The sequence below is a fragment of the Vulpes vulpes genome, unplaced genomic scaffold (genome assembly GCF_048418805.1).
Source record: "Vulpes vulpes isolate BD-2025 unplaced genomic scaffold, VulVul3 Bu000000642, whole genome shotgun sequence".
Classification (NCBI taxonomy): domain Eukaryota; kingdom Metazoa; phylum Chordata; class Mammalia; order Carnivora; family Canidae; genus Vulpes; species Vulpes vulpes.
The window spans coordinates 1795697-2084054 of record NW_027325668.1 but is presented as its reverse complement, the minus strand read 5'-3'; the positions used below and the strand labels follow the sequence as shown (position 1 = coordinate 2084054).

At 36.4% G+C, this 288358-nt stretch overlaps 3 protein-coding genes, 1 long non-coding RNA gene and 5 pseudogenes across 4 annotated transcripts; 2 read left to right on the top strand and 7 right to left on the bottom strand.

The window, feature by feature from the left end:
* Positions 1–90278: 90278 nt before the first annotated feature.
* On the top strand, positions 90279–91535 carry LOC140596426 (uncharacterized). The gene is made up of 2 exons (XR_011998406.1): positions 90279–90526; positions 90948–91535. It is a non-coding gene; the product is annotated as an uncharacterized lncRNA (long non-coding RNA).
* Positions 91536–112049: 20514 nt separating this feature from the next.
* LOC140596417 (procathepsin L pseudogene) lies at positions 112050–117064 on the bottom strand (annotated as a pseudogene).
* Positions 117065–122030: 4966 nt separating this feature from the next.
* Positions 122031–249528, top strand: LOC140596388 (uncharacterized). The gene is made up of 11 exons (XM_072745055.1): positions 122031–122035; positions 145859–146466; positions 146710–146815; positions 194589–194625; positions 196317–196397; positions 207927–207963; positions 209655–209735; positions 221266–221302; positions 222994–223074; positions 234604–234640; positions 236333–249528. Exons 1-4 carry the CDS (start codon positions 122031–122033, stop codon positions 194617–194619), a joined length of 750 nt encoding a protein of 249 aa, XP_072601156.1. The 3' UTR covers positions 194620–194625; positions 196317–196397; positions 207927–207963; positions 209655–209735; positions 221266–221302; positions 222994–223074; positions 234604–234640; positions 236333–249528.
* Positions 183312–184249, bottom strand: LOC140596421 (ubiquitin-conjugating enzyme E2 variant 1 pseudogene; annotated as a pseudogene).
* Positions 196629–197587, bottom strand: LOC140596419 (ubiquitin-conjugating enzyme E2 variant 1 pseudogene; annotated as a pseudogene).
* Positions 209967–210925, bottom strand: LOC140596418 (ubiquitin-conjugating enzyme E2 variant 1 pseudogene; annotated as a pseudogene).
* On the bottom strand, positions 223328–224265 carry LOC140596420 (ubiquitin-conjugating enzyme E2 variant 1 pseudogene; annotated as a pseudogene).
* Positions 249529–254840: 5312 nt separating the features above from the next.
* Positions 254841–256576, bottom strand: LOC140596415 (dead end protein homolog 1). The gene has a single exon (XM_072745072.1). The coding sequence runs from the start codon at positions 256572–256574 to the stop codon at positions 255513–255515; it is 1062 nt and encodes a 353-aa protein (XP_072601173.1). The 5' UTR covers positions 256575–256576; the 3' UTR covers positions 254841–255512.
* A 1741-nt stretch (positions 256577–258317) lies between these two features.
* Positions 258318–260816, bottom strand: LOC112929983 (heterogeneous nuclear ribonucleoprotein A1-like). The gene has a single exon (XM_026012221.2). The coding sequence runs from the start codon at positions 259681–259683 to the stop codon at positions 258634–258636; it is 1050 nt and encodes a 349-aa protein (XP_025868006.2). The 5' UTR covers positions 259684–260816; the 3' UTR covers positions 258318–258633.
* Positions 260817–288358: the final 27542 nt, after the last annotated feature.

The following is a 288358-nucleotide window of genomic DNA, read 5'->3' as shown; positions in this document are numbered from 1 at the left end:
CACAATGAAGGGTTCTGTGAAGGTGAGAGTCAGCAGAAATCTCTCTCCCTGGATATTTGAGGATTGAGTTGTCTTAAAGTTACATGATATCTGGGCGCCCGGGCGGGGCGGCTCCCTCAGTTGAACTCGGACTCTTGATTTCAGCTCAGCTCATGGGATCAGAGCCCCTAGGAAGGTCCTCACGCAGTGGGGAGTCTGTTTGTCCCACTTCCTCCCCTGTCCCTGCCCCCTTAAAAAGGAATAAAATCTTTTTAAAAAAAATTATGTGACATTTTACAAAGTTTTTAGTTTATTATAAAATATATATTAAAGTTTTTTCTACCGTCTAAATAATATCAACACCTAAAATCAGAATTATACTCCACACTCATTCGTATCTTAATGTTGCTTTCAAGTAACGATTAATTTCTGAATGTCATTGTAGAAAACAGTGAGATTTACTTTTCTCCCCACATACACTGTGCTACATTTTCATGTAGCTAATAATCACTGTATTACCAAAATAGCGTAACAGGTATGTTCTTCGGCAACACCATTTCTACATTTTTTACTATGGTGATATCGTCACATTCGACAGGGAGAAGCTGTAGGAGTTTGTGATCGTAATGACATAAAGGAACGCTTACATCGAATTATGTAGAAAGCTAAAGGAAGGAAATTTATTTCCTCCAACTTACTATGAGGATGACTGATCCTGTCACCTCTTCCCAACAGTGTATACTGTAATACAGTGAAGGTACTTTGTCACAGCACTGTGACAATCCCTGGCTCGAGTCTAGGGTAGCAAATGAACAATGTAATGTGAACAAATCGCCATTTTTCTTCCTTCCCACACAAAATTGTGAAATACTTAGCACCACTTACACATCAGGGGGAAACTTATAACCTGAGTATAAGTTTTAAAAGATTATCATTCCAAGTTGGGCAATTTTCAAATTGCTGCAATTGTAAAATGACTTAAATGAGAATGACAAAGTCAAAGAAAATTGCACTTTGACGGGGGAATAAAAACCAGTGCCAGGAGTGAGCTGGAAGAGAATGGAATCTGATGTGTCAACCCCAAATTGCTTAACTGTTGACAAATATTTGTGCAGCAACAGAGCAGCTTAAAAGTACAACCAAAATTTTAAAAAATCTGTCAAACAATGTTACAAATGAATAAGGAAGCACATTTATGGAAAACTGCATGGTCCTCCTGTGCTGCTTCATTTTTATAGCAACACTGAGCAATGAAACATAGTACAGAAGCACAAATGACCCACTCAAGCAAGAGGGTCTCTGCCTTAAGAAATCAGTGCCCTCAATTCTGTACTCCCTTTCTGAAATACTGAGCTTGATTATTTATAATCGTGATATAAGACACTGCTCCATGCACTGTGGCTTAATATGAAATTAATAACTGCACCACACAGAACAATCACAGCTTACTGACCTGAAAATACATTGGAAAGAAAAAGTACTCACTCTTTAGTTAACAATATGTAAGAATTCTGACCATATTTTTTTATGATTCATGGGACTGGAGGTCTCCACAAGATAAGGACAAAGAAATATGCACAACGTAAATATCAGGAAAGAAATCTGTAGCTAACACATCACAGAATGTGGTATTTAGCATGAATTCTCAAAAGTACAGCCTCCCCAAACACATGAACTCTCAGCTGAAGCATCAATATTTTGAAAAGTGGCTTTCCTCTTAAAGATACAAGTTCAGATACAAATTTTATTGTTTTTGAAGGAACCTTTGAGTATATAATAAAAAAGCTAAGAAATATTTTGGTTCCCAAACATGCAATGTATTTTTTAAGTGTGCTCAATGCCCTTTTTACACACTCTGCATTAACATTTTCTTTATCCAGCAAAAAAAAAAAAAAACATTTTCTTTAAAGTGCTTCTCCACAATCTAAAGTTTATGTAGCTAATAATAAAATTTAACAAAAGTACATGGTAAAACTTTGGTTCAAAAAACCTTCACTCAACCTAATATTTCAAAAAGCACCATATATATATTTTTCTGCTCTACCAGATTTTAGCAGACAAATATTTAATAATTTGGAAACATGGCTGCAATATACTTTTTGAATTTTAAACTTGGTTAACATTGGGCATGTAATTGCTAGAGATTTTAACTGTTCCCCTCTTACTTTATCTTCTTTCTAAAATTTCCACCAAAATCCTGGTTATTTTTAAACTAAGGAAATAGAATTCCTAAACCATCTTTTTTTTTTTTAAGATTTTATTTATTTATCCATGAGATTCACAGAGAGAGAGAGAGACGCAGAGACACAGGCAGAGGGAGAAGCAGGCTCCATGCAGGGAGCCTGATGTGGGACTCGATCCTGGGTCTCCAGGATCACGCCCTGGGCCAAAGGCAGTGATAAACTGCCCAGCCACCCAGGCTGCCCCCTAAACCATCCTCAAAACATAAAACCTGAGGTGTGTCTGCATGGCTCACTTGGTTAAGCGTCCAACTCTTGATTTCGTCTCAGGTCATGATCTCAGGGTCGTAAGATGGAGCCCCATGGTGGGCTCTGCATTCTGCAGGGAGTTTGCTTGAGATTTTCTCTCCCTCTCCCTTTGCCCCTCCCCCTGCTTATGCCATCTCTCTTTCTCTCTCTCTCTGTGTGTGTGTGACTATCATAAATAAATAAAAAAAAATTAAAAAAAAAAAGTTAACTCCAGTTTCCAAAGAAAAACAAGATGACGGAGAATCTAACAAAGCAAAACAAAATTAGTACCAGGGTATAATATTCACCCAAATTACTAAATCTGAACAACTGCTATTCTGTAGCATTTAACATGTGAAACATAAATATTCAATAGCCATGTGGATTTTCTATGACTATATTCTCAGTATACATTGCTAGTTAATTTAAAAATAAATAATGACAATAGCACAGTATCTAAGTAAAAAGACTATAGATCAAGTCAGCTTGGGTTTGAAACCCTTTTCAAGGAGATACTCTATTTTATCTCAGACAAGTTATTTAAAATTATTTGCATTACAGCTTCATTTCTTTAAGATGGGGCTTAAAATACCCACTCCATAATACCCTTAAATGGAAATACACGAAGTGAGTGGCACAGGCCTTAACAAATCATTAAGTGTAAACTGCAATGTAAGTTCACTGAGGGTAGGAATATTTGGGTCTTTTGATCACTGCTGAACATTTAGCACCCAGAAATTCCCAGTAAACATCTGTGGAATGAATGACTATTGTTATTATCAATAATTACTCTAAGAATTTTCTCTAAACTTAAATACCAGCCTAAATGTGATGCATTAGATGCTCTTAGCTATGTTCTACAAAGTCAACATAATCGCTAAATTAGTGAAACAGGAAGCATTACTCCTAGGGAAGGAAAATATGGGGTACCTGTGCGCCTCTGGCCACACCTCATCAACCTATCAATATATGACTTTATGTGTGTTTCTGCTTAAAAACACTTTATTTACCATGGATGGTCAATTCATTAACTTCAAACTCAACAGCCAAGAGCATCATAACTCATGCCTGACTGAAGCTTTTCTAACACATGTGTTTTCTCCATAGGCACATCATAGCCTTCTTGCTCTGAGGAACATCAGCACTTCAACAGTATGCCTGGGGGGCATTTTAAACAGCCAAATCTCTCTCTCTCTCTCTCTCTCTCTCTCTCACACACACACACACACACACGTGGAAAAAAAAAAAAGGCACTAACTAGATTGCTAAAAGGACCCTACCCTTATTTACAGTAGAGCAGGAAAGAGAAGTGTTGCCTTGTTTGACCCCAGCTGGGAACGCGCATGTCAGGAAACAAAAATTATCTCCCACCATGCGCAAATTCCATGAATGACTGCAAAAGACACAAGAACACTGACTTGGGAGTTACCAATAAACTTCTGCAAGTAGACAGATTCATAAATATGGAATCTGCAAGTAATGAGGACTAACTGTATATCTAACAGGAAATATAAGATATTTCTGTAAGGATTACGCTTTCTAATTTTGTACCTCTGTCTCCTTTCCCCCTTCCATTTGTTCAACAGTATCCTGAATACTGTTTTTCCCAACAGCTGCTTGCTAGATAGGAAAATGAGTATATTTCAGGGAGTTTTTGTCCAGTGGAAACTAAATACTCAATAGGACTAAGAACATCACAACTTTTCTTACCATCTTAAATACATCTAGTAGAGTAGTCATCCAAAAAATACTCTATACAGCACGTCATTTTGAAAGACGTTACCTACAAAGGCATGGCCTTCCATGAACGTTATCAGGTTGTGGAACAGTTAGAAGAAACAGAAATATGTTAGATGAGGTTGAGTAAATAGAAAGTTGATAGAAAATCACTGGTTTCAATCAGGGACTATAGGACATTATAATCATAAAATGGTCACATCAGGAAAAGGCAGCCCAGAAGAAGAGGGATTGCACACAGTTGGCTTAAGTAATATGTTATTAAAAATGTCAAGTCTGTCAAATCCTGTCACATTACTTATTGTTCAAGACAAATGTCTAGCAACTGGTCCTTTCTCTGTCCAGGTTTGTGCTTCTGCAGGAAAGTGCTCACTCAGTTAATATAATAAAGTCAATTTCTCTTAAAGGGGAAGAAAGAGCATTTTCTATGCTTTCACTTTCTTTTTTTTTTTTAATTTTTTTAAAATTTTTATTTATTTATGATAGTCACAGAGAGAGAGAGAGAGGCAGACACACAGGCAGAGGGAGAAGCAGGCTCCATGCACTGGGAGCCCGACGTGGGATTCGATCCCGGGTCTCCAGGATCGCGCCCTGGGCCAAAGGCAGGCGCCAAACCGCTGCGCCACCCAGGGATCCCTATGCTTTCACTTTCATATATTATATAATGAATGCATTTCCCCTCTGAATAAAGTCAGAAGGTTTCGAATGTCCATATGCAGCAGAGACACAGGGGACCTTGGTAAAAATGTACAATTCTAAGCAATATACCAAAAAATCAGATTTATAAATTCTGGAATTCCTTCAGTGATCCAGGCTTGGGCCACTGAAGGAATCATCTGCCCTGCACCTCCCTTTAAAAACTCAGACACAGAAACTGCAGTGAGACACCCTTCACAGCAACTTTGTAGGGGCAGTGATGATGCCTACAGACTATCTTTCTGCAGGCCGATGTCATCTGATCTCAATAAAATTAAAACAAAATGACACGGATAACACACTTATATTTGCAATGAACCACAGTAACAACATATCAACAGAAGGCAGTCCTTTCAAATTTATGATCGCAAAACTAAATCCTTGAAGGATCTCAGTTTAATATGGTCTTTGAACTAATCACACAATGTACTTAAAGTGAATGTTACACATAAATATTAAAATACTGTGAAGCACAGCATTCTTCTAAAACTTAAAATGGAAATTGTGCTAATCACTTCATATACTATTTGCTATAACACTGAACTAGATACTTAATTCCCTAGAATCTGAATTCTATTAATAAAAATTTAAATATTAAATGAGATGGAACCTAGATATACTGCACATGAATGGTGTATATGTGTCAATTCACACACAAGTAAAATACATGCCCCAGGATAAGGCATTCAGTTGAAATCATTACCTCATAAATGACTGATAATTATATTTTCAAATTCCAGTAATAAGGTGATTTGGCCACTCATCAATATGTATCATTTCTCTGTACCAACACTGTCGACACATAATTTGTTTTCCAACCCCACTGTTTTTCTCCAGGCAGATGTATCATTTCCCAATTATGAAATTAAACATTCGATTGAAAACATGTTGGCAGTCTAATTCCAGGTTTAATAACTTTCTGTATATTTTTAGGATGATATTCTGCTAGAACGCTGGGGAAAATTATGAAATTCTAAATAGCTAAAATGTTACAGAATGTAATCAGACTGCAAGAACTGTTCGAGTAAACTACCACCACAGGTTAAAGTGTTCAGAACACCTTCGCCTTTCAGAGTTGGCGAAGTCTTTGGAGTGGAGAAGCCACAGTCTTTTGTTAGGCAGGAAGAAACAGGCTGCCTGGAGCTTCGGAGACTCTCACTAGCATCCAGACTCAGGGGGACACAGAGGTACTGAAGCCTGGTCTCCATATTTTTCAAAACACAGAACTAGTATTTGTGGAATCTGATTGCAATTTATTATTCTAATCTTAATCTGAATGCTTAGTACTGAACTGATACTATGAGAAATAAAACATCATTAGAACATATAAGGATCTTGAAATCCTAGTGAAGATTCAGATCTAGTTTGTCAGGTGTTCCCCAAAAGCGTAAATAAATAATAATAAGATCGCTCACTATGGTGGATACCCATTTTTAATTTGGTTGAATTTTCCTCAATAATCAAGGAACTACTCCTGTGTATGCTGTGATCCACAGCGAAGAGGAAGGGGTTGACACGCTCTTCCCATTTCATGCTGCATCCCTTCCCTAGAGTCAACCATCTGGCCACAGGCATCTGACCCATGCTGCCAGACACAGCCTGACCCGAGATTATGGATGTGGTGCCCAGGGGGTTACCCGACCTTTCTCCAATGACCACAGCTCTAAGATTGTACAGATTGAGAGTACTGAGTGCTTGAATTTCCCATCGTGTAGACCAGGAAGGCAGAGAGATACAGAGAAAGATGGGGCGGGGGGGGGGGGGGGGACAGAAAGAGAGAGAAAGAATAAGAGAGAAAGAACATGGCAAGTACCCAAAAAGGAGCAGAGAGGCAACTAGTTTCATTTGTTTCCTGAGAAAGTCATATTCCTCCTCTTGGGTAATGGGAGATCCAGCTCTCTCCTCATAAAACAAAACAAGAACCTGTTCTTTCATGAAATGTCTACGAGTTGGATTCTTATCAAATATTCATCTATTATCTATCAAAATCTATCAAATATCATCTATTATCAAAATAATAAATATGTAATTATATGGAATCACATATATGAAAAAATATATGAATATATGTATTTCACCTATATATGTAATTAAAAGCATTACAATATAAAAAGGAAAAGAGTCAACATTTTTTTTAAAAAGATTTTATTTATTTATTCGTGAGAGACACAGAGAGAGAGAGAGAGAGAGAGAGAGGCAGAGACACAGGCAGAGGGAGAAGCAGGCTCCATGCAGGGAGCCCGACGTGGGACTCGATCCTGGGCCTCCAGGATCAGGCTCTGGGCTGAAGGCAGCGCTAAACTGCTGAGCCACCCAGGCTGCCCGGATCTGAACTTCTGATCATCTTGGAAGTAACTACATTTTTCAAACCTCCACATCTTCAGCATTATATTTTAGAACTCAAATTAAATTTAAAATTAAACTTTAAAAATGATCCCATTAGTGCAGGACAACAGAAAAGAGAAATTACAAATAAACAAGGTAATTTTAAAAGGAGCAGAGTTAAAATACTGAAAATTACACCATTTAAAGAAAACCAATATTAATATATTAATATGTTGAGATATATATATATATATATACATATATATGATACTGTTTACAACTACATACAAAATTCTGTATTTACTTTGTAATATACAGTCTTCAATCAGGATCTTGTCCTGAGCCCTTTCTATATTAGTAATCATTTTAAGCAGTGTCACTGTAATGACTCAATCATATCTAATTAGCTGATGTATTATCATTACCTACTCCATCTGCTTTATTGCGTATTTGTCTCCAATTTTCCACTATCAAAAGAGGAATCTTTGTTTTTTCATCTATTTTCTTAAATTCTTTGAGATGAGATTACTGCCTCAAGCCATGTACTATTTCAGGGCTTTTGAAACATACTGAAAAATTTCATTCTAGGCAGGTTGTTCGGTTGCAGGTTGGGCTCAGTAGGTATATCAGAATGCCATGCTGGGTTCCAAGGTTTTTGGTTAAGTCTGCTGATCTAAACAACAAACAGCTACATTATGTTTTAATTACCAGGGAAAACGAACATTTTCTTGATCATTGTTATTTCTCATTTTATGATTTGCACATTCATGGTCTTTCCTCATTTTCCTACCATCATGACAGTTGTTTTCTTGTAGATTAATCCTTATATAGGAGAAAGATGAACTTTCTAACTAGCATATTTATGTATCAAGTTATTTTTTTCCTATCCTAGTTCATTTCACAATGATTTTGCTGTTTAGAAATTTGAAGTTTTAATCTTTATTCAATCTTTGACTCTATGATGTCTGCCTTTAATTTTCCAATATTCTATAAATACTTACATTCCCCTAATTATTTCTACAGTGGTTTTTAGACTTAAAATTATATGTCTATAAATACTTACATTCTCCTAATTATTTCTACAGTAGTTTTTAGACTTAAGATTATATGTCTATTGAATTCATTTTGGTGAAGAATATAAATTCAAGTGGTAGAGCTTTCTGTCTCAGTTTTCTTGTGGTAGAATTAATAATAACAACAACATAAAATTTAGATAAGAGTTCTTAACTTGGGGTTCAAGGGCTTACAATAAACCTTGAATATTTTAAATTGTCTCTGAAAAGTTGCATTCCTATGCCTTTGTAAATCTTACGAAGAAGTCTCAAACTTACATAAAATTCTCAAAGAGGTATATAAAACTATATGGCAAAGAAATTTGTCTTAAAGAGTAAAATACAGATTAAACACACCATACTCCTTTTCTTTTAAAAAGTGGTAAATTCCTTTTAATTTCAGAAGAGCAGGTATGGTTTTCTGATCTTTTGGCCTCTAAAGCCTTTGTTTAAATGAAATGTCCCACAAAGCCCAACAGATAACGGCAAAGTTCTGTTAAATCAGGAATTGGAGCATCTAGAAATCTGCAGCAGAATTTTAAAATATTTTATTAGAATATGGTTCAAGGGGGCAAAATATATATAATGAATTCATCTTCTGTCTCTTTAATTAGTCTCAGAATGATTTATCATAACTCAAATTTACCAGGGTTACCGAAACTGAAATAAATTATGTAGTGGACCAGTTAAGGAAGATGCACCCTTGCCTCAAAGAGCTGAATATAAGATGACCCAAATCATCCTCCTCCATCAGGCTCCCTGGCATTAGTACCAAGTTGGGTTGACAGTATCACAGAGGGAGCTTCTGTGCTCAACAGTGACTGCCCACCATAAAATCAACTTCCAATAGCAATGGCAGCCACTGAACACCACCCCCCTTCTCTCAATAATCTGCTAGAGTTCACACACCCATTTTAGAATGTAACAGGCATCCACATGTAAATTTAAATAGGTCTGTAAGTCCACACAAATATGAAGATTTCTTCAAGCAATAAAATTCAGTTCTTTTTAGGTTTCCTATTTTGTGCCCTACTAATAACACCAGTTCATTTCTATTTAATGAATAATGTAGCCAAGTTACTTAAAGACTATTGCAATGCAGGATTAGTTATTCCAAGCTTAGTCTTAACCCTAGATACTATTTAAGGTCAGAGCTCTGACGATTTTGTTTTGCTAGTTTTCACATATGAGGATCTAATAAAGGACCAGAGAAGAAACATGCAAATTTATACCCAATCAATTTTAAAAGGAAATCATTATGCAGAAGCCATTAAATTCTTTTTTTTTAATACTAAGAGAATGAACAATAGGATTCATCCATAGGCATTATCTTTTCAGTTTTGCATTTCCCGTTGTAAGCAATTTGTTAGAGGAGATAAAGTACCGAATATGTTGTCAAGCAAGAAAAGATAGTACATTAATCTGTGGGATTGAAACTGGTCATCAAAACTATTGAGCAGTAGGACATTTAAGTATTGGTTTTAAAAAGAAAAAACAACTGAATAAACCTTAATGATACTGTGTCATTTATTATTCAATAAATATATAGAACAGTTCATTGGAATATATTTCAATTTAAATTTTTTTTTTTAAATTTATTTATGATAGTCACAGAGAGAGAGAGAGAGAGAGAGAGAGGCAGAGACACAGGCAGAGGGAGAAGCAGGCTCCATGCACCGGGAGCCCGACGTGGGACTCGATCTCGGGTCTCCAGGATCGCGCCCTGGGCCAAAGGCAGGCGCCAAACCGCTGCGCCACCCAGGGATCCCTATATTTCAATTTAAATATCTTTGCTCGGGATCCCTGGGTGGCGCAGCGGTTTGGCGCCTGCCTTTGGCCCAGGGCGCGATCCTGGAGACCCGAGATCGAGTCCCACGTCGGGCTCCCGGTGCATGGAGCCTGCTTCTCCCTCTGCCTGTGTCTCTGCCTCTCTCTCTCTCTCTCTCTCTCTCTGTGACTATCATAAATAAATAAAAAAATTCTAAAAAAAAAAAAAAATAAATATCTTTGCTCATTTGTAGATAGAGAACAAAACAATGCCAGCTTTTGCCCGAATCACTGGCTTATATGCTGGCCATACTAAAGAGTAGTCACTTATATTGTCATTTACAAAGTGGAAATAATACATATCTCAGTCTTGATTGAAGGAATATAGTTTTTCAGCTTTAGAGCTCTACTCTATTTTGTTACCTTATGATCTTTTTCGGAATATAGAAGAGACTGCCCCTAACAACTAACTTCAAACACTGGTGCTTTTCTGACTACAACACTCTTTAGCTGGAAATACAGTCACTACCTCATTTCTTTTTTTTTTTTTTTAACTGTTTAAAAAATTTTATTTATTTACTTGAGAGAGTGAGTGAGAGGGAGAGACAGAGCATGAGCACAGGGAGGGCAGAGAGAGAGGGAGAAGCAGACCCCTAGCTGAGCAGGGAGCCTAACACCGGGCTTGATCCTAGGACCCCAGGACCATGACCTGAGCTGAAAGCAGATGCTTTACCGACTGAGCCACTCAGGCGCCCCAACTAGCTCCTCACTTCTTATATCCAAATCCATTCTAGCTTGCCTTCTGTCCCTCAAAATGCATATCTTGTCTGACTTTTGGGTAGTAGAAAGAGTTAAGATCAAAGACCACAAAATAAAGAGGAGGAAGCAGACACCTGTGAGTACCAAACACCACTTTAAAAGTTGGGGAAAAAATGTCATTTTCACCACATTATATTTTGAGGAATTATTTCACCATTTTGATTTCATATAAGAAAAGATAATAGAAATTCAGTGGGCAATTAAAAGAGAAAAAAAGATATATCCTAAATCTGTGTCAAACAGGAAGGAACTTAGACATCTGTGCTGGAGAAAATTGGACATAAAATTCTACTGTGCTATGTATTAGCAGTAGGACCTTAGAGAAGTCACGTAAATTAAGCATTCACTTCCTTATCTGTAAAGTTTAGAGAACACCAAGCACTATCCTGAGATGAGGTGAGATAAGCACAGGAGGGCATAGATAATCATCATACCAGTGAACGCTCAACACCTGTGATTAGTGTCCCTTCATTACATTTTCCCCAATTCTCTTCCTATTTGATATCACTCTCTCATGGAGAACATTTCCCCCATGGAAGATTAACAGTTTGTGATATTTTACCCAAGAAGTTGATCTGAATAATATCACAAGTAGAGCTCAACCTTTTCCATTTCTACAGAATGTCATGGAGGGCTATAGGTTGTTCTCACATGAGAAGCCCTGGTTTCCAGAAGGGACGAGAGATGGAGCATGTGTCTGAATCCTTGATGTACTGTCTTGAGTACCAGCCCCCAAAAGCCATGTCATCCTGGCACCTGTGAATGTGACATGTATAAAAAGGGGCTTCTTTTAGAGATGTATTTATTTTGAAAGAGAAAGAGAGAGAGAGAGCGAGAGAGAGCGAGAGAGAGAGAGAGAGAGCAGGGAAAGGAGCAGAGGGAGAGAGAGAGAGAATTTCAAACAGACTCCCCATTGAGAATGGAGCCCGATGCCAGGCTTGATGTCATGACCCTGAGATCATGACCTGAGATGAAATCAAGAGTTGGACACTTAATTGACTGGAGCCACCCAGGCACTCCAGGTCTCTGCATATATAATCAAGTTTCGGTGAGGGCATATTGGATTGGGGTATGAGCTAATCAAACGACAGATTCCTTAATAAAAGGAAAATTTGGACACAGACACACACAGAGAGAAGTAAGCCATGTGATGATGGAGGTAGAGATTGTGGTATGCTGCCACAAGCCAAAAATGCCAAGGATTACCAGCACCCAACTGAAGGTAAAAGGGTCAAGGAAGGAGTCTCCCCTGGAGCCTTTGGAAGGAGAATGCCTGGCCCTTCTGACATGTTCCTTTAGGACTTCTAGCCTACAGAACTGAGAGACAATAAATTTCTATCGCTTTAAGACACTCAGTTTGTGATCATTTTTACACAGTAACCTTAGGAAACAAATATAGCAGGGTAGTGGGAAGGGCACCCAAATCTTGGTTTTGCTGTGGTCATGAAGATGCACGGCAAAGCACAGAGGGAAGACTTTCCCCAATCAGCCCCTAATCAGCCAGTTAGCAAGAAAAAAGGCTGTTGAAAACACTGAGACTCAAAATTGTCACCTTCTATTCTACTGACAACGTATTTTAGAGAATATTTTCTGTTAATTTAATTCCTAATCATAAGCCTCTGCTGAGCATGCAAATGTTTCTGTAGAAACAGAGATGAAGAAAAGTAAAAGATGCAGTCTACGAGACTCTAAAACAGCTAGCAAAATTTGCACATGTACTATATGACAGGCTTATTCATACATTATTTTTATCCACAGAATCAGAAATGTAATATCAAAAATCCCAATCACTGCATAGATGGGAAGACTGTGACTTAGAAAGATTGGTTAACACACAACCTCACTAACAGCTGATGAGAGACTGATCTGGGATTTCCCCACAAAATATCCCTGATTGTAGCTATAACATAATGTTTTATCCCAGGAAGATGTTCCCAAGGTACTCACGTAGAAAAACAAAATTGCATGTTCCTTTAAAAAGGGAGGGGGGGGCGTAATCTTGAATTCCAAATGATAGAAATATTTTATTTTTAATGTTTAACCTTCTGGTTATAAGTCCTTAATGATAATGATCAAAATAATTGAATAATTGAGAACTAGAAGGCATTCCATAATAAAAAAATTAGGTAAGTTATATTACTAGCTATTGGTGCTTCCAACAAAAACAGTATATAAAATCTACATTGTCAAAAAGGATAATCTAGGGATGATTATTTGTTAAGGAGCATTCCCCTTCATTAAGTAAGCCTCAATAAATATGTAATACTCATGACATATACAGGTGAGGCATAATTTTGCTCCAAAAAGTTAATTGTATAAACACATCTTCACTTTCAATTACTTTGTTTTATTTATTATTTTTTTTAATTACTTTGTTTTAATATACTCAATGAATTGTTTAAATAAATTACCATAATTGACCGTCACATGAGCAAAATGTCAAGAAACATCTCTTGGCATATGAATTTGCCTCTCAGCTATACATGAATCACCTTTCTCTTCAATAAACAGGGTCTTTGTACACAACTACTTTAACAGTAGCCATCTATCATTAAGCCAAAGATGGCATTTTGCCCATAACTAGATAATCAGTTCATTGACTATTGATTACAAAACACTTCTTAAGTCAAGTTGATCTTGGCGTTTCATTCATCAATGTTCAAAACACTGAATTTGTTAGATGTCATGGTTATATTCATATATCCCATTCATTTGCTTCTCTTCAGTTAATAAGATTAACTTGGTTCATGTTTCGAGCCTTGGATCAAGTTCTGAGGCCAGGAAAATGGAGTTGGTTCAGGCCAGGGCTGAGTCAAAACTTCACCACTGAATCTGAGACAGGAGCAATCACAAAACTGAGGAAGAGTAGGCTTCTCTAACACATATTATGGACTATGCCTGAAATACAGAACTGGATCCTTGGTAAGAAAAAGAACAACAGGCATCCTCTATAGCCTGTATAGCCTCTATAGCCTCTATGTCCAACATTTTTATTCTAGTTCTCAAATGGTAGTTGTGTCGGAATTCACCTGAAAATCTCAGTAAAAAACAGGCCCTGGCTCTCTTTCAATGATCCTAGGCCCTCATGTACTCTTTATTAGCTCTTCTATATGATTCTTATTCTGATATACCTAAAAAATTGAAAACTACTGGTCCACCCCATAAACGTAGGTTTTAGCACCCGATATTTGGTTTTAAGGAAGTCCTAGAATAAAAGAATTTCAGGGATCCCTGGGTGGCGCAGTGGTTTAGCGCCTGCCTTTGGCCCAGGGCGCGATCCTGGAGACCGAGGATCGAATCCCACGTCAGGCTCCCGGTGCATGGAGCCTGCTTCTCCCTCTGCCTGCTTGTCCCTCTGCCTGCTTCTCCCTCTGCCTGTGTCTCTGCCTCTCTCTTTCTCTCTCTGTAACTATCATAAATAAATGAAATTTTTTTTAAAAAGTTTAAAATAAAAAAAAAAGAATTTCAAAGTTCAAAGACCTTAATGGTGTTTACTACCTATGCCACTCCCTGTATGATTTTAACCAATCAACTGTCAAATGTCTCTTTTAATTTTGGGATCAAAATCTCCAGGCCCAGAAGTGCCTGGGTGGCTCAGTTGGTGAAGTGTCTGACTCTTGGTTTTAGCTCAGGTCATGATCTCAGGGTTGTGAGATCGAGCCCCACATCAGGCTCTGCACTCAGTGGGGAGTCTCTCTCTCTCCCTGTCCCTGCCCCTCCCCCTGTGCTCTCTCACTTTCTCATGTTCTCTCTCTCTCTCTCTCAAATAAACAAACCTTTAAAAAAAAATCTCCAGGCCCAAGACTGTGAATGGTCAGTAAATTCTCCAGTGATTCTGAGCAGCAACTCCAGCCAGGGAATCAAAGTCAATATCAATAGGGATAAGTCATGTTGACAGGAAGTAACCCTAATGGAAATGGCACTTTATCTGTGGTCTTCCCTCCAAACCCAAGAGCCTTAGTCGAATCATAAAAACTTCAGATAAACCCCAATGGGGGGATATTCTAAAAAATACCTGACAAGCACTCCCTACTGTCAAAGTCAACAAAGGTCATCAAAAGTAAGGAAAGTCAAAGAAACTGTACTGCCAAGAGGAGACGGGGAAACAGAACTACTATATGTAATATGGTATCCTGGATAGGATCCCAGAATAAAAACACATTAGGAAAAACTGAAGAAATCTGAATAAATCATGGACTTTAGTTAGTAATATTGTACCAATATTGGTTCATTGGCTGTGACAAATGAAATATAGGAATGTAAGATGTTAATAACAGGGAAAATTGAGTGTGGACCATATGCAAACTCTGTACTGTTTTCTCACAGTTCTGGAAATCACAGTTCTGTTCTAAAATAAAGTTTACTAGAAAAAAAAAAGCTAAAAAATCAGAGAAACCAAAAAAAAAATTTGACTGGTTTTGATACAGTCACTAATTCTCTTTTAAGCCTACAATATGATACATACTCAACCCCCCCATCTTTTCAAGGATAGACAGGCCCTTTTGGCGTCTGGACCTCGGATCAAAAGCCAACATTATTGACTGGCGCACCAGGGTGGCTGAATCAATTAAGCATCTGACTCTTGACTTTGGCTAAGGTCATGATCTCAGGGCTCGAGGTGGAGCCCCGCATCAGGCTCTGCACTCAATGCAGGAGTCTGCTGAAGATTCTCTCCCTCTCTCTCGGTTTGCTCTCTCTCCCTCTAAAATAAATAAATTTTTAATTAAAAAGAAGGCAACATCATCTTCACATATGATCCCCGATGCTTGCTGCATCCTCTATGAGCTCACATAATTTAATTTTAAGAGGTGAGGGGAATTAAACACCAAAGCTGTGAAAGAGATTGAGTGCAGACCAATTCTAGACTTCTAGGATTCTTTTTAACCATACTTTGTATTGCCCTCTCACACACTCTAATCCAACAGTTATCTTTTTATTCTCACCTTCCAGCATTAATGGAATATCTTTTATTCTCACTTTCCAGCATATCATGATAACAATAACTTTCACGTTGCCCTCCTGTTCCATTGGTTTATATGCTGTTTAGCTAAATTACCTACTCATGGTAACACAACAGGCACAAACAAACCCTTGGGGGAGAATCATGGGCAGCGTTGTACAAAATCAGCAACTAGGAAGCAGCTGGCATCAGCCCACAATAATATGGGTTACAACATCAGTTATGAGTTGGTAGACCTGAAAAGTCACTTAGATAGAGGTCAGCTATTATCACAGCTTCTCCTGGACTCAAAATATCTTCCATTATATGAGGAATCACCACTTTTGCTACTTCAATGTCTAATGGTTTCATTTTTTCTAGTAACTTCTACCTGCTGTGATTTGTCAATCTTCCCATTCCAGCTGGGTAGCTGATTTCCTTAAAAATAACTTAGTCTAAATTCATTAAATTTTTAGTGATTTTTGGTTAATAAAACACTCTGTTTGCACTTAATAGGACTTAATACATGTTGATTTTAAGGCTCCAACATCATTCTTAAGGGAGACTGACTAGGGAGTATATAAAGGGTAGAGGCTACACCCTATAACCTATCTCATTTCTCTTTTCCTCTTCTAGGATTTGGGAAAGAACCAAAGAAGGATAAAGAAAAGGGGAGGGGTCTTCATGTGACTTTCCCTATTGAGTATGACATCTCCTTCCTGTAAGGGGCCCCCATTCATTAAGCTCTGGGAAAGACAAAGCTCTCCTATGCCAGATGAGAGGTGCTCAGACCAGAGCAGCTCCCTTCAGCATCAGTAGACCCTTGGGGTCAGGGCCAAGTCTTCCAGAAGACATCCTCTAGATCTTCAAGTCACATGCCTGGGAACACCACACCACAGGGTCTCCTGGGGAGCTGAGAGCTCCCACCTCATCGACCCCCTGTAGCATAATTAGGAGCCCCCAGGCACAAGCTAGACCTATCTTTCATATACCCTAGAAACCAAAACTTCAGTGCAATGCCAGCCATCCACCATGCTTCTTCCCCATAGTCCCCTTCAGCAAGCCTAGAGAAGGAAACTGATATTCCCCGACTATGCCAGTGATTGTCATGATTTCAGAAGGGAATACCCTCCCAGACTCCCCTCAGGTGACCCTCTGCCTACAGAAGACAGGAGGGATTGCCTCTGCTCACACTGCTCTGCCCCCAAAAGCCACTACGCATCCTCCCTCTGCCCTCTGCCCTGGGGGGTGCTGAGGCTATGATGACCACTCTGTGAAATAGCACCTCTCCTCACCCCTCCATGAGAGCTCACAGCTAGCAAGCCTGTGAAGGTAGAATGTGAGTAGACCCATGGATCCCCATCCCCAAGTCCAGAGAAGACCCCACCTAGCACACCTCCTCCAGTTATATACACAATCTACCAATGTATCCAACCGGAGAAGGAACGAGGAAGGTGGGAGAGGCCAGCATGGGCTTTTCTATGGAGCAGTGAAGGGGGTACAAAAAGCTGAAGCCAGAGATGTTTGAAACAGATGGTGCCTTCCTTCCCTGTAACTTCACCAAAGCCAGCACTTCAAGAAGACGGGCCATTGGTGTCACTGATGACGCAAGGTGGCCAGTCACTTCCCACTAGGTGGAGATCAAGGACAATAAGGTTACGGGGGCTGTGGATTTCTACAAGAATTTAACCAATAAAGAGCTCACCATTTCCTTCAAAGTTAAATGTTATAACCTCCTTAATCTCATCGCAAACCAACTACTTTGTGTGTTTGCTGTTGTTGTTGTAGTTGTTTTTTACTAAATACACTGGTAACTGTTTTCAATACAGGAGTGGAAGAAGAGAAGTACATCAATACATATCTGTTATCACAGTCCCTAGGTGTCTTGTGAACATTATCTCAACTTCCCCAGCAAGCAGGCAAGACAAAGAATACTAACCCCATTTACAGGGCAGGGAGCTGAGCAGAACCACTGTTGAACTCCAGCCCATCTGAGTATAAGAAATCTAGGCCTTTACAGTTCCAGGCTGCCCTTTTCCACGAAACCATTCTAAGCTACAAATTCCCTACTCCATGATAAATTCCTAAGTACTGTTGGTTTAACCAAAGCCACAACCAAGTACTGCAGAGAAATGAGGGACACCAGGGCAGCCCTCAAGGAGTTTATAATCTGCTGCTGAGAATCCCTCTTCTCCAAGGTTGCAGCTTTGCTTTTTATTGTACTTTCTCTTTTTGCAGTACATTTTACAATTTGAGGAATATTTGATAGAATTGCAGGGTGCTTTCTGAACATCATCTATGTTAAGATGGGTTTTGAAATGAAGAAAGCCATAGAAGAGCCAAAATCTGCTTTTCTCTGAAATCTATTTAATAGATAATTTACACAATAGATAATTTCCACAGGTTTACAATGGATTTCTTATCTGTGCTTTAAAAAAAAAATAATCACAATTTTTTTCCCTCTGAATTTCTCCACACTGAATGACAGGCAAAATGCATCACAATGATCACACATGACCATATGGCATAGAATTGGTACTCACATATCTATTTTCTAAAGGCTTATTATTCAGTAGAATGTACTACAGTGGTTCCCCCTTATCCATGAGGGTTCTGTTCCAAGACCCCAGTGGACAGCTGAAACCATAACAGTACCACACCCTCCCTATACATGCTATGTTTTTTTTTTCCCTATACAGACAAGCTACAATAACAATTTATAAATTAGGCACAGAAGAAATTAACAAGAATAATAAAATAGAACAATTACAATGATCTACTGTAATACACGTTATATGACTGTGCTTGCAATCTCTCTCTCTCTCTCAAAATACCTATTGTACTTCACTCATGAGTTTTCTTGTGATGATGTATGATGGTAAAATGCCTACGTGATGAGATGAAGTAAAGGGACTGGCACAGGCATTGTGGATGCAACATTAGGATGCCAGTAATTCTGAAAAAAAGAATTGTAAACTTACTATATTTAGAATATCCTTTTTAAGAAATGGCAGTGAAATGGGATGCCTGGGTGGCTCAGCGGTTGAGCGTCTGCCTTCAGCTTAGAGCGTAATCCCAGGTCCTGGGATCAAGTCCGGCATCAGGCTCCCAGCATGGAGCCTGCTTCTCCCTCTGCCTGTGTCTCTCTGCCTCTCTCTCTCTCTCTCATTGTGTCTCTCATGAAAAAATAAATAAAATCTTTTAAAAAAATGGTAGTGAAGACAAAACCTAACTCATCCACTCATGAGGTAAATAAAGGACTATGGCAGAGTCATCTAAACTCTCTATCAGGCATACCCTATCTCCACATGGAGGCATAAAATCAAGCATACATATATGTTTTTCATGTAAAATTTCATAATTTATTACCTACTGCTGGACTATTTTAAGAATGGGTACATATCACCCGTGACACTTGAAAAAGAATCATTTGCATGGGCCTAATTTAATCCTTTTCATTTCTGGACTATCCAGGTTCAACACAAAAAGCTCAGTATCTTCACATATTTTGTTACCATATTCCATTATGATATTAGGAGTATATTTCTATTTCCTAATCCTTCTTCTGCTTATACCCAATTCTCCAACACTGATGATATTAGTATTTTAGATGGCTGGGTAAATCATGCTTCTGTTTAGTGCCTACATTTAGAACCAAGGAAGGGATTCAAGCAAGATTCTGGAAAATGGATGTAAAAAATTCACCTAGTGCTTGTTTAGTGGACTTTGGAGAATGCAGTTCATAGCTGTAGGCCAGGAGGAATGCTAATCCTGAAGCACACACACAGCCAGACCAAATGAGGCTGCTCTGGGCCAACTTAATGAATTATGAAGCAAAGCAATAGAGAGGCAGATCCCAAAGAGAGAGATGTAGGGCCATACATTCTCAGTTCCTTCTCCCAGGCTCCCCAATCAACCAAAGGGAGATAAAAGAGGTAGCTGAGAGAAGTAGGATTTCTCTAGTTGATATGCCTCCCTGTGGCCAGAGAAAGCCAGGCAAAGAAGTTTCTCCCCCACTGCATACACATATTAAGTGTACTGCTGACCAGGTCATGATCTCCACTCGTAACTGCCAAATATGCACTATTAGTTCATCTTGGCAGCCCTTCTCATTTGCCACCTGGAATTATATCTTCTGCTCTATTTCTGGGAAAAACAACAACAACAACAACAACACTATCCTGTTCTACTGATCAGGGGATCCCTAGTTTCCTTCCCAGGGCCACCAGGGGGAGGGAAGGCCCTGAGAACTAGTATTGTAAACTCAGTCCCAGGACTTCCTGGGACCTCTCCATAGCACCCTGGAGGAGTGACTACTTCAGCAGAGAAGCTGGAAGAACAAGGAGGGAGGCATGCAAAGCCCCTTAGACAGCAGGGCATCACAGCCCTGTTCACTAGATGGACTACATACCACATCCATAAAGCTGCTGTAAGCAAACAACAACAACATCAACAACAAAAACAAAAACAAAAACAGCTTACAGAAATCATTGAGGAACATGCAGACTTTCTTTTGGGATCAGTGGACAAATACAGACTTGATACTATAACACTGATTTTTTTTTAAAGATTTTATTTATTTATTCATGAGAGACACAGAGAAAGAAAGAGAGGCAGAGACATAGGCAGGGGGAGAAGCAGGCTCCATGCAGGGAGCCTGACGTGGGACTCGATCCCGGGTCTCCAGGATCACGCCCTGGGCTAAAGGCAGTGCTAAACCGCTGAGCCACCCAGGGCTGCCCTATAACACTGATTGTTGCCTTGCTGAAAATGACACAACCTATAACAGAATGATGACAAAAGTCAACAATGGGAAGAAGGCATGAATAGACATCTTTCCAAGAAGACTTCCAGATGGGCAACAAACACATAAAAAGATGCTCACATCATTCATCATCTGGGAAGTTCAAATCAAAACTACAATGAACTATCACCTCACACCTGTCAGAATGGCTAAAATCAACAACACCAGAAAAAACAGGTGTTGGTGAGGATGTAGAAGAAGAGGGAAACTCTTTTGCACTATTGGTCAGAATGCAAACTGGTGCAGCCACTCTGGAAAACAGTATGGAGGTTCCTCAAAAATTAAAAATAGAGCTACCCGATAATCCAGCAATGGCACTACTGGGTATTTACCCAAAGGATACAAAAATGCTAATTCAAAGGGACACGTGCACCCCATGTTTATAGCAACATTATCTGCAATAGCCAAATTATGGAAACAGCCCAAGTGCTCATTGACTGATGAGTGGATAAGGAAGATATGATTTACATAGCTACAATGGAATATTACTCAGCCATAAAGAGAATGAAATCTTGCCATTTACAATGACACGGAAGGAGCTAAAGAGCATACTAAGTAAAGTCAGTCAGTCAGAGAAAGACAAATACCATATGATTTCACTTATACACAGAAGAAGCAAAATGGAGTGGAGGCATAAAAAGAATAAAAACAAAACAAAACCAGAGTGGAGGCAAACCAAGGAATAGATTCTTAACTATAGAGAAGTGACAGTCACCAGAGGGGAAATGGGTGGGGGGTTAGGGGAAATGGGTGATGGGGTTTAGGGAGCACACTTACCACAATGAGCACCGGGTGATGTATGGAAGTACTGAATCACTGTATCACACCTGAAATGAATATAACACCATATGTTAACTAACTGGAAATAAAGGAAACACTTAAAAGAGGTGACACACTCAGAAACATACAGGACATCAAACAAACATTCACAGAAGTCAAAGACAATGGAAAAATAACAGAAATGGAAAATGTGTAAAAAATCATGTAAAAATAACAATTTCTAGGTGCTTAATAAATGAAAATAATACCATCCTAGTACCATTAAGGAAACTTAGTTTATTTTGGACTAAAGTAAAAAATGAAGAACTCTTCCTCAAAATCTCTCTCCTTCTAAGTCAGGCATATTTTCCTTAATAATTTCCATGCCTGAACATTTATCTTTAATTGGTCCAAAGTTCTCACAGTGTGCTAACTAATATGCTGAGCTTGGGACTTTCAGGGATATTTTTAGGGTTTTCCCCACATATTTAGTTTATCATTGTACAAGAGTGTCGTTTTCTCTAATTCTTATTTTAAGTATTAGAACATAGTCAGGTGCCAGAAGTCAGATCATGAAAATGCCAGAGGAAAAGAATCTTCACCGTGACTCTTAGTACTTGGCTGCCACAAAGATGCAAAACAGATTAAACAATAAAGTCATATCAGAGCAAAAACGTAGATGTTCTCCAGAGCTGAAATCAGATATGAAATTATGGATTGCTATGGATGGAATAATCCTATGGACCTGATACAGAACTTTTGGACTATGGAACAATAGGCAAGTTATTAAAGACCTTGAAATTTTTTAGAAACGCAAGTCTTTATTAATACTATTAATTTTTCTTAACTTAGACAATATATCTTTATACACTGTTCTGGCTAAATTGAACAAAGCAGAATTGTTACGCATATGTACACCTAGATTAAAAAGTCTGTCCATAAGGAAGACATGCTAAATGTTTCCAGCCATATAATACCAACTCAGAAAAAGACTGGAGGATGAACATGTATCATAAGTAAAATAAGTGGAACAATACTAATAGCCACAATTCATGATTTATTAAACAGTATTTGCTCACTCATTTCAGCCACTTTTCTAGGGACTCATTTATATGCCACCATTTAGCCGCTACAGCCACACCAAGAAACAGGCTCCCCAATTATGACATTTCTAATCTCATCTGTAATCGATCTAATTATGCAGACCATTTGTGAAGTTTACTTTTTATTTCTTAATAGGCTGGATTTGGGGCCTTTTAAGATTTTTAATTAACAGAAAGGATTGTGGAAACTCCATTTAAAATTTTTGACTGTTTATATTAGCAATTATTGGATTTAGCACAATTTCCCATCACTTAATAAAGGCGCTCAGAGTGTGTGCACATGTGTGAGTACATCTGCATGCCTGAACAATAAGGACTCTAGTTTTAAGATGAGTTAGGAAAGATTATTTGGAGGAAGATTATTTTATGCAGCAATCTTTTGAGTTTCAGTAAAAAGAAAAAAAAATTAAAGTGAATCCTAAAATACAGTTGTATTTCGTTGGGGGAATATTGCCACTTCCCATTCCTCCTAATGTACTTTTACACTGAACTATAAAGAATTAATATGTATTGACAGGGCCCTGATTAATGACTGATTTCCCAAGAAATACACAGTAGATGCTCATCTGTACAACTTCAGGTTCACTGCTTTTGAAGAAGATATGATGAAAATCCAGTGATATTTCTCTTGTTCAAGCCATATTTAAAAGTATTCTTCAGAAGATTTCAAAGCTGCAGTCATTACCTGATGGCCACATCTAATTATTTTTAATTGAAGTATAGTTGACAAACATTATTAGATTAGTTCTAAGTGTACAACATAATGATTCGACCTTAGTATACATTGTGAAATGATCACTTCAGTAAGTCGAGTTACCATCGGTCACTGCACAAAGTTAATACATTATTATTGATTGTATTTCCCATGCCATACACTACATCCCCTTGGCTTATATTATAACTAGAGGCTTGGGCTTCGTACTCTGCTTTACTCACCCCCCATTTCCCTGTTCACCTCTGTTCTGGGTGTCAACAACCTATTCTTATCCGAGTCTGGGTTTTCTTTGTTTTTTAGATTCCAATTATAAGTGAAATCATGCATTATTTGTCTTTCTCTGACTTGATTTCACTTAGCAAAATACCCTTCAGGTCCAACTATGTTGTTGCCAATGGCAGTACTTCATTCTTTCTGATGGCTGAGTAATATTCCACTGTATATATACCACCTCTTCTTTATCCATTCATCCATCCATGAACACTCACGTGGTTTCCATGTCTTAGCTATTATAAGTAATGTTGCAATTACCATAGAGTTGCATAAATCTTTTTGAATTAGCATTTTCGGGGATCCCTGGGTGGCGCAGTGGTTTAGCGCCTGCCTTTGGCCCAGGGTGCGACCCTGGAGTCCCGGGATCAAGTCCCACATTGGGCTCAGCGGTTTAGCGCCGCCTTCAGCCCAGGGCACAATCCTGGAGACCCGGGATCGAATCCCACGTCGGGCTCCCAGTGCATGGAGCCTGCTTCTCCCTCTGCCTGTGTATCTGCCTCTCTCTCTCTCTCTGTGACTATCGTAAATAAATAAATAAATAATTAAAAAAATAAAAATTATTGAATTAGCATTTTCATTTTTCTTAATAGATACCCAGGAGTGAGATTGCTGGTGCATACAACGGTTCTATTTTTAGGCGGTTTTATTTTTTTCATTTTTCTTTAAATTTTCAATTACATTCCAGCTAGTCAATATACAGTGTGTATTAGTTTCGGGTGTAGAATTACGTAATTGAGGAGCCTCCGTACTGTGTTCTAAAGTGGCTGCACCAGCTTGCATTCCCACCAACACTGCAAGAACGTTTCCCTCTTCCACATGCTCACCAACACTTGTTTCTTGTGTTGTTCATTTTAGCCATTCTGACAGGTGTGAGGTGATAGTTCATTGTAGTTTTGATTTGTATTTCAGAGGATGAATGATGTATCTTTTCATGTGTCTGTTACCCATCTGGATATCTTCTCTGGAAAAATGTCTATTCATGTCTTCTCATTTTTAACTGGATTATTCATTTTTTGGCTGTTGAGTCTGATAAGTTCTTTATAGATTTTGGATACTAACCCTTTATCAGATATGTCATTTGCAAATATCTTCTCCCATTCCATAGGGTGGTTTTTAGTTTTATTGATTGTTTCCTCCACTGTGCAGACTTTTATTTGATGAAGTCCCAGAAGTTTATCTTTGCTTTTGTTTCCTTTGACTCAGAAGATCTATCTAAAAAGAAGTTTCTACAGTGAAGTCAAAGAGGTTAGTATACTGTGTTCTCCTCTAGGATTTTTTATGATTTCAAGTTTCACATTAGGTCTTTAATCCATTTTGAATTTATTTTTGTGTTTGGAATACAAATGTGGTCCACGGACACCTGGGTGGCTCAGCAGTTGAGCATTTGCCTTTGGCTTGGGGCGTGATCCTGGAGTCCCAGGATCGAATCCCACATTGGATTTCCTGCATGGAGCCTGCTTCTTCCTCTGACTAGGTCTCTGCCTCTCTCTCTCCATTTTTCATGAATAAATAAAATCTTAAAAAAAAAAAAAAGAACGTGGTCCAGCTTAATTCTTTTGCATGTTGCTGTCCAGTTTTCCCAACACCAGTTTTAAGAGATTGTCTTTTCCCCATTGGATATTCTTTCATGCTTTGTCAAATATTAAAGGACTATAAAACACTGATGGAAAAAAATGAAGGTAACACAAAGAAATGGAAAATTATTCCATGCTTGTGCACTGGAAAAACAAATGTTAAGTTAATTTTTGTAGGTGGTATAAGATCATGATCAGTTTCATTCTTTTCCTTGCAGCTGTCCAATTTTCTCAGCACCATTGATTGAAGAGATTGTTCTCTCTCATTGAATATTTTTGGCTTCTTTATCACAACTAATCAAGCACCTATTTGTGGGCTTATTTCTAGCCTTTTTATTCTGTTCCACTGATCTATGTGTCTGTATCTATGTCAATACCATACTCCTTTTGATTACTACAGCTTTGTAGCCTAATTTGAAATCAGAAAAAAGAAAAAAGAAAAAAGAAATCTGAGAGTATGGTTCCTCTAATTTTGTTCTTCTTTCTCAAGATTGCTTTTCCTATTTGGCATCTTTTGGGCTTTTTGCAAACTTTAGATATATTTGTTCTATTCTGTGAAAAATGCCATTGGAAGTTTGATAGGGATTTCTTTGAATCTGTAGACTGCTTTGGGTAGTAAAGACGTCTTAACAGTATTAATTTTCCAATCCATGAGCTAGGAGTATCTTTCCATTTATTTGTATCTTCTTCAATTACTTTCATCAATGCCTCATAGTTTTCAGTGTATAAGTCTTTTACCTTCTTGGTTAAATTTATCCTAGGTACTTTATTCCTTTGATGCATTTGCATATGGTATTGTTTCTTCTATTTCTCTATATGATATTTTGTTATTGATTTATAGGAACACAACAAATTTTTACATATTAATTGTGTATCCTACAATTTTACTGAATTCATTTATCAGTTCTAACAGTCTTTTGATGGTCTTCAGGGTTTTCTATACACAGTAACATGCCTTCTGTAAATAGGGATGGTTTTACCTCTTCCTTTCCAAAGTGAATGTCTTTTACTTCTTTTTCTTGCCTAATTGTTGTGCCTAGGACTTAAAACAGAAAAAAAGTGAAGAGAGTGGGCATCCTTGTCTTATTCTTGATCATAGAGGAAACGCTTTCAACTTTTCACCCTTGAGTACAATATTAGCTGTGGGTTTTTCATATATGGTTTTTATTATGTTGAGGGTACCTTCCCTCTGTATCTATTTTGTTGAGAGTTTTTATCATAAATGGATTTCAAATATTGTTAAATGCTTTTTCTGTATCTATTGAGATGATCATGTGATTTTTGTCCTTCATTTTGTTAATGTTCTGTATTACACATTGATGTGCAGAAATAAACCATCCTTCCATCCCTGATATAAATCCCACTTAATCGTGGTGTATACAATCCTTTTAATATATTGCTGAATTCAGTTTACTAGTATTTTGTTGAAGATTTTTACATCTATGTTAATCAAGGATATTGGCCTATAATTTTCCTTCTTTGTGTGTGGTGTTTTCGTCGTTTCAGTATCAAGGTTAAAACTGGACTCATAAAATTAGTTAAGTTTCCTTCCTCTTCAACTTTTTGGAACAGCTTGAGTACAGGTGCTAAATCTTCTTTGAATGTTTGGTAGAATTCACCAATGAAGCCATCTGGTCCTGGACTTTTGTTAGTTGGTAGGTTTTTGATTACTGATTCAATCTCCTTAGTAGTAATCAGCCTATTCATACTTTCTATTTCTTCATGATTCATTCTTGTACAGACTGTTCATTTTTAGGAATTTATCCATTTCTTCTAGATTTTCCAATTGTTGGCATATAATTGTTCCTACTAGTCTTTTAAAATCCTTTGTATATTCTGTGGTATCAGTTGTAACTTCTCCTTCTTTCCTGATTTTATCTATTTGAATCTTCTCTCTTTTTTCTTTGGTGAATCTAGCTAAGAGTGTGTCAATTTTGTTTTTCTTTTGAAAAAAAAAAAAACAGTTCTGAGTCTCACTGATCTTTTCTATTGTCTTTTTATAGTCTTTGTTCATTTATTTCCATTCTAATCTTTATTATTTCCTTCCTTCTACTAACTTTAAGCTTCATTTTTGTTCTTTTATTAGTTTCCTCAGGTGTAAAGTTAGGATTTTTGAGATTTTTCTTAGTTTTGGAGGTAGGCCTTATTGTTAAGAACATCCAAGAACCAATTCTGTGGCATCCCACAGATTCCATCATGTTGGATTTTTGTTTTCAATTTTCTCTGGGTATTTTGTTTTTAATTTCTCCTTTGATTTCTTCAATAATTCAGTTGTTGTTCAGTAGCACGGTGTTTAAGATCCATGTATTTGTGGTTTTTCCAGTTTTCTTCATGTAACTGATTACTAGTTTCATAACATTAGAGTTAGAATGTTATGAAAATACTCAACATTTTATAATGTGTTGAGACTTGTTTTCTGGCCTAACATGTGATCTATCAAGGAGAATGTTCCATGGAACACATCTAATTTTTAACTGTAGTTGTTTTTTTTTTTTTTTTCCAGTGAGCATCTACCTTTTTAACCAATTTAATTTTTAAATAACAGCATGGTATTCAGAATTTTCACGATCTGGTTATTGATATTATTCATCCACATTAAATTAGCCTCATAACTTTATGCTAAAGACAATGCTAAAAGCCCTTAATACTTTGCTCAAAATCTGTAAGAGTATTTGCTTTACATGGAGCAGATACCTACTGAAATAAATATCACCATAGGAAGGGCCTGCAATGTCAAAAGAATATTAAATAAAGATGTTTTATACACAAATTTCTCAGCTCCTCAAAATTAACTAATCTTGTAAAAAAAAAAAAAAAAGTCCAATGCCTGAGCTCCCAACCTGAAGTACTGATTTAGTAGTCTTGGGGTTGGGTCCCAGACAATTTTGATGTATAGCCAGGGCTGAGAACCATAAATTCATAATCTAGTAATAAAAAATTTCCTAAAACCAAGAGGCTTCATCAGATGCTGACAGGATTTCTAACATAGCAAAGCAAACTGTAGTAATTTTCCCTCAAAACTATACTGTTTTACATTTCCCTGCCTTTGCTCATTCCTAGAATGTCTTCTGTTTCTTCCTGGCCAATACTACTTCCCCTGAAAACTTTCCTTAATTCCTTTTTCCTTCTGGCTGGTCAGATAAGCCAGATGGTCCCAGGCTCTACCCATCACTTGTTTACTGTTTTGCATTAACTGGTTTCTCCCTAGTCACCAGTCCTTGGAGGGAATTAGATTTTGTTCATCTTGCCCTTTCTACAACTCATAAAGTCATCCAAAAGGATAGATACGTGAGTAAGATAGGTAAGGAGAGTAAAAGGCAGCATTTGGAACACTAAATACAGAGTTATAGGGCTTAGCTTCAAAGAGGGTAGTAGATAGAGAGCTAAATAGCAAAAAGGGAGGAACAAGCAGTCAAAGATGAATGCTCCCTTTTGCATATGCTTGATAAATTACATTTGTAATTAATGAAAGTTAATTATTATTAAGGAATATTTTGCTGAACTTGAGGTAGTAATTTTATTTCCACTATTGTCATCCAATTGTTCAGTTGTTTCATGTTAATATTTTGAAGCATATGGATCCAAATTCCAATAAGATTGAGTAATGAAAAGTGTTTAGAACACTGATTTTTTTCAAGATTTGTTAAGTAAGCAAATATGGAAAACATACACAATGGCTTACATGATTTTAGCAACAAAATCACATAATAATTAATCACATATTCCAAGCTCTTTAAAACCTTCAAAATGGGGCAGCCCTGGTGGCCCAGTGGTTTAGCATCACCTTTGGCCTGGGGTGTGATCCTGGAGGCCCAGGATTGAGTCCCATGTCAGGCTCCCCGCATGGAGCCTGTTTCTCCCTCTGCCTATGTGTCTGTCTGTCTGTGTCTCTCTCTCTCTCTCTCTCTCTGTGTGTGTGTGTGTCTCAAATAAAAAAATAAAGTCTTGGGATCCCTGGGTGGCGCAGCGGTTTGGCGCCTGCCTTTGGCCCAGGGCGCGATCCTGGAGACCCGGGATCGAATCCCACATCAGGCTCCCCGTGCATGGAGCCTGCTTCTCCCTCTGCCTATGTCTCTGCCTCTCTCTCTCTCTCTGTGACTATCATAAATAAATAAAGATTAAAAAAAATAATAATAAAGTCTTTAAAAAAATTCAAAATGCTCTTTTGTGGCATAATTCATTTCTAAAAGCAGTTAACTTGCTCTTCACTTTTAAAGGCGGCTTTTTAAAATATGTTTTCTTTTCAAATATGTTTTTAAATACATAGCATATAGTGGAGAGCCATCTGTCATTATAGGAAATTGAGGAAAATCTGAAACCTTTTTATAATAAATTTGAAGTTGGCAACTTTTTCCATTAGTGATAGTTCAACCTGTTTATTTATCTGAAATATTTTTTTTAACTTAAGTAGCTATTACAAAGTACCATCAAGTTTCAACAGTATTAAAGAACATGTTTTTAACACCATTCAAACTGAATAAATCGGAGGCAATGAACAATCACTGAGGCACATCACTGCATTATAGAATTCCAACTCCTTCAGTTTATATGTGCACTACTAATTTCATATGTCCATCTGATGTATAGAACAAGCAAAAGCCCCTGTGTCAGTCCACAATTAAAAATAATAAAATTCTTTTTTTTCTGGTTTTGGAGTGTAAAAACTGCACATTTTAGCAGTATAGCTAATACATTCTACAAAAGCCCAACATGCACTTTATAGCATGGGCATACTCCAATTTGGAAATCATGCCAGACATAGATCATTTGGCAATAAGGTTCTATTTGGTCTACACTGGCTAGTCATTCTCAATAAGGCCTTTTGTACTTGTTCATTTCAATGTGCATATGGCATATGTAATACTTTCTCCTCTGTAACAAATGGAATCATTTCAGGTAAGCCTGAAGTCTTATATGAACCACTAAATGGCTGATCTCCATGCACAGCTCTGTAGCCTGCTTGTTGACGATAATATATCTCGATGTGGCAAGACATATAGATCTCTCCCATATATTCTTAATTGTGGCATAGTGTTCCATCACATGCTTCTATCATCCCTTCCATTATTTCCCTAATAATCATCATAACAGTGATTGTCAAATTTTAGCATCTGGATCACCTGGAAGACCTGCTAAAAGCCTGAAACTTTACATTTCTAACATGGTCCCAGGCGATAATGATGCTACCAGAATGGAGATACACTTTTAAGACCACTCATCTAGGAAAATGTTGCAGGATGAGCAACGCAAATATCAAATTTACTTTTTTTAAAAGATACATTTATTTTAGAAAGACAGAGTAGGGAGGGAAGCGGCAGACAGAGAGGGAGAGAGAGTCCTAAGCAAACTCCATACTGCATGAAAAGCCCAACACAGGGCTTCATCTCACAGCCCCGAGATCATGACCTGATCCAAAATGAGAAGTCCCATGCTCAACAAACTGCACCATCCAGGCACCCATGAAAATGCCAAATTTAAAATAACGTTGCCAGAGTGCCCTCCCAAAAGGCTATTCTGCACTTTGAGTCCCAGTGTTTCCACAGTTATAGCTAATCTCTACGTTATCCAACATTTATTAATGCCAATCCAATGCCTGGAAAACTGTATATCCTACTAATTTGTACTTTTTGAATGTAAGCAAGGTTTAACATCTCTTCTTGTGTGTACTGTCCATTTGTTTTTCTTTTCCTTTCCTCTTCATAGTTTATGATGTTTGATTAGTATATGTAACTTTTGAAAATTCATTCATGGGAGTTTGTTACATATTCATATTCTTTGCTTTTATTAAGTATGTATTCCCATTAGCTTTTTTTAAATTAAAAATTTACTTTGCTAGAGCAGTTTTAATTTCACAGTAAAACTGAGAAAGGTATAGAGATTTCCCATATATTCCCTGCCCTACACAAGCATATCCTCCCATTATCAATGTAGACCACCAAAGTAGTATATTTGTTACAATGGATGAATCTAGATTGACACACCATAATCACCCAAAGTCCATAGTCGACCTTACAGTTCACTCCTGGGGTTATACATTCATTGGATTTGGACAAATATGTAATTATATATACCCATTATTATGATACCCTACAGGGTATTTTCACTGCCCTTTGAGTCCTCAATGCTCCCTTATTCATTCCTCCCCCCTTATCATGATTTTTTTTTTACTGTCTCCATAGTTTGCCTTTTCCATAACATCATATAGTTGGAATCATACAGTATGTTGCCTCTTCAGATTGACTTCTTCCACTTAGCAATACGCACTTACACTTAACTCCATGTCTTTTTATGTCTCAACAGCTCATTTCTTTTTAGTGAAGAATAATGTTCCATTGTCTGGAGGGACCGGAGTTTATCCATTCACCTATTGACAGACATCTTGGATGCTTCCAAGTTTGGGCAATTATGAATGAAACTGCTAAAAACAACTATGTGCAGGTTTTTGTGTGGACATAAATTTTCCAGTCCTTCGTGTAAACATTAAGGAGCACAGTTGTTGGATCGTATAGATAAGATAAGAGCATGATGAGTATTGTAAGAAATCACCTTACCATCTGCGAAAGTGGCTGGACCATTTTGCATTCCCATCAGCAGCAAAAGAAGAGTTCCTGTTCTATATCTTCATCACAGTTGGATGTTAACATATTCTCTATTTTGGCCATTCTAATTGATGTGTAGTGGTATCTCACTGTTGCTTTAATTTTCATGTCCCTTGACTTTTTAAAAAGATTTATTGACTTATTCATGAGAGACACTAAGAGAAGGCGAAGGAAGAGACACAAGCAAAGGGAGAAGCAGACTCCTCGCAGAAGCCCGATATGGAACTTGATCCCAGAACTCCAGGATCACGCCCTGAACCAAAGGCCAGACCCTTAACAACTGAGCCACCCAGGCATCCCTACTCCTTGATTTTTAAGCATAGCTATAAGACTCTTTTTCTCCAGAAGGCTGAAGGAACAGTATGGCTAAATTTCTCAAACTTTATTTTGTTGCCCATAAATACATTAAATATTCAAAGTTAATAAATATTCCGATAACTTTACCTAATTTTTATTTTCTTAAAACACTTGGACTCTTACTCAACTTAGATTTTGTTTATAGTGTGCAGACAGAAATTTAATTTTACTTCATTTTCTTCATATAGACAGTCAGTGATATAACATTCAGACTAACAGCACTAACTGAAGTCTCTTCTATCTATCCCTCCCAAATATGAAATTCTTATACATGCAGGAGTCTATTTCTTGCCCTTATACTATTCTTTATACGTATTCATTCTAAAATTGAAAGCTGTAAGAGAATTCTCTTTTAATTATGCCTTGGTACTTTTTCAAGTATATTTTGGACATCTGTGGAGATGTCTATAGGCTTTTCTTGTGATTAATATTAATACACTAGATTTCATTGATTAGTTTTTTAATGTTAAGCCATCCTTGCATATCTGAAATAAAACTCATTTTTGTATGATTATTTTAGACTCATGTGATTGAATTTAGTATTTTTGCTCCAATGCTTAAAAGTAAAGCTGAACTCTTATACTATTGTTTACCTGAAGAACTTAAGGTAATTCGTATTTAAAAAAAAACAGCATACTGCTTGGTATGCTTTGTCATATTGTTATTATATAATCATTAATTGTCTTGCATTGTTTATTCATATTTACATGTGATTTTCTGAATCGTTTTTTTGCTACTTCTGAAAAATCGTGAAGTTTTTGAATGCAGGAGCATTAAACACGCATATTGGGAGGCATTCTCTCCTTAATAAGAAAGGCTTCAATAGTGAGCCTTCTCATTCATGAGCTCAATACAGGTCTTTTTCCTCTGACCATTTTGAGCTTATATAAAATTCAGTATTTTTCTCCCAAAATATTTTGCATGTTTTTTTTAGAATTTTACTTTATGTATCCTTTCATTGTTTTTGTAGATGGGATTGCATTTCCTTTTATATTTTCTTATAATTTATGGCTGGTAAATAGGACAACTATGGACTTTTGTGTTTTGAGATTGGATCTGGATATCTTAATGGACTCACTTTAATAATTGTAACAGCTTGTTAATTATTCCTGTGGGTATTTTGGGTGTATAACTGTGAAGTCTACAAATAATAGCCTGTCTCTTGTTCTTCCCCATCTTTTATCCCCTAGGTTTAGGATAACCTAATATCTTAAGTATAATTTTGAATATTAGAGGTCAAATAAGGCATAAAATTACAAATTTTAATGGAAGTGTTTATAATATTACACTCCTAAATACGATATTTCTGAGTGGTAACTCCTTGAGAAATTAAAAGCATGTCTGTCTCTTCTATGTTCTGCTAAGAGTTTGTTTTTTAGAAATTTATGTTTATTTATTTTTAATTTTTTTTATTTAAGCATAGGTGACACAAATGTTATACTGGTTTCAGGTGTACACATAGTGATTCAACATCTCTATATGGTATGCTATACCCACCACAGATGAAGCTACCATCTGTCCTCATATGATGCTTTTACCATGTCATTGACTATACTCCCTAGGTTGTGCCTTTTATTCCTGTAATGTATTAATTCCAAAATTGAAAGCTATAAGAGAATTCTCTTTTAACTATGCCTGGGTACTTTTTCAAGTATATTTTGGACATCTGTGGAGATGTCTATAGGCTTTTATTGGGATTAATATTAATATACTAGATTTCATTAGTTAGTTTTTTAATGTTAAGCCATCCTTGCATATGTGAAATAAAACTCATTTTTGTATGATTATTTTAGACTTATGTGATAGAATTTTATTTAGGATTTTTGCTTGAATGCTAAAAAGTAAAGCTGAACTCTAATTTCATTTACTGTTTTCCATTTCTGGTGTGGGTATTGGGGTCTGGTACGGCTTAATAATATAAAATTAAATTTTTAAAATACATCTTTCTCAGGTTAACCAACTCAAGTTACACTGTTACTGAGTTGTCAGCCTTCCCATTCTCCCTCACCCAGATTACGTTTCACTCACTTAGAGCCCACCATATGCTTATCACTGGCCTGTTTAAAGAACATTTTAATAGGCAGTCCTGAAGCTCTCTGGTTTGAATGGCAATTTCACACAGTCGCAGAATGAGCACCATTTTTCTGAGTCAGATCTGATATGGTCTATCACTATGTGAATTGAGACCCATGTCTCCTCTGTAAAGTGGATGGATATAACTATTCTGCATGCTGTTATAAGGGCTGAATAAGTTAATGCTCACAGAGTACCTGATATATACAAGGTTTTCTATAAATAATGATGGTCCTGTTTTTTTATGAATATAGACATAAATAGACATTTTTCTTTGAATATGTCAGTCTTGATCTTTGCTTCTCAAGTGATGCATAGAGTTGACACAGGAAATGCACAAATATCACTAATAAAAGAAAGTTCCCTGGTAGTCTTATGAGAATAAATTGGTGCCAGAAAATAGATTCGGATCCTTGGTCAGTGGACAGAATGAAAACCATGTGGCAGAGCCAACAGCCCAAGTAGGCAACTGTTCTGGGTTGAACTGTGACCTCTCCCCCACCCCCCAAAAATATGTTGAGAACCTATCCCTCCCTGTACTTGTGAATGTGGCTGTATTTACAAATAGGATATTTGCAGATATAATTAGCTAAGATAAGGTCACACTAGAGTAGTGGGGGCTCCTAATCCAGTATGACTGGTGTCCTTATAAGAGGAAAGAGGATGTGAACACACTGGCATATGCAAGAACACCAGGCGATGACGGAGGCAGAGACTAGAGTGATGCATCTACACGCCAAGGAACACTTGGAGCTACCAGAAGCTGGGAGAGATAAGAAAGGATCCTTCTTGAGAACTTCAGAGGAAGCTTTTGCCAAAACCTTGATTACAGACTTCCAGAGGGCAGAACTCTAAGGTAACAAATTTTCATTGTTTTAAGCCATGTAGTTGTGGTTACTCTATAATGGCACCCCAGGGGTGTCTTGCAGATAAGAATCAGGGAATGACTTGGAGATTCAAGCTGTCAACGGAATAACCAAGAGGAAGATGGCACAGCACCAGCAACAAGAAAATGTTGATTTTAAGTCCAATGTTATCTGAGCTAGGACAAAAAAAGGAACATGATCTGAACTATGCATAAACAGAGCAAAACGGGAAATGACTGGGAGGGGGCACAAAATACAGCCATTTATGTCATAATGTTGAACTGTAATCAAGAGTAACTACAATTATATCAGATGCTCATTAATTCACTGGGTAACAGGTACAATTGTAATGGCTAGAATATATTTGATAATGTGTTCAACAAATATTAAAGAAACACAACTTATCGGGGCCCAGTAACCCTAAACAGATCATAATCTCCAATATAATTTTGCCACAAAAAATGGTTCATGAAAAAGCCTCTCAGGCCCTGAGACTCTCTTGCCTTGTAACTACAAACTGTCCTATCAATTCATTACTGCTAAACTTTCTGGTCCGTAATTTCTTAGATACTGTCAATCTCAACCTTCAGAATTTCAGCTTCTTCATCATTCCCTATTTTATAATTGATGACGAAAGAAAAATTGTTAGTATATCTGATTGGATACTCTTGAGAAGCAAAATGAAGTCATGCGTGTTTCACTCTGGTCAAATGGAATCAGATATGTGAACTGCATGCCAAGAAAGTGGGTGACTGCATTTAATGTTCTACAAATAGAATTAATTGACTTGCTCCCCAAGTCATATGATGGAGCAATTCTAAACCTGGGAATGAAACCAGAATTTCTCACCATCAGTTTTCTCTGGACCATGTGGTCTCAAAGTTTTTATTCTCCAATGATAATCAATTTAAATGAGAGAACTCCTGCCAAACTCAATGCTCTAATTGCAGAGTTAGGAAGAACTGATAATAATTATTGCACTGTTCTACCCTCAAAAATTGTAGGACAATGCCAATTAATTTAATTACCAAGATTCAATTTTCTTTAAAACATATATGCATATATTTTTTAATTGACCAAACTTGTATCCATTAAAAAATCCATCATAATGATTATTAGCACAAACCTGGTACTATCAAATTAGTCCTAGCATGTATTTTGCTTTCCGTTTTCAAATAAATCGAAAATATTGGTTAACTCAATGAAAACATGAATATTTTATTATCACATGGTATGCGACTATAAGAGAAAAAAAGTCCTGAGACACTTCTTCCCTGGGTATTTTTGTACAAGCGTGAAAGCTTTCAGAAATTTAAATACAATTACAGCAGGGGTCTAAGAGGAAGCATATCAAGGCCAATGAATTGAGTATTCAAGATATTTATTATTCATGCTTGACATGGCTTTTTATAAAATTCTCACTTCTTGTTGCCTGGAATTTTACTTATTCTTTCTTTTAATTATCAAATTCCATGGTTACTTCCACCAATAAAACAGCAATGTCCTCTTCAAAAAAGAATATTCTAGCAGTACACAATGCTTCTTTTGTGCTTCCATTTCCTCATTCCCTAAGGAAAGCTTCCTGGCCAGATCCCATTCACAGCCAGTAAACTCTTGCCAACCAAGACTTGAAATGATAAACTAACTCAGGGGAAAAAATGCACAAGCTACATTTATTTAGGGAGCAAAAAAGAAGTCCACATTTGCAGAATTCTTTAATACATATCATGATTAACCCATGATGCATTTTAAGAAAAAAAAAAAGCTTTAAATGTTTTGGATAGTTAAAAATTATTTTATGCAATCAATATATTTTTTCCACACAATGAGTTACTGATAAACATTTCCAGAGATAGAGAATTCGATAACAATTTTGTGATTTCTTGTTTTATTGGTGTAGGGGACCCCGATCCGCACTCTAAACATACACTTTTCAGAAGGACTCATCAAAATCTATCTTCACAAGGCCCCAGATCTGATTTTCCCCATCCACCTGCTTCTCTCAGTCTCTCCTTTCATACGAATGGCAAATTCCATTCTTCTAGATGCCCAGTCTGAAAAACCAGACTCCTTCCTGACTCTTGTTTCACACACAATATTGGTTATGGTTTACATTGTATCCGTCTCCAAAAATCAGATGAGCTGAAAAGGCAGAGAACTGCATTCCCCACTAGAACTTCCCGAAAATAATGCAGATATCAGCTTACTTCTTTAAATATTTTTTAAAAATATTTTATTTATTTATTCATGAGACACACACACACACACACAGAGAGAGAGAGAGAGAGAGAGAGGCAGAGACACAGGCAGAGGGAGAAGCAGGCTCCATGCAGGGAGCCTGATGTGGGACTTGGTCCCAGGTCTCTAGGATCATGCCCTGGGCTGAGGCAGCGCTAAACCGCTCAGCCACCAGGCTGCCCTCTTTAAAATATTTTAAATGTTATTTTCCTGAGAACTATTTTCTTGTATGTTAGAATCCTTCTATTCCTGAGAAAACCACTAGTCTGTGTGTGTGTGCGTGTGTGTGGACTCATACCACCTATTTTAATTACGTTTTCTACCAATATAGAGGATTTATATGGTTGTAAACATCTTTTGGCAATAACTATTCAGCAGAAAAGTTTTGCTTTAAAAGGTTTCACATTAAAACATGCAATGCAACATATAAAATATAGTATAAGTCATAGGCAGATATATTCATACCTGACATTATAAATGATTGTTATTTTAACCTGCAGAATTTGAAGGAGGTAACAGGCAGTTTCAGTCATAGATAAGAATGCTATCTCAAAAATCTGAAATATCTGAGGTTGATTTTTGCTTTTCCAGTATTTTTTTCCTTGCTGAGTGTTAAGTAAGTTAATGTCCACGGATTTGAAGAACAAATATTATTAAAATGTCTATACTACCCAAAACAATCTACAGATTTAAGGCAATCCCTATCAAAATACCAATAGCATTTTTCATGGAACTAGAAAAAAACACCACCTCAAAAATTTTTATGGAACCACAAAAGACCCTGAATAGTCAAAACAATATTGAAAAAGAAAAGCAAAGCTGGAGGCATCACAATTTTGCACATCAAGCTAGATTACAAAGCTGTAGTCATCAAGACAGTGTGGTACTGGCACATAAATAGACACATAGATCAATGGAACAGAATAGAGTGCCCAGAAATAAGCTCACAGTTACATGATCAATTACTCTTTGACAAAGGAGGCAAGAATATGCAATGGGAGAAAGACAGCTTCTTCAATAAATGGTGTAGGGAATACTGGACAGCTACATGCAAAAGAATGAAACTGGACTATTTTTTACACAATACACACACACACACACACACACACACACACACACACACACACCTCAAAATGGATTAAAGTCCTAAAGGTGAAACCTAAAACCATAAAATCCTAGAAGAGAGAATAGGCATGAATTTCTCTGACATTGGCGGTTAGCAACATCTTTCTAGATAGGATTCCTGAGGCAAGGGAATCAAAAGCAATAATAAACTATTGGGTGGGGGGCTCGGGTGGCTCATCTGGTTAAGCATCTGACTCTTGGTTTCAGCTCAGATCCTGATCTCAAGGTCATGAGATCCAGTCCCCTGTCAGGCTCTGTACTCAGTGTCAAATGAGCTAAGGATTCTCTCTCCCTCCCCTTCTGCCCCTCCCCATTCAAACAAACAAACAAACAAATAAATTCTTTTTAAAAATAAATAAATAAAATCTTTTAAAAAAATAAAATAAACTGCTGAGACTACATCAAAATAAAAAGCTTCTGCACAGCAAAGGAAACAATCAAGAAAACTAGAAGACAACCTACTGAATGGGAGAAGATATTTACAAATCACATATTCTATAAGGGGTTAGTATCCAAAATATACAAAGAACTTATATAACTCAACATCCAACATACAAATAATCCAATTAAAATGGGCAAAAAGCATGAGCAGACATGTCTCCTAAGAAGACATACAGATAGCTAACAGACACATAAAAAGATGTTCAACATCCCTCATCATCAGGGAAACACAAATCAAAACCACAATGAAATACCACGTCATACCTGTCAGAATTACCTAAAATCAAAAACTCAAGAAACAACAAGCGATGGCAAGGATGTGGAGGAAAAGGAACCCTCTTGCATTGCTGGTGGGAATACAAACTTGTGTAGTCACTGTGGAAGACAAAATGGAGGTTTCTCAAAAAACTAAAGATAGAACTACCCTATGATCCAGTAATTGCTCTACTGGGTATTTACCCAAAGAATATGAAAGCACTAATTAGAAGAAATAGATGCACCCCTTTGCTTACTGCAGGATTATCAATAATAGCCAAACAATGGAAGTAGCCCAAGTGTCCATCAATAGATGAATGGATAAAGAAGATGTGGTAAATATTATATACATATATTATATAATATATATAAGACCATTATTCAGCCATAAAAAATGAAACTTGCTGTTTCCAACAACAAAGATGGAGCTTGAGAGTATAATGCTAAGTGAAATAAGCCAGTCAGAGAAAGACAAATACCATAATAATCTTGCCCACATGTGGAATTTAAGAAACCAAAAAACAAAAGAGAAAAAAGGGAGAGAGACAAACCAAAAAATAGACTCTTAACGATAGAGAACCATCGGATGGATGCCAAAAGGGAGGTGAGTGGGGGAGTGCTGAGTGAAATTGCTGAAGGGGATTAAGAGTACACTTATCACAGGGCACCTGGCTGGCACAGTTGGCTAAGGGTCTGACTCTTGGTTTTGGCTCAGTTCATGGTCTCAGGGTCCTAGGATCGAGCCCCCCATCAGACTCCAAGCTCAGGGTGAAGTCGGCTTCAGGATTCTCTCTTTGCCTCTGCCTCGCTCACATCTCACTCACGAAAAGAATAAATAAATATTTTAAAAACTATACACTTATCATGATAAGCACTGAGTAATATATGAAACTGCTGTACATCACTATACTGTACATCTGAAAGTAGTGTAACACTCTATGTGTCAGCTACACTGGGATTAAAATTTTTAAAAATTTTTAAGAAGAAAATAATTAAAAACATACCTTTCTTAAATAAAAGCCAACAGGACTAGTCTTCAATTTATGGTAGATATTTCTGGAAAGTCAGACAACATCTTTTCAAACTTGCTTTTATTTTAGAAATGCATTGCCACAGAAAAATAAGCTCACCCTCAAAAAAGTTTTTTTTTAAAAAACTGATGTATTATTAAACCACTGAAAACAAACTTTCTCCTAAAATATTAATAGCAGCATTCAAATTTGAGTTTGTTAGCTTCCCCTCATGCATTTTACTTTTATCACTGTTCCCTAAGGAACTTGGCACTATACACATTCAAACTATTATTGCACATTTCAAGGTGATTATATTAATAATAAAGATGCAATTCGTCCCTAAAAAGCAAGCCTAGGTTTCAGGGCAATTCATGTTTTAAGATTTAAATATGTGACATCTCCATTTTGTTTCACTTTCCTAAACAGAGGTACTTATGATTTTATCATTATTATTAATGAGAATACTTTAATAGCAACTACAATAACTAGTTCTTGAATTAACTTAGTGTGTGCTACAAGTAAATGTGTTCCAAGGAATTCAGAGATGGATGAAGATAGTTTGGAACAGAAATGTTATCCACAGGAGAGATGGGTCTTGCCTCAGAACCTTTATTCATGCAGTCAAGAAATATTTCCTGAGCCACCATTATAGCTTTTCTCCAAAGCACAGGAGTACAGTATATCTGGGTACAAGAACAAATGGTATGATCACCAGAAAAGCAAAAAAATAAAATATAAAATAAAATTAAATTAAATTAAATTAAATAAAGTAAGAATACACATATTTTCAAATGAAATTTCTTAGTTTTCTTCAGGTAGATCACATGTCCCACTGGATTAAGGCTTATTACCAATTACTTCATATGTTTGTCACTGTGAACGAGTTGTCCTTCCTTCACAGACAATACCTCTACTGGGTCACCACGTGACTTCTTGGTTGATCGTGCAGAAGTTGCATGCTTGTTTTATGCCATTACGAAATCCCTTCCAGTGACTGTCATAGTCAGTCTGGTCTGCTGTAGCAAAATATCAGACACAACGGTTTAAAGAAACATTCACGTCTCAGTTCTGGAACCTAGAAGTCCCAGATGTAGGAGCCAGCAGATCCAGTGTCCAGAAGAAGTCTGCTTCCTGGCTTTTATGTTCTGCTGTTTCCTCACAGGTAGAGAGCAAGGAGCCACAAGAGCTTTCACGACTCTTACAAAGGCACCAACCCCTTTCAGGAGGGCTCTGCCCCAAGACCCCACCTCATCATAAGCACTGCCCAAAGGCCCCACGTCCAAATACCAACACCCTGGGGAAACAGGGTTCCAACGCAGGCATTTGGGGAGGACACAAACATTCAGTCCGTGAGGGTAGCATGTTGAATGTTCACCTTTTTTTTTCCTCATGATGAGACTGACTTACTGTTGAGCAATAACACTTAGAATATTGCTAAATTACGGTTTGGTTTTGTTAAGAATTTCACTTGTTCGCCCAGATGCTTTATAATCAATGGTGTCTTTGTAAAAGCAGGCCAGATCACCAACTGGTGCCTTTCCTCTATTTCCACAGTCATACCACAGCTTTCTGCTCAAGATTAAAAGTAGTCCTGGGGCGCCTGGGTGGCTCGCTTGCTTAAGCATCTGCCTTCAGCTTGGGTCATGATCCCAGGGTGCTGGGAGAGGTCCCGCATCTGGCTCCCTGCTCTGCATGGAGCCTGCTTCTCCTTCCTCTGCTATTCCCTGCCTGCTTGTTGTGCTCTCTCTCTCAAAAATAAATAGCTAAAGTCTTTAAAAAAAAAGAATAAAATGGTCCTGAATCTGTGGAGAAACATTTAGGTAAAGTTTTCATTTTTATAACACTACTTTATTTCAGTAAAATAATATTGGAATGTATATATTTGTGTATATGTACATACGTATAGTCATCGTATAGATACTCCTACTCATATACATACACATTACTTAGTGAAATACATAATACATATATATACATATAACGCACATATATACATATATATACATATAATACATACATACATACATATATATAAAATCACACCTTTCATTTAGTAGGAAAAACAATCAAAATAGTTGCCTTATGCACACTGCACACTTTTTAACTTATGCCATATACTAATATTCTCCTTGTGTTTGTAAATTTTATGAGTAATCCTCTTTGCACTGGCTTGTGCTTTTACTTTTTTTCTTAGGACTCTATAATGTCTCTCCAACTGAAAACTCAATTACCCTTTTCACCTTGGAAATATTTAGCAAGTTAGCATGTGGCATATGTTCTGTCACTTTGGAAACCAGCTTATCCATTCTGGGGCCCAGGGTCATGACCTGAGCCACAGGCAGATGCTTAACCGACTGAGCCACCTGGGCACCCCTCTATCTTTAATTTCTACAGTTTTATTTCACTGGTGATGTTTTTAATCTCATATTGGTTTTGTTTACCACAGGTTTTATTCTTTTTTTTTTTTTTTTTTTTTAGTTTTACTGAAGTTTATTTATTTAAGTAATATCTCTACACCCAATGTGGGACTAGAACTCACAACCCCAAGATCAAGAGTCACATGCTCCTCTGACTGAGCCAGCCAGGTGCCCTGCTCTGTTCATGTTTTACCTCTTGTAGTAAAGATGTGGATTCTTTGCTGGTATCTATGTCTTTGTCTTGTGGCCGAATTTCATAGCTTAACCTGTACACTTTTACTGTTGCCCCCCTTTGAAGTATGTATGTGTTTTCAAGACATTTAATTATCAAGTACTTATTTTTATAAATTTTTAGTCCCCCTATTAAGTTAATTATTTTCAATGCACTTATTTTCTTTCAGGCAAATTATGGACACCTATATAGAATTTAATGGGAGAAGACATGAGGTGTTACTGTATTGCTACTATAAAACATCCCCCCCTTTGCTGTCCAAATCTCAACTTGGACAGAGAAGAGGCTTTTCAATGTTGTTTAAGTGCTAGTGATACTTTATCATGAAACAATGTCCTAACAGCATAAATAGCCACAGAAGCTACTTACGTGACACTTAAATTATGCGGGTCAAGGAATGGTTTGCTGATGCAAAAAACGAGGCTGAGAAAGAGTTTATGTAATTTACTCAAAGTTATAGAACGAACAGCAAAACACAGATTCAGACTCATATCAAAACACTGCATACATTTTTTTTTACTACCCCAAACTCCATCTTAAATTATTTCTAAAAGGGACAGCCCGGAGTGGTAGATTTTGATTAAAGAATCTTGTTGGATTGGCGGTACACTCAGCTACTTATTAGTAAGTCGACTGAATTCTTATCCTCAGTAATATGTTCCCCCAAATTTGATTAATAATATCAACTTCATGAGCTATTGAGATGACTTAATGACAAAGTATATGAGAAAAGCCTGATACATAATAGATGTTGAGTAAATGTTGAATGGAACTAAAAATCTTTAAATAATTACATTACAGAGTACTAGTTTGGGCAATGTAGCCTATGTAGTGTACCCTATGTAGCCACTTACTAGCATATATGGAATTCTTGACAGGAGCTGAAGGCCAAGATGATTCAATTACAGTATGGCATGAAGACATCTGAGCTCCTAACATCGGATACTACCCGTGTGATTCTTAATAACATAAAACACCTGGAGACATACACTTCAAAACTCAGTCTAGGTAGGATATCCTAAGCACTGTATTCATGGAATCACAGAACACATACCAAGGGCACTATTGAGCATCATGATCTAATTAGCAGAACTAACCAGCAAAATTTCCTTGACTGATTTGTCCATGAAGCAGACACTCGTTACGGTCCTACTGTGTACCAGACACTCTGCTGTGTATCCAGGTTACAGTGGGAAACAATGGCATGCCTTTCAGTCAGCTGAATAAGCTTTTAAAACAGTATTTTCCTCTGACTCTTCTTCAATATATGGAACAAGTGACAAAAATGAAATAAAGTAAGATAAAACAGGCTGAGTAGCGTTGTCATAAAACCCTCAGCTGAGAGGAAGCCTGATCGTTCTTATTTAAACCTGAGTATTATATTTAAAGCTCAACGATAAAGTAGGAGAGCCTCTACAGTATTTATGAATCATAAAACCCATTTTGGAATTCCCTTCTTGCACCTTCCGACTTTCAGAAAATGTCCTACTAGCAGTAACTTTCTAATTAACTAATGAGGAAGAACATAGAGTGTTCCGTGACTTTTTCATGAGGTGTCCTTTGTATCCACCAGGGCTAAAAGAAAGAAGTATTTAAGAAGCTAATTTCCTACAGGAATAATTTTTGGTTTAGACCCTTCCAAGGGTGTTCTTCCATAATTATCTTTACTATTTTTTCTTCCGCAATGAACACATTCTTCCATTGTTGTTGTTCCCGGAGTCAAGCAGCATACTGGCAAAATGTCTTGGTAGCTGATAGGTACCAGTTAAGCATGGAGCTCTTGTGTAAGTTTGCACAGTGGTTTTACTTTCTGAGCCAATACAGAACAAATGTAATAATGAGCAAACTCGTACTCACCTAGGGTGAGGAACAGAGATAACTGCGTTTACTAAGTACAAAGCATTGAATCGATGATACAGTTGCTTTCAGATCTTTTAAATCTCACATCCGTTTTTGGCTCTGTATTTAATAACAAACCCTGGGCCTCTGCTCAGTTGCGAACAATGTAATTTGAGCAGGTACAGAGATGTCTAGATTCAGTGCTAGCTGCACCTATGATAATTCAGCAATTATAGTTTCCATTTTTGCAAGGCTTCTGGGGGGACATGGTATCTAAAAGTGCTTGAAATGAGAACGGCTGGCACATTCCAGGTATATAATTGGGTATCTCCATAGGCAGCAATTATTTTTTGGCTTTATGGTTTTCACATCTGCTTATATACCCTTAATCATATTGTATATTTATAAGTTTCACTTTTATTCTAAACTAGCACTTCCTTATTGTCAAAGTTAAAAGCAATACTATGATACCAAATCACTAAACAATAACAGTTATTTTGAGCTGAATATAGTGTTCTAAATAATGAAAATATATTTTATAACAAATTTTGAAAAAATAAGCAACTTCATAATTAATTATAGAATATTTGGAAAATACAGAAAAAGCCCAAAAAGGAAAATAATTCTGACATTTAGGAGATGTGAATATATTGATGTTTTAACACTTTTTTTCCAAACTCATCTCTGCATCCATATCTCTCTGATCCTGGAATACTATATAAATAGCTTTATTTATTATGTGTTAAAGTGCATATACTTTACCAGGTTGGATACAACCCAAACATGAATTTAATAGTACATAGCAGTCCCCTATATGGATCTATCCTAACTTATTTATTATAACTTATTCGGATAATTCTACTTATTAATTGTATTGTAATGAATATCACTTTATCAAATATATATTCATTCAACTAGCAAGCTTTGAGTCCTTGATACGGGCAACTGCATAACAAACACAATCTTTGCTCTCAAAGACTTATAGTGTAGTGGCCCTGATTTGCCCTGAAGCACCAAATATGAGGGACCTGGACACATTTCAAGATTTTTAGAACATAAAGGGAAAGAAGATGGAATTCTGATATACGAAAGGTTTATAAAGAAGGCTCTGTAGGGGATCCCTGGGTGGCTCAGCGGTTTAGCGCCTGCCTTCGGCCCGGGGCGTGATCCTGGAGTCCCAGGATCGAGTCCGACATCATGCCTGCTTCCCTCTGCCTGTGCCTCTGCCTCTCTCTCTCTCTCTCTCTCTCATGAATAAATAAAATCTTAAAAAAAAAAAGAGAGAAGGCTATGCATTTACACAAGATTTAAATAAGATATCCCAACATTCACAGAACGAAGATCCATTGAGCAATTTAACTCTGTGTTTTTGAAAGGGCATTTTGGTTCCAATGGGGAAAAAGACCTACAAAGTACAAGACTGAGTAAATAAGCTATTGCCATCATCCAGCTGCTGACTGGGTGCTGAGTGATACTTCAGAGGTGGGCTCAGCAGGGCTTCTGCTCAATGGTTGAGGAGTGAGAGAAAGAGCCACCCAACTAAAGGCTAATGAAACATTATGGAAATAACCCTTTCTGTTCCATGTGATTCCCATAGCTCATTTTCCAGTATGTTGCTGGCTGTCATTGTCCAGTGTCTTCCAATATGAGAGGAAGGAAGTTTATTTCCCATTCTACAACCTGTTTCTGCTACTGTTTCAAACAGAGATTTCCGGACTCATACCATGTTATACCAGTCCTCCGAGAATTCAATGTTTTACAGTCAGTGTCTACTCTTCCCCATATCTGATCCTGCTATATTGCTGTTGGTTGTTTTTTTTTTTTTCTTTTCTTTTCTTACACATTTTTTTTTTTTTCTGTTCCAATCTGATTTGTAAAAAAAAAAAAAAAAAGTGTACTATATTTTAACTGCTAATTTTTATACCGAGGATTCTTATGAGTTCTCCACTTTTTCAAAGTCTTCATACTTTCTGGGTTAAGACTGGCCAATACTTTGACTCAGGGACTTCTAGATAGATGCTATTTCAAGTAAAAGCCATTGCTCCTTTTTAAAAATACATCACAAATTAAAACAAAAATGAAATGTTGCTATACTTCTATTAGAACAGCTAAAAGATTTAATAAATAACCTTGATAATCCAATTGCTGTTAAAGATACAGAACAACCTAACTCTCATTGGTGATGGGAATGTGAAACAGTTCAGCCACTGTGGAAGACAATCTGTCAGCTAAATAGTCTTCATATACTATCCAGCAATTACACTCCTAGTTACCTATGCAAAGTACTTGAAAACATGTCTAACCATCACACTGTATATGTTAAATTTATAGGAGGTTACATGTGAGCTATATCTCAGTAAAGCTGGGGGAACCCCCATGTGAATGTTTACAGCAGCCTCATTCATTGTTACCCAAAATGGAAGCAAGCAAAGTTTCCTGCGGTAGGTGAAAAAATAAATAAACTGGGGGTATCCACAGAATGAACTATTATTCTGCAATAAAAGGAAATGAACTACCATGACATGAAAAGACACGGATGAATCTTAAATGCCTATTATTATAGGAAAAAAGCCAGTCTGAAAAGGCTACAGACTGTATGACTCTAAATACTGACAATCCCAACTTATGATGGCTCAACTTACAATCTTTACACTTACAATGATGCAAAAGCAGTACGGATTCAGTAGAAACCTTATACTTTGAAGGTGGCATTCCGATCTTTTCCCAAGCTAACATGATGCTGGGCAGTGGCAGTGAGCCAGTCAGGTGATCACAAAGGTCAACACCTGATACATTGATAACCATCTGTATCCAATCAAACATTCTCCTTTTCACTTTTAGTGGAGCATTACCAAGTTTTGACTCATCTCTGCATCCATATCTCTCTGACCAAAGGTTTTGAGGAAGGAAAACAAAGATGACCAGTGCAACCCAGGGGATATTTTAAAGCTGTTTCTCCATTGAACTGTAATGGTGGAGACATGATAATATGCATTTTTCAGAACCCACAGAACTTTACAGCACAAGAGGGATACTTAGTGTATGCAAAGTTTGAAACTCATTTAGGAGATGGGGGAATCTAAGAGTGGAATGCAAAATGTGACAAAGCAATCTGCCGGTGTTACAAGCAGGGAATCATCTCACTGAAGGCAGTAGGGGGGCAAAGACAGAGTGACCTAGGTAACTCTGAAAGTGAGTGCAGACTGTGGCACTAAAGGAAAATCAATTGTCTTGAAGCACTGTAATCTAGTTTTTGTTTTCCACAGAGCTACAGGTTAACAATTCTGCTCCTCCTGTAAATGTAAACTGTCATTGAACACTAAAGTAAATGGGTGGCCGATGGGTGGGAGGATTCCTCATATTTAGAGTCGGAAGTTACACAGGGAGGAAGTAGAATGATCCATGTCCTAAGGGAGTAGAGTTGTAGTATGTAGCTTCATATAGATACAGATGGTTACGTATGGAAACATTTATAGATAGGTATATATACTCAGTACCCACACATGTACTCCTTGCCCAGTCACCAGAGAGGGTCTAACACAAGGATACCCCAGGAGCAAGGAGTACACCCCATTCTCCAATAAAAGGAGCCAGGGCTCTCTGGAAACATGGCTGATCCCCAGAACGGTGGCAGGGACAGTACAAGATGAGCCTGGAGCATCTTGCAGCACCAGAAAACAAAAAAGTGCTAAAAAAAAACTGCCATCAATGGTCCCCAGTATTACTTCAACAGATATGGTACTGAGGTTACCAAGTCCCACGGAATGAGGATATACAATATCCAATTCAGAACCATGATCAACACAGAGAATTGATTGGAAATGCAGGAAAATGCAGACATATTCTCTAATATAGCTTTAGACTTGTTAGCCATGTGATCATTATAGATTTGCGTGTGCAAAGCCAAATGTTTCCCCTTGAGACTCAGTCTACAAATTGCATGCACCAAGACCCAGGAACAAAGGCATATGAGCATCGTCTGCACGTTCCCATGGGCTTACTTAACCAAAAGGAAACACATGCCATGTTTTTTCTATCAAATATATATTAACACGGCCATTATTATTAGAACTGCTAAGCTTATAAATTAACTTGTATTATTCATGATTGTGTCTGAGTAGGTTATATGCTGCTTTCTACAATGGTTCTCTCCCTTACATTCCACTTTGGTACAAAAGAAAAACAGGAAATATTCCATTAGTAATAGCTGCTCCTCACAACAGATATTCTCATCAGATGTAGGGTACCACGCTATATTAACATTGAGATGGGACAGCACAAGCACCGCAGTCTGAAAATCAATCCCACTTCTCTGTCCAAAGGGACTCTAGAAACATGTGGCCACTCTTCTTCCTTTTCCTACTCTATGGCACCACATTAAACATCATACATTTAAAACAAAATGTGCAGACTTACAGTTATTGGAGCATAACAAAACATGCTTGATTCACTTATTCCCAAGCATTTACTGAACACCTGCCACCTGGCAGGCCCTGTGCCAGGAGCTGAGCACCCCTCCCCCAAACTCAGAGATGGAAAACTGTGATGCTTATCAGAGTTTACGGTCCAGCGGGGCGCAGAGATAGAAACAGCAGTCACAATGCAGCACAGTAAGTACTAAGATCAATCACTGCTTAAACTAACCCTAACTTTCACTGGGAATTCTTTCATTTAGAACCGGATCCCCTCAGGACCTTTCTGTGGCTCTGGGCCTTCAAACAAGTTTCATGCCAACTGTTCTGTGGCACTTTCCAGAGCTACCAGAAGTTGATTTCCGCTACAACTAGACATTCTCCCTTACTGTTTCCCCCTCCTGGCTGGCCTGTCCACCACGTTGGCCTCACCTGCTTTCTTTCATCCCTCTATCATTGGCACTCACACTAAGGAAAATATAAACCACCACCCTTCACAGCAAAGTCAGCAACAGGAACCAACATCTCTGCATTTCCCAAAACACAGCAACATTTCGCAAGCCTGATCACAACCCCATCATTTCCTTAGCAGAGCCAATTATTAACTCTCATATTTTACAGGCTCCCCAGTTGGTTATCTGTATCCTTGGAATTGTAAGTGTTTCCATGTTCATTTGCTCTTGGATTTAGAAACATGCTGCATTGACCATTTTTACATACCACTCCCAGCAAGGTCTGGAGTAGTACTCATAACCAAGCCTGTTGATATTTCTAAGCCAAAATGTGAGCATTCACATTAAGTGGGATGAACAGGGACTATATTTAACTGTGCATCAGTCCAGGTGAGATGTGGTCCCTAATGATTTTTCCATGAACATATAAAAGAACCTTTGGTTTTCAGAGCCTCATGCATCTCCAAATCACAGGTAAGGCACTGAGAACTTGCACTCGTCAGACTAGCTAGCCCTTGAACAATCAACTACACATGCCAAATCTGATACCAAGATCTCTTAAAATTATTCCATCCTTCTTCAGTTATTTACTCCATCCCATTGGAACATGGATCCATTGGACTACAGTTTATAAAGATTTCAGCAGAACTGATCTGTACTGAAATACAAAGGGTACTTTCATTACAATGTTTACATGACCAGAAGCTCAGCAGTTTCAAACTGCATTATGTGTATTTACTACAAAAGACATTGAAAGTGGAGAGTACTGACGACTACCAATAAAACATCCAAAATGATTCAGAGGGAATTAACTTGAGCCATAATGGCCCAAGTCCACTAAGAAGGGAAAGGTGTCAGAATTATCACCACTGAGACTGCTTGGGAACACTTCAATCTGTGGTTTTCATGGAAGGAAGATTCCTAGAACTTAAGTCCCTGGGAGTGATACACGTTGAGAACTGAGCTAATATTTGAATGTTTATGCAAACTGCGACAGTACAAACTTTCTGTGATATGATGGAAAATCTGGATATTTCCATGATGAGATTTTTAACTGTGGCAACCTTATTTTATGCCTCTTAATACAACTGAATTCTAAATGGGCTCTCCACTTATTCTAGCATTCCATGGAATCATATCACTTTCAAAGTGATATAAAGTCATACATAACACAATCAAACATAATTGAACACCAATAAAAATTAATTTAAAAAAAAAGATGAATCTTCAGGACAGTCTAAATTCTGAAAGTGTATGTGTGTCACAATAAACTGGCAAGATTCAAACCTAGTCATCTTTTCTTAGACTCTATACTGGGAAGGTTATTTCAAAAATCAAGAAACACGTTCCTAATGTCATTACCTAACTCTGAACTGACTCAACCTCTTTGGATATCCTGAAAGCATGAATCTAACAAATGATAAAGAAATAAGCCGTGGTAGAAATGCCTATCTAATGCCAGGGAAAAGAGGCAAAAGTACTAAGTCAGGGTAGAATCAGGCCTCCAACTGCAAGTAACATTCCATCATCACCACCAAATACTGACTTATCACCAGGTGTACACAAGGATAAAGTAAAGCTCTGTTCTATACCAACATACAGGAACGGGTCACAGCTCACTAAAGGCTCACAATTTAGTCAGGGACAACCAAAAAACAACTATAAACAATTAACGGCATATTCTGTCAAATACATGGTACAATCCATAATGGTTGAAGAGCTCAGGGCATGAGGGAGGTCACTGTCATACGGGAGGGAGAACTTGCATGAGTTCTCAATGGTACAGTAGAACTTAAGAAACAATACCAGCTATAAACATCGGCATCAATGATCCAGTCAATGAATCAAAGAATCAGTCCCTGAAGCAAAAAGCATGGAAACTTACAGTACCCTACTTTTTAAATATTGAGAAAATCACGTGCCCAGAAAAACTCGGCATCCTAAATGTAAGAACTGAATGTAACACCATATGCACTCAAGTGGAACTTCATATTTTTTACTATATGAAATATATTTGCATATAATACATTATATTTTATACAGAAAATCCAAATCTAGTATCTAGCACAGTAGTTTTAAATGGTATTATGTACATTTTCTGAGCATTTGCTAAAGCTGCCATCTGAGCCATCATGTTGATTTGACTTAAATTGCTAAGATTATGACATAAGCTTGATTCAGATCCCTTGTTTGTATTTCTGTCCTCAGAATCAAACTTTGGATCTGGTTTCAAAAACATTGGCTCTTTTATTATAAAGCATAAAATATGTTTTTGGAGAAATCATAGAAGCGTGTTCTTATCATAGAAGCGTGTTCTTTAACTGTGTCATGAACCATTTGAAGGTTTGAACTTGTCATTTTATTGTTATTGCTAATTCTTCTGTGTAGTCAGGAGAATTTAGTGTATATATAGTCATCATTCCTACCACAGAAATATAGCACAGCAGCTGTTAAATGATTTAAACCATTGTCTTCCATAGGTACTTTATTCTAGGCTCCAGCCAACTAATGTTTGCTGTCATTTCAGGGACTACCAGTGTCCCATATTTTACTTGAGAGGATAGATTATTATTATGTTAAGATCCAAGAAGATCAGATAGTATAAATCCATTAAAAGCACACACATATAGAATTATATGTATGTGTAAAATTACATATTTCAAGGGATATCAGTGATTCTACCTGCTTTCGATATTTTAATTCTAATCCAATCATATATATATATATATATATATATATATATATATAGTTTATGTATACACATACATATATATGCTGAGGATCACAGAAATTGTAAATTAAAACTACCTAGGGGTGCTTGGGTGGTTCAATTGTTGGTGTCTGCCTTTGGTTCAGGTCATGACCTCTGGGTCCTGGTATTGAGCCCTGCATTGGGCTCTGACTCATCAGGGTGTCTGCTTCTGCATCTCCCCTCACTGTGCTCTCTCTCTCTGAATGAAATTCCAAAAAAAAAAAAAAAAAACAAAAAAAAAACAATTTCACATTTGAAGGTATTTTTTTCACCTATTGATTACTGTTGATTATTTTTACTAAGATAATTATTGTTCTCAGGGCACTGTTGGCAAACAAGTAAAAAAAAAGAGAGAGAGAGATTTAATATTGTAAATAACCCTCAGGAAAAGTGTGATCTAGGGCAGTTGTGAGAGTTTTGGCAAAAGAAATTATCAGACTTTCACTGTGATGTTTTATTGCTAATGAGATCTTAGCATCAATTTACTAACTTGATATAGTAGAATTATTTAGTTCAACTTTCAAAAAAGGAGAAATCTTTTTTTTTAAAGATTTTATTTATTTATTAATGAGAGACACACACAGATAGAGAGAGAGAGAGAGGCAGAGACACAGGCAGAGGGAGAAGCAGGCCCCATGCAGGGAGCCCGACGTGGGACTCGATCCTGGGTCTCCAGGATCACACCTGGGGCAGAAGGCCGCACTAAATCGCTGAGCCACCTGGGCTGCCCTCTGTTGGTTTTTGAATAGAAATTAAATAATTCCCCTTGGATCAAATGGTCATATTTGAAACAATAACCTTTGATTAAAGGAAAAGAGGATTATGGGGTATGATATTACTCTCAGACCCACTCTAACAATCAAGTACACATAAGGTTTCAACTCCAAAATAATAGGATATGGGCTGAAGCAGGCAAAATATATTTTTTACATATTTTTTCATTTATTATTTATTTATTTTTAAGTAGCTAGTTTGTTTAGCACTACCCAGTCACTATGGTAGAAAGTTAGCAGAGTGTAGATTTCTATGACAGAAAACTACTGGAAATCAGAGTGATCCAGCAGTGTGGTTTTGGGCACATGACCCCACTCAATGCTACAGCAGAAATCCAATTTGGAGCTGACTATACTTTAGGGGAGGCAAGTCCTTTGTGAGTCATAGGGTGATACCAAAACTCCTTTTTTTTTTTTTTTTTAATTTTTATTTATGATAGTCACAGAGAGAGAGAGAGAGAGAGAGAGAGGCAGAGACACAGGCAGAGGGAGAAGCAGGCTCCATGCACCGGGAGCCCGATATGGGATTCGATCCCGGGTCTCCAGGATCGCGCCCTGGGCCAAAGACAGGCGCCAAACCGCTGCGCCACCCAGGGATCCCCCAAAACTCCTTTAAGATTACCACATGAATACGTAGGAATTTGAGAGTAAGACAAAACAGAGTAAATTGTAATCCATTAAAGTTTTCCAAAAATTTCTAGAACTCATTCATTCAATTTACTTCTAAATATATTACTCACTGTTCTTCTCTATTATTAGATGTTATACAAGAATGACTTAAAATAAGTGTGAGTTTCTTGATAATGCTGTGTGTGTTTTTGAAATGAGCATGAGGCCTGTACTATTGCAAGTACCAGTATATGAGATTGGTCAGACTGACTAAAGACTTGATATCTCGTCAGACACAATTATGCTATTTCTAGTTGCCTCTGTGTGCCCGAATAGAGATAGAAAATCTTTATCCGGAATTATGACCAAATAAATGTAACTTCCCTATATTCTGAATTTTTATAGCATTTTATGCTTATTTAGAATTCTAATCTACTCTCTATAATTTTAAGCAAATAATTTTTTGAATTTTTTTACCATGAGGGGAAGAATATATCTTATTTATAACTATATCCTCCATAACACTTTATGCACATGCTGTGCCTAATAAGTCCACAAAAGAAGTTCCATTTGTACTAATTGATAGGATACATTTTTGGCAAGAAGCAGACTTCATTATTGTTTCCCTATAAGGAAAGAGTATTCGGCAGCCACTTTCAGCCCTGGGTGTGATACTGGAGACCCGGGATCGAGTCCCGCGTCGGGCTCCCTGCATGGGGCCTGCTTCTCCCTCTGCCTGTGTCTCTGCCTCTCTCTGTGTCTTTCATGAATAAATAAATAAAATCTTTAAAAAAAAGTATCTTGGATTCTTACAGCAGTAATTTTTACAGTAAAAATTATGTCACATCTTATTACTACCCAAAGAAGGGCATGTAAACCAATCTGTTCATCAGTCAATCTTAGGTATTCAGTTCTCATCATCAGCTCTATTAGCACTGTAAAAGATTCCTCTAACTCAAAAATTCCCATTATGGAACATTCGACTTGCAAGCTCCTTGTAGTGACTGTAGATGGCAGCATGGAAAGAAGGTCTTCTTTTTCTCTGAAAACCATACCTATATCATTTTTCTGCCAAAACTTACTGGCCTTTCTCTACTGTCATGGGGAGTTTTGATTTATGTAGCTCACTGTGAGGATTCAGTGAATAAGTCAATGCCAGTTCTGTGTACTTTCTGGTACACATATAATAGTTTGTCTGCCACTGTCATTTCCCTTTCACCTGACATTCCAAAATGACAAAAAGCAAACCACTGGTGATCACACACACATATGGCACACACACGCATACACATACATCACACGCATCACACACATGCACAGGCACCCACACAATGATAATCAAGACATATTAACCTTAAGAAGAAAGAAAGAAAAGCAAAAATATAATCAGTGTAAAAAGAAGAGAGTTAATGATCAGATTGCTTATAAGGCTTATAACTAATCCACTCCCCAAGACTTTCTTGAATTGTATTTATGTCATGATTCTTTTAGCAAAATGGAAATTTGCAACATATTTCTATTTTAAATATTGCCTAAGTTGAAACTTTCCAAAGTTGTCTAAAATCATAATGTTGAGAAATATTATGTGACTTCCAAAGATCCTTTAAACCATACATGCTTGAAATAATCTCTTTTAAGATGATTAGCTGCATGCACACACATACACACACGCACATCACTATGAGAATTCAGTAAATAAGTCAGCACATGTTCTTTTGTACTTTCTGGTACACAGAAAAAAGAATGGTTTCAGTGCAGATAATTTTTATTAAAAAATTTCTAAATGGTTATTAACATGCAATTACATGAAAAATTAGATGGATGTTTAAAACCAAGTGACTATTCATCCCAATAGGTTTCATTTTGAAGTAGTGTTTTATAGGTTCTACCAACAGATAGTTGTTTCTGAATCCTGGCTATACCACATTTTAAAATGTGGGACCTTGAAAAAATTAAAATAAAGTATGGAACCCTGGTCTAATTATGATCTCTCAACTCAGTTTTCTTAATTTTAAAATAAAGATAAGTAAGAGTACCTACTTTATAAGATTGTAATAAGGATTAGACATTAGTGCCACACTTAGTAAGCCTTTAATAAATGTAAACTATTGTTACTATCTTAATGAGTTTGCACAAATGAAAAACTGAAAAAATATAAATGCCTGGTTAAAAAAAAAACAGTGGATATGCTGAATTATTTTCTTAGACAATACACAAAAATATTTTCAATTACTTTCTTCTCTGTGCATATGCAAAGGTGAAAAAAATAATGGTAGAAGAAAATAAATCAGTGAATAGATTACAATGTGACAGCTTGAATTCCTTAACAGAGGAAGAGTACATAAACCCACTCCCCAGACATTGGGTGTGGCTTGTGATGTGATTTGCTTTGGCCAATGGAATGTAAATCCAAGTTTAGTCAGTAAACGTAATTCATACCAGTTATTTTAACAGATGTTTTAATAGGAATTAATCTCAAGAACTATTAGAAACAAATTTATTAGTTAAAAAGCAAAAGGAAACATTTATCACGGAGATAGCTATGAAAAGCACTTACCATCCCTAAAGCCACAGAATGAAAAAGGAAGATACCAATATTGTTAAAAATAGAGAAGTGTGGAGGGAAGACCTCATGAATGTAGAAACTCAGACTCCTGCAAAGTTTGGTTCTGGTAAGGCTTCTGGTAAAATCTCTACAGAGATTGAATGGAAAACCTGAAGAAGAAGAGACACTACTCACTTGGTAACTATGTCTTAGGAGTTCAAAAGGGGGGCACTGGTAGATGTGGAACATAGAATTCTAAGAAGGGGGACTTAGACAAGCTGGTGTGGGTGCCTCTGAGCAGGTACAGAGAAGCTATTTTTGGGAGATTCAGAAAAACTGCAGTGTGTGATCTATTACTATCAGGGTAATGAAGTATTGCTGGGGTTATCCACAGATTTCTTCATCCTCCCGATTTCTAGTGTCCCCTCTAGTTGGACAGCAGCTGACCAGAAGAGTTCTGTTTAGATTACATAAACTCTAAATGATTCGCAGATATAAGAGCAAGAATCTGATAGAAAATAACTGTTTTATGTCACTAAGTTTTAGAGTAATTTGTTACACAGTAATGGCGGATTGATAGAGATGGAGAGGTAGGTAGATAGGTGCATAGATACATGACAGATAGATGCCCATAAGGGCAAGAATTTTATTTGTCTTGATTATCTTTATATATCTTTTATTCTGTCTGATAAGTAGTGACAGTCAAAATAATCACCAACCAAATAAATATAATGATTATAAATATTTGACTTCAGATATTTTTACAATTTTGCATAGTTAAAATTTCCCAATGTTATTAAATTTATTCCAAAATTTCATATATATATATATATATACACACACATATGAATATAAGCATAATTTTCCTTACAGACTCTTGATTAGGGATATTTAGTTGGTTTCTAAGTTGCTTTCACTATAATGGTCCTGTAGGTAATATTTTACTACCTGCATGTAATGTATAATCTCTAAAAATTTTCAGTCAGGTTTATTTATAAAAGTGAAATTCCTGGGTCAAGGTCTACATGCACAAACACACATATGCATACCACATACATGAAGATACACACTAAGATATTATATGTAATTACACTATAAATATTACATATTCTGTTTAGAAAAGATGGCATTAAGTCTATGTATATAGGTAATATCTAGAACAGCTAATGTTTCCAATTACCATTTCACATTTTAGTCTATGCTCTTTTATTTTTTTTTGCCATATCACATGATTTATTAAACTTACAAATTTTACAATATTTTTTTAATTTTTATTGGTGTTCAATTTACCAACATACAGAAAAACACCCAGTGCTCATCCTGTCAAGTGTCCACCTCAGTGCCCGTCACCCATTCCCCTCCAACACCCGCCCTCCTCCCCCCTTCCACCACCCCTAGTTCGTTTCCCCGAGTTAGGAGTCTTTATGTTCTGTCTCCCTTCCTGATATTTCCCAACATTTCTTCTCCCTTCCTTTATATTCCCTTTCACTATTATTTATATTCCCCAAATGAATGAGAACATACATTGCTTGTCCTTCTCCGATTGACTTATTTCACTCAGAGTCTATGCTCTTTTAAAGCTATAGTGTATTAAAGAGTAAATAAACAAACAAATAAATAAATAAATAAATACAACTATAGTGCATGGGCTCATAAAATTTGTTTGGTAGAGATCACCTTGGTGATTTCAGAAATTTTGAATTAATTTATTTCTATCACAATTTTCACCATCTATAGAGATTACAATAATAATGTCTATGTATTTGTTTTGATGATTAAATTAGTTAAATTAACTGAGTACTTAGCACTAGATCATATTAGTTTTATTGATTTAGGGCTGACAATTTTAAAGAATATCTTCAATAGACATGGCAAAATATTCTACAGAATGTTTTTTTACTTAATGGTATTTCTATTACAAAAGCTACTGAAATTAATTTGGAGGAAAGCAAATCATGAATAATAAATAGATTATTTAGGTGATATGTTAGGTATTTTCACTGTGATTTATCTAATAGTTAGAAAATTTAATAATACATTTGATTACATCTTCTGTTTTGCTGAGAATAAATGTTTCGATTCAAAAGTTGAAATTTTAGCCATTAGAATAAACCAGAAATGTCTTAGTTCTGGAGGGATTTATGGTTCGATCTCTAAAGATCTCAGAGTCCCTGAAATGAGGTAAAGGATGAACCCTCCTAGCCTTTTCTCAATTTAAGCTAAATTTTTGCCCATACTGTTGCTTATTTCATAGATACAAAGATAGGTGGCTCTTAGTACACAAGGTTTTGTGTGATGTCTTCTTTAGATTACAAAAAATCCTCTTTGCCTTAGACTCCCTGAAGCCTACTACCATTAACTCTTTTTTATCCTTGGAATGAAGGAATTAGTCCAGTTTAAAGCATATGCATTTTAGCCTCCGTGATGGGTCAGTCAAATTTGAAACAGATTCATTGGCAAAACAAAAATCTCTATTTATCAGAGAGTGGAAAACAAAACAAAAATAAAGTATGTTCCTAGGCTTCCTTTAGCCAGCAAATCTCAATCTAGTTATCCTTTCAGAACTTAAAGAAATAGATGAACAATGGTTATGTTCAATATGATTTCTCTGCATGAGTTTAATTTTTGCCCGTGTCAAACTATAAATGGAAGAATGTAGGATCACATCGATTTCATGTCCCAGAACAAAATGTAAGTTTATACTGCTAGCAACAGCTGTACCATCTTCCTCTGCTTAATCCTATGTGGATTTTAAACAATATCCCTGCTTTTGATATTGTTGAAAGAATTTTACCTTAAGTAATGAAGGAATTAGCTAGTCCTTTCTTGGTCAACACAATTATTTCCTCACTCTCAACAGGAACATAATCATCATATCAACTTTTAATTGTATGACAGACACAAGTTATTAACTTACAGTTCAGTTTTCACTATTCGGTTCAAGCCATTCCTGCTACCACCATTCGTTATGGCCTGGAGATCCAAGATCATTTGCCAGGAACTCAGGAGAGGAGAAGTAAAGGATTTGGATGGGAATTGAAGGAAATTGGGTGCTACTAATTCTAGTATAAATTTACATTTGCATTTAGAACAATTTTTTTTTAATTGAGGATGAGGAGGAAAAAAAATAAAGACAAAGAAGCAACTGTAAGATACAGGATAAGAAATCTGACAACACTGACTTTCTTTAACTGTTAAAAACTAAGTTGGTAATAAGAAAACAAAATGAAATAAATTGGAGTGTCACATGACTGAAGAAGTTTGGGGACACTTAGATAAGGAGACACTAATGTGTTATCTTGGGACTGAAGTTTAACTTCAGTAACTTTATAAATTATGCCAAAAATAAATGTTTAGGTTTTAACAGATGATGCTAATAACAAATTAAGAATTTATTTTTTAATTTTTAAAATACTTTATTTATTTATCTGACAGAGAGCACAAGCAAGTGGAGTGGCAGGCAGATGGAGAGGGAGAAGCAGCCTCCTTGCTGAGCAGAGATAGGTCGGGCTGGATCCCAGGACCTTGGGATCATGACCTGAGCCAAAGCAGATATTTGACCAACTGGGCCACACAGGTGCCCCAGAAAGTAAGAATTTAAAAAGTAGATTTTGAGTCATCTAGATGGTTCAGCCAGTCAGGCATCTAAGTTGGGCTCACGTCATGATCTCAGGGTCCTGTGATACACCCCTGCATTGGGTTCCCCACTCAGCAGACAGTCTGCTTCTCCCTCACCTTTTCTCTCTGCCTGTTCTCTCCCTTCTCTTTCAGTAAATAAAATATTTAAAAAAAATTTTAAGTAGATTTTGTTTTTGTATTAAACCTATGTTTATGTTTTTGAACTACTAATCCTGACACAGATAATCTAGATATTTTCAAGTAAATTCACATCACTTTTTCTATATTTAATTATGTTTGCTTAATTCAACATTCACAAAACATTTCTAGTCCAATTTGCAAACAATTAATTCTTTAACTGCTGCTTCAGATCTCTCACAAGTGCATACATTAGAGCAAGATTGCTGCTGGCACACAACACTTAGAAACAGGACCCTTGAGCTCATCAAGAATACCATGGTCTAGTGAATCATGAAAAGTATTTACAAATTTCTGATTCTTAGAGCAACATATTCATTGATAACTTAAAAAACTACAGTCAGAAAAGTATCAGGAATCCAACTGAGAGGGCAAAAAAGGTCAATCAAGATAAGAAAAGTAAAACTGTATTTCTATACCATTCATTCTCTATACAAGCAAATGTACCACCATGAGAACTACCACTAGGAATGAATGACCTATGCCAAAGAGAATAGATAAGAAGGACATGGGCAGCTGAAGCCAGCAGGAACACAAATCTAAGCTCTACTCTCTAATTCTTCATCTTCAACATCATAGTAAGTTACTGCTCCCCATTACCTAGTTACCTTCAAATATTTGTATTTATGAGGACCTGATATTTTTGGTTGAACCAAAAATATTAGATATGTTTGCACACTCAACTGATACTGGGTTGTGAATCTTGAATTCACTCAAATATGTACTTGGATCAATGAAATGTACTTGATGGTGTCTAAATATAGTCAGGAAATACTAGGGACATCAAGAAACAAAACTGCCTACTTGCCAAGTAAAATTCTATTTTTTACATTCCCAATGTCAAGCTAATGCCATCTGTATCAAAACTTAAATCATTGTTTTTGGCAATTTTCAGATATACAATGCTAAATGATTCTATTTAGAAAGTCAATTCATTTTTGAAAAAATATTTGGCATCTGACTACCTTTGGTGGACCCATCACATGACTATGCTTCATTAGATCTGACAATCCATGTATGCAAATGCATAGGCAATGCATTAAGGTATACAGATAAGAAGTGACTAATTATCATATCTAGTTTAATATGACATGAAAAAGAAAGCACACATTAATGAAGGTAACTCAATCCATAAAGTGAAAAATTTAGGAGAGTGTTCTCTGAAGCATTGATGACAACGAGAACCTAAGTTATCTATGAATTTATAAAATACTGGGAAAAGATTAAACTCTCATAATTAGTGGCATAGAACTTTCAGACATTTCATCCATCTTAATAGACAGGGCTGCTTCAGCTTACATTTTGTTTACATATGTTACAGTCCATTTTTTAAATGTTGCTTCCTTTACCTCATTTTAATTTTTTAACAGTTAATTTCCCCAAACCTATCAAATAGTATATATACAACTTTAGTTTATTGGTTTGAATGAAATAAATTTTACCCCGTGTCTCAGAGAGGAAATCCAAGAAAGAAAATCTTTTTCAGCTTTATTGAGACATTAATTGATATAACATTGTGCAAGTATAAGCTATACAATAGAGTGATTTTATATATGAATAAGTTGCAACATGATTTCCACAATAAGCTTAGCTAACCCATCTGTTATCTCACATAGTTACAACTTTTTTTCTTTTTTTGTGTGTGAGAAGTTTAAAAATCTACTCTTTTAGTAACTTTCAAATATATAATACAGTATGGTTAATGATAGCCACAGTGCTGTAAATTGCATCTTCAGCCTTTATTCCTCTTGTGTGTTTTGACTGTCTTCAGCCATTTCCTTCATTTCTACCACTCTCCACCACTGGGCAGTCACTAATCTAGCTTCTGTTTCTATGTTTTTTGTTTGTTTTAGAATCCACATACAGCTGAGATTGTCTTTGTCTGACTTATTTCACTCAGAGTAATGTTTTCCTAAGCAGGTCCATCAATGTTGTTGCAAATGGTAGAATCTCCTTTTTTTACCGCTTAAGAATATTTCATATTCTTAAGTACACTACACTTTCTTCATTCATCCATTGATGGGCACTTAGCTTGTTTCTATGTCTTGACTATTGTAAATAATGCTTCAGTGAACATAGGAGTGCAGGTATGTTTTCAAGATAGTGATTTCATTTCCTTTTGATATATAGCCAAACATAAATTACTGTATAATATTTTTAATTTTTATGAAATCTCAATACTGTCTTCCTAAGAAAAATAATTTGATATCAGCATTAAATCATAGTGTCATAAAGAAATAAACCCCATAATAATGTGACACTTTAATGAATTAAATGCGTAATTGTCAAATATTTACTTCCTAGAAAATTTCCCTACCCATTCTTTCATGACCTTTAAACTCTTAAGTGTTTTACACTTAAAATTAATTATTACACTGTATTTAAAAAATCAAACTATTGATTAAGTATTCTTAAAAGTGGAAGTATGCTCTTAAAAATAAAAAAAGACTTTTCAGGTGTTAAAAATCATATGCTTTTTAAATATTTAATAATATTAACAAGCTGTGAACATGTATGTAATTAAGCAGTTGTTATAAAATCTCCATTCTGGGGGAAGTAGATTTAGAAAGTTTTTTTTTTTTTTTTTAGAAAGATTTTTAATTTTGTTCTAAGTTTGCTTAGCCTAATATATTCACACATATTTTAGAATACCTCCAAACTGTATTGTTTTTAAATATCATTTTATTCCTGGTGTCGGCACATTATATCCATCCTTTGTGTTTGTTAGCTTATCTTCCATTTTGTTAATTATTTATGCAAAGATCATGTAAACGTGTTTGAATTTAAATCTTCTCCCATTTAATTTGACTTGGCAATAATTAAAATTTGAAAGCAAACAGAAGTTGTTTATTTGGAAAATAAAAAGATTTAGAAAAATTTTTAAACTTCTTTATTTTATAAGATAAGAAGACTCCTATTGTTCTTGACTAGTAACTGAGATATTTTTATGTTTCCTGCTGTTAAAGTTTTGAGCATAAATATTGTATTTTTTATTTTATTATATCTAACTGGGTAGCAATCTTAGACTCTGAAACACCTGAGTATTGTAAATTTGTGTGTGCATGTGTCTTTGTGCTTGATTACAAATACATTATATCAGTATATCAATGTTTTATGCAATGGTATTTGGTTAATCATCTAAGTGTGGTGGCAAAAAAAAAAAAAAAGGGGGAGTTGGGGTTTCCTTCAGCTCCATAAAAACAATTTTATTTTATTTTTTAAATGATTTTATTTATTTGAGAGAAGGTGAACAGGGGAAGGAGCAGAGGGAGAGGGACAAGCAGACTCCATGCTTAGCATGGAGCCCCATGTGAGGCCTGATCCTGTGACCCTGAGATCATGACCTGAGCCAAAAACAAGAGTTGAATGCTTAACCAACTGAGCCACGCAGGTGCCCCATAAAAAAACAATTTTAAATAGTCAGAGAAAAGAGTCATCCTCCTTAAACACATCCTACTCCATCATATTGACACACATAGGGTCACATTACTTCATAGGCCAAAAAGCAGGACACCTAAATAACCTACCTTCTATATAAAGAAAACAAAAATGGAGGGATCCTCATGTTTCACTTAGGAATTTTTGTCATTGCATTTTGTACTTCGTTATAGAACTAGTATATATGTGATTACATACAAAGATTTGAGATCGTCCAGATTAGTGTTCTATTTTTGGTTCTGTCATTGAGCAAGCTTGGAAAATATAAAAATTGTTTCTGAATCTCATTTTGTTAATTGCAAAATCAGAGTAATAAAAAAAAATCTCAAAAGTATTATCAATAATAAGTAAATAGTCCATAAAAATTTCTTGGCATTTACTAGGCACTTCACAAATGGCAATTAATTATTATCATTGATGAAGTCCTAAAGGTTTACTTAGTTTAAAAAGTCAAGATATAGAATAGTAAGTGTAAAAATGGATTTTTTTGAAATATGTGTCTATAAAAACATATTGTTGCTAATTATGTGTAGGATATCTGAAGGATATATAAACAATTGGGCAAGGACTTGGGTGATTAGTAAATGGAGTAGGGAGGAGAATTACTTTTCATTGTAGCATTTGATTTTTGTACAATTTTGTATTAGTCACCTGCATATAAACAACCCCAAAACCTAACAGCTTTAAATGATGATCATTTTTTTCTATTTCAGGTACTGGATTGGTTGAAATTCAATTAATCTAGATTGAGCTAAGCTGGACTTGAGTCTAAGCTACATATTGGGTTCAGGTATGTTTCATCTATTTCTTATCCTTGGATTAGTGGGTCATACAAAACATTTGTTGTCCATGATGATACCAGACCTAGAAAAATGAGTACTTTCCCATGCATGTGTGTTTTCAGTTTTTGCTTATGTTACACCAGTTAATATTTCACTGGCCAAAGCATGTGATATGGCCAAGCCAAAATCTAGAGAAAAGAAATACAGTCCACTGACCATGGTCAAAACCAGTACTAGTGGAAAGAAGTATACTCCCACTTCCATGTAGGTGGTAAAAGGAATTGTTATAGCCTTAAAATTACATCATTTACTATGTCTATGAATGGATTACCTATTTTAAATACATATGTATATATACTCAGAAACAAGAAGAAAACAAAGCAAAAAATAGTAGAAAAAATGTGTGCCTTTAGTCCAACCACAGCAGAGAAATATCCCTAACGGTACAAGTTTCAGAATAAGCATTTGCTTATATAGTTTTTCCAGAGGTGGCAAAAGCACTTCATTTGAAAAGCTCATCATTTATGGAGATTATCTAAGTAGCTAAGATGACCTAAGGAGGAAATTTTAAAAGAGGATGTTTTAACGTTGAAGACCCACTGATCTCTTACTCTAATCTTACATAGGCAATTTACTTTCAATAATACACACTTACAGAATAATTTTTGTTATTGTTTTTTAGCATATAATTTATTATTAAAATAGTTTCCAGCTTGTTTGTGTGTGTATGTGTGTGGGGTGTTTATTTATTTTGTGTTGCTATGGTTGGACATTATTCTGCTGCTCAAATATGCATTTTTTGCTCCTATTCTGTTTGCAGTGAAAAACAAAGCAAGGGGCAGCCCGGGTGGCTCAGCAGTTTAGTGCCTGCCTTTGGCCCAGGGCATGATCCTGGAGTCTCAGGATCCAGTCCCACGTCAGGCTCCCTGCATGGAGCCTGCTTCTCCCTCTGCCTGTGTCTCTGCCTCTCCTCTCTCAATCTGTGTCTTTATGAATAAATAAATAAAATCTTTAAAAACAAAACAAAGTGAGAACAATGGAGGCACCCTGCAGTTTTCAGGCAATTTTGTGTTATTTTTCTTCCACTGTGTTCTTATTAATCTTTATTAAGGATTAAGTAAATGCTAGATTTATTTCAAAGGTATCTTGATTTTCAGTATTTTAAAGCACATATATTAGATTTTTTTTAAATCAATTATTTGCATCAATGTCATTAAATATCATTACAGTGTTTTTAGCCTTAGAAATGTGTTTTTCCTGAAGGAGGTTTGAAAAAATTTTTTCCTGAAATCATGTTGGGCTATAGGAAGCTGTGTTGTCAGTCATGAATCTATGAGAAGATACAGGGAATTACTACGGTTGAAAGATATATAATGGAACACACAAGATTAATCCTAGTTCTACTTTGGCCAAGTCATTTACGTAGGTTATCTTTATTGCATATTCATTTACTAAATAAAGATATAGGGCAGCCCAAGTGGCTCAGCAGTTTAGTGTTGCCTTTGGCCTAGGGCGTGATCCTAGAGACCTGGGATCGAGTCCCACGTCAGGCTCCCTGCATGGAGCCTGCTTCTCCCTCTGCCTATGTCTCTGCCTCTCTTTCTGTGTCTTTCATGAATAAATAAATAAACTCTTTAAAATAAATAAAGATATAAAGTTTGACATCTCCATCTTAACATTATGTAAAATTCTCAAAGAAGTATGTGGTACATCCAGAATGGAGTCCATACGGCCACCAGAAGTGTCTACTTTACTATATTAGATGACCCAAATTCATGGTGTTAAATACACAAGTGTAGGAGTTGAAAGAAACACCATTCTACAAATGATGTAGAGCAAATTTTTTGGCAAAACTTGGTGACCAAGTAAACTTCAGTAAATCTGTCAAAAGCATACATGGGAGAGAAAAAGGAACCATTATACCCATAGTATAGGTAAAATCATTCAAAATCGGCTTGATCGTAAAAACTTGATAAACTAAAAAAACAATTGGAGACTTTGGGGAGTTTGAATGCACTTGATTCAATTTTGCACACTGTGTCTGCCTATCCCAGCATCAGTCACCAAGAAGAAGATAGTCATCTGCAAGTGAACAATTGAAAGAGGAATATGTCAAAAGATAATTGCATCAGAGATAAATAGGCAAGGAAGACTTTATTCAAAACTATTGTAAATAGAGAGATAGCCTGAATTCAACTCTATTGAAACAAAAGACGGGAGGTTAAATTTAAGCGTTGATGTGATTTAGTGAATGAGTACTGAAGGATTTTAAGAGGGACACTGGTCAATGCAAAGCTATACTGTGTTTGCTAAGTAAGGTTAAGCTCCTACCCTCCCACAGCAAAGGGGGGATTTGGAGTGCAATCTTTCTTGATGATTACATTTTAAAAGGATGGCCTCTAGATCCTCGAGAAAGACATTTCTGGGTTTTACCAAATAAACCTAGCATGAGGCTGAGAAAATATTTACATCTTAAAGGGGCACAGGTACAATTTTCAGTCGAAAGTTTTATCAAGTAAATGCTCTAAGAAAAGGGAGATCCAATGCCTGAAACCAGGAAGAAATATGTCAAAAGTTCAGGCAAGCTAAGAAGCACACTAAGGCTATCTTGATCAGATAATAGGATTTGTTCAATTAATATGGACATAATAGAAGAAAACAAGGAAAGTGATATAAGAGCTAAAGAGAACAGACTCATTATCATGCGTAGTAAAATATAATAGGATAAAAGAGAACCAGTTCTTATCTTCAGGGAGTTTACTTACTAGTAGGAATATGATACACACACACTCACACACACTAATAACTTTACAGTAAGGCAAAATGGAATAAGGATTATTCTCAAAAGTGTTATAGAAGCCAAAGGGATAATGGCTTTCAGAATGATTTCATGAAGGTGGGTGGATAAAAAAATATGAAAATTAATTAGAATTTGGTGAGAAAAACAGAGTATAGCATCCAAAAGAACTGATTTACTTCCCAGTAAAAATTTTTATGGGAATACAATTTTTAAAATACAATTTAAAAATGTCGAGGCTCCCGAGGGGTGCGTTCTGTTAAGTATCTGCCTTTGGCTCAGGTCATGATCCCAAGGTCTTGAGATTGAGCCCCACATTGGGCTCTCTGCTCAGCAAGGGGTCTGCTTTTCCCTCTTCCTCTGCCACTCTTGCTCTCTCTCAAATAAATAGAATCTTTGAAAAAATAAAAAAATTAAAAACCTGAATGTCTGTGGAGATTCATTTTAACATCTCCATTTATTTATTTATTTCAAAAATTTCCGGATGTGTTATACTTTTGTTAGCCATTTTGGATTCAAAGATAATACTATATCATCCCCTCAGATAACTTATAGATTCATAGGAAAACTGCTATAGAAACACATAATACAAAAAGAAAGGGTAGATGCTGTAATAATGGTAAATAATATAGAGACACATCAAAGAAGGGAGTGTCTATGCCTTTACATCAGAAAAATTTCAAAGAGGTTGAAGCATTCAGAGGACAAATGCACTTTGTAAGAAATATTCTGGCAAATCAAAATAGGAAGAATACAGAAATTAGCAAGTCATGGGTAAAAGGGAGGTTGAAACCGGTAATAATAGAACGCAGTTTTAATTTTTGCTTTCTTCTAATTCATTCTCCAAAATGCATCTCCAAATATGTTTTAAGCTTTTATCTTTCTATCATCTATCTATCTATCATCTATCTATCTATCTATCTATCTATCTATCTATCTATCATCTATCTATTTATTTGAGAGAGAGAGAGAGAGAGAACATATGAGCAGGAGAATGGGCAGAGGGGGAAGGACAGAAAGAGGGAGAATCTCAAGCAGACTCCACAATGAGCATGGAGTCCTACAAAGTGCTCATTTCAGAACTTGGAGATTATGACATGAGCTGAAACCAAGAGTTGGATGCTTAATCAGCTGAGCCACCAAGGCATCCTGGAAGTGATTATTTTAAAATATCAATGAGATCATGTCACTTCTCTGCCCTAACCATTCTGTGGCTTTCTGTTGTATTTAAAATAAAATAAAGGTTCATTTTCTTGGCATGCAAGCTCTCTTCATATTTTTCCAACCTCCAACTTAAACTCATTTCTAATGCTACTAATTTCCAAATTCCCTGGCCTGGTTTTAATTTCTAGCATGTACCACACTCATCCTATTTTCTGGTTCTTACACAATTGGATTCTTCTCATTCTTCAGCTTACAAGATTAACGTCACATGGCTATGGATAGTTTCTTAGAACATCCTATTTAATTTTCCCACCATCCATTCTTCTCAGTTACAACCTCAAGTGATTTCTGTCTTGAACTTATTAAATTCATGATTATATTAACCATTATGTATTTGTGTACTTTGTTTCTCTGGAAAGTGAATTGTTTTAAGTCTTTAACAAAGATTTCCTGAATGACTAAATGTACAGCTTTGTCTTAATTCTACAAGGGGGAAACAAGCAAAATATTGCATATAATATAATACGTATATTTTTATTTGTAAAAAACAAAAACAAAAACCAAAAAACCAAACAAACAAAATAGTGAAAAGTCAAAATAAAAACTAATAATATTTATGTAGGAAGACAGAGAACAGAGGGAGGGAATTATAATGAAAGATTTTCTGAGGGAATATTGTTATTAATTCTGACTTAAAACGTACAAACTTATTATATGTCACAAATAAATGTACATAAAAATGCAGGTCTGAAAAATTGAAGACAAACTAAAAGAATGGACATATACCAGTGATATAATCACACAGACAAAACAAATCATTTCAATAAGGTTCAAAACATTGTATTTTGGCCATATATTCTTAAAGGAAATGTTTACACACAAAGAAAACCTAAAGTACTTTAACTTTTTTCACTTGTATGGCTCTAGTTAGAATATCAGTATGGTTACTTAAAATTTGCATTATGTATATTATAGGAGAAAGCAAATGAAAAGGTAATTTTAGAGTTTTCAGTGTAAGAGAGGAGGATATAAATATAAAATTTCATAAAGTTAAAAAATACATAGTATTAAATTTGGTGTAAAGTATGAATTCATAGTATTTTTGTTAAAAAAAAAAATTCCTAGGTCTGTCCACTGAAAAGGCCTAGAAGCTACATCAACTCAATGGCTCTGAACACCTTATGTACATAGCATGGCAACTAAGTTAGAGCTGCTTAGAAAAAATAGCTTTTTTTTAGGTTTACAGAAGAAAATGTACAAAACTAACATATAATAGTTTGCTATGCTAGAAATCAAGAAAGCTATCAAAGAGCAATGTAGTCATTCCCAAAAGTCAGAGTTGACAACCTTAAGAAGATCGCACTGTAAAAGAGGGGGCAATTTAAAGACCAGAGAAATAATAACACAATTAATTTAAAACATTAAATATATATTTTATACTCATAGTGTTAAAAATGCTTTTCAAAAAGCTAGGAAGCCAAAACAAGAAAAAAAACCTTTTTCATTATTGAGGATATTGAGTGCATCAATAATTTATCTAAAAAATCAGTAAAAATAAAGAAAAAATATTTTCCTTTCTTTAGAGAATGTACTTGATATACTAAATAATCTTAATTGATAAGAAAAATATTTACGTATGAATTCTAGTTAATAGAATATATTATTAAAATAGTTATTAGAATAGCTATATAGATATAGTTATATATAGTTATATATAGTTATATAGTTATATATATATAGTTATATATATATATATAAAACTATATATATATAAAGGATAGATAGAATTAGAAATTCATCACCTTGCAACCACTACTCTAATACTCTAATGATTATATCAAGCAAGAATTATCAATGTATTTAAAAAACATCTTGTGAGAGCTTGATAGGTGTATTTATTCCTAAAGTTATTCCTAAAGTTAAAATCATCACCCCAAGTGTTATTTGTTGATTTCAAGATGAAAAAAAAATCATAAATTTGCAAAGGAGAGAACAAATTGTCACTTCCTGAAGCAATTTATCAACCACTAATAATGGCTGACCAGACATTATGTTTGTCTAGATAGGATGCAGTAGACACCCTGACAAAATGCTGAATGTAAATTTAATATACCTTCAGATTTCATTTCTAGTTTTCAGGAGATATAGGAGTTGGAGCAATAAAATTAAGTGACTCCACAAAGAAGTAAGGTAGGTAATTTTATAAAATAATTGATCTGGTCTTGTCAGGTCAACACTATAAAAAAGAGCCTTTTTAAAAAAATAAAAGATATTAAAGAAAATAATAACCAAATGTGATACAGATATAAGCAGCCTGATTTGAACATTGAGTGTAAAAGGACACTTTTTAGACAATTGAGAAAATTTGAAATATGGAACTAGTGTTATATATAATACTAAAGACTATTGTGGTTTCAAAACATGTCCTCAAGTTTATTGGAAATTCTTCCCATTGAGAATTAGTGTGTATGTCCCCTCCCCCGATATGGGTAGGCTTAGCGCTGAGTAATCACATGGAGCAAAAGAATCACTTAGCTAAGCACTGCTCAATTTCTTGATCCAGAAATGCATGAACATAATGACTTGGCTGTTGTTTTCTACCAATAATACATCAAAGAAAGGATTTTTTAACAAAGAGTATATGACGGGAATGATTAACAGTTGTTAACTTTTTAGGTGGGTAATGGGACTAGGGTTTTGAAAATATACTTTTTATTGGAAAAACCAAAAAATTTACTTAAAGGTAAACTGTTTTTATATTTAGGATATGGATTAATGAAGCATATCTAAATTATTATAAATATTAGCTTTATTTTGTGCATATATGAGAGTTTTTGAATCATACTCTGCATATCTTTTTTTGAAAAGTTTATAGTACTTTTAAAGATCATCTACTGGGTAAAAAGTAAAGATTTCTGTTATAAATTAAAGCAGAGCAGGGGAGGAGGAAATTAAGGCTCCTTTTAATTTTAATACAATCTTAGAAAAAAGTAAAAACATCAGATTTGAAAAGGAGTTAAAAGATAGACTTGAGAAGAACTAAAAGTACAATGAAAAGTAGGAGATCAAAGAGATTCTCAAAAAATACAATAAAATCACTTTGTACTGTAATGATGTGTTTCACGTGGGTGTACCCTTCCACGGGTTTATGAAATCATTTGAGTAAGGATATTATCTTCAACTTTGTATTCCCCAGGATTAGCATATTGCCTGCCATGCTTAGGGCATTCAGTAAATGTCACATAAAAGAAGAAAAAAGTTGTGGAAATTGGAACTTAAAAAAAAACTGTATATATTAGTCCAAAAATTCACCATCGCATTTATGAAGGTGGATGCATAGAAGGTTAAGCGTCTCTATTCAGGGTTCTGTGCCCTGGTCTGTCCATGTTGAAGTGGATATTACAAATATACCAGACATGACCTTCAAACTGTGGAATGTATGATTGGAAATGAGGAATGGAGAGAGAAAAATAAACATTATAAATTAAAGTAACTTTACCTCCCATTTGAAACAAATACAAATATTTTTAAGCCACATTATTATTAACTCACCATGTTAAAAAAAGAACAGATACTTGGAGATAATTTTAACTATCTTAGAAAATAATGTTATAGGGACAGATAAACTTTAAAAAGTGAATTATGATAATAGCAATCATCACCATTACTGGCAATTATTGAGTATCAGGTACTTTACAATCATTATTGCTAATATATAACCCATTTCTGCAAATGATGCATTATTTTCATTTTCAAGATAAGGAAATTAAAGGTCAGGGGTTTAAGTATCATGCCAAGAATTTCACGTGTAAAAATACTTCAGTACAAGTCACAACAGTAAACAAAAACTACACTTAATAAAATCTCCATTTCTCCAAGATAAAATTGAGTCAAGGAATCTTGCAGTTCATAAGGGGCTAGTGTTTGAGGTTTTTCTGACTCCAAAATACTTGGCAATAAAATCAAAGTGTAAGCCAATCTTCAATATGAGATCAAATGATGCTAACTTACATACACACACTTATAGTTGTATTACCAAAAAGATCCCTGGAAAAATGAGAGGAGCTGATAGATTTTTTTAAATATATATATATATACACATACACACACACACAAGGGAAAATAGAGGTTCTATAATGCAATGTGAAAGATGTTAGTTTTTCTGATCCTGCTATGGTAATAGCTGAAATTAATCTCTCAACAGCTGAGAAATTTGGCAGAGGTATTTGGAGGCTGAGAATGTCCCTATGAGAACAAGAAGAAATTTTTAAAAATATAAGAGGAATAATCAAGAATAGAGAATTCCTGTTCACCTTTCCAGCTGTCACAAAGTGGTGGCTCATATTTTTAAAAATGATATAAAGAAAATTCCCCAGGGAAGGAATCAAGCCAACAGCTTTAAAGAGTAAAATAGCTGCAGAAATCTTTAAAGGAGTACATAGACTGAGAAAGTCAGGGTGAGGACATGGAAGCAGTAATCCAAATGGAAATAACAGGTCTGTAAAGATAGGATGGTGAGAGAAGAGAAAAACAGACAAGAACAAAGACACTTCCTACAGACATCTGAGGTTGTGCAGAGATAGAGTATGGAGAGTAAAAGGAAAAAAAAAGTTGCAGTTTAAGTTGGCACTAAAGAAAAACAATGGTGATACTTGTGCTCCCTAAATGATGGTAGCGATATTTATAAAGGAACTTCAGAAATAGGAAAGAAGGAGTCTGAGCTGATGCAAGCTGGCAACAAAATAATAAGCACTTGCTTATTTATTGGAAATGATCAGTTCAAGAACTAAGTTCAAGGAAGTAAGTACTCTAAAGAAATGTTTTACATATTTAAGCACATCTTACATATGATTTACTACAATATTTAAAAATAGTAAATGCAAACAGAATCTCGACTTGGTAATTTTTGAATATTGAAAGACTAAAAGTTGTAGACAATGAAACTGGACCTTGATTTCAAGAATTTTCTAAGCATAGCATAAAACATATGATAAAAAAAATAAATAAATAAAACATATGATAGGCACAACGGTAGCAAGGAGAAAAGCTATTGGGTTGAGGAATTTGAAGAGATACCATGCTTTAAGAGGAAAGTGGGAAGAATATTAATTTTATTTCTATGAAGCAAATATTTGATCAGGAAAACAACAACACAAACAGTTTCTGTTTAAGACCATCTGTCTGAACACTGATGAAATATGTGAAGACATTTCCCAGCAACCCCATCAGCAGCCCATACGCAGTGGTGGGGGATTGTGTGTGAAGGGTGTATAGTGCAAGGTGCCAGAGAAATGAGACAAGCCTGCTTTTATAGCTTCTGTCTGTATGTATGGCCTGGAGACTCTTTTACAAGGAGATTCTCAGGTACTTCCAGGAAAGTAAAATACACAAGTGAAACTGGGACTCTAATATACACTCAAAAATGAATTTTATTTAATGCAGCTGACATTGCTTTTTACAGGAGGAGCACAGGTTGTAGACAGATATGAAGAGAGTTCTCTAGAGAACAGTAGGAAGTACAATTAAGCAGATCAATTAGCAAAACCATAAATGTGCTACCAGATGCAAAAGTGGCACTGTGGAATGTGACCATGCAGAGAGACTGACTCAAGGAGAACTATTGGCTTGCACTCTTTAGAGAGGACTGTGGTGCAAAACAAAACATGGAAAAGAAAAGCAAATGAAATGAAGGCAAAATCCACTATTAGAAAGTAGAGCAAGGCTGAACAAAGAGCTTCCAGGGATCATTTGTGTGTGTGTCTTAGTTCTATGTGGTCTCCTCACAAGCAGGTTACTCATGCTTCTTCAAGTTCCATTGCACACACAGGAGCAGCTTAACAGAGGGTTACGTACCTGTTTACAGGAGAACAATTACAGTTTATTGTTGTATTTTCCTGTGTCAAAGTGAACTGGAACATTACTTTGGGGAACAAATTTCACATTTCACTAACTCATGTGAAAGCATGAGCAGATAGGAATGCTTTCCGGAAGATAAATTTTTGAAGGAAGAAAAAGGGAAATCTTGAAAAGGATATGGTGAAGTACTCTATATGACAGCATAGGAGTATAAAAAGCCACTTAAAAAAACAAAACCAGGAAAGTATCCTACTTAGAAATAACAAAGGAAATCTCTCTGTATAAAACAGAAATTGATGAGCTTGAGGATGAAGATATTAAAAACAGTTTTCAAACATCTAAAGGAAGTAGTAGAACAGAGTCAAAATAAAGTGGTCTTTTTGGAAGGAAAAGAAACTTCTGGTTAAAATATATATAATGTTCTGCCTGAGGGAACCAGGAGTGGAGGAGACCAGGGAACACACACTATGAAGTGCTTGAGAATCAGACGGCTCAAGTAATGAAAATAAATAATCGTAATGATGTCACATACACAAACATGCATACATGATAACCTGCTTACATGATATTTTACGTGAGTTGTTTGATGTTTTTAATAATCCTTCAGTCTAGTTATCTTAATTCCCATGTTGCAGGTGAAAACACTGAGTTTCCAAGAGATCTATCAAGATTTCCATGAAAAAAAAGTTATTAATCTCCCTTATCATCACTTTTGCCTATGGACTCCTTATTTATGGAAGTGGATACCTATATTTAGGATGAAATATAAAAGCTTGGGTTTTTATTTGGCATGTCTTTTTTTAACATTTCTTTCTAAAAATTCTTATTGTATTTTATGTAATTATTGGTCTGCATTTGAAGATAAATCAGGAAATAAAACTTTCTTTACCACCACTAGGTAGAAAAATACTGTGCTAGAAGACAAAATCATTCACTAGAAGGGCTAACCAGAGAAATTATAACATAAAAATAAAAAATAATAATTAGAAGAGTATTAAGGGAAAAGTGGTAAAAACTGGAGTGAATTCAATTTATGATAATAGATGTTACTTTTTAACATGTTTGTTGGTGTAAAACACATAGGTATCATATACACAGAACTTCTTAACATAGAGGGAATCCCACCTTATAAATAGGCTTCGATTTTCCACCTTACACCATTCTGGCATTATGTTAAACACTATGAGAGACATGGAGTGATAGAAGACTTTTGTATTCAGGAGTGAATAAAGGGGAGAGGGTGGTATGCAAAGATCAGGGAATATAACTATAATTAACCCTGAACATTTACTTTTCATTAAATTATTCCATTAGTTTTGTATTCGTTCATTCACTCAACAAAGAATTTATATATTTATCTATACAATTGTCTATAGCCACTAAGGAAACCAGTATGGACTTTCCATAATAAGTTAAAAATAGAACTATCATATGATCCAGCAATCCTACTTTGGGGTACATATCCAAAGGAAATGAAAATAGCATTATTTACAACAGGCAAGATATGGAAACAATATAAGTGTCACTTAATGGACAAATGGATAAAAAAAAAAGATGTGATATATATATAAACACATGATGAAATATTATTCTGCCATGGGAAAGAAGGAAATTCTGGCATTGAAGACAATATGGATTTTGAGGGCTTATGCTAACTGAAATAAGCCAGACAGAAAAAAACAAATACTGCATGATATTATGTATGTGTGAAATCTAAAAAGAAAAACAAACAAAAAATCCAAAACACAGAAACACAAAACTCATAGAAACAGAGAGTAGAAAAGCAGTTGCCAGAGATGGATCCATCTCTGGTAAGAGGGAAAAGAGGGAGAACTTAGTTAAAGGGTACAAACTTTCAGCTACAAGATAAAAGAAGTCTGAGCATCTAATGTGAAACATGGTAACTATAGACAACAACACTGTTACATAACTGAAAATTGCTAAGACATTAGAATTTAAATATTCTCACCAAAAACAAAATAAAACAAACTATCGTACCTCAGGGATAAATTATTAACATTTTTGTGGGCTTCCTTCCAGTTTTAATTTTGTATATATACATATGTTCATATGCACACATGTGTATATCTTGTTTTATATATATATATATATATATAATTTAAGGACCCTTTGTCATCTTATAGATCATGAACAGTTTCTTAATCATTTAATAGTCTTCTATAATGCCATTTTAATAGCTATATATTTTTCCAGTACATGTGTGTATATGTGTACATGTGTACTATTAATTTAATAATTTCTCTGTGTTGGGTATTTACATCACTGTCAACATTTCACTACTATAAAAATGTTGTATTAAGCATACTTGAGGTGAACATGAACATATCTGTAAATTCTTCTTGTGAGGAGTCCCTAGAAGTCTAATTGTTACATATGATATTTTGCACAGTTTTCTGGTTTCTAATATACATTGGTATTTATATTCCTAAATCACACTACAGAAAAATTTGAACTTTTTTTTCAAACCAGCTGTTAAACATGAGTGTCAATTTCTTCACGCGCTTGTGAACAATGGGCACAATTAAAACTGTTTTAAACAACAACAAAACAAAATTTAAAAACTAAGGGAGAGTTTGCCCATTTACACTTTTCTTTTTTTTTTTTCTTTTTTTTTTTTTTTCCATTTACACTTTTCAAACAAATTCCTACTGGCACATATATCTTTTTCTTTATATATAGTACATGAATCTCTATAGTATATCTCTATTCTCTCTCTCTCTCTTTTAAATATTTTATTTATTTATTTATGAGAGACACACACAGAGAGAGAGAGAGAGGCAGAGACACAGGCAGAGGGAGAAGCAGGCTCCAGGCAGGGAGCCTGACACCGACTCCCTCCTGGGTCTCCAGGATCACACCCTGGGCTGAAGGAGGCGCTAAACCGCTGAGCCACCCAGGCTGCCCTCTATTTTTATCTTTGTCTCTGTATATTTAATATGTATTCTTATATCACTATTCCTCATTGATGAACACCTAAGCTCCTTACTCTGAAGTCCTAGGTTCCTCTGTTCCACATATTGGTTTCTGGGCTTTCAGTGACTCCGGGTCACCAAACTTTTCTACAATTGTCTGGTGAATTAAGTGGAAGGTATTTCATGAAAGAAAGGTGGGGGATGAAGATGAGAGTGGAAAGGAAGGCTGGTGGAAAAATCTTAGAAGGTGCAAAATTGGGAAACCACAGGGTTTGTGGCTGCTAGGGAGCCTTTTAGTGGAAAAAAAGGTTTATTTGGAGAATAAACCTCTGCAGAGAAGTGGTTCTGATGGAAGCAAAATTGCTAATTCACTCCTGAGCAGAACTCCCCAGACTCAGAGTTAACTAAAGAAAGAAAGAAAAAAAGTTCTACATCTGCTTGCATAGAATTATTTATAACTCAAAGTAGTGTTTGGAATTTCACCAAGAAAAAAATTATTATGGTTAGCGTGTACCCAATTTTCCAATACAAATAAACAGAAAGAGTTTGAGGTTATTAATCAATCATGTGTTGATACAGGTAAGTTTATGCTTATTGTTTTTTTCCCCTGACAAACATAAACTAAGTTACTCTGCAAAAAGAAAAATTGTGATTTGCTCTGAGTTTGCTTCTTGGAATGTGGATTACAGAGATATGTATTCTAATTATTCCCAGTGTAGGGATCTGAGGAAATTTACTGGACACTGGGAAGGAAAGCACCAGCATTGTAAGAAAATTGGAGAGTGATATTGTCGTTTCCAGAATTAACATGTCTTATTTCAAAACTGCCCCTAAATTTGTTGGTATGGGAAAAAAAAATAGAGAGAGAGAAAGAAAACAGCACCTTCTCTGAGGTTCTAGATACCTGGTCCTGTCACTCAAAATACAGGTAATTATAATTATAATTTGAGAAAGTTAAATGACCTGGACTTCCTGGTAAGGCCTGTTTCTCTATCATTTGTAATAAGCATTCTATGGAAAGACGTCGTCCAATATTATATCAATGGATTTTTTTGTCTATTCCTGCTATTTCAAACAGCAGTTGTAATTCTTAATGGTGTTACAGAGAAAACAAAAGTCCCTTCCCATAAACAAGAAATTTTCAACCTGATTTTTAAGCGGACTGCTAATTGGAATATAAAGCATATTAAAATATGATGGGGACTCCAAGTGCCAGGAAAGACCAAAAGGGGGGCAAACTATTGGTTTATACATCAAATCTCAGGACACATCTTCAGCAAAAATCAAGGTCTCTGTGTATTTATGTGTGGTTTGAACAAGAAGACATCATACTAATTCAGAGCATAACTTTTTACTGGACGAAGACAAGTAATTTCTTTTTCAGTCATTAACCAAATAATAAATGATTTAAATAGGAGGTATTTAGATCCTGTTCACAGGTATGTATGTAGAGACTACCTATTTGAAAACAAGCCCTTTTTTGTGGGTTGAAAATCCTTTCAACCCACAAAAATAAGCCAATCTCAATATTCTAACTACTCTTTTGTCTTTTATGCTAGCTGTTTTGAGATATATTTCATTAGGGGGAGGATTTTTCTCAAACGGATAAAATGAGTGAATAATGTTGGAAAGCAAGGGCAAAAGTAGCAATTATTTGAAAAAATGGCCTGTAGGGTGAATTAAATAGTTATATATATATATAATAAAATGATCAATGATTTTTTGGAAAGAAAATTTTTCATTTTCTGATGTATGATTCTCTGTAATCTCTATTCCTAAAAAGACTACACCTGTAAATGGGGCTTCTGTGCCAGCAGCCAAACACTTTAGATTTCTTTTTTTTTTTTTTAAACTACAGGTCACAATCCAGAGTGTAAGTGTGAATGTGTGTGTCTGTGTGTGTGTGTGTGTGTGAGAGAGAGAGAGAGAGAGAGAGAGAGAGAGATGACAGAGACAGAAACAGAGATAAAGAGAGAGAGAGAGAGAGAGAGTGAGAGTGAGAAGGGGTGGAAGGAGAAAGAGAAAATATTTTGTTGCATTCCCCTATACAATGCAGTGCATCTTTGTTCTTTATTTGATTGCTATTTTATTTTCCTCCTCTCCAGTACCACATCGCTTTTTGTTTCTTTTTTTCCTCTGGGTATCTATATGTCGGCATATCTAACAACACTTCTTCACATTTGAAAGATGAGAAAATTACTAAATCCGCAAGTCCTTATATCTCATATAGCATCTGGCTTATATGGTATCTAGCAAATGAACCTAAACACCTTTAAGAGCTTAATAGTCTCTTTTTCTCCTAAATTTTAAAATTATTTCACAGTAAAACATTTTGGTATTTGGGAATGCATTTTAAGCTTCCCATTGAAAATCACTGAATGTATATCCATCACCTCTGTATAACAAACTAAGCCAGAATGTTTTATAATTATTATTAAAATGGAAATCCCTAAGAATTAAAAATTTGAGACTTCCTTCTGTAAAACTGATTAATTAAAATTTTGATCCTGAGTTTTCCTGATTTAATTTTTTCATAAATAGACAAATAGATATTTATATGATCTGCCAACTTCAGCTTCAGTATCTAGGGGGAAGAAGTTGCCAGACAGGCATGTAATAATCATATTGGTCAATCTAGCTTGATTGCTTTCTTCCAGCAATGGGCAGTTGTAATTTCCTATCACATTTATAGTCATTATATTTGAGAAAGGGCAAAATAGGTTAATGAAATCATTATAATTTCATTCAAATGATATATATTTTAAAAGCTCAATTAAAGAAACAGATACCAGGGCACCACATTTTATTTTGCCTTATGGAGACCACTTTGCTGTAGTACCTGTAAAAGATACTGAAAAAAACACATTTACCAGTGCTGAAATGAATGTGAAGTCATTATCATTACTAAACATATCCATAAAGTAAATTTATTGTGAAAAGGGATGATGGTTTTTTTTTTTTTGAAATTCATTTGTTCTTTCATCTATTCAATGCATGTTTTATCAAATTCTACTCCTTTTAAGATGGCATAACTGGTTTTAAAAGAGTACTCAGGGGATCCCTGGGTGGCGCAGCGGTTTGGCGCCTGCCTTTGGCCCAGGGCGCAATCCTGGAGATCCAGGATCGAATCCCACGTTGGGCTCCCGGTGCATGGAGCCTGCTGCTTCTCCCTCTGCCTATGTCTCTGCCTCTCTCTCTCTCTCTCTCTCTCTCTCTCTCTCTGTGTGTGACTATCATAAATAAATGAAAATTTAAAAAAATTAAAAAAAAATAAAAGAGTACTCAGAAGTTAGACTAAGCCAGAATTTAACATCATTGCTTATTATTTGTTTGATTTTAAGCAAGGTAATAAGTTTCTTTAATGATAAGTTTCTTTGTAAGATGGACATATTGATGTTACTATCCTCATTGTAATAAGGGAAAGAAATAAATATAAAACTACAGTGATATACAAGATGTTAATAAATTTTATTATCATTTTTATTGTTATTATTATGTTGCAGCCTTTAGAGCTGTGGAACATGAAGAGTTGAATAGTATATTCCCTTCCCCTCAGCTTATTGGTGTCCAGGTAAGAAAGCAGAGAGATAATATTAATATGGTAATATTGTGTCAAGATATGACCTAAACACACTTTATCTAAATTAACTCACTTATATTGTCAATGATTGTATGAGGTGAAATTTGTGGGTGTCCCCATTGTACAGACAAAGAAATAGTATCTCCAAGTTATACAGCTAGTTAAAGCTGAGTTGGGGGGCAACTGAGTGGCTAGGGGTGCCTGAGTGGCTCAGTTGGTTAAGCGTCTGCCTTCAGCCCAGGTCATGATCTCAGGGTTGGGATGGAACCCTGCATTAGTCTCCTTGTTCAGCAGGGAGTCTGCTTCTCCCTCTCTCTCTCCTTCTGCCTCTGCCTACCACTCCTCCTCCTTGTGCTCTCTCTCTCTCTCTCTCTCTGTCAAATAATTAAATAAATAAATAAATAAAGTCTTTAAAAAATGCTGAGTTGGTATATGAATCTAGGCAGTCTGGATTCAGAGTCATTGTCTTTGTGTTTGTTTAATCCTTAACATTATAACTGTATGCTTCCTAATTCATACTACCTATGAACCCTTGATTCTTTGGATTAGAACAATACCTAGAAAAATCTGAGATACTTCAGAATCTTTCTATCAGTACTCTATTCATGGCTATGAAATCTCAGGTAATAACCATAATTTCTTCCCATAAAAGAAAGAGAAATGGCTGTCCCCAACCACATTCAGTGTTTTTCTTCTAGTTATAACTCAGCCATCAGGATATCGGTCTCTGCACACAAAATAACCCAAATTTCCAGAGTGAAAAGGATTTTCTCCATATTTTACAATTATTCTAACATCCCTTGCCCAAGATAAGCAAAATCCATAAGGGCATTCGGCCATGACCTTTCCCCCAAACACTACTGCTCCTTCTGGCACAAATAATCCATGTTCTTCACCCAAGTCATTTATTGCACATTTGCTCTGGACCCAGCAGCAGGAAGATAATGAGAGAAATTCAACGCTACTATCCCCACCTTCTGGAAGCTTACAACCTTTTTAAACAAATATGCAACCATAATGTATGACCTCATTATGGCATCATGAAAAAAGAATAATATCTATGTCCAAAACAAACTTGCATATATGTAAAATGGCACTTGGTTATAAATATAGTGCGTTCTGCTTATTTTAGAATTATTTTCTGCCCTCACTCAATGATAAAGAATCCAGACATTTTTCATTTCCATAGTGGGGCAGGGGAGGCATAATTCCTATTTCATCCTTATAGAGACAATGTATTTTCTGGGGAATTCCAGGTTTATGGGAGTATATTTTGACTTTAAAAGAAAATTGTTTCTCTCTTGGCAACACTTTAGACGCCAAATATGTAGATTTTCTACACCAAGAAATTCTCCAATTTTCTGCAGATACCAATTACATGTCCTACAATTTATTTTAATTCCGTTACTAACTACCCAGGATCAGTATGCAGACCCCAATGATTAAAGCTTCAGACTGTCCCACCTCAAACACCAATCACAAGTAGTGGGTCCCCAGGTTACCCACATTTTTGCTGGAATTGGCTACAAATCAGAGATTCTTTTTTAAAAATAATTTATTTATTTATTTGTTTGTTTGTTTGTTTTAGAGAGAGCACACATACGCACAGGTGGGTGTAGAGGGAGAGGATCTTGAAGCAGATTCCCAGTGAGCACACAGCCTGACATGGGGACTACATCTCACAACCATGAGATCATGATCTGAGCCAAAACCAAGAGTTGGTCACTTAACCCACTGAGCCACTCAGGAGCCTCTACAAATCAGGAATTCTTATCCCTCCTCAGGTTTGATAGTTTACCATAATGGCTCACAGAGCTCAGATAAACACTTAATTTACTGTTACCGGTTTATTATAAATATTCTATAAAGGATAAAAATGAATAGCAAAGAAGTGTATAGGGGGAGCTCCAGAAGCCTCCCAAGATGAGGAGCTTTTTCCCTATAGAACTGGGGTGCACCACCCTCCCAGCATGTGGATGTGTTCATTAACTTTGAAGGCTCTCTGAATCCCATAGCTTAGGGATTTTTATGGAGGCTTCATTACATGGGCATGATTAATCATTAACTCAGTCTCCATTCCCTTTCCCTTCGCCAGAGGATGTGAGGATAGGGATGAGAGTTTGATGCTTCTAACCATTACTTCATCTTTATGGTGACCAGCCCACATCCTGAAACTATCCAGGAATCCACCAAGAGTTCCCACACTAGAACAAAAGATACTTTATCACATAGGAAAGATCAAGGGATTTAGGAGGACTGTGTAAGGTATTCCTATCACCCCATTACTCAGAAAATTACAAGGATTTCAGGAAGTCTGTGTCAGGAACTAGGGACAGACACTACATATATATTTCCTATTATATCACAGCCTCTTCACCATGGTTAGATGCAGTAACCATAAAGGAACCCTGCTCAGCTCTAACTTCAGAAGAACTTGCTGGAAGATTTTGTTTATTTGATAACCTCCAGCAGCCATACCTTCAGCTAAGTCATTACATTCATAGGAGACTGTGGTTTTTACTGGCTCTCTTAGCTGTTGATGGAGCACAAGGAAAGAGGAGAGTCATTTTGGTTGATGCAGGACCCTTCTAACAGTAAATCTTTGCTTGGAGCTTTTTGTAGGGTTGATCAAGACTTTCTGAGAACTATACTTCATCCTAAGTCTCTTCCCCATCCAATCATTGTCTTTCTTTTTTCTTTCAAAAATCATTGTTTGAAGCTCCTTCTCCCTATCCTTACTCTCTCCCCTATTTATCTTTCACAGTTGGTTATGTTATCCTCGTGTCTGTTTCCAGGAGGATCCAAACAGTCAGCAGGTCTTCCATTTTATTTGTGTCCTATAAGAAACATGAAATGAAGTCTGCAAACCAAAGTGAAAGCTCTCTCAGTTGAACAAAAGAATAGCTTCAGGGATCACCTACATCATTGGCTTCCCATTTTCAGGTAAGTTTTGACATAAGTACTGTGTACTTACCTGTGGTATCAAGAATGCACTTAATATTGAATTACAATTAAATATGCTACCCATTAACTTCAGTTTTTACTGTGATTTTGTTCATGTATTTTGAGCAGAAATGTGGTGGAGGCTTAATCTACTTTCTTCTCTGATAATTTATAACTACATGCTAGCTCTCACAACTAAATGGAATTAAAAATAACATTACCAGGTGATTAAAGGGAAACAAAGAAAAATTGCAACTATTTTAAAGTGGTGGTTCTGGACTTTTTGTTTGTTTGTTTTTTGTTTGTCTGAACCTAGACTTCTGATAAGGGCAAAAAACAATCCTTTTTAAAATAATCTTTTCCAAAGATCAAATAATTTTCAAGGATGAAAATGAACAAATTCATAAATCAGAAAAAAACACAAGCAAACCGGGATGCCTGGGTAGCTCAGTGGTTAAGCGCCTGCCTTCAGCTCAGGGCATGATCCTGGAGTCCAGGGATGGAGTCCCACATCAGGCTCTCTGCAGAGAGCCTGCTTCTCCCTCTGTGTCACGCACACTGGGGGCGACAACCGTCCAGGGATGAGAGTAAGGGAATGAGGAAAAGAAAAGAGACATAAACAGAGTGGGAGCAGGGGGACATATGGCCGGATTCAGCCACAATGCCAACTTTATTTGTATTATTCACTCTTTTATAAAGCAGGGTTGTTTAACAAGCAAGATATTTTAAGCTTAGTTCTCCAGACATGTCCTTTCACAGTAGACAGCAACAGTATGCGTCCTTGAGCCACAAGCCTTCAACAACAAGGGTGAGACAGGTGGGCCGAGGTTGGAAGAGTCAACAGAGAGCCATTGCTCGATCCATTAACCCCTTCCTGGCACGCGGCTCAGGTGGGCCGTGGTTGGAAGAGTCAACTGAGAGCCATTGCTCGATCCATTAACCCCTTCCTGGCAGGCAGCTCCCAACATATGTTGCCTCGCCAATTTATCACAAACTAAAGTGGTTTAAAACAATTAAATTTTATTATCTTATGGTTCGAAAGGTCAGAAGCTCAACATCAGTCTCACTGGGCTAAAGTCAAGGTGTTGGTAGGACTAGTTCCTTCTGGAGGCTCTACAAGAGAATCTATTTCCTTGGCTTTGTTAGTCTTAGAGGCTATACGTTTTTTCTTGAAATGTGGTCCCCTTCTCTATTTTCAAATACCATATGATTTCACTCATGTGGAATTTAAGAAACAAAAGAGGTGAACATAGGGAAAGGGAAGGAAAAATAAAATAAGATAAAAGCAGAGAGGAAGGCAAACTATGAGATGCCTAACTATAGGAAACAAACTGAGAGATACAGAAGGAGAGGTATATGGGGAATGGGGTAACTAGGTGATGGGCATTAAGGAGGGCATGTGATGCAATGAGCACAAGATGTTATGAGCAATTGATGAATCACTAAATTCTACATCTGAAATTAATAATACACCATATGTTAAATTAATTGAATTTAATTTTTAAAAAGTGTAGTGACATTATATTTCCTTCACTGACAATTTCTTTTGTTACATTGCCATCTTTTATTTGACTTTCTTGCATCTCTCTTATAAGGACCCTTGTAATTACATTGGGTACACAGGATAATCAGGATAATCTCAAGATCCTTAAATTAGTTACATCTATAAGGCCCCTTTTGCCAGGTAAGGTAACATATTCATAATTTCTGGGGATTAGGACATATGCATCTTTGGGGAGGATATTATTCAGCCCATCATAGGCCAGGTGATGATTATTTTTAGCATTTTCTGCCAAGAGGCAAGGTTGAGTATATTATGTAGATACTTATATAACAAGATAGAAAACACTTGTCCTGCCTCATTTTCCTGGGATGAGTCATCCCAGATGGTGGGCCTGTTTTGGCTCAAGTGGAAAAATTCTCTGGAAAAAGAACTGGGCAAGAGGGGTACCTGGTAGTGGGAAATGCTGGCTATCTCCTCATCAGTTTCATTCTCTATCCAAGGAATCCCTGCATTTCCTTCTCTTCTCCTAAAGAGTTTTCCAAACCCAATTTGGGCAGTTGGACAGAGACGAGGTGACATTCAGAGCTCCTGATACTCAGCCTCAGATGCCAAAGCTAGGTGTCCAAAAGTTGTCAACATGGAGAAGTGCCAAATGTGAAGGTGGCTACTGGCACAGACCCCATGCAGGACTATGGTGCAGCCATTGGCCAGGGTGACAGGTGCTGGGAGCATAGGGAGGGCATCTAAACTTGGTTTCTGTGGCTCACAGTGCCAGACTGCTGGAATGGTGCCCCTGACTGCAGGGAGTACCAAAATAGGTGATGTAGCAGGTTTTACCTGAGGGCTATAATTTCCTAATTTGTGTTGTACACCATATTTCAGAAGTTACTGTTGGATTTGAGCTCCAGTTGCCTATAGCAATGACCTGCTCATATCTGCATGCTCTATTTACTTCCTTCCCTTCCCTATATCATTTTCTGCCCACCCCCAACCCCTGCAATGCTTCCTGAAATAACTTCCCAAATAAACTACTTGCACTTAAATCTTTCCTTTGGGAGCACTGCTGGGATAACACAACTAGAATATGCTATGACCAGAAATGGTAACGACGATGTTTTTAAAAGTCACTTCTTTTTGTCAAATATATACCAATTATAAACTTAATTTTTCATGTAATATCAGGTTTTTAGTAGCTGGAAAAACATGTGCTTTCCCTCCAAACACCTTTGTGTTACCCACTTTTTCCAAGTGTGTTTGTTTGCTTATTGTCTTTGTACTGTATATAGATGAGAGAATACAGTAATATTAATAATGCAAAAATCTATGGAGGATTGCTAAATGAAGTAAACAATAGAGGGAGAAATTCTCTAGAAATACCAGAAAATTAATGATGACTAAAAGACCACTCGGCATTGCAATTTGTTGATTGACCTCTAATACTTGAAAATCATTCCAGAAGAATGAAGAGCTAGTTGTGTTTTGCCCACTTGGCAAGATATTTTCTAAGTTCACTAGTACTGCTCTCCTGAAAGCCTGAATAATGTTTCTCCAGTACAAAGTCAAAATGCAAACTGGAGGTCAGAAAAAATGTTTGTTTCAATCAGATGAAAGGAGGTACTATTTTAAAACCACCTTCTTATTTATAAAGAAGGTATTTTACTGTCCTAAGGCAAAAAAAAAAAAAAAAAAAAAAAAAAAGGCCAGGGATGGAATATTCAGGAAAATAATTTATATATTTCAGGTATGATTTAATCTGTTTTGGTGAAAAAATAAAATCTGGATTTTTATCCACTGCCAAGGAACACTGTATATACTTTTTTTTCTTCCAAAAATATGTAGCTAAGTGCAAGAATAACATACATTTTGCAAGTTTTAACTAGTCAAGCTAACAGTTTTCACAACATATCTTCTTCTAATATAATTACAAGGAAACATTTCATGTAGTGTGATTGTCACTAGAAAGATTCCAATTTAACTATAATAGCATTAGTGAGTAACCGGGCATGGAAATGAGCTGTACAAACTAGCACCATAAGGAAAAGATTTTATATCCACACTATTTAGAATGGGATCACTACTATCTTTGTGTCTCTGTGATTCCTAAGTTTCTCAGGTAAAAATAAACTTAACATAGTTAAACAAATAACATTTAAAATGAAAAATTCAAGTTTCTATTGAGTCAGAATTTGAGGCAAAGATACAATTAATGTTTCCTTTACCTACACTCTCCCCCATACACACATAACTAAAATCAATTAAGACCTATCGTCTCAATTGATAGTAAATTTCATATAGACTAAAATATGCTCATCCATTTTAAGCTATTCTTTTGTCTCAGATTTCCAGCACACTTGGTTACATACAGGTATAGATATAGATTAAGACTACATAAGGTATCTGCAATATAGGGACTTATGCAGATATGAACAAAGTGATGGAGGTAAATATTAATTGATTAATATTAATATTAATAATTAATTCTAATAACTTTTTGACGTATGACAAGGAGGTAATTCCCAAACTGGGAAACATTTTCATTATCTTTCCAACCCATGCATTCTGAGAGGTAGTTTTAATAACATATACCACTAATATAATACATTTGACTGTTTATTGATTGATTGATTTTTGTTTTATTTTATTTCTTTTTAAGTAGGCTCCACACCCAGCATGGAGCCCAACACAGGGCTGGAACTCACAACCCTGAGATCAAAACCTAAACTGAGATCAAAAGTAGGTCGCTTAACTGACTGAGCCACCCAGGTGCCCATAAGTTTGACTATAAAAAAATAAATGAAGTATTGTTTCTCTAAATCAAACCATAATAATTGAAGGGTACTAAATTTCAGTCTGTAGTGAGCTATTAATTAAAGATGAACATATCTGTGTATTTCAACAGAGCAGAAGGTGTTGAATTTCAGGAAATTTGCAGGCCTAGGAGATATTTGCATTTTTAAAAGGAATCACAAGAAACACTATTGTATGAATTTTACACCCACAGATCTCCTACATTTTAAAATGAAACCAATAATGTGTCTTGTTCCAAAAGTATGATTGACTTAATGTGTTGAAGTTTTTTGTTTTTAATATATATAGTTTTTCCATGACCAATTAGTTGATATACAATGGCCTGTGTCTTCTCCTACAGTATGTGATACATTTTTGGTGAACATGCACTATATTTGCTGCTTCCATAATAAATCTTCAAGTTATCTAACAGAAAGATGTTTATACAATGGGTACAGATGGTACAGACTGACAAATTTTTAGACATTACTTCTTAACACAGTGTCTTTTAACACAGCTTCTCTGGAATGTTGCATATAGGAATTCTAGTTAGAGAAAACATATGTAAACTATGTCTTATAATAAAAGGTAATTTTTTAATCTTTATATTTGTTGTTTAAAATGGGATTGCTAATGTCTCTGTTTCAGCCTTTATGCTAGTTTTATTTTTTGAGATGTAATTAACTACAATAAAGTCTAATTTATAGTTAGAATTTGGTAAGTTGTGACAATATATAAACCTGTGAAACAATTAATACAATCAGGATATTGAACCCATCTCCATAAACTACAAAAATTTGTGTCTTCCCTTGGTAATCACAGTTCCCAACCAAGCTACCTCCAACCTTTCCTAGGCAATAACTGATTTTATTTCTGACATCTTTTATTGGTTTGAATTTTCTAAAATTTTCTTTAGTTAGATCCTATAGTATATGCTTTTTTGTGTGTGTCTTATTTTTTTTAAGATTTTATTTATTCATGAGAGACACACACACAGAGAGAGAGGCAGAGACATGAGCAGAGGGAGAAGCAGATTCCCTGGGGGGACCCTGATGTGGGACTTGATCCCAAGAACCCAGGATCATGACCTCACCCAAAGACAGATGCTCAACCGCTGAGCCACCCAAGTGCCCCTCAGTTTTAAGATATTATGAATAATAATATTATGAATATTATGAATAAAACTATGAACAATTTGCATATAAATCTTTGTATAGGTATTGCTTTTTTTTCCCTCTCAGGTATATGTCTCAGATAACACAGGAGTGTTATGTTTAACCATTCAAGGTTTAAATCTTACTATTTTTGTTTCCATTTTTCCATGTGTTCTTTGTTGCCTTTTTCTTCTCTTTAATTTATACTAATTGGATATTTTTATGAATTCACATATCACTTTTGTTCACCAATTAACTATAAATACTTATTTTAGTGATTGCAGGTTGATGGTATATATGTTTAACTTTTCAACACTTCAAGTAATATTAAACCATTTCATGTGAAGTGTGAGAACCTTATAATAGTATACTTCCATTTCTATCCTCATGGCCATTTGTTATTGTTGTCACACATTTATTTCCCCATATGTTATAAACTCCACACCACATTGTTATTATTTTTGCTTTAACGGTAAATAATCATTTTTTCCAGTTTAAAATTGTGGTAAAATATACATGATATATTAAAATTGACCATCTTGAGGGGGTCCCTGGGTGGCTCAGTGGTTTAGTACCTGCCTTCGGTCCAGGGCAAGATATCGGAGTCCTGGGATCAAGTCCTGCATCGGGCTCCCTGCATGGAGCCTGCGTCTCCCTCTGCCTGTGTCTCTGCCTCTCTCTCTCTCACTCTCTCTCTCTGTGTCTGTCATGAATAAATAAATAAAATCTTAAAACACACACACATACACACACACACACACACACCTCCCTGTTTATCTACAATGGCTGTGCAAATTTGCATTCTGATCAACAGTGCACAAGGGTTCCAATTTCCTGGAAAATATCCCATGTACAGTTGAAAAGAATGATTGTTGTTGGGTAGAGAACTCTCTATATATGTTTGTTAGATGTAACTGGTTTAGTTGTGTGGTTCAAGTCCTCTATTTCCTTCTTCCTTCTCCAGAGAAATCTCTTCTGATTTTTCTAATCATTATTGAGAGTGAAGTATTAAAGCATCAAACTATTATTGCAAAACTATTTCTTTAAGGCTTCTTCCAAGAAGAAAGATTAGATTACCAAGGGAAGACAACTTTGCTTTATATATTTTGATTGTTATTAGGTATATAAATGTTTATAATTTTGTATCATGCCATATGAACATTAATATATAATGTCCCTTAACTTTTATTACCATTTTTTCATTTAAAGTTTCTTTTTTCTAGTGTTACTATAGCCACCCTCTCCTCTTTTGGTTACTATTTGCAAGGGTTTTTTCCATCTTTTCACTTTCCACACGTTCGTGTCTTGGATCTAAAGTGAGTCTCTTATAGACAGCAGATAGTTTAACCATGTTTTAACCCATTCAGCCATTCTCTATGTTTGGATTGGAGAATTTAATCAATTTATATTTAATGTAATTACTGATACAGACTTCTGTCACTTTGCTATTTGATTTACATCAAATATGTCTTATAGCTTTTTTGTCCCTCATTTCTTGCATTACCATATTCTTTCATGTTTAGTTGATTCTTTTAGTGAAACATTTAAAGTCCTGTCTAACCCCCTCTTGTGTGTATTCTAAAGCTATTTTCTTTGTGAATACTATGAGGATTATATTTAAAATTATACCTGAAACTATAATAATATGCTAATTTGAATTTGTCAATACTATATGAAAGCTCTGCTCCTTTATAGCTCTATCCCTATTCCTTTCAGGTGCTGATGTCACAAAATTACATCTTTATATGCTGTATATCCAAAACCGTAAGTTGATATTTTTTTAATTCACCAGTTTTTTTAAATTATGTAGAAAACAAAATGTGGAATTACAAACCAAACTTCCAATGATACTTTTAGACTAATAATAGTATTTTAAAAAGTTTTCATTTCTTATTCCTACAAAAAACAGAAAGTAAAGTTACCAACTATTGTTACAGTAATAATAGCTTTTGTAATTGCTTATATATTTATATTTCCTGAAATCCTTGTTTCTTCATACATCTTTCAGTTACCATCTATTATATTTTCCTTTTGACATTCAAGACTCTAGTATTTCTTGCAGAGCATGTGTAGTGGTAACAAATTCCCTCAGATTTTTATAAGACAAAAATCTTAATTTATGATATTTTTGAAGTACAATTTTGCTGGATATATTATTCTTGGTTTATACTTTTTCTTCTTTTAGAACTTGGAATATATCAGCTCACTTTCTTATGGCCTCCAAAATTTCTGGTGAGAAATCTGCTTATAATTTTAGTGAAGATCCCTTATATATGATAAGTCATTTTTCTTTTGTTACCTACAAGATTCTCTGGTTTTGGCTTTTGGCAGTTTGATTAAAATGGGTCTTGATGTGGGTCTTTGAGTTTATCCTGAATAGATTTGGTTGAGCCTCCTATACTGGCTTGAATAGTAATCTCCCAAAATATATATCCACTCAGAACCCATGCAGGTGACTTTATTTGAAAGTGGTGTCTTTGTAGATACAATCAAGTTAAGATGAAAACATAGTGGATTAAGGTGGAGCTTAAATCCAATATGACTGGTGTTCTCATAAGAAGAAAGAGATTCAGAAACAAATCCAAAAGGAGAGCATCATGTAAAGACAAAGGCAGAGAGTGGAGTGATATATCTACAAGTCAAGTAATTTCAAGAATGGCCAGCAACCACCAGGAACAAGGAGAGAACCTCCAGTCACCACCAATCTTGTCAACACTTTAATTTGAACTTCCAATCTTCTGAATTAGGAGAAAATAAATTTTTGTTGTTTTAAGCTACCCAATTTTTAGTAGTTTGTTACAGTGGCCCTAAGAAACTAATAAAACTCCCCTTAGTCTTTAGATGCATAAGGTTGCAGCTGAATTTGGAACTTCAGTTGTAGACCTGTTGGAATATGTTTCTTTCACAAATTAGAATAGCAAATTAATGGAATCCTTATTTCCTAGTGATGAAGTTTAGGTAATGTGAGATTATATAGTGTCATGGTGTTTGAAAAATGTATGAAGAGTTTTAGGTTAATGTGGATGTAAACTCAGGGTCCTTGCTTTCTGTTGTCCTTTTAAGATACGTCTAGGGTTACTGTACAAAAAGAAGGACTTTCGAGAGACTGGAGACAAGGATAAAGAAGAAAAGATCTGAGAGCTATTTCTAAGGAGGAAAAAATGGCCTACCCCAATATTGATTCCCTCCCTTATGTTTTCCAGAAATATTTCAGGATTTCTATGAGCCATTGTCTGCTATAAGCTTATCACTCTTACTCTTCCCTAAAATACTTACTTATTATGACTATCTGATATAAATTCACCATAATATTTTAGTTTAAGGAAATAAGTTCATTTTTTATTGTATTATTATTGTCACTGTTACTATTTTCAATAACAAGCTGGCAATTTAATCGGGAGCAGATATGACTTAACACACTTGAGTAGAAAAGGTAACTCTAAGTTTCTACCAGCTATCTTGCTTTGTCTTTTTGCCAACAGAGATGTCCCAAGCAGAGATTGTTCCTTTAATCACAGTCCGTAATGGAAAGGCATATAAAGCATACAAACATATAGCTCCTGATTAAAAGTAAATGTGCTTAAAATTACTAAAAGTAATGTTTTATGCCACTGAAGTTTGGGGGCTATTTGTTACCAAAGCAAATCTATCTAAAAACAGTCTTTAAAAATAAAAATGTAACAACTTTTACAAGACTAAGTTTAATGGTTGGCAGATGATTAATGGGTAAAATGAAATTTTGTAAATTTCTTCATCTTTCACAGCTTAGATGGAATATATATTGTTGTAATTGAAATATCACAAAAAATAAAAACTAGAACTATTACCATTTAATATTTCTTTCTTAATTCTCTCTCCTATTAGTAGCCTTAAGTAACATTTATTAGATTTAGCAAATGTGTATGCATTGTAATAGGACTTTATGGAAACTCATATCATGGTTTGGAATCACTTTCCACATTTATGATTTGGAATCATTTTCCACATTCATGATTTTTCACATCCTTGTGATGCGCTCTGCGCAATAAAATATAAGGGAAATCACAGTGGATCAGTTATGCATTTAGGCCTCAAGTGTTACTGAATACTTCTGCCTATTTTCTGGAACTCCTTCTATGACTATGAGAGAAAGCCAAAGATAGCTTATTGGAAGATGAGAGACAGGGGGGATGCTAGAGCCAGCTCTTATTGACTTGGAGGAGCCAATCATGTGTATCTTTTACGAACTTCACATTCAGCTAAATCACATCGTCGTTGCTAGACCAAAATTACCAAGGCTGAACACTGATCTGCCTTTCTGAGTCAAAATGTTTTCTCAGTGTTATCTCTTTGTATTGGGGTCTTAATTCGGTAAATTTTTTCAACATTTGAAATCACTGAGTTTCTGAAATCTCTATTTTATTTTTTATTCCTACTTGCAAAATGGCCACTTTTTTTCAGTTTGCCTCTTTTTTCTTTTTTTTTATTTTTTTTATTTTTTATTTTTTTTTTTTGCCTCTTTTTTTCAAAATACGTTTCTTAAAGAAATCACCCCAAACTGAAACATACTACCAATGCCAATCTTTAGATCTAAACATTTCTTAGTTATCCAGTCTTCCTTGTAAATTACTTCAAAAAACAATTTTATCAAATATTTCACCAATGCAGTCTTTAACTTCTGATTAACGTTGTCTTTTACAATCTGGAGAATTTATAAGCCAATGCCACATACTTTATTTTTTAAGGCACCACTTTACTTTTGATACTATCAACTGGGAGGTTTGTCTCAACATTATACTCCATCAAGAATATAATTTGGTGACGATTCTACTGTCTGCAGTGAGATGTAGATTGCTGTGGTAGTGAAAGGGGACATTGCAAATTATGTCCTACTTCTTAGAGGTTTCTACTCTAAGAAGCACATGACTTCATATAATGTGTGGAGTGGCAAAGAATAATACTATCATTTTCCCAAAAAGGGGGAAAGCAAAAATCTACAATAACATTAATGATTACTACGGTAGCTATTAAAAGAAGAAATAATAGAATATCACATATACCAGATCTAAAGAATGACATGATTTGAGGAAGAAAGACATGTGGCTATTTGTTTTGGTGTACAATGATATAATCACATGCAGAGTGCGGAGTGCAATATTGGATGTGAAAAGAGAGCCAGCATCTGGATGCTGCACAGAAACAGTATCAATGACCAGTTAGTCTTAACAAGAGCAGCAGGGTGAAGAAAAGAAAACTACAGCAATATTCATATGAGTAACTACATGTCCTATTCCATTTTGGCACGGAAGGCAGCTCAGAATATCAAGATAACAAAAAGTAAAAGATGTATGCCTCAGTTTCATTCTTGGGATAGCTATCTGGCTAGTTTTGTGGGAAAGAAGGAGGCAAGCATTAAAACGAATATGAAACTGAAGCTTTAAAGTTGGCCAAATTTTTGTTTATAATTGAAATGACCATAAAATTGGAAATGTGCACAAGACAGGCACTACTGTGGAATTAGAAGGGAGATTTTAAAATATTGCTGAAGGCAGTGTTTGTACACAAACAAAATAGGCACAGCCATTTCTTATTATTGGTGGGTAGTTATATTCTATAAAGTGACCACACATGCCAAAATAGCAAATACAGAACCACTTTTCCTAAGGATAATGCAGGGATATATTCCTGAGAACTGATCACAACATCTTTATCAACTGATCAATATATAACTTTGTTTTATGTTTCTCTTTAAAAATACTTTCTTTAATATATATTGTTGATTGATTAACTTTGAATTAATGGCAAATAGCACTATAACTCTTGTCTGAATGCAGCTTACCACATGTATTTTCTTTGTAAGACACATTGTACACTTTTGCACATAGGAACACTAGACAGCACTTCAGCATGATATTGGAGACCAAAAGAAGCTAAATCAACGATAAAAAGCTTAAATATGTAAAAACAAAACAAAGAATAAAAACCAAAGTATGACACCAAATAGACTAAGGGATATGGCAGGAGGAAGGATTATTAAGTTGAGACTATTTCACTTACAGGTGAGAAATGTCGACCGTACCTTGATTCTAAGTTTTCGTAAAAATGCAAAAGTCTAAGACTCTAAGAAGTGTTGTGAGAACAGAGCAAATAAGATATTTCTGTGGTTGGAGTAGTGAGTTCTAGTTTGGAGTTCGAGAAGAACTTTTCAAAGTTCTTTTCAAGAATAATTTTGAATAAATAATAAATGTATACATATATATTTGTATGCAAATGTATTTATAATTGTAAGAAATCATGAAACGTCAGGAATATAAAAAATGAGCTATCTCTCTTACTCAAGTCCTCCTACTATTCAGAACTCCTTATTGGATGACACATAGTGTTACAAAGAGGGAAGGAATCTAGAAGGACATGGCATTTGAATAGGGCTTTAATAGGTCTTCTGGATTTGGAGAAATGAAGATGCATTATCAGTGCATTTATAGAGACAGTATGAGAAAATCTCGATTGAGGGGATCCCTGGGTGGCTCATTGGTTTAGGACCTGCCTTTGGCCCAGGGCGTGATCCTGGAGTCCCGGGATCGAGTCCCACCTTGGGCTCCCTGCAGGGAGCCTGCTTCTCCCTCTGCCTGTGTCTCTGCCTCTCTCTCTCTCTCTCTCTCTGTGTCTCTCATGAATAAATAAATAAAATATTAAAAAAAAGAAAATTGCCAATTATAGATTTAGTGAGAAGTTCCAAGTTACATGATCATATTACAATTCTCTTTTGAATCATGAGTTAAATATGCCAAGGAGTAGAAGTTATATCAGTGGATCTCAGAAGTGTATTCTTAATTTCCCTTCACTGTTAAAATTGTTCCTTAATATCCCACGAAAATCTTTACCTATTAATTTCATCCTAGTGACTTATTTTAGTACAAAAAGGATTATGTAAGACTACAAGAAAGCCAAATCAAACAGTAAAAAGAAATTAATGAAATACAACCTTGTTTGAATGTAACTGTTATTTCTGATAGTTTCAAAAACCTTTGGGGTTTTAAACAAACTCAACTGAAATAGTTCTACAGTCCCATGAAGTAGGTGCAGGCATTATAATCTCTATATTACAGCTGGGAACCTTGAGGCACAAAGCCATTTAAGCGATATGTCTGAGGTCACTGAGCAAGTAAGTCACTGGTGAGGCCAATAATAGAATCCCAATTGTTCAGCTAGTTCTTTGTTCAGAAGACCATATTGGTTTTTTTATTACGCCAAGGATAAAATTTAGCTTTATATCAGAGGATATTTCTTCTTACATGCCAACCAAAAAATCAACATTTAAAAAAATCATTAAATGGGGATCCCTGCGTGGCGCAGTGGTTTGGTGCCTGCCTTTGGCCCAGGGCGCAATCCTGGAGACCCGGGATCGAATCCCACATCAGGCTCCCAGTGCATGGAGCCTGCTTCTCCCTCTGCCTGTGTCTCTGCCTCTCTCTCTCTCTCTCTCTCTCTCTCTCTCTGTGACTATCATAAATAAATAAAAATTAAAAAAATAAAAAATAAAATAAAATAAAATAAAAAAATAAAATATAAAAAAATCATTAAATGGATATTAAATCAAATCATATTTCATGCTTGAGATTTTCAAGTTACTCTCAGAAAAGTGTTTTCTTGTTGTTTAAGAGGAAAATACCCATACATAGTTTTTTGTTGTCATCATCTCAATTCATAAAACTTTTCTCCCTCCCCTAAATATTTAATGACTCTATTTAACTATGAGTATGTTCTGGTTTCTGCACAAGAAAATGCAAGCCATAGTAATTGGCTTTGCCTTCAGACAGCTGAGTCAGCAAGAAATCAGAGAGCCTATAGAAACCTTTTTATTTCCTATCAGTTTTTCAGAGTTTTAAGCCATTGAAATATATTGAAAAAAATCTGGGAGGGAACTAAACCATGCAAATTAACCTTACATCTGCTTTATACAACTCTTGAACCTCCAGATTTGTAATTCCTTATCTGTGGCTGCTCAAACAATTTTCTGGTTCATAACGCTGTCTGTGCCATGGTAGGAAAGGAAAGTGGATTATAGTCTGAAGCACATGTTTGTCTCAAAGTGCTTCTATTCTTCCAGTCATGAAGAGAATCTTTTTCCCCTCTTGTGGGAATCCTCGAGAGCTAGAAATTCTATGTTTTAAGTTTCATATCTACGCATATGGATTTTGTGGAAATGATTTTATAAAGTTCAAAATTGTTAAATATATTAAAAGAAATATATGCTCCTACACTCTAAAAAAGGACTATAGATATATTTATCTCTCTTTATACACTATATGCCTATCACATATAAACTCATATAGACATACATTTACACAAATGTAACATAGGCCATTTTAGAATTACAAGCAATTATAATATTAGATAGCATTTACTAAGAAATCACCTTTTACCAGACACTCTGTGAAAGTTTTTGTATATAATATCTTATTTGTCCTCATTACATTACAGAGTGACTATTATTATTCCTTTGACTTACTTAACAAGGAAACTGAGACACTGAGAGCATATGTCAATTGTCCAAAGTTACACAGCTTTTACGTGGGACAACAGTGTTGGAAACACAGGTGGTTTATTTTTCCTACACTGCGTGTGAATAGAAATTATTTGTGGACATGTGAGTAAAATAAAAATGTAAAGTCTAGAGGTTTAGTCAAAATTGACTAGATTCATAAACTAAGATCTAGAAAAGAGAAATGTCTTCCATAGGTTGTACAGTCAGTCACCCAGGTCCCAAATCTGGAAAATGGCTCCGATAGCATTGCATTATTGCTCTCACAGTTGTCATAATGAAATGATGTCATAAATTGCAAAACAGGTAGGAACTATCTTTTATATAGATAGCCATTTTTTTACATTTTTCCGGCTGAGATAATTTTTAAAATTAGGTAGATGAAATATTTTCCACTTGTTTAGTTTTCTGTTAATGTTTATAAGACAATTGCAAAGGATATATATATATATATATATATAGGGATTTCCACTTTCCTATGGCTAGTGTTCAACAACTTTTCTCTACAGCCATTTATTATTCAAACTCCTCCATAAATGTCACAGAAATAGCTTAAGACACTCGGATATCTGAAATGCTACCATCAGTGCAACATCTTAGTATTTATCTTAGGGTAATCTTTTTTGGTAGGTTTTACACTCTTTACTCTTCCCTTTCTCCTCTGAGTTTGTCTCCATGTTATTCTGGTCACACCTACGACTTTTAAATGTGCTTCCTCTCACTTCTGTGTGAACAGTTCTTTAACAAATATTGATGTTCTTAATTTTTATTCTATAGCCTACTATTCTTAGTATAAACCACCCCATGGTGGAGGGTGATCATATTTCCCATAATAAACATATTTGGATAATTCTGTATGTGAATGACATGCACACACATACACAACAGAGGACAGTGAACTTCAAATTCCACTTGTTTACTGTACTTTCTCAACCATCCACAGTGAAGGGTACAAAACACATACCAATGATGGTCAGAGGTAGCCCCACAGGGAAAGAACACCTATACTGAGGTCGAAAGCTCCAGAATGATTCAGTTATGTGACTGTATCTGGAATAATTTCTTGAAGTTCTATATTTTAGTAAGTATCTTCATGTGGTACTATGTTGATAAAATTTCCTGCTAAAGGTTCATTAAAACAAAACAAAACAAAATGAGAAACCAGATTCAAAAGCTTCTCTGATCTCCCTTGGTTTCTGGAAGGACCTCACTTTCCCATTTAAGGCTGACTTGCTACAATTTAAAACTTTACTCTCAAACTCAACAGTAACATTTCCTCTCTCACCTTCCCAACTGTGTAGCACAGATTAGTCTTACCTTGAGCTAATGAAAGATGGAGTTAAGCAGAGAAAATTATGGTCTGTCTTTCCCAAACTTCCCTTCCCTCCTTTTGTGTACTGAGGCATGAGTTAAGAAAGGGAACTCCAATATTTTCTTACTCACTAGCGTGGGATTGTAGTCTTTTCTTTGCTTGATATAATTATTATATTCATGTCTATGAGCTCCAACAAACCATGACAAAGTATTTGTGTGCAGCTCCGCTAGGCATTTTTACATTTGTGGGTTTGGCCCCATCTCTCAGCTGACCCTTAGCTGATGAATTCCTTTAATGTTTAATGTCCCTTTTGCCCCTTCACTCCTCAAATCTGTAGGTGTCATGGCAAGGCTATATCCCCCAATTGTATTTGCCCTTCGAGGTCCCGTGGGACCCTGCAGAATGCTCCCCCTGTATACTTGGAGAAGGTGTTTCTGCTCCTTCTCGTGTCTGCAGCTTACCCATACGCACACATACACACATTCCCTCCCCCCTCTCTTTCTTTTCTCTTTCCAATTCTCCTTCCTTCTGTTCATTTAGCACAGGAGATTTTCAGGAATCCTTGTTCCAAGCACATGTATAAACAAAGAATGAAAACTGTTTCCTCTTCTTGAAGCCTTTACCAAACTTTCAAAATAAAATTCATAGAGCCCCCTTCCATGTCCCCAAAGTGGGAAGGCTTTCCATGAACAGCAATCTCTGCAACATGTCAACCATAGTATTATTTTCCAATGTTCATTCTATAGTATTGGTAGGGATGAATGAGCAGGGTTAACGTGTGTCCTTTCTCTAACCGGCACCTCTCAACAATTCCAATTTCCGGTGGGTCTCTGAATTTAGAATGTTAAGTACTTAAAACAAGGTACCGTCAGCTTACACCATAAGTCCAGAATACAAGAAACCACCCACATTTTGTTACACTGGATCAAAGATGATTCATGGGAGAGAAAGCAGTGGTTGCAAAGGCCCTTAAGTGCCATTCTCTTCTGGCATCTTAACAAACTCTGACTTCATCTTTGACATTTAACTGCTGAAAGTTTTCAAGCCCTGTGTCATCTGCCCCACAACTGGCTAAGCTGATAAGAAAGGCTGGGTGCTCCCTCCTTTGGCACGAGTAGGAAGTTCCAACCATGCAAATCCCAGGCCCATTCATGGGAACATTCACTCAAGCAGATCCCCTAATTTCAAGAAAAGCCTAACTGGTCTCTTTTATCTGTTATCTCCAGGCTCTGCTTTTGGACCTGCTCGTGAGATAACCGTTTTTTTGTTTTGTTTTGTTTTGTTTTGTTTTGTTTTAAGAAGGCTTCATTATGTGAGTAATAAACCTTTCTGTATCCTCTCTCTCTGTTTTGTGGGGGTTTTTTTGTTTGTTTGTAAAAAATCACTTTTTGTTTAGGTATTCATGACATGTAACGTCATGTTGCTTTCAGGTGCACACATAATGATTCAATATTTGTATATATCATGAAATGATCATGATGCAGACTCCTGACCGCACTCCTGCCAAGGAAGAGAACCTGCCCCTGAAGCAAGCCCGGGAATCATCCTTATGATGATCCTTTGAGAACGTACCTTGCAGAAACGTAGTAGGCCTGGAGGGAGCTGACTAGTTCCCGATGAAGACGGCCGCCTTGGAGCACTCCCATCCCCAGCTGAGGAAGCTCGACGGGGCGTCAGTTGTCCAACGTGTCGTGGAGGCCAAGCATCTGGGCAGGCAGCCCCAACTGGTCGAGGGTCTGACTAGGGGCCCAGTCACCCCACAGTGCAGCGCATCCCTGGACAATGGAGGGAGCCGGTCCTGTCACGGCAGGGAGGTGCTCCTGGAGATCTGGCTGGAAGCCCTGGAGGAGGCTCCCCACATCCAGGACCCGCCCCGTCATCCTGTGCCATGGAGCCGGCCGGCAGGTGCATGTGCTCTGCCTGCCCAGGCCTCCCCACGCAGGCAGCGCGGCCTCCCTGAGGAGAACGCACACGCCGCGAGGACCCGCCAGATCTGGCGTCTTCGGCCCACGGCCCAGACCCGGGCGCTCTCCCCCGGACCGCCAGGAGCGTCTCGTGTGTGGACGAGACCCGGGACAGGCGGCGGCTCACGTCTAGGACACCGCCGAGGAGGGGCGCTGCGTGCGGCCAGCGTGCGTGACGTGCGTGCGTGACGTGCGCCTGACGTCCGGTACGCCGTGCGCAATGAGGTCACGCGGATGCCCCCCGCGGAGCGCTGAGGGTGCGGCCGGGGTGTCGCCCCTGTGTCCTCTGCGGAGGGCTGAGAACCCAGCCGAGTGGTGGGGGCGTCTGTGGGCCCCAGCTGGAGCGGGGCCGCGTCGCGGAGGAGGCCCAGGAGCGCGTCCCCGTGTGTGTGACGGAAGCCGACCCGCTCTTCAGCGAGGCCCAGGCCTCCGTCCAGGCGGCGAGGCCTCTGCCGCGAGCACGTGGGAGCCCTGCAGGCCCTGCCCGGAGACCCCGTGGACAGGCCTCGCCGCAGCCGGGGACAAAGGCTGCAGGACGGCGTCCAGCTCTGGGGAACGTCCTGGACCAGCTGCAGGCGGCCTCGGGAAGGGGAAGTCGGCCCGGGCGGAGCTGCGGTGGCCCCGGGGCCTGGCGCACGGCGGCCGCGGACCCTCCACGCCCTCAACCACGTGGCGCTGCCCCTGTCGGGTGTGGGCCGGGTCCGTGCCAGCCGCTGTGCAGCGCTCAAGCTCGACGTCCTGCCCTGGATCCTGATTCCAGGACGTCAGAGGCCACAAACGCCTTCACAGCAGGTACTGATTGGGCCCGTGGGGGAGGGGACGGCGCACCACACCCTGCTGCTTCTTTTTCTTTTTTTCTTTTTCGTTTCTTCAGAGGGAAACTCAAACACCCTTTCTTTTCTTTCCTTTTCTTTTCTTTTCTTTTCTTTTTTTTTTCTTTTTTCTACCTTTTTTTTTTTTTTAATGCACCAAGATGTTCAATTGTGTGAATAGTTCAAATGGATTTTCTCATATGGGAAGAGGATGAAGCAGGTGCACATGTTCTTTGAACAGAGGTTAGAAGGTAGGAACTCCTGTGTGGGGTCCCATAAGCACCCCCAGCTACAGTAGTACCATGGGAATAATAAGTTGGATGTGGTGAAGACTGTGAGGAAAATAAAAAAATAAAAAACCACTTGAATTGAATGTGGCATAATCGGGCTTAATATCCTACCCAAAGTTGAGGTGGCACCAGTGTGGGGGTACATCCCACTCCCACGGGGTGAGTGAAACTGGCTCTGCACGGAGGCTGGCGAGGGACCACTACCACAGGCTCTGGCGGCGGCCGGTTCCTTCTTCTAATGCCTTTTTTGGTAACTTGGTTCTGCTGCCTACTGGCAGGCTTTCACGTGAGCTGCTGAAGGACGGTTTGTGCTTTGAACTGTGTCGCAGGGATCCCTGGGTGGCGCAGCCGTTTGGCGCCTGCCTTTGGCCCAGGGCGCAATCCTGGAGACCCGGGATGGAATCCCACATCAGGCTCCCGGTGCATGGAGCCTGCTTCTCCCTCCGCCTGTGTCTCTGCCTCTCTCTCTCTCTCTCTGTGACTATCATAAATAAATAAAAAATTTTTTAAAAATTAAAAAAAAAATAAATAAAGGTGATAATACTTTTGATTTGCATGATATCTTTTTTAACATGTCAAATGATTTAAAGGCTATTAAATCATTTATTTGTTCATATATGGAATCAGTTGCAGTCAAAAACATGAGATGAGTTACCATGGGAAAAAGAAAAAAATTAGGCTCTACTTCAGAGTATCAGCTGTTAGGGTTTGGGTGAGAGATGAGGATGCTGACTAAAAAGTTAATAAAGTGAAAAGCAGCTTTTCACATAGGGGATATGAAAATCCTTGAATCCTTTCATTTCAATTGAAATTGTCAATTGAATTTGTACAATTGTCTCCTGTTTGCAATGTATTAAAAATAATTTTAACCTGAGGAGAATATTTATAAGCTATAGAAAGGAACCATTTACATCATTTTGTTGTTGTTTTGCTTTGCTTTTGCTTTTTCTTTTACTTTAATTCTAGTTCCTCCTTTCTATCATGACTAATCTCTTATCACTTAGCTTCACTCACCTGTATTATAGACAAAGAAAATGGATGACAGCAGTTGGGTATCATTGCAGATGAGTATACTACAGGTGAATTTCATGAAATATATATATTATAGACCAGTTTTGGTACTTTCAGTAATAGAACCCATATTGCACCGTATTTGTAGCAACTGAGGCTTATATTTAAATCATCAGTCTCTATTTTTTTCTAAATTGCTTCTGTTTATTGATTAGGCAAATGTACCTTTTATTATTCATTGATTAATCCCAGAAATAAGAAGAAATGCTTTTTTCATAATATTATATATCTTGGAATTCATTGATACACATTAAAGTTTAATTTGCTCTGGGATGGTTCTTCTATGGCTTGAGAAAATTGAGTTATTATCTAAAACATTTAAAAATTATTTTTAAAAAGATTTTATTTCTTTCAGAAAGAGAGAGATTGAGAATGAGAGAGAGAGAGGCAAAGAAACTCAAGTAGATTTGTGCTGAGCATGGAGCCCAATCATTGGTATTATGACCTGAACAGAAACCAAGAGTTGGACACTTAACTAGTCATCCAAGTAACCTAAAATTACTGACTTTTATATGGTCCCAATGAGATGAAAGTCAGATACAAACTTAGGAATTTTTCTAATTTTCCTTAGGTATTTATTCATAAGTCGAAGGTTTTCCTAGACATTTATCCATGTACCTTTTGTGTGTGTAAGAAAACTAGGAAGGAAGACTATTTTCTCCCTTTATGAGAATTTGGACTCTATAAGGCATCTGGTAAATATAAAAATGATACTTTCAAAAGCTTTAAGAATATGACGATTCCCAATTGCCAAGAATTTTACTTCATTAGAGCACATAGCACCAGATAAAGTAAGGAGAGCCTTTATCCTGCTTAAAGCCTGGGACATTTATATTTATTTATATATATATATATATATATATATATACACACACACACATACACACACATACATACATATACATATATATATTACTTATAATACATATGTATAAAATATATGTACAATATAAAATATAAATATAAAAATAAAATAAACAAAATATAAAATATTATATGTATAATATTATATGTATAAAATACATATAATACATATGTATATGTATTTTATTGGAGTTCAATATGACAACATATAGCATAACACCCAGTGCTCATCCCATCAAGTGCCCCCCTCCGTGCCCATCACCCAGTCATCCCATCCCCCCGCCCACCTCCCCGTCCACTACCCCTTGTTTGATTCAAAGACTTAGGAGTCTCTCATGTTCTGTCACCTTCACTGATATTTCTCACTCGTTTTCTTTCCTTTCCCTTTTCACTATTTTTTATATTCCCCAAATGAATGAGACCATATAATGTTTGTCCTTCTCTGATTGACTGACTTAACTCAGCATAATACCCTCCAATTCCATCCATGTTGAAGCAAATGGTGGGTATTTGTCATTTCTAATGGCTGAGTCATATTCCATTGTATGCATATACCACATCTTCTTTTATCATTAATCTTTCAATGGACAACGAAGCTCCTTCCACAGTTTGACTATTGTGCACATTGCCACTATAAACGTTGGGGTGCAGGTGTCTCGGCTTTTCACTGCATCTGTATCTTTGGGGTAACTCCCCAGAAGGGAAATTGCTGGGATCTAGGGTAGCTCTATTTTTAACTCTTTGAGGAACCTCCACACTGTTTTCCAAAGTGGCTGTGCCAGCTCACACTTTCAGAACAGTGCAAGAGGGTTCCCCTTTCTCCACATCGTCTCCAACATTTCTTGTATCCTGTATTGTTAATTTTCACCATTCTCACTGGTATGAGGTGGTATCTCATTGTGGTTTTGATTTGTATTTCCCTGATGGCAAGTGATGCAGAGCATTTTCCCATGTGCTTGTTGGCCATGTGTAGGTCTTCTTTGGTGAAATGTCTGTTCATGTCTTTTGCCCATTTCATGATTGGATTCTTTGTTTCTTTGGTGTTGAATTTAATAACTTCTTTATAGATCTTGGATAGTAGCCCTTTATCTGATAGGTCACTTGCAAATATCTTCTCCCATTCTGTAGGTTGTCTATTATTTTGTTGAATATTTCTTTTGCTGTGCAGAAGCTTTTTATCTTGATTAAAATTGTTCATTTTTGCTTTTGTTTCCCTTGCCTTCATAGATTTATCTTGCACGAACTTGCTGCGGCCAAGTTAAAAAAGGTATTGCCTGTGTTATCCTCTAGGATTTTGAGGAATTCTCGCCTCACATTTAGATCTTTCATCCATTTTAAGTTTATCTTTGTGTATGGTGTAAAAGCATTGTCTAGTTTCATTCTTTTGCACGTGGCTGTCCAATTTTCCCAGCACCATTTATTGAAGAGTCTGTCCTTTTTCCTGTGGATATTCTTTCTGGTTTTGTCGAATATTGACCATAGAGTTGAGGGCCCATTTCTAGGTTCTCTCTTCTGTTCCATTGACCTATGTGTCTGTTTTTGTGCCAATACTACACTATCTTGAGGATCACAGCTTTGTAGTACAGCTTGAAACCCGGCATTGGGATGCCCCCAGCTCTGGTTTTCTTTTTCAATATTCCCCCGGCTGTCTTTTCTGATTCCATACAAATCTTAAGATGATTTTTTCCAACTCTCTGAAGAAAGTCCGTGGTATTTTGATAGGGATTGCATTGAATGTGTAAATTTCCCTGGGTAGCATTGACATTTTCACAGTATTAATTCTGCCAATCCATGAGCATGGAATATTTTGCCATCTCTTTGTGTCTTCCTCAAATTCTTTCAGAAGTGTTCTGTAGTTTTTAGGGCATAGATCCCTTACCACTTTGGTTAGGTTTATTCCTAGGTATCTTATGCTATTGAGTGCAAGTGTAAATGGGATTGACTCCTTAATTTCTCTTTCTTCAGTCTCATTGATAGTGTAGAGAAATGCCACTGATTGCTATGCATTGATGTTTGTCTCCTGCCACATTACTGAATTGCTGTATGAGTTCTAGCAATCTTGGGGTGGATCTTCTGGGTTTTCTGTGTACAGTAAGTATCATGTCGTCTGCAAAGAGGGAGAGTTTGACTTCTTTACCAATTTGAATGCCTTTGATTTCTTTTTGTTGTCTGATTGCTGAGGCTAGGACTTCTAGTACTATGTGTTGAATAGCCGTGGTGACAGTGGACATCCCTGTTGTGTTCCTGATCTTGTGGAAAGGCTCCCAGTGTTTTTCCATTGAATGATATTTGCTGTGGGCTTTTCATAGATGGCGTTTAAGATGCTGAGGAATGTGCCCTCTATCCCTACACTCTGCAGAGTTTTGATCAGGAATAGATGCTGTATTTTGTCAAATGCTTTCTCTGCATCTATTGAGGATCGTATGGTTCTTGTTTTTTCTCTTGTTGATATGATCAATCACATTGATAGCTTTATGAGTGTTGAACCAGCAGATAAATCCCACTTGGTCATGATGAACAATCCTTTTAATGTACTGTTGGATTATATTGGCTAGTATCTTGTTGAGAAATTTTGCATCTGAGTTCATCAGATATTGTTCTATAATTGTGCTTTTTGGTGGAGTCTTTGTCTGGTTTTGAAATTAAGGTGATGATGGTCTCATAGAATGAGTTTGGAAGTATTCCACCCCTTTCTATCATTCAGAACAGCTTTAGTAGAATAGGTATTGTTCCTTCTTTAAATGTTTGATAGAATTCCCCTGGGAAGCCATCTGGCCCTGGACTTTTCTGTCTTGGGAGGTTTTCGATGACTGCTTCAATTTCCTCCCTGGTTATTGTCTTATGCAGGTTTTCTATTTCTTCCCATTCTAGTTTTGGTAATTTGTGGTTTTCCAGAAACGCTTCCATTTCTTCTAGATTGCCTAAAATATTGGCATATGGCTGCTCATAATATGTTTTAAAAATCGTTTGTATTTCCGGTATGGTTGTAATCTCTCCTTTTTCATTCATGATTTTATTAATTAGAGCCTTTTTTCTTTTGTTTTTAATAAGGCTAGCTAAGGGTTTATCTATCTTATTAATTCTTTCAAAGAACCAACTCCTGGTTTTGTTGATCTGTTCTACAATTCTTCAGGTCTCTGTTTCATTGAGTTCTGCTCGAATCTTTATTAACTCTCTTCTTCTGCTTGGTGTAGATTTTATTTGCTGTTTTTTCTCCAGTTCCTATAGGTGTAAAGTTAGCTTGTGTATTTGAATTCTTCCCAATTTTTTGAGGGATGCTTGTATTGCAATGTATTTCCCTCTCAGGACTGCTTTTGCTGTATCTCAAAGTTTTGAATAGTTGTATCTTCATTCTCATTAGTTTCCATGAATCTTTTTTATTCTTTAATTTCCTGGTTGACCCATTCATCTATTAGCAGGATGCTCTTTAACCTCCACATGTTTGAATTTCTTCCAAATTTCTCCTTGTGATTGAGTTCAAGTTTCAAAGCATTATGATCTGAAAATATGCAGGGGGCAATCCCAGTCTTTTGGTATCCCTTGAGACCTGATTTGTGACCCAGTAGATGGTCTATTCTGGAGATACTTCCATGTGCACTTAGAAGAATGTGTATTCAGTTGCGTTTGGATGTAAAGTTTTGTAAATATCTGTGAAATCCATCTAGTCCAGTGTATCATTTAAAGTTCTTGTTTCTTTGAAGATGTTGAGCTTAGAAAATTTGTCATTTGCAGAAAGTGCCATGTTGAAGTCTCCCAGTATTAGTGTATTATTATCTAACTATGTCTTGACTTTGGTTATTAGTTGATTGGTATACTTGGCAGCTCCCACATTACGGGCATAAATATTCATGATTGTTAGGTCCTCTTGTTCAATAGATCCTTTAAGTATAATATAGTGTCCCTCTTCATCTCTTACTACAGTCTTTGGGATAAACTCTAATTTATCTGATATGAGGATTGCTACCCTGCTTTCTTTTGAGGACCATTTGAATGGTAAATGGTTCCCCAACCTTTCATTTTCAGGCTGTACGTGTCCTTAGGTCTAAAATGAGTCTCCAGTAGACAGCAAATAGATGGGTCTTGCTTTTCTATCCAGTCTGAAACCCTGAGTCTTTTGATGGGATCATTAAGCCCATTCATGTTCAGAGTTACTATTGAAAGATATGAATTTAGTATCATCATAATACCTATTTTATTCAGGCCCTGTTTTGTGGGTTATATCTTTCGGTATCCTCTTTCTTTTACAGAGTCCCTCTTAATATTTCTTGCAGAGCTGGTTTGGTGGTCACATATTCTTTCAGTTCCTGCCTGTCTTGTAAGCTCTTTATCTCTCCTTCTATTCTGAATGAGAGCCTTGCTGGATAAAGTATTCTTGGTTGCATGTTCTTCTCACTTAGGACCCTGAATATATCCTGTCAGCCCTTTCTGGCCTGCCAGGTCTCTGTGGAGGGGTCTGCTGTTAATTTAATATTTCTCCCCATATAATTAGTCTCTTGCTGCTTTAAGGATTTTCTCTTTATCTTTGGAATTTGCAAGTTTCACTATTAAATGTTGAGGTGTTGAATGTTTTTTATTGATTTTGGGGGGGAACCTCTCTATGTCCTGGATCTGAATGCCTGTTTCCTTCCCCAACTTAGGGAAGTTCTCAACTATAATTTCTTCAAATACACTTTCTGTTCCTCTGTCCCTTTTGGCGCCCTCTGGAACCCCAATTATATGTAGATTTTTCCTTCTAAGGCTGTCATTTATTTCCCTTAACCTTTCCCCATGGTCTTTTAATTGTTTTTCTCTTTTTTTCCTCAGCTTCCTTCCTTGCCATCAACTTGTCTTCTATGTCACTCACTCTTCCTTCTACCTCATTAACCTTCATCGTTAGGACCTCCGGTTTGGATTGCATCTCATTTAATTGATTTTTAATTTTGGCCTGATTAGATCTAAATTCTGCAGTCATGTAGTCTCTTGATTCCTTTATGCTTTTTTCCAGAGCCACCAGTAGCTTTATAATTGTGCTTCTGAATTGGCTTTCTGACATCAAATTGTAATCAAATTGTGGCAGAGAGTACTGTTTCTGATTCTTTTGTGGTGAGTTCTTCTTTCTAGTCATTTTGCTCAGTGCAGAGTGGCTAAAAATGAATTGTACCGGAAAAAAGGGAAGAAAAAAAAGAAAAAACAAAAACAAAAGACAAGGAGGGGTATCCTCTGGTTCTATATACCATAAGTCCCTCAACTTCCCTGGGGCTTTCCAGTGCTGCTAGGCCAAAAACTTGCTCTTCCCCTGTCCTTCCAGCTGGTCTTGTGGGGGAGGGGCTGCTGTGCTGACTCTCAGGTGTGTGCATGGCTCAGTGGGAGCTGTTTACCCCCTGAGGCCCCAGTTCCCTGGTGGCCCCACTCTGTCCCAGGCACAGGGTGACACCAGGAGGAACAACCACACTGGTGCGGCCACCCTTCTAGCTCTGGAGTCAGCTCTCCCAGTAACTCCCACGGCTACTGGTCTGCACTCGCCTGGATGCTCCCAGGAGCAGGGGGTGCTGATCTGCACAGCCTGGGGGTGCCTGGCAGCAGGAGGGTCCTTGCTATCCTCTGCCCTCCCTGCCTCTGCCTGTCCCAGAAGGAGCACAGGATCCTGGGCTGTGTCTGCTTTGTCCCCTGGGACCCCGGGCCTGTTCTGCTGGAATTGCACTCCTGGGGCCCGGGCTCCCGAAGGTAGCAGGGTGCAGCCTCCTGCAGCCAGAGACGCTGCCTGAGCTTCTCCCGAGGTCCCGCCAGGTGCGTGCTCCAGCCCTTCACAGAGCTCAACCCGTGGTCTTTGGTGCACTCTCTCCCAGGTGCCCTCCTCTCCTAGTGACCCCGGGGAGTTGGAGGTGCCATTGCCCCTCCTGTGGTTCTGCCCGGTTTCCCTGTTGAGCGCCTTCCCCTCTGGAAAGAATTCGGTTCAGATTTTTAAACTTCCTGCTTCTCCAGGCTGGGCTTTCCTGTCCTGGAGGCTTTTGCTGCCTGGCCTTAGCCCGGCTCCTTGTGGGGCCCCTCCGCCACTGGAATCTTTTTTATTTTTTCTTCCCTCGGCTTCCTACCTTGTTAGAAGTGCAAACTCTTCTCTCTGTAGCATTCCAGCTATTCTCTCTTTAAATCTTAGGTAGAATTCATAGGGTTTCAGGATGATTTGAAAGTTATCTAGGTAAGTCGGGTGAGCGCAGGTGACTTGGGGACCCTACTCCCATTTTTCCCCACCCCCCCCTTATCCATGTACTTAAACTTATTCAACAGGTGTTCCCCAAATCTGAAAACTCAAAAATGAAGTAGGAAAACAAAACAAAACGTCTCAATGAGAATTTCTTAAACTTCAGTAATTGGTAGAGAAATTCCTATGTCATTACTTTGGGATGGTGAAACTTAAAGTCTTGGGTAATTCAGCTTATATGCATCTTATTAAGAAGCATTTACCTGTAATTTATTTTTAAATTATTTTTACATAGAAAATCTGAACACTAGGGAGGAATATATATCGCTGCCTATAAATACATGTGCACATATATATCTACATTTTAGTGGACTATATTTTTAAAACATATATTTGGATTATTTTTGGAAAACTTTCTTAACAGTTTTTATAGGCTTAAAGAACAGACTCAACTTAGGTTTTTAACTAGAAATCTCTAGTTGTATAAAAACCTGTATATGCGGTTTGGCATAGTTTTCAGCTGCAAGTTTTGAGCAGTTTGTTGCTGGGTCAGAAAGAAATCTTTCTTGCTTGGTTTGCAGACTGTGTGTTCACCCCTCTGAGACCAAGGCCAGGAGGTTGTGACCCCTCAGAGATGGAGCACAGGTTAGAGGTCACCACTCAGAGGCGGAGCCTGGCCTGGAGTTTACACCAGCAAAGTACCATCACTGAAGAACTACTGAAAGTGACTGTCTCCCTAGAAATGTTTAAAATGAAAGAGTGAATGAATATGTGTGTGTGTGTGTGTGTGTGTGTGTGTATATATACATATATATATATATATGTGTATATATATATGTATATATATATATATATGTAGGCAGGGCAGACAAAATATCACCTAGAGTTCCATCTTGTAGAGGGAGCTGTTAAACTCTCATAAGATTTCATTTTTTCTTATCTGTCTTAAACATGTATTATCAAATACGTGATCATTTTATATGTGAAATTTTAGTTATTTAATTAACTTTAAATTATAATTGTTTCCCAAGTCATTATCTACCCAAAAATCGTTTCCAGGAACAGAGTCCTAATAATTATTAAGGACTCTGTGTTCATTAACATACTTACAGAATGTGTATAGGTACGCAGCATTGTTATCAGTTCTGAGCATGTTGTATTGGAAAAATTCTGGACAGGGAGGTTATCAGGAGACTCAAGTTCTGATATTGACTGTCAATAAACTAATAGGTTCTATATGCTTACATCTAAGGGCTGACGAAAAGGGCTACTATGAAAAATCATGGCTACTTAGGGTAAGCTAAGATAGTACAGGAATTATCTGGAGTAGATTCTACTAATATGTACCAAAGTCCAGTGTTTTCCTGCATAGCCATCTCTGTTACTTAGAAATTCTGTATTATGTAGTTATATTTGGTTAACACCTATTCTCTTCTTTTTTCTTCTTCCTTTAACCATTAATCCATTTTCCCAAACAACCGTGGACTCATCTAATCGTTCTTTTAGACATTAAAAACAAAAATTGTCTATTGTCTTATAAATTCCAGGCATGTGTATTAGGTTCTAGGAATAAAGGGGTGACCAAATGAGAAAGGTTCTCGCCTTTTTGAATTTTACACTCCAAGATGAGGGAGAAGCCACAGATAATTATTCTATGGAAGATGTACTGAATTGGATTAAAAGTGCATGAAAACACACCAGTTAGAAGTTTGTTCAGAACGACGTTGCTCGCTCATGTATGCCTGTTCTCTGGCATAATTATAAGCAGTGCCCTTTCACTCTAAAAAATGCTTCATTTTAGGTAATAGATGATAAAGCCTCTGTATGTATCAAAATTTACAAGGTAGCAGCTGCCCACCCCAACCTTTATTTTACAAATAAAGAAAATGAAATTCTGATTGGTGTGGTAACTTTACTATGATGACATAGCTAATTAATGATAGAAATACACAGCTTCATAGGACAGAAAAAATGATACAAGCCATCCATGAGTGACAGTTCACCATAGATCTGTGATCTTAGAAATTAACCTAATGCTCTAAGCCACACAGTCATGAATATGTGAATTCTGATATCGTCCTGTGCTGTGGCAGTTAAAAGAGAGCATATTCTTGAAAGTCCTAGAACAATAGATTGAAAAATATCCTCAATGTTAGCCCCTCTGCCAGAAGAGAAAATACTCTTACCCCACTAGAGCATTTATAGAATAAGAGATTTCTCACAGGTACTTTTTTAATATTTATTTTTTATTGAAGTTTCTTTTGCCAACATATACTATAATACCCAGTGCTGATCCCATCAAGTGCCTTCCTCAATGCTTGACACCCAGTGACCCCAACCCCCTACTCATCTCCGCTTCTGCATTACTTTGTTCATTTCCCAGAGTTAGGATTCTCTCAAGGTTTGTCTCCCTCTCTATTTTTTCCTACTCAGTTTCCCTCCTTTCCCTTATAATCCCTTTCACTATTTCTTATATTCCCCATATGAGTGAAACCATATAATGATTGTCCTTCTCCAATTGACTTACTTCACTCAGCATAATACCCTCTCATCCACGTCGAAGCAAATGGTAGGTATTTGTCCATTCTAATGGCTGAGTAATATTCCATTATTCCACACACATTATATATATATCACATATTATATATCTATCTATCTATCACATATTAGATATATATATATCACATCTTCTCTATCCATTTATATGTCAGTGGACATCATGGCTCATTCCAGTTTAGCTGTTGTGGACATTGATGCTATAAACATTGGGGAGCAGGTGTCTCAGCTTTTCACTGCATCTGTATCTTTGGGGTAACTCCCCAGCAGGGCAATTGCGGAGTCGTAGGGAAGCTCTATTTTTAACTCTTTGAGGAACCTCCACACTGTTTTTCAGAGTAGCTGAACCAGTTCACATTCCCACCAAGTTCCCAACAGTTCCCCTGTCTCCACATCCTCTCCAACATTTGCTGTTTTCTATCTTCTTAATCTTCTTAATCTTAATCTTCTTAATCTTCTCACTGGTGTGAGGTGGTATCTCACTGTGGTTTTGATTTGTATTTCCCTGATGGCCAGTGATGCAGAGCATTTTCCCATGTGCTTATTGGCCATGTGTAGGTCTTCTTTGGTGAAATGTCTATTTATGTCTTTTGCCCATTTCATAATTGGATTGTTTGTTTCTTTGCTGTTGAGTTTAATAAGTTTTTTTTATAGATCTCGGATAGTAGCCCTTTATCTGATAGGTCACTTGCAAATATCTTCTCCCATTCTGTAGGTTGTCTTTTATTTTGTTGACTGTTTCTTTTGCTGTGCAGAAGCTTTTTATCTTGATTAAGTCTCAATAGTTCATTTTTGCTTTTGTTTCCTTTGCCTTCATAGATTTATCTTGCAAGAAGTTGCTGTGGCCAAGTTAAAAAAGGGTGTTGCCTGTGTTATCCTCTAGGATTTTGAGGAATTCTCGCCTCACATTTAGATCTTTCATCCATTTTAAGTTTATCTTTGTGTATGGTGTAAAAGCATTGTCTAGTTTCATTCTTCTGCACATGGCTGTCCAATTTTCCCAGCACCATTTATTGAAGAGTCTGTCCTTTTTCCTGTGGATATTCTTTCTGGTTTTGTCGAATATTGACCATAGAGTTGAGGGCCCATTTCTAGGTTCTCTCTTCTGTTCCATTGACCTATGTGTCTGTTTTTGTGCCAATGCTACGCTGTCTTGAGGATCACAGATTTGTAGTACAGCTTGAAATCCAGCATTGTGATGCCCCTGGCTCTGGTTTTCTTTTTCAATATTCCCTTTGCTGATTCCATACAAATCTTAAGATGATTTTTTCCAACTCTCTGAAGAAAGTCCATAGTATTTTGATAGGGATTGCATTGAATATGTAAATTTCCCTGGGTAGCATAGACATTTTCACAGTATTAATTCTTCCAATCCGTGAGCATGGAATATTTTTCCATCTCTTTGTGTCTTCCTCAAAATCTTTCAGAAGTGTTCTGTAGTTTTTAGGGCATAAATCCCTTACCACTTTGGTTAGGTTTATTCCTAGGTATCTTATGGTTTTGGGTGCCATTGTAAATGGGATTGACTCCTTGATGTCTCTTTTTTCAGTCTCATTTTAGTTTATAGGAATTCCACTGATTACTATGCATTGATTTTGACTCCTGCCGCATGGCTGAATTGCTGTATGAGTCCTAGCAATCTTGGGGTGGTGTCTTTTGGGTTTTCTACACACAGTAACGTGTCATGTGCAAAGAGGGAGAGTTTGCCTTCCTCTGCCAGTTTAAATGCCTTTTATTGCTTTTTGTTGTCTGATTCCTGAGGCTAGGACTTCTAGTACTATGTTGAATAGCAATGGCGAGAGTGGACATCCCTGTCATGTTCCTGATCTTAGGGGAAAGGCTCTCAGTTTTTCTCCATGGAGAATGATATTTGCTGTGGGCTTTTCATAGATGGCTTTTGAGATGCTGAGGAATGTTCCTTCTATCCCTACTCTGTGAAGAGTTTTGATCAGGAATGGATGCTGTATTTTGTCAAATGCTTTCTCTGCATCTATTGAGAGGATCCTATGGTTCTTGTTTTTTTCTCTTGTTGATGTGATCTATCACATTGATTGTTTTATGAGTGTTAAACCAACCTTGCATCTCAGGGATAAATCCCACTTGGTCATGGTGAATAATCCTCTTAATGTACTGTTGGATCCTATTGGCTAGTATCTTGTTGAGAAATTTTGCATCCATGTTCATCAGGGATATTGTTCTATAATTGTCCTTTTTGGTGGGGTCTTTGGTTTTGGAATCAAGGTGATGCTGGCCTGTTAGAACAAATTTTGAAGTATTCCATCCCTTTTTATCCTTCAGAACAGCTTTAGTAGAATATTATTTCCTCTTTAAACATTTGATAGAATTCCCCTCAGAAGCCATCTGGCCCTGGAATTTTGCGTCGTGGCAGGTTTTTGATAACTGCTTCAATTTCCTTGCTGGTTACTGGCCTGTTCAGGTTTTCTATTTCGTTTTGTTCTAGTTTTGGTCATTTGTGATTTTTCCAGAAATGCATCCATTTCTTCTAGATTCCCTAATTTATTGGCTTATAGCTGCTCATAAAATGTTTTTTAAAATCATTTGTATTTCCTTGGTATGGTTCTGATCCCTCCTCTTTCACTTGTGATTTTATTACCTTGAGGGTTTTTTTTTTTTCTCTTTAATAAGGCTGGCTAAGGGTTTATCTATCTTATTAATTCTTTCAAAGAACCAACTCCTGTTCTTCTTTTTTTATCTGTTCTGCAGTTCTTCTGGTCTCTGTTTCATTGAGTTCTGCTTGAATCTTTATTATCTCCCCTCTTCTGCTTGGTGTAGGCTTTATGTGCTGTTCTTTCTCCAGTTCATTTAGGTGCAAGTTTAGCTTGTGTATTTGAGTTATTTCCAGTTTTTTGAAGGAGACTTGTATTGAGATGTATTTCCTTCTTGGGACCTCTTTGCTGTATCCCAGATTTTTTGAATGGTTGTATCTGCATTTTCATTAGTTTCCCTGAATCCATAGATTCTTCTCTAATTTCCTGGTTGACCCATTCATCTTTTAGTAGGATGCTCTTTAACCTCCATGTGTTTGAATTTCTTCCAAATTTCTTCTTATGACTGAGTTCTAGTTTCAAAGCATTGTGGTCTGAAAATATGCAGGGGGGCAATCCTATCTTTTGGTATCGGTTGAGACCTCATTTGTGACCTAGTGTGTGGTCTATTCTGGAGAAAGTTCCATGTGCACTTGGGAAGAATGTGTATTCAGTTGTGTTCAGTTAGAAAGCTCTGTAAACATCTGTGAAATCCATCTGGTCCAGTGTATAATTTAAGGCCCTTGTTTCTTTGGTGATGTCATGCTTAGAAGATCTGATATTTACTGACAAGGACTGTGTTGAAGTCTCCTACTATTAGTGTATTATTTTATTTTTTTCTTCCTCTACTTATTGAATTAAAATTTATTTCAAAAGGTAAAGTTTATATATCCTTTGAATAAATAAGAAGTCAAAAATTTTAGAATTAAGTAATAAGTCTTCAACATTATAAAGCCATATATAGCAGTAATTAAAGTAGTGGTAATGTCACAGAAAATGATAAAAATGTCACAGAATTCAAATCACAACTTGGATTCTCAATGATTCAAGTGTCTTATCTTACACAATAAGAGTTTGGTCAATTTTAAGATAAACTTCCTCCAGATATGCTGTCCTCAAGTCCTCTAATCTTGTGGTCCATCAGCTCACACAATGGGATAGTTGGTTGCTGTGGCAATTCTACAATGGTTGTTCTGGTCTTAGGCCATTTTTATATAGCCATTCCAGCCCCATTCTGGACCCCAACTGTTCTTGATAATCCAAAATTTATTATTTGAGTCTGTTCCTACAAAGCCATAGCCAGCCACCCGAACACCATGATCTAGATCTTTGCAGCTGCAGTCTGGATCAAATTAAATGCCTGCTTTGTAGAACTGGAAATGCCTGCATCAGTAGCAACAGAGATGGGCCCTAGAGTTGCCACTGCCTTCATTAGGGTCTTTTCCCATTGAGGGAGGTCCATGAAGCCAGTGTCATTGGCAGCAGAACACTCAGTCTTGTCGTTACAGGTCTCTATGTCCTTTCCAAGATATGGATAAGATTCCTCTGAATCCAGGCCTCCATTGTCTTTAACATGATGAAAGGTGTTATCCATCAGGCCACCACTGCAGCCCTCATTGCCTTGAGCCTTAGAGCAGTCCACCAGGTTCTGCTCACTCAGTGGCACAAGTTTGCCTGTTTTCCGGAACATCTGTCTTTTGAGGGCACCAGTTGCACTAAAAGTCCAACAAGAACCACACTGACTCTGATTCTGCACAGGAGTTACGTAACCTTTCTCTCTCCAGTCCACAGATTTGGGGATCTCAGCAAAGATAGGTTCTTGGAACACTTTCCCTTTCTTGTGCTTCTGGTTTTGAAAGTCATTCATCACCTGCCTGAATTCTTCATTGGTCATGTCACCAAAGGTATTCATCGCCATTGTGAAGCCATGTTTCCCTTGGCTATATTCTCAATTATGCAGTTCAATCATTTTCATATTCTCCCACACTGCTCTCCTCTATCCTTCTTCATTCATGCCATATAATCTGTGCATTGCCTTCCACTGGTACCATTATGCATTTAAGCTTTCATCGAGTTTTGGAGCTGCTGAGGCTATTCACAAGCAAAGGGCAGTCAAGAAGAGTGAACAATTCATGTTTCAAAAACCTGCGGCATCCACAGCTGCGCAGGTGCACCCCACGGATTGCCAAGGCCCATGAGTCTAGTGTATTATTTTCTAAGTATCTCTTTACTTTGGTTATTAATTGATATACTTGGCATTATTAATTGATATACTTGGCATCTCCCACATTAAGAGCATACATATTCATGATTGGTAGGTCTTCTTGCTGGATTGATCCTTTAAGTATGATATAGTGTCTGTCTTCATCTCTTACTACAGTCTTCGGGATAAACTTTAATTGATCTGATTTGAGGATTGCTACCCCAGCTTTCCTTTGAGGAGCATCTGAATGGTAGATGGTTTCCACTCCTTCATTTACAGGCTGGAAGTGTCCTTAGGTCTAAAATGAGTCTTTTGTAAGACAGAAAATAGATGGGACTTTCTTTTTTATCCAGTCTGATACCCTGTGTCTTTTGATGGGATCATTTAGCCCATTCACATTCAGAGTAACTATTGAAAGATATGAATTTATAGTGTTATCGTAATACCTATTCTGTCCCTGTTTTTGTGGATTATTTCCTTGAGCTCCCTCTTTCTTTTACAGGGTCCCCTTTAATATTTATTGTAGAGATGGTTTGGTGGTCACATAGTCTTTCAGTTTCTGCCTATTCTGGAAGCTCTTTTTCTCTCCAATTCTGAATGAAAGTCTTCTTATTTAGGACCCTGAATATATCCTGCCAGCCCTTTCTGGCCTGACCGGTCTCTGTGGAGAGGTCTGCTGTTAATCTGGTATTTCTCCCCATATAAATTAAGAATCTCTTGTCTCATGATGCATTAAGAACTTTCTCTTAAATGTTTGGGAAAAATCAGAAAGGGAGACAGGACATAAGAACTCCTAACTCTAAAATAAATTTATTATCAAAAAAATAATTTTCTCTTAATCTTTGAAATTTGCAAGCTTCACTATTAAATATGAGGTGTTGAATGGTTTGTATTGATTGGGGTGGGGGGAATCTCTAACTCTTGGATCTGAATGCTTGTTTCCCTCCCCAAATTAGGGAAGTTCTCAACTATGGTTTGTTCAAATATACTTTGTGGTCCTGGGATCCCTGGGTGGCGCAGTGGTTTGGCGCTTGCCTTTGGCCCAGGGCGCGATACTGGAGACCCGGGATCAAATCCCACATCAGGCTCCCGGTGCATGGAGCCTGCTTCTCCCTCTGCCTATGTCTCTGCCTCTCTCTCTCTCTCTCTCTCTCTCTCTCTCTGTGTGACTATCATAAATAAATAAAAATTAAAAAAAAAATTTTATACTTTGTGGTCCTATCTATCTCTCAGTCTCTTCTGGAGTCAAATTATATGTAAATTCTTCCTTATCAAGCTATCATTTATTTCCCTAACCCTTTCTTCATTGGCTCTTAATTGTTTTTCTCTTTTTTCCTCAGCTTTCTTCCTTACCATCAACTTGTCTTCTATGTCACCCATTCTCTCTTCCACCTCATTAACCCTAGCAGTTAGGAAATCCAGTTTGGATTGCATCTCATTTAATCTCTTTTTAATTTAGGCCTGATTAGATCTCACTTCTGCAATAACAAAGTCTCTAGAGTCCTTTAGGCTTTTTTCCAGAGCCATCTGTAGCTTTGTATTTGTACTTCTGAATTGACTTTTTGACATTGGATTTAAATCCAAATTCTGTAACTCTGTTATTGGTTCTTTCTTTTTTGGTGAATTCTTCCTTCTAGTTACTTTATCCAGTGCAGAGTGGCTGTATGAGTGGGTTGAAACAAAAATATCAACCACACCCTAAGTAAAATATACCCTAGATGATTCCGAAGAGGTCAGAGACCATAAATAAATAAATAAATAAATAAATAAATAAATAAATAAATAAATAAAACAGAACAACATAAAACAAAAGGATCACTAAAGTGAAAAACAAATTTTAAAACAAATTAGTAAAAATAAAGGGCCAAAAACCACAGAGAATAAGAAAAAGAAAGTAAAAAAGAGAAAAAAGGGGGGGGCGGGGGATGGTGGTGGTGAATAAATGATAGTGGAGATAATGTAGTCTACCTGAGGGGTCCTAGAGGGTATTCCTCTTGGTTTTGAGTGTATTTTGTTCTGTATGTTAGAGGATGCTCTATCCTAAATTTATATATACCATCAATACTTATTTAAAGCCCCAACTTTGAACACCAAAACAAGATAAAAGAGGGGGGCGCAGAATGGGAAGGAAGAGAGAATATAATCTCACAGAATGAATCAGCACATTATTCCACTTGTTTCTGGGTGTATGTTGACGTGTGTTAAAAGGTATTAACTTACACCATTGTAAAACAAAACGAGGCAGAATAAACAAGAAACAAAAACCCATAACTCATATATCTCCCAAAATTAAATTATGTTGAAGGGAATCCAGAAGTGAAAAATACATCTAAGACATATAATTGTAGAAATATGAAAGTCAAAAAGGAAAAAACTTAAAAATGAAGAGGTGGTAAAATATTATAGTTAAGGTGGGAAAAGAGAAAAAATACTGGAGATTTTTAGTCTAATATGAAAATGAGTCATAATGGAAAAGGGGGGGAAAAGGGGCCCTCTAGTTCTAGATTCTATTTTCCCTTGATTTTCCCTCAGTCATGGAGATTTCAGTGCTGCTTGGTCAATAAACTTGCTCTTCCCCAGTTCTTCCAGCTCGTCTCCTGGGGGAGGGGCCTGCTGTGCTGATTCTCAGGTGTCTGTGCCTGGGGGAGATGCTCCATCCCCTGCCAGGTGCCGGGCTCAGTGAGAGCTGTGCTCCTCGGAGTGCCCCTCCCCACTTTATTCTTATTTATTTATTTAGCCTTTCTATCTTTTAGAAAGCCAAAACTTTTCTCTCTGTAGCATACCAGCTATTCTCTCTTTGAATCTCAGGTCGAATAAGTAGGTGTTCAGGATGTTTTGAAATTTATCTAGGTAAGTTTGTCAGGCCAGGTGAGTTGAGGGCCCCAACTCTTCCACCATCTTGCTCTTCCCTCCTCTCTCACAGGTACTTAAACATGGATTAAATTGAAGAATTTTTGGAATTTTCAGAGTGGCAGTGCAAAGACTATTTGGATTAATTAGAAGATAGTTAATCAAAAAATAGCATAGACAAGTTCCTTTTCAAATGAGGAAAGAAAGCTAATGTGAACCTAGAGGACTAACATGGTTATCCTTCACAGCATAATAATAATAAGCCCAGTCCACCTAGAAGAGGTGTAAGGACTTACCCTGTCTTTATTGCAACTTTTAATAGCTTCAAGTTCAATGTAGGAGTTAAGACATATTATACTACAGTAAATCTTGTCAAATATCTCAAAAATGGGGAAAAAAAAGAAAAGAAGTTTTGTGGATATGGAAAGAAATGTTAAGTTCTCCTACCATTTTGGTATTTTTTAAAACATATGTGTCCAAAGCAATAGCTTTATGTGACATATTGGATACCTTTAATGAAACATAATATGTATAGAATCATTTATTTGAGGAACTTTCTGAGTTTTTTCAGGATGATAATTTAGCACAATGTGGAACAAACTTGCTCAGAAACTTTACACAAGTAGATCTTTTGCAAAAGCATACGGTAAACTTTAGTGGTTTATTTGACAATTATTGAGTAGTATCCCATGTGATTTTCATAAATCTTCTTAACAATAACATTTTTTTAAAATTTCGCTACAAAGATATTTTAAATAGTTTTCTTAACGTGAGGTGTTTGGGTATTTATCCCATAGATCATTAACCCAGGAACTTTGCCAAGTGTGTATTTATAATTTTTCCTGAGTACTCAACCTGGCACTAAATATTTCCTTATGGCATATCATAATGGAAAACAATGACATGTAACATTAAATAAGTTAGGGATATGTTTCAGATAGCATTTCTGATAGCCAAATATAACTATCTCTTTAAAAAAGTGAAATTATGACTGAAAATATGATGAAAACATATATCTGGATGATTTTTGGAAGAGTTCCTTAACAGCTTTTGTTATTGTTAAAAACTTAAATAAGAGACTTAAACTTAGGTTTTTAATTGGTAACCTCTAGTTTTCTGAGAAGCAAATTGTAATGAATATGTCATTTGTCATATTGTAACTTGCTTTTTTAATTATAAAGCTGACTTTGACATTTTAATTCTATTTCACACCTTTTAAATATTTACTGATTTCATACAACTGACTGTACCCCATTTCTCTGTATCTCTTTTAACAAGTATATAAATCAGAAATATACTGTAACAAAGGCTTGACTCATGGAATATGTGAAAAAGACCAGTGTCTTGCACTTGTATAGACACTTCTCACAAATTATTGCAGATTTTTCTAAATGTTCTGCTTATACAGTTTCCTTATTCAATATCTGTCATGTTTATTGAATTTGATGTCTTGAAAGTGCATCAGAATAAGCTTTTGGAGGGTAAGAAGGGGTTGGAAGTGTTCACTTCATTTTGGTCTCATCTTGTGAGGAAATCATTTGACTCTTGAAGGAAGAAAGTTGCAATGGTGATTGAAGGAAATATCTATTATTTCTATGCTACTTCTAATTTTAAAAATACCTGACAAAATTCAGGGATGCCTAAATAATGAGGCAATATATCTGACCTTTATGATTTTAGTCCTGCAAGGTTATGTTTCTATTATGGGTTGAATTTTGTTTCCCCAAAAGGTGTTGAATTCCCAATCCCCAGTTCTTAACCCCAGGTTTTTATGAATGTAACCTCATTTGGCCTTTGTAGATGATGAAGTTCAAAATAGTGATGAACTGATCATATTTTATTAGCATACTATATTACTTCATACATGTGAAGTGTAACACTCACCCAGGGAATTTTGCCAAATCGAGGAATAGGTTCTAAGACTCTCATAAGCCATATATGATACCAGACTACTAAGGAGGAGGATATAGAATGAAAAATATAGTTTCCAATGCTTGACGGAAACATCAAGCATTCATTTTCTGCACATTTCAGTGGCCTATACTACTTACTTGCAAGAAGAGGATGTGTGTGTCCGGTGGGTGCAGGATCTGACATGAGGTAAAAGTATCATGCTCCATAGGAGCCAATATATTTTGTTACAGTTTCTTAGACATAGCTTCTAGAGGCCTCTCAAGACATAATGCATAGAATCATCATACTCATAAGAAGCTATGGCTTCTTATCTAGTAGTTTTTAGATCTCTGAGTCCAGATTAAATTTGCCAACAGAGGTTATTTTCAATCATAATCTTTGTTGCTTAGAAACATAGAGGACATACCACCTTATTAAGTTGCCAGGGGAACAGAGTTAGAAAATTAACCTAAAGTCAAATTCTCATGAAGAAGGATAAAAGGTTTCATTAATCTATTACCCATAATACTTAGTAACATAATATTAGTGGAATTAAGCCACTCTCTAGTAGTATTTTGCACTTGGAGGATGTTGGATACAGTAAACCATTGAGTATTTTCACTATGTTCAGCTCAGTATTCGAGGTGTAGTATACTCTAAGAGATCTATGGGGCTGTAGTACACCTCCATGGGGTAAATGTAAACCCTTGTACATTTATGAAGAAACCATGATCCACATTAAGTAACTACTTCCTTTGTCAAAATAACCATTATCTTCCGTGTTTCTTTTCTCAGTCATTACTCCTGTGTTTCTAGGACTTTTTGCTCTAGCATACCCTCTAGTCCTTTTATTCCACTACACCTTCAAATATTCTTGCTGACTTAATCATAACTCTTTTGTGCTACAATCAACTTTATCAAGAACTTTCTTCTCTAGGAAACTTACAAAAATAATAATATTTTTGCTCATCGTCTTGGGGCATATATTGCTTAATTAATAAGCTGTTTCCATATTTTAGTAACATGTTTGAATTTCACCAGGAATCCTTAAATCATCAACTTCAGGGAATTTTTATCAAGGGATATTCAGGCAACATATCCAGTATTTAAAAGATATTACTTTGGGCATGTGTTCTGTTTACAGCCCTAATATCCTTTAATCATGTTCTATTGTTGTCATGTGTGAAGTTGATTCTATTAAATGTTTTATTTTTATTTTGACTTGTCATTGGATTATAATGTTAAATCATTTTCTATTTTCTTGTCCTTATACTTGTGAATAATATATGTTTACTTTTTGTGTTTGAAGCTGACTTTCATGTTTTCTCTTTTCCCTTTTTTGTAATTGAACTTCTTTACACTGCTCCAGAACCAGAAGTTCAAACAAAATGTAACCACATAAACACACATACACAAAGACCCTTATCAAAAAGCAAAAAAAAAAAAAAAAAACCAGAAAACAAATTTAACTTTGATCTTGATCTTGTGCAGCTATGGTTTCCTTAGATCTATACTAAGAAAAATTTCACAAATCTTGTTCTTAATTTTTGAAGAGCACCTAAACACTCACACACAGCCTGCAGAGTACAACACATCGGTTAATTGAATAGACTTATAGAGTCACCATAAAGCATATTAATGCAAATCTTTTAATAAGGGCAAAAGATACTATAAAGCAGAAAAAAAAAAGAGACTTCAGGCAAGATTTAGGGGCCCCAAAACTTCCAGAAGCACCTGCCTTAAGCCTTGCTATGAACACAAGGATGTATTTTGTTTCTAGATTGAATTACCAAAATTTGTAAAACAAATACTAATTTGGGGAGAGCAACTCGAAAGTTTCCAGTGAGGTCTTTCATGACCCTGTTTACATAATTAATTCAGGCTAACTGGTTACACAAGGTGTAAGCTATCAATAAACCAACTGGGCCTAAGAGCCACAAGGGAGTTTCAGGTATTAAATAGCACATGATAAATCATTAGTAAATGCCTAAAGGTAAATGCCTTTATCTTGGCTGAAAGACAGTGCCGGATTTCCAGGCATCCACACAATAAGCACAGAGCTGTGTGACTAGAGCTGAAAATAACTCTATACTAAATGATAATTGCATGTTCATTATTATAGGGTCTTTATAAAAATAATAAAAATATCAAAATTCAAACAAATTGCCTTTTTAGAAATATTAAGTATGCTTGTATAATAAGATAGCTTTGGCTATATGAAAAATCATCCCAAAGATTCAATGGTTTAAAACAACAATCTTTTATTTAGCTCCTGATTCTGCTATTTAGCAATTTGGGCTGGGCTCAGCTAGGCTCATCTTCTAGTTTAAAATGCGTCTGTTTATGTGTGTACAGTGAGCTGCTGGGTTGATTGGTTTCTTGTTGCTTTGGAAGACCTCTGATATGGTTCATTGCTGTTTTATTGGCCTCTCATGACATGTTGATAGGATGCCTTGGTAGGGTTCCCAGAGTGAAAGTCTGCAAGATTTTTTGAAGTCTAGTCTCAGAGCTGGTACAGTGGCCACATTTTATTGGCTAGAACAAGCATCATAGAAGCAGATACCGTGATGGTAGTTGGGGTGTAAGTTATTTATTATGAACTAACATCTATAAAAGAAAAAGAGAGGAAATAGGATTGGGTGGAGGAAGAAGTTGATCTGCATGTAGATCCAACAGTCTCAGCCAATGTGGAAAGCTTCAGAGTAAGGCTTATCTGTCAGAGTATCCTGCATTAGACCACAAAGACTAGATTCTTATTCTCCTGTCTTGCTCAGGCACTGAAATTAGGAAAAAGAATGACTTTAGGTAATAATGGTTCTTTCTAACTGAGGCAGAATGATCACAGTAAGCTCTCTAATGACTATATCTCATAGCTAGTCAGTAAGTATTCCCTTGAAGGGGAATCTGGGCAACCCAGATTCAAGGAGAGAGAAAATAGATTTGGCAACCTAAGGCCAACTGACACAGGTGATGCCAACTGTGACCATGTTTACCTACTTTCATGACATTCAAGGGTACCTTGAACACAATTTGTACTTAATACAAATTTATCTAATTGAATGAACTGCCAAAAAGCAAATAAGTACATGGAAGGTTATCAAGTAGGTACATTGCATGGTAAGTAGGTACAGTAAGCACATCTACTTTCTTGTTTCTAGATGAAATTATATGATCTCTGCTCTTAGGGATGACTATTGTCAACTATACATTCAGCATCCTAAATACAATTCTTGAGTTGCTAAGTGGTTTCACTTTATAATTAATGGTCTTATCCTTTTCCCATTCTAGACAGGCTAGGCACTTTCATATCATTTCACTATCTGAAATATGATTTGATTTTTCACTCATCTACTAAAATTTGATAGCCTGGTCTGCCAAAAAGAAAAACTTAGACAAGAGTCCAAGAGGGCTGAGATGTAACCCAACATATTCACCTAAATTTTGTATTAATTCTGGGCAGAACATTCTCATTTGTGGCCTTATCAGTAGTAAAATAGAAATTCCTAAGTACTTTGCCCTCTTTATCTTTTACCATTTTTTTTAGCACAGGTTTTGTGACTTATCTTTTCAAAATATTTTTCATTTGGAACTTATTCCATCTAGTAAATGCTTCCTGTTAAGTCCTTAATTACAGACTTCATTTATCCACTTTTATTTTATTTCACATTGATTTTTCTCAGGGTGTCTTTCATGAATCTGCATCTTGGTATCAGCTCCCTTCTCATTTTGCAGAGGTGAGCTATCAGATGGCAGCTGGTTCATAGATCGGTCGACTTGTCATATGCTTTTCAAGTTAGCAAAACTAATTGTGGATGAGTAAAGGAAAGCCTGGCATTCTTTTTGAAGCAACAACAAGACACTTGAAGGATTTGTTCTTTACGTTGGGTAATTATTGGTAACTGGTGGCTTAATGTAGAAGAACTGTAACTATGTAGCCTTCAGGGAGATGTTCTCTATTCCTAGCAATGGGTCTCAGCTGTCAGTGTGAGAGTCACTTTTCAGAAAATCCCCAAATTTTGCAGTCTGAATCTAAGCACTGTGTCACCAACATCATGACTATGCCCTGGACATGACAAATAGTAATAAGAGAAAAATATTTTACAGCTATCCAGACAAATTCATTGCTGTAATACCAACATATAATGTAATAATAGTATAAGATTTCTGTATGTGTGATAGCACCGTTGCCAACATGTTCTGTAGGGAAAAATGTGTCTCACTGGATTGGAAAGAAAAACACAAAATTATGGGACACCTGGTGACTCAACAGTTGAGTGTCTGCCTTTGGCTTAAGGCATGATCCCCAAATCCCGGTATTGATTACCACATTGGGCTTCCTGCATCTCCATCTGCTTATGTCTCTGCCTCTCTCTCTGTCTCTCATGAATGAATAAATAATAAAAATTTTAAAAAACACACAAAATTCTGACTAAACACTCCATCAGTAAAGAATGTGCTAGCATAATTAAGAACTATTTGGATATGATATTTATTAATATTATTATATTGGAAAACAGCAAGCAAAAACTAACAGAGAAGTGTGAGGTGAATAATAGAAACAAAACTCAGATGGAGTAAATGTGGGCCATTCTTTGAGTTGACACTCTATTCATGATTATAAATGAAACCTATTGTTAGTGTTATAAATGAGACTTATATTTAATATTTCCAGGTAGGTCCAAATGTTTTCTAAAACAGCAATTAAAAAACAGTGTCTGTACTTGGCTGAATTTTAAGTAATTCATCTAAAGGGAAATGCTTTCAAGCTATATATATATATATATTGTCCTAGAGTGGTTTCGTTTTTGTTTCTTTGCTTCAGAAGGCAAGAAAGGTTGTTAAAAATAGGCAGGGTTAGAATATACCATATTGGCAACAATTTACTCAGGAAATTTACTATGGGGAATTTACTATGGGGGATTACTCCCCCAATTTACTATGGGAAATGTGAAAAGTTGTAAAAAAAAAAAATGACAAGAGATTATTACCTCGCTTTTTTCATTGAACAATTAAATTCTAGTTGAATTTCTATAACATTGATTAATTTAGAACACCAAGATGCAGAAACATCAACTCATGGTTGTGTAGGGATCCCCTGATTCAGTTGAAGTAAATGTATCACTCGATACATTTCCTTTTGTCAAAAGTTTTGTATTACATGACTTAAATTATTCTGTATATAACATTTTGAAATTTAGCATTTAGAGGAAACTTCATATATAAGTGCTAGGTAACTCAAGCTACCAAATTTCGAAGCTATTTTTGTCCCCAATTGAGTTAATTCTCTATTTTCCATAATCTCTTAAACACTTCACTTGGAAATAGAAGACATGTTTCACCAACAACCTGTTTAAATTTAAAAATCCTCAGCTATAGGATCAAGTAGGCAGTAACTTGGCAAGTGTATTTTTTCTAGGGTTTAAGGTAAAGAAGCTAAAATGAAACATGAAATAGTTAAGATCATTATTTGCATATATATAGAATCTTGCATTTTATCTGGGTTGTAAATCTTTCGTTCAGTTAAGTCAGCTGAATTCAAATTTCCTTTTTATTTATGGTCTTTTCTTAGATTCTTGAAATGGATAAAGCAAAATCAAGAGAAGATATTCATCAACACACATTGTTGTGACTTATTAAGGTCATGTTACTCCTTATCCGAACTAAGCCAGAGTTGACTACTCACTCCCCCTGACATTGAGTCACTGCCATATTCTCCATCCAGCTCCAAAATAAAGTAGCAGATTTTTAAGGGTGGAATAAGAAAAGCACAGGTGGTACCACCTACTGTAAATGCTTTAGTTCTTCTTAGATCAGTAACAGCTGTTGGTCTTCTCAGTGTTAAAAAGCAAAACAAGGCGTAGAATGTGGGCTATTGACGTTGTGCAGCAATACCATTTGTTTGCGCAGATCATGATAACCAACAGCAACTTGAGAAGTGTTTCCTTTTTGGGCTTTTGGTAAAAAATCTTCAGGCCTGACTGCCTACCTTGCAAATAGTGCTGTTGATCTATTGATTAATTCTGGACACATTATAAATTATATAACTACCATGTGTTTTAATCTCACTAATCTGAGAGTGTACATTATATAGTTTAAAGGGATTTTAAGAATTAATGAGCATCTGTTTCATCCTGTCTAGGCATATGGGGGAGAGAGGTGAAAAGAAAAGGGGACAAACTGTTTTGAGGTTTGTGATAATGTTACCTTAAATGCCCCCTCTCACTGAGGCTAGGACTACCCTCTCTCATCTTTTACAAGAAGCCAGGCTTTCCACTCATTGAGGGTACAGCAAGAAGTAAAATTGCATATTTGTGATTAGGACTGGGCCACCGAAGAAGAGTCTTAGGTATAGGGCTGGTCATTTGTTGGAAGAAACGGAGTCTTAATTAGAATAATTAAAGGGAGGTAGCACATGTGGGCATGATTTAGGCTATCTTCAAGATGCTGTGTGGTTCACCTTGATGGATAAAGTGTGTAATAGGATATTCTAGATCACAGCATCAGTCAAGCAAGAGTGTGTTTCCATTTGGTCTATTTTGAAACAGGATCCTAAGTAAGGCATAAAGAGGAGAAAGCAGTCAGAAAATAGCTCCTAGGGAGCAAGGTTTATAACAAGATTAACATCAGCCTGCCCAGAACGATGACGTCTGAGGATATCCTGATATCCTGAAGATGTATTCAGAAATAAATCAGCAGCTCGGTACGGCTGAGGCTGGGTATTAGTAATGATTAGGCCAAGAGTTGACAGAAGTTGGAAAACACAAAGGTAAATAAAAGAATTTATAGCAGTAGCTTAGTAACACTAAGCATTTAAAAGAATAAAGTTCAGTGTATCATACAGAAAATAATGGCAAGTCTTCCTGTAGTTCTAGAATCAATTCCAGGAATTTGCCTTTTAAAACCCCAAATGATTTCAATATGGAAGATCCTTCCCACCAAATTACAATTTATAAGCAGTGCTTACTGTCTATCAAGGAAATAAATGAATGTCTAAACAAACATAATAAATGGTAAAAAGTGGTACATTGCAATAAGAGAGGTATGGGCATCAGGGACAGCATTAGGATTGTTTTGAATTCACTTCCACTTTTAAGAGTATTCATCAGGGATAATGTAAAGAGGGGGATAATCTCGGGGAGTTGTAAACTGCTTAGCAGATGTATGCAGGTGGGTTGTCTCATGTTACACTCACTCTAAATATCCAGAGGAAGATAATATCGTGCAAGGTGCCTGGGTGGCTCAGATAGTTAAGCATCTGCCTTCTGCCCAGGTCACGATCCTGGAGTCCTAGAATGGAGCCCCACAGCAGATTCACTCCTCAGAGGGGAGTTTGCTTCTCCCTCTCCTGTAGCTCTGCCTTGCTCATGTGGTCTCTCTCTCTCTTTATTAAATAAAGAAAATCTTTTTTAAAAAGATAACACTGCAATAGTAAAACTGAAAGGGATATTAGAAACCACCTCATCCAAATTAATGAGAAAACAAGCCTAGAAAGCTATCTCATTCTATCTCTAGACAACCTTAACTATTCTGTAATGTCAAAAAAGTGTAGCCCCTTAATTTTTAAACACTAATCTGAAAACTATAGTCATGAATCATGAATAATTGATCTATTTTCTCTCCTAATAAAGTATTTAAATATTGGAGGACACTTTAAAAAATGTTTTTATTCCTTTTTAAAAAATTTACTCCTAGTTCTTTCATTTCTAATTCACATGACTTCTTTCTTTTCTCCCTTCTTTCTTCTTTGTTCTTTTTTTTCTCTTCTTTCCTTCTTTCTTTCTTTCTTTCTTTTCTTTCTTTCTTTCTTTCTTTCTTTCTTTCTTTCTTTCTTTTCCTTCTTTCTTTTTTCATTCTGTTTTTAGAATTATGCCAAACTTTATCCCATAGGTACTTTTCAGTAATTTTCCAGGTTCTGTTTATTTTGAACATAAAAAAAATAAATCTGCAAGATTATAAATGCCATGAGTAACTTTCCTCAATGTCTTCTCTTTGAACATGCCTTTCTTAGACTTTGTCCTTCCTAAAATGTGAAGGAAGTTAAACTATAGGGAGTTAAAAGGAAACATAGTAGTTACCCTGAAACTGTGTTCTGAATTTCCTCACTAGCTTGGAAATATCTGGAGAAGACAATATAAATCATGAAAAATTATAGAAGTAATGGAGTGGTGATATCAGTTAACCACACAACCTACTCTTAAGTACGTCCTTACATGATTCTACTTAGCCACAGAATTCTTCCCTTGAAGCTCAGTTTTATACTGTTTTAACTTTAAAACTCTTTATTGAGTGAAAGAACAAAATAATAATTTCTATTTGCCATAAATTTGTCTATGGAAGTGTAAAACATTTTCAAAAAAATAATCTCAAGTAAGTTGAACAACAATAATGAATTATAGAGAAACAAATATAGAAGAAATGGATGCATGTTCATCTGACAAAATATTTTATTCCATGAGCTTTTCTCCTTATTTTTAAAATAAATCTGTACTATTTTTACAAGGATGTTGAGATGATTAAATACGAAAAAATATAAAGCAGTATAGAATCTGTTATTAATATTAAAACATTGAAGTATAAAGATAAAATGTATTTTAGTATAATAGTATTAAATTTGTGCTATTTTTCCTTGTGGCTACTGCTAGATATTCAGTATGAGATATTGAAATATATTTTAATATTTTTATAAGTCCAAAATGAGGTTAAAAAATAGATTTTAATATTGACATAGGGAATCATTAGTTTTAGTGAGAATGGTTTTCAGTGAGGACTCAAGTAACATTTAATTGTTTTATGGTATCTTTTACAGAAAGAAAGATTCTGTTGCAACCATTTTGGTCTCAAAGGTCCCTTTAGAGAGAGCTAAATACTGTTAGAATCTTTTAATAAGTGAAACTACCAAGAAGTTCATAAAGATAGAACAGATAAAGGTAGAACAGAGGTTACATATAGGATGTCACACAGATTCTCATTTAAAGTAATTCCATTACCATATAATGAGGAAGAACTGTATTATATACTAAAATTTCTTTCTGTTGTCCTTCTTTTATTATATTTATTTATTTTTTTTTTAAATTTTTTTTTAATTTATTTATGATAGTCACAGAGAGAGAGAGGCAGAGACACAGGCAGAGGGAGAAGCAGGCTCCATGCACTCGGAGCCTGACGTGGGACTCGATCCCGGGTCTCCAGGATCGCGCCCTGGGCCAAAGGCAGGCGCCAAACCGCTGCGCCACCCAGGGATCCCTCTTTTATTATATTTAAAGGTAAAAGATCTTCACAGTTGAGATGTACTTTATAGTACATATTTATATCATTTTAATAATTCAGATATTTGGCATTTTGGGGGGATCCTCTTAACATAAATTGACATCTTAATTTCTAAATATTTGATTGAGCTAACCCCAATAAAGTTCATCTTTACTAGACCTAATACTTTTAGCCTAATATTTACATTTATGCAATATTGATGGTATTAAGATCTTCAATATATTTATAGTACATTCACTTTGGGTTTGTATTCTGTGTTACTTGTTTTTTTCTTCTTTTTACCTACTGCCTTTCTCTTGTTAAATTTTTTCTTATTATTTTATTTTATTATTATTTTTTTTTATGATAGTCACACAGAGAAAGAGAGAGAGAGAGAGAGAGGCAGAGACATAGGCAGAGGGAGAAGCAGGCTCCATGCACTCGGAGCCTGACGTGGGATTCGATCCCGAGTCTCCAGGATCGCGCCCTGGGCCAAAAGCAGGTGCTAAACCACTGCGCCACCCAGGGATCCCCTTTCTCTTGTTAAATCACATTTTTTTCTCTTTAGCTCTCCTTCTATTTGTAATATTTACACGTCAACATCTGTGTAATATTTATATGTTGAATACATAGAATCCTGCATGTCAAGGAGCCAAAAGGTCACTTGATTCATGTTTAATTAAAACTATGAGCACATCAAGAACACCTTCTTTCATTTTTTTTAAAGATTTTTTATTTATGTGAGGTGCCGGAAGAGGTTGTGTGAAAAGCATGTGGAAGCGACAGGACTCTACTTCGTGTATCTGAGTTCAATGCAGAGATCGCAAATGTCCTTCTTCAATGAGAGTGTAGCTCGGTCCTAGCTCCCATCAGTAAGTAAGTGTCCAGCACACGTCGGCCTGCACAGCTCACACACGTCTGAGAGTTGAGCTCATGGCCTGTCCCTCCCGCATCCTGACTGCCTGTACGGTTCGCTTCCACAGCATTTCGTTCGGTTATTTTCATGTCGATTTGATCATTTTGGTTTTGATTCGATTATTTTCATTTGGATTGATTATTTTCTATTCGATTTGATCGTTTTCTATTCGATTCGATTATTTTAGTTTCTATTTGATTACTTTCGATTCGATTCCATGATTTTCATGTTGATGTGATTATTTTGGTTTCGTTTCGATTATTTTGGTTTCGATTGATTATTTTCGATTCGATTTGATTATTTTCGTTTCGATTTATTTTCGATTCGATTCGATTTTAGTTTCGATTTGATTATTTTCATTACGATTCGATTATTTTCGATTCCATTTAATTATTTTCGCTTCTACTTGATTTTTTTCATTTCGATTCGATTATTTTCTATTCGATTTGATTTTTTTCGATTCGATTCGATTTTTTTAGTTTCGATTTGATTATTTTCGATTCGATTCGATTATTTTCATCTCGACTTGATTATTTTCGTTTCGATTTGATTATTTTCATTTCGATTGATTATTTTCGTTTCGATTTGATTATTTTCTATTCGATTTGATTACTTTTGATGCTATCCAATTATTTTCATTTCGATGTGATTATTTTCGATTCGATTCGATTATTTTCATTTTGTGTGATTATTTTGGTTTTGATTCGATTATTTTCGTGTTGATGCGATTTTTTTGTTTCGATTCGATAATTTTCGTTTCGATTATGTTTTTATTCGATTCGATTATCTTCATTTCGATTCGATTATTTTCGTTTCGATTCGATTTTTTTCGATTCGATTCGATTCCATTCCATTCCATTCGATTTCTATCGATTCGATGCGATTTGATTTTCTTAGATTCGATTCGATTCGATTCCATTTTTTTCATTTCGATTTGATTATTTTTGTTTAGATTCTATTCTTTTTATACCATTCGATTATTTTCATTTCGATTCGATTATTTTCATGTCGATTCGATTATTTTGGTTGCGACTCGATAATTTTCATTTCGATTCGGTTATTATCGATTCGATTATTTTCGTTTCTATTTTATTATTTCGATTCGATTATTTTCATGTCGATTTAATTATTTTGGTTTCAACTCGATTATTTTCGCTTCTACTTGATTTTTTTCATTTCGATTCGATTATTTCCTATTCAATTTGATTATTTTCGATTCGATTCGATTATTTTAGTTTCGATTTGATTATTTTCGATTCGATTCGATTATTTTCATGTGGATTTGATTATTTTGGTTTCGATTCGATTATTTTTGTATCGATTGATTATCTTCGTTTCGATTCGATTATTTTCTATTCGATTCGATTATTTTCATGTCGATTCAATTCGTTTCTTTTCGATTCGAATTTTTTCGATTCGATTTGATTATTTTCAGTTAGATTTGTTTATTTTAGATTCGATTCAATTATTTTTGATTCGATTCGATTTTTCTCATTTCGATTTGATTATTTTCAATTCGATTTGATTTTTTTCGATTCAATTCAATTTGTTTCTTTTCGATTCGATTATTTTCGTTTCTATTTGATTATTTTCGTTTCAATTCGATTATTTTCTATTCGATTCGATTATTTTCATGTCGATTCAATTCGTTTCTTTTCAATTCGAATTTTTTCGATTCGATCCGATTATTTTCTTTTCGATTCGATTTTTCTCGTTTTGATTATTTTTGTTTTGATTCGATTATTTTCTATTCGATTTGATTTTTTTCATGTCGATTTGATTATTTTGTTTTCGATTTGATTTTCATTTCGATTGATTATTTTCGTTTCGATTTCATCATTTTCTATGCAATTCGATTATTTTAGTTACTATTTGATTACTTTCAATTCGATTCCATTATTTTCATGTCGATTTGATTATTTTGGTTTCGTTTCAATTATTTTCGTTTCGATTGATTATTTTCGATTCGATTTGATTATTTTCGATTCAATTTGATTATTTTTGTTTCGATTTGATTATTTTCGATTCGATTTGATTTTTTTCATGTCGATTTGATTTTAGTTTCGATTTGATTATTTTCGATTCGATTTGATTTTTTTCATGTCGATATGATTTTCGTTTCGATTTGATTATTTTCTATTCGATTTGATTATTTTCAATTCGATTCGATTATTTTCATTTCTCTTTGATTATTTTCGATTCGACTCGATTATTGTTGATTTGATTCGATTATTTTGGTTTCAATTTGATTACGTTTGATTCTATCTGATTATTTTCGTTTCGATGTGATTATTTTCGATTCAATTCGATTATTTTCATGTTGTGTGATTATTTTGGTTTCGATTATTTTCGTTTTGATGCGATTTTTTTGTTTCGATTCGATTATTTTCGTTTCGATTATGTTTTTATTCAACTCGATTATCTTCATTTCGATTCGATTATTTTCATTTCGATTCGATTTTTTTCGATTCGATTCGATTCCATTCCATTCGGTTTCTATTGATTCGATGAGATTTGATTTTCTTAGATTCGATTCGATTCCTTTTTTTTATTTCGATTTGATTATTTTTGTTTAAATTCTATTCTTTTTATTCCATCCGATTATTTTCGTTTCGATTCGATTATTTTCATGTCGATTCGATTATTTTGGTTGCGACTCGAATATTTTCGTTTTGATTCGGTTATTTTCGATTTGATTCGATTATTTTCGTTTCTATTTTATTATTTCGATTCGATTATTTTCATGTCGATTTAATTATTTTGGTTTCAACTCGATTATTTTCGCTTCTACTTGATTTTTTTCATTTCGATTCGATTATTTCCTATTCAATTTGATTATTTTCGATTCGATTCGATTATTTTAGTTTCGATTTGATTATTTTTTATTCGATTCGATTATTTTCATGTGGATTTGATTATTTTGGTTTCGATTCGATTATTTTTGTATCGATTGATTATTTTCGTTTTGATTCGATTATTTTCTATTCGATTCGATTATTTTCATGTCCATTCAATTCGTTTCTTTTCGATTCGAATTTTTTCGATTCGATTCGATTATTTTCTTTTCAATTCGATTTTTCTCGTTTCGATTCATTATTTTTGTTTCGATTCGATTATTTTCTATTCGATTTGATTATTTTCATGTCGATTTAATTCGTTTCTTTTTGATTCGAATTTTTACGTTTCGATTCGACTATTTTCTATCCGATTCGATTATTTTCATGTCGATTCAATTCGTTTCTTTTCAATTCGAATTTTTTCGATTCGATCCGTTTATTTTCTTTTTGATTCGATTATTTTCGTTTCGATTATTTTCATTTCGATTTGACTTTTCTCATCTCGATTCGATTATTTTCATTTCTATTTGATTATTTTTGATTTGATTATTTTTGATTTGATTTTTTTCGCTTCTACATGATTTTTTCGTTTCGATTCATTTATTTTCGTTTCGATTCAATCATTATTGTTTTGATTCATTTATTTTCGTTTCGATTCGATATTTTCGATTCAATTCGAATCGATTTTTTTGATTCGATGCTATTCGATTGGATTTTTTTCTTTTCGATTCGATTATTTTTGTTTCAATTTGATTTTTTTTGTTTCAATTCGATTATTGTCGTTTTGATTATTTTCGTTTCGATTCAATTATTTTAATTTCGATTCGGTTATTTTCGTTTCGATTTGATTATTTTCTATTCGATTAGATTATATTCGTTTCGATTTGATTATTTTTGATTAGATTTTCGTTTCGATTATTTTCATTTCGATTCGATTATTTTCTATTCGATTTGATTATTTTCAATTCGATTCGATTATTTTAGTTTCGACTTGATTATTTTCGATTCGATCAATTATTTTCATGTGGATTTGAATATTTTGGTTTCGATTCGATTATTTTCATTTCAATTGATTATTTTCATTTCGATTCGATTATTTTCTATTCGATTTGATTTTTTTGATTCGATTCAATTCGTTTCTTTTCGATTCGAATTTTTTTGATTCGATTCGTTTATTTTCGTTTTGATGTGATTATTTTTGATTTGATTTGATTATTTTCATTTTGATTGATTATTTTGGTTTCGATTCGATTATTTTCGTTTTGATGCGATTTTTTTCGTTTCGATTCGCTTATTTTCGTTTCGATTATGTTTTTATTCGATTCAATTATCTTCGTTTTGATTCGATTATTTTCGTTTTGATTCAATTCCATTCCATTCGATATTTATCGATTGGATGCGATTTGATTTTCTTCAATTCGATTCGATTCCATTCCATTTTTTTCATTTCGATTTGATTATTTTTCTTTTGATTGTATTCTTTTTATTCCATTCGATTATTTTCGTTTCGATTCGATTTTCATTTCGATTGGATTATTTTTGTTTCAACTCAATTATTTTCGTTTCAACTCGATTATTTTTGATTCGATTCTATTATTTTCGTTTCAATTCGAATTTTTAAATCGATTCGTTTATTTTCACTTCGATTTGATTATTTACGTTTCGATTCAATTATTTTCGTTTCGATTCGGATATTTTCGTTTTGATTCAATTATTTTCGATTCGATTCGATTATTTTACTTTCGATTTATTTTCGATTCGATTCAATTATTTTCATGTCGATATGATTATTTTGGTTTCGATTCGAATATTTTCGTTTCGATTCTATTATTTTGTATTCGATTTGATTCTTTTCAGTTCGATTTGATTATTTTAGTTTCGATTTGAGTATTTTCGATTCGATTATTTTCATGTCCATTTGATTATTTTGGTTTCGATTCGATTATTTTCGTTTTGATTGATTACTTTCGTTTTGATTTGATTATTTTCGATTCTATTTGATTTTTTTCGATTCGATTCAATTCGTTTCTTTTCGATTCGAATTTTTTCGATTTGATTCGATTACTTTCAGTTAGATTTGTTTATTTTCGATTTGATTCAATTATTTTCGATTCGATTTGATTTTTCTCATTTCAATTTGATTATTTTCAATTCGGTTTGATTATTTCGATTCGATTTGATATTATTTGATTCAATTCAATTTGTTTCTTTTCGATTCGATTATTTTCGTTTCGATTCGATTATTTTCATTTCAATTTGACTTTTCTCATTTCGATTCGATTATTTTCATTTCTATTTGTTTATTCTCGATTTGATTCGATTAATTTCGATTCAACTTGATTATTTTCAATTCGATTCGATTTTTTTCGCTTCTACATGATTTTTTTCATTTCGATTCATTTATTTTCGTTTCGATTCGATTATTGTTTCGATTCGTTTATTTTCGTTTCGATTCTATTTTTTCGATTCGATTCGATTTTTTTCGATTTGATGCTATTTGATTCGATTTTTTCTTTTCGATTCGATTATTTTCGTTTTGATTCGATTTTTTTCGTTTGGATTCGATTATTTTCATTTCGATTCGATTATTATCATTTCGATTCGACTTTCTCGTTTCGATCGATTATTTTCATTTCTATTAGATTATTTTCGTTTCGATTCGAGTATTTTCGATTCGATTCAATTATTTTCGTTTCGATTTGATTATTTTTGATTCGATTCGATTATTTTCGTTTCTATTTGATTATTTTCGATTCGATTTGATTATTTTTGATACGATTTGATTATTTTCGATTCGTTTCGATTTTTTCACTTCTTGATTTTTTTCATTTCGATTCATTTATTTTCGTTTCGATTGATTATTTTCGTTTCGATTTGTTTATTTTCTATTCTATTTGATTTTTTCGAATCGATTCAATTCGTTTCTTTTTGATTCGAATTTTTTCGTTTCGATTCGATTATTTTCATTTCGATTTGTGTATTTTTGATTCGATTCGATTATTTTCGATTCGATTTGATTTCTCTCGTTTCAGTTTGGTTAATTTCGATTCGAATTGATTTTTTTCGATTCGATTCAATTCGTTTCTTTTTGATTCAATTATTTTCGTTTCGATTCGATTATTTTCATTTCGATTTGACTTTTGTCGTTTCGATTCAATTATTTTTGTTTCTATTTGATTATTTTCGTTTTGATTTTTTTTCAATTCGATTTTATTATTTTCGATTCAATTTGATATTATCGATTCAGTTCGTTTCTTTTCGATTTGATTATTTTCGTTTCGATTCGATTATTTTCATTTCGATTTGACTTTTCTCGTTTCGATCGATTATTTTCATCTCCAAAAACAGAAACAGTCTTCCATTGAATTACTCATAAATTGCTTAGTAAGGTGCTAACATTACACTCGTACTGCTTCTTGACATTCCACAGGCCTTAGGAGCTATCAACCATGGTATTTTATTATTATACTTGCTCTCCATTTTTGGTCGGCTCTGTAGAATAGCTTTCAGTGATACCTTTCTAATTGGTTTCGGCTTCTTAAGTATGGTTGGCTTCACATCCTCCCCATCTGCTGCTCTTTTTTTCATCTCTTCATGTTTAGTTCTTGGCCATTTAGTATTCGTAAAGTAAAAGTTTTCAATTTTAAAATTGCAAAAATATTGCTTGCAACCACCTATAACTTTATCATTAAAATACAAAAACAAAAAAATGATTCAACGAGTGGACATTGCTCTATTGCGTGTGTTAAAATAACTTTACCTTTTAAAATAAAAAAGGCATTCATGGTCATAATTAAAATCTTTTTTTAAAATATTTTATTTATTTATTCATGAGAGAGAGAGAGAGGCAGAGACACAGGCAGAAAGAGAAGCAGACTCCATGCAGGGAGCCCAATGCGGGACTTGATCCTGGAACCCCAGGATCATGCCCTAGGCTGAAGGCAGATGCTCAACCACTATGCCACCCAGTTGTCCCTCATAATCAAATTCTTTTTTTTTTTTAAGATTTTATTTATTTATTCATGGGAGACATAATAGAGAGAGAGAGGCAGAGACATAGGCAGAGGGAGCAGCAGGTTCCATGTGGGGAGCCCGACGTGGGACTTGATCCCGGGTCTCCAGGTTCATGCCTTGGGCTGAAGGCGGCACTAAACCGCTGAGCCACCAGGGCTGCCCTCATAATAAAATTCTTAAGTGAAGTATTTAACATATATAGTTCTGAACGCCATGCTTCTTAAGCATATCACATACATGATTAGTAAATTAAAATTTTAACCATATTAAAGAGATTTTGGTTTGAACTGATGAACATCTTATTTTTTACATGTGAAATCTTTAATTATTATATATTAAGTTTCTCAATCAATAATATGTAGCTTCATATTTGAAATAATTCCTCATGGCTGTAAGGAAGAAATGACAACATATTGCTGCCCTTATTAATATATTAATAAACTTGAATGTCAGTTTAGAATAGACATTTTTATTAGTTGCTTCAAATGTTAAAATAATATATTCTGCCTTCTCAGAATACTTCTCAGAGTCCTGGAATTCTTAGTATATTTCAAGTTCTGACTGAACAACAATAAAAATGCATGTCTTAGACCATCATAGGAGGCAGTGAATAGCTGTCATGCTGTTAGTTCTTTCACTAGATAAAAATCTATTCAAATGCATGTAGGCATGTTACTTAGCAAAATGGACTACGTACATAATTATGTATCTTATATTCATTGGTGTAGAAGTTAAAATTTTGAAGTCTACAACTAAAGGACTTGCATGTTTATCTGACAAACTACTAAAATTCCTTGGGGCACCTGGGTATCTCAGTGGTTAGATGTCTGCCTCTGGCTTAGGCTGTGATCCCGGGGTTCTGGGATTGCATCCCACATCGGGCTCCTCATCGGGAGCATACTTTTTCCTCTGCCAATGTCTCTGCTTCTCTCTCTGTGTCTCTCATGAATAAATAAATAAAATTAAAAAAATACTACTATAAAAATTAAAATTTAAAAAAATACTACTCCTTAAGTATTAATAGATTATATATTTTAATATATCAATCTTATTGAGCTATATTATTAATCTTATAGTGCATTAAAATTTCATGGTCATCCTTCAGAAGTACAGTAGATATTTCATTTATTTTGCTCACTTTATAATGTTTCAGTAAAAACATTTTACTCTACCTAATAATTTTCTGTATTCAACTATCACTACAATGAACTCTGAGAGATTTATTATTTTTTTTTTAATTAATTTTTATTGGTGTTCAATTTACCAACATACAGAAAAACACCCAGTGCTCATCCCGTCAAGTGTCCACCTCAGTGCCCGTCACCCATTCCCCTCCAACACCCGCCCTCCTCCCCCCTTCCACCACCCCTAGTTCGTTTCCCCGAGTTAGGAGTCTTTATGTTCTGTCTCCCTTCCTGATATTTCCCAACATTTCTTCTCCCTTCCTTTATATTCCCTTTCACTATTATTTATATTCCCCAAATGAATGAGAACATACACTGCTTGTCCTTCTCCGATTGACTTATTTCACTCAGCATAATACCCTCCAGTTCCATCCACGATGAAGCAAATGGTGGGTATTTGTCGTTTCTAATCGCTGAGTAATATTCCATTGTATACATAAACCACATCTTCTTTATCCATTCATCTTTCGATGGACACCGAGGCTCCTTCCACAGTTTGGCTATTGTGGCCATTGCTGATAGAAACATCGGGGTGCAGGTGTCCCGACGTTTCGTTGCATCTGAATCTTTGGGGTAAATCCCCAACAGTGCAATTGCTGGGTCGTAGGGCAGGTCTATTTTTAACTCTTTGAGGAACCTCCACACAGTTTTCCAGAGTGGCTGCACCAGTTCACATTCCCACCAACAGTGTAAGAGGGTTCCCTTTTCTCCGCATCCTCTCCAACATTTGTTGTTTCCTGCCTTGTTAATTTTCCCCATTCTCACTGGTGTGAGGTGGTATCTCATTGTGGTTTTGATTTGTATTTCCCTGATGGCAAGTGATGCAGAGCATTTTCTCATGTGCATGTTGGCCATGTCCATGTCTTCCTCTGTGAGATTTCTCTTCATGTCTTTTGCCCATTTCATGATTGGATTGTTTGTTTCTTTGGTGTTGAGTTTAATAAGTTCTTTATAGATTTTGGAAACTAGCCCTTTATCTGATATGTCGTTTGCAAATATCCTCTCCCATTCTGTAGGTTGTCTTTTAGTTTTGTTGACTGTATCCTTTGCTGTGCAAAAGCTTCTTATCTTGATGAAGTCCCAATAGTTCATTTTTGCTTTTGTTTCTTTTGCCTTTGTGGATGTATCTTGCAAGAAGTTACTGTGGCCGAGTTCAAAAAGGGTGTTGCCTGTGTTCTCCTCTAGGATTTTGATGGACTCTTGTCTCACATTTAGATCTCTCATCCATTTTGAGTTTATCTTTGTGTATGGTGAAAGAGAGTGGTCCAGTTTCATTCTTCTGCATGTGGATGTCCAGTTTTCCCAACACCATTTATTGAAGAGACTGTCTTTCTTCCAATGGATAGTCTTTCCTCCTTTATCGAATATTAGATGACCATACATTTCAGGGTCCACTTCTGGGTTCTCTATTCTGTTCCATTGATCTATGTGTCTATTTTTGTGCCAGTACCACACTGTCTTGATGACCACAGCTTTGTAGTACAACCTGAAATCTGGCATTGTGATGCCCCCAGCTATGGTTTTCTTTTTTAAAATTCCCCTGGCTATTCGGGGTCTTTTCTGATTCCACACAAATCTTAAAATAATTTGTTCTAACTCTCTGAAGAAAGTCCATGGTATTTTGATAGGGATTGCATTAAACGTGTAAATTGCCCTGGGTAACATTGACATTTTCACAATATTAATTCTGCCAATCCATGAGCATGGAATATTTTTCCATCTCTTTGTGTCTTCCTCAATTTCTTTCAGAAGTGTTCTATAGTTTTTAGGGTATAGATCCTTCACCTCCTTGGTAAGGTTTATTCCTAGGTACCTTATGCTTTTGGGTGCAATTGTAAATGGGATTGACTCCTTAATTTCTCTTTCTTCAGTCTCATTGTTAGTGTATAGAAATGCCATTGATTTCTGGGCATTGATTTTGTATCCTGCCACGCTACCAAATTGCTGTATGAGTTCTAGCAATCTTGGGGTGGAGGCTTTTGGGTTTTCTATGTAGAGTATCATGTCATCGGCGAAGAGGGAGAGTTTGACTTCTTCTTTGCCAATTTGAATGCCTTTAATGTCTTTTTGTTGTCTGATTGCTGAGGCGAGGACTTCCAGAACTATGTTGAACAGCAGTGGTGAGAGTGGACATCCCTGTCTTGTTCCTGATCTTAGGGGAAAGGCTCCCAGTGCTTCCCCATTGAGAATGATATTTGCTGTGGGCTTTTCGTAAATGGCTTTTAAGATGTCGAGGAAAGTTCCCTCTATCCCAACACTCTGAAGTGTTTTGATCAGGAATGGATGCTGTATTTTGTCAAATGCTTTCTCTGCATCCAATGAGAGGATCATATGGTTCTTGGTTTTTCTCTTGCTGATATGATGAATCACATTGATGGTTTTACGAGTGTTGAACCAGCCTTGTGTCCCAGGGATAAATCCTACTTGGTCATGGTGAATAATTTTCTTAATGTGTTGTTGGATCCTATTGGCTAGTATCTTGTTGAGAATTTTTGCATCCATGTTCATCAGGGATATTGGTCTGTAATTCTCCTTTTTGGTGGGGTCTTTGTCTGGTTTCGGAATTAAGGTGATGCTGGCCTCATAGAACGAATTTGGCAGTACTCCATCTCTTTCTATCTTTCCAAACAGCTTTAGTAGAATAGGTATGATTTCTTCTTTAAACGTTTGATAGAATTCCCCTGGGAAGCCATCTGGCCCTGGAGTCTTGTGTCTCGGGAGGTTTTTGATGACTGCTTCAATTTCCTCCCTGGTTATTGGCCTGTTCAGGTTTTCTATTTCTTCCTGCTCCAGTTTTGGTAGTTTGTGGCTTTCCAGGAATGCATCCATTTCTTCTAGATTTCCTAATTTATTGGCATACAGCTGTTCATAATATGTTTTTAGAATCGTTTGTATTTCCTTGGTGTTGGTAGTGATCTCTCCTTTCTCATTCATGATTTTATTAATTTGAGTCTTCTCTCTCTTCTTTTTAATAAGGTTCGCTAATGGTTTATCTATCTTATTAATTCTTTCAAAGAACCAACTCCTGGTTCTGTTGATCTGTTCCACAGTTCTTTTGGTCTCGATATCATTTAGTTCTGCTCGAATTTTAATTAACTGTCTTCTTCTGCTGGGGGTGGGGTCCATTTGTTGCTTTTTCTCTAGTTCCTTTATGTGTAAGGTGAGCTTTTGAATTTGAGTTCTTTCCAGTTTTTGAATGGATGCTTGTATTGCGATGTATTTCCCCCTCAGGACTGCTTTTGCTGCGTCCCAAAGATTTTGAACGGTTGTATCTTCATTCTCATTAGTTTCCATGAATCTTCTCAATTCTTCCTTAATTTCCTGGTTGACCTTTTCATCTTTTAGCAGGATGGTCCTTAACCTCCACGTGTTTGTGGTCCTTCCAAACTTCTTGTTGTGATTAAGTTCTAATTTCAAGGCATTATGGTCTGAGAATATACAGGGGACTATCCCGATCTTTTGGTATCGGTTCAGACCCGATTTGTGACCCAGTATGTGGTCTATTCTGGAGAAAGTTCCATGTGCACTTGAGAAGAATGTGTATTCAGTTGAGTTTGGATGTAAAGTTCTGTAGATATCTGTGAAATCCATCTGGTCCAGTGTATCATTTAAAGCTCTCGTTTCTTTGGATATGTTGTGCTTAGAAGACCTATCGAGGGTAGAAAGAGCTAGATTGAAGTCACCAAGTATAAGTGTATTATTATCAAAGTATTTCTTGAGTTTGGTTATTAATTGGTTTAAATATTTGGCAGCTCCCACATTTGGGGCATATATATTGAGAATTGTTAAGTCTTCTTGTTGGATAGATCCTTTGAGTATGAGATAGTGTCCCTCTTCATCTCTCACTATAGTCTTCAGGGTAAATTTTAATTTATCTGATATAAGGATGGCTACCCCTGCTTTCTTTTGAGGACCATTTGAATGGTAAATGGTTCTCCAACCTTTTATTTTCAGGTTGTAGGTGTCCTTCTGTCTAAAATGAGTCTCTTGTAGACAGCAAATAGATGGGTCCTGCTTTTTAATCCAGTCTGAAACCCTGTGCCTTTTGATGGGGTCATTAAGCCCATTCACGTTCAGAGTTACTATTGATAGATATGAGTTTAGTGTCATCATATCTATTCAGTCCTTGTTTTTGTGGATTGTTCCACTGAACTTCTTCTTAAAGGGGAATTTTAAGAGTCCCCCTTAAAATTTCTTGCAGAGCTGGTTTGGAGGTTACATATTCTTTCAGTTCCTGCCTGTCTTGGAGGCTCTTTATCTCTCCTTCCATTTTGAATGAAAGCCTTGCTGGATAGAGTATTCTTGGTTGCATGTTCTTCTCATTTAGGACCCTGAATATATCCTGCCAGCCCTTTCTGGCCTGCCAGGTCTCTGTGGAGAGGTCTGCTGTTACCCTAATATTCCTCCCCATAAAAGTCAGGGACTTTTTTTCTCTTGCTGCTTTAAGGATCGTCTCCTTATCTTTGGAATTTGCAAGCTTCACTATTAAATGTCGAGGTGTTGATCGGGTTTTGTTGATTTTAGGGGGGGGATCTCTCTATTTCCTGGATCTGAATGCCTCTTTCCCTTCCCAGATTCGGAAAGTTTTCAGCTAGGATTTGTTCAAATAAATATTCTGGCCCTCTGTCCCTTTCGGCGCCCTCGGGAACCCCAATTAAACGTAGGTTTTTCTTCCTCAGGCTGTCATTTATTTCCCTTAATCTATCCTCATGGTCTTTTAATTGCCTGTCTCTTTTTTCCTCAGTTTCCCTCTTTGCCATCAGCTTGTCTTCTATGTCACTCACTCGTTCTTCCACCTCGTCAAGCCTCGTCGTTAGGACTTCTAGCTTGGATTGTATCTCATTTAATTGATTTTTAATTTCTGCCTGATTGGATCTCCATTCTGCAGTCATGAAGTCTCTTGAGTCCTTTATGGTTTTTTCTAGAGCCACCAGTAGCTGTATAATAGTGCTTCTGAATTGGCTTTCTGACATTGAATTGTAATCCATATTTTGTAACTCTGTGGGAGAGAGGGCTGTTTCTGATTCTTTTTTTTGAGGTGAGGTTTTCCTTCTAGTCATTTTGCTCAGTGCAGAGTGGCCAAAACCAAGTTGTATTGGGAAAAGGAGAAAAAGAGAGAGAAGGAAAGAAAAGAGAAAAAGAAAAAAGAGAAAGAAGAAAAAAAAAGGGGGGGGGAAAGAGAAGAAAAAGAAAGGAGAAAAAAGAAAAAAAGGGGGGGGTGGGGGACGCAATCAGAAATCAAGAAGAAAGAGAGAAAAGAAAAAAAAAACAAAGCACAAAACAAAAAAAAAAAAAAAAAAAACAAAAACAAAAAAAACACGGGGGAGTATCTTCCGATTCTGTGTTCTTTAAGTCCCTTGACTTCCCTTGGAACTTGTCCCTCTAGCTGGTCTTCTGGGGGAGGGGCCTGCTGTGCTGATTCTCAGGTGTTAGCACTTGGGGGAGCTGCTCTGCCCCTGCCTGGTGCAGGGCTCAGTGGGGGTTGTTCACCCCGTGAGGCCCCGGGAGGAAGCCACAGTGGCGGGGGCAGCTCTGGGACCCTGGAGTCAGCCCCCGCAGTAGCTCCGGGGCTCTCCGTCTGCAGGGCCTGGAGGCTCCGGGGCGGGGCCGCTGATCTGCTCAGTTCCAGGCAGGAGCGTCCTCGCTGTCCTGGGCCCTCCTGGCCTCTGCCTGTCCCGGGGGGAGGCCGGATCCTGGGCTGTGTCCCTGCGCCCTGTGCTCCGGAGCCTGCGCTGTTGGATTCGCGGTCCCGGCGGTGCAGCCTCCTACGCGGAGCCGCCGCCCGAGCCCCTCCGAGCTGTTCCCGGAGTCGCGCCGCCCCCTCCGGGCTGAGGTTTTTCCTCCGCCCGAGCCGCCGCTGCCGAGCTGTTCCCGGAGCCGCGCAGCCCCCTCCGCGGAGCTTCTTCCTCCGCCCGAGCCGCCGCCGCCGAGCTGTTCCCGGAGCCGCGCAGCCCCCTCCGCGGAGCCGCCGCCCGAGCCCCTCCGAGCTGTTCCCGGAGCCGCACCGCCCCCTCCTCGGAGCCGCCGCCCGAGCCCCTCCGAGCTGTTCCCGGAGCCGCGCAGCCCCCTCCGCGGAGCTTCTTCCTCCGCCCGAGCCGCCGCCGCCGAGCTGTTCCCGGAGCCCCGCAGCCCCCTCCGCGGAGCCGCCGCCCGAGCCCCTCCGAGCTGTTCCCGGAGCCGCGCAGCCCCCTCCGCGGAGCTTCTTCCTCCGCCCGAGCCGCCGCCGCCGAGCTGTTCCCGGAGCCCCGCAGCCCCCTCCGCGGAGCCGCCGCCCGAGCCCCTCCGAGCCGCTCCGGGTCCCGCCGAGCGCTGCAGCCCTTAGGGAGCTCGGCGCATCCACCGGGGCGCAGTTCCTCTGTTACTGTCCCAGGGAGCCCGAGGGCATCCCCGCCTTTCTGGGGATCCTGCTCCAATTCCCCGGGAGGCCTTTCCGCGGGGAAGGTTGGTGCAGCTCCTGCTCCTCCGGGACGGGGCTCTCCTGTCCTGGGGACACTCGCCCCGGCCTCAGCCCGGCTCCTCGCGGGGCCCCTCCCCCTTGGAGGTCTTTTGTGTCTTTATTTCTTTTTCCCCGTCTTCCTACCTTGATAGAAGCGCGAACTCTTCTCACTGTAGCGTTCCAGCTGGTCTCTCTTTAAATCTCAGGCTGAATTCGTAGATTTTCAGGCTGATTTGAATGTTTTCTAGGTAATTTGTTGAGGACAAGTGACTTGGAGACCCTGCTCTGCCGCCATCTTGCCCCTCCTCCATCAACTCTGAGAGATTTAAAGATGAATCATATTTCCTGGTTAAGGTAAGATTAACTTGATATAGCATTCCATTGCATTTGTCTATATGCCTGCCTCATCTCTTAAATTTTGGTGCTCTTTCTTTGTCACTGGAATCATTCTATGATCTAAATTACTTCACACTAAAGATTTTTTTTCCATATTTTGGGGGGATTTTTGGCAGGACTGGATGCCAACACCACTATTTTTTCTATATTGATAATGTCCCCGATTCCTCTATTCAATTTCTGGCAACCTTATGTCTCATTCATTACTACCTTTTCCCCTTTAATTGTTAACTAGAAAAACATTTGAAGGCTTGTAGTATGATCAACATTCTATCTAAAACTCTTTTTATAAAAAAAATAAAAATAAATAAAACTCTTTTTATATTTATTTTTCTACCGGAATCAGCCATTTCTAGTCTCTTTTTTCTTTCTCTTAATAAAGTAGCATCCATCATGTATTTTCCTAGAAATTGTCAGTCCTATCTAATGTCTCTATCACTCTAAGTAAATCTTGATGCTCTAATATGTGACTTAGAGTCACATATATACATGTATTTCATAACTTTTCCCATCAATAAATCTTGGTAATTTTGTCCTTAATAAATCTGGATCCCTTACCAACTCATATTTCACTTTATAGAAATCAGCTATTTTATTTCTTTTATTTTAGTAATTTGATTTTTCGATTCACACCAGACCTTAACATAGCTATTAGGATTTTCTTTTCTTTTTTTTTTTTTAAGATTTTATTTATTTATTCATGAGACACACACACACACACACACACACACACAGAGAGAGAGAGAGAGAGAGAGAGGCAGAGACACAGGCAGAGGGAGAAGCAGGCTCCATGCAGGGAGCCTGATGTGGGACTCAATCCCAGGTCTCCAGAATCATGCCCTGGGCTTAAGGCAGGGCTAAACCGCTGGGCCACCAGGGCTGCCCAAAGATTTTCTTTTTCAAATGCTATATACTCCCATACTCCTCTTTGAGGACTTAGATTGATTTCACTTCTGCCTATGAAATGCAAACTCTTTTTCCTCTAGGTAAGACTCAAAATAACTGTTGTCTTCCATATACTTCTGTGTATATCTGCATTTTATTTTAAATTATCTATGTTAACCAATGCACATTTAATTCACTCATATTATTTTCTTGCTTCTGACCTTAAATTTAACCAAACCATAAAGGGATAGTTTGTAGAAATTGGTTATTCTTCTACACATAAAATGATGGTAGGTTGTAATATAGATGATTTCGTTCCTTTTCTTGGTCTATTTTTCTTCAGTGTTCCTTTTCCAGTGACTGAACAGCACCCATAATTCCTTTGAAGAATAACTGGTTATTTCAATACTGTTGAATGAAAAAAAATATTTAATCTGTTTGGTTAGGTTTTGCTATGATTTATTTACCAATTCTTTTTTGAGAACCCTAAGAAAGTGACTATGTGAATGGGTCAGGGCCTAGGGGCAGAGGGAGGAGCTAGGAGACACTATAGGAAGGTCACCTAATGGGCACCTGGATGACTCAGTTGGGTAAGTGTCTGACTCTTACTTTTGGCTCAGGTCATGACCTCAGAGTCCTGGGAAAGTCAAGCCCTGCCTAGGCTCTGCACTCAGTACAGTCTGCCTGGAATTCTCTCCCTCTCCTTTTGCCCCTCTCCCTGCTCGCTCTCTCTCTCTCTCTCTCTCTCTCTCTCAAAAAATAAATAAAATCTTGTTTAAAAAAATGAAGGTCAACTGAGCAGGGGTGATAGATGAGAATGAGGCATGAGCATTAGGGAGTCAGCATTAGGGAGTAATTTTCAAGTGTAGCAACTCTGGCAGACCTTCTATCACCTGGAATGAACAAAGCATTTCATCTGTGCTGAGGAACAGATCTTTAAGTCACTGGTAGATAAGAGCCTCTGTTAACAGGGACTGAATCTTGTACAGCATCCAGAAAAAGGTCAAATTCTAGTTTTGGGCCTCTCTATCTGAATGATCCTGGGAAAACTGCCTTACTTTTCTACATCCTTAGTTTCAACTATAAAATAGAAGCATAATGATAAGAATATCTACTTTTAGAGTTATTGTGAACATTAATGTGACAATGTATGTAGAAAGCTAAGGAAATAGTAGCTGTGTATTTGTTACTGCTTATTTACCAACTCAAATCTCATAAGTTCCACCTTAGATTCCAGAATCCAGCAACTTTGGGTGTAATTTAACAATGCCTTGACACAAGCTCGTGCCATGTGAAATACTCCTTTCTTCTCTTACACACAATGAGGAGACCACAGTAATCTAGTCAACATTCTCACATGCACAACTCCAAAATTTCTAAGTGGCACAGGAAAGCAGGAAATAATTCTCAGATGGGGGAATAAAAATCAATGTTTCCCCTTTTCCTCCCTCAGATATGTATCTCTGAAAAAAATATTTCAGGAGCATCCCCAGAGTGTGTACCATGGGATCCAGCAAAAATCAAGAGATGCCTACCTTACTGTTGGATTTCCTACTTCCCTATTTAACTACCTGCCCCTTCCCACCTCACCTCACTACTTTGTTCCTCCCTTCTGCTCTCTGGGCTCAAATTCCAAATAAACTCCACACATGCAAGCTAGCCTCAGGCATAAGAGAATCTGAGCTACAACAAATCCTCTGCCTAGGTAGCTAAAGTCATTTATCATGCAGATTTCACTATTAATTTGTACCTTACATTTGTTCACACATACTTTGTAAGGATGTGTTTTAACTATTTCAGATAACAGTGTCTTGCTCCCAGGCAGAAATTTGAAAGTCTTAAATTTGGGAATTTTATTTTCAATGAGCTCTTTTAGTGTTTCATAACAGTATGTGTGTGTGTGTGTGTGTGTGTGTGTGTGTGTGTGTGTATTTCATATAGTATAAAAATATAAATATATGTCATAATGTATAACATATTTCATAATAGTTTTTTCAAAACATTCTTAGAAATAGGAAGCTACCTCAAAATGGTTGCAACTCACAAGGTAGCCAGAGCACAGCTACGTCACCTCGACAATATCCCCAGATGCGCCTCTGTTGCCTGCCAGTAGATGATTAAGAGAGGGAGCCAACAGTGGTGACACCAAGGAGTTAGCAACAGGGCCGGATGCTTTGAATAGAACATACATTCAGATTTTGGCATCTGGTTCCTACTTTTGCCAAATGTGCCTGTTTGTATCCACAGCTGTTAAATGTGTTTGTTGAAAACGGATAGATCATGGGGAAGGAAGAGACTGGCAAGAGATATACCCACTTCTGTGGGAGGCAGTGTCAAGCCAAAGTGCAATTTACTCACAGGGAATTATTTGCTTTAGAAATCTGGTGTCAAAAAAATAAAAAATAAAAAAATAAAAAAAAAGAAATCTGGTGTCATTTATTCGAGTAACTGTGGTATGTGGTAAGCATGAAGCTCATGTTAGAACAGTAATCTTTATGCTTCATTGTAAGTCAAGAATTTATACTTTTGCTGAAATAATTAACACCTAAAGGGCAAGCATATCTTCATTTACTTCAAATAATATAAATCAGTTGTTTAGATTGAATTATTAAAAGCAAGGATTCATATAATTTTCTAATCATACTCATGACTTTTGGCTTTTCCAAACATATTAGCAAAAATAAAAAGTCTTTCTATTAACTATGTTAATATAGCTAATAGGTGTTTATTAACTATATGAAATTGCTAGCCATTGAAAAATGGCTGAATAATATATGTAATATTTAAATCTTTAGAAGTGTGCATGTTTATTTTTACTCTATGCTTCATTACTATAGCAAAAATTTATTTAAACTATTTTGAAAATGCAAGATCAATTCAACTGTGTATTTGAATAGTTGGCATGGTGAAAATGTATTGAATTCAGTTTTTCTATTACGAAAATGATTTAGAAAAATAGTATAATTTGTCATAAAAAGGAATATATAAGTTTGAGAATGTCCTCAGCAGTCCTGTTACTACTTACCATTTTTTGTTAACTACAAATAAAGTCATAATTGATGGGTAATATAAAATTAATCAGAAGTAGGATAGTTTGAACAGTGTGTACATAGTGTGATAAGAAATGTATAGTTTACCACTAAAAAGTCAATTTTCACTTGTCATTTCAATCTAATGACTGTTGACTAAATTTCAAGAGTTCTTCTTACTCTAAAGTTTCACATTGTCTTACATTGCACATATTGCATACTTTAATTTTATATTGTCTTATCTCCAGTAACCAAGTGCCCATAGAATGTTCTGCAGCACTCAAGGAATCACAGGAATGAATAAACAAATTTATGAATCACTATATTTTTCTATTTTAATTTTTCTAATTCCTTGGCCATTAGGGTTTAATACATTAGGATGATTTTTATAGTTGAAAAAGCAATCTTAGAAGTTAAACAACTTTTTCAAATTAGAAAATAAGCCTAAAAATTCTAAATTGTCTCAGAATCAATTCTTCCTTCCTAAAATTTATGATCCTCTATTCCAAAAGGTGTTTCAAAAAGAGAAATGGGAAAAGAGATTCCCTTTTCTCAGGATAAAGGGAGACTCCTGCTGCTCTTGTGATAAAAGAAAAAGACTTCTCTTGTCATAACTTTCCTCTTCCTTTGTGATTAAACTATCTCTCATGATCATATGAAACTTTCTTCTACTTTTGTGACAATAAAAACTAATGACAAGGGCCCTGAAAGCAATAATAATAGTAAAAGAATTTTTTCTTCACCTATGTCCTTTTTTTTTCAGAAGTAACATGTAAGTGAGAAATCTAAACTGACATTCTATTTCAGGATATTTTAAAGAATGGTCAATCCCGTGGATAAGTTTATTTTGGGTAACTGTGCTGGTATTGACCATACTGTAATAACTGAAAAAGCGAGGGGGGGGGGAGTTTAAATTAGATTTGATGTTTCTACTAGCTACTGTTGAGGTAGGTATGCTGCCAGGACCAGCCAGTAGACCATGTTCATAGGCTCCTTAGTCCATCTATCTCTTTTCCAGCATATATCTATGTGTGTGTGTGTGCGTGTGTGTGTTGCCTACCTTTAAACTGTTGCCATTGGAGTATCTTAATTATTCATAATTTTATCATGATCCTTAAAAATAGTTTATGACATAACTATGAATATCTAGACTCACACAGATGTGAAGCACATAAACATTATATAAACACAAAAATGATATATTTTAATTTAAAAATGAAATTTAGATTACCAGCTTGAATGCTTTCATTTGCAGTTAATGACACCTAAACTAAAAGAGTTGAAACAAATTTCTCTGGTCTGTAACTGAAAAATGGAAATTTAGATTGGTCTCCAGGGCTTCAGTTCCCACTTTGGGAGGGCTCTATTTCACATTTGCACATGTCTTAGATTATTTTGTAATTGGCAATTTGCTGACACCAGTTGAAGCCACGTATTTCCTCCTTCCTATGTAAGGGAAGACAAATAATTGTTTTTCACAAGTCAGAACAAACTTTGGAACATTGATCTAAATGGATCAACTAGAACCAATCAGTGTGGTCAGCGTAATGTCAAGCAATGATTGGTTTAACTATCTGGCTCTCCTGGATTACCACTCACTCTGGATCTGTCTTTGTCATGGAGATTTCATTACAACATTTGGCCTAAGTAAGATGTTAACTAGTGTCATTGCAACAGAATAATTGATCTTCTAAAATTTAGTTAATGTTATAAAAGGGAGACGTGTATTGTAAAAGTAATTATTTCCCCTTCCTAACATTTCAAAAAACAAAAATTAAAAAGGTGTTAGTTGCTGTTTAGAAAAAATGAGTTTTCAGATTTCTTTGTGTCTACAGAATAATAGCATTTTTTTTGCTTTCAGTTAACTTGAAAATACTATGTATTTTACATGCATATTTCTAAATTTGTGTAAGTTGTGATTATGTTTTATATTTTGTAAATATTTAGTCAAATATGAAATAATTATTTGATCTTGGGTAAAAAATGTGTATATAAAAATACATGTATATATATGTATATATGCAAGTGATAGGGAATACACCAATGAATTCATTTACTTTTCAGTTATTTTTAGTAAGTACCCATCTCTATTTTACAAAGAAAAGATATATACTTGAGGGATTATGAATTTTCAAAGTATTAAATGTTCTCACTGGGACCCCTACCACTGTTTGCTATGCAGTGCTGGTTGTTAGGACCATAAATCTGGGCATATAATATTAAGGACAGAGTTGGAGCTGTCTGATTTGAAGCATATAAAGTCTTAACTGCCACAGATAATGTCAACCCAAATTATTATTTCCATTCTAATACAGATTATAGGACAAACAGACATAAATGGAAATTAAAAAATAAATTCACCACATATTTCAGAAAGTACCTTTTCATGTGGAGAATAATTAATGCTTAGAAGAGCCTGCAGGCAAAGTTGTTGAGGCAAAAAGCAGGGATGTCATTCAAGAAACAATTAGATGCCATCCTTGGGGAAATGGAGTACTAAAAAGGATATACCTTGATGGACCAAATGACCTTTATTCTCTCTCCAAAAATCTCTCATGTTCTTATAATTCTAATCAAGAGATGTTTCAGCATTTTGGCCTCCAACAATGTCAATTCTTACTTGAATTATTCACCTCACCAGTTCACGGCTGAGGAAGAACCTTTCTCATAGTGCTACAAAGACTTCATATTGACCACACGTAATTCCCAACATTGTTGCTCATGCATGCTTTATTCATAAAGATGCCTTAGGTCTGATACTATAAAGTGCTTGATTATAGAAAGAGTCTTTTTTAAATCCAATGTGATTGCACACAGGCCCATATTGGAGAAGAGGGGACATAACTAACTTCATTAATTACGGAGGGAATGTGGAGTTTTAAAAAATTTTCTTGGCAAAAGTTATTTCAAAATATAGTTGATTCTTGAGGGATGTGGCATATATAAATCTGTTTGTTTCTCAATTATCTTGGATATGTTAATGCACTATCTCTAGTTATTGACTTTATTTCAATAGAAGATTATAAAGTAAACATTTTAAAAAACAGATTTAAAAAGAGGTTAATTACAGTTGATCTAAAATCACACTAAAAATACACACTTTTAAAAGCTAGCAATGTACACTGAATACATGAAATATACAAAGTTGACTCTGTGCATTTGAGTAAAGTTGGGGAAATCAGCTATCTACAGTCTTCTAATTTTCAATAGAGTTAGCTGAGTTTTTGAGGCTCTGAAGATATTTTGAAAGCTACCTTCCCCCTATTAGGTTCTTAAAGTGATATTCAGTGAACTTTGAAAAAGGACATGTTTCTATCTGTCATATAAATGGACTCCTAGAGTTCCCTCTGTGTATCACAAATTGGATCTCAGTGGTGAACTAAGTGTTGAGAGCATATTTTCAAAAGCTAGCCAAAGGTCACATAAATTGGACAGTTCAAAGCTAAAGAAACTAGAGGCTTGAAAAATGCCAGTATATTTAAGTGTTTTTATTTATTTATTTATTTATTTATTTATTTATTTATTTATTATTTTTATTTTTTAAGTGTTTTTAAAACAAATAAATATTTTATGAATAGTTGCCAAAGATAAAAGCTATATCAAATATACTAAAAATATATATGTATATATATATATAGCACAAATTGTTTTCACAATAAATTAAATCTGTTAGTAATTTGTAAATGATAGTTTTTTGAAGTACTATAAGAAAATATTATACTAACAAATGACAAAATTTATAAAATAGTCTGTGCTAAAGAGAAAATGGGTAAAAACATTCTAAATAATATGTTCTGTGTACTAGCTCTTTTTTTTCATTTCTTTTTTTTTTTAATTTTTTTAATTTATTTATGATAGTCACACAGAGAGAGAGAGAGAGAGGCAGAGACACAGGCAGAGGGAGAAGCAGGCTCCATGCACCGGGAGCCCGACGTGGGATTCGATCCCGGGTCTCCAGGATCGCGCCCTGGGCCAAATGCAGGCGCTAAACTGCTGCGCCACCCAGGGATCCCTGTACTAGCTCTTATAACCTTTTAAATTATGCAGTCAAAGCTAAAATAAAAGTACAAACTAAACTTTCAAATGATGGAAAGATTATCTTCCATCTTGAATGCTTAACATGGTATTGAATATATAGAGAATAGTCTATGACATAAATTATAAACAAGGACAAAAAGCAAGTAATTAACTCAAGTAACTCTTAAACCATGCATAATCAAATGAGAACTGCTGTAACAAAAGTAGAAGTTAATTATATCAATTAGGCTATTATTTCATTCACTGATGTGATTTTTAAAAATCTCTTATACGGGATGCCTGGGTGGCTCATCGGTTTAGCACCTGCCTTTGGCTCAGGAGTCCTGGGATAGAGTCCCACGCTGGGTTCCCAGCATGGAGCCTGCTTCTCCCTTTGCCTGTGTCTCTGCCCCCCTCCCTCTCTCTCTGTCTATCATGAATAAAAAAATTAAAAAAATCATGTGTGAACATATCTGTTCATTAAAAATAATAACAATAATAATAAAATAAAAGTCTCATAAAATAATATCTTATTAAAATTGATTAATCCAGTAGTCTGCAAAACTCCCTTCTTGTTTCCTTGCATTAAAAATGGCTTTTAGGCAACTACACATCATTTAAAAAAATGACATTTGGTCTTTTTGAAGGTAAAAATAGCTGGAAGTTATTCAGAGGTTTTCTTTGTGAACAATGTATATGATTACTCTAGTTAATCTATCCCATTTTTGTTCAGTAACATTCTATGATTGTAATACAGTAAGGCCACTCTTGTGCCACTGTGGTATAAAATCAATATCAATACTTGTTTAGACTGATACTTATCAGAAAATTGCATCTTAATAAACTAAAATTTCATTTAATTCAGGGTACCTGGGTGGCTCAGATGATAAGTGTCTACCTTTGGCTCAGGTCATGATCTCAGGGTCCTGGGATCTCCTGCTCAGTGGGGAGTCTGCTTCTCCCTCTCCCTTTGTCTCTTCCCCACTTGTGTGACCTCTAATAAATTGATCAATCAATAGAATCTTTAAAAAATAAAATTTCACTTAATTCGATCTTTCTGTAAAGAATTAACACATATTATAAACTTTAAAATGATGAAAATATTTTATTTCATTTTATGAATAAAATGGGGGTGACCCTGGACCCCAAATTATAAAACTTGGAAATGAAAAAAAAAAACCTTTTCCAACACAACATCATGTAAGTTGGTAAGTGAAAATTTTAGTCTAGATAATTGATTTTAGAAATAACAAAAATACTTGACATTGTTGAAAAGTGAATTGTATGTTCTGTTTCTATTAAAGGAGGTCTAGGTAAATTAGACTAATAGATTCCTACTGAGAAGAATTAGAAAAACTTGGCAAACTTTTTTGACAGCATCAGAGAAATTATAGTGAAGAATAACAGATGGAGTTAATACCTAAGAGTAAAGAAAAGAGAGAAGACTTATTCCCTAAAACACTTCTACTTAAAATGTGACACATCCATCAGCTAATAGTCCTTGAACTGCTTGCTCCCGTCAAGCAGTCCCTACAAAGGAGGGAGAAACTTTATTTAAAAAAAAAAATCCAATGGACAATAAGTATATGAAAATATCCTTTTCTTTTTTAGTCTTCAGCAAAATGATAATACTATAATGAGGAGCCCTCATACACTGCTGGTGCCCCCAGAGAAGTCAGTTTTTAATTATGATAAAGTTGCACTTTTAATGTTGTCTCTTGTGAATTATACATCTGATGTCATGTATAAGTAACCTTTGCCTAATTTAAGACCACGCAAAAATTTCCTGCATTTTCTCTATTAGTTTTATAATTTTAGTTTTTGTATATAGTGTATAGGTCTGTTGCTCATTTTTAGATTTTTTTGTTTGCTTTTGTTTTTGTTTTCTTGCATGGTGTGAGGTAAGGATCTAAGTTCATTCAATTTATACTAAATGTATGTATGTTTTGGGACACCCAGTTGTTTCCTCATTGTTTGTTGAGAAGCTGACCTCTTTTCATTGAATCTTCTGGCACTTTTTACCCTAAATCAGCTGACCAAAAACATGCTGGTGTTTTTCTGGACTTCCTATTATTTTCCATTGATTTATATGTTTATCTTTATGAAAATATTATACTTTATTAGTAAGATTTAATTTAGTTTTCGAGTAAGTTTTGAATTCAGATAGTCTTTCAGTTTTGTACTTATTTTTAAAATACTGCCGTAGCTATCCTTTGCTTTTCTAAATAAATGTTATCATCAGCTTGCTAATTTACAAAATAAGGATTTCAATAGGAATTTCACTGATTTTGCAGATTGGTTTGAAAAAATTGCCATACTATCAATATTTATTCTTCCAATCAATGAGCTTGATATACTTCTCCATTCACTTAGAGATACCTAATTTCCCTCAGGAGTGTTTTGTAGTTTTCGGTGTACCTGTCTTATACTTTTTTGTTGAAATTGTTCTTAAATATTTTTAAATATTAAATTTTAAATTATTATTTTTTATATCATTGTGAATAAGAGTGCTTTCTTAATTTCACATTCAGAGACTTTTTTTGGTAGGAGATAAAAATCCAATTGACATTTTACATTAATTGTATCTTGCATCTTTGCTAAAATTTCCTTATTAGTCATTTATTTGTAAATTATTTTAAAATATCTACATAAGAAATTGTGTTGTTTGTGAAAAAGGACCATTTTTATTTCTTCTTTTTTCAATCTATTTATTCTTTATTAATTTACTATATTGTCTTGAATCTCTATTATACTGTTAAGCAGAAGTACTGAGATAAAACTTCCTGTATGGCATGTATCCAATCTTAGGGGTAGAGGAAATATTTATTTATTTATTTATTTATTTATTTATTTATTTATTTATTTATTTATCTATTTATTTTCAATCTTAGGGGTAGAGGAAATATTTAAAGTGTGCTATTTGTTGTCATCTTTTTTTATTTATTTATTTATTTTGTAGATGCCATTTTCAGAGTAAGAAAAATAATTTATATTACTAGTTATTGAGGGTTCTCTTTTTTAAAAATGTGAATGTTTTAGATGTTAGCAAATTATTTTATTACACCTGTTGAGATAATCTTTTTTTTATTTTATCCTAATTTGATGAGGCCTTATATTAATTGTTTTCTAGACATAAAACCAGCCTTGCATATATATGACTCATTGTATCTGATCTTTGTGTATAGGTCTTTATATATGTTGCTGTGCATTTGATTTTCAAATTTGTAATAACTGTCAATTTTATTCCTATAGTTAATATATCCAAGTAATTTGAGATTTTTGCTTTCAATTGCTGCATTAAGAGTGTTTACAAGTCTTTATAAGCTGATAGAAGTTCTTTTGATTGTGTCTAAAAGCAACAAGTCAAATGACCAAGAAAACAAACAAACAAAAACTTTTTGGAGGATATAAGTAATATGCCATTATAAAGTACATATAGCTGAAAGAGAAAAAAAAAGAGTAGAAAAAATAACATACCTCAGGGCACCTGGGTGGCTCAATTGGTTGAGTATCTGCCTTCTGTGTGGGTCATGATCCTGGGGTCCTGGGATCAGGGGCTCCCTACTCTGTGGGAGCCTGCTTCTTTCTCTCCCTGCTGCTCCCCCTGTTTGTGCTCTCTTTCTGTCAAATAAATAAATAAAATCTTTAAGAAAAAAATAACACCTCAATGCTGAAAGAAAGTTATAGATCATTTTTGATAAGTATAAGTTAATGTTTTTATCCTACTTATGTGAATAGGTTCTAAATATTTTATAGCTTGATATTTTGCACAAATCTTTTCATACAAAAATGAAACTTTCCTATTAAAAATAATTACAGTTGGTTCAAAATTAAATATCCAATGAGAATCTATCAAATAAGATATATATAAAATATGCCAGACATAAATAACACACATAAAAATATCAAAAATTTAAAAGTTAAGGGCAAGGCAAAGATAAAGCAGGTACATCCTAATATAAATAAAGCAAAGGCCAAATCCTCATAATAAAGCAAAATTATTTTTAAGGTCTAATTGCTGAGCAAAATTTTGGCTTAATGAATATTTTTTCTTACCAAATATTATAGAAATACTCCTAAGACTTTTCAACTCCTCTTCATATCTTATCCATTCTCCAAGATTCAAATATTTAATAGTTCTGTCTTAAATTTCTGGACATGTTGAGCAAACATCCCATAGCATTAATCTACAACCTGACAGAGCACATTTTCTCTTGGTCTTTGAATTTTCCTGTAGCTTCTTTGCAGAGTTGCAGGAAAACTCTTCTTTTCCAGCAAAAAGGAAGGCTGAATTGCATTTTAATCCATTTTAGCTTAGTATTTTACTTATTTTAACTTTATCTTACTTTACAAACTAATCATATATATTTGAATTTATTATTATAAACCAAACCAAACTTAATAAATATAGTGATGACCAATGACCATGGAGAAATTTCCACTGCATATTTTTTTGCAAAAATATTTTAGTAAAAGAAAAAATTAACCATAAAACATGCCATGATCCAGCCACTTAAATTAGAAAACTTAGGGTTGTGGGCAATGCACATTATTCTCAGAGAGTTACCCAGAAACTAGCGTAATGAGAGACAAAGGGAGGGAGGGAGTGAGAGGAGAGAATGACTGATTGATGGTTAAGGAATTAGCTCCCATGATTGGATGCAGAGGCTGGCAAGTCTAAAACCTGCAGCATAGATGGGCAGTCTGAAGACCTAGGAAATAGATTATATTGCAGTTAAAGTCTGAAGGCAAAGGCTGGCCAAATTCCCTCTTCCTCAAGGGAATTCAATCTTTTTCTTAATACCTTCAACTGATTGGATAAAACCCATCCATATTAAGGAGGATGATCTGCTTTACTCAAAGTCTAGCAATCTGAACACTAATCTCTTTAAAAAATATCTTCAAGGCAACATCTAGACATATTTGACGGAATCTCTGGGTACTGTGGGTTAATCAGGTTGACAAATAAAAGTAATTAGCGCACCAACATATATAAAGCATGGAATTATACAACAGACAATACATAAATTCTAACATTAACATATTACCATGTTTGCTTTGTTGCATATATATTAATCTAGTCATTCTTCTATTTATCTATTAATCTATCTTTTTTATTTTTATTTATTTATTTTATTAAAGATTGTATTTATTTATTCATGAGAGATACACAGAGAGAGAAAGAGAGGGAGAGGCAGAGACACAAGCAGAGGGAGAAGCAGGCTCCGTGGAGAGAGCCCGACATGGGACTCGATCCCGGGTCTCCGGGATCAGGCCCTGGGCCAAAGGCTGCGCTAAACCACTGAGCCACCAGGGCTTCCCTAATCTATCTTTAAAAAAAAAGATTTTATGTATTTATTTGAGAGAGAGAGAACGAGGAAGGAGGAGAGGCAGAGGGAGAAGCAGACTCTCTGCTGAGCAGAGAGCCCAAAATGAGGCTTGATCCCAGGCCCCCAGGATCATGACCTGAGTGGAAGGCAAACGCTTAATGGATTGAGCCACCCAGGTGCTTATTAGTTAATCTATCTTATTTTGGGAAGAATTTTAATAAATTTCAGAAACAAGCATATTTCCCCCTAAATTTTTCATCATAAATATCATTAACTATATTTCAATGTGTGTTTACAGTTGTAGATATGAGGTAAAGTTTACATAAAATGCAAAATATTGAATATACAGTTACTGAATTGTTACAAATGTGTACATCTGTGTGCACACAAGTTATAGGTAGATTTAGAACACTTCCCATTACAGCCTCATATCGTCTTTCTTGCTACCAGTCATTCCTCACCCCTATTATAAACTGCAAAGAGTTCAATGACTTGGGATATTTTTTCCATAGTGGATTAGGGTTTTTTTCCCTCTTCTGTAACTTCATAAATATGGCACCATATAATGTATAATCATTTGCATAAGGTTCTTACACTCAACATACTGTTTTTGAGATTCATTTATGTTTTTTCCATAGCAGTAAGTTCTTAAAAATTGATGAATAGTATTATAGAAATATGCCTCACTTCATACATCAATTCACCTATTGATGGAGACCTATGTTGTTTCCAGTTTCTAGGTATTTTTTATGATTTAAGTTGTTATAAATATGCACTGTGTGGGCATGTCTTTTCATTTATCTAGGGTGAATACCTAGGAGTGGAATTTATAAGTCATATGTTAGGTATGTGCTTAGTTTTAATAAGAAACTGGCAAAGAATTTTCCAAAGGTGGTGTGCTATCTCAAGCCCCCACTACAAAGTTTCTGATTGCTCCATATCTTCAAAATGCTTGGAGTTGATAGTTAGCATCAAAGAACAGTAAGATATAATATGCAATATATAGTATATATACAATATATACATATATATACACTAATATATAAAAAGAGGAGCTCCTGAATAAATTAGAAACAGAGATTTAGAAAACTAAAGTAGCATGTGGTTAGAAAATGACCTGGAAATTCAACTATAAAGAATTATGGGGATCCCTGGGTGGAGCAGCGGTTTGGCGGCTGCCTTTGGCCCAGGGCGCGATCCTGGAGATCTGGGATCGAATCCCATGTCAGGCTCCCGGTGCATGGAGCCTGCTTCTCCCTCTGCCTGTGTCTCTGCCTCTCTCTCTCACTGTGTTCCTATCATAAATAAATAAAAATTAAAAAAATAAAGATTTATACTTTAAAAAAATAAAGAATTATGAAGGGGTAATAAAAACATGAAAGCATTTTTCAAATTATACAAAAACTTTACACTATCACCACTGAGATCAGTAGTCAGTATCAATTTTATTCTGTATTTTTATTTCTCTAGATTAAACAAAAAAGTCAAATAGTATATAACTCATTCTCTTCTTCTATTTTGGAAATCATATTTTACAAAACAAAAAGCCTATTTGTTTTAAATTTTTATTTATTTATGATAGTCACACAGAGAGAGAGAGAGAGAAGCAGAGACACAGGCAGAGGGAGAAGCAGGCTCCATGCAGGGAGCCCGACGTGGGACTCGATCCCGGGTCTCCAGGATCACACCCTGGGCCAAAGGCAAGTGCCAAACCGCTGCGCCACCCAGGGATCCCCAAAAAGCCTATTATAAAAAAAATTAAATAAGCTTAATTGAGACTGAAAAGACAGAGTCTTCTGGCTATTAAACTGACAATAATTAAAATGCATAATATTCTGTCTTAGTAGAATTTTTGATGGACCTATAATCAATGTATAGGTTGTAGAATGAACATTGGTTCATTATTAAAATCATTCAAGAGATCATACTCTAATGTCTAACAATGTTTCATTTTTCACTGACCAATCTACTATGAAGATTTTGTTTGTACACAAGAAAAGGCAGATGGCCACCTGTTACATCCATTTGTGGCGATCACATTATCAGCGTAATAGCCACAAGAGGTAAATAGCTGCAGGGTGTTATTTTTAAGACTGAAAGGAGCCTTAGCCTCCATAGGGCCCCATGGAGAAATGTGCCTTAAGAAAAAGCCAAGTAATCCTTCATATGCCAACCTAATAAAAAATAATAAACAAAACAAAACAAAACAAAAAATCCAGCCAATATTTAGTCCTTAATATTTTTTTTCTATCCTTTAATTTTTGGTAGTTAGTGTTTTTAGAGGACAGAATTTTCATTTCATTTCATTAATCTTTTTCTTTCCTTTTTCAATACCCTATCCTTCGCAGGTTCTAAGCTGATGTATTCTACACATTCCCTTGTTAGGTCACCAGAGGAAGTAAGCCCTAAGTGACAGGACTAGCTCACTGGCACACACACTTCACAGTCTTTCTTCAGCATCTCGTTCCCTCTAGTTCTTCATTTCATTTCCTGAAGACACTTTCCAATAAGCTACCCACTCCTAAACCCCTGTCTTAACTTGTTTTTTGGACTAGCCCATTTAAGATATGAAGACTGGTTTTTGCCATGAATTTTAAGTATTTTTAAGACATCCAAATGGAAATATTACATGGGCCATTCAATAACTTCTGAACCAAGGCATGAATTAAATCCCTCCTAGACAGAGAGAGAGACTGCACAGAGAAAATAGCCAAGCACTGGCTTTCATGAAATGAAGAAATTTGTCAAGATAACCACAGAGAATGGCTAAAGAAAGTTACAGAGTAACTACAAATAAGAGTTTAGCAAAGCAGAGTACAGGACATTTTTGTGGTTCCCAGTAGTTAAATAAAATAATGACTAAAAATATCTTTATTGTATTTAAGACACATGAAAGTTACTTGTATTACTAGAATGATGAGCAGAGGTCACCCAGAGTTGTTTTGGTGGGAGATGAAACAGTATATAAGTAAACTCTTAGGGAAAAAAGTCTTATCTCCCTTTGTTGATCCTATATGCTTCCTGTTCAACTTGATAGGTTTGGCTCTTTCTTCCCTTATTTTCACATCTCTCTCCACACATCTGTCTCCTATTCAGCTCCACATACCCTAATCTTCTTCATCAATATTTGGAGAGACCATTGATTTAGGACAGATTCCATGATGGGTATGTTGTTTCATTTCAGTTCCACCATCTACCTGCGAAGTGAGGTGGCATTCCTAGTTTTATAGACAGGTCAGTTATGGATAGATAGGTAAGTAAATTATACCTAAATAGAAGACCTAGCAATTAAAATCAAATACTTTTTTCGCCTCCAAAACTTTGTTTTTCCAAAATACTATATTATGTGATTTTCTACCAGCTTACTGTTTTCAACATTAATATTTGAAATGACAGTGATCAGACACATGTTTGGGGAATCATAATTCAAGCTGAGGCTTAATGGTTACTATGTCTTAATTTGCTTTCCAGTTGTAGGCAAAACCTTAAACCAGAGAAATGGACATTGAATTGTTAGAATTTACTTTGGCAGGCATATCAGGGAGAAATTATGGTGACCAAGTCTTCCAACCAGAAGTCTAGCTTTGCTCTGGAGATTGTGATTATCCACTATGGTCTCAACTCATAAGGAAGTTTTATTAGAAAGTGGTGGCTCATATGTTCATAGGGTAGGTTTTGAAACAAGAATTGAAAGGATAGATAAAATAAAAGGTGAAACTTGTTTCTTACATAGTGCTATGTGCACCTAATTTCAGAGTTATTGCTCTATCTAGTATTTCCTGTATCTAGTGTAGGATTTGAATAAGGGCCATATCTAACCAAAGTAAGAGATGAATAAATAACCATATAAACAGTTACATATTTCCACTCATTACGTATTTGAAATTCAATATGTTTTTAGGGTTAAAGACTACACAAAACATTATTTTTTTAAGATTGTATCTATTTATTTGAGAGAGAAAGAGAGACAGCAACAGAGAGCAGGAGTCAAGCTGGAGAAGCAGGATTTCCGCTGAGCAGGGAGCCTGATGCAGGGCTCGAATCCAGGACCAAGGGATCATGACTTGAACCAAAGGCAGACGCTTAACAGACTGAGCCACCCAGGTACCCTCCAAAATGCTTAATTTTAATTGAAATTATTTCTAAGAAGTAGTATTTACTTACACTGAAATTCACATGAAAAGGCCAATTCATCTAATTCCAAGATGCAGAACAATTTATTGAATTTAGGATTCTCTACTCATGACTCTTTGAATGCCCTGCAACTATTCTTATTTTAATATTTCTCTGACCTTTTACCTTTTCTTAAATCAGCCATATTTCTTTTCCTATGGTAATGTTCTAAATTAAAACCTGAAAATCATGGCATCCAAAACACCACACTAATAAAAAAGAATTTGATCTTAGTTATACAGTGCATATATTTTCTGATTGTCAAACTAGTTTTCACTGCTAGCTATAATCATTTTTAAAGCAGACTATTCAAATGTAGAAGTGAGAAGATTATATTCATAACTAATCTTATGGCATCTTTTAGGTAACCTAAACAGCACTTTTTAAATTGGGAAATTGACAGAATCTTAAACATATTTAAATAGTTTACAAAGATTCTCTTAGCTTAAAAAAAGAAAATATTCAAAATATGAACAAGCAGTTTTTCAATGAATAATAAATAGATAGATGTTTGCAAATAAACAGGATCAACAAGAATGAGCCTAAAATGCAAAGTTTCATATGAAGAGAGGATTTCCCAGGAGAAACTAAGATAACAATCCAATTAAGGTGTTACTGTATATAAATTAGAAACTGCAATTTAAGTTGCCATAATAAGGAAGAAATCCAAAAGCAAAATAATATATTTCTTGTTTTATTTCAAAGAAGTCATACGATAAGTTGTCAAAGGTGTAGGTAAGCTTCAAATGATCAGGAGCTGAAGAGAATCAGTTTGTAAAATATATTTAATGATGGATGACTTCTGAATGTTAGCAGAAAGCCATATCATCACTTCACAATTAAAAATTCATTAGAACTTGTGAGACCAGGATAATATTTAGTAAACAGAAGCAGCATGTGAGAAATCTGAATGAGTATAGGGGCTTAATAGAATCATCAGTCCTCAAACTAATTTACCTCAAAATAACAATTTGTGAATATTCATAGTCTTAAAACTAACTAAAGGATAAAATTAGGAATCTTGTTCCAAATGTTATTAGCATACAATTTATTTCAACGATGTGCCATAGTATTAGTTAAAACTAAATTGCTTGAAGTGAAAGAAAATATTCAAGTTCAAATGCTATATTTAAGTTGAATATTCAATTTCAAATTTTAGTTCTACCCCATATAAGTAGACTTTTTCAGTGTCACTAAACAGATGTAATCTCTCTTCCAAACTCTTAAACTACTTCATATAAATTATGGCACTTATGTATACCTAGGCAGTATCCCATTGAAGACTAGATGATCATTAAACTTTTATTTTTGCAACTCTCAGAAATTGAACAATAGTCTTTTGAACATACCAAAGAATTTTAAAATGTTGAATAAATTGCACACAAGAACAAATAATCTCAGTGAAGAGAATGACACACTCAAAACAAATATTTTATCCCTCTTGTTTTAATGACTTGAGAAGAAGAACTAGAGGCATGCATGGCAAATACAAACCTCACCCATTATTTCGTGATTTGCACAGAATGTTCAAAAACATTTGATTTTGTTGCTTGTATTTAATTCTCAGGATACTCGACATAGAAACTGAATTCCTATTCTTTCTAAAAAAAAAAAAAAAAACCAGAAGATTTGGCCACGTTGACCCACATTTCACAGAACAGTGTGTTATATCTGAGTTCAGGTACCCTTTTTTGATAGAACAAAGGTTTGATTTTTGACCTACTAGCTAATTTCTTTAATTTACCCTATAGTCCTGCCTGGACCCACATCTCTGCTATGGTTTTTGTTTATAGAAGGATCAAAACCAAACTATTCAATATTTTTGAATATTGAAGCAATATTGAGCAAAACAGAAAGTATGCCAATCAGATATGAGGTTCCTACTTATTTAAGTCACATAGTTAGGTTTTAAAAAAATACACATATTAAATTATTTAAATATTCAAAAGGTTAATTTTAACACATTGCCAAGGACTGAAAAAAGAGCCACATGCTAGAATCAAGTGATATTGTCAGTTACTTAGATGTTTTAATAAAGGCATAGCATTTTCATAAGTTTTTAGGTATTATTTTACTGAAGAAATAGTGGAATATAATCTTTGAAGTTTTTGTCTTTGTCTCAGGGGCCACCTGTGTGTGACTTTACAAAAGTCTTAAACCACAATGTTCCTCATTTTAGTAATAACTTTTACCATAAAATATACTATTATACATTCATAAAAAACAGCCCTCAAGTGTATGCTTTTTAATGATGACTTTTGCAATCATTTGAACAATTATCTGGAAGTTTATTACAATTTTTCTGTTCATATTTCTTCAGTTTATATGAATTTTATTATTTTTTTTGAAATTGATTAATTTATGAGGGTCAGGATTCTCTAAGGTTTTCCTTTATTTCTTTTATTTATCCTTTGCATTATATATTATTGTCTCCCAGAAAAACAAGCAGTATTCCCATTACTCACTAAAACAGTTTACAAATACTCCAGTAGTGTTGTTAACATGACTTTAGCTCTTTAGCTAAAGAGCTAAATCAAACTGATAATCTATCAAACTGATAATCCCTGTTAGCCACTACACCCACAAGTTATTGACAGTGAGGCACTTTTCCGGAAGTGAAATCCACAGCACTTCTTATCTACTATAGCTCTGTTAGCTTAATAGCGAGGAAAGAGAAACAAAAATATCCTCTCAGTTAAATTTTACTCCAGAAGGAAAGTCTCAGTGGATTAAAAATAATATAAAAAAAAAGCACTCTAAAGAAAATGTGATTAAAGTATTATAAACAAGTGTTCACTAGTAAATTTTCAAAAAAGAAGAGTTTACTTGTCCTAAAAAACAAAACTCAAAATTAACATAATAGAACACAAATGATAATGACACCAACTGGCAATTACTTGAACCCTGCTCAAGTTTGTGATAAAGTGTTTTGTTGTTGTTAATAAGATCTAAACAGGTAAATTAAATATTTGAACAGTTTCTTCCAGACTTCGTACAGATTCTGTATTTCATCTGTTAATTCACTCTTCCTATTTGAAGCATTAGGAACTTGAGAACCAAAACACCACCTGTGGTTCTATTTTATTCCTAACTCATCTCTCACTCAAGATTTTAAAGACTGAACCAAAAGGAGGCTCTTAAGGTGAATGTCCTCATTGTCATTCCAGAAAAATAATATGGTATTATCTCCTTGTGATGTGGTTCACATCTTTAATAATGCTAAAACCAATTTACTCCTTTATTTTTTTCCGACGTCTTAAATGTTTAGCAGGGAGATAGAGTAGGAACCTCATATCTGATTGGCATACTTTCTGTTTTGCTCAAGAAATGCAATTTAATTAACCATGGGCATTCTTCATTTTTGCTTTATATTACATCCAGCTATCTTGCTGAATATTCTCAAGTGTAATCCTAATCTCTTAGATAATTATTAACGGGTGTTTTCTTCAAAATAAAATAAGCTTATCTTTTAGTTAAGTACCTATAAAATGACAGGGATTTTAAAAATGTCCCTTATAACACAAAAGCCAACTTATCCTACATTTGGAAAATATCAACATTAATAATTTAAGTATCTTAATTATCTATAAATATTACATCTAAAGTTAATAGCAAACAACTGTAAATACCATGTCATATATAGTTTTCCGAGTTTTTTTTTTTTTTTCAAACTCTCTAACTTAAGACTGTGTCAAAAACTGGCTTGAAAGAAAATAAAAACCTGAGTAAATTGTTTGTAACTTTAGGTAGAGTAAGACAACTATTTTACACATTAATAGTCATGTAAACAGAGTCCAAGCTAGAGCTTTAAAATAAGTGCATTCCTTGTTATTAACCAGTGAACTTTCAGCTAACCAGTAAAGTGCCCAAATGTTGCTATTCCTTTAAAAATCATTATTAGGAGTTTTCTGTCTGTGTTCACTGGCTTTTAATTCAACATGAGATACAGTTAGTTTTTAATAAAAGAATAGACATAGAAGTTAAGAATCATATTTACATGTCCTTAAAGTAATACATTTATTATTGTAACCATTTATTGTGTAGCTAACAGAAATCTCACAGAGTTAGAGTTGTGAATCATTGTGAGAATATAAAAACTTAACCAAATATTTGAATGTCAGAAACATAAAAAACTTATAGATATTAATATAAATGTAAAAATATTAGAAGACAACTAGAAGGCAATCCAGTATGGTAAAAATCTCAAGTATTACTTTCAGAATTGGTTATACTTCCCATTTCAAAGATCTGCTTTATTAATAGAGCCCAAAATGTTCTGTTTTTTAAGCTAAAATCTCAAGAGATTGAAAATTTTTCCTGAGAAATATAAGAAACATAGGGAGACTGCAAGGGAAAATAAGTAAAAAAGTTCTCCTTTTCCCGATGGCAGAAATATCTTAAATTATTTTAAGAGCCCTTAAAAAATTTCATCTGAATATTAAATACATATTTTTTCTAAAAATATGTCATTTATTTTATTTATTTTTCATGGTCGTACATAATATATTCATTTTTTGATCCTGTTATCTTTTTAAGTTTTTATCTAGATAGTTGACATGCAGTGTAATAGTAGTTTCAGTTGTACAATATAGTGATTCAACACTTCCATACAACACCTGATGCTCATCACAAGTGCCCTCCTTAATCCGCATCACCTATTTAACTCATCCCCCGCTCCCCTCCCCTCTGGTAACCATCAGTTTGTTCTCTATATTAAGAATCTGTTTCTTGGTTTGCCTCTGACTCTTCCCCACCTTTGCTCATTTGTTTTATTAAAATTCCACTTACGGGTGAAATCATATGGTATTTGTCTTTCTCTGATTTATTTTGCTTAGCATAATAGCCTCAGCACCATCCACATATTTGCAAATTTCATTCTTTCCTATGGCTGATTTATATTCCATTGTGTATACATATTAATACTTTTTCTTTAATCCATTCATCAGTCCTTAGACACTTGCACTGTTTCCGTACTTTGGCTATTGGAGATAATGCGACTATAAACATCAGGGTGCATGTATCCCTTTGTATTAGTAATTTTGTATTCTTTGGGTAAATACCTGGTAGCCTAGTTGCTAGATCATAGGATAATTCTATTTTTTTTTACTTTTTGAGGAACCTCTATACTATTTTCCACAGTAAGTGCACCAATTTGTATTTCTAACAACAGTGCAGGAGGGTTCCCCATTTCTACACATAGTGTTTCTTGTGTTGTTGATTTTTGCCATTCTCAGTGGCATGAGGTGATATGCCATTGTAGTTTTGATTTGTATTTCCCTGTATATGAATGATATTGAAGAGCTTTTCGTGTGTCTATTGGCCATCTGAATGTCTTTTGGAAAATATCTATTCATGTCTCCTACCCATTTTTTTATTGGATTATTCAGTTTTGGGTTTTGAGTTCTAGAACTTCCTAATATATTTTGGATACTAAGTCTTCATCAGATAAGTCATTTACAAATATGTTCCCCCATTCTGTAGGTTGCCTTTTAGTTTTTTCAATCATTTCCATTACTGTGAAAAGGTTTTTTTTAATTTAATTTAATGCCCCAATAGTTCATTTTTTGTTTTTGCTTCTCCTGCCTCTAGGAATAATTTGCTATGGCTAATGTCAAAGAGGTTACTAGGTTCTCCTCAAACATTTTTATGATTTCAGGTTTCACATTTAGGTCTTTCACCCATTCAGAATTTATTTTTGTGTTTGGTATAAAAAAGTGGTCTAGTTTCATTCTCTTGTATGTTGCTGTTCAGTTTTCCCAACATCATTTGTTGAAGATACTATTTTCCACTGGATATATTTCCTGCTTTGTCAAATATTAATTGACCATATATTTGGTGGGTTCATTTCTGGGTTTTCTATTCTATTGCATTGATCTATGTGTCTATTTTTAAGCCAGTACATACCACTTGGCTGCCCTGATCACCAGAGCCATGTAATATAACTTGATATCCAGAATTGTGATACCTTCAGCTTTGCTTTGCTTTTTCAAAGTTTCTTTGGATATTCAAGGTCTTTTGTGGTTGCATACAAATTTTAGGACTGTTTGTGCTAGTTCTGTGAAAATGCTGTTTGTATGGAGTATCGTGTCATCTGCAAATAGTGAAAGTTTGACTTCTTCCTTGCCCATTTGGATGCCTTTTATTTTTGTTGTTGTTGTTGTTGTCTGATTGCTGAGGCTAGGATTTCCAGGACTGTGTTAAATAACACTAGTGAGAGGGGACATCCCTGTCTTGTTCCTGACCAAAGAGGAAAGCTCTCAGTTGTTGCCTATTGTGGATGATAATAGCTGTGGTTTTTAACATATGGCCTTTATATTGTTGAAGCACGATTCTTCTCAGCCTACCTTGGTGAGGGTTTTCAATCATGAACGGATTTTGTACTTTGTCAGATGCTTTTTCTGCATCTGTTGAAATGATCACATGGTTCTTATCCTTTCTTTCTTTTTTTTTTTTTTAACTTTAGTTTCAGCACTTTATTTTTTTTTTTAATTAACTTTTATTGGTGTTCAATTTACCAACATACAGAAAAACACCCAGTGCTCATCCCGTCAAGTGTCCACCTCAGTGCCCGTCACCCATTCCCCTCCAACACCCGCCCTCCTCCCCTTCCACCACCCCTAGTTCGTTTCCCCGAGTTAGGAGTCTTTATGTTCCGTCTCCCTTCCTGATATTTCCCAACATTTCTTTTCCCTTCCTTTATATTCCCTTTCACTGTTATTTATATTCCCCAAATGAATGAGAACATACACTGTTTGTCCTTCTCCGATTGACTTATTTCACTCAGCATAATACCCTCCAGTTCCATCCACGTTGAAGCAAATGGTGGGTATTTGTCGTTTCTAATTGCTGAGTAATATTCCATTGTATACATAAACCACATCTTCTTTATCCAGTCATCTTTCGATGGACACCGAGGCTCCTTCCACAGTTTGTCTATTGTGGCCATTGCTGATAGAAACATCGGGGTGCAGGTGTCCCGACGTTTCATTGCATCTGAATCTTTGGGGTAAATCCCCAACAGTGCAATTGCTGGGTCGTAGGGCAGGTCTATTTTTAACTCCTTGAGGAACCTCCACACAGTTTTCCAGAGTGGCTGCACCAGTTCACATTCCCACCAACAGTGTAAGAGGGTTCCCTTTTCTCCGCATCCTCTCCAACATTTGTTGTTTCCTGCCTTGTTAATTTTCCCCATTCTCACTGGTGTGAGGTGGAATCTCATTGTGGTTTTGATTTGTATTTCCCTGATGGCAAGTGATGCGGAGCATTTTCTCATGTGCATGTTGGCCATGTCCATGTCTTCCTCTGTGAGATTTCTCTTCATGTCTTTTGCCCATTTCATGATTGGATTGTTTGTTTCTTTGGTGTTGAGTTTAATAAGTTCTTTATAGATTTTGGAAACTAGCCCTTTATCTGATATGCCATTTGCAAATATCTTCTCCCATTCTGTAGGTTGTCTTTTAGTTTTGTTGACTGTATCCTTTGCTGTACAAAAGCTTCTTATCTTGATGAAGTCCCAATAGTTCATTTTTGCTTTGGTTTCTTTTGCCTTTGTGGATGTATCTTGCAAGAAGTTACTGTGGCCAAGTTCAAAAAGGGTGTGGCCTGTGTTCTCCTCTAGGATTTTGATGGAATCTTGTCTCACATTTAGATCTCTCATCCATTTTGAGTTTATCTTTGTGTATGGTGAAAGAGAGTGGTCCAGTTTCATTCTTCTGCATGTGGATGTCCAATTTTCCCAGCACCATTTATTGAAGAGACTGTCTTTCTTCCAATGGATAGTCTTTCCTCCTTTATCGAATATTAGATGACCGTACATTTCAGGGTCCACTTCTGGGTTCTCTATTCTGTTCCATTGATCTATGTGTCTGTTTTTGTGCCAGTACCACACTGTCTTGATGACCACAGCTTTGTAGTACAACCTGAAATCTGGCATTGTGATGCCCCCAGCTATGGTTTTCTTTTTTAAAACCCCCCTGGCTATTCGGGGTCTTTTCTGATTCCACACAATCTTAAAATAATTTGTTCTAACTCTCTGAAGAAAGTCCATGGTATTTTGATAGGGATTGCATTAAACGTATAAATTGCCCTGGGTAACATTGACATTTTTACAATATTAATTCTGCCAATCCATGAGCATGGAATATTTTTCCATCTCTTTGTGTCTTCCTCAATTTCTTTCAGAAGTGTTCTATAGTTTTTAGGGTATAGATCTTTTACCTCTTTGGTTAGGTTTATTCCTAGGTATCTTATGCTTTTGGGTGCAATTGTAAATGGGATTGACTCCTTAATTTCTCTTTCTTCAGTCTCATTGTTAGTGTATAGAAATGCCATTGATTTCTGGGCATTGATTTTGTATCCTGCCACGCTACCAAATTGCTGTATGAGTTCTAGCAATCTTGGGGTGGAGGCTTTTGGGTTTTCTATGTAGAGTATCATGTCATCGGCGAAGAGGGAGAGTTTGACTTCTTCTTTGCCAATTTGAATGCCTTTAATGTCTTTTTGTTGTCTGATTGCTGAGGCGAGGACTTCCAATACTATGTTGAACAGCAGTGGTGAGAGTGGACATCCCTGTCTTGTTCCTGATCTTAGGGGAAAGGCTCCCAGTGCTTCCCCATTGAGAATGATATTTGCTGTGGGCTTTTCGTAGATGGCTTTTAAGATGTCGAGGAAAGTTCCCTCTATCCCAACACTCTGAAGGGTTTTGATCAGGAATGGATGCTGTATTTTGTCAAATGCTTTCTCTGCATCTAATGAGAGTATCATATGGTTCTTGGTTTTTCTCTTGCTGATATGATGAATCACATTGATGGTTTTACGAGTGTTGAACCAGCCTTGTGTCCCAGGGATAAATCCTACTTGGTCATGGTGAATAATTTTCTTAATGTGTTGTTGGATCCTATTGGCTAGTATCTTGTTGAGAATTTTTGCATCCATGTTCATCAGGGATATTGGTCTGTAATTCTCCTTTTTGGTGGGGTCTTTGTCTGGTTTCAGAATTAAGGTGATGCTGGCCTCATAGAACGAATTTGGCAGTACTCCATCTCTTTCTATCTTTCCAAACAGCTTTAGTAGAATAGGTATGATTTCTTCTTTAAACGTTTGATAGAATTTCCCTGGGAAGCCATCTGGCCCTGGACTTTTGTGTCTTGGGAGGTTTTTGATGACTGCTTCAATTTCCTCCCTGGTTATTGGCCTATTCAGGTTTCCTATTTCTTCCTGCTCCAGTTTTGGTAGTTTGTGGCTTTCCAGGAATGCGTCCATTTCTTCTAGATTTCCTAATTTATTGGCGTACAGCTGTTCATAATATGTTTTTAAAATCGTTTTTATTTCCTTGGTGTTGGAAGTGATGTCCCCTTTCTCATTCATGATTTTATTAATTTGAGTCTTCTCTCTCTTCTTTTTAATAAGGTTGGCTAATGGTTTATCTATCTTATTAATTCTTTCAAAGAACCAACTCCTGGTTCTGTTGATCTGTTCCACAGTTCTTTTGGTCTCGATATCATTGAGTTCTGCTCGAATTTTAATTAACTCTCTTCTTCTGCTGGGGGTGGGGTCTATTTGTTGCTTTTTCTCTAGTTCCTTTATGTGTAAGGTGAGCTTTTGAATTTGAGATCTTTCCAGTTTTTGAATGGATGCTTGTATTGCGATGTATTTCCCCCTCAGGACTGCTTTTGCTGCATCCCAAAGATTTTGAACGGTTGTATCTTCATTCTCATTAGTTTCCATGAATCTTTTTAATTCTTCCTTAATTTCCTGGTTGACCTTTTCATCTTTTAGCAGGATGGTCCTTAACCTCCACGTGTTTGTGGTCCTTCCATACTTCTTGTTGTGATTAAGTTCTAATTTCAAGGCATTATGGTCTGAGAATATACAGGGGACTATCCCGATCTTTTGGTATCGGTTCAGACCCGATTTGTGACCCAGTATGTGGTCTATTCTGGAGAAAGTTCCATGTGCACTTGAGAAGAATGTGTATTCAGTTGAGTTTGGATGTAAAGTTCTGTAGATATCTGTGAAATCCATCTGGTCCAGTGTATCATTTAAAGCTCTCGTTTCTTTGGAGATGTTGTGCTTAGAAGACCTATCTAGTATAGAAAGAGCTAGATTGAAGTCACCAAGTATAAGTGTATTATTACCAAGGTATTTCTTGAGTTTGGTTATTAATTGGTTTAAATATTTGGCAGCTCCCACATTCGGGGCATATATATTGAGGAGTGTTAAGTCCTCTTGTTGGATAGATCCTTTGAGTATGAGATAGTGTCCCTCTTCATCTCTCACTATAGTCTTCGGGGTAAATTTTAATTTATCTGATATAAGGATGGCAACCCCTGCTTTCTTTTGAGGACCATTTGAATGGTAAATGGTTCTCCAACCTTTTATTTTCAGGTTGTAGGTGTCCTTCTGTCTAAAATGAGTCTCTTGTAGACAGCAAATAGATGGGTCCTGCTTTTTTATCCAGTCTGAAACCCTGCGCCTTTTGATGGGGTCATTAAGCCCGTTCACGTTCAGAGTTACTATTGATAGATATGAGTTTAGTGTCATCATATCTATTCAGTCCTTGTTTTTGTGGATTGTTCCACTGAGCTTCTTCTTAAAGGGGAATTTTAAGAGTCCCCCCTAAAATTTCTTGCAGAGCTGGTTTGGAGGTTACATATTCTTTCAGTTCCTGCCTGTCTTGGAAGCTCTTTATCTCTCCTTCCATTTTGAATGAAAGCCTTGCTGGGTAAAGTATTCTTGGTTGCATGTTCTTTTCATTTAGGACCCCGAATATATCCTGCCAGCCCTTTCTGGCCTGCCAGGTCTCTTGGAGAGGTCTGCTGTTACCCTAATATTCCTCCCCATAAAAGTCAGGGACTTTTTTTCTCTTGCTGCTTTAAGGATCTTCTCCTTATCTTTGGAATTTGCAAGCTTCACTATTAAATGTCGAGGTGTTGAACGGTTTTTGTTGATTTTAGGGGGGGATCTCTCTATTTCCTGGATCTGAATGCCTGTTTCCCTTCCCAGATTCGGAAAGTTTTCAGCTAGGATTTGTTCAAATACATATTCTGGCCCTCTGTCCCTTTTGGCGCCCTCAGGAACCCCAATTAAACATAGGTTTTTCTTCCTCAGGCTGTCATTTATTTCCCTTAATCTATCCTCATGATCTTTTAATTGCTTGTCTCTTTTTTCCTCAGTTTCCCTTTTTGCCATCAACTTGTCTTCTATGTCACTCACTCGTTCTTCCACCTCGTTAACCCTCGTCGTTAGGACTTCTAGCTTGGATTGCATCTCATTTAATTGATTTTTAATTTCTGCCTGATTGGATCTAAATTCTGCAGTCATGAAGTCTCTTGAGTCCTTTATGGTTCTTTCTAGAGCCACCAGTAGCTGTAAAATAGTGCTTCTGAATTGGCTTTCTGGCATTGAATTGTAATCCAGATTTTGTAACTCTGTGGGAGAGTGGGCTGTTTCTGGTTCTTTTTTTTGAGGTGAGGTTTTCCTTCTAGTCATTTTGCTCAGTGCAGAGTGGCCAAAAACAAGTTGTATTGGGAAAAGGAGAAAGAGAGAAGGAAAGAAAAGAGAAAAAGAAAAAAGAGAAAGAAGAAAAAAAGGGGAAAAAGAGAAGAAAAAGAAAGAAAAAGAAAGAAAGGAGAAAAAAGAGAAAAAAAAGGGGGTGGGGGAAGCAATCAGAAATCAAGAAGGCAGAGAGAAAAAAAAAGCACAAAACCAAACAAAAAAAAAAACCAAAAAAAAACAAAACAAAACAAAACAAAAACAAAAACAAAAAAAACACGGGGGAGTATCTTCCGATTCTGTATACTTTAAGTCCTTTGACTTCCCCTGTATCTGGTCCGTCTCCCTGGTCTTCTGGGGGAGGGGCCTGCTATGATTATCAGGTGTTAGCACTTGGGGGAGCTGCTCTGCCCCTGCCTGGTGCAGGGCTCGGTGGGGGTTGTTCACCCCGTGAGGCCCCGGGAGGAAGCCACAGTGGCGGGGGCAGCTCTGGGGCCCTGGAGTCAGCTCCCGCAGTAGCTCCGGGGCTCTCCGTCTGCAGGGCCTGGGGGCTCCGGGGCGGGGCCGCTGATCTGTTCAGTTCCAGGCAGGAGCGTCCTTGCTGTCCTGGGCCCTCCCGGCCTCTGCCTGTCCCGGGGGAGGCCGGATCCTGGGCTGTGTCCCGGCGCCCTGTGCTCTGGGGCCTGCGCTGTTGGATTCGCGCTCCCGCCCCGCAGCCCCCTCCGCGGAGCCGCCACCCGAGCCCCTCTGAGCTGTTCCCGGAGCCGCGCAGCCCCCTCCGCAAGGAGCTTCTTCCTCTGCCCGAGCTGCCGCCGCTGAGCTGCTCCCGGAGCCGCGCAGCCCCCTCCGCGGAGCCGCCCCCAGAGCCCCTCCGAGCTGTTCCCGGAGCCGCGCAGCCCCCTCCGCAAGGAGCTTCTTCCTCTGCCCGAGCCGCCGCCGCTGAGCTGCTCCCGGAGCCGCGCAGCCCCCTCCGCAGAGCCACCGCCCGAGCCCCTCCAAGCTGCTCTGGGTCCCGCCATGCGCGCTGCAGCCCTTAGGGAGCTCGGCGCACTCTCCAGGGGGCGCCGGTGCCTGTTAGTGTCCCAGGGAGCCCGAGGGCATCCCCGCCCTCCTGGGTCCTGCTCCACTTCCCTGCGGGCCCCTTTCCGCCCGGGAAGGTTGGTGCAGCTCCTGCTCCTCCGGGACGGGGCTCTCCTGTCCTGGGGACACTCGCCCTGGCCGCAGCCTGGCTCCTCGTGGATCCCTCCCCCTTGGAGGCCTTTTGTTTCTTTATTTCTTTTTCCCTGTCTTCCTGCCTTGATAGAAGCGTGAACTCTTCTCACTATAGCATTCCAGCTGGTCTTTCTTTACATCTCAGGCCGAATTCGTAGATTTTCAGGATGATTTGAAGGTTATCTAGGTAATTTGGTGGTGACAGGTGATTTGGGGACCCTCCTCTTCCACCATCTTGCCCCTCCTTCATCATGTTTGTATGTTTTTAAGAATACCCTATTTGGTGTTCAATCGTTATCCTTTCCAAAAAAAAGTTTCCTAGAAACTGTGTGACCATTATCATATAAATTCATATGAATTGAATGTGAGAGCTAAGAAACAAAAAAACAGAAAACTTAAACCTTTACTTTTTTTGCAAAAAAGTTGTTACTTTTTTTATTTTAAAATATGTTATTACATAATCTTTTCATGGCACCATCAGGAGTAACAGAAAACATTATTCCCAGTTCCTAACCACATCCTGATTTTTTTTTCAAGTATCACAATGTTTATTGATAGATATAAGCATATAAAATCAGGGCATGAACATGACTTGATAAATTAAGTAGACTTAATTTCAATACTACAATAAGAGGGACCAATTCAAATTCTCACCATTTGTTTCACACCCACAAAATCACTTCAAGGACATTAACAATCTCTCAGAAGTGATCAGTTTTGTGCAAGTAAACCATGTTTCTTTTAAAAAGACTTGTGCACTTGCCCAGGCTCAAGGATATTAAAATCTAGCACATAAAGCCCATTACTAGAGGTAGAAATACAGGCTATATACTATTACAGCAACAACCATCAATTACAGTTAAGGATTTTTCTGTAACAACCAAGGGCCTATGCAAATAAGTTAGAGAAGCCAAACTGTCAACTGACTCCTTCTAATCTATTTTCTAACTTGAATATTTCTTTTGTCTAACTTAGTTTCCACATGACTTCTGCAAAGATTGAAGACTTATTGCATAATCCCTGGGTGGCGCAGCGGTTTGGCGCCTGCCTTTGGCCCAGGGCGCGATCCTGGAGACCCGGGATCGAATCCCACGTCGGGCTCCCGGTACATGGAGCCTGCTTCTCCCTCTGCCTGTGACTCTCTGCCTCTCTCTCTCTCTCTCTCTGTGTGACTATCATAAATAAATAAAAAATTAAAAAAAAAATCATGTACTCATTTATGTATCAGCAGTACACAATGTTGACTCTGATAGGTGCTATTTTATGTTTTTGGGCTATATTGATGTAGAAGACAGATACAGTTCTTATTCCTATGGGATTCATATCAGTAGGGGAACCAAAATATCACACGGGTTACACAGGTAAGTTATTGTGATTATGTTTTTCAGAATTCAGTGAGATTTTAAATGAGTAGAAGCTACTATTGATGTAGGAAAAAAACATTAGGATTTGAAGCCAATGGCTAAGAAAGAATTCTTGAGACATCTTTGGTGCAAAAGGTGATTTAATTAAAACATGGGTACAGGTCTTGTGGGCAGGAAAAGTTGCACTGGGGGCATGAGAAGTGGCCCATTATATACTTTCAAGATGGGAGGGGATTAGGGAGAGCGTAAGTCTCTAAAGAATTTTGGAAGCAAGGTTTCCAGAACCTTGAGGGGGCTGGCTAAAACTGAGAAAAGGTGATTTATTGTCATCTATTAAAACCTTAGTCATGAGGCCCTTCAGATGTGTATCGGTGGGCCATATGCTTGGGGGATGATTGCCAACATGTATCTTGGGAGGCCTAGAGATAAATTTTATAAAGGAATTTTTACGTGTTAAAGTAGACTTAACAGGATCCTGGGGGTCAGGCTAAGGTTGTCTTTTGCCTTTAGCAAAGTTTTAACATTGAAACAGTTGAGTCCCTGGAGGAATGTTGGTCTGCCTTTTTCATGGACTTGTCAGTGTGCTGTAGATGGTAAGGAAGTTTAATAATTTTTCTTCTGCCTTTGTTTCCCACATCATTCAAATTGGGATGAGTGTCTGTTTCAGTGAAGGTATTCCTGAAGAAGAGACATTAAATTAAAACTTGAAGAATGAACAGTTTTTAGGCAAATAAAAAGTAAAGAGTATGTGTGACAATCTGAAGGCGGGAATAATCAGAGCATGTTTAACAGAGTGAATGCCAGTGTAGCTAAATGACAATGAATGTAGTTGAGATGTCTTGAAAGGAGTTTAGAGAGGTAGGTAGCAACTAGATTATACAGGATGATGAAGGTTGTGTATTGAATTTCTTTAATGTAAGCCTTTACTCACACTCTATTAGCTGAAATGATTTTTTTCTTAGCTCCTCTGTGCTAATTCTTCTCATCCTCCCAAGTTCCACTACCTGGAACCTAATCATGATGGCTAAAATTTATGAAGTCTTTGTCATTTGTCAACTGCAATAGAAAATGCTTCAAGGACAGCACCTATTTATTTCCTAACTTTGTTATACATAGTGACTCTGTCATCCTCCTTTTCGAGATGTGATATGTGGAGAGATTGCATAAATTGTCCAGGATTATATGTGGCAGATCACATTACAAAGTCAGGCTGTCTGATCTAAAGATTGTTTAACCACTAAGCACTCTTGGCTCTTTTAAAAGAAATTTAATTCTATTCACTGTGTTCTAACTCTTGACAATGCAACTGATATTCTGGGGTTCTTAGTCTTTAAGGTACTTTATTGGTATATATGATCCTAGTGCCACCCACAACTTGGCATTAATTTCTGCCACTGAGACATTATGAAAATAACACGCAGGAGCGCCTGAGTGGCTCAGTTGGTTAAGCATCTGACTTTGGCTCATGTTTTGATCTCAAGGTCTGGGTATTGAGCCACACATCGGGATCCCTGCTCAGTGGGAGTCTGCTTGTCCCTCTCCCTTTGCCCCTCCCACTGCTCCCACTCTCTCTAAAATAAATAAATTCTTAAAAAAGAAAAGATTCCCCAGTGACGCCTGGGTGGCTCAGCAGATGACCATTTGCCTTTGGCTCAGTGCATGATCCCCAGCCCTGGGATCGAATCCCACATTGGGCTCCTTGCGAGGTGTCTGCTTCTCCCTCTGCCTGTGTCTCTACCTCTCTCTCTCTCGTGAATAACTAAAATATACTTTTTAAAAAAAGGTAAAGAAAAGATTCTTTGGAAAAGAATACTCAAACCAACCAACTTTGCCTACGATGGAGCTAGATCCACAGAAGGCTTCCAATTAATATTTTGGAGTAGATGCCTCAGTGACCAAATTTCAGATTAATTTGTGGTTTGGCCTTGATATGACCATTCAGAGGCACAGTCTCCCTGAATCATTTTATTTTATTTTTTTTAATTTATTTTTTTTTATTTTTTATTTTTTATTTATGATAGTCACAGAGAGATAGAGAGAGAGGCAGAGACACAGGCAGAGGGAGAAGCAGGCTCCATGCACCGGGAGCCCGACGTGAGATTCGATCCCTGGTCTCCAGGATCGCGCCCTGGGCCAAAGGCAGGCGCCAAACCGCTGTGCCACCCAGGGATCCCTCCCTGAATCATTTTAAACCAGGCTGGGACACAAAGAAGATAGCCATTGTTTCTTCCAAAGGTTGTGAAATCCAGTTTTGCCCCAAGAACCCTTCAGCACCTCCTAGTGAAGGAAACAGAGGCCTGAGAATGAGGCTCTTCATTTCAAACAATATTCAATGAGCTCAATTTTCCACCTATAAAATGTAATACATTTAGGAATCAATGGAACTCAGAATTCTAATAACCTGGATCTTTCTGGCATAACAAAATGCACAGTATTAATGACAATTAATTATATATCCATTTAAGAATTGGGATAATACTATTGAGTCCAAGCTTGCCTGTGTGGTGTGTGAGTGTGTATTATGTAGTATATATATAATACATTTTCATATTAGTATATATATATAGCACAGTGTTATGTTAGTTTCATTTTATATATGTATAATAAGGCAAAATTAAATAAATATAAATATATAAATGCAAAATTATCAGTGCCCTAGTTGGGGTACCAGTTTCAAAGGAGAATCTATTGTGTATGTTAACCATTTCTTAAAAGAGCTCTTGCAAATTAAAATCATATTTATTAAAGTAATAGAAATGATTTAACCATGAGTTAATATCTGGAGACTTTTGAATTGAGATTTCTCTCCAATTCTTGAAATGGCTTACAAGCAAGGGAGCTTAATTAACAGGGACACATGGCATAAATTTTCCTGTCTGCTATCATTGGTATTCTGTGAACATAAGGAGGAAAATCCATAGTTTGTTCAAAATCACAGTTTTCTGAACTAAAATGGTGGTAGTTTATATCAGGTGAGGAATAGTTAAGATGTTTTAACATTCTATGTCCCAAGAATAGTTCTTCCATTAAATATAAATGTTCTTAGAACTAGGTTTATCCATTGATACATCATTAAATTTAGTTGCTTTATTTTTTAAATGCATATTTGTGGTTGATATTCTGGGTCTATTGAATTTATTTCACCTTTTTTATTAGAATATTTACTTGCTCACTTTCCCTCTTAAAATTCCCATAATGAACATTCTTTAAATATCAGGGTAATAATATCATAATCTTCTTACATGAAGAAAAATAAAAAACACTTTGCTATAAGAACTTATTAAGAAAAGGTTGTAAGAATTTGTGATAGCATTTATTAGTAACACAATATATAAATATATATAGAGAGAATACACTATAGAAAGGTTCTTATTTTTTATTTGTATATATGTATATTTAGAAATGTTTACCACAATAAGTTTAGCTAACATCCGTCTTCTTACACAGTTGCAATCTTTTTTCTTATGCTGAGAATTTTTAACAGATATCTTTGCAATTTTCTTTTTTTTTTTTTTTTTTTTTTTTTTTTTTTTTTTTTTTTTTACTGTTATGTTCAACTTTACTTACAGGATGTTAAATCCTTAGAACTAAGGTATCCCCCAGAAAAAGATGAATGGAAACATCGATTGCTTTTCAGACTTGATAGTTGCTGCTTCAAAAGGTGGTTTTATACAAACACTAAATTAAAAAAAAAAAATCTTTAGAACACAATGAATCGCTTTTATTTCGGTATGCATCCACATCTCAGCATTTAGTGGTCCTGAACAGAAAAGTGGAAAAACGCAGCAATTTGCCAGGAAGTCAAGCCCGCCAATTTCGGGGATCTGCTGTGCACACTGAGTTCTTTCTCGATCCCTGCTGAGGACCATGAGACGCAGCAGCACCAAAACCAAAGTATGCACCGAATCCAAGGTTCTTTTCGTTCCAGTTGTCAGATTCCAAACTAGACTCAAATGGATTGTAAGATGACCACATGAGAACCCTGTTTAAAACTTCTTCAATTGTTAAAAGCAAAAGCAATTACAGGAAAAGAAAACAATTCATTCAGAGGGATCGTGTGTGCTTACAAGTGTCTTCTGTGGCCTTTCTCCAAGTTTTACCACCAAGCACTTTGAGAGCTGGCAGGTCTGAATACCCCTGGTGACTGTTCTTTTCACTTTATCAAAACCTGAGCTAAAAAACGGCATCAGCTGATGATGACAGCAGAGGGTGGCAGGGCTGAGGACCCAATATTCATTCCCAGGCTGGTGGAGAGTGAGTAAATGTGGTTCCAAACTAAACGAGGGAAGTCAGAGACTCTTTCCAACCTTACCTGATGGCTTCTGGCCAAAGCAAGGAAGTATTGGGTTGTGATGGTGCAAAAAGGGACTTGAGGAGGAAGGAAAAAGCAGCACCCCTCGATTAAGGTGGGGGAGAAGATATGGGGAAAGCCCTGAATTCCTCACCAAAGGCCAATTTCAGAGGGGAGCAGAGGGGGTTACAATCTATGCTTCGGCCGAGGGTGGTCATGGGAAGTGGAGAAAGGATGATGGCTTGGAGGGGGGAGGGCATCATTTAAGACTTAAAAAAAAAAAAACCAGGGGTGCAGCTGGAGCACCCCTGCACACCCAACAGTAGTCCCACAGGCTGCGACCTGAAACCTTCACGCCTATTCTAGCAAGCCACCCCAAGCTGGAGGGCTGTTGCAGGGACAGAGGGGTGAGTGTACACGAGGCACTACTTCTGATTTATTGCAGTGTTCAGTCCTAGTTTTTACTTTAATTAAAGCATTCAGTTTTGCTTTCAATTATTATGTACCTTAGTTCTGAGTTAGATCTGCAGATGTGTACAGATAGTTCATATTTATGTATTGCACATAATCATGCTATTCAGCATTGATGCTATATTGTATTATGTAAATAATAAAAGCCATGTACAGAGGGAAAAAAAAAAAAAAAAAAAAAAAGGTCCAAAAGGCAGCAGTGCAAGTGACAGTCCAGGCATTCTTACAAATCAGGGAAAAATTCACAATGTGAATTTTGTGAGGGAGGGAGGGAGGCAGCAGGAGGAGAAGGGGAGAAGGCAGAGACCCCAGGCCATGTAATCAGCAGCAAGGTGATTGTGTGATGTGTCTTTTCACAGTTGAGTTAGATGTGCCCCACCGGTTATGATGGGAATCAATTTAAATATACTTTCTTGATCCCAGAAGTTCAACTATGTGGACAGTGGTTACACTTGACAGGATGATTTGTTATAGCACAACTTCTATATTTCAAATGGACAAAAAATTAGTATCGTTTACAGTATCTTAAGATAAATTGCCTTTGAATGGGAGCTTCCTTTCCAGTACTTTTGAGGTCTACAAGACGTATCTAGAAAATGTACTACTGTGGAAAATGACTGCTTAAATCGAATGGGGGGGGAGGGGGGGCCTGTGGTTTCTCTTTTTGATTAATTGCTGTAACACTGTCCTTCGGGTGGCTGAGGGAGTTTCATGTTTTCTTTAGACATCATTAGGCGCCGGAGCTCTTGCAGGACAACTTTGATGCTATATGAATTCTGCCATTTTGCTAGCACGGATATGGCTCTTGGGTCCACCACTCCATTAGAACTATTAACTCCATTCATATTAATTTTTGTTACAAATCTTACAAAGGGGGGTGCTTCTGGGTATTTAGGTCCACATTCTATTTTAAGGCTGTATATTCGGTTTTCATAAATTGTTCTTGGAGGCCCAATTATCATCCCTGTCCATCTTGTAAGTGTCATGTCTTCATCATCTTCTAGACCCCAGCTAACTGTGCCATCTCCTACTCCTTTCTGGCCTTCTTCCAGTTCTTCCAACAGTCGAAAATCGCGAGGGACTTTTACTCCCGAGCCCGTGGTGGCTGCCATCTTGTGTCGCTGTCGCTCGAAGGCCCTCTTTGCAATTTTCAATCATGTAATACCTTATTAACCAAAGTCATCATATTATGTGAATATACATTTCCTTATTTTATTTCAATTCCAGGATAGTTCACATAAAGTGTTATATTAGTTTCAAGTGTACAATACAGTGATTCAACAATTCTATGCATCACTCTTCATCACAAGTGTATTCCTTAATCCCCATCTGCTGTTTCCCCATTGCCCCAGCCACCTCCACTCTGGTAGCTATCAATTTGTCTATTTAGTTAAAAATCTGTTCCTTAGTTTCTGCCACTCTCTTTTTTTTTTTCCTTTGCTCATTTGTTTTGTTTCTTAAATTCCCCTGATGAGTGAAATCATGTGTTATCTATATGGTATTTGTCTTTGACTGACTTAATTCACTTACCATTTTTCTCTCTAGATCTATCCATATCATTGCAAAAAACATGATTTCATTCTTTTTTATGGGTGAATAATATTCCATTACACACAGTGTGTGCCCGTGCAAGCATGCACACACACTACTTTTTTATCTATTCATTATTAGTGGGCACTGGGCTGCTTTCATAGTTTGGCTATTGTAAATAATGCTCCCACACACATTGGGGTGCCTGTATCCCTTTGAATTAGTGTTTTTGTATTTTGAGGGGTAAAAATCCAGTAGAGTGATTACTGGATCATAGGGCAGTTCTATTTTAAAGTTTTGAGGAAACTCCTTACTGTTTTCCACAGTGGCTGCACCAGTTTGCATTCCCATGAACAGTACATGAGTGTTGCTTTTTCTCCACATCCTAACCAACACCTGTTGTTTCTTGTGTTTTTTATTTTTGCCATTCTGATAGGTATGGGGTGGAATCTCATTTTGGTTTTGATTTGCATTTCCCTGATGATCAGTGATGCTGAGCATCGTTTTATATGTCTGTTGACCATCTGGTTGTTTTCTTTGGAGAAATGTCCATTCAAGTGATTTGCCCATTTTTAATTGGATTATTCATTTTTGGGGTGTTGAGTTGTGAAAGTATATATTCTGAATACTAACCCTTTATTGGACATGTTATTTGCAAAATATCTTCTCACATTCAGTAGGTTACCTTTTAGTTTTGTTGATTGTTTCCTTTGCCGTGCATAAGCTTTTTATTTTGATGTAGTATCAATAGTTTATTTTTGATTTTGTTTCTCTTGCCTCAGGATACATATCTAGAAAAATGTTGTTACAGCCAATGTCAGAAACATTATTGCCTGTGCTCTCCTCTAGGATTTTGATGGTTTCAGGACTCACAATTAGGTCTTTAATCTATTTGGAGTTTACTTTTATGTATGGTAAAAGAGAGTGATGCAGTTTCATAGTTTTGCATGCTGCTGTCCAGTTTTCCCAACACCATTCCTTGAAGAGATAATTCTTTTTTACCATTTGATATTCTTTCCTACTCTGTCAAAGATTAATTGACCATATAATTGTGGTTTTATTTTTGGTCTTTCTATCCTATTAATCTATGTGTCTATTTTTGTGTGACTATCATATTGTTTTGATTATTATAGCTCTGCAATATAACCTGAAGCCTGGGATTGTGATGCCTTCAGCTTTTTTTTCTTTTCTTTTTAAGATTTTATTTATTTATTCATGAGAGACACACAGAGAGAGGCAGAGACATAGGCAGAGGGAGAAGCAGGCGGTGAGCCTGATGTAGAACTCAATCCCAGGACCCAGGGATCAGGTCCTGGGTCAAAGTTAGATGTTCAACCACTGAGCCACCTAGGCATCCCAGCTTTGCTTTTCTTTTTTCAAAATTGCTCTGGCTATTAAGAGTCTTTTGTGATTCTATGTAAATTTTATGATGTTTTTGTTCTAGCTCTGTGAAAAATGCTGTTGGTGTTTTGATAGGCATTGCATTAACTATGTAGATTGTTTTGGGTAATATAGACATTTTTTTATTATTTTTTTTTTATTTTTTATTATTATTATTATTATTTTTAATTAATTTTTATTGGTGTTCAATTTACCAACATACAGAAAAACACCCAGTGCTCATCCTGTCAAGTGTCCACCTCAGTGCCCGTCACCCATTCCCCTCCAACACCCGCCCTCCTCCCCCCTTCCACCACCCCTAGTTCGTTTCCCCGAGTTAGGAGTCTTTATGTTCTGTCTCCCTTCCTGATATTTCCCAACATTTCTTCTCCCTTCCTTTATATTCCCTTTCACTATTATTTATATTCCCCAAATGAATGAGAACATACACTGCTTGTCCTTCTCCGATTGACTTATTTCACTCAGCATAATACCCTCCAGTTCCATCCACGTTGAAGCAAATGGTGGGTATTTGTCGTTTCTAATCGCTGAGTAATATTCCATTGTATACATAAACCACATCTTCTTTATCCATTCATCTTTCGATGGACACCGAGGCTCCTTCCACAGTTTGGCTATTGTGGCCATTGCTGATAGAAACATCGGGGTGCAGGTGTCCCGACGTTTCGTTGCATCTGAATCTTTGGGGTAAATCCCCAACAGTGCAATTGCTGGGTCGTAGGGCAGGTCTATTTTTAACTCTTTGAGGAACCTCCACACAGTTTTCCAGAGTGGTTGCACCAGTTCACAGTCCCACCAACAGTGTAAGAGGGTTCCCTTTTCTCCGCATCCTCTCCAACATTTGTTGTTTCCTGCCTTGTTAATTTTCCCCATTCTCACTGGTGTGAGGTGGTATCTCATTGTGGTTTTGATTTGTATTTCCCTGATGGCAAGTGAAGCAGAGCACTTTCTCATGTGCATGTTGGCCATGTCCATGTCTTCCTCTGTGAGATTTCTCTTCATGTCTTTTGCCCATTTCATGATTGGATTGTTTGTTTCTTTGGTGTTGAGTTTAATAAGTTCTTTATAGATTTTGGAAACTAGCCCTTTATCTGATATGTCGTTTGCAAATATCCTCTCCCATTCTGTAGGTTGTCTTTTAGTTTTGTTGACTGTATCCTTTGCTGTGCAAAAGCTTCTTATCTTGATGAAGTCCCAATAGTTCATTTTTGCTTTGGTTTCTTTTGCCTTTGTGGATGTATCTTGCAAGAAGTTACTGTGGCCGAGTTCAAAAAGGGTGTTGCCTGTGTTCTCCTCTAGGATTTTGATGGACTCTTGTCTCACATTTAGATCTCTCATCCATTTTGAGTTTATCTTTGTGTATGGTGAAAGAGAGTGGTCCAGTTTCATTCTTCTGCATGTGGATGTCCAGTTTTCCCAACACCATTTATTGAAGAGACTGTCTTTCTTCCAATGGATAGTCTTTCCTCCTTTATCGAATATTAGATGACCATACATTTCAGGGTCCACTTCTGGGTTCTCTATTCTGTTCCATTGATCTATGTGTCTATTTTTGTGCCAGTACCACACTGTCTTGATGACCACAGCTTTGTAGTACAACCTGAAATCTGGCATTGTGATGCCCCCAGCTATGGTTTTCTTTTTTAAAATTCCCCTGGCTATTCGGGGTCTTTTCTGATTCCACACAAATCTTAAAATAATTTGTTCTAACTCTCTGAAGAAAGTCCATGGTATTTTGATAGGGATTGCATTAAACGTGTAAATTGCCCTGGGTAACATTGACATTTTCACAATATTAATTCTGCCAATCCATGAGCATGGAATATTTTTCCATCTCTTTGTGTCTTCCTCAATTTCTTTCAGAAGTGTTCTATAGTTTTTAGGGTATAGATCCTTCACCTCCTTGGTAAGGTTTATTCCTAGGTATCTTATGCTTTTGGGTGCAATTGTAAATGGGATTGACTCCTTAATTTCTCTTTCTTCAGTCTCATTGTTAGTGTATAGAAATGCCATTGATTTCTGGGCATTGATTTTGTATCCTGCCACGCTACCAAATTGCTGTATGAGTTCTAGCAATCTTGGGGTGGAGGCTTTTGGGTTTTCTATGTAGAGTATCATGTCATCGGCGAAGAGGGAGAGTTTGACTTCTTCTTTGCCAATTTGAATGCCTTTAATGTCTTTTTGTTGTCTGATTGCTGAGGCGAGGACTTCCAGAACTATGTTGAACAGCAGTGGTGAGAGTGGACATCCCTGTCTTGTTCCTGATCTTAGGGGAAAGGCTCCCAGTGCTTCCCCATTGAGAATGATATTTGCTGTGGGCTTTTCGTAAATGGCTTTTAAGATGTCGAGGAAAGTTCCCTCTATCCCAACACTCTGAAGTGTTTTGATCAGGAATGGATGCTGTATTTTGTCAAATGCTTTCTCTGCATCCAATGAGAGGATCATATGGTTCTTGGTTTTTCTCTTGCTGATATGATGAATCACATTGATGGTTTTACGAGTGTTGAACCAGCCTTGTGTCCCAGGGATAAATCCTACTTGGTCATGGTGAATAATTTTCTTAATGTGTTGTTGGATCCTATTGGCTAGTATCTTGTTGAGAATTTTTGCATCCATGTTCATCAGGGATATTGGTCTGTAATTCTCCTTTTTGGTGGGGTCTTTGTCTGGTTTCGGAATTAAGGTGATGCTGGCCTCATAGAACGAATTTGGCAGTACTCCATCTCTTTCTATCTTTCCAAACAGCTTTAGTAGAATAGGTATGATTTCTTCTTTAAACGTTTGATAGAATTCCCCTGGGAAGCCATCTGGCCCTGGAGTCTTGTGTCTCGGGAGGTTTTTGATGACTGCTTCAATTTCCTCCCTGGTTATTGGCCTGTTCAGGTTTTCTATTTCTTCCTGCTCCAGTTTTGGTAGTTTGTGGCTTTCCAGGAATGCATCCATTTCTTCTAGATTTCCTAATTTATTGGCATACAGCTGTTCATAATATGTTTTTAGAATCGTTTGTATTTCCTTGGTGTTGGTAGTGATCTCTCCTTTCTCATTCATGATTTTATTAATTTGAGTCTTCTCTCTCTTCTTTTTAATAAGGTTCGCTAATGGTTTATCTATCTTATTAATTCTTTCAAAGAACCAACTCCTGGTTCTGTTGATCTGTTCCACAGTTCTTTTGGTCTCGATATCATTTAGTTCTGCTCGAATTTTAATTAACTGTCTTCTTCTGCTGGGGGTGGGGTCCATTTGTTGCTTTTTCTCTAGTTCCTTTATGTGTAAGGTGAGCTTTTGAATTTGAGTTCTTTCCAGTTTTTGAATGGATGCTTGTATTGCGATGTATTTCCCCCTCAGGACTGCTTTTGCTGCGTCCCAAAGATTTTGAACGGTTGTATCTTCATTCTCATTAGTTTCCATGAATCTTCTCAATTCTTCCTTAATTTCCTGGTTGACCTTTTCATCTTTTAGCAGGATGGTCCTTAACCTCCATGTGTTTGTGGTCCTTCCAAACTTCTTGTTGTGATTAAGTTCTAATTTCAAGGCATTATGGTCTGAGAATATACAGGGGACTATCCCGATCTTTTGGTATCGGTTCAGACCCGATTTGTGACCCAGTATGTGGTCTATTCTGGAGAAAGTTCCATGTGCACTTGAGAAGAATGTGTATTCAGTTGAGTTTGGATGTAAAGTTCTGTAGATATCTGTGAAATCCATCTGGTCCAGTGTATCATTTAAAGCTCTCGTTTCTTTGGATATGTTGTGCTTAGAAGACCTATCTAGTATAGAAAGAGCTAGATTGAAATCACCAAGTATAAGTGTATTATTATCAAAGTATTTCTTGAGTTTGGTTATTAATTGGTTTAAATATTTGGCAGCTCCCACATTTGGGGCATATATATTGAGAATTGTTAAGTCTTCTTGTTGGATAGATCCTTTGAGTATGAGATAGTGTCCCTCTTCATCTCTCACTATAGTCTTCAGGGTAAATTTTAATTTATCTGATATAAGGATGGCTACCCCTGCTTTCTTTTGAGGACCATTTGAATGGTAAATGGTTCTCCAACCTTTTATTTTCAGGTTGTAGGTGTCCTTCTGTCTAAAATGAGTCTCTTGTAGACAGCAAATAGATGGGTCCTGCTTTTTAATCCAGTCTGAAACCCTGCGCCTTTTGATGGGGTCATTAAGCCCATTCACGTTCAGAGTTACTATTGATAGATATGAGTTTAGTGTCATCATATCTATTCAGTCCTTGTTTTTGTGGATTGTTCCACTGAACTTCTTCTTAAAGGGGAATTTTAAGAGTCCCCCTTAAAATTTCTTGCAGAGCTGGTTTGGAGGTTACATATTCTTTTAGTTCCTGCCTGTCTTGGAAGCTCTTTATCTCTCCTTCCATTTTGAATGACAGCCTTGCTGGATAGAGTATTCTTGGTTGCATGTTCTTTTCATTTAGGACCCTGAATATATCCTGCCAGCCCTTTCTGGCCTGCCAGGTCTCTGTGGAGAGGTCTGCTGTTACCCTAATATTCCTCCCCATAAAAGTCAGGGACTTTTTTTCTCTTGCTGCTTTAAGGATCTTCTCCTTATCTTTGGAATTTGCAAGCTTCACTATTAAATGTCGAGGTGTTGATCGGGTTTTGTTGATTTTAGGGGGGGATCTCTCTATTTCCTGGATCTGAATGCCTCTTTCCCTTCCCAGATTCGGAAAGTTTTCAGCTAGGATTTGTTCAAATACATATTCTGGCCCTCTGTCCCTTTCGGCGCCCTCGGGAACCCCAATTAAACGTAGGTTTTTCTTCCTAAGGCTGTCATTTATTTCCCTTAATCTATCCTCATGGTCTTTTAATTGCCTGTCTCTTTTTTCCTCAGTTTCTGTTTTGGGTAATATAGACATTTTAATAATATTTGTTCTTTCAATCCATGAGCATGGGATGTCTTTCCATTTCTTTGTGGTCTCTTCAATTTCTTTCATCAATATTTTATAGTTTTCAAAGTACAGGTCTTTCACTTCTTTGGTTAGGGTTATTCCTGGGTAAGTTACCATTCTGGTGCAATCGTAAATGGCATTTTTTACTAATTTCTCTTCTGCTTCATCATTAGTGCATGGAAATGTAACATATTTCCACCCATTGATTTTGTAGACTCCAACTTTACTGAATTTGTGTATTAGTTCTAGTAGTTTTTGGTGGAGTTTTTCAGGTTTTCTATGTATAGTCTCGTGTCATTGGCAAATAGAGGGAGTTTTTCTTCTTCCTTACCAATTTTGATGCCTTGCTTTTCTTTTTGTTGTCTCATTGCTGTGCCTGGGACTTCCAGTACTATGTTAAATAACTGTGGTGAGAGTGGACATCTTTGTCTTTTTCCTGACCTCAGGGGGAAAGCTCTCAGTTTTTCCCAGTTGAGATGATTTATGCTGTAGGTTTTTCATATATGGCCTTTATTATGTTGAGGTGTGTTCCATCTAAACCGACTTGGTTAAGGGCTTTTATCATAACTAGTTGTTTCACTTTGTCAAATACTTCATGTCTCATGAAATGATCCTATGGTTTCTATCCTTTTTCATATTGATGTGACATATCATGTTGATTGATTTGTGAATATTTGAACCACCCTTTCAGCCTGGGAATAAATCCTACCTGATCATGTTGAATGATTTTTTAAATGTGTTTCTGGATTCTGTTAGTATTTTGTTGAAGACTTTTACATCTATATTCATCAGAGATATTGTCCTGTAGTTCTTTTTTTCTGTGTGTCTTTATCTGGTTTTAGTATCAGGATGATAGTGGCCTCATGGAATGAATTTGGAAGTTTTCTTTTTCTGTTTTTTTGGGGATAGTTTTAGAAGAATAGATAATTAACTCTTTAAAAGTTTGATAGAATTCGCCTGTGAAGCTGTTTGGTCCTGGACTTTTGTTCGTTGGGAGATTTTTGATTACAGATTCCATCTCCCTGCTGGTAATTGACCCATTCAAAATTTCTATTTCTTCCTGCTTTGGTAGGTTTTGTTTCTAGGCATTCATCTATGTCTTCTAGGTTGTCAAATTTGTTGGCATACAGTTTTTCATAATATTCTCTTACAGTTGTTTTCATTTTTGTGGTGTTGGTGGTTATTTCTCCTATTTGTGATTTTGTTTATTTGAGGCCTTCCCCCCTCAATGAGTCTGGCAAGACTCATTAATTTTGTTGATCTTTTTGGAGAACCAGCTCCTGGTTTCATCAATCTGTTCTATTGTTTCTTGGTTTCTATATCCTTTGTTTCTGCTCTAATGTCTATTATTTCCTTCCTCCTACTGGTTTTGGGGTTTCTCTTATTCTTTTTCTAGCTCATTTAGGTGTAAGGTTAGATTGTTTACTTGAGAATGTTCTTGCTTCTTGAGGTAGCTATCAGCTGTCACCTTGGGAATGCTTTTGCTGCATCCCAAATGTTTTGGACCATTGTGTTTCATTTTCATTTGTTTCCATGTCCTTTTGAATTATTTGTTTGGTTTCTTGGTTGACCCATTCATTGTTTGGTAGCATGTTCTTTAACATAGAGTATTTGTGGTTTTTCTAATTTTTTTCTTGTAGTTGACTTCTGGTTTCATAGTTTAAGGTCAGAAAAGATGCATGGTATGACTTTGATTTTTTTGAACTTGTTGAAGGTTTATTTATGGCCTACTCTCCGATCTGTTCTGGAGAATGTTCTGTGTGTACTTGAAAAGAATGTATACTCTGCTGTTTCAGTATGGAATGATCCAGTGTGTCATTCAAACTCACTATTTCCTTATTGATTTTCTGTTTGGATTATCTGTCCATTGATGTACGTACACTGTTAAAGTCTCCCACTATTTTGTATCACTATCAGTTAGTTCCTTTATGTTTGTTATTACTGTTTTATGTATGTGGGTGTTTCCATATTGGGTGCATTCATATTTATAATTATTATATCTTCTTATTGGAATGTCCCCTTTATTATTATATAGTGTTCTTCTTGATCCCTTTTTACACACTCTATTTTATTTATTTTTTTTTTAAAAGATTTTATTTATTTATTCATGATAGTCAGAGAGAGAGAGAGAGAGAGGCAGAGACACAGGCAGAGGGAGAAGCAGGCTCCATGCACCGGGAGCCTGACGTGGGATTCGATCCCGGGTCTCCAGGATCGCGCCCTGGGCCAAAGGCAGGCGCCAAACCGCTGCGCCACCCAGGGATCCCACACACTCTATTTTAAAGTCTATTTTGTCCAATATAAATATTGTTACTCTAGCTTTCTTTGGACATCTTTTCACATGGTAGATATTTCTCTATCCCCTCACTTTTAATCTGCAGGTGTCGTTAGATCTGAAATGAGTCTCTTTTAGGTATCATATGGATGAGTCTTATTTTTTATCCACTTTGTCACCCTATGTCTGTTTTTTCATTCTTTGTCTTTTGATTAGGGTGTTTCATCCATTTACTTTCCAAGTAATTATTGATAGACGTGTATTTATTTGCCATTTTGTTATTTGTCTGTGGTCGTTTCTGTTTGTAGTTTTTCTCTGATCCTTTCCTCTCTTTCTCTCTTTCATGGGTTGCTCTTTCTTTAGTGATATATTCAGATTTCTTACTCTTTTAATTTTTTTTTGATTTGTGGTTGCCATTTGGTTTATATATGACATCCTGCATATAACAGTCTTTATTAAGCTGATTGTTGCTTAATTTTGAACTCATTTTTACTCCGATCCACATTTCAGATAGTTGGTATCATATTTTACATCCTTTTATCTTGTGCTTTTATTTGTATTTTTACATAACAGTTTTGCTTTCTTTTTCTTTCGAGCTTCTGTTTTTCTTAGTCTTACTTACAGTTTTGTTTTTCACTCACAGAGTCCCCCATAACATTTCGTGGAGGACTAGTTTAATGGTTATGCATTCTTTTAATTTTTATTTGTCTGGAAAACTCTTTATCTCTCCTTCTATTGTGAATGACAGTTTTGCCAGTAAGACTATTCCTGGCTGCAGATTTTTCCCTTTCAGCGCTTTGGCTATATCAGGCCACTTTCTTCTGGCCTACCAGGTTTCTGATGAAATATCAGCTGATGGCCTCATAGGGTTTCCTTTATATGCAACTGTCTTCTTTTCTCTTGCAACCTTTAACATTCTTTATCACTTTTATTTCCACTTTAGTTACTGTGTCTTGGTGTGGACATCCTTACATTGAATTTGTTGGGGATCTCTGTACCTCCTGAATCTGTATCTCTGTTTCCTTCCCCAGCTTTGGAAAGTTTCCAGCAGTTATTTCTTCAAACACATTTTCTGCCTCCCTTTCTCTCTCTTCTTCTGGAATCCCTATAAAATGGATGTTAATACACTTGATGGAGTCACTAAGTTCTCTACATCTATTCTCATTATGCAGTATTTGTTTGTTGCTCACGTGGTCAGCTTGATGCTTTGCATTACTTTATCATCCAGGTCACTGATACATTTCTCCATTTCCTGTATCCTACTATTTATTTCATCTAATGTATTTTTAGTTTCATTTATGGAGTTCTTCATCTTTGATATGTTATTTTTTATCTCTTTCTCAAGGGTCCCATGGATGCTGTCTATGGTTTTCTGAAGTCTAGTGAGTATCTTTATCATCATTGCTTTAAATTTTCTATATGGCATATTAATTCTGTTTTGCTTAGATCTCCTGCTGTGATTTTGTCCTGTTCTTTCATGTGGGTCATATTTCTTTGTATCCTCATTTTTCTACCTCTCTGTGTCTCTTTCTCTGTGTGAGGAAAGTCAGTTATATCTTCTGCTCTTGAAAGTAGTGGCTTTATGAAGAAGAGGTCCTGCAGTGCCCTGCAGTCCAGTGTCTTCTGTTCACCTGAAACTGGCACTTTAGCGGAGTCTTCTATGTTGTTTTCTTGCATCCTTGTGCTGTATCTTAGTCATTTTTCCTTTCAGTCCAGAGGTCTTTACTGATTCTCTGCCTGTTGTGAGCTATGCTTGCTCTCTGTGATGTTAGTGAGACACAGGTAGGCCAGTTCAGGGGGGGCATGACTGAAGAATTGCAGGGAGTGAGTTGGTAGTGTTAGCAAAATTGTAGTGAGCACTAGTCTTATGTGAGATCCCCCCACCCCCGTAGGCCAGTGGTCACTCAGGGCACAGCACACTGTGGTGGTAGTGGTGGCTGAGGATGCCCTGTCTGTATACAAGGTGAATGGGCAAGATGCCTGTGTGGGATTAGCAAAGTTTGCTCTGAGCCACTATTTCTGGCTTGGAGATCTGAAGTGTGGTGGCTGAAGTGTGGTACCAAGCACTGGGGTGGTGATTGGGCAGGGTGCACACAGTATTAACAAAATTTGCCCAGAGTCGAAGGTTGAAGCCAGAAGGCTTGGAGTGGGTGCATCTTCAGGAGAATTCGTGGGTGCGGTACACTGCTAGTAGGTTAGGTAGCAACTGTCTGTGCTGCAGCACCTCCTGCAGGTGGCTCTGTGTTTATGTTGGTTGGAGGAGGAGCAAAATGGCGCCTACCAATTCCTTTGTTCTTGGAGAAGTCCTCCAATACACTCTGAAATGAGTATAAACAGATCTCCCTCCCCTTTGCCCCTGGTTTGTGCAAACTGTTGCTTATATGTTGTTTGTCTGTGGCTTGTTCTCTCTTTAAGGGTAGGAACTCATTATTACTTGTCTTCCCAGCTTTCTCAGTCCTGAGTCAGCTAATTTTTAAAGAACCAGGCCCCCTGGTTATACAAACTCAAAGATTTGGCCCCTCTGGTTTTCAAAGCCAGACATTACGGGGATTCATTTTCCCCTGGTAGGCTCCCTGGCATTTTCCCTTTTCAGTGCCCACAGGTCCCTCCCTCCTGCAGGCAGCTCCTGATCACCATTTCTACCCTTCCTAACCTCTCCAATGTGGCTTCTCTACACTAGTTGAGAAGTTTGTTATGCCAGTCTTAGCATCACTCTCTGGTTCATTTACTCAGCTAGTTGTAAACATGGGATGAGGTGAGCTTAGAGTCCTCCTACTCAACTGTCTTCCCAAGCCTTTTCCTCTCATGTATTCTTTCTTGGAAAGTTGCATTTATATATAACTTTTCTAAATCTAGCTTACTTTCTTATTTCTTCTGTCCTCCCTGTGTTGTACTTTTTCCCCTCTATCTATAGAAACAATGTCAAGGCATGTTCTCAGGTGCCTGTTCATTAACAGCTCTGCAGGTGATGCTCCTAGAGAGGTCTTATGTGTTGTGATGTTCTCACACAAACTATGTTAAGTTTTGATCAGTGATTATGAGTTTTTTTTTAATTTTTATTTCTTTACGATAGTCCCACAGGCTGCGACCTGAAACCTTCACGCCTATTCTAGCAAGCCACCCCAAGCTGGAGGGCTGTTGCAGGGACAGAGGGGTGAGTGTACACGAGGCACTACTTCTGATTTATTGCAGTGTTCAGTCCTAGTTTTTACTTTAATTAAAGCATTCAGTTTTGCTTTCAATTATTATGTACCTTAGTTCTGAGTTAGATCTGCAGATGTGTACAGATAGTTCATATTTATGTATTGCACATAATCATGCTATTCAGCATTGATGCTATATTGTATTATGTAAATAATAAAAGCCATGTACAGAGGGAAAAAAAAAAAAAAAAAAAAAAGGTCCAAAAGGCAGCAGTGCAAGTGACAGTCCAGGCATTCTTACAAATCAGGGAAAAATTCACAATGTGAATTTTGTGAGGGAGGGAGGGAGGCAGCAGGAGGAGAAGGGGAGAAGGCAGAGACCCCAGGCCATGTAATCAGCAGCAAGGTGATTGTGTGATGTGTCTTTTCACAGTTGAGTTAGATGTGCCCCACCGGTTATGATGGGAATCAATTTAAATATACTTTCTTGATCCCAGAAGTTCAACTATGTGGACAGTGGTTACACTTGACAGGATGATTTGTTATAGCACAACTTATATATTTCAAATGGACAAAAAATTAGTATCGTTTACAGTATCTTAAGATAAATTGCCTTTGAATGGGAGCTTCCTTTCCAGTACTTTTGAGGTCTACAAGACGTATCTAGAAAATGTACTACTGTGGAAAATGACTGCTTAAATCGAATGGGGGGGGAGGGGGGGCCTGTGGTTTCTCTTTTTGATTAATTGCTGTAACACTGTCCTTCGGGTGGCTGAGGGAGTTTCATGTTTTCTTTAGACATCATTAGGCGCCGGAGCTCTTGCAGGACAACTTTGATGCTATATGAATTCTGCCATTTTGCTAGCACGGATATGGCTCTTGGGTCCACCACTCCATTAGAACTATTAACTCCATTCATATTAATTTTTGTTACAAATCTTACAAAGGGGGGTGCTTCTGGGTATTTAGGTCCACATTCTATTTTAAGGCTGTATATTCGGTTTTCATAAATTGTTCTTGGAGGCCCAATTATCATCCCTGTCCATCTTGTAAGTGTCATGTCTTCATCATCTTCTAGACCCCAGCTAACTGTGCCATCTCCTACTCCTTTCTGGCCTTCTTCCAGTTCTTCCAACAGTCGAAAATCGCGAGGGACTTTTACTCCCGAGCCCGTGGTGGCTGCCATCTTGTGTCGCTGTCGCTCGAAGGCCCTCTTTGCAATTTTCAATCATGTAATACCTTATTAACCAAAGTCATCATATTATGTGAATATACATTTCCTTATTTTATTTCAATTCCAGGATAGTTCACATAAAGTGTTATATTAGTTTCAAGTGTACAATACAGTGATTCAACAATTCTATGCATCACTCTTCATCACAAGTGTATTCCTTAATCCCCATCTGCTGTTTCCCCATTGCCCCAGCCACCTCCACTCTGGTAGCTATCAATTTGTCTATTTAGTTAAAAATCTGTTCCTTAGTTTCTGCCACTCTCTTTTTTTTTTTCCTTTGCTCATTTGTTTTGTTTCTTAAATTCCCCTGATGAGTGAAATCATGTGTTATCTATATGGTATTTGTCTTTGACTGACTTAATTCACTTACCATTTTTCTCTCTAGATCTATCCATATCATTGCAAAAAACATGATTTCATTCTTTTTTATGGGTGAATAATATTCCATTACACACAGTGTGTGCCCGTGCAAGCATGCACACACACTACTTTTTTATCTATTCATTATTAGTGGGCACTGGGCTGCTTTCATAGTTTGGCTATTGTAAATAATGCTCCCACACACATTGGGGTGCCTGTATCCCTTTGAATTAGTGTTTTTGTATTTTGAGGGGTAAAAATCCAGTAGAGTGATTACTGGATCATAGGGCAGTTCTATTTTAAAGTTTTGAGGAAACTCCTTACTGTTTTCCACAGTGGCTGCACCAGTTTGCATTCCCATGAACAGTACATGAGTGTTGCTTTTTCTCCACATCCTAACCAACACCTGTTGTTTCTTGTGTTTTTTATTTTTGCCATTCTGATAGGTATGGGGTGGAATCTCATTTTGGTTTTGATTTGCATTTCCCTGATGATCAGTGATGCTGAGCATCGTTTTATATGTCTGTTGACCATCTGGTTGTTTTCTTTGGAGAAATGTCCATTCAAGTGATTTGCCCATTTTTAATTGGATTATTCATTTTTGGGGTGTTGAGTTGTGAAAGTATATATTCTGAATACTAACCCTTTATTGGACATGTTATTTGCAAAATATCTTCTCACATTCAGTAGGTTACCTTTTAGTTTTGTTGATTGTTTCCTTTGCCGTGCATAAGCTTTTTATTTTGATGTAGTATCAATAGTTTATTTTTGATTTTGTTTCTCTTGCCTCAGGATACATATCTAGAAAAATGTTGTTACAGCCAATGTCAGAAACATTATTGCCTGTGCTCTCCTCTAGGATTTTGATGGTTTCAGGACTCACAATTAGGTCTTTAATCTATTTGGAGTTTACTTTTATGTATGGTAAAAGAGAGTGATGCAGTTTCATAGTTTTGCATGCTGCTGTCCAGTTTTCCCAACACCATTCCTTGAAGAGATAATTCTTTTTTACCATTTGATATTCTTTCCTACTCTGTCAAAGATTAATTGACCATATAATTGTGGTTTTATTTTTGGTCTTTCTATCCTATTAATCTATGTGTCTATTTTTGTGTGACTATCATATTGTTTTGATTATTATAGCTCTGCAATATAACCTGAAGCCTGGGATTGTGATGCCTTCAGCTTTTTTTTCTTTTCTTTTTAAGATTTTATTTATTTATTCATGAGAGACACACAGAGAGAGGCAGAGACATAGGCAGAGGGAGAAGCAGGCGGTGAGCCTGATGTAGAACTCAATCCCAGGACCCAGGGATCAGGTCCTGGGTCAAAGTTAGATGTTCAACCACTGAGCCACCTAGGCATCCCAGCTTTGCTTTTCTTTTTTCAAAATTGCTCTGGCTATTAAGAGTCTTTTGTGATTCTATGTAAATTTTATGATGTTTTTGTTCTAGCTCTGTGAAAAATGCTGTTGGTGTTTTGATAGGCATTGCATTAACTATGTAGATTGTTTTGGGTAATATAGACATTTTTTTATTATTTTTTTTTTATTTTTTATTATTATTATTATTATTTTTAATTAATTTTTATTGGTGTTCAATTTACCAACATACAGAAAAACACCCAGTGCTCATCCTGTCAAGTGTCCACCTCAGTGCCCGTCACCCATTCCCCTCCAACACCCGCCCTCCTCCCCCCTTCCACCACCCCTAGTTCGTTTCCCCGAGTTAGGAGTCTTTATGTTCTGTCTCCCTTCCTGATATTTCCCAACATTTCTTCTCCCTTCCTTTATATTCCCTTTCACTATTATTTATATTCCCCAAATGAATGAGAACATACACTGCTTGTCCTTCTCCGATTGACTTATTTCACTCAGCATAATACCCTCCAGTTCCATCCACGTTGAAGCAAATGGTGGGTATTTGTCGTTTCTAATCGCTGAGTAATATTCCATTGTATACATAAACCACATCTTCTTTATCCATTCATCTTTCGATGGACACCGAGGCTCCTTCCACAGTTTGGCTATTGTGGCCATTGCTGATAGAAACATCGGGGTGCAGGTGTCCCGACGTTTCGTTGCATCTGAATCTTTGGGGTAAATCCCCAACAGTGCAATTGCTGGGTCGTAGGGCAGGTCTATTTTTAACTCTTTGAGGAACCTCCACACAGTTTTCCAGAGTGGTTGCACCAGTTCACAGTCCCACCAACAGTGTAAGAGGGTTCCCTTTTCTCCGCATCCTCTCCAACATTTGTTGTTTCCTGCCTTGTTAATTTTCCCCATTCTCACTGGTGTGAGGTGGTATCTCATTGTGGTTTTGATTTGTATTTCCCTGATGGCAAGTGAAGCAGAGCACTTTCTCATGTGCATGTTGGCCATGTCCATGTCTTCCTCTGTGAGATTTCTCTTCATGTCTTTTGCCCATTTCATGATTGGATTGTTTGTTTCTTTGGTGTTGAGTTTAATAAGTTCTTTATAGATTTTGGAAACTAGCCCTTTATCTGATATGTCGTTTGCAAATATCCTCTCCCATTCTGTAGGTTGTCTTTTAGTTTTGTTGACTGTATCCTTTGCTGTGCAAAAGCTTCTTATCTTGATGAAGTCCCAATAGTTCATTTTTGCTTTGGTTTCTTTTGCCTTTGTGGATGTATCTTGCAAGAAGTTACTGTGGCCGAGTTCAAAAAGGGTGTTGCCTGTGTTCTCCTCTAGGATTTTGATGGACTCTTGTCTCACATTTAGATCTCTCATCCATTTTGAGTTTATCTTTGTGTATGGTGAAAGAGAGTGGTCCAGTTTCATTCTTCTGCATGTGGATGTCCAGTTTTCCCAACACCATTTATTGAAGAGACTGTCTTTCTTCCAATGGATAGTCTTTCCTCCTTTATCGAATATTAGATGACCATACATTTCAGGGTCCACTTCTGGGTTCTCTATTCTGTTCCATTGATCTATGTGTCTATTTTTGTGCCAGTACCACACTGTCTTGATGACCACAGCTTTGTAGTACAACCTGAAATCTGGCATTGTGATGCCCCCAGCTATGGTTTTCTTTTTTAAAATTCCCCTGGCTATTCGGGGTCTTTTCTGATTCCACACAAATCTTAAAATAATTTGTTCTAACTCTCTGAAGAAAGTCCATGGTATTTTGATAGGGATTGCATTAAACGTGTAAATTGCCCTGGGTAACATTGACATTTTCACAATATTAATTCTGCCAATCCATGAGCATGGAATATTTTTCCATCTCTTTGTGTCTTCCTCAATTTCTTTCAGAAGTGTTCTATAGTTTTTAGGGTATAGATCCTTCACCTCCTTGGTAAGGTTTATTCCTAGGTATCTTATGCTTTTGGGTGCAATTGTAAATGGGATTGACTCCTTAATTTCTCTTTCTTCAGTCTCATTGTTAGTGTATAGAAATGCCATTGATTTCTGGGCATTGATTTTGTATCCTGCCACGCTACCAAATTGCTGTATGAGTTCTAGCAATCTTGGGGTGGAGGCTTTTGGGTTTTCTATGTAGAGTATCATGTCATCGGCGAAGAGGGAGAGTTTGACTTCTTCTTTGCCAATTTGAATGCCTTTAATGTCTTTTTGTTGTCTGATTGCTGAGGCGAGGACTTCCAGAACTATGTTGAACAGCAGTGGTGAGAGTGGACATCCCTGTCTTGTTCCTGATCTTAGGGGAAAGGCTCCCAGTGCTTCCCCATTGAGAATGATATTTGCTGTGGGCTTTTCGTAAATGGCTTTTAAGATGTCGAGGAAAGTTCCCTCTATCCCAACACTCTGAAGTGTTTTGATCAGGAATGGATGCTGTATTTTGTCAAATGCTTTCTCTGCATCCAATGAGAGGATCATATGGTTCTTGGTTTTTCTCTTGCTGATATGATGAATCACATTGATGGTTTTACGAGTGTTGAACCAGCCTTGTGTCCCAGGGATAAATCCTACTTGGTCATGGTGAATAATTTTCTTAATGTGTTGTTGGATCCTATTGGCTAGTATCTTGTTGAGAATTTTTGCATCCATGTTCATCAGGGATATTGGTCTGTAATTCTCCTTTTTGGTGGGGTCTTTGTCTGGTTTCGGAATTAAGGTGATGCTGGCCTCATAGAACGAATTTGGCAGTACTCCATCTCTTTCTATCTTTCCAAACAGCTTTAGTAGAATAGGTATGATTTCTTCTTTAAACGTTTGATAGAATTCCCCTGGGAAGCCATCTGGCCCTGGAGTCTTGTGTCTCGGGAGGTTTTTGATGACTGCTTCAATTTCCTCCCTGGTTATTGGCCTGTTCAGGTTTTCTATTTCTTCCTGCTCCAGTTTTGGTAGTTTGTGGCTTTCCAGGAATGCATCCATTTCTTCTAGATTTCCTAATTTATTGGCATACAGCTGTTCATAATATGTTTTTAGAATCGTTTGTATTTCCTTGGTGTTGGTAGTGATCTCTCCTTTCTCATTCATGATTTTATTAATTTGAGTCTTCTCTCTCTTCTTTTTAATAAGGTTCGCTAATGGTTTATCTATCTTATTAATTCTTTCAAAGAACCAACTCCTGGTTCTGTTGATCTGTTCCACAGTTCTTTTGGTCTCGATATCATTTAGTTCTGCTCGAATTTTAATTAACTGTCTTCTTCTGCTGGGGGTGGGGTCCATTTGTTGCTTTTTCTCTAGTTCCTTTATGTGTAAGGTGAGCTTTTGAATTTGAGTTCTTTCCAGTTTTTGAATGGATGCTTGTATTGCGATGTATTTCCCCCTCAGGACTGCTTTTGCTGCGTCCCAAAGATTTTGAACGGTTGTATCTTCATTCTCATTAGTTTCCATGAATCTTCTCAATTCTTCCTTAATTTCCTGGTTGACCTTTTCATCTTTTAGCAGGATGGTCCTTAACCTCCATGTGTTTGTGGTCCTTCCAAACTTCTTGTTGTGATTAAGTTCTAATTTCAAGGCATTATGGTCTGAGAATATACAGGGGACTATCCCGATCTTTTGGTATCGGTTCAGACCCGATTTGTGACCCAGTATGTGGTCTATTCTGGAGAAAGTTCCATGTGCACTTGAGAAGAATGTGTATTCAGTTGAGTTTGGATGTAAAGTTCTGTAGATATCTGTGAAATCCATCTGGTCCAGTGTATCATTTAAAGCTCTCGTTTCTTTGGATATGTTGTGCTTAGAAGACCTATCTAGTATAGAAAGAGCTAGATTGAAATCACCAAGTATAAGTGTATTATTATCAAAGTATTTCTTGAGTTTGGTTATTAATTGGTTTAAATATTTGGCAGCTCCCACATTTGGGGCATATATATTGAGAATTGTTAAGTCTTCTTGTTGGATAGATCCTTTGAGTATGAGATAGTGTCCCTCTTCATCTCTCACTATAGTCTTCAGGGTAAATTTTAATTTATCTGATATAAGGATGGCTACCCCTGCTTTCTTTTGAGGACCATTTGAATGGTAAATGGTTCTCCAACCTTTTATTTTCAGGTTGTAGGTGTCCTTCTGTCTAAAATGAGTCTCTTGTAGACAGCAAATAGATGGGTCCTGCTTTTTAATCCAGTCTGAAACCCTGCGCCTTTTGATGGGGTCATTAAGCCCATTCACGTTCAGAGTTACTATTGATAGATATGAGTTTAGTGTCATCATATCTATTCAGTCCTTGTTTTTGTGGATTGTTCCACTGAACTTCTTCTTAAAGGGGAATTTTAAGAGTCCCCCTTAAAATTTCTTGCAGAGCTGGTTTGGAGGTTACATATTCTTTTAGTTCCTGCCTGTCTTGGAAGCTCTTTATCTCTCCTTCCATTTTGAATGACAGCCTTGCTGGATAGAGTATTCTTGGTTGCATGTTCTTTTCATTTAGGACCCTGAATATATCCTGCCAGCCCTTTCTGGCCTGCCAGGTCTCTGTGGAGAGGTCTGCTGTTACCCTAATATTCCTCCCCATAAAAGTCAGGGACTTTTTTTCTCTTGCTGCTTTAAGGATCTTCTCCTTATCTTTGGAATTTGCAAGCTTCACTATTAAATGTCGAGGTGTTGATCGGGTTTTGTTGATTTTAGGGGGGGATCTCTCTATTTCCTGGATCTGAATGCCTCTTTCCCTTCCCAGATTCGGAAAGTTTTCAGCTAGGATTTGTTCAAATACATATTCTGGCCCTCTGTCCCTTTCGGCGCCCTCGGGAACCCCAATTAAACGTAGGTTTTTCTTCCTAAGGCTGTCATTTATTTCCCTTAATCTATCCTCATGGTCTTTTAATTGCCTGTCTCTTTTTTCCTCAGTTTCTGTTTTGGGTAATATAGACATTTTAATAATATTTGTTCTTTCAATCCATGAGCATGGGATGTCTTTCCATTTCTTTGTGGTCTCTTCAATTTCTTTCATCAATATTTTATAGTTTTCAAAGTACAGGTCTTTCACTTCTTTGGTTAGGGTTATTCCTGGGTAAGTTACCATTCTGGTGCAATCGTAAATGGCATTTTTTACTAATTTCTCTTCTGCTTCATCATTAGTGCATGGAAATGTAACATATTTCCACCCATTGATTTTGTAGACTCCAACTTTACTGAATTTGTGTATTAGTTCTAGTAGTTTTTGGTGGAGTTTTTCAGGTTTTCTATGTATAGTCTCGTGTCATTGGCAAATAGAGGGAGTTTTTCTTCTTCCTTACCAATTTTGATGCCTTGCTTTTCTTTTTGTTGTCTCATTGCTGTGCCTGGGACTTCCAGTACTATGTTAAATAACTGTGGTGAGAGTGGACATCTTTGTCTTTTTCCTGACCTCAGGGGGAAAGCTCTCAGTTTTTCCCAGTTGAGATGATTTATGCTGTAGGTTTTTCATATATGGCCTTTATTATGTTGAGGTGTGTTCCATCTAAACCGACTTGGTTAAGGGCTTTTATCATAACTAGTTGTTTCACTTTGTCAAATACTTCATGTCTCATGAAATGATCCTATGGTTTCTATCCTTTTTCATATTGATGTGACATATCATGTTGATTGATTTGTGAATATTTGAACCACCCTTTCAGCCTGGGAATAAATCCTACCTGATCATGTTGAATGATTTTTTAAATGTGTTTCTGGATTCTGTTAGTATTTTGTTGAAGACTTTTACATCTATATTCATCAGAGATATTGTCCTGTAGTTCTTTTTTTCTGTGTGTCTTTATCTGGTTTTAGTATCAGGATGATAGTGGCCTCATGGAATGAATTTGGAAGTTTTCTTTTTCTGTTTTTTTGGGGATAGTTTTAGAAGAATAGATAATTAACTCTTTAAAAGTTTGATAGAATTCGCCTGTGAAGCTGTTTGGTCCTGGACTTTTGTTCGTTGGGAGATTTTTGATTACAGATTCCATCTCCCTGCTGGTAATTGACCCATTCAAAATTTCTATTTCTTCCTGCTTTGGTAGGTTTTGTTTCTAGGCATTCATCTATGTCTTCTAGGTTGTCAAATTTGTTGGCATACAGTTTTTCATAATATTCTCTTACAGTTGTTTTCATTTTTGTGGTGTTGGTGGTTATTTCTCCTATTTGTGATTTTGTTTATTTGAGGCCTTCCCCCCTCAATGAGTCTGGCAAGACTCATTAATTTTGTTGATCTTTTTGGAGAACCAGCTCCTGGTTTCATCAATCTGTTCTATTGTTTCTTGGTTTCTATATCCTTTGTTTCTGCTCTAATGTCTATTATTTCCTTCCTCCTACTGGTTTTGGGGTTTCTCTTATTCTTTTTCTAGCTCATTTAGGTGTAAGGTTAGATTGTTTACTTGAGAATGTTCTTGCTTCTTGAGGTAGCTATCAGCTGTCACCTTGGGAATGCTTTTGCTGCATCCCAAATGTTTTGGACCATTGTGTTTCATTTTCATTTGTTTCCATGTCCTTTTGAATTATTTGTTTGGTTTCTTGGTTGACCCATTCATTGTTTGGTAGCATGTTCTTTAACATAGAGTATTTGTGGTTTTTCTAATTTTTTTCTTGTAGTTGACTTCTGGTTTCATAGTTTAAGGTCAGAAAAGATGCATGGTATGACTTTGATTTTTTTGAACTTGTTGAAGGTTTATTTATGGCCTACTCTCCGATCTGTTCTGGAGAATGTTCTGTGTGTACTTGAAAAGAATGTATACTCTGCTGTTTCAGTATGGAATGATCCAGTGTGTCATTCAAACTCACTATTTCCTTATTGATTTTCTGTTTGGATTATCTGTCCATTGATGTACGTACACTGTTAAAGTCTCCCACTATTTTGTATCACTATCAGTTAGTTCCTTTATGTTTGTTATTACTGTTTTATGTATGTGGGTGTTTCCATATTGGGTGCATTCATATTTATAATTATTATATCTTCTTATTGGAATGTCCCCTTTATTATTATATAGTGTTCTTCTTGATCCCTTTTTACACACTCTATTTTATTTATTTTTTTTTTAAAAGATTTTATTTATTTATTCATGATAGTCAGAGAGAGAGAGAGAGAGAGGCAGAGACACAGGCAGAGGGAGAAGCAGGCTCCATGCACCGGGAGCCTGACGTGGGATTCGATCCCGGGTCTCCAGGATCGCGCCCTGGGCCAAAGGCAGGCGCCAAACCGCTGCGCCACCCAGGGATCCCACACACTCTATTTTAAAGTCTATTTTGTCCAATATAAATATTGTTACTCTAGCTTTCTTTGGACATCTTTTCACATGGTAGATATTTCTCTATCCCCTCACTTTTAATCTGCAGGTGTCGTTAGATCTGAAATGAGTCTCTTTTAGGTATCATATGGATGAGTCTTATTTTTTATCCACTTTGTCACCCTATGTCTGTTTTTTCATTCTTTGTCTTTTGATTAGGGTGTTTCATCCATTTACTTTCCAAGTAATTATTGATAGACGTGTATTTATTTGCCATTTTGTTATTTGTCTGTGGTCGTTTCTGTTTGTAGTTTTTCTCTGATCCTTTCCTCTCTTTCTCTCTTTCATGGGTTGCTCTTTCTTTAGTGATATATTCAGATTTCTTACTCTTTTAATTTTTTTTTGATTTGTGGTTGCCATTTGGTTTATATATGACATCCTGCATATAACAGTCTTTATTAAGCTGATTGTTGCTTAATTTTGAACTCATTTTTACTCCGATCCACATTTCAGATAGTTGGTATCATATTTTACATCCTTTTATCTTGTGCTTTTATTTGTATTTTTACATAACAGTTTTGCTTTCTTTTTCTTTCGAGCTTCTGTTTTTCTTAGTCTTACTTACAGTTTTGTTTTTCACTCACAGAGTCCCCCATAACATTTCGTGGAGGACTAGTTTAATGGTTATGCATTCTTTTAATTTTTATTTGTCTGGAAAACTCTTTATCTCTCCTTCTATTGTGAATGACAGTTTTGCCAGTAAGACTATTCCTGGCTGCAGATTTTTCCCTTTCAGCGCTTTGGCTATATCAGGCCACTTTCTTCTGGCCTACCAGGTTTCTGATGAAATATCAGCTGATGGCCTCATAGGGTTTCCTTTATATGCAACTGTCTTCTTTTCTCTTGCAACCTTTAACATTCTTTATCACTTTTATTTCCACTTTAGTTACTGTGTCTTGGTGTGGACATCCTTACATTGAATTTGTTGGGGATCTCTGTACCTCCTGAATCTGTATCTCTGTTTCCTTCCCCAGCTTTGGAAAGTTTCCAGCAGTTATTTCTTCAAACACATTTTCTGCCTCCCTTTCTCTCTCTTCTTCTGGAATCCCTATAAAATGGATGTTAATACACTTGATGGAGTCACTAAGTTCTCTACATCTATTCTCATTATGCAGTATTTGTTTGTTGCTCACGTGGTCAGCTTGATGCTTTGCATTACTTTATCATCCAGGTCACTGATACATTTCTCCATTTCCTGTATCCTACTATTTATTTCATCTAATGTATTTTTAGTTTCATTTATGGAGTTCTTCATCTTTGATATGTTATTTTTTATCTCTTTCTCAAGGGTCCCATGGATGCTGTCTATGGTTTTCTGAAGTCTAGTGAGTATCTTTATCATCATTGCTTTAAATTTTCTATATGGCATATTAATTCTGTTTTGCTTAGATCTCCTGCTGTGATTTTGTCCTGTTCTTTCATGTGGGTCATATTTCTTTGTATCCTCATTTTTCTACCTCTCTGTGTCTCTTTCTCTGTGTGAGGAAAGTCAGTTATATCTTCTGCTCTTGAAAGTAGTGGCTTTATGAAGAAGAGGTCCTGCAGTGCCCTGCAGTCCAGTGTCTTCTGTTCACCTGAAACTGGCACTTTAGCGGAGTCTTCTATGTTGTTTTCTTGCATCCTTGTGCTGTATCTTAGTCATTTTTCCTTTCAGTCCAGAGGTCTTTACTGATTCTCTGCCTGTTGTGAGCTATGCTTGCTCTCTGTGATGTTAGTGAGACACAGGTAGGCCAGTTCAGGGGGGGCATGACTGAAGAATTGCAGGGAGTGAGTTGGTAGTGTTAGCAAAATTGTAGTGAGCACTAGTCTTATGTGAGATCCCCCCACCCCCATAGGCCAGTGGTCACTCAGGGCACAGCACACTGTGGTGGTAGTGGTGGCTGAGGATGCCCTGTCTGTATACAAGGTGAATGGGCAAGATGCCTGTGTGGGATTAGCAAAGTTTGCTCTGAGCCACTATTTCTGGCTTGGAGATCTGAAGTGTGGTGGCTGAAGTGTGGTACCAAGCACTGGGGTGGTGATTGGGCAGGGTGCACACAGTATTAACAAAATTTGCCCAGAGTCGAAGGTTGAAGCCAGAAGGCTTGGAGTGGGTGCATCTTCAGGAGAATTCGTGGGTGCGGTACACTGCTAGTAGGTTAGGTAGCAACTGTCTGTGCTGCAGCACCTCCTGCAGGTGGCTCTGTGTTTATGTTGGTTGGAGGAGGAGCAAAATGGCGCCTACCAATTCCTTTGTTCTTGGAGAAGTCCTCCAATACACTCTGAAATGAGTATAAACAGATCTCCCTCCCCTTTGCCCCTGGTTTGTGCAAACTGTTGCTTATATGTTGTTTGTCTGTGGCTTGTTCTCTCTTTAAGGGTAGGAACTCATTATTACTTGTCTTCCCAGCTTTCTCAGTCCTGAGTCAGCTAATTTTTAAAGAACCAGGCCCCCTGGTTATACAAACTCAAAGATTTGGCCCCTCTGGTTTTCAAAACCAGACATTACGGGGATTCATTTTCCCCTGGTAGGCTCCCTGGCATTTTCCCTTTTCAGTGCCCACAGGTCCCTCCCTCCTGCAGGCAGCTCCTGATCACCATTTCTACCCTTCCTAACCTCTCCAATGTGGCTTCTCTACACTAGTTGAGAAGTTTGTTATGCCAGTCTTAGCATCACTCTCTGGTTCATTTACTCAGCTAGTTGTAAACATGGGATGAGGTGAGCTTAGAGTCCTCCTACTCAACTGTCTTCCCAAGCCTTTTCCTCTCATGTATTCTTTCTTGGAAAGTTGCATTTATATATAACTTTTCTAAATCTAGCTTACTTTCTTATTTCTTCTGTCCTCCCTGTGTTGTACTTTTTCCCCTCTATCTATAGAAACAATGTCAAGGCATGTTCTCAGGTGCCTGTTCATTAACAGCTCTGCAGGTGATGCTCCTAGAGAGGTCTTATGTGTTGTGATGTTCTCACACAAACTATGTTAAGTTTTGATCAGTGATTATGAGTTTTTTTTTAATTTTTATTTCTTTACGATAGTCCCACAGGCTGCGACCTGAAACCTTCACGCCTATTCTAGCAAGCCACCCCAAGCTGGAGGGCTGTTGCAGGGACAGAGGGGTGAGTGTACACGAGGCACTACTTCTGATTTATTGCAGTGTTCAGTCCTAGTTTTTACTTTAATTAAAGCATTCAGTTTTGCTTTCAATTATTATGTACCTTAGTTCTGAGTTAGATCTGCAGATGTGTACAGATAGTTCATATTTATGTATTGCACATAATCATGCTATTCAGCATTGATGCTATATTGTATTATGTAAATAATAAAAGCCATGTACAGAGGGAAAAAAAAAAAAAAAAAAAAAAGGTCCAAAAGGCAGCAGTGCAAGTGACAGTCCAGGCATTCTTACAAATCAGGGAAAAATTCACAATGTGAATTTTGTGAGGGAGGGAGGGAGGCAGCAGGAGGAGAAGGGGAGAAGGCAGAGACCCCAGGCCATGTAATCAGCAGCAAGGTGATTGTGTGATGTGTCTTTTCACAGTTGAGTTAGATGTGCCCCACCGGTTATGATGGGAATCAATTTAAATATACTTTCTTGATCCCAGAAGTTCAACTATGTGGACAGTGGTTACACTTGACAGGATGATTTGTTATAGCACAACTTATATATTTCAAATGGACAAAAAATTAGTATCGTTTACAGTATCTTAAGATAAATTGCCTTTGAATGGGAGCTTCCTTTCCAGTACTTTTGAGGTCTACAAGACGTATCTAGAAAATGTACTACTGTGGAAAATGACTGCTTAAATCGAATGGGGGGGGAGGGGGGGCCTGTGGTTTCTCTTTTTGATTAATTGCTGTAACACTGTCCTTCGGGTGGCTGAGGGAGTTTCATGTTTTCTTTAGACATCATTAGGCGCCGGAGCTCTTGCAGGACAACTTTGATGCTATATGAATTCTGCCATTTTGCTAGCACGGATATGGCTCTTGGGTCCACCACTCCATTAGAACTATTAACTCCATTCATATTAATTTTTGTTACAAATCTTACAAAGGGGGGTGCTTCTGGGTATTTAGGTCCACATTCTATTTTAAGGCTGTATATTCGGTTTTCATAAATTGTTCTTGGAGGCCCAATTATCATCCCTGTCCATCTTGTAAGTGTCATGTCTTCATCATCTTCTAGACCCCAGCTAACTGTGCCATCTCCTACTCCTTTCTGGCCTTCTTCCAGTTCTTCCAACAGTCGAAAATCGCGAGGGACTTTTACTCCCGAGCCCGTGGTGGCTGCCATCTTGTGTCGCTGTCGCTCGAAGGCCCTCTTTGCAATTTTCAATCATGTAATACCTTATTAACCAAAGTCATCATATTATGTGAATATACATTTCCTTATTTTATTTCAATTCCAGGATAGTTCACATAAAGTGTTATATTAGTTTCAAGTGTACAATACAGTGATTCAACAATTCTATGCATCACTCTTCATCACAAGTGTATTCCTTAATCCCCATCTGCTGTTTCCCCATTGCCCCAGCCACCTCCACTCTGGTAGCTATCAATTTGTCTATTTAGTTAAAAATCTGTTCCTTAGTTTCTGCCACTCTCTTTTTTTTTTTCCTTTGCTCATTTGTTTTGTTTCTTAAATTCCCCTGATGAGTGAAATCATGTGTTATCTATATGGTATTTGTCTTTGACTGACTTAATTCACTTACCATTTTTCTCTCTAGATCTATCCATATCATTGCAAAAAACATGATTTCATTCTTTTTTATGGGTGAATAATATTCCATTACACACAGTGTGTGCCCGTGCAAGCATGCACACACACTACTTTTTTATCTATTCATTATTAGTGGGCACTGGGCTGCTTTCATAGTTTGGCTATTGTAAATAATGCTCCCACACACATTGGGGTGCCTGTATCCCTTTGAATTAGTGTTTTTGTATTTTGAGGGGTAAAAATCCAGTAGAGTGATTACTGGATCATAGGGCAGTTCTATTTTAAAGTTTTGAGGAAACTCCTTACTGTTTTCCACAGTGGCTGCACCAGTTTGCATTCCCATGAACAGTACATGAGTGTTGCTTTTTCTCCACATCCTAACCAACACCTGTTGTTTCTTGTGTTTTTTATTTTTGCCATTCTGATAGGTATGGGGTGGAATCTCATTTTGGTTTTGATTTGCATTTCCCTGATGATCAGTGATGCTGAGCATCGTTTTATATGTCTGTTGACCATCTGGTTGTTTTCTTTGGAGAAATGTCCATTCAAGTGATTTGCCCATTTTTAATTGGATTATTCATTTTTGGGGTGTTGAGTTGTGAAAGTATATATTCTGAATACTAACCCTTTATTGGACATGTTATTTGCAAAATATCTTCTCACATTCAGTAGGTTACCTTTTAGTTTTGTTGATTGTTTCCTTTGCCGTGCATAAGCTTTTTATTTTGATGTAGTATCAATAGTTTATTTTTGATTTTGTTTCTCTTGCCTCAGGATACATATCTAGAAAAATGTTGTTACAGCCAATGTCAGAAACATTATTGCCTGTGCTCTCCTCTAGGATTTTGATGGTTTCAGGACTCACAATTAGGTCTTTAATCTATTTGGAGTTTACTTTTATGTATGGTAAAAGAGAGTGATGCAGTTTCATAGTTTTGCATGCTGCTGTCCAGTTTTCCCAACACCATTCCTTGAAGAGATAATTCTTTTTTACCATTTGATATTCTTTCCTACTCTGTCAAAGATTAATTGACCATATAATTGTGGTTTTATTTTTGGTCTTTCTATCCTATTAATCTATGTGTCTATTTTTGTGTGACTATCATATTGTTTTGATTATTATAGCTCTGCAATATAACCTGAAGCCTGGGATTGTGATGCCTTCAGCTTTTTTTTCTTTTCTTTTTAAGATTTTATTTATTTATTCATGAGAGACACACAGAGAGAGGCAGAGACATAGGCAGAGGGAGAAGCAGGCGGTGAGCCTGATGTAGAACTCAATCCCAGGACCCAGGGATCAGGTCCTGGGTCAAAGTTAGATGTTCAACCACTGAGCCACCTAGGCATCCCAGCTTTGCTTTTCTTTTTTCAAAATTGCTCTGGCTATTAAGAGTCTTTTGTGATTCTATGTAAATTTTATGATGTTTTTGTTCTAGCTCTGTGAAAAATGCTGTTGGTGTTTTGATAGGCATTGCATTAACTATGTAGATTGTTTTGGGTAATATAGACATTTTTTTTTTATTTTTTTTTTATTTTTTTTTATTATTATTATTATTTTTAATTAATTTTTATTGGTGTTCAATTTACCAACATACAGAAAAACACCCAGTGCTCATCCTGTCAAGTGTCCACCTCAGTGCCCGTCACCCATTCCCCTCCAACACCCGCCCTCCTCCCCCCTTCCACCACCCCTAGTTCGTTTCCCCGAGTTAGGAGTCTTTATGTTCTGTCTCCCTTCCTGATATTTCCCAACATTTCTTCTCCCTTCCTTTATATTCCCTTTCACTATTATTTATATTCCCCAAATGAATGAGAACATACACTGCTTGTCCTTCTCCGATTGACTTATTTCACTCAGCATAATACCCTCCAGTTCCATCCACGTTGAAGCAAATGGTGGGTATTTGTCGTTTCTAATCGCTGAGTAATATTCCATTGTATACATAAACCACATCTTCTTTATCCATTCATCTTTCGATGGACACCGAGGCTCCTTCCACAGTTTGGCTATTGTGGCCATTGCTGATAGAAACATCGGGGTGCAGGTGTCCCGACGTTTCGTTGCATCTGAATCTTTGGGGTAAATCCCCAACAGTGCAATTGCTGGGTCGTAGGGCAGGTCTATTTTTAACTCTTTGAGGAACCTCCACACAGTTTTCCAGAGTGGTTGCACCAGTTCACAGTCCCACCAACAGTGTAAGAGGGTTCCCTTTTCTCCGCATCCTCTCCAACATTTGTTGTTTCCTGCCTTGTTAATTTTCCCCATTCTCACTGGTGTGAGGTGGTATCTCATTGTGGTTTTGATTTGTATTTCCCTGATGGCAAGTGAAGCAGAGCACTTTCTCATGTGCATGTTGGCCATGTCCATGTCTTCCTCTGTGAGATTTCTCTTCATGTCTTTTGCCCATTTCATGATTGGATTGTTTGTTTCTTTGGTGTTGAGTTTAATAAGTTCTTTATAGATTTTGGAAACTAGCCCTTTATCTGATATGTCGTTTGCAAATATCCTCTCCCATTCTGTAGGTTGTCTTTTAGTTTTGTTGACTGTATCCTTTGCTGTGCAAAAGCTTCTTATCTTGATGAAGTCCCAATAGTTCATTTTTGCTTTGGTTTCTTTTGCCTTTGTGGATGTATCTTGCAAGAAGTTACTGTGGCCGAGTTCAAAAAGGGTGTTGCCTGTGTTCTCCTCTAGGATTTTGATGGACTCTTGTCTCACATTTAGATCTCTCATCCATTTTGAGTTTATCTTTGTGTATGGTGAAAGAGAGTGGTCCAGTTTCATTCTTCTGCATGTGGATGTCCAGTTTTCCCAACACCATTTATTGAAGAGACTGTCTTTCTTCCAATGGATAGTCTTTCCTCCTTTATCGAATATTAGATGACCATACATTTCAGGGTCCACTTCTGGGTTCTCTATTCTGTTCCATTGATCTATGTGTCTATTTTTGTGCCAGTACCACACTGTCTTGATGACCACAGCTTTGTAGTACAACCTGAAATCTGGCATTGTGATGCCCCCAGCTATGGTTTTCTTTTTTAAAATTCCCCTGGCTATTCGGGGTCTTTTCTGATTCCACACAAATCTTAAAATAATTTGTTCTAACTCTCTGAAGAAAGTCCATGGTATTTTGATAGGGATTGCATTAAACGTGTAAATTGCCCTGGGTAACATTGACATTTTCACAATATTAATTCTGCCAATCCATGAGCATGGAATATTTTTCCATCTCTTTGTGTCTTCCTCAATTTCTTTCAGAAGTGTTCTATAGTTTTTAGGGTATAGATCCTTCACCTCCTTGGTAAGGTTTATTCCTAGGTATCTTATGCTTTTGGGTGCAATTGTAAATGGGATTGACTCCTTAATTTCTCTTTCTTCAGTCTCATTGTTAGTGTATAGAAATGCCATTGATTTCTGGGCATTGATTTTGTATCCTGCCACGCTACCAAATTGCTGTATGAGTTCTAGCAATCTTGGGGTGGAGGCTTTTGGGTTTTCTATGTAGAGTATCATGTCATCGGCGAAGAGGGAGAGTTTGACTTCTTCTTTGCCAATTTGAATGCCTTTAATGTCTTTTTGTTGTCTGATTGCTGAGGCGAGGACTTCCAGAACTATGTTGAACAGCAGTGGTGAGAGTGGACATCCCTGTCTTGTTCCTGATCTTAGGGGAAAGGCTCCCAGTGCTTCCCCATTGAGAATGATATTTGCTGTGGGCTTTTCGTAAATGGCTTTTAAGATGTCGAGGAAAGTTCCCTCTATCCCAACACTCTGAAGTGTTTTGATCAGGAATGGATGCTGTATTTTGTCAAATGCTTTCTCTGCATCCAATGAGAGGATCATATGGTTCTTGGTTTTTCTCTTGCTGATATGATGAATCACATTGATGGTTTTACGAGTGTTGAACCAGCCTTGTGTCCCAGGGATAAATCCTACTTGGTCATGGTGAATAATTTTCTTAATGTGTTGTTGGATCCTATTGGCTAGTATCTTGTTGAGAATTTTTGCATCCATGTTCATCAGGGATATTGGTCTGTAATTCTCCTTTTTGGTGGGGTCTTTGTCTGGTTTCGGAATTAAGGTGATGCTGGCCTCATAGAACGAATTTGGCAGTACTCCATCTCTTTCTATCTTTCCAAACAGCTTTAGTAGAATAGGTATGATTTCTTCTTTAAACGTTTGATAGAATTCCCCTGGGAAGCCATCTGGCCCTGGAGTCTTGTGTCTCGGGAGGTTTTTGATGACTGCTTCAATTTCCTCCCTGGTTATTGGCCTGTTCAGGTTTTCTATTTCTTCCTGCTCCAGTTTTGGTAGTTTGTGGCTTTCCAGGAATGCATCCATTTCTTCTAGATTTCCTAATTTATTGGCATACAGCTGTTCATAATATGTTTTTAGAATCGTTTGTATTTCCTTGGTGTTGGTAGTGATCTCTCCTTTCTCATTCATGATTTTATTAATTTGAGTCTTCTCTCTCTTCTTTTTAATAAGGTTCGCTAATGGTTTATCTATCTTATTAATTCTTTCAAAGAACCAACTCCTGGTTCTGTTGATCTGTTCCACAGTTCTTTTGGTCTCGATATCATTTAGTTCTGCTCGAATTTTAATTAACTGTCTTCTTCTGCTGGGGGTGGGGTCCATTTGTTGCTTTTTCTCTAGTTCCTTTATGTGTAAGGTGAGCTTTTGAATTTGAGTTCTTTCCAGTTTTTGAATGGATGCTTGTATTGCGATGTATTTCCCCCTCAGGACTGCTTTTGCTGCGTCCCAAAGATTTTGAACGGTTGTATCTTCATTCTCATTAGTTTCCATGAATCTTCTCAATTCTTCCTTAATTTCCTGGTTGACCTTTTCATCTTTTAGCAGGATGGTCCTTAACCTCCATGTGTTTGTGGTCCTTCCAAACTTCTTGTTGTGATTAAGTTCTAATTTCAAGGCATTATGGTCTGAGAATATACAGGGGACTATCCCGATCTTTTGGTATCGGTTCAGACCCGATTTGTGACCCAGTATGTGGTCTATTCTGGAGAAAGTTCCATGTGCACTTGAGAAGAATGTGTATTCAGTTGAGTTTGGATGTAAAGTTCTGTAGATATCTGTGAAATCCATCTGGTCCAGTGTATCATTTAAAGCTCTCGTTTCTTTGGATATGTTGTGCTTAGAAGACCTATCTAGTATAGAAAGAGCTAGATTGAAATCACCAAGTATAAGTGTATTATTATCAAAGTATTTCTTGAGTTTGGTTATTAATTGGTTTAAATATTTGGCAGCTCCCACATTTGGGGCATATATATTGAGAATTGTTAAGTCTTCTTGTTGGATAGATCCTTTGAGTATGAGATAGTGTCCCTCTTCATCTCTCACTATAGTCTTCAGGGTAAATTTTAATTTATCTGATATAAGGATGGCTACCCCTGCTTTCTTTTGAGGACCATTTGAATGGTAAATGGTTCTCCAACCTTTTATTTTCAGGTTGTAGGTGTCCTTCTGTCTAAAATGAGTCTCTTGTAGACAGCAAATAGATGGGTCCTGCTTTTTAATCCAGTCTGAAACCCTGCGCCTTTTGATGGGGTCATTAAGCCCATTCACGTTCAGAGTTACTATTGATAGATATGAGTTTAGTGTCATCATATCTATTCAGTCCTTGTTTTTGTGGATTGTTCCACTGAACTTCTTCTTAAAGGGGAATTTTAAGAGTCCCCCTTAAAATTTCTTGCAGAGCTGGTTTGGAGGTTACATATTCTTTTAGTTCCTGCCTGTCTTGGAAGCTCTTTATCTCTCCTTCCATTTTGAATGACAGCCTTGCTGGATAGAGTATTCTTGGTTGCATGTTCTTTTCATTTAGGACCCTGAATATATCCTGCCAGCCCTTTCTGGCCTGCCAGGTCTCTGTGGAGAGGTCTGCTGTTACCCTAATATTCCTCCCCATAAAAGTCAGGGACTTTTTTTCTCTTGCTGCTTTAAGGATCTTCTCCTTATCTTTGGAATTTGCAAGCTTCACTATTAAATGTCGAGGTGTTGATCGGGTTTTGTTGATTTTAGGGGGGGATCTCTCTATTTCCTGGATCTGAATGCCTCTTTCCCTTCCCAGATTCGGAAAGTTTTCAGCTAGGATTTGTTCAAATACATATTCTGGCCCTCTGTCCCTTTCGGCGCCCTCGGGAACCCCAATTAAACGTAGGTTTTTCTTCCTAAGGCTGTCATTTATTTCCCTTAATCTATCCTCATGGTCTTTTAATTGCCTGTCTCTTTTTTCCTCAGTTTCTGTTTTGGGTAATATAGACATTTTAATAATATTTGTTCTTTCAATCCATGAGCATGGGATGTCTTTCCATTTCTTTGTGGTCTCTTCAATTTCTTTCATCAATATTTTATAGTTTTCAAAGTACAGGTCTTTCACTTCTTTGGTTAGGGTTATTCCTGGGTAAGTTACCATTCTGGTGCAATCGTAAATGGCATTTTTTACTAATTTCTCTTCTGCTTCATCATTAGTGCATGGAAATGTAACATATTTCCACCCATTGATTTTGTAGACTCCAACTTTACTGAATTTGTGTATTAGTTCTAGTAGTTTTTGGTGGAGTTTTTCAGGTTTTCTATGTATAGTCTCGTGTCATTGGCAAATAGAGGGAGTTTTTCTTCTTCCTTACCAATTTTGATGCCTTGCTTTTCTTTTTGTTGTCTCATTGCTGTGCCTGGGACTTCCAGTACTATGTTAAATAACTGTGGTGAGAGTGGACATCTTTGTCTTTTTCCTGACCTCAGGGGGAAAGCTCTCAGTTTTTCCCAGTTGAGATGATTTATGCTGTAGGTTTTTCATATATGGCCTTTATTATGTTGAGGTGTGTTCCATCTAAACCGACTTGGTTAAGGGCTTTTATCATAACTAGTTGTTTCACTTTGTCAAATACTTCATGTCTCATGAAATGATCCTATGGTTTCTATCCTTTTTCATATTGATGTGACATATCATGTTGATTGATTTGTGAATATTTGAACCACCCTTTCAGCCTGGGAATAAATCCTACCTGATCATGTTGAATGATTTTTTAAATGTGTTTCTGGATTCTGTTAGTATTTTGTTGAAGACTTTTACATCTATATTCATCAGAGATATTGTCCTGTAGTTCTTTTTTTCTGTGTGTCTTTATCTGGTTTTAGTATCAGGATGATAGTGGCCTCATGGAATGAATTTGGAAGTTTTCTTTTTCTGTTTTTTTGGGGATAGTTTTAGAAGAATAGATAATTAACTCTTTAAAAGTTTGATAGAATTCGCCTGTGAAGCTGTTTGGTCCTGGACTTTTGTTCGTTGGGAGATTTTTGATTACAGATTCCATCTCCCTGCTGGTAATTGACCCATTCAAAATTTCTATTTCTTCCTGCTTTGGTAGGTTTTGTTTCTAGGCATTCATCTATGTCTTCTAGGTTGTCAAATTTGTTGGCATACAGTTTTTCATAATATTCTCTTACAGTTGTTTTCATTTTTGTGGTGTTGGTGGTTATTTCTCCTATTTGTGATTTTGTTTATTTGAGGCCTTCCCCCCCTCAATGAGTCTGGCAAGACTCATTAATTTTGTTGATCTTTTTGGAGAACCAGCTCCTGGTTTCATCAATCTGTTCTATTGTTTCTTGGTTTCTATATCCTTTGTTTCTGCTCTAATGTCTATTATTTCCTTCCTCCTACTGGTTTTGGGGTTTCTCTTATTCTTTTTCTAGCTCATTTAGGTGTAAGGTTAGATTGTTTACTTGAGAATGTTCTTGCTTCTTGAGGTAGCTATCAGCTGTCACCTTGGGAATGCTTTTGCTGCATCCCAAATGTTTTGGACCATTGTGTTTCATTTTCATTTGTTTCCATGTCCTTTTGAATTATTTGTTTGGTTTCTTGGTTGACCCATTCATTGTTTGGTAGCATGTTCTTTAACATAGAGTATTTGTGGTTTTTCTAATTTTTTTCTTGTAGTTGACTTCTGGTTTCATAGTTTAAGGTCAGAAAAGATGCATGGTATGACTTTGATTTTTTTGAACTTGTTGAAGGTTTATTTATGGCCTACTCTCCGATCTGTTCTGGAGAATGTTCTGTGTGTACTTGAAAAGAATGTATACTCTGCTGTTTCAGTATGGAATGATCCAGTGTGTCATTCAAACTCACTATTTCCTTATTGATTTTCTGTTTGGATTATCTGTCCATTGATGTACGTACACTGTTAAAGTCTCCCACTATTTTGTATCACTATCAGTTAGTTCCTTTATGTTTGTTATTACTGTTTTATGTATGTGGGTGTTTCCATATTGGGTGCATTCATATTTATAATTATTATATCTTCTTATTGGAATGTCCCCTTTATTATTATATAGTGTTCTTCTTGATCCCTTTTTACACACTCTATTTTATTTATTTTTTTTTTAAAAGATTTTATTTATTTATTCATGATAGTCAGAGAGAGAGAGAGAGAGAGGCAGAGACACAGGCAGAGGGAGAAGCAGGCTCCATGCACCGGGAGCCTGACGTGGGATTCGATCCCGGGTCTCCAGGATCGCGCCCTGGGCCAAAGGCAGGCGCCAAACCGCTGCGCCACCCAGGGATCCCACACACTCTATTTTAAAGTCTATTTTGTCCAATATAAATATTGTTACTCTAGCTTTCTTTGGACATCTTTTCACATGGTAGATATTTCTCTATCCCCTCACTTTTAATCTGCAGGTGTCGTTAGATCTGAAATGAGTCTCTTTTAGGTATCATATGGATGAGTCTTATTTTTTATCCACTTTGTCACCCTATGTCTGTTTTTTCATTCTTTGTCTTTTGATTAGGGTGTTTCATCCATTTACTTTCCAAGTAATTATTGATAGACGTGTATTTATTTGCCATTTTGTTATTTGTCTGTGGTCGTTTCTGTTTGTAGTTTTTCTCTGATCCTTTCCTCTCTTTCTCTCTTTCATGGGTTGCTCTTTCTTTAGTGATATATTCAGATTTCTTACTCTTTTAATTTTTTTTTGATTTGTGGTTGCCATTTGGTTTATATATGACATCCTGCATATAACAGTCTTTATTAAGCTGATTGTTGCTTAATTTTGAACTCATTTTTACTCCGATCCACATTTCAGATAGTTGGTATCATATTTTACATCCTTTTATCTTGTGCTTTTATTTGTATTTTTACATAACAGTTTTGCTTTCTTTTTCTTTCGAGCTTCTGTTTTTCTTAGTCTTACTTACAGTTTTGTTTTTCACTCACAGAGTCCCCCATAACATTTCGTGGAGGACTAGTTTAATGGTTATGCATTCTTTTAATTTTTATTTGTCTGGAAAACTCTTTATCTCTCCTTCTATTGTGAATGACAGTTTTGCCAGTAAGACTATTCCTGGCTGCAGATTTTTCCCTTTCAGCGCTTTGGCTATATCAGGCCACTTTCTTCTGGCCTACCAGGTTTCTGATGAAATATCAGCTGATGGCCTCATAGGGTTTCCTTTATATGCAACTGTCTTCTTTTCTCTTGCAACCTTTAACATTCTTTATCACTTTTATTTCCACTTTAGTTACTGTGTCTTGGTGTGGACATCCTTACATTGAATTTGTTGGGGATCTCTGTACCTCCTGAATCTGTATCTCTGTTTCCTTCCCCAGCTTTGGAAAGTTTCCAGCAGTTATTTCTTCAAACACATTTTCTGCCTCCCTTTCTCTCTCTTCTTCTGGAATCCCTATAAAATGGATGTTAATACACTTGATGGAGTCACTAAGTTCTCTACATCTATTCTCATTATGCAGTATTTGTTTGTTGCTCACGTGGTCAGCTTGATGCTTTGCATTACTTTATCATCCAGGTCACTGATACATTTCTCCATTTCCTGTATCCTACTATTTATTTCATCTAATGTATTTTTAGTTTCATTTATGGAGTTCTTCATCTTTGATATGTTATTTTTTATCTCTTTCTCAAGGGTCCCATGGATGCTGTCTATGGTTTTCTGAAGTCTAGTGAGTATCTTTATCATCATTGCTTTAAATTTTCTATATGGCATATTAATTCTGTTTTGCTTAGATCTCCTGCTGTGATTTTGTCCTGTTCTTTCATGTGGGTCATATTTCTTTGTATCCTCATTTTTCTACCTCTCTGTGTCTCTTTCTCTGTGTGAGGAAAGTCAGTTATATCTTCTGCTCTTGAAAGTAGTGGCTTTATGAAGAAGAGGTCCTGCAGTGCCCTGCAGTCCAGTGTCTTCTGTTCACCTGAAACTGGCACTTTAGCGGAGTCTTCTATGTTGTTTTCTTGCATCCTTGTGCTGTATCTTAGTCATTTTTCCTTTCAGTCCAGAGGTCTTTACTGATTCTCTGCCTGTTGTGAGCTATGCTTGCTCTCTGTGATGTTAGTGAGACACAGGTAGGCCAGTTCAGGGGGGGCATGACTGAAGAATTGCAGGGAGTGAGTTGGTAGTGTTAGCAAAATTGTAGTGAGCACTAGTCTTATGTGAGATCCCCCCACCCCCGTAGGCCAGTGGTCACTCAGGGCACAGCACACTGTGGTGGTAGTGGTGGCTGAGGATGCCCTGTCTGTATACAAGGTGAATGGGCAAGATGCCTGTGTGGGATTAGCAAAGTTTGCTCTGAGCCACTATTTCTGGCTTGGAGATCTGAAGTGTGGTGGCTGAAGTGTGGTACCAAGCACTGGGGTGGTGATTGGGCAGGGTGCACACAGTATTAACAAAATTTGCCCAGAGTCGAAGGTTGAAGCCAGAAGGCTTGGAGTGGGTGCATCTTCAGGAGAATTCGTGGGTGCGGTACACTGCTAGTAGGTTAGGTAGCAACTGTCTGTGCTGCAGCACCTCCTGCAGGTGGCTCTGTGTTTATGTTGGCTGGAGGAGGAGCAAAATGGCGCCTACCAATTCCTTTGTTCTTGGAGAAGTCCTCCAATACACTCTGAAATGAGTATAAACAGATCTCCCTCCCCTTTGCCCCTGGTTTGTGCAAACTGTTGCTTATATGTTGTTTGTCTGTGGCTTGTTCTCTCTTTAAGGGTAGGAACTCATTATTACTTGTCTTCCCAGCTTTCTCAGTCCTGAGTCAGCTAATTTTTAAAGAACCAGGCCCCCTGGTTATACAAACTCAAAGATTTGGCCCCTCTGGTTTTCAAAGCCAGACATTACGGGGATTCATTTTCCCCTGGTAGGCTCCCTGGCATTTTCCCTTTTCAGTGCCCACAGGTCCCTCCCTCCTGCAGGCAGCTCCTGATCACCATTTCTACCCTTCCTAACCTCTCCAATGTGGCTTCTCTACACTAGTTGAGAAGTTTGTTATGCCAGTCTTAGCATCACTCTCTGGTTCATTTACTCAGCTAGTTGTAAACATGGGATGAGGTGAGCTTAGAGTCCTCCTACTCAACTGTCTTCCCAAGCCTTTTCCTCTCATGTATTCTTTCTTGGAAAGTTGCATTTATATATAACTTTTCTAAATCTAGCTTACTTTCTTATTTCTTCTGTCCTCCCTGTGTTGTACTTTTTCCCCTCTATCTATAGAAACAATGTCAAGGCATGTTCTCAGGTGCCTGTTCATTAACAGCTCTGCAGGTGATGCTCCTAGAGAGGTCTTATGTGTTGTGATGTTCTCACACAAACTATGTTAAGTTTTGATCAGTGATTATGAGTTTTTTTTTAATTTTTATTTCTTTACGATAGTCCCACAGGCTGCGACCTGAAACCTTCACGCCTATTCTAGCAAGCCACCCCAAGCTGGAGGGCTGTTGCAGGGACAGAGGGGTGAGTGTACACGAGGCACTACTTCTGATTTATTGCAGTGTTCAGTCCTAGTTTTTACTTTAATTAAAGCATTCAGTTTTGCTTTCAATTATTATGTACCTTAGTTCTGAGTTAGATCTGCAGATGTGTACAGATAGTTCATATTTATGTATTGCACATAATCATGCTATTCAGCATTGATGCTATATTGTATTATGTAAATAATAAAAGCCATGTACAGAGGGAAAAAAAAAAAAAAAAAAAAAAAGGTCCAAAAGGCAGCAGTGCAAGTGACAGTCCAGGCATTCTTACAAATCAGGGAAAAATTCACAATGTGAATTTTGTGAGGGAGGGAGGGAGGCAGCAGGAGGAGAAGGGGAGAAGGCAGAGACCCCAGGCCATGTAATCAGCAGCAAGGTGATTGTGTGATGTGTCTTTTCACAGTTGAGTTAGATGTGCCCCACCGGTTATGATGGGAATCAATTTAAATATACTTTCTTGATCCCAGAAGTTCAACTATGTGGACAGTGGTTACACTTGACAGGATGATTTGTTATAGCACAACTTATATATTTCAAATGGACAAAAAATTAGTATCGTTTACAGTATCTTAAGATAAATTGCCTTTGAATGGGAGCTTCCTTTCCAGTACTTTTGAGGTCTACAAGACGTATCTAGAAAATGTACTACTGTGGAAAATGACTGCTTAAATCGAATGGGGGGGGAGGGGGGGCCTGTGGTTTCTCTTTTTGATTAATTGCTGTAACACTGTCCTTCGGGTGGCTGAGGGAGTTTCATGTTTTCTTTAGACATCATTAGGCGCCGGAGCTCTTGCAGGACAACTTTGATGCTATATGAATTCTGCCATTTTGCTAGCACGGATATGGCTCTTGGGTCCACCACTCCATTAGAACTATTAACTCCATTCATATTAATTTTTGTTACAAATCTTACAAAGGGGGGTGCTTCTGGGTATTTAGGTCCACATTCTATTTTAAGGCTGTATATTCGGTTTTCATAAATTGTTCTTGGAGGCCCAATTATCATCCCTGTCCATCTTGTAAGTGTCATGTCTTCATCATCTTCTAGACCCCAGCTAACTGTGCCATCTCCTACTCCTTTCTGGCCTTCTTCCAGTTCTTCCAACAGTCGAAAATCGCGAGGGACTTTTACTCCCGAGCCCGTGGTGGCTGCCATCTTGTGTCGCTGTCGCTCGAAGGCCCTCTTTGCAATTTTCAATCATGTAATACCTTATTAACCAAAGTCATCATATTATGTGAATATACATTTCCTTATTTTATTTCAATTCCAGGATAGTTCACATAAAGTGTTATATTAGTTTCAAGTGTACAATACAGTGATTCAACAATTCTATGCATCACTCTTCATCACAAGTGTATTCCTTAATCCCCATCTGCTGTTTCCCCATTGCCCCAGCCACCTCCACTCTGGTAGCTATCAATTTGTCTATTTAGTTAAAAATCTGTTCCTTAGTTTCTGCCACTCTCTTTTTTTTTTTCCTTTGCTCATTTGTTTTGTTTCTTAAATTCCCCTGATGAGTGAAATCATGTGTTATCTATATGGTATTTGTCTTTGACTGACTTAATTCACTTACCATTTTTCTCTCTAGATCTATCCATATCATTGCAAAAAACATGATTTCATTCTTTTTTATGGGTGAATAATATTCCATTACACACAGTGTGTGCCCGTGCAAGCATGCACACACACTACTTTTTTATCTATTCATTATTAGTGGGCACTGGGCTGCTTTCATAGTTTGGCTATTGTAAATAATGCTCCCACACACATTGGGGTGCCTGTATCCCTTTGAATTAGTGTTTTTGTATTTTGAGGGGTAAAAATCCAGTAGAGTGATTACTGGATCATAGGGCAGTTCTATTTTAAAGTTTTGAGGAAACTCCTTACTGTTTTCCACAGTGGCTGCACCAGTTTGCATTCCCATGAACAGTACATGAGTGTTGCTTTTTCTCCACATCCTAACCAACACCTGTTGTTTCTTGTGTTTTTTATTTTTGCCATTCTGATAGGTATGGGGTGGAATCTCATTTTGGTTTTGATTTGCATTTCCCTGATGATCAGTGATGCTGAGCATCGTTTTATATGTCTGTTGACCATCTGGTTGTTTTCTTTGGAGAAATGTCCATTCAAGTGATTTGCCCATTTTTAATTGGATTATTCATTTTTGGGGTGTTGAGTTGTGAAAGTATATATTCTGAATACTAACCCTTTATTGGACATGTTATTTGCAAAATATCTTCTCACATTCAGTAGGTTACCTTTTAGTTTTGTTGATTGTTTCCTTTGCCGTGCATAAGCTTTTTATTTTGATGTAGTATCAATAGTTTATTTTTGATTTTGTTTCTCTTGCCTCAGGATACATATCTAGAAAAATGTTGTTACAGCCAATGTCAGAAACATTATTGCCTGTGCTCTCCTCTAGGATTTTGATGGTTTCAGGACTCACAATTAGGTCTTTAATCTATTTGGAGTTTACTTTTATGTATGGTAAAAGAGAGTGATGCAGTTTCATAGTTTTGCATGCTGCTGTCCAGTTTTCCCAACACCATTCCTTGAAGAGATAATTCTTTTTTACCATTTGATATTCTTTCCTACTCTGTCAAAGATTAATTGACCATATAATTGTGGTTTTATTTTTGGTCTTTCTATCCTATTAATCTATGTGTCTATTTTTGTGTGACTATCATATTGTTTTGATTATTATAGCTCTGCAATATAACCTGAAGCCTGGGATTGTGATGCCTTCAGCTTTTTTTTCTTTTCTTTTTAAGATTTTATTTATTTATTCATGAGAGACACACAGAGAGAGGCAGAGACATAGGCAGAGGGAGAAGCAGGCGGTGAGCCTGATGTAGAACTCAATCCCAGGACCCAGGGATCAGGTCCTGGGTCAAAGTTAGATGTTCAACCACTGAGCCACCTAGGCATCCCAGCTTTGCTTTTCTTTTTTCAAAATTGCTCTGGCTATTAAGAGTCTTTTGTGATTCTATGTAAATTTTATGATGTTTTTGTTCTAGCTCTGTGAAAAATGCTGTTGGTGTTTTGATAGGCATTGCATTAACTATGTAGATTGTTTTGGGTAATATAGACATTTTTTTTTTATTTTTTTTTATTTTTTTTTATTATTATTATTATTTTTAATTAATTTTTATTGGTGTTCAATTTACCAACATACAGAAAAACACCCAGTGCTCATCCTGTCAAGTGTCCACCTCAGTGCCCGTCACCCATTCCCCTCCAACACCCGCCCTCCTCCCCCCTTCCACCACCCCTAGTTCGTTTCCCCGAGTTAGGAGTCTTTATGTTCTGTCTCCCTTCCTGATATTTCCCAACATTTCTTCTCCCTTCCTTTATATTCCCTTTCACTATTATTTATATTCCCCAAATGAATGAGAACATACACTGCTTGTCCTTCTCCGATTGACTTATTTCACTCAGCATAATACCCTCCAGTTCCATCCACGTTGAAGCAAATGGTGGGTATTTGTCGTTTCTAATCGCTGAGTAATATTCCATTGTATACATAAACCACATCTTCTTTATCCATTCATCTTTCGATGGACACCGAGGCTCCTTCCACAGTTTGGCTATTGTGGCCATTGCTGATAGAAACATCGGGGTGCAGGTGTCCCGACGTTTCGTTGCATCTGAATCTTTGGGGTAAATCCCCAACAGTGCAATTGCTGGGTCGTAGGGCAGGTCTATTTTTAACTCTTTGAGGAACCTCCACACAGTTTTCCAGAGTGGTTGCACCAGTTCACAGTCCCACCAACAGTGTAAGAGGGTTCCCTTTTCTCCGCATCCTCTCCAACATTTGTTGTTTCCTGCCTTGTTAATTTTCCCCATTCTCACTGGTGTGAGGTGGTATCTCATTGTGGTTTTGATTTGTATTTCCCTGATGGCAAGTGAAGCAGAGCACTTTCTCATGTGCATGTTGGCCATGTCCATGTCTTCCTCTGTGAGATTTCTCTTCATGTCTTTTGCCCATTTCATGATTGGATTGTTTGTTTCTTTGGTGTTGAGTTTAATAAGTTCTTTATAGATTTTGGAAACTAGCCCTTTATCTGATATGTCGTTTGCAAATATCCTCTCCCATTCTGTAGGTTGTCTTTTAGTTTTGTTGACTGTATCCTTTGCTGTGCAAAAGCTTCTTATCTTGATGAAGTCCCAATAGTTCATTTTTGCTTTGGTTTCTTTTGCCTTTGTGGATGTATCTTGCAAGAAGTTACTGTGGCCGAGTTCAAAAAGGGTGTTGCCTGTGTTCTCCTCTAGGATTTTGATGGACTCTTGTCTCACATTTAGATCTCTCATCCATTTTGAGTTTATCTTTGTGTATGGTGAAAGAGAGTGGTCCAGTTTCATTCTTCTGCATGTGGATGTCCAATTTTCCCAACACCATTTATTGAAGAGACTGTCTTTCTTCCAATGGATAGTCTTTCCTCCTTTATCGAATATTAGATGACCATACATTTCAGGGTCCACTTCTGGGTTCTCTATTCTGTTCCATTGATCTATGTGTCTATTTTTGTGCCAGTACCACACTGTCTTGATGACCACAGCTTTGTAGTACAACCTGAAATCTGGCATTGTGATGCCCCCAGCTATGGTTTTCTTTTTTAAAATTCCCCTGGCTATTCGGGGTCTTTTCTGATTCCACACAAATCTTAAAATAATTTGTTCTAACTCTCTGAAGAAAGTCCATGGTATTTTGATAGGGATTGCATTAAACGTGTAAATTGCCCTGGGTAACATTGACATTTTCACAATATTAATTCTGCCAATCCATGAGCATGGAATATTTTTCCATCTCTTTGTGTCTTCCTCAATTTCTTTCAGAAGTGTTCTATAGTTTTTAGGGTATAGATCCTTCACCTCCTTGGTAAGGTTTATTCCTAGGTATCTTATGCTTTTGGGTGCAATTGTAAATGGGATTGACTCCTTAATTTCTCTTTCTTCAGTCTCATTGTTAGTGTATAGAAATGCCATTGATTTCTGGGCATTGATTTTGTATCCTGCCACGCTACCAAATTGCTGTATGAGTTCTAGCAATCTTGGGGTGGAGGCTTTTGGGTTTTCTATGTAGAGTATCATGTCATCGGCGAAGAGGGAGAGTTTGACTTCTTCTTTGCCAATTTGAATGCCTTTAATGTCTTTTTGTTGTCTGATTGCTGAGGCGAGGACTTCCAGAACTATGTTGAACAGCAGTGGTGAGAGTGGACATCCCTGTCTTGTTCCTGATCTTAGGGGAAAGGCTCCCAGTGCTTCCCCATTGAGAATGATATTTGCTGTGGGCTTTTCGTAAATGGCTTTTAAGATGTCGAGGAAAGTTCCCTCTATCCCAACACTCTGAAGTGTTTTGATCAGGAATGGATGCTGTATTTTGTCAAATGCTTTCTCTGCATCCAATGAGAGGATCATATGGTTCTTGGTTTTTCTCTTGCTGATATGATGAATCACATTGATGGTTTTACGAGTGTTGAACCAGCCTTGTGTCCCAGGGATAAATCCTACTTGGTCATGGTGAATAATTTTCTTAATGTGTTGTTGGATCCTATTGGCTAGTATCTTGTTGAGAATTTTTGCATCCATGTTCATCAGGGATATTGGTCTGTAATTCTCCTTTTTGGTGGGGTCTTTGTCTGGTTTCGGAATTAAGGTGATGCTGGCCTCATAGAACGAATTTGGCAGTACTCCATCTCTTTCTATCTTTCCAAACAGCTTTAGTAGAATAGGTATGATTTCTTCTTTAAACGTTTGATAGAATTCCCCTGGGAAGCCATCTGGCCCTGGAGTCTTGTGTCTCGGGAGGTTTTTGATGACTGCTTCAATTTCCTCCCTGGTTATTGGCCTGTTCAGGTTTTCTATTTCTTCCTGCTCCAGTTTTGGTAGTTTGTGGCTTTCCAGGAATGCATCCATTTCTTCTAGATTTCCTAATTTATTGGCATACAGCTGTTCATAATATGTTTTTAGAATCGTTTGTATTTCCTTGGTGTTGGTAGTGATCTCTCCTTTCTCATTCATGATTTTATTAATTTGAGTCTTCTCTCTCTTCTTTTTAATAAGGTTCGCTAATGGTTTATCTATCTTATTAATTCTTTCAAAGAACCAACTCCTGGTTCTGTTGATCTGTTCCACAGTTCTTTTGGTCTCGATATCATTTAGTTCTGCTCGAATTTTAATTAACTGTCTTCTTCTGCTGGGGGTGGGGTCCATTTGTTGCTTTTTCTCTAGTTCCTTTATGTGTAAGGTGAGCTTTTGAATTTGAGTTCTTTCCAGTTTTTGAATGGATGCTTGTATTGCGATGTATTTCCCCCTCAGGACTGCTTTTGCTGCGTCCCAAAGATTTTGAACGGTTGTATCTTCATTCTCATTAGTTTCCATGAATCTTCTCAATTCTTCCTTAATTTCCTGGTTGACCTTTTCATCTTTTAGCAGGATGGTCCTTAACCTCCATGTGTTTGTGGTCCTTCCAAACTTCTTGTTGTGATTAAGTTCTAATTTCAAGGCATTATGGTCTGAGAATATACAGGGGACTATCCCGATCTTTTGGTATCGGTTCAGACCCGATTTGTGACCCAGTATGTGGTCTATTCTGGAGAAAGTTCCATGTGCACTTGAGAAGAATGTGTATTCAGTTGAGTTTGGATGTAAAGTTCTGTAGATATCTGTGAAATCCATCTGGTCCAGTGTATCATTTAAAGCTCTCGTTTCTTTGGATATGTTGTGCTTAGAAGACCTATCTAGTATAGAAAGAGCTAGATTGAAATCACCAAGTATAAGTGTATTATTATCAAAGTATTTCTTGAGTTTGGTTATTAATTGGTTTAAATATTTGGCAGCTCCCACATTTGGGGCATATATATTGAGAATTGTTAAGTCTTCTTGTTGGATAGATCCTTTGAGTATGAGATAGTGTCCCTCTTCATCTCTCACTATAGTCTTCAGGGTAAATTTTAATTTATCTGATATAAGGATGGCTACCCCTGCTTTCTTTTGAGGACCATTTGAATGGTAAATGGTTCTCCAACCTTTTATTTTCAGGTTGTAGGTGTCCTTCTGTCTAAAATGAGTCTCTTGTAGACAGCAAATAGATGGGTCCTGCTTTTTAATCCAGTCTGAAACCCTGCGCCTTTTGATGGGGTCATTAAGCCCATTCACGTTCAGAGTTACTATTGATAGATATGAGTTTAGTGTCATCATATCTATTCAGTCCTTGTTTTTGTGGATTGTTCCACTGAACTTCTTCTTAAAGGGGAATTTTAAGAGTCCCCCTTAAAATTTCTTGCAGAGCTGGTTTGGAGGTTACATATTCTTTTAGTTCCTGCCTGTCTTGGAAGCTCTTTATCTCTCCTTCCATTTTGAATGACAGCCTTGCTGGATAGAGTATTCTTGGTTGCATGTTCTTTTCATTTAGGACCCTGAATATATCCTGCCAGCCCTTTCTGGCCTGCCAGGTCTCTGTGGAGAGGTCTGCTGTTACCCTAATATTCCTCCCCATAAAAGTCAGGGACTTTTTTTCTCTTGCTGCTTTAAGGATCTTCTCCTTATCTTTGGAATTTGCAAGCTTCACTATTAAATGTCGAGGTGTTGATCGGGTTTTGTTGATTTTAGGGGGGGATCTCTCTATTTCCTGGATCTGAATGCCTCTTTCCCTTCCCAGATTCGGAAAGTTTTCAGCTAGGATTTGTTCAAATACATATTCTGGCCCTCTGTCCCTTTCGGCGCCCTCGGGAACCCCAATTAAACGTAGGTTTTTCTTCCTAAGGCTGTCATTTATTTCCCTTAATCTATCCTCATGGTCTTTTAATTGCCTGTCTCTTTTTTCCTCAGTTTCTGTTTTGGGTAATATAGACATTTTAATAATATTTGTTCTTTCAATCCATGAGCATGGGATGTCTTTCCATTTCTTTGTGGTCTCTTCAATTTCTTTCATCAATATTTTATAGTTTTCAAAGTACAGGTCTTTCACTTCTTTGGTTAGGGTTATTCCTGGGTAAGTTACCATTCTGGTGCAATTGTAAATGGCATTTTTTACTAATTTCTCTTCTGCTTCATCATTAGTGCATGGAAATGTAACATATTTCCACCCATTGATTTTGTAGACTCCAACTTTACTGAATTTGTGTATTAGTTCTAGTAGTTTTTGGTGGAGTTTTTCAGGTTTTCTATGTATAGTCTCGTGTCATTGGCAAATAGAGGGAGTTTTTCTTCTTCCTTACCAATTTTGATGCCTTGCTTTTCTTTTTGTTGTCTCATTGCTGTGCCTGGGACTTCCAGTACTATGTTAAATAACTGTGGTGAGAGTGGACATCTTTGTCTTTTTCCTGACCTCAGGGGGAAAGCTCTCAGTTTTTCCCAGTTGAGATGATTTATGCTGTAGGTTTTTCATATATGGCCTTTATTATGTTGAGGTGTGTTCCATCTAAACCGACTTGGTTAAGGGCTTTTATCATAACTAGTTGTTTCACTTTGTCAAATACTTCATGTCTCATGAAATGATCCTATGGTTTCTATCCTTTTTCATATTGATGTGACATATCATGTTGATTGATTTGTGAATATTTGAACCACCCTTTCAGCCTGGGAATAAATCCTACCTGATCATGTTGAATGATTTTTTAAATGTGTTTCTGGATTCTGTTAGTATTTTGTTGAAGACTTTTACATCTATATTCATCAGAGATATTGTCCTGTAGTTCTTTTTTTCTGTGTGTCTTTATCTGGTTTTAGTATCAGGATGATAGTGGCCTCATGGAATGAATTTGGAAGTTTTCTTTTTCTGTTTTTTTGGGGATAGTTTTAGAAGAATAGATAATTAACTCTTTAAAAGTTTGATAGAATTCGCCTGTGAAGCTGTTTGGTCCTGGACTTTTGTTCGTTGGGAGATTTTTGATTACAGATTCCATCTCCCTGCTGGTAATTGACCCATTCAAAATTTCTATTTCTTCCTGCTTTGGTAGGTTTTGTTTCTAGGCATTCATCTATGTCTTCTAGGTTGTCAAATTTGTTGGCATACAGTTTTTCATAATATTCTCTTACAGTTGTTTTCATTTTTGTGGTGTTGGTGGTTATTTCTCCTATTTGTGATTTTGTTTATTTGAGGCCTTCCCCCCCTCAATGAGTCTGGCAAGACTCATTAATTTTGTTGATCTTTTTGGAGAACCAGCTCCTGGTTTCATCAATCTGTTCTATTGTTTCTTGGTTTCTATATCCTTTGTTTCTGCTCTAATGTCTATTATTTCCTTCCTCCTACTGGTTTTGGGGTTTCTCTTATTCTTTTTCTAGCTCATTTAGGTGTAAGGTTAGATTGTTTACTTGAGAATGTTCTTGCTTCTTGAGGTAGCTATCAGCTGTCACCTTGGGAATGCTTTTGCTGCATCCCAAATGTTTTGGACCATTGTGTTTCATTTTCATTTGTTTCCATGTCCTTTTGAATTATTTGTTTGGTTTCTTGGTTGACCCATTCATTGTTTGGTAGCATGTTCTTTAACATAGAGTATTTGTGGTTTTTCTAATTTTTTTCTTGTAGTTGACTTCTGGTTTCATAGTTTAAGGTCAGAAAAGATGCATGGTATGACTTTGATTTTTTTGAACTTGTTGAAGGTTTATTTATGGCCTACTCTCCGATCTGTTCTGGAGAATGTTCTGTGTGTACTTGAAAAGAATGTATACTCTGCTGTTTCAGTATGGAATGATCCAGTGTGTCATTCAAACTCACTATTTCCTTATTGATTTTCTGTTTGGATTATCTGTCCATTGATGTACGTACACTGTTAAAGTCTCCCACTATTTTGTATCACTATCAGTTAGTTCCTTTATGTTTGTTATTACTGTTTTATGTATGTGGGTGTTTCCATATTGGGTGCATTCATATTTATAATTATTATATCTTCTTATTGGAATGTCCCCTTTATTATTATATAGTGTTCTTCTTGATCCCTTTTTACACACTCTATTTTATTTATTTTTTTTTTAAAGATTTTATTTATTTATTCATGATAGTCAGAGAGAGAGAGAGAGAGAGGCAGAGACACAGGCAGAGGGAGAAGCAGGCTCCATGCACCGGGAGCCTGACGTGGGATTCGATCCCGGGTCTCCAGGATCGCGCCCTGGGCCAAAGGCAGGCGCCAAACCGCTGCGCCACCCAGGGATCCCACACACTCTATTTTAAAGTCTATTTTGTCCAATATAAATATTGTTACTCTAGCTTTCTTTGGACATCTTTTCACATGGTAGATATTTCTCTATCCCCTCACTTTTAATCTGCAGGTGTCGTTAGATCTGAAATGAGTCTCTTTTAGGTATCATATGGATGAGTCTTATTTTTTATCCACTTTGTCACCCTATGTCTGTTTTTTCATTCTTTGTCTTTTGATTAGGGTGTTTCATCCATTTACTTTCCAAGTAATTATTGATAGACGTGTATTTATTTGCCATTTTGTTATTTGTCTGTGGTCGTTTCTGTTTGTAGTTTTTCTCTGATCCTTTCCTCTCTTTCTCTCTTTCATGGGTTGCTCTTTCTTTAGTGATATATTCAGATTTCTTACTCTTTTAATTTTTTTTTGATTTGTGGTTGCCATTTGGTTTATATATGACATCCTGCATATAACAGTCTTTATTAAGCTGATTGTTGCTTAATTTTGAACTCATTTTTACTCCGATCCACATTTCAGATAGTTGGTATCATATTTTACATCCTTTTATCTTGTGCTTTTATTTGTATTTTTACATAACAGTTTTGCTTTCTTTTTCTTTCGAGCTTCTGTTTTTCTTAGTCTTACTTACAGTTTTGTTTTTCACTCACAGAGTCCCCCATAACATTTCGTGGAGGACTAGTTTAATGGTTATGCATTCTTTTAATTTTTATTTGTCTGGAAAACTCTTTATCTCTCCTTCTATTGTGAATGACAGTTTTGCCAGTAAGACTATTCCTGGCTGCAGATTTTTCCCTTTCAGCGCTTTGGCTATATCAGGCCACTTTCTTCTGGCCTACCAGGTTTCTGATGAAATATCAGCTGATGGCCTCATAGGGTTTCCTTTATATGCAACTGTCTTCTTTTCTCTTGCAACCTTTAACATTCTTTATCACTTTTATTTCCACTTTAGTTACTGTGTCTTGGTGTGGACATCCTTACATTGAATTTGTTGGGGATCTCTGTACCTCCTGAATCTGTATCTCTGTTTCCTTCCCCAGCTTTGGAAAGTTTCCAGCAGTTATTTCTTCAAACACATTTTCTGCCTCCCTTTCTCTCTCTTCTTCTGGAATCCCTATAAAATGGATGTTAATACACTTGATGGAGTCACTAAGTTCTCTACATCTATTCTCATTATGCAGTATTTGTTTGTTGCTCACGTGGTCAGCTTGATGCTTTGCATTACTTTATCATCCAGGTCACTGATACATTTCTCCATTTCCTGTATCCTACTATTTATTTCATCTAATGTATTTTTAGTTTCATTTATGGAGTTCTTCATCTTTGATATGTTATTTTTTATCTCTTTCTCAAGGGTCCCATGGATGCTGTCTATGGTTTTCTGAAGTCTAGTGAGTATCTTTATCATCATTGCTTTAAATTTTCTATATGGCATATTAATTCTGTTTTGCTTAGATCTCCTGCTGTGATTTTGTCCTGTTCTTTCATGTGGGTCATATTTCTTTGTATCCTCATTTTTCTACCTCTCTGTGTCTCTTTCTCTGTGTGAGGAAAGTCAGTTATATCTTCTGCTCTTGAAAGTAGTGGCTTTATGAAGAAGAGGTCCTGCAGTGCCCTGCAGTCCAGTGTCTTCTGTTCACCTGAAACTGGCACTTTAGCGGAGTCTTCTATGTTGTTTTCTTGCATCCTTGTGCTGTATCTTAGTCATTTTTCCTTTCAGTCCAGAGGTCTTTACTGATTCTCTGCCTGTTGTGAGCTATGCTTGCTCTCTGTGATGTTAGTGAGACACAGGTAGGCCAGTTCAGGGGGGGCATGACTGAAGAATTGCAGGGAGTGAGTTGGTAGTGTTAGCAAAATTGTAGTGAGCACTAGTCTTATGTGAGATCCCCCCACCCCCGTAGGCCAGTGGTCACTCAGGGCACAGCACACTGTGGTGGTAGTGGTGGCTGAGGATGCCCTGTCTGTATACAAGGTGAATGGGCAAGATGCCTGTGTGGGATTAGCAAAGTTTGCTCTGAGCCACTATTTCTGGCTTGGAGATCTGAAGTGTGGTGGCTGAAGTGTGGTACCAAGCACTGGGGTGGTGATTGGGCAGGGTGCACACAGTATTAACAAAATTTGCCCAGAGTCGAAGGTTGAAGCCAGAAGGCTTGGAGTGGGTGCATCTTCAGGAGAATTCGTGGGTGCGGTACACTGCTAGTAGGTTAGGTAGCAACTGTCTGTGCTGCAGCACCTCCTGCAGGTGGCTCTGTGTTTATGTTGGCTGGAGGAGGAGCAAAATGGCGCCTACCAATTCCTTTGTTCTTGGAGAAGTCCTCCAATACACTCTGAAATGAGTATAAACAGATCTCCCTCCCCTTTGCCCCTGGTTTGTGCAAACTGTTGCTTATATGTTGTTTGTCTGTGGCTTGTTCTCTCTTTAAGGGTAGGAACTCATTATTACTTGTCTTCCCAGCTTTCTCAGTCCTGAGTCAGCTAATTTTTAAAGAACCAGGCCCCCTGGTTATACAAACTCAAAGATTTGGCCCCTCTGGTTTTCAAAGCCAGACATTACGGGGATTCATTTTCCCCTGGTAGGCTCCCTGGCATTTTCCCTTTTCAGTGCCCACAGGTCCCTCCCTCCTGCAGGCAGCTCCTGATCACCATTTCTACCCTTCCTAACCTCTCCAATGTGGCTTCTCTACACTAGTTGAGAAGTTTGTTATGCCAGTCTTAGCATCACTCTCTGGTTCATTTACTCAGCTAGTTGTAAACATGGGATGAGGTGAGCTTAGAGTCCTCCTACTCAACTGTCTTCCCAAGCCTTTTCCTCTCATGTATTCTTTCTTGGAAAGTTGCATTTATATATAACTTTTCTAAATCTAGCTTACTTTCTTATTTCTTCTGTCCTCCCTGTGTTGTACTTTTTCCCCTCTATCTATAGAAACAATGTCAAGGCATGTTCTCAGGTGCCTGTTCATTAACAGCTCTGCAGGTGATGCTCCTAGAGAGGTCTTATGTGTTGTGATGTTCTCACACAAACTATGTTAAGTTTTGATCAGTGATTATGAGTTTTTTTTTTAATTTTTATTTCTTTACGATAGTCACAGAGAGAGAGAGAGAGAGGCAGAGACACAGGCAGAGGGAGAAGCAGGCTCCACGCACTGGGATCCCGACGTGGGATTCGATCCCAGGTCTCCGGGATTGCGCCCTGGGCCAAAGGCAGGCTTCAAACTGTTGCTCCACCCAGGGATTCCAGTGATTATGAGTTTTAATTGCGTTTAGGTAACTGGAGGTTTGGTAAATAGGCCTCACTTTGAAATGCTAAATTGGAGCAGGGAATCTTAAAACCAAGGAATCCCCTAACTTCTTGTGCTTTATTTTTGCATGTTAATTCCTGAAGAAGAAAAACTGGTAGGTCGATAAGATGTTTATACAAGCCTGAAAATGTGAATATGACTATTACTTTAATTTTTTATGAGCATGATATTTACTGATGTGTGTGTGTGTGTGTGTTGCCTTGCAAACTTAATCTTTAACAAATAGTCCCAGGAGCATGGAGACAGAGGGGAAGGCGTATTTATATTTTGGTCAAGTTTGCTTAGCTAGTATGATTCAGAATTTGGATTCAAATACGGGCAGTCTGACTCCTATGCAGTCTCAAGTAGGACTGATTTGGAAATTCTGGGTCTTCTGTTATATATAAATATAGGCCCTTGCCATAGAAATAAACATAATTTGTTTCTTTTAACTTAAGTATTTTCATTTTTTTCAACATTTAGACTTCTTCACATCAAGGTTCTTAGTGACTGCTTGGCACTCATTTTATAGTATTTTTTATAATTTCTTACTGTTTCCCTTGCTAGTAACTGTCTCTCTGCCTTTGCAGACAGATTACTCAGGACAAAGCACCTCTTTTTGCCTCGTCAAACTCTCTCACTGTAGTTTTCTTTTTCATGTATGTTGGAAGAAGAGAAAAGAACAGATATTGCTTTTCCTTGAGATAAAATTATGCCTCTTTCTTTCTTCATTTCTTCCGTACTCCTTCTTATTGACTTTCTTAGGAAGAATTGCTGAGTCCATTGATAAGTTATTTTTGTTTTAGCATTCAGTACCCTATTGCTATTTGAGATGGTTTGAGAATAGTGACTTAAGGTAGTCAAGAAAATTTATTTAATACAACTTTCTGTAATTTATTTTTAAATAAAGTATTATTTCTGTCTCTGAAGTTGGTTTTGACTACTTAAAAAATGCTAATGCAGTTGCCCCTTGAATCATATTGAAGTTAGGGACACCAATCTCCTGCACAGTTAGAAGCTCACAACTTTTGACTATCCAAAAACTTAACTGTTGATTAGAAGCCTTACTGATAACATAAACAGTCAATTACATATATTTTATGTGTTACATGTATTCTGTACTGTATAATAAATAGCTAAATTAGTTTAAAGGAATGGGTCAGAAGGTCAGAACCTGACAAGATGTTAATTTGTCCAAATTTTACCAAGCAGGTTTCCAATATTCAAGTTCATTCGTCAGGACTGAGAAGGACTCTTTTGGGCTACAATGTAAAATACTTGCATATGTGAATTATGTAAAGATTCTAAAAAGTTTGGCTTCTGATCTTATATTTCCAGAATTTGAATAGATTTTAGGGAATGATATTGGTAAAAAAAAAATTTAGTGTTTTTATTTTTTTTAAATTTATTTATTTATGATAGACAAAGAGAGAGAGAGAGAGGCAGAGACATTGGCAGAGGGAGAAGCAGGCTCCATGCACCGGGGGCCCGACATGGGATTCGATCCCGGGTCTCCAGGATTGGGCCCTGGACCAAAGGCAGGTGCTAAACCGCTGCACCACCCAGGGATCCCAATTAGTGTTTTTAGATTAGAAGTAGGGTGTAAGGGATTTTGCTGTTGCACTTAGAAAAGGTTAACTGGATGGTAAAAAACTGAAATATTCATAAACATCATATTTCAGGAGCTATCTTCCCCTTAAAAGGCATACTCTGTTAAGGTCAGTTAGTAGTTCTTACTACCTCTGTTGTTACCTAAATTTGATGTACCCTGATGGCCCCAGGCTTTCACTTGATGATCAGGTGTGGATTGACCTTTAGAAACCACAGCTTTATGCAATGATTTGGTTTCTTATAGATCAATATTAGCTTCTGTTTCTATATAACTTTGAGGTAGCTCTTTGAGGGATCCCAGGACTAGGTGAGGCTTCATGTATGATGACAAGGCAGTCTAATTAGGGTACTCTTATATTACCTAAAGTTACAAATTTAGGTTGTAATTGTAGGGACTGCTATGAAAAAAAAAAAGAAAGAAAGAAAAGAAAAGAAAAAAAAAACAAGCAAACAAAATCCTTGAGGAAACTGAGATTCTAGCTTTCTAGCTTGTAAAAATACTATTTCAATATTTCTGTGCATATCCGTTCTAAAAATAAACTCAAGTCAGCATAGTAAGGCCCTGTCATTCACAAGCATGGTAAATTGAAGAGATACAAAAGAGAAAAGGCATAGTTCTTTACCTCAAGTTTTCAAAAATTTGGGTTTTTCTTTGTTCTTGGTAGCTCCTTGATTGGATTTCGACACTAAGTTTCTGGCCTTGTTTAAAAACAAAGCAAAAAGACAAAAAAAAAAGTGGAGAAAAAAGGGAAAGAAAGAAAAGCGGAAGAAGAAAAGAAAAGGAGAGAGGGAGGAAGAAAGGGAAGGAAATAGAAGAAAGGAAAAGATTAAAAACAAGTAAGAGGTGTATTCACATATACCTGAAAGTTGGTTGTGCTTGCAGAAAAGACAGGTATAAAATATACTCCAATTACATCTGCTTAATTTTGAGCACAGCATAAAGAATAGACTTCTCTAGTTATTTAGTGATGAGCTTAATAAGAAAATGCATTGTTTACTTGCACAATAAAGTTTTAATAACTTAGGAGAGTGTACTGGTAATTTAGAGAAAAAGCAAATCTCATTAAAATCTGTTTTTAATAGAATTATCATGTACTTAAAATTAGATGATAGATTATCATCTTCACTAGTTTTGTTTTAAGTAAGAATTGTATACAACCAAAATATCAGTGAAATTTATTCTCGGAGACCATAGGAAAACCAAGTCAATATCTCCATAGCTACATCATATTGATCATTCATTTGATTTAGGGAGAAAGAAGACAAATATGTTAGTGAAAGAGAGACAAATGAGTAGTATGCCTGGCTAATTCCTGACTCATTTACAAGGGAAGCTAATGCAACTCTCTTACTTATTTATGGGAAATGTGATAGATCTGCTTGTATAATTTATGCCTTCTCTTAGACTTTATGTACCCCACTAATTGTCTCCCTTTCTTTTCTACACTTTTTGCTTAGGTATTTGGTACGATTGCACTTTTGGAAATTTGTTTGTTTTTGATTTGTTTTGTTTTAGGATGTTACTATCAATCTTTCACATATATCTAAACAGCATGCCTATGAATAAAACCTCATTTTTAGTCTTAATATTTGAAAATTACTTGAGAGGTAATATAAGGAAAAAGTTAAATATTCACCCATATATGTCACTATGGTTTCAACATTTTACTTAAAATTGCATAATCGAAGCCTATCACTATATTTTGCTCCAAAGTGTTAAAAATAGCAAATTGATTGCTTTAAATGGATTTTTCTTTATCTTGGAACTTTGGTGCAATAAATTATTTTATGTAATGTTAATTTGGACTGGAATTGTAAATCACAGTTTTCTGAGTTAAATACATTTTAAAACTTTAGTTTTAAATTTCAGGATGCATGAATAATATTCTAAAGTTTCTGGTATTAACATACACACACACAACTCTTGAAACTTTATAGACATCAAAAGTATGCTTTAAAAAATTTAAATGTAAATAAGTTCAAAATATATAGATTGAATTCCTTTGAAATACATTTGTGTTTAAAATTTAATATGAGTAATACGTAGTTTGAATGTGTCTTGGGTTTGCCTAGTACAAACATTTGAATTATCTTATTGAACTGAACTTAGCGCTTGTAACTAGGAAAGAATATGCAAATATAACTTCTAAATCCATTGAAATAAATGCACAGTTAGCACAAATTTCTAAGAAATTCACATGAAATATAATTTATATTTTTGGTGAAGGTTACCTACACCAGTGCTTCTCAAACTTTATTGTACATATATGATTTGCCTGGAGAATTTGATAAAAACAGAATCTAATTTAGAATGTGTGAGATAGGACCTGATAGTCTGCATTTCTAAGGTGCCTCCTAGGTCTTGATGCCACTGATGTTCCATAAACCATGCTTAGGGTGGCAAGAATATTGTTCAGAGACCACAGTAGAGAGGTATTTTTTATTCTTTGTCTTAAAACTTCAAGAAAAATGTTTCTTTTGCATGATCTGATATGTGGAGTATATATTCTGAATCCTTCCTTCTAGACTTCAATTCAGAAAGTTTTAGAGATGGCATCCTTTGAAAGTCTAGAAGCAATGTACATGCACGGAGAAAATGCCCATGTCTATACTTTTCAAGACCAAAAACAAGATAACAAAGTAGAGGCAAAAAGTGTAGAGTTAATCTGATGATAGATTTTGAATTTAGGAGGCAATTGACCAGCATAATTAAAATAGCTGTCAGACATGGGCACAGGTTTCAACTTCAACTACATTTAAGCAAAGTGTAAACATTAAGAGAGTCATGGTAGTGGTTCCAGCCATATTAGAAATAAATTTTAACAGTACCTCAGCAGAACTAAACTTGACAGGGAGACAGAACAGGCTTTGAAATTTTATGTTTTTGGTTATTCACAATCATAATTATTCTTAGGTCACACAATCATTTTAATAGGTATGTTAAGTATGAAGTGATTGTCGGATATTGTTACATCTTATTAAGATATAAGATTTTTGCATTTTTTGCTTTGTCATTTGATTTAATGAAGATACTAAATATAGAAAGATCTTAATACAAAGATTCTTGTTAAGAATGATGAGAATTTTCCACTTATGATACCTAACCAAAAATAATGCGTTCAATAAATTTAACTGAATTATAGTTCTATATTTACATTTATTGATTGGTCAAGTTAACCAAGACATACTGGGCCCTTTTGCCAGAATTCACAGACCTGTGCTATGAAACAAAAGAAATAGTTTGTCTAAATTAAGCATTTAAGCAAGTATTTTTTTCTTTTTTTAAAGATTTTATTTATTTGACAGAGAGAGCAAGCGAGAGAGCAAGAGAGCAAGCATGAGTGGTGGGGAGGAGGATAGAGGGGACATGGGGCTCAATCCTGGGATCATGACCTGAGCAGAAGGCAGACACTTAACCAACTGAGCCACTTAGGCATCCTGCATTGTATTTTCTTCTAATATGACTGGATTTAAAGAGATCCTATATATTATATGAGTAGGGACTAATAAAACTTCTGGTGTATAAGAAATATTTAGCATAACATAAATATTGTTACTTAGGACTATAGTTAGGTTTTATTAAAAAATTTGGAAATAAGTGAAGTATAATAGTTCTTTGAGACATTAACTGTGACATTAACACAATAGAGCAAAGCAGGAGTATTCGGGTCATTGGAAGGGGAAAGAATACTTACCAGGTCTATGTGACCTAATTGTGACCTGAGTAAATTATTACTAACAACTGGTAAAAGAATGGATGGTCATATGGGGAGTTGATCAGTGGCAAAAACTTAGATAAAGGAGAATAACAGGGATAATGTTTGACAGGATCTATCTATTTCTTATGGGTAAAGGCTTTGTATGCCTATATCCTTTTCCACATTCTCATTCCCACTTCTTTTATGCCTGCCCTTTTTGTTAATGAGCTGTCTTAAATGTGAGATGGATGATTACTCTCTTAAGCTTCTTGTCACTGAATATTTGATACACCTAACTTTTTGTTTTGATTCCTTGAAAACAAGCTAATTTTTATCTAGCTTTCTCTGGTAAAGCTGATTAAAACATGAAATACACAAATCACATGGATTTGAGAATCTCGGGTCTCATAACAAATTTAATTTTTTATTACAAAATAAGAAGGTATACTACAATGTCCTGTATGGAAATCCCAGATTAAGTGCGAGGGCTTGAATACTTGGATGAGGCTCAACACATGAACTGTCTTTGAGTTCCTTCTTCAAATTGGGCAATATATATAAGAAATGCAATTAAAATTATCCTTTTTGATAAGAAAGTCATTATGCTAAGTCCTTGTACAAACCTATATTCTCTTTTTATAAAAGTAATGGAAATAGAAGAGAATTCTTTGTAGAGTTCAAATTACCATTTCCAGGTGACTTTAATCCCAAGTATAAATACATAAGTGGAAATTGGCAAAGAAGTAGGATAAGTCTATAGGTATCTATTAATAAAATTCAGTTCTCAGAATAGTATAACTTTTCCTAGCAGGCTCTTTTAGAATATGTGGGACAAGCTGGCAGGACATGAAGAATGCGTACTGTGCCATGCACCCTTCAAATTCCATATTTGCTTTTTCTTCTTCTCCTCAGAGATGGACTTACAAGTGTAAAGAATACCAGCACAAAGTCCTTCCACAAATCAGAGTGGAAGGACCTCCATTATTAGTCCTAATATGTTTTATCTTTCAGTTTTCTTAGAAGCAGTTGGGTGCTTTTGTAGTAGAATAAAAATAAATGAAAAGCAGAAAGCTAATTTGTAATTGGTTGAATAAGTGTTCCTAAATTCATTATGTCTCTTCATAAACTTTTGTTTGCCTGTTTATTCAATAGATACTATTAAAGGATAATACTATTCACCACATGGTAGTAGGTTCTGGAGACTTACAGTCTTCAAAAACTTGTCAGCTTTTGCTTTTATGGAGCTTTCAGTTTAGTAGAGATAACAAAAGCATATATAAGGGTCATAACTATATGTAAAAATGTAAATTGACATGACTGTGTTCATTGCACAATGGAGGTGAATAATAGGTAGATAAGATTGGGTGATAGGTGAATAATAGGTGGATATTCAGTGAAGTCAAGGAAGACTTCCTAAATGACCATTGAGCTGGGATCTAAAGAATGTGTACTTTTGAGCAAGAAACAACAGTCATTTAATGCAGTATTTACAAAGGCCATATGATGAGAGTAAACATGCCTTAGAAGAGACTACCAGAAAGCCACTATGGCTGGAGCTGCTTGCGTAAAGATAAGAATTGTACAAGATCTGGAAAAGATGACCTGAAATTGACTTTACAGGGAAAATATTTCCAAACAGGGACAATTTTAAAAGAACTGAGTATAATTAAGAATTATGGCAGGATTACAGAAAAAAAAAAATAAGAGTTTCCTGGGCAAGCTGAGATAAATGATCTTTCCATCTATAGGAGATTCCAAGGATGGTCTCTAAATTGAGATAAACAGCTTTTTTTTTTTTTTTTAATTAATGGAAGTATAAATTGTTTGCATTCTTTGCTGGGGAGGTAAGTGGCATTGTATTCACTGGTGAATTTTGTCTCTCTGATTTGGCACCAGAGCATCAGGGATCTGGTGTATCTCCTACTGACTGAGGTTTTATCACAGATGTTCTCTGTCCTTGGAAAGACTTTTGTGAATTGGTGTAGTCCTATATAGGCATTTGCCAGCCAATACCTTTGTTTTTATAAGTATCATGGGAGATGCAGTTTGAATACCATGGCTGGTAGGGGAAATATCTACTATTAAGCATCTGATGTCCTGGTTCTTATTAAAGTAATTGATAATAAGCTATCTGAAAACACCATTTGGGATCAAGTTTAGGGATAGCAAAGCAGTATTTTAGAAACATTTTGTTCAATGACCTATGAAGGCAGAGACCATGTATTCAGTGGAGGAGTAAAGCCAGTGAAGATTTAGCCAGTCATTAAACTTTTAGGGTTTGGAGAACTTTAAAGAATAGTTTGCTTTATTCCTCTTATTGTTGTTTTTAAATATAAGGGGCTGGTCTCCTTTCCTTTCTGTCAAAATAAAATTGAGCATATGGTAAAAGTTGTAGAGAATTCTGCTCATAACTTCTGAAAACATTCTGAAAGAGGGTGAAAACTAAAATTGGGGAATGCTCTGATTCCATTCACCATTTCATAACAGCTAGCAGACTCTGGTGTGAAAGGAACTGCACTTGTAGTAAGGTAGAAGGCATCATTTGATTAAAAGTGGAAAACAAACACCAAAGAGTAATAGCCAAAAGGAGGGTTTAAGAACCCATTGCACTCTATCCACAGAACAATTGACTTTCTGCTTTTATACATCAGTCCCATGAGCTTGGTCAATATCTGGTCCAGAGAGAAGGACACACTCTGTATGTGCTGACAAAATCAGGTTTATGTATCTGTAGTTCTGAAGGGCAGAGCTGTGACCGCAGTAGATTTGCTAAAGTAGTGAATGCCACCCCAGAGGGCTCCTGGTAGCCATCTTGCTAGCCTGACATAGGAATCATACCTTCTGTGTATAAGTGCATTGGTTAAATTCTTATTTAAAATCTAAGCATTCACTCTGGGAGATGCCATTGATCTGGAGAGATATTGGCACCTTTGAATGTAAAGTATAGAACATTACATATAACTTGTGAATAATGCAGTATAACTAAATGCAGTTGAACCAAATTAAGAATGGGAATGTCAATGATTATCAGGATAGCTTAAATACAGAAGAAATATATAACTGACATTTGGAAGAATTTACTGATTCTTAAAATCTATGAGGGCAGTTATAAGTATTTACTTGACAGGTTTAAGATTGTTGCAATAACAGTAAGTATAATTAACTAGACATATGACAAGAATTAGATAAGTGAGGCTAAGTAGAACCAGATAAATAAGTGGAATTTGGGATAAAGTAAAAGGTAAATTAAAAACAAAAACTTAGATTTTAAGAATTGCACATTTTGTGTGAATATGCATGTGTATGTGTCTAACATATATGTGTGTATAGTATTAATAAACACATTTTGCATTACATTATAAGGAAACCTAAAACTTTAGAAAAGTTTTTTTTTATTTTTATTTTTATTCAAGGATCTTTATTTTTATTCAAGGATTTTATTTTTATTTTTATTCAAGGATCAGACCTCCAAGGAAGGTCTGATTGATTTTAAGCATGGCTAGTAATGACAATAAGTGAAGGAGGTTTTTGAGAAGAAAAGATTTGAAATTGGAAAGAAAAGTGTAATAATTATACTTACATGTTTTTTGTTCCATTTGTTGATTCTAGATGTTCTTTTAAAACCTATGTTCTGAGGAAAATCATAGGGCTCAAAGTTTTAGTAAGGATGCAAAGTGGATAGTATTTGTCTTTCCTCATTTTCAACCTTATATGTCATCAGTATCTGAACTGATCTTAGGGAAAATTCTATTTCTCAATTTTAATGAGAAATATTAACCCTGTCTGACAACCAGTAAGTGTTTCAGAGAAAACATAGTGTGGCATTATATATTCTAGCTTGTCAGTCTTTGGCAACAAACAAAACAAAACAAAACAAAACAAAAAACAAGTAGATTCAACATGCGGTTTCTTAAATGTATTGTTTGTATGCTAGAGTAGTTGAAAGAAAGCTCTCTACCTTAAGTCTCAAGAATCTTTTGCTTCAAGTTTATCAATATGCTAAGAAAACTAAATACGGAGCATAAGAATCCCTCATAAGAGTCACCTCTGGAGGTATTTAGGGATGACATATATCCTATGGTCAGTTGACTGTACCAGTTAATAGAGATTCACTGGCAGTAGAGCTTAAGTAGAGGATGATTTTTAAAAAAAGAAAAATAATTGATTTTGCACATAAGAAATCTGGCAGTAAGTGAACATCAGTAACCAAGGTAGCAAGATGGGTGACCTTGGAAGATGGCTAGCTGGCCAGTTCTTAGTGATAGCAAACAACAGAAACAACAACAAGAATAACAATAACATTGGCAGTACCATTTTTAGATCTATTAGATATAGCAATATACAAGCATTTTAATATTCTATTATATAATTCCCACCAGGAACATATGAGTTAAGTATTATTATTTACAGTGAAAAAGAAAAAGAAGAAGAAAGAAAGAAAGAAAGAAAGAAAGAAAGAAAGAAAGAAAGAAAGAAAGAAAGAAAGAAAAAGAAAGAAGAAAGAAAGAAAGAAAGAGAAAGGAAAGAAAGGAAAGAAGAGGGATCCCTGGGTGGCGCAGCGGCTTAGCGCCTACCTTTGGCCCAGGGTGCGATCCTGGAGACCCGGGATCATATCCCACGTCGGGGGAAGCAGAGCCTGCTTCTCCCTCTGCCTGTGTCTCTGCCTTCTCTCTTTCTCTCTGTGTGTGACTATCATGAATAAATAAATAAAATATTTAAAAAAAGAAAGAAAGAAGAAAGAGAAAAGGGAAAGAAAAGAAAGAAAAAGAAGAAAAGAGAAAAAGGCATCAAGTAGAATTAGTGATCTTGCCAAGTCAAGGGAATCCTAGTCAGTTTGAATACATAGCAGATCTGGGATTTGAACTCAGCTGAGTAAGATTCCAAAGCCTTTTTCTATTTATTTGTTTTACATCGTGGACTCCAGTGTCTTAAAAGCCAGAGCATAGTAAGTCTTTTATCATTTTATTTTAGACATACATTTGAACCAAAGCTGATGTACTATTTTTTTTTTTACAAAACAAAACAAAACAAAACAAAACAAAACAACAAAGCCTAGGAATAGAAACTCTCAGACTAACAATTACATCTGAAACACTAATATGAAAAAATAAGACCATAAAAGGTAACAGAAAAATGCTATAGGATGTCAAAAAAAAAAAAAAACAACCTAAGAAATACAGTTTGAAAGAATACTTAATGAGGCATTTTCAATATTTTTAAGATTCCCCTATCCTGTTCATTAGATTTCAAACTAAAATTAGATTGACACAATTAAACATTACTGAGTAATTATAATGAGGAAGTGTCTTTGGACTATTGATACTTCCACATCATCATATAAAAATATGGTTTCTGGGATCCCTGGGTGGCGCAGCGGTTTGGCGCCTGCCTTTGGCCCAGGGCGCGATCCTGGAGACCCGCGATCGAATCCCACGTCAGGCTCCCGGTGCATGGAGCCTGCTTCTGCCTCTGCCTGTGTCTCTGCCTCTCTCTCTCTCTCTCTCTCTCTCTGTATGACTATCATAAATAAATAATAAAAATAAAAAAATAAAAATATGGTTTCTTAGGATGGGTAGAGTATTGCAGCATTGAGGAACACAGGCTCTGGATTTTGTTTGCTCAGGTACAACTTAGGGCTTTGCAAACAAGCAAATGAATTTATCTATCCCTCAGTTTTTCCTCTTAATGAATAGAAGATTCACAGTACCCAGCTCAAAGGATGTTTTAAAAATTAAGTAGGGGCAACCCGGTGGCTCAGTGGTTTAGCGCTGCCTTCAGCCCAGGGCGTGGTGCTGGAGACCCGGGATTGAGTCCCATGTCAGGCTGCCTACATGGAGCCTGCTTCTCCTCTGCCTGTGTCTCTGCCTTTCTCTCTCTCTCTCCTCTCATGAATAAATAAATAAATAAATAAATAAATAAATAAATAAATAAATACTTAAAAAAAATAGGACAGGTACTTGCTCATCCAGTTGGCCCATAGTAAATGCACAATGAAATTATTTAGTTGTTTTTGTAATTGCATTTTAACTTGCTTATACAATAAAGCTCAGACTGCTTACCATGACACACAACTCCTGTATTGATCTCTACTTACAACATAATCTTCAAGGCGCCTGGGTGGTGCAATGGGTTAAGCATGCAACTCTTGGTTTCCACTTAGATCTTGATTTCAGTGTCCTTTTCTCCGGGTTGTGAGATCTAGCCCCACCGCAGGCATGCTCAGCATGGAGTTTACATGAGATTGTCTGTCTCCCTCTCCCTCTGCCCCTCCTGCTAGTGTTCTCTCTCTCTCTCTCAAAATCAGTCTTTTTAAAAAACCGACATAATATTCTGCCCTTATGAGTTATTTTGCATTTTTATGTTCCTTTGCAACAATACCCTCTCATGTCTTTTCTTTCTATTTGGGATGGCCTTTCTTTCTTTTTTCACTCTACAGACATCTACTCATTCTTTACCAGATTTAGATGCAACTTCTTAGTAATACTTCTGCCTATTGTCTATAACTGCTTGAATTTTAATTTCTTCTCCTCTGTACCCACAGTATTGTATTTATCTCAATTATGATAGCTATTTAGAAAACTAAAATTTTGTCATGTTGGAAAAATAACATGGCAAGGATTTCCTTTTTTTTTTTTTTTTTCAATTAATTTAAGGCCAATGATAAAGTCGCCAACCTATTTTTCATAGTCCTTTACAATAGATAAATTCAGGTCACCAAAACAGTAGATACATTGAGGATATAAAGGATTTTTTCTGAGCTTTATTTAGTTCTTGATTTATTCTTATACAAGGCCTACCATATCTAAATTGAAAAGATTATTTTCCAAAAGTCTCTGAGAAATCTAAAGTATACTTACTAAATATGTCTTAATTGCATGTTGTCTGTATTCTGTAGAAAGAGTAGAAAACTAGCATAAAAGAGAACTAGTCAAGTTGATGTCTTTTAGCAGAATTCTTTAAAGAAAAAACTACACTTACAGCCAAATTTTCCATAGTATACGAGTTCATTTACTATGTAGATGAAAACCCACAAAAAAGCTCTGTACCATGTTTTTGTTGTTGTTAAATCCTCTTTGTGGTATTATATTTTTATAAGAGGTTGTGCCACATAAAGAGTAATGTTCTCCTTCAAAATGCCATAAAATGTAATGTTTGTGAGACACAAAAATACTAAAATAGAGTCAAAACAAAAGGACACTTTAATTAGGGTGGTGGTGATAGAAATTACTGTATAGAATTAGAAGTTTCTTATCACACATAAATTGACATAATTTATTATTTATTATTGGCTTGAAGGGAAAAATGTGATTTTTTGTTTTCTTAGTAAATGAAGAGAGATGAAAGTCTCAGTACCTCTTTTAATAGGTTTTCAAGACTCAAATTGCAAAATGCAGTCTTGGGCTGAATGATAGATCACTGGAATAGGTGTCTTGTTATACTGCAAACTAACCATTTGACATTAACAATGAAATGTTGAAGATGCTATTTAACCTGGTTTCTATACACCATATTGTTAATTGATATACAAGAAGTTGTGCTAATTTGCAGAATTATTTTAATGATGTTTTTGTATTTTGGATGCCCAGTTCACCATCTAACTATCATTTTTACTTTTCATCTGGCTGGAAAATAAAGGAAAATTTCAGTGAAATTATGTAGCATTTATTGACGCATCTCTAATTTACATGTCAATATTGGGAATATGGACTTGCTTACTGATGTATGTAAGTTTACCACATATGGTTTAAAATTGTTGAAACTAGATTAAATTCACAAAATTTTGAATTATAAGTTTTTTATTTTTAATACCACATGTCCTCTCGAATTTCTTATTTCCTTGAGATTTGCTATTTTTTCAAGATTTTATGCTTTTGTCCCTGAAGAAAACCAAGTTATTTATAATGTCAAAGTCTCTCCTGTTGGGGGAAAAATATGCAACAAATATGCATGTTCTTTAGGCTCATTGCTACTACTCTTTCACCCTCTCTTCCACTGGCCTATGTCATTGCAAAAGAGATTTTGGTCTCTTATGTCTCCATCTCCTATTTCCCTAACAGTAGTATTTCATCTCCAGGTAGAAAATATGACTATGACTCCATTGTAGTATATTTTCAAAAGTAGATAATATGTAAGTAGTTTTCTCTAACATTTTCTGTTTCTTCTATTTTTTTATTTCCTTATTTTTTTTGTTTTTTTTTTGTTTCTTCTATTTTTTGCGCAATAATTTTTATTCCTATTTCCATCTCATTTTTTCACTAAAATTACGTTTGTTATTGATGTTGATATCAGATGATACATATTAGAAGATGATGAATGTTGGAGTTTTTTCAGTGGATATTTTATTAATGTACATATTAATTGAGTATTAAGTTATTCATAATTTTCTGTGTAAATTTTCTACATGCAGTATGACCCACATGAGGAAAAGGTAAGTTTAATTTTTTTGACACTATCTATGGAAATTTTCAAAATGGCCAAGTCTTTAATACTAACTTGAGGAATTTATATTTTAATGATTGTCCTTCCTTTTATATTTTACTCTACCTCATATCTTTGCTTTGTGTTTTTATGTTTTACAAATAGAGTATGGTATTTATTAATCAGTCTTGTTTTGTTTTGTTTTGTTTAAGAGAGAGTGTATAATGGGGGAGAGGGACAAAGAGAGAGAGTGAGAGAGAGACAAGGAGAGAATTCTAAGCAGTCTCCACACCCATAATGGAGCCTGATATGGAGCTTGATTTCATGACTCTGAGATCATGACCTGAGCTGAAACCAAGAGTTGGAGGCTTAAATGACTGAGCCACCCAGATGCCCCGGTTTGTCAGTTTTTATTCATAAACTCTACCATCTCCTCCGGTGTTACTTCTATCTTTATCTCATAAGTTATGTACTCTTATAGTCAACCAATTACAAAGACCATGATTCTCATTTTAAAGTGCTAAATACCGTGCTTCCATAACTAAAATGTCAAAACCTTGTTGTTTTCCCATGTGCTCTAATTCATCTTTTTTAAGTTTTCCTGATTCTATTCAAATGCAATATAAAATGTGACTTTATTAGACTATCTCATATATTGAGTATATCTTTGCTAAAGTTTAGTTATGCTAACTTCTCTCTCCATTACTATGTATTCGTAAAGCAGGATATAATTTTAGTTTTCAATAAAATGTTTAGGGAAATAAACCAAAACTTAAGGAATTTGTGTGTACATTAAAATCTTGCATATTAAACTTTTTGATTAGATTATTTTAGCTAGTTTTGCAATAGTATTCTGGATGCCCCTTATAAAACTGTCCTTAAGTTGGTGTTTTTATATTATACAAATAAAACCATTATAGAAAAAAGTGTTTTTAATTTCCTGTATATTAAGATGGAAGAGATATTATTAAATGCGGATGAGAAGATGGGAGATAAGGCAAAAAGAGTTATTCAAAAAGTAGAGGTCCAACTTTGCAATATTTACCATTTAAATGAGAAAGTTTGTAATACGAGTCACCAGACACAGTGTTGACTGGCATTGCTTATTACTAAGTAATAATTCCAGTCAACAATACATAGTTTCTATGGCCTTTTCCAGGTGCTATTCTCTTGAGTGTTACGCTGGGCCCTGCAGGCAGCCATACTGAGATGGTTGGCAGTTAGGACAGCTCCATTAATGATGTGAAAGAGGGACGCCTGGTGGCTCAGTGGTTGAGCATCTGCCTTCAGCTCAGGGAGTGATCCCAGGTCTGGGAATCAACTCCCACATCAAGCTTGCTGCATGGAACCTGCTTCTCCCTCTTCCTATGTCTCTGCCTCTCTCTCTCTGTCTCTCATGTATAAATAAATAAAATCGTTAAAAAATAAAAATAAGAAAAATAACAATGTGAGATAGAAAGGAAAGAATATTTTGAAAAATAAGAGAAATAACAATGTGAGAGAGAAAGGAAAGAATATTTTGGCACACTGCCCAAGTTTCTTAGGAATGACTATTTAAATATTAAATTATTGTTTACATCAATTTATTTTTGTCTTTCTGGTACCAAGGGGATATTTCTTAGCAAAGTGTCCCCAGTTACAAATACCAGTTCCCCCTCTCATGATATAGTTTCAATTTTTTTTTCCATTTTCCACATCTGTAAGCAAAACCACTATTTTTCCCAATCCCTATGTTTACAGATGAGACCTGGCAAGTGATTTCTGCCCAGAGGAATGTTGGTGAAAATGCTTTGTGCCACATGCATGCTCCACCATATAATCCCTCACCCTCTCTCAGGTGTTCTCTTACCCACACTCCTAGACATGAAGGACTGAGAAAAAAGTTGTGTGAGGGAAAGAGCCTAGATTCTAAGGGCACTGTGTAGAATAAGCTTGCCTACCATACACCTGATCAAAAATATCTGCAATGGATTTGCTTGAAAGAAATAAAATTCATGTATTACACTAAGACATTTGGGATTGGTTTATTTTATTAAAACAATATCTAACACCATGTCTCAGGAGGTGGTAGCAGTGAAAACTAGGCCTTCTACTCTGTTTGACCTGTGTCGGAGAGTGGTGTCCCACCCCCACCCACCCCACCCCCCCGCCCATGTCACAAGCCCAGTACATCAAGGCATCTTACCTTGGCTCAGTATGTATTACGTTGAGAAGACTGAGGAAATAGACTTCAAGAAAGGCCACTCTGCTTAGGCTATTTGATGCTCACTCTGATATGAGCTGATAAAGATTAGGCCTTCAGTTTGGTTATAACACAAATCAGAGAAGGGCAGAAATCACAGTGAATGATAGAATCAAGATTCATAGAAGTCTTGTCATAGCTGGAGCAATGGAAAACTCTAACAAGAGGAAATTTAATAGAGATAAACCAACTCTTCACACATGCCCTCTACATAGCAGGTGAAGGGTCTTGCCTTAGTAGCAGATTGTTTGAAAAGACTTAGGAGATTTAGTTCACAATATGCTGAAGCAATCTCACAGTGACTGTGACATAAACTTGTGAACTAGGGATGCCTGCTGGCTCAGCGGGTTTAGCACCTGCCTTCGGCCCGGGGCATGATCCTGGAGACCCAGGATCGAGTCCCACGTTGGGCTCCCTGTGTGGAGCCTGCTTCTCCCTCTGCCTGTGTCTCTGCCTCTCTCTCTCTCTCTCTTTCTCTCTCTCTCTCGTCTCTCATGAATAAACAAATAAAATCTTTAAAAAAATAAACTTGTGAACTGTAAAATATAAGATGAAGGACAGGGAGAAGGGGGTGGGAGGTTGATGGTATAGCATAATTCTATGGTGGTCAGCCTACCTCTGAAGAATGGAGACAGAAGTTGGAACCATACTGGTCAGCCAAATTTGGAAGACTTGGAATATTTTTTTCTGAAATAAAAAGATACTATATCTTGAAATATTTGAATGGTTGTGATATGAAAGAGCTATCAGTAGACTTGCTTTGGGTGGAAGTTAAAGGAGAGTAGGCTTTTGCTGACCTGAAAGTAGAACTTTAAAGCTTTAAAAGTTTTATAAGTTTAAAACTCTGAGCCTACTGGTAATGAAATAAGCTAATTCCAGAAGGTATATGCTGCTCATCATTAAGTGTTCAAATAGAATGTAATGCGTAAATTCACGCATTAGAAGAGGTGTTGTACGAGATGACTTTTAGGCCTGCTTGTGGCCCTGCAAGTCCATGATTCTTTGATTCAGATATAATTTACTGGGACCTTCATTTAAACAAAATTTCCTTTGCTGCTCCATTATTAGGTGACAGAACTAATTTAATTCAATAAACATGAACTAAAACTTATAGTGTATAAACCCATAATACTTAGTAACATAATATTAGTGGAATTAAGCCACTCTCTAGTAGTATTTTGCACTTGGAGGATGTTGGATACAGTAAACAATTGAGTATTTTCACTGTGTTCAGCTCAGTATTTTAGGTGTAGTATGCTCTAAGAGATCTGTGGGGTTGTAGTACACCTCCGTGGGGTAAATGTAAACCCTTGTACATTTATGAAGAAACCATGATCCACATTAAGTAACTACTTCCTTTGTCGAAATAACCATTATCTTCCGTGTTTCTGTTCTCAGTCATTACTCCTGTGTTTCTAGGACTTTTTGCTCTAGCATACCCTCTAGTCCTTTTATTCCACTACACCTTCAAATATTCTTGCTGACTTAATCATAGCTCTTTTGTGCTACAATCAACTTTATCAAGAACTTTCTTCTCTAGGAAATTTACAAAAATAATATTTTTGCTCATAGTCTTGGGGCATATATTGCTTAATTAATAAGCTGTTTCCATATTTTAGTAACATGTTTGAATTTCACCAGGAATCCTTAAATCATCAACTTCAGGGAATTTTTATCAAGGGATATTCAGGCAACATATCCAGTATTTAAAAGATATTACTTTGGGCATGTGTTCTGTTTACAGCCCTAATATCCTTTAATTATGTTCTATTGTTGTCATGTGTGAAGTTGATTCTATTAAATGTTTTATTTTTATTTTGACTTGTCATTGGATTATAATGTTAAATCATTTTCTATTTTCTTGTCCTTATACTTGTGAATAATATATGTTTACTTTTTGTGTTTGAAGCTGACTTTCATGTTTTCGCTTTTCCCTTTTTCGTAATTGAACTTCTTTACACTGCTCCAGAACCAGAATTTCAAACAAAATGTAACCACATAAACACACATACACAAAGACCCTTATCAAAAAGCAAAAAAAAAAAAAACAAAAAACAAAAAACAAATTTAACTTTGATCTTGATCTTGTGCAGCTATGGTTTCCTTAGATCTATACTAAGAAAAAATTCACAAATCTTGTTCTTAATTTTTGAAGAGCACCTAAACACTCACACACAGCCTGCAGAGTGCAACACATCGGTTAATTGAAAAGACTTATAGAGTCACCATAAAGCATATTAATGCAAATCTTTTAATAAGGGCAAAAGATACTATAGAGCAGAAAAAAAGAGTTCAGGCAAGATTTAGGGGCCCCAAAACTTCCAGAAGCACCTGCCTTAAGCCTTACTATGAACACAAGGATGTATTTTGTTTCTAGATTGAATTACCAAAATTTGTAAAACAAATACTAATTTGGGGAGAGCAACTGGAAAGTTTCCAGTGAGGTCTTTCATGACCCTGTTTACATAATTAATTCAGGCTAACTGGTTACACAAGGTGTAAGCTATCTTTTTTTTTTTTTTTTTTTTTTTTTACACCAACCAGGGGTTTAATATAAATACAAACAGCAGAGAAAAACCCCAAAATCACACATACACTGTAACCAGACTGTTAAGTAGTGAGGCCAAAAGGCAGAATTCTGACCCTCTGGCTCAGCCAGCCTCCAAATAAAATTAAAGATTGACGAATCAGGAAAACGAGATTGATGCTAAGCTACGGGAGGAGAGAAAGGGGTGTTTGCATGTGTATCACACAGAGAATGGCTACAAAATACCACAGGGTCAATGTCAGACCCTGGGCTGGGAGGGGGAGAGCAAAGTCCCTCCCCACAACTTGGCCAAACCTGAGCTTTCCTAGGTGCCCTGGGGCCTTGCCCCAGCTGGGAGGCTGTGTCAGAGGTAGGGCAGGACCTGTGGTCTCCCTCCTTGAGATCAGATGGTGGCTGCCCAGGCCTGCTGGGTTGGGGACTGACACAGGCTCTGCCCATGCGTTCAGGCTGCCTGTGAAGAAGACAGGGTCACTGCTTAACCACCATACCTGCCTCAGCCCCAGCAGACCGGAAGAGGCTGGCTCCAGACTCCCTCAGTGCCTCTAGCAACCTTGCAGACACAGCATCCTTAGCCACTTCATGCCCTTCCTGCCCTTCTGGAGCTAGCACAACCCAGATGAGGCCACTGAAGGGCACCGGGTGTCCTGGGATCACCACCTGATACCAGAAGCGGTGCCAGCCTGCAGGGCCTGTGCCCAAACACTTGGTTAGGAACACCGGGCTACCCAGCTTCATTTGTTGGCACAACAGCTGCAGGGCAGCCCGGGCCCCTTGGGACTCCAGCTTGTCCCTGGAGGGGGCCAGTCGACTGCCCTCTGGCTGTAGGCCCTGCAGGGAGGGGCCCATGACCTGCTGGCGGAGTCGCTGTTTCAGGTCTGGCTTGAGCCATTCGACCGACACCTGCTCTCCACAGAGGCGTGACTGCCCTTCCACCAGGGCTTTTTTGGCCATGGCGGCGGCGCGGTGCGAGCTGAACTTGAGCAGCGCAATTTGCGCGGGCGCCGGCCCAGGGCTGGGCATCAGCAGCGCCTCCTGCAGGCCGGGGCCCAGGGGCTGCAGCGCGAGCAGCAGCGCGCGGCGGCTCAGGCCCGGAGGCAGCCCGTCCACGCTCAGCTCGCACTTCTCCGTGCTGCGGCACACGAGCAGCGGGCAGGACGGCCGCAGCGGGTGGTTGTGCAGCGTAGCGATGGCCGCCTGGGCGCCGCGCCGCGAACTGTAGCGGGCGTAGGCGAAGCCGCGGTTCAGGCCGCTGAAGGTCATCATCAGGCGGAACTCGTAGAGGCGGCCCACGCGCTGGAACAGCGGGATCAGCTGGTGCTCGTACACGTCCTGCGGCAGCCGCCCGATAAACACCTCCGACCCGGCCGGCGGCGGGCTGCCCACCCAGCCTGGGGGTGGCCCGCCATACTTCCTCTGCCCGTTCACCTGCACCAGGCGGATGCCCGTCTCCCTGACCCACGCCTCCAACGCCGCCTTGTTCTCAGGATTCACCCTCTCACACCATAGCTCACACTCCCGCTTGGACTGCATGACTCTCCAGGTGTAAGCTATCAATAAACCAACTGGGCCTAAGAGCCACAAGGGAGTTTCAGGTATTAAATAGCACATGATAAATCATTAGTAAATGCCTAAAGGTAAATGCCTTTATCTTGGCTGAAAGACAGTGCCGGATTTCCAGGCATCCACACAATAAGCACAGAGCTGTGTGACTAGAGCTGAAAATAACTCTATACTAAATGATAATTGCATGTTCATTATTATAGGGCCTTTATAAAAATAATAAAAATATCAAAATTCAAACAAATTGCCTTTTTAGAAATATTAAGTATGCTTGTATAATAAGATAGCTTTGGCTATATGAAAAATCATCCCAAAGATTTAATGGTTTAAAACAACAATCTTTTATTTAGCTCCTGATTCTGCTATTTAGCAATTTGGGCTGGGCTCAGCTAGGCTCTTCTTCTAGTTTAAAATGCGTCTATGTGTGTACAGTGAGCTGCTGGGTTGATTGGTTTCTTGTTGCTTTGGAAGACCTCTGATATGGTTCATTGCTGTTTTATTGGCCTCTCATGACATGTTGATAGGATGCCTTGGTAGGATTCCCAGAGTGAAAGTCTACAAGATTTTTTGAAGTCTAGTCTCAGAGCTGGTACAGTGGCCACATTTTATTGGCTAGAACAAGCATCATAGAAGCAGATACTGTGATGGTAGTTGGGGTGTAAGTTATTTATTATGAACTAACATCTATAAAAGAAAAAGAGAGGAAATAGGATTGGGTGGAGGAAGAAGTTGATCTGCATGTAGATCCAACAGTCTCAGCCAATGTGGAAAGCTTCAGAGTAAGGCTTATCTGTCAGAGTATCCTGCATTACGCCACAAAGACTAGATTCTTATTCTCCTGTCTTGCTCAGGCACTGAAATTAGGAAAAAGAATGACTTTAGGTAATAATGGTTCTTTCTAACTGAGGCAGAATGATCACAGTAAGCTCTCTAATGACTATATCTCATAGATAGTCAGTAAGTATTCCCTTGAAGGGGAATCTGGGCAACCCAGATTCAAGGAGAGAGAAAATAGATTTGGCAACCTTAGGCCAACTGACACAGGTGATGCCAACTGTGACCATGTTTACCTACTTTCATGACATTCAAGGGTACCTTGAACACAATTTGTACTTAATACAAATTTATCTAATTGAATGAACTGCTAAAAAGCAAATAAGTACATGGAAGGTTATCAAGTAGGTACATTGCATGGTAAGTAGGTATAGTAAGCACATCTACTTTCTTGTTTCTAGATGAAATTATATGATCTCTGCTTTTAGGGATGACTATTGTCAACTATACATTCAGCATCCTAAATACAATTCTTGAGTTGCTAAGTGGTTTCACTTTATAATTAATGGTCTTATCCTTTTCCCATTCTAGACAGGCCAGGAACTTTGATATCATTTCACTATCTGAAATATGATTTGATTTTTCACTCATCTACTAAAATTTGATAGCCTGGTCTGCCAAAAAGAAACACTTAGACAAGAGTCCAAGAGGACTGAGATGTAACCCAACATATTCACCTAAATTTTGTATTAATTCTGGGCAGAACATTCTCATTTGTGGCCTTATCAGTAGTAAAATAGAAATTCCTAAGTACTTTGCCCTCTTTATCTTTTACCATTTTTTTTAAAGCACAGGTTTTGTGACTTATCTTTTCAAAGTATTTTTCTTTTTTTTTTTTTCCTTTTTCTTTTTTTTTTTTAAAGACACATTTATTCAGCGTCATGATCAGACTATTACATTTAGCAATCAACAGCATGGGTGCAAAAAAAAAAATCTACATTAAAACCCTTTGTTGGAATGCTTTACACTTTCCACAGAACAGAAACTAAAATAACCTGTTATACAATTAGTCACAAATACAGTCCTCGAGTTTTTTGCCCATACACATGAGTATTGTCTAAAACATGTCTTCTTTGTAGCAGCTAGGCCCTGCCACCACTGTGCTTGGCTGAGTTCACAAATCTGTTGTAACCTGTAGCTTCCCTGTCACTTCTCTGGCTCTCCTCTCCTGCTAAGCTTTGTTTCCTGGCAGTAATTAAAACCTTCTGCCACTGCCATAGCTGCTGCTGCTGCTGGAACCGCCATAGCCACCTTGGTTTCTTGGTTTGGCAAAGTATTGGCCTCCACCACCATAGGGGCCAGAGCTTCTGCCTCCAAAATTTCCTCCTTTCATGGGTCCAAAATTTGAGGATTGATTGTTGTAATTGCCAAAATCGTTATAGCTTCCGCCACCTCCAAAGTTGCTTCCGTCATTACCAAATCCGTTATAGCCATCCCCACTGCCACCGTATCCACCACCACCTCGACTGCCACCGAAGCCACCTCGACCACTGAAGTTCCCTCCACGACCAAAGTTGTCATTCCCACCAAAACCACCTCCACGACCACCACCAAAGTTTCCAGAACCACTTCGGCCTCTTTGGCTGGACGAAGCACTAGCCATCTCTTGCTTCGATAGGGCTTTCCTTACTTCACAGTTGTGGCCATTCACAGTATGGTATTTTTGAATGACAATCTTGTCTACAGAGTCGTGGTCGTCAAAGGTCACAAAAGCAAAACCTCTCTTTTTCCCACTGCCTCGGTCAGTCATGATCTCAATCACTTCAATTTTCCCATACTGTTCAAAATAATCTCTTAGATGATGTTCTTCAGTGTCTTCTTTAATGCCACCGACAAAAATCTTTTTCACAGTTAAGTGGGCACCGGGTCTTTGAGAATCCTCTCGGGAGACAGCCCTCTTTGGTTCCACGACTCTTCCGTCCACCTTGTGCGGCCGGGCGTTCATGGCCGCGTCCACCTCCTCCACGGTGGCGTACGTGACGAACCCAAAGCCTCTGGAGCGCTTGGTGTTGGGGTCTCTCATTACCACACAGTCCGTAAGCGTCCCCCATTGCTCAAAATGGCTCCTCAGACTCTCATCGGTCGTTTCGAAGCTCAAACGTCCGATGAAGAGCTTCCGCAGCTGCTCGGGCTCTTTGGGAGACTCTGACTTAGACATGACGGCGGTGGGAGGGGAGACTTTAACGATGCTTACTCGGCGGCGTCCAGAGGCCTCAAAGTATTTTTCATTTGGAACTCTTTCCATCTAGTAAATGCTTCCTGTTAAGTCCTTAATTACAGACTTCATTTATCCACTTTTATTTTATTTCACATTGATTTTTCTCAGGGTGTCTTTCATGAATCTGCATCTTGGTATCAGCTCCCTTCTCATTTTGCAGAGGTGAGCTATCAGATGGCAGCTGGTTCATAGATCGGTCGACTTGTCATATGCTTTTCAAGTTAGCAAAACTAATTGTGGATGAGTAAAGGAAAGCCTGGCATTCTTTTTGAAGCAACAACAAGACCCTTGAAGGATTTGTTCTTTACGTTGGGTAATTATTGGTAACTGGTGGCTTAATGTAGAACAACTGTAACTATGTAGCCTTCAGGGAGATGTTCTCTATTCCTAGCAATGGGTCTCAGCTGTCAGTGTGAGAGTCACTTTTCAGAAAATCCCCAAATTTTGCAGTCTGAATCTAAGCACTGTGTCACCAACATCAGTGACTCTGCCCTGGACATGACAAATAGTAATAAGAGAAAAATATTTTACTGCTATCCAGACAAATTCATTGCTGTAATACCAACATATAATGTAATAATAGTATAAGATTTCTGTATGTGTGATAGCACCGTTGCCAACATGTTCTGTAGGGAAAAATGTGTCTCACTGGATTGGAAAGAAAAACACAAAATTATGGGACACCTGGTGACTCAACAGTTGAGTGTCTGCCTTTGGCTTAAGGCATGATCCCCAAATCCCGGTATTGATTACCACATTGGGCTTCCTGCATCTCCATCTGCTTATGTCTCTGCCTCTCTCTCTGTCTCTCATGAATGAATAAATAATAAAAATTTTAAAAAACACACAAAATTCTGACTAAACACTCCATCAGTAAAGAATGTGCTAGCATAATTAAGAACTATTTGGATATGATATTATTTATTAATATTATTATATTGGAAAACAGCAAGCAAAAACTAACAGAGAAGTGTGAGGTGAATAATAGAAACAAAACTCAGATGGAGTAAATGTGGGCCATTCTTTGAGTTGACACTCTATTCATGATTATAAATGAAACCTATTGTTAGTGTTATAAATGAGACTTATATTTAATATTTCCAGGTAGGTCCAAATGTTTTCTAAAACAGCAATTAAAAAACAGTGTCTGAAAAAAAAAAAAAAAACAGTGTCTGTACTTGGCTGAATTTTAAGTAATTCACCTAAAGGGAAATGCTTTCAAGCAATATATATATATATATATATATATATATATATATATATATATATATATATATATTGTCCTAGAGTGGTTTCGTTTTTGTTTCTTTGCTTCAGAAGGCAAGAAAGGTTGTTAAAAATAGGCAGGGTTAGAATATACCATATTGGCAAACAATTTACTCAGGAAATTTACTATGGGGAATTTACTATGGGGGATTACTCCCCCAATTTACTATGGGAAATGTGAAAAGTTGTTAAAAAAAATGACAAGAGATTATTACCTCGCTTTTTTCATTGAACAATTAAATTCTAGTTGAATTTCTATAACATTGATTAATTTAGAACACCAAGATGCAGAAACATCAACTCATGGTTGTGTAGGGATCCCCTGATTCAGTTGAAGTAAATGTATCACTCGATACATTTCCTTTTGTCAAAAGTTTTGTATTACATGACTTAAATTATTCTGTATATAACATTTTGAAATTTAGCATTTAGAGGAAACTTCATATATAAGTGCTAGGTAACTCAAGCTACCAAATTTCGAAGCTATTTTTGTCCCCAATTGAGTTAATTCTCTATTTTCCATAATCTCTTAAACACTTCACTTGGAAATAGAAGACATGTTTCACCAACAACCTGTTTAAATTTAAAATTCCACAGCTATAGGATCAAGTAGGCAGTAACTTGGCAAGTGTATTTTTTCTAGGGTTTAAGGTAAAGAAGCTAAAATGAAACATGAAATAGTTAAGATCATTATTTGCATATATATAGAATCTTGCATTTTATCTGGGTTGTAAATCTTTCGTTCAGTTAAGTCAGCTGAATTCAAATTTCCTTTTTATTTATGGTCTTTTCTTAGATTCTTGAAATGGATAAAGCAAAATCAAGAGAAGATATTCATCAACACACATTGTTGTGACTTATTAAGGTCATGTTACTCCTTATCAGAACTAAGCCAGAGTTGACTACTCACTCCCCCTGACATTGAGTCACTGCCATATTCTCCATCCAGCTCCAAAATAAAGTAGCAGATTTTTAAGGGTGGAATAAGAAAAGCACAGGTGGTACCACCTACTGTAAATGCTTTAGTTCTTCTTAGATCAGTAACAGCTGTTGGTCTTCTCAGTGTTAAAAAGCAAAACAAGGCGTAGAATGTGGGCTATTGACGTTGTGCAGCAATACCATTTGTTTGCGCAGATCATGATAACCAACAGCAACTTGAGAAGTGTTTCCTTTTTGGGCTTTTGGTAAAAAATCTTCAGGCCTGACTGCCTACCTTGCAAATAGTGCTGTTGATCTATTAATTAATTCTGGACACATTATAAACTATATAACTACCATGTGGTTTAATCTCACTAATCTGAGAGTGTACATTATATAGTTTAAAGGGATTTTAAGAATTAATGAGCATCTGTTTCATCCTGTCTAGGCATATGGGGGAGAGAGGTGAAAAGAAAAGGGGACAAACTGTTTTGAGGTTTGTGATAATGTTACCTTAAATGCCCCCTCTCACTGAGGCTAGGACTACCCTCTCTCATCTTTTACAAGAAGCCAGGCTTTCCACTCATTGAGGGTACAGCAAGAAGTAAAATTGCATATTTGTGATTAGGACTGGGCCACCGAAGAAGAGTCTTAGGTATAGGGCTGGTCATTTGTTGGAAGAAAAGGAGTCTTAATTAGAATAATTAAAGGGAGGTAGCACATGTGGGCATGATTTAGGCTATCTTCAAGATGCTGTGTGGTTCACCTTGATGGATAAAGTGTGTAATAGGATATTCTAGATCACAGCATCAGTCAGGCAAGAGTGTGTTTCCATTTGGTCTATTTTGAAACAGGATCCTAAGTAAGGCATAAATAGGAGAAAGCAGTCAGAAAATAGCTCCTAGGGAGCAAGGTTTATAACAAGATTAACATCAGCCTGCCCAGAACGATGACGTCTGAGGATATCCTGATATCCTGAAGATGTATTCAGAAATAAATCAGCAGCTCGGTACGGCTGAGGCTGGGTATTAGTAATGATTAGGCCAAGAGTTGACAGACGTTGGAAAACACAAAGGTAAATAAAAGAATTTATAGCAGTAGCTTAGTAACACTAAGCATTTAAAAGAATAAAGTTCAGTGTATCATACAGAAAATAATGGCAAGTCTTCCTGTAGTTCTAGAATCAATTCCAGGAATTTGCCTTTTAAAACCCCAAATGATTTCAATATGGAAGATCCTTCCCCCCAAATTACAATTTATAAGCAGTGCTTACTGTCTATCAAGGAAATAAATGAATGTCTAAACAAACATAATAAATGGTAAAAAGTGGTACATTGCAATAAGAGAGGTATGGGCATCAGGGACAGCATTAGGATTGTTTTGAATTCACTTCGACTTTTAAGAGTATTCATCAGGGATAATGTAAAGAGGGGGATAATCTCGGGGAGTTGTAAACTGCTTAGCAGATGTATGCAGGTGGGTTGTCTCATGTTACACTCACTCTAAATATCCAGAGGAAGATAATATCGTGCAAGGTGCCTGGGTGGCTCAGATAGTTAAGCATCTGCCTTCTGCCCAGGTCATGATCCTGGAGTCCTAGAATGGAGCCCCACAGCAGATTCACTCCTCAGAGGGGAGTTTGCTTCTCCCTCTCCTGTAGCTCTGCCTTGCTCATGTGGTCTCTCTCTTTATTAAATAAAGAAAATCTTTTTTAAAAAGATAACACTGCAATAGTAAAACTGAAAGGGATATTAGAAACCACCTCATCCAAATTAATGAGAAAACAAGCCTAGAAAGCTATCTCATTCTATCTCTAGACAACCTTAACTATTCTGTAATGTCAAAAAAGTGTAGCCCCTTAATTTTTAAACACTAATCTGAAAACTATAGTCATGAATCATGAATAATTGATCTATTTTCTCTCCTAATAAAGTATTTAAATATTGGAGGACACTTTAAAAAATGTTTTTATTCCTTTTTAAAAAATTTACTCCTAGTTCTTTCATTTCTAATTCACATGACTTCTTTCTTTTCTCCTTTCTTTCTTCTTTGTTCTTTTTTTTCTCTTCTTTCCTTCTTTCTTTCTTTCTTTCTTTCTTTCTTTCTTTCTTTCTTTCTTTTTTTTCTTTCTTTCTTTCTTTCTTTCTTTCTTTCTTTCTTTCTTTCTTTTCCTTCTTTCTTTTTTCATTCTGTTTTTAGAATTATGCCAAACTTTATCCCATAGGTACTTTTCAGTAATTTTCCAGGTTCTGTTTATTTTGAACATAAAAAAAATAAATCTGCAAGATTATAAATGCCATGAGTAACTTTCCTCAATGTCTTCTCTTTGAAGATGCCTTTCTTAGACTTTGTCCTTCCTAAAATGTGAAGGAAGTTAAACTATAGGGAGTTAAAAGGAAACATAGTAGTTACCCTGAAACTGTGTTCTGAATTTCCTCACTAGCTTGGAAATATCTGGAGAAGACAATATAAATCATGAAAAATTATAGAAGTAATGGAGTGATGATATCAGTTAACCACACAACCTACTCTTAAGTACATCCTTACATGATTCTACTTAGCCACAGAATTCTTCCCTTGAAGCTCAGTTTTATACTGTTTTGACTTTAAAACTCTTTATTGAGTGAAAGAACAAAATAATAATTTCTATTTGCCATAAATTTGTCTATGGAAGTGTAAAACATTTTCAAAAAAATAATCTCAAGTAAGTTGAACAACAATAATGAATTATAGAGAAACAAATATAGAAGAAATGGATGCATGTTCATCTGACAAAATATTTTATTCCATGAGCTTTTCTCCTTATTTTTAAAATAAATCTGTACTATTTTTACAAGGATGTTGAGATGATTAAATAAGAAAAAATATAAAGCAGTATAGAATCTGTTATTAATATTAAAACATTGAAGTATAAAGATAAAATGTATTTTAGTATAATAGTATTAAATTTGTGCTATTTTTCCTTGTGGCTATTGCTAGATATTCAGTATGAGATATTTAAATATATTTTAATATTTTTATAAGTCCAAAATGAGGTTAAAAAATAGATTTTAATATTGACATAGGGAATCATTAGTTTTAGTGAGAATGGTTTTCAGTGAGGACTCAAGTAACATTTAATTGTTTTATGGTATCTTTTACAGAAAGAAAGATTCTGTTGCAACCATTTTGGTCTCAAAGGTCCCTTTAGAGAGAGCTAAATACTGTTAGAATCTTTTAATAAGTGAAACTACCAAGAAGTTCATAAAGATAGAACAGATAAAGGTAGAACAGAGGTTACATATAGGATGTCACACAGATTCTCATATAAAGTAATTCCATTACCATATAATGAGGAAGAACTGTATTATATACTAAAATTTCTTTCTATTGTCCTTCTTTTATTATATTTATTTATTTTTTTTTAAATTTTTTATTTATTTATTTATGATAGTCACAGAGAGAGAGACGCAGAGACACAGGCAGAGGGAGAAGCAGGCTCCATGCACTCGGAGCCTGACGTGGGACTCGATCCCGGGTCTCCAGGATCGCGCCCTGGGCCAAAGGCAGGCGCCAAACCGCTGCGCCACCCAGGGATCCCTCTTTTATTATATTTAAAGGTAAAAGATCTTCACAGTTGAGATGTACTTTATAGTACATATTTATATCATTTTAATAATTCAGATATTTGGCATTTTGGGGGGATCCTCTTAACATAAATTGACATCTTAATTTCTAAATATTTGATTGAGCTAACCCCAATAAAGTTCATCTTTACTAGACCTAATACTTTTAGCCTAATATTTACATTTATGCAATATTGATGGTATTAAGATCTTCAATATATTTATAGTACATTCACTTTGGGTTTGTATTCTGTGTTACTTGTTTTTTTTCTTCTTTTTACCTACTGCCTTTCTCTTGTTAAATTTTTTCTTATTTTATTTTATTTATGTTTTTTTTTTTTATGATAGTCACACAGAGAAAGAGAGAGAGAGAGAGGCAGAGACATAGGCAGAGGGAGAAGCAGGCTCCATGCACTCGGAGCCTGACGTGGGATTCGATCCCGAGTCTCCAGGATCGCGCCCTGGGCCAAAAGCAGGTGCTAAACCACTGCGCCACCCAGGGATCCCCTTTCTCTTGTTAAATCACATTTTTTTCTCTTTAGCTCTCCTTCTATTTGTAATATTTACACGTCAACATCTGTGTAATATTTATATGTTGAATACATAGAATCCTGCATGTCAAGGAGCCAAAAGGTCACTTGATTCATGTTTAATTAAAACTATGAGCACATCAAGAACACCTTCTTTCATTTTTTTTAAAGATTTTTTATTTATGTGAGGTGCCGGAAGAGGTTGTGTGAAAAGCATGTGGAAGCGACAGGACTCTACTTCGTGTATCTGAGTTCAATGCAGAGATCGCAAATGTCCTTCTTCAATGAGAGTGTAGCTCGGTCCTAGCTCCCATCAGTAAGTAAGTGTCCAGCACACGTCGGCCTGCACAGCTCACACACGTCTGAGAGTTGAGCTCATGGCCTGTCCCTCCCGCATCCTGACTGCCTGTACGGTTCGCTTCCACAGCATTTCGTTTGGTTATTTTCATGTCGATTTGATCATTTTGGTTTTGATTCGATTATTTTCATTTGGATTGATTATTTTCTATTTGATTTGATCATTTTCTATTCGATTCGATTATTTTAGTTTCTATTTGATTACTTTCGATTCGATTCCATGATTTTCATGTTGATGTGATTATTTTGGTTTCGTTTCGATTATTTTGGTTTCGATTGATTATTTTCGATTCGATTTGATTATTTTCGATTCGATTTGATTATTTTTGATTCAATTTGATTATTTTTGTTTCGATTTGATTATTTTTGATTCGATTTGATTTTTTTCATGTCGATTTGATTATTTTGTTTTCGATTTGATTTTCATTTCGATTGATTATTTTCGTTTCGATTTCATCATTTTCTATTCTATTCGATTATTTTAGTTACTATTTGATTACTTTCGATTCGATTCCATTATTTTCATGTCGATTTGATTATTTTGGTTTCGTTTCTATTATTTTCGTTTCGATTGATTATTTTCGATTCGATTTGATTATTTTTGATTCAATTTGATTATTTTTGTTTCGATTTGATTATTTTTGATTCGATTTGATTTTTTTCATGTCAATTTGATTTTAGTTTCGATTTGATTATTTTCAATTCGATTTGATTTTTTTCATGTCGATATGATTTTAGTTTCGATTTGATTATTTTCGATTCGATTTGATTTTTTTCATGTGGATTTGATTATTTTGGCTTCGATTTGATTTTCATTTCGATTGATTATTTTCGTTTCGATTATGTTTTTATTCGATTCGATTATCTTCGTTTTGATTCGATTATTTTCGTTTCGATTCAATTCCATTCCATTTGATATTTATCAATTCGATGCGATTTGATTTTCTTCAATTCGATTCGATTCCATTCCATTTTTTTCATTTCGATTTGATTATTTTTCTTTTGACTGTATTCTTTTTATTCCATTCGATTATTTTCGTTTTGATTCGATTTTCATTTCGATTGGATTATTTTTGTTTCAACTCAATTATTTTCGTTTCAACTCGATTGTTTTTGATTCGATTCGATTATTTTCGTTTCAATTCGAATTTTTAAATCGATTCGTTTATTTTCACTTCGATTTGATTATTTACATTTCGATTCAATTATTTTCGATTCGATTCGATTATTTTCATTTCGATTCGATTATTTTCGATTCGACTCGATTATTGTTGATTTGATTCGATTATTTTGGTTTCAATTTGATTACTTTTGATTCTATCTGATTATTTTCGTTTCGATGTGATTATTTTCGATTCAATTCGATTATTTTCATGTTGTGTGATTATTTTGGTTTCGATTATTTTCGTTTTGATGTGATTTTTTGTTTCGATTCGATTATTTTCGTTTCGATTATGTTTTTATTCAACTCGATTATCTTCATTTCGATTCGATTATTTTCATTTCGATTCGATTTTTTTCGATTCGATTCGATTCCATTCCATTCGGTTTCTATTGATTCGATGAGATTTGATTTTCTTAGATTCGATTCGATTCCTTTTTTTTATTTCGATTTGATTATTTTTGTTTAGATTCTATTCTTTTTATTCCATCCGATTATTTTCGTTTCGATTCGATTATTTTCATGTCGATTCGATTATTTTGGTTGCGACTCGATTATTTTCGTTTCTATTTTATTATTTCGATTCGATTATTTTCATGTCGATTTAATTATTTTGGTTTCAACTCGATTATTTTCGCTTCTACTTGATTTTTTTCATTTCGATTCGATTATTTCCTATTCAATTTGATTATTTTCGATTCGATTTGATTATTTTAGTTTCGATTTGATTATTTTTGATTCGATTCGATTATTTTCATGTGGATTTGATTATTTTGGTTTCAATTCGATTATTTTTGTATCGATTGATTATTTTCGTTTTGATTCGATTATTTTCTATTCGATTCGATTATTTTCATGTCGATTCAATTTGTTTTGTATTCGAATTTTTTCGATTCGATTCGATTATTTTCTTTTCAATTCGATTTTTCTCGTTTCGATTCATTATTTTTGTTTCGATTCGATTATTTTCTATTCGATTTGATTATTTTCATGTCGATTTAATTCGTTTCTTTTCGATTCGAATTTTTACGTTTCGATTCGATTATTTTCTATACGATTCGATTATTTTCATGTCGATTCAATTCGTTTCTTTTCAATTCGAATTTTTTCGATTCGATCCGTTTATTTTCGTTTCGATTCGATTATTTTCGTTTCGATTCGATTATTTTCATTTCGATTTGACTTTTCTCATCTCGATTCGATTATTTTCATTTCTATTTGATTATTTTCGATTTGATTATTTTTGATTTGATTTTTTTCGCTTCTACATGATTTTTTCGTTTCGATTCATTTATTTTCGTTTCGATTCAATCATTGTTTTGATTCATTTATTTTCGTTTCGATTCGATTTTTTCGATTCGATGCTATTCGATTGGATTTTTTTCTTTTCGATTCGATTATTTTTGTGTTTCAATTTGATTTTTTTTCGTTTCAATTCGATCATTGTCGTTTTGATTATTTATTTCGTTTCGATTCAATTATTTTAATTTCGATTCGGTTATTTTCGTTTCGATTTGATTATTTTCTATTCAATTAGATTATATTCGTTTCGATTTGATTATTTTTAATTTGATTCGATTTTCGTTTCGATTGATTATTTTCATTTCGATTCGATTATTTTCTATTCGACTTGATTATTTTCGATTCGATCAATTATTTTCATGTGGATTTGAATATTTTGGTTTCGATTCGATTATTTTCATTTCAATTGATTATTTTCGTTTCGATTTGATTATTTTCTATTCGATTTGATTTTTTTCGATTCGATTCAATTCGTTTCTTTTCTATTCGAATTTTTTCGATTCAATTTGATTATTTTCAGTTAGATTTGTTTTAGATTCGATTCAATTATTTTTGATTCGATTTGATTTTTCTCATTTCGATTTGATTATTTTCGATTCGATTTGATTTTTTTCGATTCAATTCAATTCGCTTCTTTTTGATTCAATTATTTTCGTTTCTATTTGATTATTTTCGTTTCGATTTGATTATTTTTATTTCGATTAGATTATTTTCGATTCGATTTAATTATTTTCGCTTCTACTTGATTTTTTTCATTTCGATTCGATTATTTTGGTTTCGATTTGATTATTTTCGATTCGATTATTTTCATATCGATTTGATTATTTTGGTTTCGATTCCATTATTTCCGATTCGATTTGATTATTTTCGATTCGATTTGATTATTTTCGATTCGATTCGGTTATTTTCATTTCCATTTAATTATTTTGGTTTCGATTAGATTATTTTCGCTTCTACTTGATTTTTTTCATTTCAATTCGATTATTTTCTATTCGATTTGATTTTTTTCGATTCGATTCAATTCGTTTCTTTTCGATTCGAATTTTTTGATTCGATTCGTTTATTTTCGTTTTGATGTGATTATTTTCGATTCGATTCGATTATTTTCATTTTGATTGATTATTTTGGTTTCGATTCGATTATTTTCGTTTTGATGCGATTTTTTTCGTTTCGATTCGCTTATTTTCGTTTCGATTATGTTTTTATTCGATTCGATTATCTTCGTTTTGATTCGATTATTTTCGTTTCGATTCAATTCCATTCCATTCGATATTTATCGATTCGATGCGATTTGATTTTCTTCAATTCGATTCCATTCCATTTTTTTCATTTCGATTTGATTATTTTTCTTTTGATTGTATTCTTTTTATTCCATTCGATTATTTTCGTTTTGATTCGATTTTCATTTCGATTGGATTATTTTTGTTTCAACTCAATTATTTTCGTTTCAACTCGATTGTTTTTGATTCGATTCGATTATTTTCGTTTCAATTCGAATTTTTAAATCGATTCGTTTATTTTCACTTCGATTTGATTATTTACGTTTCGATTCAATTATTTTCGATTCGATTATTTTCATTTCGATTCGATTATTTTCGATTCGATTCGATTATTTTAGTTTCGATTTATTTTCGATTCGATTCAATTATTTTCATGTCGATATGATTATTTTGGTTTCGATTCGAATATTTTCGTTTCGATTCGATTATTTTGTATTCGATTTGATTCTTTTCAGTTCGATTTGATTATTTTAGTTTCGATTTGAGTATTTTCGATTCGATTATTTTCATGTCCATTTGATTATTTTGGTTTCGATTCGATTATTTTCGTTTTGATTGATTACTTTCGTTTTGATTTGATTATTTTCGATTCTATTTGATTTTTTTCGATTCGATTCAATTCGTTTCTTTTCGATTCGAATTTTTTCGATTTGATTCGATTACTTTCAGTTAGATTTGTTTATTTTCGATTTGGTTCAATTATTTTCGATTCGATTTGATTTTTCTCATTTCAATTTGATTATTTTCAATTCGGTTTGATTATTTCGATTCGATTTGATATTATTTGATTCAATTCAATTTGTTTCTTTTCGATTCGATTATTTTCGTTTCGATTCGATTATTTTCATTTCAATTTGACTTTTCTCGTTTCGATTCGATTATTTTCATTTCTATTTGTTTATTCTCGATTCGATTCGATTAATTTCGATTCAACTTGATTATTTTCAATTCGATTCGATTTTTTTCGCTTCTACATGATTTTTTCGTTTCGATTCATTTATTTTCGTTTCGATTCGATTATTATTGTTTCGATTCGTTATTTTCGTTTCGATTCTATTTTTTCAATTCGATTCGATTTGATTTTTTTCGATTTGATGCTATTTGATTCGATTTTTTCTTTTCGATTCGATTATTTTCGTTTTGATTCGATTTTTTTCGTTTGGATTCGATTATTTTCATTTCGATTCGATTATTATCGTTTCGATTCGACTTTCTCGTTTCGATCGATTATTTTCATTTCTATTAGATTATTTTCGTTTCGATTCGAGTATTTTCGATTCAATTATTTTCGTTTCGATTTGATTATTTTTTATTCGATTCGATTATTTTCGTTTCTATTTGATTATTTTCGATTCGATTTGATTATTTTTGATACGATTTGATTAGTTTCGATTCGTTTCGATTTTTTCACTTCTACTTGATTTTTTTCATTTCGATTCATTTATTTTCGTTTCGATTTGTTTATTTTCTATTCTATTTGATTTTTTCGAATCGATTCAATTCGTTTCTTTTTGATTCGAATTTTTTCGATTCGATTCGATTATTTTCATTTCGATTTGTGTATTTTTGATTCGATTCGATTATTTTCAATTCGATTTGATTTCTCTCGTTTCAGTTTGGTTAATTTCGATTCGATTTGATTTTTTCGATTCGATTCAATTCGTTTCTTTTTGTTTCAATTATTTTTGTTTTGATTCGATTATTTTCATTTCGATTTGACTTTTGTCGTTTCGATTCGATTATTTTTGTTTCTATTTGATTATTTTCGTTTTGATTTTTTTCAATTCGATTTTATTATTTTCGATTCAATTTGATATTATCGATTCAATTCGTTTCTTTTCGATTCGATTATTTTCGTTTCGATTCGATTATTTTCATTTCGATTTGACTTTTCTCGTTTCGATCGATTATTTTCATTTCCAAAAACAGAAACAGTCTTGCATTGAATTACTCATAAATTGCTTATTAAGGTGCTAACATTACACTCGTACTGCTTCTTGACATTCCACAGGCCTTAGGAGCTATCAACCATGGCATTTTATTATTATACTTGCTCTCCATTTTAGGTCGGCTCTGTAGAATAGCTTTCAGTGATACCTTTCTAATTGGTTTCGGCTTCTTAAGTATGGTTGGCTTCACATCCTCCCCATCTGCTGCTCTTTTTTTCATCTCTTCATGTTTAGTTCTTGGCCATTTAGTATTCGTAAAGTAAAAGTTTTCAATTTTAAAATTGCAAAAATATTGCTTGCAACCACCTATAACTTTATCATTAAAATACAAAAACAAAAAAATGATTCAACGAGTGGACATTGCTCTATTGCGTGTGTTAAAATAACTTTACCTTTTAAAATAAAAAAGGCATTCATGGTCATAATTAAATTCTTTTTTTAAAATATTTTATTTATTTATTCATGAGAGAGAGAGAGAGAGAGAGGCAGAGACACAGGCAGAAAGAGAAGCAGACTCCATGCAGGGAGCCCAATGCGGGACTTGATCCTGGAACCCCAGGATCATGCCCTAGGCTGAAGGCAGATGCTCAACCACTATGCCACCCAGTTGTCCCTCATAATCAAATTCTTTTTTTTTTAAGATTTTATTTATTTATTCATGGGAGACATAATAGAGAGAGAGGCAGAGACATAGGCAGAGGGAGCAGCAGGTTCCATGTGGGGAGCCCGACGTGGGACTTGATCCCGGGTCTCCAGGTTCATGCCTTGCGCTAAAGGCGGCACTAAACCGCTGAGCCACCAGGGCTGCCCTCATAATAAAATTCTTAAGTGAAGTATTTAACATATATAGTTCTGAACGCCATGCTTCTTAAGCATATCACATACATGATTAGTAAAATAAAATTTTAACCATATTAAAGAGATTTTGGTTTGAACTGATGAACATCTTATTTTTTACATGTGAAATCTTTAATTATTATATATTAAGTTTCTCAATCAATAATATGTAGCTTCATATTTGAAATAATTCCTCATGACTGTAAGGAAGAAATGACAACATATTGCTGCCCTTATTAATATATTAATAAACTTGAATGTCAGTTTAGAATAGACATTTTTATTAGTTGCTTCAAATGTTAAAATAATATATTCTGCCTTCTCAGAATACTTCTCAGAGTCCTGGAATTCTTAGTATATTTCAAGTTCTGACTGAACAACAATAAAAATGCATGTCTTAGACCATCAATACCATTTTTCCAATTCATAGGAGGCAGTGAATAGCTGTCATGCTGTTAGTTCTTTCACTAGATAAAAATCTATTCAAATGCATGTAGGCATGTTACTTAGCAAAATGGACTACGTACATAATTATGTATCTTATATTCATTGGTGTAGAAGTTAAAATTTTGAAGTCTACAACTAAAGGACTTGCATGTTTATCTGACAAACTACTAAAATTCCTTGGGGCACCTGGGTATCTCAGTGGTTAGATGTCTGCCTCTGGCTTAGGCTGTGATCCCGGGGTTCTGGGATTGCATCCCACATCGGGCTCCTCATCGGGAGCATACTTTTCCCTCTGCCAATGTCTCTGCTTCTCTCTCTGTGTCTCTCATGAATAAATAAATAAAATTAAAAAAATACTACTATAAAAATTAAAATTTAAAAAAATACTACTCCTTAAGTATTAATAGATTATATATTTTAATATATCAATCTTATTGAGCTATATTATTAATCTTATAGTGCATTAAAATTTCATGGTCATCCTTCAGAAGTACAGTAGATATTTCATTTATTTTGCTCACTTTATAATGTTTCAGTAAAAACATTTTACTCTACCTAATAATTTTCTGTATTCAACTATCACTACAATGAACTCTGAGAGATTTAAAGATGAATCATATTTCCTGGTTAAGGTAAGATTAACTTGATATAGCATCCCATTGCATTTGTCTATATGCTTGCCTCATCTCTTAAATTTTGGTGCTCTTTCTTTGTCACTGGAATCATTCTATGATATAAATTACTTCACACTAAAGATTTTTTTCCCATTTTTTGGGGGGATTTTTGGCAGGACTGGATGCCAACACCACTATTTTTTCTATATTGATAATGTCCCCGATTCCTCTATTCAATTTCTGGCAACCTTATGTCTCATTCATTACTACCTTTTCCCCTTTAATTGTTAACTAGAAAAACATTTGAAGGCTTGTAGTATGATCAACATTCTATCTAAAACTCTTTTTATAAAAAAAATAAAAATAAAAATAAAAAAATAAAACTCTTTTTATATTTATTTTTCTACCGGAATCAGCCATTTCTAGTCTCTTTTTTCTTTCTCTTAATAAAGTAGCATCCATCATGTATTTTCCTAGAAATTGTCAGTCCTACCTAATGTCTCTATCACTCTAAGTAAATCTTGATGCTCTAATATGTGACTTAGAGTCACATGTATACATGTATTTCATAACTTTTCCCATCAATAAATCTTGGTAATTTTGTCCTTAATAAATCTGGATCCCTTACCAACTCATATTTCACTTTATAGAAATCAGCTATTTTATTTCTTTTATTTTAGTAATTTGATTTTTCGATTCACACCAGACCTTAACATAGCTATTAGGATTTTCTTTTCCTTTTTTTTTTTTAAGATTTTATTTATTTATTCATGAGACACACACACACACACAGAGAGAGAGAGAGAGAGAGAGAGAGAGAGAGAGAGAGAGGCAGAGACACAGGCAGAGGGAGAAGCAGGCGCCATGCAGGGAGCCTGATGTGGGACTCAATCCCAGGTCTCCAGAATCATGCCCTGGGCTTAAGGCAGGGCTAAACCGCTGGGCCACCAGGGCTGCCCAAAGATTTTCTTTTTCAAATGCTATATACTCCCATACTCCTCTTTGAGGACTTAGATTGATTTCACTTCTGCCTATGAAATGCAAACTCTTTTTCCTCTAGGTAAGACTCAAAATAACTGTTGTCTTCCATATACTTCTGTGTATATCTGCATTTTATTTTAAATTATCTATGTTAACCAATGCACATTTAATTCACTCATATTATTTTCTTGCTTCTGACCTTAAATTTAACCAAACCATAAAGGGATAGTTTGTAGAAATTGGTTATTCTTCTACACATAAAATGATGGTAGGTTGTAATATAGATGATTTCGTTCCTTTTCTTGGTCTGTTTTTCTTCAGTGTTCCTTTTCCAGTGACTGAACAGCACCCATAATTCCTTTGAAGAATAACTGGCTATTTCAATACTGTTGAAAGAAAAAAAATATTTAATCTGTTTGGTTAGGTTTTGCTATGATTTATTTACCAATTCTTTTTTTGAGAACCCTAAGAAAGTGACTATGTGAATGGGTCAGGGCCTAGGGGCAGAGGGAGGAGCTAGGAGACACTATAGGAAGGTCACCTAATGGGCACCTGGATGACTCAGTTGGGTAAGTGTCTGACTCTTACTTTTGGCTCAGGTCATGACCTCAGAGTCCTGGGAAAGTCAAGCCCTGCCTAGGCTCTGCACTCAGTACAGTCTGCCTGGAATTCTCTCCCTCTCCTTTTGCCCCTCTCCCTGCTCTCTCTCTCTCTCTCTCTCTCTCTCTCTCTCTCTCAAAAAATAAATAAAATCTTGTTTAAAAAAATGAAGGTCAACTGAGCAGGGGTGATAGATGAGAATGAGGCATGAGCATTAGGGAGTCAGCATTAGGGAGTAATTTTCAAGTGTAGCAACTCTGGCAGACCTTCTATCACCTGGAATGAACAAAGCATTTCATCTGTGCTGAGGAACAGATCTTTAAGTCACTGGTAGATAAGAGCCTCTGTTAACAGGGACTGAATCTTGTACAGCATCCAGAAAAAGGTCAAATTCTAGTTTTGGGCCTCTCTATCTGAATGATCCTGGGAAAACTGCCTTACTTTTCTACATCCTTAGTTTCAACTATAAAATAGAAGCATAATGATAAGAATATCTACTTTTAGAGTTATTGTGAACATTAATGTGACAATGTATGTAGAAAGCTAAGGAAATAGTAGCTGTGTATTTGTTACTGCTTATTTACCAACTCAAATCTCATAAGTTCCACCTTAGATTCCAGAATCCAGCAACTTTGGGTGTAATTTAACAATGCCTTGACACAAGCTCATGCCATGTGAAATACTCCTTTCTTCTCTTACACACAATGAGGAGACCACAGTAATCTAGTCAACATTCTCACATGCACAACTCCAAAATTTCTAAGTGGCACAAGAAAGCAGGAAATAATTCTCAGATGGGGGAATAAAAATCAATGTTTCCCCTTTTCCTCCCTCAGATATGTATCTCTGAAAAAAATATTTCAGGAGCGTCCCCAGAGTGTGTACCATGGGATCCAGCAAAAATCAAGAGATGCCTACCTTACTGTTGGATTTCCTACTTCCCTATTTAACTACCTGCCCCTTCCCACCTCACCTCACTACTTTGTTCCTCCCTTCTGCTCTCTGGGCTCAAATTCCAAATAAACTCCACACATGCAAGCTAGCCTCAGGCATAAGAGAATCTGAGCTACAACAAATCCTCTGCCTAGGAAGCTAAAGTCATTTATCATGCAGATTTCACTATTAATTTGTACCTTACATTTGTTCACACATACTTTGTAAGGATGTGTTTTAACTATTTCAGATAACAGTGTCTTGCTCCCAGGCAGAAATTTGAAAGTCTTAAATTTGGGAATTTTATTTTCAATGAGCTCTTTTAGTGTTTCATAACAGTATGTGTGTGTGTGTGTGTGTGTGTGTATTTCATATAGTATAAAAATATAAATATATGTCATAATGTATAACATATTTCATAATAGTTTTTTCAAAACATTCTTAGAAATAGGAAGCTACCTCAAAATGGTTGCAACTCACAAGGTAGCCAGAGCACAGCTACATCACCTCAACAATATCCCCAGATGCGCCTCTGTTGCCTGCCAGTAGATGATTAAGAGAGGGAGCCAACAGCGGTGACACCAAGGAGTTAGCAACAGGGCCGGATGCTTTAAATAGAACATACATTCAGATTTTGGCATCTGGTTCCTACTTTTGCCAAATGTGCCTGTTTGTATCCACAGCTGTTAAATGTGTTTGTTGAAAACGGATAGATCATGGGGAAGGAAGAGACTGGCAAGAGATATACCCACTTCTGTGGGAGGCAGTGTCAAGCCAAAGTGCAATTTACTCACAGGGAATTATTTGCTTTAGAAATCTGGTGTCAAAAAAATAAAAAATAAAAAAATAAAAAAAAGAAATCTGGTGTCATTTATTCGAGTAACTGTGGTATGTGGTAAGCATGAAGCTCATGTTAGAACAGTAATCTTTACGCTTCATTGTAAGTCAAGAATGTATACTTTTGCTGAAATAATTAACACCTAAAGGGCAAGCATATCTTCATTTACTTCAAATAATATAAATCAGTTGTTTAGATTGAATTATTAAAAGCAAGGATTCATATAATTTTCTAATCATACTCATGACTTTTGGCTTTTCCAAACATATTAGCAAAAAAAAAAAAGTCTTTCTATTAACTATGTTAATATAGCTAATAGGTGTTTATTAACTATATGAAATTGCTAGCCATTGAAAAATGGCTGAATAATATATGTAATATTTAAATCTTTAGAAGTGTGCATGTTTATTTCTACTCTATGCTTCATTACTATAGCAAAAATTTATTTAAACTATTTTGAGGGATCCCTGGGTGGCGCAGCGGTTTGGTGCCTGCCTTTGGCCCAGGGCGCGATCCTGGAGACCCGGGATCGAATCCCACATCGGGCTCCCGGTGCATGGAGCCTGCTTCTCCCTCCGCCTGTGTCTCTGCCTCTCTCTCTCTCTCTGTGACTATCATAAATAAATAAAAAAAAATTAAAAAAAAAATTTAAACTATTTTGAAAATGCAAGATCAATTCAACTGTGTATTTGAATAGCTGGCATGGTGAAAATGTATTGAATTCAGTTTTTCTATTACGAAAATGATTTAGAAAAATAGTATAATTTGTCATAAAAAGGAATATATAAGTTTGAGAATGTCCTCAGCAGTCCTGTTACTACTTACCATTTTTTGTTAACTACAAATAAAGTCATAATTGATGGGTAATATAAAATTAATCAGAAGTAGGATAGTTTGAACAGTGTGTACATAGTGTGATAAGAAATGTATAGTTTACCCACTAAAAAGTCAATTTCACTTGTCATTTCAATCTAATGACTGTTGACTAAATTTCAAGAGTTCTTCTTACTCTAAAGTTTCACATTGTCTTACATTGCACATATTGCATACTTTAATTTTATATTGTCTTATCTCCAGTAACCAAGTGCCCATAGAATGTTCTGCAGAACTCAAGGAATCACAGGAATGAATAAACAAATTTATGAATCACTATATTTTTCTATTTTAATTTTTCTAATTCCTTGGCCATTAGGGTTTAATACATTAGGATGATTTTTATAGTTGAAAAAGCAATCTTAGAAGTTAAACAACTTTTTCAAATTAGAAAATAAGCCTAAAAATTCTAAATTGTCTCAGAATCAATTCTTCCTTCCTAAAATTTATGATCCTCTATTCCAAAAGGTGTTTCAAAAAGAGAAATGGGAAAAGAGATTCCCTTTTCTCAGGATAAAGGGAGACTCCTGCTGCTCTTGTGATAAAAGAAAAAGACTTCTCTTGTCATAACTTTCCTCTTCCTTTGTGATTAAAGTATCTCTCATGATCATATGAAACTTTCTTCTACTTTTGTGACAATAAAAACTAATGACAAGGGCCCTGAAAGCAATAATAATAGTAAAAGAATATTTTTCTTCACCTCTGTCCTTTTTTTTCAGAAGTAACATGTAAGTGAGAAGTGTAAACTGACATTCTATTTCAGGATATTGTAAAGAATGGTCAATCCCGTGGATAAGTTTATTTTGGGTAACTGTGCTGGTATTGACCATACTGTAATAACTGAAAAAGCGAGGGGGGGGAGTTTAAATTAGATTTGATGTTTCTACTAGCTACTGTTGAGGTAGGTATGTTGCCAGGACCAGCCAGTAGACCATGTTCATAGGCTCCTTAGTCCATCTACCTCTTTTCCAGCATATATCTGTGTGTGTGTGTGTGTGTGTGTGTGCGTTTGTGTGCATGTGTGTGTGTTGCCTACCTTTAAACTGTTGCCATCGGAGTATCTTAATTATTCATAATTTTATCATGATCCTTAAAAATAGTTTATGACATAACTATGAATATCTAGACTCACACAGATGTGAAGCACATAAACATTATATAAACACAAAAATGATATATTTTAATTTAAAAATGAAATTTAGATTACCAGCTTGAATGCTTTCATTTGCAGTTAATGACACCTAAACTAAAAGAGTTTAAACAAATTTCTCTGGTCTGTAACAGAAAAATGGAAATTTAGATTGGTCTCCAGGGCTTCAGTTCCCACTTTGGGAGGGCCCTATTTCACATTTTCACATGTCTTAGATTATTTTATAATTGGCAATTTGCTGACACCAGTTGAAGCCACGAATTTCCTCCTTCATATGTAAGGGAAAACAAATAATTGTTTTTCACAAGTCAGAACAAACTTTGGAACATTGATCTAAATGGATCAACTAGAACCAATCACTGTGGTCAGCATAATGTCAAGCAATGATTGGTTTAACTATCTGGCTCTCCTGGATTACCACTCACTCTGGATCTGTCTTTGTCATGGAGATTTCATTACAACATTTGGCCTAAGTAAGATGTTAACTAGTGTCATTGCAACAGAATAATTGATCTTCTAAAATTTAGTTAATGTTATAAAAGGGAGACGTGTATTGTAAAAGTAATTATTTCCCCTTCCTAACATTTCAAAAAACAAAAAATAAAAGGGTGTTAGTTGCTGTTTAGAAAAAATGAGTTTTCAGATTTCTTTGTGTCTACAGAATAATAGCATTTCTTTTTGCTTTCAGTTAACTTGAAAATACTATGTATTTTACATGCATATTTCTTTTTTTTTTTTTAATTTTTTATTTATTTATGATAGTCACAGAGAGAGAGAGAGAGGCAGAGACACAGGCGGAGGGAGAAGCAGGCTCCATGCACCGGGAGCCTGATGTGGGATTCGATCCCGGGTCTCCAGGATCGCGCCCTGGGCCAAAGGCAGGTGCCAAACCGCTGCGCCACCCAGGGATCCCTACATGCATATTTCTAAATTTGTGTAAGTTGTGATTATGTTTTATATTTTGTAAATATTTACTCAAACATGAAATAATTACCTGATCTTGGGTAAAAAATGTGTATATAAAAATACATGTATATATATGTATATATGCAAGTGATAGGGAATACACCAATGAATTCATTTACTTTTCAGTTATTTTTAGTAAGTACCCATCTCTATTTTACAAAGAAAAGATATATACTTGAGGGATTATGAATTTTCAAAGTATTAAATGTTCTCACTGGGACCCCTACCACTGTTTGCTATGCAGTGCTGGTTGTTAGGACCATAAATCTGGGCATATAATATTAAGGACAGAGTTGGAGCTGTCTGATTTGAAGCATATAAAGTCTTAACTGCCACAGATAATGTCAACCCAAATTATTATTTCCATTTTAATACAGATTATAGGACAAAAAGACATAAATGGAAATTAAAAAATAAATTCACCACATATTTCAGAAAGTAACTTTTCATGTGGAGAATAATTAATGCTTAGAAGAGCCTGCAGGCAAAGTTGTTGAGGCAAAAAGCAGGGATGTCATTCAAGAAACAATTAGATGCCATCCTTGGGGAAATGGAGTACTAAAAAGGATATGCCTTGATGGACCAAATGACCTTTATTCTCTCTCCAAAAATCTCTCATGTTCTTATAATTCTAATCAAGAGATGTTTCAGCATTTTGGCCTCCAACAATGTCAATTCTTACTTGAATTATTCACCTCACCAGTTCACGGCTGAGGAAGAACCTTTCTCGTAGAGCTACAAAGACTTCATATTGACCACACGTAATTCCCAACATTGTTGCTCATGCATGCTTTATTCATAAAGATGCCTTAGGTCTGATACTATAAAGTGCTTGATTATAGAAAGAGTCTTTTTTAAATCCAATGTGATTGCACACAGGCCCATATTGGAGAAGAGGGGACATAACTAACTTCATTAATTACGGAGGGAATGTGGAGTTTTAAAAAAATTTTCTTGGCAAAAGTTATTTCAAAATATAGTTGATTCTTGAGGGATGTGGCATATATAAATCTGTTTGTTTCTCAATTATCTTGGATATGTTAATGCACTATCTCTAGTTATTGACTTTATTTCAATAGAAGATTATAAAATAAACATTTTAAAAAACAGATTTAAAAAGAGGTTAATTACAGTTGATCTAAAATCACACTAAAAATACACACTTTTAAAAGCTAGCAATGTACACTGAATACATGAAATATACAAAGTTGACTGTGCATTTGAGTAAAGTTGGGGAAATCAGCTATCTACAGTCTTCTAATTTTCAATAGAGTTAGCTGAGTTTTTGAGGCTCTGAAGATATTTTGAAAGCTACATTCCCCCTATTAGGTTCTTAAAGTGATATTCAGTGAACGAGAAAGGACATGTTTCTATCTGTCATATAAATGGACTCCTAGAGTTCCCTCTGTGTATCACAAATTGGAACTCAGTGGTGAACTAAGTGTTGAGAGCATATTTTCAAAAGCTAGCCAAAGGTCACATAAATTGGTCAGTTCAAAGCTAAAGAAACTAGAGGCTTGAAAAATGCCAGTATATTTAAGTGTTTTTATTTATTTATTTTATTTATTTATTTATTATTTTTATTTTTTAAGTGTTTTTAAAACAAATATTTTATGAATAGTTGCCAAAGATAAAAGCTATATCAAATATACTAAAAATATATATGTATATATATATATAGCACAAATTGTTTTCACAATAAATTAAATCTGTTAGTAATTTGTAAATGATAGTTTTTTGAAGTACTATAAGAAAATATTATACTAACAAATGACAAAATTTATAAAATAGTCTGTGCTAAAGAGAAAATGGGTAAAAACATTCTAAATAATATGTTCTGTGTACTAGCTCTTTTTTTTCATTTCTTTTTTTTTAATTTTTTTAATTTATTTATGATAGTCACACAGAGAGAGAGAGAGAGAGGCAGAGACACAGGCAGAGGGAGAAGCAGGCTCCATGCACCGGGAGCCCGACGTGGGATTCGATCCCGGGTCTCCAGGATCGCGCCCTGGGCCAAATGCAGGCGCTAAACTGCTGCGCCACCCAGGGATCCCTGTACTAGCTCTTATAACCTTTTAAATTATGCAGTCAAAGCTAAAATAAAAGTACAAACTAAACTTTCAAATGATGGAAAGATTATCTTCCATCTTGAATGCTTAACATGGTATTGAATATATAGAGAATAGTCTATGACATAAATTATAAACAAGGACAAAAAGCAAGTAATTAACTCAAGTAACTCTTAAACCATGCATAATCAAATGAGAACTGCTGTAACAAAAGTAGAAGTTAATTATATCAATTAGGCTATTATTTCATTCACTGATGTGATTTTTAAAAATCTCTTATAGGGGATGCCTGGGTGTCTCATCGGTTCAGCACCTGCCTTTGGCTCAGGAGTCCTGGGATAGAGTCCCACGCTGGGTTCCCAGCATGGAGCCTGCTTCTCCCTTTGCCTGTGTCTCTGCCCCCCTCCCTCTCTCTCTATCATGAATAAAAAATTAAAAAAATCATGTGTGAACATATCTGTTCATTAAAAATAATAATAATAATAATAATAATAAAAGCCTCATAAAATAATATCTTATTAAAATTGATTAATCCAGTAGTCTGTAAAACGCCCTTCTTGTTTCCTTGCATTAAAAATGGCTTTTAGGCAACTACACATCATTTAAAAAAATGACATTTGGTCTTTTTGAAGGTAAAAATAGCTGGAAGTTATTCAGAGGTTTTCTTTATGAACAATGTATATGATTCCTCTAGTTAATCTATCCCATTTTTGTTCAGTAACATTCTATGATTGTAATACAGTAAGGCCACTCTTGTGCCACTGTGGTATAAAATCAATATCAATACTTGTTTAGACTGATACTTATCAGAAAATTGCATCTTAATAAACTAAAATTTCATTTAATTCAGGGTACCTGGGTGGCTCAGATGATAAGTGTCTACCTTTGGCTCAGGTCATGATCTCAGGGTCCTGGGATCTCCTGCTCAGTGGGGAGTCTGCTTCTCCCTCTCCCTTTGTCTCTTCCCCACTTGTGTGACCTCTAATAAATTGATCAATCGATAAAATCTTTAAAAAATAAAATTTCACTTAATTCGATCTTTCTGTAAAGAATTAACACATATTATAAACTTTAAAATGATGAAAATATTTTATTTCATTTTATGAATAAAATGGGGGTGACCCTGGACCCCAAATTATAAAACTTGGAAATGAAAAGAAAAAAACCTTTTCCAACACAACATCATGTAAGTTGGTAAGTGAAAATTTTAGTCTAGATAATTGATTTTAGAAATAAAAATACTTGACAGTGTTGAAAAGTGAATTGTATGTTCTGTTTCTATTAAAGGAGGTCTAGGTAAATTAGACTAATAGATTCCTACTGAGAAGAAATAGAAAAACTTGGCAAACTATTAAAAAAAACTTTTTTGACAGCATCAGAGAAATTATAGTGAATAATAACAGATGGAGTTAATACCTAAGAGTAAAGAAAAGAGAGAAGACTTATTCCCTAAAACACTTCTACTTAAAGTGTGACACATCCATCAGCTAATAGTCCTTGAACTGCTTGCTCCCGTCAAGCAGTCCCTACAAAGGAGGGAGAAACTTTATTTAAAAAAAAAAATCCAATGGACAATAAGTATATGAAAATATCCTTTTCTTTTTTAGTCTTCAGCAAAATGATAATACTATAATGAGGAGCCCTCATACACTGCTGGTGCCCCCAGAGAAGTCAGTTTTTAATTATGATAAAGTTGCACTTTTAATGTTGTCTCTTATGAATTATACTTCTGATGTCATGTATAAGTAACCTTTGCCTAATTTAAGACCATGCAAAATTTTCCTGCATTTTCTCTATTAGTTTTATAATTTTCGTTTTTGTATATAGTGTATAGGTCTGTTGCTCATTTTTAGATTTTTTTGTTTGCTTTTGTTTTTGTTTTCTTGCATGGTGTGAGGTAAGGATCTAAGTTCATTTAATTTATACTAAATGTATGTATGTTTTGGGACACCCAGTTGTTTCCTCATTGTTTGTTGAGAAGCTGACCTCTTTTCATTGAATCTTCTGGCACTTTTTACCCTAAATCAGCTGACCAAAAACATGCTGGTGTTTTTCTGGACTTTCTATTATTTTCCATTGATTTATATGTTTATCTTTATGAAAATATTATACTTTATTAGTAAGATTTAATTTAGTTTTCGAGTAAGTTTTGAATTCAGATAGTCTTTCAGTTTTGTACTTATTTTTAAAATACTGCAGTAGCTATCCTTTGCTTTTCTAAATAAATGTTATCATCAGCTTGCTAATTTACAAAATAAGGATTTCAATAGGAATTTCACTGATTTTGCAGATTGGTTTGAAAAAATTGCCATACTATCAATATTTATTCTTCTAATCAATGAGCTTGATATACTTCTCCATTCACTTAGAGATACCTAATTTCCCTCAGGAGTGTTTTGTAGTTTTCGGTGTACCTGTCTTATACTTTTTTGTTGAAATTGTTCTTAAATATTTTATTATTTTTTATGTCATTGTGAATAAGAGTGCTTTCTTAATTTCACATTCAGAGACTTTTTTTGGTAGGAGATAAAAATCCAATTGACATTTTACATTAATTGTATCTTGCATCTTTGCTAAAATTTCCTTATTAGTCATTTATTTGTAAATTATTTTAAAATATCTACATAAGAAATTGTGTTGTTTGTGAAAAAGGACCATTTTTATTTCTTCTTTTTTCAATCTATTTATTCTTTATTAATTTACTATATTGTCTTGAATCTCTATTATACTGTTAAGCAGAAGTACTGAGATAAAACTTCCTGTATGGCATGTATCTAATCTTAGGGGTAGAGGAAATATTTATTTATTTATTTATTTATTTATTTATTTATTTATTTATCTATTTATTTTTCAATCTTAGACGTAGAGGAAATATTTAAAGTGTGCTATTTGTTGTCATCTTTTTTATTTATTTATTTTGTAGATGCCATTTTCAGAGTAAGAAAAATAATTTATATTACTAGTTATTGAGGGTTCTCTTTTTTAAAAATGTGAATGTTTTAGATGTTAGCAAATTATTTTATTACACCTGTTGAGATAATCTTTTTTTTATTTTATCCTAATTTGATGAGGCCTTATATTAATTGTTTTCTAGACATAAAACCAGCCTTGCATATATATGACTCATTGTATCTGATCTTTGTGTATAGGTCTTTATATATGTTGCTGTGCATTTGATTTTCAAATTTGTAATAACTGTCAATTTTATTCCTATAGTTAATATATCCAAGTAATTTGAGATTTTTGCTTTCAATTGCTGCATTAAGAGTGTTTACAAGTCTTTATAAGCTGATAGAAGTTCTTTTGATTGTGTCTAAAAGCAACAAGTCAAATGACCAAGAAAACAAACAAACAAAAACTTTTTGGAGGATATAAGTAATATGCCATTATAAAGTACATATAGCTGAAAGAGATAAAAAAAAAAAGAGTAGAAGAAATAACATACCTCAGGGCACCTGGGTGGCTCAACTGGTTGAGTATCTGCCTTCTGTGTGGGTCATGATCCTGGGGTCCTGGGATCAGGGGCTCCCTACTCTGTGGGAGCCTGCTTCTTTCTCTCCCTGCTGCTCCCCCTGTTTGTGCTCTCTCTTTCTGTCAAATAAATAAATAAAATCTTTAAGAAAAAAATAACACCTCAATGCTGAAAGAAAGTTATAGATCATTTTTGATAAGTATAAGTTAATGTTTTTATCCTACTTATGTGAATAGGTTCTAAATATTTTATAGCTTGATATTTTGCACAAATCTTTTCATACAAAAATGAAACTTTCCTATTAAAAATAATTACAGTTGGTTCAAAATTAAATATCCAATGAGAATCTATCAAATAAGATATATATAAAATATGCCAGACATAAATAACACACATAAAAATATCAAAAAATTAAAAGTTAAGGGCAAGGCAAAGATAAAGCAGGTACATCCTAATATAAATAAAGCAAAGGCCAAATCCTCATAATAAAGCAAAATTATTTTTAAGGTCTAATTGCGGAGCAAAATTTTGGCTTTATGAATATTTTTTCTTACCAAATATTATAGAAATACTCCTAAGACTTTTCAACTCCTCTTCATATCTTATCCATTCTCCAAGATTCAAATATTTAATAGTTCTGTCTTAAATTTCTGGACATGTTGAGCAAACATCACATAGCATTAATCTACAACCTGACAGAGCACATTTTCTCTTGGTCTTTGAATTTTCCTGTAGCTTCTTTGCAGAGTTGCAGGAAAACTCTTCTTTTCCAGCAAAAAGGAAGGCTGAATTGCATTTTAATCCATTTTAGCTTAGTATTTTACTTATTTTAACTTTATCTTACTTTACAAACTAATCATATATATTTGAATTTATTATTATAAACCAAACCAAACTTAATAAATATAGTGATGACCAATGACCATGGAGAAATTTCCACTGCATATTTTTTTGCAAAAATATTTTAGTAAAAGAAAAAATTAACCATAAAACATGCCATGATCCAGCCACTTAAATTAGAAAACTTAGGGTTGTGGGCAATGCACATTATTCTCAGAGAGTTACCCAGAAACTAGCGTAATGAGAGACAAAGGGAGGGAGGGAGTGAGAGGAGAGAATGACTGATTGATGGTTAAGGAATTAGCTCCCATGATTGGATGCAGAGGCTGGCAAGTCTAAAACCTGCAGCATAGATGGGCAGTCTGAAGACCTAGGAAATAGATTATATTGCAGTTAAAGTCTGAAGGCAAAGGCTGGCCAAATTCCCTCTTCCTCAAGGGAATTCAATCTTTTTCTTAATACCTTCAACTGATTGGATAAAACCCATCCATATTAAGGAGGATGATCTGCTTTACTCAAAGTCTAGCAATCTGAACACTAATCTCTTTAAAAAATATCTTCAAGGCAACATCTAGACATATTTGACAGAATCTCTGGGTACTGTGGGTTAATCAGGTTGACAAATAAAAGTAATTAGCGCACCAACATATATAAAGCATGGAATTATACAACAGACAATACATAAATTCTAACATTAACATATTACCATGTTTGCTTTGTTGCATATATATTAATCTAGTCATTCTTCTATTTATCTATTAATCTATCTTTTTTATTTTTATTTATTTATTTTATTAAAGATTGTATTTATTTATTCATGAGAGACACACAGAGAGAGAAAGAGAGGGAGAGGCAGAGACACAAGCAGAGGGAGAAGCAGGCTCCGTGGAGAGAGCCCGACATGGGACTCGATCCCGGGTCTCCGGGATCAGGCCCTGGGCCCAAGGCTGCGCTAAACCACTGAGCCACCAGGGCTTCCCTAATCTATCTTTAAAAAAAAAAAGATTTTATGTATTTATTTGAGAGAGAGAGAACGAGGCAGGAGGAGAGGCAGAGGGAGAAGCAGACTCCCTACTGAGCAGAGAGCCCAAAATGAGGCTTGATCCCAGGACCCCAGGATCATGACCTGAGTGGAAGGCAAACGCTTAATGGATTGAGACACCCAGGTGCTTATTAGTTAATCTATCTTATTTTAGGAAGAATTTTAATAAATTTCAGAAACAAGCATATTTCCCCCTAAATTTTTCATCATAAATATCATTAACTATATTTCAATGTGTGTTTACAGTTGTAGATATGAGGTAAAGTTTACATAAAATGCAAAATATTGAATATACAGTTACTGAATTGTTACAAATGTGTACATCTGTGTGCACACAAGTTATAGGTAGATTTAGAACAATTCCCATTACAGCCTCAGATCGTCTTTCTTGCTACCAGTCATTCCTCACCCCTATTATAAACTGCAAAGAGTTCAATGACTTGGGATATTTTTTCCATAGTGGATTAGGGTTTTTTTCCCTCTTCTGTAACTTCATAAATATGGCACCATATAATGTATAATCATTTGAATAAGGTTCTTACACTCAACATACTGTTTTTGAGATTCATTTATGTTTTTTCCATAGCAGTAAGTTCTTAAAAATTGATGAATAGTATTATAGAAATATGCCTCACTTCATACATCAATTCACCTATTGATGGAGACCTATG

Coding starts and splice junctions, on each gene's coding strand:
- LOC140596388 (XM_072745055.1), top strand. Junction 146,467..146,709: donor GAGGCCTTTCCGCGGGGAAG/GTTGGTGCAGCT, acceptor AATGTTTTCTAG/GTAATTTGTTGAGGACAAGT. Junction 146,816..194,588: donor AATCATATTTCCTGGTTAAG/GTAAGATTAACT, acceptor CTCTTTCTCAAG/GGTCCCATGGATGCTGTCTA.
- LOC140596415 (XM_072745072.1), bottom strand. CDS start 256,574: ATGCAGTCCAAGCGGGAGTGTGAGCTATGGTGTGAGAGGGTGAATCCT.
- LOC112929983 (XM_026012221.2), bottom strand. CDS start 259,683: ATGGAAAGAGTTCCAAATGAAAAATACTTTGAGGCCTCTGGACGCCGC.